The 288,358-nt window shown below is 35.7% G+C and overlaps 9 protein-coding genes, 3 long non-coding RNA genes, 3 other non-coding genes and 10 pseudogenes across 52 annotated transcripts; 16 read left to right on the top strand and 9 right to left on the bottom strand.

The window, feature by feature from the left end:
- Positions 1–19,366: 19,366 nt before the first annotated feature.
- Positions 19,367–23,052, top strand: BUG22 (cilia/flagella-associated protein). 2 transcript variants are annotated; one of them, XM_086237226.1, is made up of 6 exons: positions 19,367–19,506; positions 20,036–20,110; positions 20,201–20,232; positions 21,011–21,252; positions 22,433–22,669; positions 22,764–23,052. In XM_086237226.1, exons 2-6 carry the CDS (start codon positions 20,058–20,060, stop codon positions 22,770–22,772), a joined length of 573 nt encoding a protein of 190 aa, XP_086093352.1. In that variant the 5' UTR covers positions 19,367–19,506; positions 20,036–20,057; the 3' UTR covers positions 22,773–23,052. The 2 variants fall into 2 exon arrangements, with proteins under 2 accessions (XP_086093352.1, XP_086093353.1); XM_086237227.1 differs by lacking the exon at positions 22,764–23,052 and having other exon boundaries at positions 21,011–21,256; positions 22,433–22,633.
- Positions 23,053–29,266: 6,214 nt separating this feature from the next.
- THO1 (nuclear matrix protein-like protein) lies at positions 29,267–46,605 on the bottom strand. 2 transcript variants are annotated; one of them, XM_086237536.1, is made up of 22 exons: positions 46,381–46,605; positions 45,846–45,961; positions 45,668–45,751; positions 45,169–45,243; positions 43,682–43,775; positions 42,491–42,636; positions 42,288–42,359; positions 40,904–40,976; positions 40,750–40,815; positions 40,578–40,624; positions 38,765–38,836; positions 38,479–38,604; positions 38,309–38,374; positions 38,106–38,147; positions 37,232–37,348; positions 37,071–37,153; positions 35,407–35,473; positions 34,514–34,585; positions 34,321–34,371; positions 32,812–32,871; positions 32,569–32,715; positions 29,267–29,813 (listed from the first exon to the last, which is right to left on the bottom strand). In XM_086237536.1, the coding sequence occupies exons 2-22, from the start codon at positions 45,846–45,848 to the stop codon at positions 29,550–29,552; spliced, it is 1,827 nt and encodes a 608-aa protein (XP_086093662.1). In that variant the 5' UTR covers positions 45,849–45,961; positions 46,381–46,605; the 3' UTR covers positions 29,267–29,549. The 2 variants fall into 2 exon arrangements, with proteins under 2 accessions (XP_086093662.1, XP_086093661.1); XM_086237535.1 differs by having other exon boundaries at positions 40,578–40,642; positions 46,381–46,598.
- A 9,329-nt stretch (positions 46,606–55,934) lies between these two features.
- LOC147291706 (putative disease resistance RPP13-like protein 1) lies at positions 55,935–70,213 on the bottom strand. Of its 8 annotated transcripts, XM_086237270.1 has the most exons (9): positions 66,817–70,213; positions 65,038–65,331; positions 59,555–59,849; positions 59,178–59,266; positions 58,776–58,960; positions 57,544–58,094; positions 56,667–56,784; positions 56,475–56,546; positions 55,935–56,348 (listed from the first exon to the last, which is right to left on the bottom strand). In XM_086237270.1, exons 1-3 carry the CDS (start codon positions 70,205–70,207, stop codon positions 59,611–59,613), a joined length of 3,924 nt encoding a protein of 1,307 aa, XP_086093396.1. In that variant the 5' UTR covers positions 70,208–70,213; the 3' UTR covers positions 55,935–56,348; positions 56,475–56,546; positions 56,667–56,784; positions 57,544–58,094; positions 58,776–58,960; positions 59,178–59,266; positions 59,555–59,610. The 8 variants fall into 8 exon arrangements, 2 of the variants coding, with proteins under 2 accessions (XP_086093396.1, XP_086093395.1); XR_015121262.1 differs by lacking the exons at positions 65,038–65,331; positions 66,817–70,213 and having other exon boundaries at positions 57,544–57,618; positions 57,910–58,094; positions 59,555–59,609; XR_015121260.1 differs by lacking the exons at positions 65,038–65,331; positions 66,817–70,213 and having other exon boundaries at positions 57,599–57,672; positions 57,910–58,094; positions 59,555–59,609.
- On the bottom strand, positions 64,482–119,055 carry LOC147291707 (putative disease resistance RPP13-like protein 1 pseudogene; annotated as a pseudogene). 12 transcript variants are annotated; one of them, XR_015121247.1, is made up of 11 exons: positions 115,094–119,055; positions 114,891–115,012; positions 114,711–114,807; positions 114,085–114,166; positions 113,873–113,946; positions 113,172–113,751; positions 112,739–112,834; positions 112,547–112,611; positions 111,096–111,534; positions 110,971–110,998; positions 110,650–110,853 (listed from the first exon to the last, which is right to left on the bottom strand). The product of XR_015121247.1 is annotated as a putative disease resistance RPP13-like protein 1 pseudogene, transcript variant X3 (transcript). The 12 variants fall into 12 exon arrangements; XR_015121250.1 differs by lacking the exons at positions 110,650–110,853; positions 110,971–110,998 and adding an exon at positions 110,029–110,432; XR_015121248.1 differs by lacking the exon at positions 110,971–110,998.
- Positions 81,436–82,732, top strand: LOC147291708 (putative glutathione S-transferase parC; annotated as a pseudogene).
- On the top strand, positions 101,588–109,703 carry LOC147291709 (origin of replication complex subunit 1A-like; annotated as a pseudogene). Its single transcript, XR_015121263.1, has 16 exons — positions 101,588–102,476; positions 102,579–102,714; positions 103,391–103,535; positions 103,638–103,778; positions 103,863–104,014; positions 104,098–104,197; positions 104,329–104,451; positions 104,536–104,697; positions 104,854–104,911; positions 105,117–105,295; positions 105,415–105,529; positions 107,202–107,272; positions 107,882–107,977; positions 108,292–108,368; positions 108,905–108,988; positions 109,314–109,703. The product of XR_015121263.1 is annotated as an origin of replication complex subunit 1A-like (transcript).
- On the top strand, positions 103,448–103,520 carry LOC147291710 (small nucleolar RNA snoR28). The gene has a single exon (XR_015121587.1). It is a non-coding gene; the product is annotated as a small nucleolar RNA snoR28 (small nucleolar RNA).
- On the bottom strand, positions 112,516–160,521 carry LOC147291711 (putative disease resistance RPP13-like protein 1). The gene is made up of 5 exons (XM_086237272.1): positions 157,737–160,521; positions 156,790–157,666; positions 155,056–155,187; positions 154,621–154,716; positions 112,516–112,611 (listed from the first exon to the last, which is right to left on the bottom strand). The coding sequence occupies exons 1-3, from the start codon at positions 160,513–160,515 to the stop codon at positions 155,112–155,114; spliced, it is 3,732 nt and encodes a 1,243-aa protein (XP_086093398.1). The 5' UTR covers positions 160,516–160,521; the 3' UTR covers positions 112,516–112,611; positions 154,621–154,716; positions 155,056–155,111.
- LOC147291712 (putative glutathione S-transferase parC) lies at positions 122,649–123,902 on the top strand. Its single transcript, XM_086237668.1, has 2 exons — positions 122,649–122,966; positions 123,558–123,902. Exons 1-2 carry the CDS (start codon positions 122,649–122,651, stop codon positions 123,900–123,902), a joined length of 663 nt encoding a protein of 220 aa, XP_086093794.1.
- On the top strand, positions 144,634–152,271 carry LOC147291713 (origin of replication complex subunit 1B-like; annotated as a pseudogene). The gene is made up of 16 exons (XR_015121264.1): positions 144,634–145,513; positions 145,617–145,725; positions 146,398–146,547; positions 146,649–146,789; positions 146,874–147,024; positions 147,108–147,205; positions 147,339–147,461; positions 147,547–147,708; positions 147,868–147,925; positions 148,136–148,313; positions 148,433–148,547; positions 150,167–150,237; positions 150,751–150,846; positions 151,162–151,238; positions 151,774–151,857; positions 152,180–152,271. The product of XR_015121264.1 is annotated as an origin of replication complex subunit 1B-like (transcript).
- Positions 146,455–146,532, top strand: LOC147291714 (small nucleolar RNA snoR28). The gene has a single exon (XR_015121585.1). It is a non-coding gene; the product is annotated as a small nucleolar RNA snoR28 (small nucleolar RNA).
- A 3,200-nt stretch (positions 160,522–163,721) lies between the features above and the next one.
- LOC147291715 (uncharacterized) lies at positions 163,722–167,378 on the top strand. The gene is made up of 7 exons (XM_086236007.1): positions 163,722–163,805; positions 163,912–163,953; positions 165,047–165,120; positions 165,325–165,424; positions 165,533–165,701; positions 165,812–167,109; positions 167,328–167,378. The coding sequence occupies exons 1-7, from the start codon at positions 163,722–163,724 to the stop codon at positions 167,376–167,378; spliced, it is 1,818 nt and encodes a 605-aa protein (XP_086092133.1).
- An 8,920-nt stretch (positions 167,379–176,298) lies between these two features.
- On the top strand, positions 176,299–176,931 carry LOC147291716 (uncharacterized). The gene is made up of 2 exons (XM_086236008.1): positions 176,299–176,812; positions 176,924–176,931. Exons 1-2 carry the CDS (start codon positions 176,302–176,304, stop codon positions 176,929–176,931), a joined length of 519 nt encoding a protein of 172 aa, XP_086092134.1. The 5' UTR covers positions 176,299–176,301.
- Positions 176,932–176,935: 4 nt separating this feature from the next.
- On the top strand, positions 176,936–181,288 carry LOC147291717 (replication protein A 70 kDa DNA-binding subunit B-like; annotated as a pseudogene).
- Positions 181,289–189,420: 8,132 nt separating this feature from the next.
- Positions 189,421–190,727, top strand: LOC147291718 (putative glutathione S-transferase parC; annotated as a pseudogene).
- Positions 190,728–191,509: 782 nt separating this feature from the next.
- Positions 191,510–195,172, top strand: LOC147291719 (uncharacterized; annotated as a pseudogene).
- Positions 195,173–210,109: 14,937 nt separating this feature from the next.
- LOC147291720 (origin of replication complex subunit 1A-like) lies at positions 210,110–217,606 on the top strand (annotated as a pseudogene).
- Positions 211,799–211,876, top strand: LOC147291721 (small nucleolar RNA snoR28). Its single transcript, XR_015121586.1, has one exon. It is a non-coding gene; the product is annotated as a small nucleolar RNA snoR28 (small nucleolar RNA).
- A 777-nt stretch (positions 217,607–218,383) lies between the features above and the next one.
- LOC147291722 (putative disease resistance RPP13-like protein 1 pseudogene) lies at positions 218,384–226,128 on the bottom strand (annotated as a pseudogene). 12 transcript variants are annotated; one of them, XR_015121238.1, is made up of 8 exons: positions 222,025–226,128; positions 221,827–221,918; positions 221,387–221,468; positions 221,174–221,247; positions 220,406–221,052; positions 219,973–220,068; positions 219,794–219,858; positions 218,384–218,747 (listed from the first exon to the last, which is right to left on the bottom strand). The product of XR_015121238.1 is annotated as a putative disease resistance RPP13-like protein 1 pseudogene, transcript variant X6 (transcript). The 12 variants fall into 12 exon arrangements; XR_015121236.1 differs by lacking the exon at positions 219,794–219,858; XR_015121235.1 differs by having other exon boundaries at positions 218,384–219,858.
- Positions 226,129–233,483: 7,355 nt separating this feature from the next.
- Positions 233,484–244,237, bottom strand: LOC147291723 (uncharacterized). Its single transcript, XR_015121317.1, has 5 exons — positions 244,109–244,237; positions 241,383–244,017; positions 240,818–240,863; positions 235,474–235,629; positions 233,484–233,650 (listed from the first exon to the last, which is right to left on the bottom strand). It is a non-coding gene; the product is annotated as an uncharacterized LOC147291723 (long non-coding RNA).
- LOC147291724 (uncharacterized) lies at positions 237,594–240,647 on the bottom strand (annotated as a pseudogene).
- Positions 244,238–244,809: 572 nt separating the features above from the next.
- Positions 244,810–251,381, top strand: LOC147291725 (Tetratricopeptide repeat (TPR)-like superfamily protein). The gene is made up of 3 exons (XM_086238109.1): positions 244,810–244,948; positions 246,966–247,071; positions 248,770–251,381. The coding sequence occupies exon 3, from the start codon at positions 248,930–248,932 to the stop codon at positions 251,051–251,053; it is 2,124 nt and encodes a 707-aa protein (XP_086094235.1). The 5' UTR covers positions 244,810–244,948; positions 246,966–247,071; positions 248,770–248,929; the 3' UTR covers positions 251,054–251,381.
- A 2,244-nt stretch (positions 251,382–253,625) lies between these two features.
- Positions 253,626–263,573, top strand: LOC147291726 (RING/U-box superfamily protein). 2 transcript variants are annotated; one of them, XR_015121154.1, is made up of 9 exons: positions 253,626–253,734; positions 253,901–254,131; positions 254,779–255,081; positions 255,225–255,433; positions 255,530–255,578; positions 255,668–255,757; positions 255,851–255,913; positions 256,046–257,983; positions 262,217–263,573. XR_015121154.1 is itself a non-coding variant. In XM_086236556.1 (8 exons), the coding sequence occupies exons 2-8, from the start codon at positions 253,964–253,966 to the stop codon at positions 257,693–257,695; spliced, it is 2,532 nt and encodes an 843-aa protein (XP_086092682.1). In that variant the 5' UTR covers positions 253,626–253,734; positions 253,901–253,963; the 3' UTR covers positions 257,696–258,001. The 2 variants fall into 2 exon arrangements, 1 of the variants encoding a protein (XP_086092682.1); XM_086236556.1 differs by lacking the exon at positions 262,217–263,573 and having other exon boundaries at positions 256,046–258,001.
- On the bottom strand, positions 260,293–264,023 carry LOC147291727 (uncharacterized). Of its 2 annotated transcripts, XR_015121156.1 has the most exons (4): positions 263,610–264,023; positions 262,171–262,307; positions 261,366–261,774; positions 260,293–260,744 (listed from the first exon to the last, which is right to left on the bottom strand). It is a non-coding gene; the product is annotated as an uncharacterized LOC147291727 (long non-coding RNA). The 2 variants fall into 2 exon arrangements; XR_015121155.1 differs by lacking the exon at positions 262,171–262,307.
- An 11,567-nt stretch (positions 264,024–275,590) lies between these two features.
- Positions 275,591–277,576, bottom strand: LOC147291728 (uncharacterized). The gene is made up of 3 exons (XR_015121407.1): positions 277,474–277,576; positions 277,264–277,341; positions 275,591–277,078 (listed from the first exon to the last, which is right to left on the bottom strand). It is a non-coding gene; the product is annotated as an uncharacterized LOC147291728 (long non-coding RNA).
- Between the last annotated feature and the right edge of the window lie 10,782 nt (positions 277,577–288,358).

A 288,358-nucleotide genomic window follows, 5' to 3' on the forward strand; every position in this document is an offset into this window, starting at 1 on the left:
CGACCTGTCGGTCCTCGACCGGGGAAACCCCCTTTTCTTTGGCCTTTGCTTCTGAAGCCGTCATCCCAGTTGAGGTCGGGCTTGCCTCTTACCGCCTCGATACATTTCAGCCTGAGCACAATGCTGACCAGCTAGCCCTCAGTCTCGACCTCGCTGAAGAGCATCGGGCCCAAGCTGAGCTACACAAGTACGCCTACCAGCAACGGGCTACTCGATACTACAATTCTAAAGTTAAGCCTCGCCACTTCCGAGTGGGGGACTGGGTCCTGCGCAGCACTACCTTGGCCAAAACGGGTGCTTTAAAACCTAATTGGGAAGGACCGTATGAAGTCATTGAAGTCATCCGCCCAGGCACATACAGGCTCCGCGCCACAACTGGCAAGGAACTCGGCCACCCTTGGCACGCCGAGCACCTCCGCTACTTTTACAAGTAGACAAATGTTGTACCCCCCGGGGACTTTTTTCAATTTTATCTATGTTATCACTTTCAATAAATACAAGTCCTACCACGGACACTTTTTTCTTCATTTTTATTTAAAGTGTTAATTGGCTGTATGGCCCCCGGGCCATCAGACATCCGACCCTGCCCATATCCGCCCCATGCATTCAAGGGAAGCTAAGTACCATGCATTCAGGGCGCGGCTATGGCAAATGCATTCAAGGGAAACTAAGTACCATGCATTCACGAAAGTCCTACCACGGACACGTTTTTCTTCATTTTTATTCAAAGTGTTGATTGGCTGTATGGACCCCCGGGCCATCAGACAGCCGACCCTGCCCATATCCGCCCCATGCATTCAAGGGAAGCTAAGTACCATGCATTCAGGGCGCGGCTATGGCAAATGCATTCAAGGGAAACTAAGTACCATGCGTTCACAGGAAAATCAATTTCATGCATCCAAGGGAAACTAAGTACCATGCATTGGATAAAAATCTGCAATACCATGTATTCAAAAGAAGGGCATCCTACCCCATAACGGGTCGGACACCCTCCAAATCATCCAAATAACAAGTACAAAACTTAATAATCAAAAGAGTTTGCAAGTTGGCACGGGCCACATCCGACCCGACCATACAACTCAAATCAAAATAGGGTAATGGTCCGCCCACCCCTGCCCCCGGGCCATAAGTGCAACAGATGCCTATTTGGGATCCTCTCCCATATCACGCTCTCTAACTGGGGATGCTATGTCCTCATGCTCTACCTCCTGGGCACCTTCCTCCGGGATGTTGCCAGGCACTTCGTTGCCAGCCCCTAGCAGACCACGCACGCGGTCCCAGTCAAAGTCAGGGCACATCTCCTCGAGCTCCAATTTGCAATCGCCAAAGCCCATGGCATAGCCGCTGTTGTACTCATTGTCCAACTCCTGCCTAGCCTGGTCCGCCTCTTGCTTGGCTTGGCTCAGCTCCTGCCCGCTCTGCTCCAACTCCTGCCTAGCCTGGTCTGCCTCCTTCCCGGCCTGCAGCAGCTCGGCCTGCAACGCCTGGTTCTGGGCAACCAGGGTACCGACCCTCTCCTCAGCTGAGAGCGCTCTGTCCTTCCTCACCACGAAGCTCGACATCTCGTCCTTCATCTTCTCCACCGTGGCCAGGACCCTAACATGTGCCTGATAAGTGAAGAACAGTGCCTGCCAGGTCGGATGCCACGAACATGTTATCACAAGCTATAAAGTTTAAACTTTGGACATCTCGTCATACTATACCACTTCCCCTTACCTGGGACTGCTCAGTAAAGGCCCGCTGCAAGACCGATAGTGGCTCAACCTCATCGCCAATCACCCGGTCATCCCTCCCCTTCTTCAGGGATCCTCCAAAGTCTGTCACTGCCTGCTGTGCCAGACGATCCTCCTCTGGGACTGGATCAGACGCAGTGGCTGTGGCTGCCCTCTTGCCCTCTCTCCCGGGCTCGGCCGCATCTAATACCGTCTTCCTTTTCCTCCCGGGAGAAACCGCCTTCGGAACCTGGGTGTTGGTAGACCCACTATGCCTCATACCCCCGGGCACCGTTGCACCTCTACTTGCATTCCCCTGGGACGAGCCACCCCCAGCCAACAGTGCCCCCATCATCATCCTCCTCTGGGCAGGCGGGGCATGACCAACCGGTCTACTTGTTTTCTTCGTGTTGGCCATCTTCACTGAAAGACCAAAATAAAATTCAATGAGCACAAATTATTATCTCATCAACTAATATTCCAAGAGGGGAGGTACAGAAGCTCGCCTGGGACTCCGAAGCCGTACTTGGCCAATTTTTCAGGAGACAAGAGGTAGGCAGCGCTCAACTTTCGGGCAGGTCGGCTAAGCACCCTCCGCACCTCTTCCGCGCTATCCTCCGACAATGGAAGCTTCTCCCACTCACCCCCTGCAAAATCAAACAACAAAAGACTATCAGTATAAGCATAACATCAGCTAATAATCCAAGTGTACATAGACCAATGCATCGGCCCAGCCAGGCAACCTATTATGTGGAAATTTGTCGGCACCCTATTCATGGTCCTCCTCTCACTCCGGCCAAACTCCCAGGCTCCGCTCGCAAAGAACCATTTTTTCTTCCACTCCTTGTGAGCGTCTGGGTGGCCTACCTGTATTTGGCGAGTCGCCCCATCGGTGAACTGCCCGTTCGCCAACTGCGAGCAGTACACCCAACCCCACAATTTGGGACTCGACTTAATTTCAAACAAGTGTGAAAATTGAGCCATACTCGGGGCACCATACCCCTCATCCCGGAACATCACATACAACCCAATTAATGTCCTCCAACTATTGGGCGTCAGCTGAGCTGGTGCAATCCATAACTTCCTCAACATATACTGGAAATAGGGGTGGAGAGGAAGCCTAAACCCATGGTGGAAACTCTTGGCAAAACACAAAATATGCCCCTCTGGCGGGTCACTCAAGACATCATCCTCTCCCGGGAGGCTCAGGTGGATATAATCGGGAATGTGGAACTCTACCCTCAATTTTTCAAGGTCCTCCTCCGTCATCCTATTCTCACACAACCCATCCACGGACCAGTAAGGCACAATGCGCCCACCCACATCATCACAACTAGTGGGTGTCTCTCCATCATCGCTGTCCTCACTACCAGTGCTTTTTCCCTCACTTCCCATCACCATGGACAAGCTCTCCTGGACGGTCTTGAGCACTTTGCCCACCCCCATATTTCCACACCCCATCCGGGGTCGAGGCATGTTTGGCCTCATCGGTGTCCCATCACTTGCGGACGCCCGATCAGACTCCCCCTCTGTAGAACTGTTCTCATCTGAAGAAGCCATGAAATGTCCGACCTCAGCACACCTGCCCATCCAAGACAACACCATGGACATATCAGATCAATACGGGTTTCCTACCCCCCGTATGTGCTCGGATACACCCAATTTGACAACATTCACCCTTTCACATGCTCAGCCACCAATCATTTATCAATGCCCGTATTCACAATATCAATTCAAGCAGACAAGCAATAAAAAATCAAGCCTTTACCTATGTTCCGCGGCTACAACGGCTCAGACGGGTTCCGACCCACTTCTCTTGCCTCCTCGGAACCTGGACAACAACACCACCCAATAAATTGCATAGTCAAAAAATGAGGGCATGCTGCCTACCCAGTGCTCGGCAAGGCTCATACCCACTTGCACCTCCACCTGCCCCTACTCACACTATCCACAAAATTGACAAACAGAATTCCAAGGTCCGCCTCAGGCTGGACGACCACAACTTCTCAAAGTTCTCAATTTTTTCAAAGGCACAATCAATATATCAAGTGGGTAGGAAAATTTTTATTTCAAATTACCTACCTCAAAGTGTGAAAATCAAGCGGCCCGAGACCCGTGCTCTTCCGCCCGCCCACGCCCACCAACTGCTCCGAGCCGAGCAGCCCACTGCTCCGAGCCGAGCAGCCCACTGCTCCGAGCCGAGCAGCCCACCGATCCGGGCACACTACAGCCCCCCTGCACCGCGCCTCCACTACAGACCCGAGCCCAGCCCGCTCAAACAGCCCCTGCACCGCGCCTCCGCTGCAGACCCGAGCCCAGCCCGCGCACCCGAGCCGCGCCGCTTCTCCAGAAAAGACAGCCCCAAGTTCGACCCGAGCTCTTCCCACCGACCCGAGCAAGAACCCAGGCGCACACCACGGCGCCGACCCGAGCTCGATCCGGGCTCTTCTTTCTCCGACCCGAGCCCGACGAGCAGACCACCCCACCCGAGCCCAACACTAGCCCGAGCTCGCCTCTTCTCTTCCGACCCGAGCTCGCCTCTTCTCTTCCGACCCGCGAAGAAATCCGACCCGAGCTCGCCTCTTCTCTTCCGACCCGCGCAGAAATCCAACCCGAGCCCCCTCCTCCTTCACGACCCGAGCAGGCCCCAGCCACTCCAACTTTTCCGGCCCGAGCCCTCCCCTCACAAATCCCACCCGAGCAGCTCTTCCTTTTTTCCTATTTCGAAAACACAGCTGCTCTTTGGTTGGTCTTTTAATATCAACTTTCTCTCTCTCTCCCAAATAAATCTACAGTACCAAGTGTAAGATTTGGGGGTGGGTCTTTTATACCTGAGCTACACTGCTTAATCCCAGATTCTTATTTACAGAGGGCAACATCCCACCAATACATTGAACGGGGTTCACTGGGTTTCTTGCGAAGTGTCTACTGCTCGGAATGCAGGGTGATCAGATATTTAAAAAAAAAAAAAAAAAAAGAGAAATCAAGTGTCATCTGTAACCCCCAAGTTTTCCTGCAGTACAGCTTTTCTTGCTAAGGAACTTGGGGGACTTCTAGACAATAGCTTAAGCAGGAACAAGTGTGTGGTTACTTGTCGTTCTGCTCGGACTCTTTTGTGTACAAAGTTCCCAACCAAGAAGTATATTTTGCTCGGAAACTTGGGGGACTTCTGTTCGTACGACTAATCATCTCGGCATAACGACAAGTCACACAAGGCCTAACACCATGCTGTTTGGGCCTAGACCCAAAAGACTAAGCCCTTCCTGGGCTCCTAGCCCATGACCTCCTAGGCTCCGGCCTCATGGGCTCCGGCCCCCTGGGCCCCGGCCTTTTAGGCTCCGGCCTCCCAAGCTCAAGCCTCCCGGGCCCCCGGCCCGTGTCAATTCACTCGGATCCTCGAGACCGGTGCCACGTGGCGCTCCTACAGTGCAAGTCACCACAAAGGACACGTGTCGTCACCGGATTGGTTGACACTCTTCCAAAGGTACTATAAAAGAGGTACCTTCTTGTCACAAAAGGACAACTGAAATCATTATTATACTATTCACTCACTCTGCTCTCAGATCTCTCTGGACACTGACTTGAGCGTCGGAGGAGCTTTGGCCGGCACCACACCGGTGCCCTTTCCGCTCACTTTTGTGTACCTGTGCAGGGTGCTTGGATATCATTCTCTCTCATTACTCACCAGTCGGACCCAGCTACCCGTTCCTGCCCCACTTCGACGTGTCATCCACTCAGTGGTGGGTCAACGGGCCTACGTGGTTTGACACGACGTTGACTGCTTTACCATTTTTGAGCATCAACAATGAAGTCGATGTAATTGCTAGCATCACTCTTGGCAGATTACAATAGTCTGATCGGCTAATATGGCATTATACAAAAAAGGGATTAATGTCATTTTATTCCCCAGACTATTACACATGTATCAGTTTGCTCCCCAGACTTCTAATTTGGAAAATTAAGGACCCTGACTTTTTTAATTTTGCCAATTAAGGTTATTCCGTCAATTTATACATTTTTCATCTAAAATGTCGAGATGATCAAGCAAAATTTAGCAAGAAATAAAAGAGGAAAAATGATGCATGAGGAAAAAATTATAAGATCTAATTGGAAGGGACCATTTTGCCCTCAAAGATTTGGATAAAAAATGTGTAAATTGACAAAAGAACCTCAATTGGCAAAATTGAAAAAGTCAGAGTCCTTAATTTTCTAAATTAGAAGTCTGGGGAGCAAACTGATACAAGTGTAATAGTCGGGGGAGCAAAATGATATTAATCCCTACAAAAAATGGGGTGTACAATGTAAGAAGTGGCTATTGGCTTGCTACGTCATCTGAAGCACATATGACTAGCAGCTCTTCACAATGATCTACCCAACAATTTTGGCGCAAATTATGGAATATGAAATTTCTAGGAAGATTAAATTGTTCTTATGGCGTTGCTGCTGCGAAATCCTTTCTTGTGGAGTTAATTTTTTTCGAAGGAAGATTCTTCCAACCCCAGCTTGTCCATGTTGCAGGAAGAAGCCTAAGTCTGTTCTACAAGCAATAGGCTATATGGAGATGTTCTGTTCTTAGTGAGGTGGTGAGTTGGCCTATGGGGAGTCATTTTATTAACTTCTTCCAGCGTGTGCTGCATGTATTATCCTATACGGAGTGGGAAGAATTCGCTTTTATTTGCTAGGGTATTTGGAATTTGAAGAATGAATTTATGCATAACGGAGTGGAAGGAGATGGACCAACGTCTTATACTAGATTGATTACCTACGTCAACAACCGTCTCACACGGCAGCTAAGCCACAAGAAAAATGGAGGAAGCCTACGGCAGGAACTTTTAAATCAATGTGGACGGTGGTGTTTTGAATCGGTCTCAAGTATGTGGTCTTGGTGTGGTGATCCTTGATAGTATTGGCCAGGTGCTTCTTGCTTCTTCCAAACATGTCCCGAGCATTTACTCTCCACGTGAGACTGAACTAATGGCTGCCATTATGGGCTTGCAACTTGCTGCATATTTGGGTCTTCGGTGTATCACTCTTGAATTGGACGCCAAGATGCCATTCAGAGCATCAATTATCCTTCTTGTTGTTTCGCGGCTGACGGGGTTTTAGTTGAAGATGCCAAGTTTTATTTGTTGAGTTTTGAATCGGTGGTCTGTTGTTACTACAAACGAGAGAGCAATGAGGTAGTGCACCTTCTTACTTAATACGATGAGTCACATGTTAGTTTCAACATTTGTTTTGATGATTTGCCAAGTTGGCTTGCCGTAACTATCCATACTGATGCGTATTGAATAAAATTACAGTCTTTCTCTATAAAAAAAATACAATATCATGTACTTTAACATACTCCGTATTTACTTTGAATACCCAAAAAAAAAAAAAACCTAACTCTATCTAGCTTAACTTTAAAAAACTCACATCCGCATAACCCCCTACCGCACAATAGATGCATCCATGACAATGACAGAGCTAGAAAACTTTAAAAGGGGACACTTGAGACTTCAAGCATTTTTGTTTTGTTTTGACAATTAAAGTTAGTTTTTATCTTGTTGCAAAAGTTCCTAATTCTATATTCTATTATCTATTCCTTTAAATTTTTTACATGAGCAAATATTATTCAAATAAAAGAAGAATGTGTGACCAAATTAAATCTAGAGTAAGAGATGATATTTTTGAATTAATAAGATGAAAGTAAGAGACTAATAGAAAGAAAAAACAAAGAGGGAAAAGATTTGTTATAATATTCTTTTCAATTTTTTTTATTGTATGAAAGAAAGGAAAAAAGAAAATTAATTAAAAGGGTGAGGGGGAGCACATGACGTACCCCCTTTGCCTGTTGTGGCTCCGCTAGTGATCTTCGGCACATCACATCCTTCCACCAGATTTTACACCTCATTTTTGTTGTTAAGGGTTTAGTTATTATATGTTTTTTTTTTAGTAATGGATATGATGCTTTTTATGGATTAATGCAAAAATTATGGTTGTACAGTGAGATCTCGTGAGGTTTTAAATTATTTTCACATGACCCTTTATGTTAGAATTCCGTCTAAAAATATCTCTACATGATAAATTTAATCTTAGGATTAATTTACACACACCCCCTAACCTTTATCATGTTTTCACAAAACCCCTTAAATTTTAGAAATTATAGTAATACCCCCCCTCCCGAGGTTCTAGCGTGTTTTCACATAATCCTTTTTTTTTTTTTACATGAATTTTCCCATAGTCCCTTAAATAGAAATGAACTTGATTTATTATGGTTAAATACCAAAATAACCCTCACAAAGTTAAAATAGTTTTTGGCTATTGATTCCTTTCTTATATATTGATAAACACACCGTTCTTAAAATTTTCAAATATACAACTTTTTTTTTTTATAGAAAATATTTGCTAATCTAGTAAATGATTTTTTTTTCTAAAATATAACAATAAAAAAAATAAATATTTTTCATATAAGATATTTTGAAAATCAAATAAATGAAGTATTTATCAAAAGCTAACTTATAACAAAAATTTCATTTTCCAACAAAAAAAAAGTCTCACTCATTGGATTTAGCAATTGTTCGTATGATTAATCGTCTGGGCATAACGACAAGTCACACAAGGCTTAACATCATGCTGTTTGGGCCTAAGCCCTTCCTGGGCTCCTAGCCCCTGACCTGCTAGGCTCTGGCCTCCTAGGCTCCGGTCTCATAGGCTCCGGCCCCCTAGGCTCCGGCCCCATAGGCTCTGGCCTCCTAAGCTCCAGCCTCCTAGGCCCCGACCCGTGTCAACTCACTCGGATCCTCGAGACCGGTGACACATGGTGCTCCTACAGTGCAAGTCATCACAAGGGACACGTGTCATCACCGGATTGGTTGACACTCTTCCAAAGGTACTATAAAAGAGGTACCTTCTTGTCACAAAAAGACAACTGAAATCATTATTATACTATTCACTCACTCTGCTCTCAGATCTCTCTGAACACTGACTTGAGCGTCGGAGGAGCTTTGGCCGGCACCACACCGGTGTCCTTCCCGCTCACTTTTGTGTACTTGTGCAGGGTGCTTTGGATATGATTCTCTCTCATTACTCACCAGTCGGACCCAGCTACCCGTTCCTGCCCCACTTTGACGTGTCATCCACTCAGTGGTGGGTCAACGGGCCTACGTGGTTCGACTCGACATTGACTGCTTTACCATTTTTGAGCATCAACAGCAATACTTTTGTAAAAAAATATATATAGATTAAACAATTTTTAAAATTTCAAAAATCGTGTCCTTTTTAACATGTAAGAAAGGTATATTATATTATTACCCAATTAAACACTATTTTAATATTTTTCTATGACAAATTATTTAATATTTTACCATATTTTGTCACATCCGTTTCTAATTAAAGAGTTATGTAAATGCATTGAAACTTTAGGGGATCTTGCTCGAATTGAGTTAAAATTTCATGCTATCTTATTGTAATTTTGAAATCTCAATGGGTTATGTAAAAATAGTGTAAACTTCGAGCGGTGTTTATAATAAATATAAGGTTAATTTTGTCATTTAAATGTGTTTTCTGCTAAAGTCAACAATTTTTGAACTATCATAAAACTAAGAAATTAAGTTTCGGATTTTAAGGGTTCAAAAATATGAAAATTTCGAAAGAATTTTTGATTTTGTTGGAAATTTAAATTAAAAAAATTGAAATTTTTAATAAAATTTTGATAATTTCGTTTTGATAATATTTCGAAACCTCAAAAAAATGGAAATTTCAAAGAAATTTTCAAAATTTAATTTCATGCATAAAACTAAAGAAAATAATAATAGAAGCATTATTCATTCTGATTAGGCATCTACTTATAGGTTTTAAGATGACTAAGAATCGACCCTTGAGGTCTCTCATTTACATCAAATAAAACTCTTATCAATTAACTATATACAATATTTCTCTAGATAAATATAAGAGATAAATACTAAATATATGTGGGGATATTTACATAATTTACACTATTTATAACATAGACGAAATTCTATTGGAATGAGTTATGAAAAAACGATTTGAAACCTTGAGGGTCTCACTGTAATTTTTAAAATCTTAGAGTGTATATGAAAACACGATAAACCTCAGGGGTGTTCATATAATTAACTCGTTTTTGAAGCGTATGTGTACGTCCTTACTTCTTATTTGTTAGTATATTTAGTTATTTATTGATTTGACCTTATAAAAAAACAGGAACAATTTAGTCGTGAGAAATTTTTAAGTAAGGATGTCCTTATTTTAAGAAAAGTAAGAACATCCACTTTGGACCTACAATTCGATAATCGAAACCGTTTATATTTTAAAACATCATTCAAAGATCACCCTTGCAAAAATCAGCCAGATCGGAAACTGTTTAGCCAGTTTATTATAGCAAACATCATTTCAATTTTATATGACGAACTGTATTTGTTTGCACAGTTTAGATGACCAAACAATTATTGATTTGGCTAATTTTTTACATGGTGACCCTTGAGGAGGGACCTAAAATATGAACGGTTCCGATTTTAGAACTACATTGACTGGTGGTACCGAGACGATGTTTTTACTTTTCTTAAAGTAAGGACACCCTTACTTGAATGAGACTGATTTATGGCCAGTTTGGGATTGCTATGTGGTGAGAAAAAGTTATTTCTGCTGTGTGGTGAGAAAAAGTTGCCGTGAGATAAAACAGCTCAGTGTTTGGTAAACTGTGTTTTTAAAAGTGTTGTGAGTGTTAAAAGCAGCATTAAAGTGTATGATAAATTTTGATGTAGAAGTGTTGTGGTTATGTATAATGACCAAAATGGACATGATGTTGTGGCTATGTAAATTTTTTTAATTAAAATATTTATAAAAATAACAAAATAACACTAAAGGAAGAAAATTAATATAAAAAAAAACTAAAAGTCGAAAAAAAAGCACAAACTGGTGGAAAACAAAATACAAAAAACTAAAAGAAAAAAAAAGGAAAAAAAGCCACCAACGCCACAACCCACAAACAACCAGAGGTAAAGCTTTGCTCTCTCTCTCTCTCTCTCTCTCTCTCTCTCTCTCTTTCCTCTCTCTCTCTCTGTGAAATTTGTATATGGGTATTGATTGGAATCATAGGTTTGACCCACCTGCAATTTTTGTTCAATTGGTTTTCTTGTGTTGGCGTGGGTGCGACAGTGTTGGTGTTGGGTAGGAGGGGGTGCGACGGGGTCGTGGATGGGTAGGGGGCTGGGTTAGCTAGGTAGGGGTGTGGGTCGCGACGGTGGTTGGGGATAGGGGCTGTCATTTGATAAATTCATTAAGGGTAATATTGGTAGTAGAGGTGCTTTCCCACACAGCAGGTTTGGAAAGCACCTCTTTAGCTGCTTTCACTCAACTCCCCAAAATAGCTTTCCCCCACAGCAGTTTTCAAAATAAGCTGCGTTTCAAATTTTTACTAAACACCTCAATTGAAAAAGTGCACTACACTGATGGGTTATCTTGTATGTATGAGCATATTATGTGGGCTGTATTGGTCTAGCTTTATTGGGCTTTTCCTATTAAGTAGTATACTTACATATTAGTAGTAGAGATACGTGGCAGCCACTGTTTGGTTTGTCTATCTAGGTCACTAACTGGACTTAGGGCTCCCTAGCTATATAAGTTTTCTATTGAGATTGTACGCTGTCAGACATGAAATGAATTAAGAATTCCCTTTTCAACATTCTTTCCTTTTTCTTAGTATAAGGAATTCATTAAGTGGTATCAGAGCCCTCGATTCATAGGGCCGGAGTCGTTGCCGGCGCCGCTCACTCCAATTGAGCTCGATCTTCAAGCCCATCGCGAGCAGACATCAGCCGATATCCAGAAGTTACGGGATGTCGTCACCTCCCTTTCCTGCAAGCAGGATGAGTTTCGCAAAGATTTGTTGGACGAATTCCGGCAGTTGCAGTGTGGTCCTAAAACGCCAATGATTGAGGATGTGCCACCATCCATCCCAATCTTTAGATCCTTTTCTTCTCAGTCTTACCCAACGATTTCCTCGGCGTCGCCGTCGTTTCTTGCGCTTTCTTCTGCAAAGCCTCAGCTGGACTGCATGGTTACGCCACCCACCTCCCCCTTCGGTCCTTCTACACCACCGACCTACCCCTACCACCATTCCCACCACCCCCTTACACGCCCTTCCCTTTTCCAGTTTATACCGCTTCCCTCCTTTCCTCCACACTCAGTCCCACAAACCTTTTGGAACCCTCTATAACCATTATCATTATCCCCACAACACCTTCTATCCTCCACCTCCTCCATAACTAGATCCTCACTTTCATCATCCTCACTTCCACACCATGATTCGTTTCAACCATCTATGCTCCATATACTGTTAGAGCTTGATCGATTTTCTAGAGAAGACCCTATTGAGTGGCTTACTCGGGCGGAGCAGTACTTTGAGCATTATCAGGTTCCCGATGCTCGTAAGGTCGGGGTGGCTGTTATGCACCTTGTGGGTGACGCTGCCGCTTGGTGGTGCCTTTACCAATCTCGTTACCCGTGAGATTGAATCAGATTTTCAGATATGCTTTTGAAACGATTTGGGCTGTATGATTCTTTGGACTTCCAGGCTGCTCTCACAAAAATTCATTAGGTTGGGTCCATTGCATAGTATCAATCCTAATTCACTAAGTTGGCTTGTCAGGCGCTAAATTTTCTGAGGATTTGTTAGTGGCCTGCTTTGTGGGAGGGCTGCAGGACGAAATTCGAGTAGATGTCCGCGCCCAACGGCCTCGTTCTTTGATGGCAGCTTTTGATTTGGCCAGAGTCTACGAAGAACGTCATACAGGTCGGCATACTATGTTTTGGGGTTAACTCTTTTCCTTCCGTCCCTTACTTCCTGTGCCACCGCCTCGCCTCACTCCACTAGCTCCATCTCCAAGTCCACGCCCTCCACTTTCGACACGTCATCTCTTCCACGGCCCCAGGCTCCACCCGCTTCATCTGGGCGTCGTCTTTCTCGTGCTGAGTATCTGGAGAAGCACGAGAAGAACCTCTATTTTTTCTGCGATGCACCTTACACCACTGATCATAGTTGTAAAAAGGGATACAAGGGGCAGATTTTTCTATTAAAGGCTTTAGAGGATTATACTGTGGATTCTCCAGACTCCTCCGCCGATACGGACACAGCCATGGAGGAGGCTGTGGATTTGTCCGAGCCTTTAATTCATTTACACATCCTCACTGACATTGCCAGGCCGGCAACGATGCAGTTATTTGGATTTAAAGGCAAGCGACAGCTTCATGTTTTGATTGATTCAGTTGCCACTCACAATTTTCTCCATCATTTTCTTGTTAAGTGCATTGGATATTCCATGGATGACCATGAACCTTTGAATGTTTTGGTTGCTAGAGGATCATATATGAAAACACTTGGTCATACGACTGGTTTCGAGTTTAAATTACAGGGGTATTCTTTTCGTTCGGATTTTTATGTTATGCCAGTTTCCGGTTGTGAAACTTTGTCGGGAACATCTTGGTTGAAAACGTTGGGTGATATTTTATGTAATTTTGAATCACTGACTATGCGGTTTACCATAGCAGACCAAACATATTTGCTACAGGGCAAGCAATCTGCAGATCCTACTTGGGTTCACTGTCAGCTATGACTCGACTTTTGCATGAGGAACGCCAGGCTTTTCTGGCCCAATTGCAGCCTCTTCAGTCTGAACAGACATCTCATAGCACTCCTCTAATTCAGCAGCTCTTCCTTAAATACTCCGATTTATTTGAGCCTCCACATACTCTTCCACCTGTTCGCAGCCATAATCACCGAATTCCTCTCCTCCTAGGTACTACTCCTATTAATGTCAGACCTTACCGTTACCCATACTTTTAGAAAACCGAAGGAGAAAAAATTGTTAAGGAATTGTTGGCCAGTGGAGTTATATATTCAGCCCAGTCAAAGTCCTTACTCGTCTCCGGTCTTATTGGTAAAAAAGAAAGATGGTTCTTGGCGGATGTGTGTTGATTACAGAGCTATGAATGCTGCAACGATCAAAGATGAATATCTGATTCCAGTAATTGATGAGCTTTTGGATGAATTACATGGCGCCTCGGTTTTTTCCAAACTTGACTTGCGCTCTAGCTACCATCAAGTTCGGATACACCCTACTAATGTTGAGACAACTGCATTCCGCACCCATGATGGTCATTTTGAGTTTTTGGCGATGCCATTTGGCCTACCAATGCACCATCTACCTTCCAATCCATGATGAATGATATTTTCCGTGCCCAACTACATCACTTTCTTTTGGTGTTCTTTGATGATATTTTAATTTACAGTGCTTCTCTTTCTGATCATGTTCAACATCTCACAATTGTTTTTGATCTTTTGCGTAGCCATCAACTTAGCTTAAAGCATAGTAAATGTCTCTTTGGCTCATCTACAGTGGACTACTTGGGTCACCTTATTTCAGCTCAAGGGGTAGCCATGGATCCTACCAAGATTGATGCAGTTCGCAATTGGTCTCGCCCCAAAACTTTGAAAGGTTTGTGTGAATGGTTTCTTGGGACTTACAGGGTATTACCGAAAGTTTGTACGAAATTATAGCACAATTGCCTCCAGTATTGGCTTTGCCGGATTTTTCTAAGGAATTTACCATGGAATGTGATGCGTTCGGTGTAAGCATTGGCGTCGTACTTAGTCAGAATGGTCATCCGATTGCTTTCCTTAGCAAGGCATTGGCCCCCAAACACTCAGTGTTGCCGTTAAAAAATAGCGACCATATTTATTGGGTCACCATTTTAAAATCCTTACCGATTACTGAACTATTCAGCATTTTTTGGAGCAGCGAATCACGACACCTGCACAGCAGAAATGGTTGCTCAAGTTGTTGGGTTATGATTACATAGTTCATTATTGCGTAGGTCCTCATAATCAAGTTTCCGATGCTTTGTCTCCCCAACCAGAGTTGTTGACTCTTTTAGGGGCTTCCACACCTGTTTTTGATTACATCTAGCAGATCCAACAAACATGTCTAGCCGATCCTGATACTTTGGCCATTATCACAGCCCTGCAGAACGGGTTGCCTACAAAACATGGTTTTTCTCTTAATGCTCAGCTGTTCCTCTATAAAGGGCGTGTCTACGTCCCTATTGCTTCTTCTTGGCGTGACAAGTTATTACAAGAGTTTCATGGTGGTTCCGTGAGGGGGTCACTCAAGTTATTTACGGACTTATAAACGCCTTACTCGAAGTTTTATGTGGCCCGAAATTAAAAATGGGGTTAAAACTTTTGTGGCTAAATTTGATGTTTGCCAAAGACAGAATTACGAAGTCATCAATCCTCCTGGTCTGCTCCAGCCTCTTCCTATCCCAGATGGTGCTTGGCTCGACATCTCAATGGACTTTATTAAAGGCCTTCCACTTTTAGTTGGTAAAAATGTTTTATTGGTCGTTGTTGATCGGTTGACCAAGTATGGCCATTTCATTGCTTTGGCCCATCCATTCACGGCTAAAAAGGTTGATGATCGAACTCTTTATTGCTAAAGTATTCCGCCTTCATGGTCTTCCTCGTTCTATCACCAGTGATAGAGACTAAGTTTTCTTGAGTTCCTTCTAGAAATTCTTCTTTAAGATGCAGGGCACTAAGTTGTGCCATAGTTCAGCTTACCATCCTCAAATGGATGGGCAGACCGAGGTTCTCAATCGCACGCTAGAACACTTCCTCCATTGTTATATGGGTGATCGACCTTCAACTTGGGCTGCAAGAATTTAATGGGCTAAATGGTGGTATAATACCACTTACCATTCCACCATTCAGATGTCTCAATTTCAAGCTTTCTATGGCTATTCACCACCCACCATTTTTGCTTACTTACCTGGTTCCACCTCTATCCATGAAGTAGATGTCGCCGTGCATGATAAGGATGCCCTCTTGGCCCTCCTCAAATCTAATATTCAGCTTGCACAATCCCGGATGCGCACTTACGCTGATAAACATTGAACTGAGAGGACTTTTTTTGTGGATGATTGGGTCTACTTGAAGCTTCAGCCATATAGGCAGCACTCTGTTCAATCTCGCCATTGCCATAAGTTGGCACCCCATTATTATGGCCATTCCAGGTGATTGAAAAAATTGGCTTAGTCGCATATCGTCTTCATTTTCCCCCGTCCTCCAAAATTCATCCTGTTTTTCATGTGTCACTACTCACAGCTAAGTTGGGTCGCCATGTGGTTCCTTCTTCCATTCTTCCTCCAGTTGATGATTCTAGCTCCATCACTTGAATTCCTGATCGCATACTTAACCGTGGTATAATCAAAAGGAACAACAAGCCTGTTACTCGCTGGTTGATTCAATGGAGTGGTTTGCCCACTGAGGATGCTTCTTGGGAAGATGTTGATGCCCTGCTTGCTCAGTTTCCAGACTTTAATTATCTGGCTTGAGAACAGGCCATTTGTTGGGGGGGGGGGGGGGTGCACTTAATGGGTTACCTTGTATGTATGAGCATATTATGTGGGCTGTATTGCTCTAGCTTTATTGGGTTTTTCTTATTAAGTAGTATACTTACATATTAGTAGTAAAGATACGTGGCAGCCACTGTTTGGTTTGTCTATCCAGGTCACTAACTGGACTTAGGGCTCCCTAGCTATATAAGTTTTATATTGAGATCGTACGCAGTCAAACATGAAATGAATTAAGAATTCTCTTTTCAGCATTCTTTCCCTTTTCTTAGAGGGGTGTAGTGTATATAGATTTATATAGACTTTTGTAGACTTTTTTTAAGTGCTAGACTTTTGCAGAATTTACAGATTTTCACAGAGTTCTACGGAGTTCTACAGAGTCTATAGAATACCTTAGAAATCCACATGAGAAATGTCGGATTTATAATGACTTTGAAATACATAAAAGTCTTTCAAAGTCTATTAAAATCTATCATTAAATGAATTCCATAAAAGTCAATAACTTTTTCAATACACCTAGACTTTTATAGATTTTTTTAAAAGTCATTAAAAGTCTTAAATGAATATCACATGACTTTTATAGACTCCTTAAAATTCTTAATTAAATACATATAGACTTTTACGAACTTTTTAAAAGTCTTTAAAAGTCTTAATTGAATACCACATGACTTTTAAACTCCATCAAGGTCTTTTAAAATCCATATACAATATACCCCACTTAGTATAAGAAATCCATTATACACTGCAACCCCAAACCCAATTGGGAAATTCTAGCCATACCCAATTATTTTCTTTTTTTACCCAACATATATTTTGCACATGAATGGACTATTTTGTCCCACTATAAAATGACTATTAAGGACAAATGATACTTAAACAAAAAACCTCAATTTTCTCTCTATACCCAACATCTCATATCATCAACCTCCCTTCCTCCCAAACTTACCTTAAACTTACTTTCATAACTAAAATCCAAACCCTAAACTAATTTGTGTCCCCATATCATCCAATCAAGATTGTTTTGACGAATGGAGAGTCCAATCGCTGTCGTTTAGGAGCCTTCAAATGAGGGTTGTGTGCAAAAAAATTTCATGTTCTGAACACCATGAATGAATCTGGGTTCGTGTTTCATTCTGTGAACCAGGGCCGAATATTTGCATTATATTCGGTAGGCACCTGCCGAACATTTGCATTATATTCGGTAGGTACACACCAAATAATGATAGGATATTCGGCAGGTGCCCACCGAATAGTGCATAAATGTCTAAAATTATCACACAACCCTCGTTCGTTGGGCACCTGCCGAACATACTATCATTATTCGATGGGCACCTGCTGAATATATTGTAAATGTTTGACAGGCACTTGCTGAACATAATACATATATTCGGTCCTGATCTACCAAATAAAGTGCGAACCCAGATTTATTCTTGAAGACAAAAATTAATTTTTTTGTGTTTATGGAGGAAGATGGTGGACTGTTTCAGATGGGATGTTGCAGGTGAGATCTACTGGCGCCGATGAAGGTGGGTTATCTTGCGGGGGCGACTGGAGTGATGGGCGAAGTTTGGATGTTCGGCGGGAATGTGTTGGCTGGATAGGTTGGGTATGTGAATAAGTTGGGTAAGAAAAGAAAATATAAAAGAGTGAGTTGTGTATTATTAATAAGGGTATGATAGTAATTTGAGTTGGATAAAATGAAAAAATATTAATTTCAAAAAAGTAATGGTTAGGTAAATTGATAAGTTAGGTAAAATAAGAAAATTTTTGGGTATGTTTAGAATTTCCCAACCCAATTTAGTCGTCTTCATCTTTTTATTTTGAGGGCTGCTATTTGCACACCCCTTTTTTTCTTTTTGCACACCCTTTTTCTCTTTTTTTCTCCTACACACCCCACACACTTACCTCAAATTCAAAACCTCTCAACACACACCCAACCCATTACCAAAATACCCTCATTTCATTACACACCCTCCCCTCTTTCCCTCTCTTTTTTCTCTCGTTCACACCCCCTTCCCCTGTTTTTTTTTTTTTTCCTTCTTCTTCTCCAACCCTCCCCCAGCCAGTCCCTCCACCCAACCCACCCAGCCCCTCAACCCCTTCCCTCTCCGACCAACCTCCCTGCATGCAGCACCGGCCACCCTCCTCAATCCCTCTCTCTCCTCCCCGCATGCAGCAGCACCACCTCACTCCCTCCCCCCGTTTCACCCGACCCACCCAGCCCATCTCTCCCGCACCCTCCCTGCACCACCTTCCTCCCTCTCTCTTCCCCGGCAGCACCACCTCCCCGTCACATTCTCTCTCCTAGCTCCCTTTCTCTCTCTCGCGACTCCACCTCCCCGCAACACCACCTCTCCTGCAAGCTCCGCGAAGCCCAACTGCCGGCTCCAACTCCTTCCAGCCACCTTGTGCAGCACTGAGCTCAAACACCCGCCCGCCCAACTGCCTGGTCGCATCGTCGATGGAGCAGCTGGGCACTTCTCCGGGGTGGAAGCTCAACGGTGCGACGCGGGAGTGGCGCTGGCAGCAGCTTGGCTCTGTTAGAGACAAGACAGAGAAATGGAGAGAGGAGAGAAAATGAGGAGGTGACCGGTGGTGGTCTCACCTCTCGCCCAAGCAGAAAAAAAAAAAAAAAAAAAAAAGGTGGCAGTGGTTCGGCAGACCAGTGCCGAACCCGTCTGTTTCGTTCGACAGGTAACCGCCGAACGAACCTAGTTTGTTCGGCGGTTACCTGTCGAACGAAACCGACGGGTTCGGCACTGGTCTGCCGAACCACCTGCCACCCTTTTTTTTTTTTTCTATTTGCTTGGGCGAGAGAGAGAGAGAGAGAGAGAAGAATGTGGTAGTGGTGGTGGCTGTTTTGGTGGTGCAGGGGCTGGGGGGGTTGGTGCAGGGGCTGGAGGCCTAGGTGGGTTGGGTGGAGGGGGGAGGGGGAGGGGGAGGGGGAGGGGGAGGGAGGGAGGGGTGGGTCGGGTGAGGGGTTGAGGGGCTAGGTGGGTTGGGTGGAGGGGCTGGCTGGGGGAAGGTTGGAGAAGAAGAAGAAGAAGAAAAAAAAAACAGGGGAAGGGGGGTGTGAACAAGAGAAAAAAGAGAGGGAAAGAAGGGAGGGGGTTTATTGTCTTTTTTTTTTTTTTGAGTTTTTTTTTTTTCTAATAGGGGTGTGCAAAAAGAAAAAAAAGGGTGTGCAAATAGTAGCTCTTTTTATTTTTTTACTTAAAAAAAAAAAAGGTAAAATACAAATGCAATACCAAGGTTTACAATTAGGGCTTGCAGAGAGACGAAAGGGCGAGAGTGCTGAATCGGAATTGGACTGTCAGGGTTAGGACTTTGAGAGGCTTCAGGCTTTCGATCTCCGTCGTGTTTGAAAGGAAAACTCTCTTTCTGGGTAAGTATATTTTGGTCTCATTATCACCTAAAAGAAAAGAAATTCGAAATTCTTAGTTTGAACCAAATTTGATATTCAAAATCGATGGAAACAAACTGAGCCTCACTGTTTTTATTTTTTTATTACTTTTTCCCTTCAATGTTACAATTGCTGATCCAATCTAGGGTTTCACAGCTTCTAGTTTCTGTAAGTGAAATGCTTTGCAAGAGTAACTAGGGTTTTAATTCAATCATCCATAGGTTACTTCAAATTTCAAACACCCTTTTTCAGATAAAACATAGTTGTTTAATTTGTTTTTTGTTTAGTTATAAAGTAATCCATTTCTATAAGTATGCTTTAGGTTGCTTTTGAGTAATTTTAGTGCAAATTATATTCAATAGTCTTTTTTTTTTTTTTTTTTTTTTTTTTATCAAGCAAATTATTCATTTTGTTACTCCTAGGCTCAGTGGGCCTTCAATTTACTAAAGAACAGAATTAAAGTGATGTTTGTGTACAATCACAACTTAACATGGTCATGCTTTCATTGCAGCTCGACTTAGGAAGAAGTGAAAATGTTCAAGAACACATTCCAATCTGGATTTCTATCGATTCTATACAGCCTTGGGTATGTTGCCTTTCTCCCTTGTGTTTGGAATATTCCTTAACCATACATGTGTGATTTTGATACTTAAGCTGTGCATTCTTGAATTATCAGGAGCAAACCTTTGCAGATATGGGATAAAGAAGGTGAGTAGAATTTACTCTAGAAAACGTATCGATGAAAGTTTTAGATGCTTATTGAAGCAACTTGTTACAATTATTAATGTAAGATGTAATTTGGATTATTCAGTGTTGCTTATGCCTTCCATTTTACAGAGAGCCATCACGCATCATTGTTTTTCTTTCTTCTTTCTTCTAAAAATTTATTTATTTTCTTTTGTCTGAAATATGGTCTGAACTGAAATTCCATGTAGCTTCGTCAAATCTAAATAAGTTAGGAAGTGGTAGTACAAGGACAAAATGGGTTGTTTGCTTTTGTAAAATTTTCTTACCCGAGAGGTGTTTGATTATGGATCAATATCGACTTGTCCTTTGCATTCCATCCCTCTTGTCATCCTCTTTTCATGCTACATCCATGTTGATCCACCATGTCTTTCTGTTAATGTATGATTGATGAGCATCTAATCTGCTGATAGGTTCATCAACTAGAAAAATTGGTACTCCTAGATGGTTGGATCTTCTCCACATTCCAATATACCATTAAATATCAGGGTTCTGAATATGTTCTTGACATAGTAAATAATGAGACACATGCATATTGGAAAGTTTGCAGACTTGATGTTTAAATTGACCTACTGGGCATTGCTTCTGTACACTTCTATAACAGATTTTGATGTTAGAGCGTAAACAACTGTTCTTTACTTCAGATATTAGTATTATGCTGATGCTTTTGAAGATATTGACATGATGATTGAGTAATTTGTGCCTAGTTGATTTTGCTCTGTGTTTGTTTTGTGTTGACCAGTTGTCAATGGCCATATTAAAAGACCACAGGATGAAGACATACAATCCAATGTCCTTGAAATAGTAGGATCGAATATCCAGTCCACATACATTACATGTCCGGCAGACCCATCTGCAACTCTCAGTATAAAACTGCCGTTCCTGGTTATGATTGTAAAGAATCTGAAGAAATATTTCACATTTGAGATTCAAATTCTGGACGATAAAAATGTCAGGCGACGTTTTCGAGCTTCCAATTTTCAAGTGTGTAAGTTTGCCCATGTTTTTGGATGATTATCATTGCCCTAATGGTCTTTTTTGCTTGCTTTCTTTTCTTTTTCATTTGTTATTTCAGGGAATATTCTGGTACATAATGATGACTGTTGTCTTATATTCTTTCTGAAGATATATCTATTTCACTAACAATTCTCAGCTTTCTTTGGTTCTCTTTTAAGATCCATCTGGGGTAAAATTGGGGAGATATTACAATGTTAATGAATAACTTATTTGTACTTAGTTTCTCATTCTTATTAACAAGGCCTGATGTCTGCATTAGTTGGGCATGTATATAGTAGGGGATAACCATGTATCAAGGTTCCTGTATTTATTGTTTGGTACGAGGTAGACCATTTGTGGGATAGAGTTCGCTTCTGGACATCCTTGTGAACTTTGGTTTCTTCTGAGTTTAGGGCCTGGTCTTTTCATGCTATTTTTTCTGATTGGAATGCTGTAGCCATGTAGATTTGTTTTTGTTTTGTTTTGATTGCTATTCTTTGTTAGCTGTAGTCTAAAGAGTAGATGTTGAGGGGACATCTTCATTTTTAATGAAATTTGTCTCTTATAAACATAAAAAAAACCCCTTGTATCAAAGGTTCAGTCCAAGGTTGGAGAGGTATGGCTTTTAGATATGCCATTGACAGGTTGATGAATGGGGAGAAGAAAATTTCATTAATGTGCATGTCTAGTCTATATTCTGTGGGGGCATAGTTACCATGTGGCGTTGCCTTTATTATGTATCCATTGGAGATTGCCCACTACTTTGAGTTGAGCAGTGCAGGATACAAACCCATTGGCCACTGCAAAGATTGTTTCTTAGGTTGACATTTAGAATAGTGTATTGTAATTGTCTTCTGTGATTTAATGATTGGACATGATGCTTTTATATATTCTTTTGCGAATGGTACGTAGAAGTTTTTGGACTACTAGGTGTTTTGGTGAAATCAGCATTACCTTTGGTGAAATTTCATATATTGTATAATTACTATACAGCTGATCCTTATGACATAATGTTTGAAGTGTTATTACTTTGACTGCTGAAGAATACTGATCTTTGGATTTATAATATGGTAACTTACAATGCTCTGCATTAAAGTGATCGTGCTGTTCCGGAAAGATTAAAGAGATAAAAGATACAAGTGGTTATTTATTTATTTCTCTTTTATAGGCTGTCACTCGAGTGAAGCCATACATCTGCACCATGCCACTGAGGATGGATGAGGGCTGGAATCAAATCCAGTTTAATCTAGCTGATTTTACCAGGAGAGCATATGGAACAAACTATGCGGAGACATTGCGAGTTCAGGTTCATGCAAATTGCCGCCTGAGGAGGATATATTTCTCTGACCGCTTATACTCTGAAGAGGAACTTCCTCCTGAATTTAAATTGTACCTCCCAATGCAGGTAAGACTGATCCAGTCTTCCTAGTGACAATAATTATGCTTTTGTACCCTAATGTTTCTGATCCACTCTTGTGCTACTAATGTTTGTGCTGCAGAGGACATAACACGATGCAAGAAAGGAGGGATTCATAACCATTTGGACCTGGATTTTGAGACAGTTACGATAGCAAGATTTTCTATTGCCGGTCCTATAAAAAACACTACCAGTTCTAGTAGAGCATGTTTGTATGCCCATCTCACATAATAAAAGTATTTTAGAACCCTTCTGGATCGGAATGGGTTTAAGCATGACGCATGAATAAACATAATTTATGCTTGTTGCATTTATTCCAATTTTATCAAAATAACTACTGGTACTAAATCAAGTTATCAAAATTCTAGATTTATTCCAATTTATGCATGACTAAACATAACTACTGGCACTAAATCAAGTTATCAAAATTCTAGATTAGAAAATTTTATGAAATAACCCAGTTTAATTCAAATGGAACTTTTTTAACCCTCGCCTCTCAAAATTAACACAAAATTATCAAATATGATTTTTTTTTTTTCATGTGAAAATACAGTAAATATTCAAGTATCCTGGATAAAAATTCTCATCAAAGTTCAAATTTCCCACACTGGCTTCTCTCTCTCTCTCTCTCTCTCTCTCTCTCTCTCTCTCTCTCTCTCTCTCTCACACACACACACACACACACATTCTCCCGAACTGGTGTTGCAGATCTAAAAACACATATAGAGAGTTACTAGAGAGGGAGAGAGAGAAAACGGTGTTGCAAGATCTAAGAACACATATAGAGAGTACACATAGAGAGAGTTACTAGAGAGAGAGAGAACGGTGTTTTGTTTGGAAGAGAAAGAGGTGAGAGAGTTTGAATTTGTGGGTTTGACGAAATTATGGTCGAAATTACGATCGATATTTGGGTCAACATTTTGGTTGATTCGGGTTTACACTTGTGCTGCATCACGTTTTTGTCAACCTATTTTTCACATGTTCATCTTTGAACACACTTTAGATCTATATATATTTTTTTGTTTATCATGTTCTTCTTTTCCAACTTTTATAGAGCATCTTTGGTCTTTTTTCCTTATATTTTCTTTAAATATGAGGGTAAGTTTGTGGAAAAGTTGAATTTGGGAAGGACTTTCCGATGTTATAGTTAAAATGTCTCTAAATCATATAAAATTTGACTGTTGGAGATTTGTGGAGAATTTAGGAAGCCTAATTTGTTCAACTTGATTTGGGGAAATTTTTATAAAAATCTCAAATTTATGGAGATTTTAAGAAAGGGTTAGAGTTGTATTTTATGTTATTTTTACTAAACTTTAAATTAGTAAATTAGCTCCGAGTACCAAACCACTAATAAAATTGATATAAAGGACTATAACCTAATAAGTTGGTGTAAATGACACTTTCTGAACTTTTTACAGATGCACTTATTGTATTTTTATAGATGCATAATTTCGTGTATGCATTTGTTATATCTTTACAGATGAACTTGTTGTATTTTTACAGATGCATTAGTTTTTTTTCCAGATGCACTAATTTATTTTTTGTCCTGATGCACTTTTTGGCTTTCAGCTTAACTGAGTGTTCTTTAGACCAACTTTTGTAGTTGTCGGACCCTACAATTTAACGGACCAAATTTAAATTTGAAGAGAGATTTAGGAAAGAATTGGAGATACTCTTACATAAATTTGTTAAAATCGATCTTTTTGTCGATATTTGTCGACCACTTTTTCGACTTAAAAGGGTATTTTTGGTTCAAAAAGTAGCGAATGAGTCATTATTGTAAACTTTCGGAGTGGAGGGTTAAAAAAGCTGCATTTGGATTAAACCGGATTATTTCATGGAATTACCTTTCTATATATTTGATTTAGGCTTATTTACATCATTGCCTCCTGTAAGATACACTTTTTTTCACTTTGCCCCCTGAAACTTAAATTCTCTCAGTTTGCCACCTGAACTTCACAAAGTTATTGCAAAAGACCCTATGCCGTTAACTCTGTCAATTTTTCCGTTAAAATAGCTGACGTGACACCTATATGGCATGAGTGAGACCCTTTTTTAATTATGTAAAATCCATGTAGACAAAAAAAAAAATTTTAAAACTAAAAATAATAAGATCTATGTCAATTTTTTATAATTTTGCTTGTCTACATGGATCTTACATAACTAAAAAAGGGTCTCACTCATGCCATATAGGTGCCATGTCAGTTATTTTAACGGAAAAATTGACAGAGTTAACGGCATAGGGTCTTTTGCAACAATTTTGTGAAGTTCAGGTGGCAAACTGAGAGGATTTAAGTTTCAGGGAGCAAAGTGAAAAAAAGTGTATCTTACAGGGGGCAATGGTGTGAATAAGCCTTTGATTTATGTGAAAACTGATAAAAAAAAGATAACAACTTAACTTTGTAAATAGTGGAGAAATATAACAGCAAATATGGATCTGCACCCAGCACCCCTCTTTATTAATTTGCAAATGACCGTCGGTATCTGGAAGTCTTTCTTTCATTAAGAGCCACCTCGACATGGTCCAACGTGGTACTAATATATTGTTCCTTATTTTAAAATAGGTGCCTAACTGCTATAATGAATTTTTGAATTGACATGTCATAATGCAGATTGTTTATTTAAAAAAAACAAAAACAAAAACAAAAACAAACAATGTAGATTGTAACTCTGCCCCAAAGTTTAGTAGACAGGCATGTTGGTCACCTTGAATTTCAATTGGAGCTTCATGTTTCAGTTATTGTTAGGGTACTTCATACTTATACCTGTAGCTTCTACATTTGTCATATGTTCCTTGTAGTATTAAAATGATCTTGAATGTATTTAAAATGGTCTAGAATGCACATTTAAAATGACCCTTCGATACTCAGAATTTGGAAAAATGCTAATAAGCTTTTCTGTCAGAACTTATAATGTATAAACTGGTGCTTTGCCATGATCACGGCAATCTGACTTTGATTTGGGAAATAAACAAAAACGGGTGGCTGATTTGTTTTTCAACTGAAATGGGATAATAGATATCCATCTTTTACTTCATTCAAATTTTATGTTTCCTTGATAGTATAACCAGAACTCAGTCAATGCTTGTCTCCAGCTTGTGCATATGGGTAAACATAAAGATATTAGTTATCTTATGAAAAAACTCACATAAATTTAGAAGGATGATAAAGGAAAAGGCAATAATAAAGTAAAAGAAATAGAAAAGATGTTAATGAAGCCAATAACTCTCCACATTACTCTAGGTATAACTTCCTTGGTCATTTTTAAATCCTCATCAAGCAATGAACATAATATCTTATGTCAAAACTCATTCACTTTGTTATATAATGTTTACAACTGACATAAGTTATTTTAATGAAGGCTAGAAATACCAGTAAGTAAAACAAAGCATTTGGGTTTGTTTATATGGCCTGTTTGCTCTAGTTTCTGTTATTTATTATTTCTTTCAAAACGAACCATTATGTTTGTTGAATACCCCGAAAATTATGATTTATGGCTATATTGTCCCAATCAATATGCGTTGTGCTTTTTCAACTTGATTATTGACTTTGTAAAAACAGAGCAAATTTTGTACATAAATATGGTGTAATTAGTTTTATGACTCATTGTGTATTGATTTATGTTAAAGTTTGTGAAATCTAGTACTTCACTGAACACCGAGAGACTCCATATTTCTTTTGCAGCAGGGCACGCTCAAATAGCATGCAGTACAGTTTCAGCACTCTCTCCACATCATGAGCATTTTGGGTTGGGCAACAAAGTTCACTTAAAAAGATTAGACGCACAAGGCAGCACTTCATGACAACATCTCCATAGGAATAATTCAATCTTTTCTGGAATGTGCAGAGTCCATACACTTTTCCAGCAACTTGTATGAAGACTCCTTCCTGTACTTCTCTCTCTCCTTCCCCTCTATCTTTGATCATTTTGGTTAGTCGGTAGCCACTTTTGACACTGTAAGTGCCATTCTTTGGGCTCGTTTAGTTCAAGTTTTGGAGGCCTGAGAATGAGAAAGCAATTCCATTTCTATGTTTGGTAAATACATAGAAAGGAAATCATTTCCTAGCCCAAAGGAAATGATTTTCATTATTGGGGGAAAAATGAAATCCTTGTTGGAGTTTGGATTTTGTTTTCCCTCCTTTTGGGAAAACATTTATTGCTTATTTTGTGGACTAAACTAACCAGATATTTTATTAAATTAATTTTAAAAAATATTGCTTTTGTTTAATAAATAAGGATATAGTTGGAAAACTAGACCAATTTTATTTCCTATTCCTGCACAAACTAAACAAAGGAATGGAAATGAAAAAGGAATTATTGATTTACTTTTCCAACACTACCAAACGGGGAATAAGAATCTTATATTCTCTTTCCCCTGGAAAAGGCATAGAAATTGATTTCCCAAAAAATCAATTTTACGAACCAAACAGGCCCGTGTAATGCAATACAGGGGCAGAACTAGAGTTTGGCTAACCCAGCTATAACCCACCTAATTTTTTTAAAAGTAGGTCAAATTTTAGGTTGAATTAGTGCAAAATGGGAACAAATCTAATATCTTGACACACTCTAGCCCATGATATCCCATTAATCAGCCCAACCAAGAATTCTGGGCGGGCTCCGCCACTAATGCCATACCAAACAGTCCCTGGAGGGAGCCAAGGGGGATGCTTAAAATCGTTTCTACCTCCCAAGATAAAAAATGATCATACAATAGTGGTACATTCCAGTTTCCGGCCTCTATGATTAAATCAGCAACTCGAATGCCTTCTACCAAGGTTGGTGAGGACTGTACCTTGAAAGATGTCAGCATAGGAACCCAGTTATCATTCTAGACCTCCACCAAGGTCCCATTTCCTATCCTCGATCGGCTTTCCCTCATCCAATAACTCCATCGCCCACATTATTGATCGCCAGATTAGCGACGGGGCATATCCCATATTAGCATTCATAAATGAGCTGTTCGGAAAATATTTGCCTTTAAACACACGACTCACCAGTAAATTCGGAGCATTAAGTAAACGCCAGCCTTGCTTGGCAATTAGAGACTTGTTGAAACTTTCGAGCTCCATGAAACCAAGACCTCCTTCTTCCTTGGCTTTACATAACTTCTTCCATCGAACCCAGTGAATCCCTTGCTTTTCATTTGATTTTCCCCACCGAAATCTTGTCACCATCGAAGTTATCTCCTTCCGAATGCCCTTTGGCATTCGGAATACACTCGTGTAATAAGTTGGTATGGCCTGAATCACTACTTTTATTAGGACTTCTTTCCCCGTTTTCGACAGCAGTTTCTCCTTCCATCCTTTCAACTGTTGCCATATGCGCGCTGTCATATGATTGTCTTAAATAAGAAATTGGTATTTCTGCTAAAACAAATTGCAGATTTTCCATAATTGATCATTTGCCCCGAGACTTCTTCATAAACCTGAAGGATTTCATGGACCACTCTCCTCGCCTCTGGGGTCGCATGCAAGAAGAGGATGCTGTCATCCGCATAAAACAGATGAGAAATGGGTGGAGCTCTGGATGCCACCCTAACTCCATGGATCATACCTGACCTCCTGCATGGATTTCAAAAATAAATTGACTGGTTCACCACCAGACCAATTTATGAGCTGAGATTGCTTGGATTAAAAGACTAGATATATTTAAAGCATAAATTTAATTTAGACACATAATTATATATGTTATTTCAACAGGATTTACGAACTTTAAAATATTTCAAATATACACCCGATTTATTATCTAAATTGGAAAATGGACTTTCGTCTATCGATTTGTTGAGAGATCAATTAGCCAACTTGGCTTTTGCTGACGGGGATTAATTGACGACGTGACGCCAACTTAGCATACCTTTCTCGCCAAATGAGCGACACATGTCCACCTGACACGGGCCCACACACCTATTACTTCTTTCCCGCTTGTCGAACGCTCTCCTGACCATTTAGTCTCCCAAAAACATCACGTTTTCCCCCAAATTCGAATATAAATCTCACTTGTATTCGACGAGCGAGAAAAAAATGATGAGTTTGTGGGCCCGTGTCAGAGGTTAGGTGGACAGGTGTCACCGTGTCGCTCATTTGGCGAGAAAGGTTTGCTGAGATGGCGACATGTCACCAAATAATCCCGGTCAGCAAAAGCCAAGTTGGCATTTAACTGATCTCTCAACGAATCAATAGACGAAAATCCATTTTTCAATTTAGATAGTAGATCGAGTGTATATTTGAAATATTTTAAAATTCATGGACCTCCTTGAAATAACATATATAATTATGTGTCTAAATTAAATTTATACCTATATTTAAATTTGCATAAAACATAAGAACAACATTGAAACTTGCCTAATAAAAAATGTGTTCAGACACTATCCTGAGGCATTCTCTGTTTTGGAGTATCAAGTGCAGGTTGAAGGGTGAACTAAGACTGGATAATGAACACCCACAATATTTATGAAACAATAATGCTAGAGTTATCAACTTTGTTCACCAAATGATGTGTATGAGTACATTTCAGCTACTTGTTAAAAGTAAATAAAATTCAGAGTGAACTCAAATTTGAATAAACAATACACTACCAAATCATATGTGAACAAAAGTTGGAGATCTTCGCACCACTCATTCTTGAAATAATTTACGTTATAGATTTCTGAATGCATTAATAGTTAGCCTCACACTTTGGCAGAACATGAAATACATGCCACGATACTATTGGATAAGGTACATATATCCTAACTACAAAAATTTGTCAAATTTTGTTGCTATTCTGGGGTTATCAGACATGCCATCTCTTTTCAACCAAATACTCGTTCTTAGATATGCAAACAACCTTTTGAACGGACTGCAAGAACAAATAACATCCATTGCATCCCTCACACAACAGGATCTAAATCAACCTCTGCATCTGTCTCACCGTCAATCATCCCTGCCTCGACCTCGGCATCTGCTTCCAACTGGCGTGCCTCTTGACCAACATCTGTATCAGGGCTTTGCTTCTGATGTTCATCTGGCATTGGACTGCCACCTTGGGACGTATTGCCACTTACAACAGTGGCATCCATGTCCATCGGTGCCCCAGAGGCCTCAAGGTCAGCTCTGATTCCTTCACCATCGATCTCACTTGCAGGTGTTGCAACCTTCAGCAAGACAAAACGAAACAAAATATTATTGTGAAAATTCTTGGAGAAGAAAAATGTGGAATGCTTTTTATGTATGTACGCATGCATTTATTGAATCCTTAAGAATTGAAAACACCTCCACAAGGCAAACAAAAACATAAAACAAATAAACAACAATAGAGGGGAAAAAATAAAAACAATTTTTCATCAGTGAAATTTTTTAATTCTCAGATTGAAAATGTACTACGATTTGGTGTTAATCTTCTATGATGCATCCCTAAGAGTTATGCTCTTTTAAATACAAACATGACAAGTATAAATTGCTGAGTGAGCCTATCATCTTCACTCTTCCGAAGTTCCTAACCTTATTACTAAAAGACTTAATTTTTCACCAATTAAATATTTGTGAATGCCATGTTTCATGGCCTCCTTAGTGGGTTTCTGTAGCCTGCCTTGTAAAAGAACGAAAGAAAGAAAAGACTGAAAATTGCCATAATTTTTCCCAAAGCTTGTTGTATGGTATTGTGCCGAATGCTGATCATTATCATTTAGCAATTACATGTCATTTCACAGGATGTTAAGCTGGCGAACGTGCCTCCATTAACCTCACCACTTCTTTTTATGTCTTTTTTTTTTTTTTCGTTTTCTAAACTTCTGCACATGCTAAAAAAACTAAAAATACCAAGAATTGAGGCTTGGTTGGGAGAAAATTAAAGGAGGAAAAATATTTAAGGGCACTATGACAATTACAATAAAATCTAATGCAATGTACACAAGAGGTTAATATCTAGGGCACAAATTCCCATTGCAGGTCATACTGATGGAAAATAGTCAAAGCATTCAGAATAAAAAATTCAAGGTGGATAGGCTAGCCTAGGAATCTAAAACAAATGGCAATAAAGGCTACACAAAGAATTAGGATCCTTTTGGAGTTGATTTTGTGCTTCAGTATAAGACTACATCATTTTGGGGTTTAAGGTTTAAGCGTTTTGGGGTTTTAGGGTTTGATATTTAGGATTTAGATTATAGAGATAATTAAAGAGAAATTTGCACATTTACCACCCATACTATAGGAGGTGTGTGCAATTACCGCCCAAACAAAAGAAATTTAGTAATTGCCATCTAGACTTTACATCGTGTAGCAATGTGCACCTGTCACATTTTCTGTTAAATTAGACAATTTTTTCTTCAAACTCCCTATTTTGCCCTTATATGAAATTAAAAACCTTTAATTTTTTCCCCACTAATTTTTCTTTAATAAAAATATTATTTTATTGCTTAACCAAATAAAAAATTAAGAATGAAGAAACAACCCAGCCAGTAACCCCAACCCCCCACCCGATTGCACCTCACCACCACCTAGCCCTCCCCTCCGATCACCACTGTCACCTTCCTTCTCTTTTTTCTTCTATCTCATTCTCTCTCTTTCAATCTTTCTTTCCCTCTTCCTCTCTCTTTCTCTCTCTCAATGCAGATCTAAATCATAAACCAAACCAAGCCTCCCACCACTCTTTCTTTCCCTCTTCCTCCCTCCTTCCCTCTGTCTCTCTCCCTCACCATCTCCACCACAGCCACCTCCAAAGCTGCTACTGCAACTTTTCAAAGGTAACCCACAAAGACCAAGGTTGTTTACCTCAGCACATTGAAGATGGTGGAGCAAGTCTTGCAGTGGAGAGGCGCGTAGGGAAGCGTGGGGATGTTGGGGTGGGCCCGGATTGGGGCAATGCAGCGGCAAGTGGGATCACGCACTTGCAGGCTTCTTCACACCCCACCACCACATTCAACAACCCAGCCTCAAAAACCCCTCCAAAAACATAAATCCACAAACCAAAAACGGAGAGAGGAAGAAAGAAGAGAGGGGAAAGAGAAAAAGAGAGGATCAAGAGGGGAGGGGAGGGGTACAGTGCAGATTCGCCGGTGTTGGGGAGGGAACATCTGTGTTGGAGAGAGGGGATGGGCTAGGTGTGGAAGGTGAAGGTTTGGTTTTAATTTTTATATTAAATTTTTAAAATTAGTAGTTGTAAATAAATATATGAGATTTTTTTAAAAAAATTCTTGTATATGATATTACTAAAGAAGAATTGACGGAATGTGACGGAGGTGGCACATTGCTACACGACGCAAAGTCTAGACGGCAATTAGTAAAAAAAATTTGTTTGGGTTGTAATTGCACACACCCCCTATAGTGGTAAATGTGCAAATTTCTCATAATTAAATGGAAGTCTAATATAGTGTAGTTTTAGACATAAACACAAGATCAATGCCAAAAAAATAAATAAATAAGCAGAGATCCAGACTCCTAGACAAAAGGTAGACAGTATGACAATAACAACAAAGTATACAAAAGATATGCTAAAGTATCCCGTATTATCTGTCAAAACAAAAGTCACATCTAATGTAAGATTTTATTCTTCCTTAATCCAATTAACACAAGAATAGTGTTATAGCTGAGAAGGTAGAACAAATGACAGCCTTTCCTGCCCCCAAATCCTAATCACACACAAAGGAAAGAAAAGTTGATATTCAAATAACCTTTTCTTCACTTAAAAAAAAAAAAAAAAAAAAATCAGAAACAATCACTTTGACACAATACTTGACTTTGACTAAGTTGAGTGCCAAGCACCTGGATGCTATTGGGGGTTATGTGAAGGCAACAAAGGAAGTTTCTTTCAAAATCTCATCGGAAATTATTTTTGTTTCTTTTAAATTGTCACTTACATGTTCAACCTTCTACGGGAATCAAATACTGGAAATCCAACACAGTCAATTATACCTGATTTTCTTCAACTTGATGAGCACCCTTTGTATCTTCCTTTTTAGCACGCTTAGACCTGTCATTTGGTTTAGTTTGGTATTTAGACCGCCCATCAGGTGGCAAAAGTTCCATAGGCACTACTCCTTCAATACCATGGTCAGTAAACTGAAATTAAATCCACATGAATGGTGTGAAACTCCGTGAATAAAATTAATGATACATTATAAATATCACCACAGTAAGTTTTAATATTAATCATACTCTAGAAAATCCTTCCAAGTCTTGTCTAGCTGAAAATCGAAGACCTTTCCAGCAATAAACCTGCATAATTAAAATTTACTTTTGGATAGAATAAAATCAACTTTTAAGCGGAAGGCTAGTCTCGACAATTCCAATGACTTCAAAATATTAATAAGCATGAGTAATACACATCCAAACACATGGTGGAACATTTGAACAGTGCAAACTAGTCAATAAATAACCCTTATATGTTAGCAATGAAAAAGTGCCACTCAAATGTACAAATTAGCAACTAGCTGACAGCTTGGTGTATCATCTAGATCATGACACTTTGACTTGACTAACAAGCCAAATTGCCTAATTCAATATCTGTGGTGAAATTGCCTATTTCAATATCAGTGGTGCAATTATGCTATTTTGTTCACTTACTATGCAGAAATATCGCAAGGAGTTTTCTTTTCCTTTTTCTTTGTTTGTTTATTGGACCAGGAAAAACCATATACTTTCCAGTTTTGGTGCAATAGTAGTCTATATATCTCGCCTTCAATACTAGGAAAGAAAACATTTTAGTAAATATACTAGGCGAGATAGTAGTGGCCTACTTAGAAAGGTAGCCCTCCATGGAATTCCATTTAACTGCCAATAAACTAATAATTGCATCGAAAGTAGGTTTTAGTTAATATTCCACATAACCTTTATTTAATTTGTTTCAATGGACTACATCTTTGTCTTCTAGTTTAGGTGCCCAGTTAGCACTTCTATACACCCTTTTGTTTTTAAGACTTGCAAACTACAGTTATGAAATATAATGTTTAAAAATACTCAAATTTATTAATAAGGTTTAAAAATGCTATTTTTATTTCTTTTTTGATAAATATCAGAAGCTCACAATTAGTTAGAGTTCATATATAAACTCAGATGACACATAATCCAACAAATTTTTTATGACAAAATTTTGATATTCAATGCACTAATTTAAAAGACAATAGCAAAATTGAGTCTCATGTCACTACCGAAACAAACAGATGCCCCATTCAAGAAAGACCCAAACGTTTTATATTTAGTAATTTTTCCAGAAAGCTATGAAGAGATGAACGTTTCTTTTATTGATAGGTAGGGTTGTAGGACAAACATGATCATTTATTTTAATGGTAGTTCGAATGCCTATCAAGGCAGCAAATAAGATTAAGAAGCTTACGAGGGATTTTTTATTTTATTTATTTTTTGTGGGAGGGAGTAGCTCAGCAGGCAAAGGAGAGCAGGATCACCTAGTTAATTGAGTATCTCATCCTCGGTTGTTAGGTGGGTTAAAAACTTGGGCAAAAGGAATCTAGCTTTCTTAGAGAAGTGGTTGCAGAGATTCCCACCATGGACACTATACCCCAACGATTCAAAAAATTTATCTTGCCAAAGCATGTCATGAGAAATACTGGGTGAGTCATTGTTAGAAAGTTCATTGAATCAGTCTAGGTCCCTCTTAGTAGCAATACTCCCAAAATTGAATATGAAGTTCTATGAAGCAAAACTCACTCTGTTATTTTTGTGGTGATAATCAGGTTCTATTCCAGCTGTTGGATCCATCTGTCATTCCAAGAAATGAACTTTATGTTTAATATACAGGTATGGAGAAAGAAAATCTCATAACATCAGAAGGGATAAAAAAGACAAAAAAAGAAAAAGAAAAGATTTAGTTGGACATTGAAAAGCAAATCAGGATGCTTACATCTTCAGCCAAGGGTTTCCAGTACTCAGTGATGGCAGGTGTTCGCACACGTTGAGGATCAGTCAAAGCATTCTGGACATGTCAACAAAACTCTTGAGCGAAAAATAATAGCATAAATATATAAATTAGTGTTATGGTTGACATTACTGAAAGCAAATATGTTTCTTCCCCACTGACTTGAACTCTAAATCATTTTTCATCTTTATAATAAGAGTTGAACTGATGATGGCAAAAATTAATCTCTACTATGCTTTCCAAATTCAATATGGTTTTCCTCTGCAGGTCATGCATGTCTGTCCATTTTGTAGCTAAGAGAGCCAAAGAAAGGAAGTACAGAGACATAAACCATATTTAAAAACACATATTTGGTCCCTTGTTGAGTTCTTTCAATTTTATTTCTAGAATGAATCTAAACTTCATTTGCTTAGTTGCAATCAACAAGATATGTCTTGTAGCACTAACTTTCTGCATCTATGGTGTTCCATATCTCCAAATGTGCAGAGTTCCCTAATAAAACTGTCATATATTAACACAACAGTTCTCCGTTCTCCTATAAGAGTAACTGTACTAATTCAGATTAAAAATTTGGTTTGAAGAATCAGCAAACTGCTCTTAATTTTTTTTTTTTTTAAGTAACAAAAGAATAATAAATTTTGGTGACAGAACACCTTCCATTCTACTTATGAAAATATATCAAATCTCATGTCTTGAATATTTAACCATATAGAATCAGCTTGTTTTGAAGGCTTGTGAAATATTTTAGGTTTCCAAAACTAATAAATAATTCAAAACACTTAAGTTGAGAACGGTTTTCATGTTGAAGCTAGAACTTATACAGTAATCATATCATAATCAATAAGCTTGCAATACAGATTAACTGAAATCATGCATACCGGATTCTGATCTGCCCACTTCCACAACTGAGAGAGTTCTTTATTTCCCAGTCTCCACCTCGGCCTACTGGTGAATTTAGAAAAATAAAAAATTCAATATGTGTCAATTGTCAAACAAAACAAGATGGACATTCCCAAATTTTAATTTGTAAGCATGGGTATGTGAGCATGACACTATGGAGCAAAAATTAATTGCATACATATTACTGAATCAGGACAATATGAAAAGTCCCAATTGAATTGAATTTTCCGCTACATGCAGATTATAACTTTGTTTTAGTGGTTTCTGACTTTCTATAAACGGTTTTATAGTCAATGCATTTTCCACTAATTCTAAACCTCATCCAAGCATTTCAAAACAATAATGGCATTTATGGCTTAATCTTAATGGGAGAGATACATTAATTAGGAAAAGAAAATAGGAAAAAAAAAAAAAAAAAAAAGCAAAACAAGGGTTGCTTCATCGGTTCTGTATTTGTTCTCTTCCAAGAAGATTTTTCATTGATACCACACCAGTATAAAAGGAGTTTACAACACTGTAACCTACCATTATATATAACTGGACCCTTCAGCATATTGACAGAGCAAAATAATGAGGGGGTATTCATCATATAATAAAAGATAATAACCTTACTTGGGTCTTTAAATTGGTTACAAAGAACTGAATCTGGAAGCACAGAAAGACTCTCAAAAGCCTCCTATATCTAGTTCAAAGGATGAAAATATCCGCCTAATACCAATATTTTAGCATTACTGTGAGTTGCCAAGATATTTTGAAAAGCTTTTTGTGGTGGACATTACTCCAAGTTAGTTTGAAATTTTGAAAAGGTTTCAGAAAAGACATATCCTAATAAACCATTTTGTAGTAAATATACTAGGTATGGACACATAGGTAATTTAAAAATAAATTGTCATGTCTGCTGTGTAAAAAAATAAGAAAAATATTAATTCGCCCATAAGGATGCTTATACTCAATCATTCTTAGAATCTCAATGGAATTAATAAGTTTTCACGCACCAAAATATAAATTTCAAGAACATACATGTGCCAGTGGTAGTGGCATGCACTGTATTCATTATCCGTGTCATATATTTATCATGAATGCTACTTTATGAAATTTACATGTTAAAATTGATTAATTATTAATTGATTTAGTATTTCCTGAAGTTTCATGCAAATTTCTATGTTTCCAATTAATTCAGTTGTTTCTGCAAATTTTGTTGATATATCCATCCATATCGATATTTCTATTTTCTACAGGTACTGACATAAATATCCTCTCACTGTCACTGCCACATGGAAATACCAACCACAAATTATTGTGCCAAGATATCTTTTATACGAAAAAAATACTAAAAGAAGAACAAAATGCAAAAGGCATTTGCCTGATTTAGGTGGAACTTTCAACATGTATGAACTTCATTTTGCCCTAAAATTTTGTAAAAGAAAATAAACGCCTTTCAACATTGATGGTCTTTTAGAGTCTAGTTGTCGAAAGCATACATAGGAGGCAAATCCTACTACCCACAAACAGAAGTACTATGGCCACATGAAATAACTAAAGCAGAATCGTGTAACAGGCAAGAAAAGAAAGGATGAATTTCCTTTCTATCCTCTTCCCATATTCATTTTAGGACCTTACAGAAAAGTAAAATTTTACATACCGCTTTTTGGCGCCATCTTGGACCACTTTCTTCTCTATTGGCTGCTTCTCAAATGGTGGACAACCATCACGTTTCCACCATACCTAAGCACAATTAAACCCAGATTAGGCTCGACAACAATCACACCCAATTGCAGAGGGGAAGAGAGAAAACACTCTCACCCAATTCTTTTCACGCTCTAATATATGCTCAATTTTATGAAGAAAATCTTCCCCCTTGGGTGGGGTCATTTCAAGCAGCTTTTTCACACGCTCCTCGCAAGATTTTATTTCTTCTTTCTGAAATTTTCAAGGAAATGTTGTTTAGCAAACTTTATAATACAGTGCATATATATTAAAGCCAACTTTATAATATCAATACTCATAAACAACTGTATGCATCTAACAATGTCCAAATGAATATAAGAGCAAAAGGCATGCTAAACTAACTCATTCAACTTTCTTGCTTAACCAAAACCCAGGCGATGTTCACTCATTCGGTAAGCAATCAACTTTTGTGCATAGCAGCAAAGAGTACCAATTTACTTTCCCAGTGACTATCATATGCTTTTGATATCAAAAGAATACAATGAACTCATCAAATTTCATGAGGGAAATTAGAGAAATCACTCAACTCCACACAAAACTGATGCAGATGCCTGGATTTGGAGTACATTCATAATTACATTCATAATTCAACAAGTACAGCACACTGATACAAAGTTATAGAAAGTGCTCAGAAAAATTTGCACTACTTTAACCCATCCTTGTAAGATTTGGAGATTAAAAAAAAAAAAATACATAACACATGTAAGGAGTCTCAATCTTCCCAAATTTCATACACACACTTTCAAACATATATGTGGTTTTAACATTCAATTTCCCAATTTTATGCTGATGTTTTGTACTACAAACAAATCCATCCACCTAAATTTTCTTTCTGAACATAGCACCAGATATGGAAAGTTATCTTCTTCTTTTTTTTCATATTTAAGTTAAAAAAGGGAAAGAAAAAAAAAGTTTATCAAACTTAAAAAGACATCATTACAGCACTAACCATGCTTTCAGAAGGCAAATCTTTTTCACTTTTTCCTGGGGCCTGCAAGCAAATAAGAGTCGGTCAGAACATTTACCACTTTATAGTACTATCAAGATTTAGAGAAAACATTGATCAAATTGGAGGTCGAGGAAGGACATTAAAACTGGCCCCAAAGTTAAGGGAGGTATGATAATTACAATTAAGACCTTCTAAATTGCTACCTTCAGATAATCGAACAATATGAGGCACTGCATAAGAATGTGGCGTCGGAAACTCGGATCCTTCAACTGAACCCACCAGGAAAGAAAGAAACAAATAAAAACTTTTGAAATCATAATAATGGTCTACCAAAAAGAAAAATATAGGTACAACCCTTTCCAGCATTTCTAACCTCCAAACCCATCAGTTTACTGCTTGTAAGATACTTTATGCTGAAAGTTGTCGATTCCTCCTGCAAATTGTTGGCATCTCCCTCTTCATCACTTAATGGTTGAGCTTCAAAGGTATTCAGGACAACCTAAACAAGAAATTCAAGAAAAGCATATTTTATATGAATAATGAAAAAGAGAAAGAGAAACTGCTTTTTTTTCTTTTTTTCTGTTTTAAAAGAAGAAAGAGAAACTGTCATACCATCAAGATAAACACAAAGAAAACTTATCAGGAGACAACTGTAATACCATTAGACTGGACGTAAATTTCTGCCACTTGGTTGGAGCAAGAGTTAAGGAAGCAGGGTTACAAAAATTTTCCTGAAAATCCAACCACACAAGTTTCTCAGCAAATTTTATTTGAGAACCTCTTCAAAGATGCCATCTATCCAAGTTAACTGAAACAACTCCAGACTGAGGCTTTAAAGTTCTGCTTTACAAGCATTCCAAAGAGCAATTAACATTATAGCATATTTGAGATCTCTGACATAATGAGTGATAACTGCAGCTGACAGATATTTGATAAAATTTGAAGCTTAAACTATTTGAAAGATTAGCCCACCTGCTGACAACCAAAGATGAAAATGATGGTGTCGGTGGAAAATTGGTAGTCTAGAATTACGGAATGTTAATGGTAAAAATATCGGTAAAAAACAACAAAAATGACAGAAATTTTCTTAAAACAAGAAAAGTTTGAATGAATAGGAAATGCTAAAACAATAAATAATGCATCAATTAAACATGTAAACTTCATAAAATAGTATATCAACAATAATGTGTGCCACTGGACATATGACCTTGAAACCAATCAATATAAAAATGTCACCACCTTAACTCTCTCTCTCTCTCCCTACAATAAACCCATTTTTTACAATTAACAAAGCACATCCTTCATTGTATAACTTTTGCAGTAGACTAGAAGTCAATACTATTAATGAAAGAATAATAAGGCGTTTCTGGAAAGATCAACAAAGCACATCCAGCATTTGTAACACATATCTCTTCTTATTATCTGATTTTATTAGCGAAAAAAGAAAACCCATTGTTTGACTGGCATAAATGGTGGTCTAAAGTCCCAATTTACAGTTTCTTGAATGCTAAACCAAATAAAAACATTTACAGTAAAGTTATTTACATTGCCATGAGAAGGGCAACGACAGTGGCAATTGAAAGAGTCATTGACAATATTTCTTTCCCCACTTAACTAACACCACTGTTAGTAATAACAACGGTACTGTTAGTAATTGGGCAGTGCCAAAATAAAAGATATGCTCATCCTAATTAACAAATACAGATGATTCAATTAGCAACCACAAAATTCACAACCACATTTCTGATGTTTTATTTACATTTAATATAACCAAGTCCTATAGAGCAACAAGAGAGGGGATACTCCTTGTTTACAAGGTTATCTGCTCTTGCTATCTCGCCACTTCATTCACTCTCTTTTGCACTTCTCACACAAGATCGCATCACAAAGAGAAGCATAATGTATCTTACTCTAGCATATCAAAACAAAGGTAGAGCTTGTTTCAATGTGGTTGCTACCCACTCTTCATCATCATCAGCAGACTTCTTGTCTCAGCTACCATTATCATCAGCCTTGCTGTTACTGCATTTCTAACTACAAAATTTCCAGAAATTTTGGTCGATACCAAAATTTCAGTGGGCCTTTTTTAGGAGTATTGGAAAATGAAGCTTTTTGCCTCAGATTTCAAACAGTACCCAAGATTACCAACATCTATAATTATTGAGATGTCAACGATAGGGTGGAAGGGTATATCTTCTATCCCCTTATTGGTGTTGGTGGGTTTGAGAACGCAAATGGTAGAATGAAATTTCAATGTGACAGTAAACACTTTAACACTGGTAAAAAGGATGTTTTGAACAAGTTCTTATCTTACTATCATGAATGAGTAGCTCTACTACTATTTCAAAATTTATATTTAAAAATTTGCTTTTTGAACAGAATGACAAGAAAATGGTTGAAGAAAAGTAGAAATTATTTAATTTTCTAAATTTTCTTTGTCATTAAATCATGCTGTGAAGTGACATAATTTACCTGTAAACTCCAGAAGGTCTTGTAGAAGTTGAAATCGATGGAAATTTCTGAAAATTGTAAACAGACTAAAATATTCTTAAGAGACCTATAGTCACAAGCAAAGTTGAACAAACTAGATATATATAACGACATCAAAGTTAAGATATCATGCAACTGTTCAGAAAGGATGTACCATCAGGGGGATCTTTCTCATATTTTGTTTCGTTTGATGTGTTAAAAACTCCTTTGATATTCACAGCTGCAAGCATCAACCAGAAGAGCAACTTGAATACCAAACAAAAGCAAATAAGTACACGTAAAGTCCAGGGTTGACGACAAACAAGTACCTGAGCGCTCAGATAACGGAAAAAAGTGTGCCAGAAACATTAGAATTCGTCCACAAAAGACCACATCATTTGCCTATAAGTCAAGTTCCAAGATATCAGCACAAAAAAAAATTTATCACAATAATTTTTGCAAATTAAAATTAATTATCAATATGGTTACAGTTTTGTCAAATACTGAACTATCAGATGTATAGTTAAAGCCCTTATTTTTAAATAAATATTATTGTTTCATAATTCAAAAGAAAGAAAGGTATCAGCATGAGTTAACACCATATTTTTCAATTACCGCACACCAGCAAAGTTTATATTTCCAACCAAAAATCCACAAAGAAGCCAATACCGCACACCAGCAGAGCATAATCACCTTTTTATTGGTCCAATACCCAAGTAATTTTCTTTATCTTTTTTTGGTACAATGCCCAAGTAATTTTCTACCAGCAAGAAGTAGTCTTCTGAGGACAAACCCACACTACTCCAAAAAATTGAACAGCCTAACTCATATTTGCATTATGGGAGGACAATACCAAAAATATGATTAACACTATCTTCCTTCCCTTTTGTTACTACCATGGACACTTATTATCATTGAACCAAAACTACTTCAATGTTGATACACTTGTAGCTTTAGCCATAGGTTTTCAAAATAGAAATTTATCTCTAACCAACCAATTTCTATTACACCATTCATAGATCATGATCAATCAAACCAGATTGAAACAAAAATTTAAAATATATGTTTGTTTGCACTACTTGTGTATGCCAGTTATGCTGCCCCTTTTGGTGTTTTTCGAAAGAGTTCCCTCACTAAATTTTAAAGATTTTTTTGTGAACAAATACCTTTTGCATTTATCAAACCCTTTAATCTATTTAATTGGGGTTTTAATGAAGGCAAATTTCCCCTCTTCAATCAGCAGTATGCCACATACAGTAAATTCCAACAGTGGTAATTTCGATTTATGAACAGAAAATTGAAATCTGGAAGATAGAGCATAGCAACAAGAATATTGAAGGCAACTAATAAATTTAATAAGGTTTGAATATTAAATCAATGCCAACTTTACATTCTGCAGCAATGTGAGAAATACGATAGGATGAAAGAACCTTCTTTCTAAAACATTGTAACAGAATGCATTATCCTCAAATTATGCACAATATGCACCTACCGTCACAAAGTTTTGAATACATCACAGATTAAACAGAGCACCAGTTAATTAAGAATTTTATAAACATAATTAAATCAGCTTTAAATGTGACTTCGTAAATGGCATACATGTACAATTTCTAGTATTTGTAAGACAAAAATTAAAAATCACAATGTAGGGAAAATTAAGAAAAAATAATGGATTTTGAAACCGATAATGACTAGTATGAGTAATGACACCACCTTTGATAGACGACGTAGAAGTTGGTTGCATGTTCTCAACATCACAAGTTTTCCTCGAGCAAAAAGCTCTTGCTGCATGTTGTGAATCCATATAATTAAAAAAACAAAAACAAAAACAAAAACAAAAACAAGAATGAAAAGAGATAGGAAGTAAAAGAATTGAAAGAAGGAAAAAGAAACCTTATGACGATCAAAAGACAAACCTTTCCTAATATATCTTGTTTACTCTCTATATAACCAAAAACATCTTTGCAGTTTCTCATAGTAGACATTTCTGTTAAGTCTTCCAACAACTGAAATATCATGCCGCCTTCAACGTGCTCTTTCTCACAAAGATACAACACAATGTCTGGTAAAATAAAAAAAATAAAAAGAACTGTTACAGATATATATATGTACATATTTATATATATATAGATAGATAGAGAGAGAGAGAGAGAGAGAGAGAGAGAGAGAGAGATGGAGAGAGAGAGAGTGTGATAATATGGAGGCTACAAGACTCATTAATTTTCTTCGTTATCCCTATGAATCTTCTGCATATTTCACTCATACCCAGCCGCAATCAAAACATGTCTGGGACTCATGAAACCCCTGAGTTCCTGCTATTGAGAACCCCAATTCAACCTACCATTAAGTACCACCAAGATACATCAAACTAGCCATTTATTTTTTCTTTGAATGTCATACGCCTGTTCAAAGCCCCAGAACAGCCCCCAACTCAAACCTTTCCCACAAAAAATAAATCCCTAAACCATACCTCTAATAATACCCCTTCTACCCATTCACCAAAATAAATAAATAAATAATTATTAAAATAATAATAATGCCCCTTCTACCCTTTAAACTGTAAATTTGACAAACATTTAGCTATTGAATGGCTTTTGTAACCCAAAGAGCTGATCTACGCTTGCTGTTCTATATTACAGGATATACAGTTCTACAATTGAAAATCAAAAGTCACTGAATTTTCTCATGAATATGTTAGGTGCGATCTAAATGTCAAAACACTCAGCCAAAAGGCCGAGAAAGGCATGATCTAAATGTCAAAAGACAAAACCCAAACAGTAAAAGCACAAATACAAATTTATCATAAGAGATTTTTAGGATCTATGCAAGTATGCCACAAGAAGCCCGCCAAATTAATTCATACTGCACCTCCAACACACCACCCTAGGAAATTCTTTATATTACTGTTTCAAAAGCTACACAATATCTTCCTTATCTCCTTAAGTGTAAGAACATTAATTCTTGCAGAAAGGTACTGAAGATTACAGAAAATAAAAAATAAAAAAAGGTAAGAAAAGAAGATATGTTTCATGGAAAAAGGAAGTCAGGAGCATTCAATACACAACTAAGAGCTTGACAAAAGATTCTGAACAAGGACATGTACAGACCAAGGAGACGTGGAATATGTCCCCGGGTAGTTTCTCCATCATCAATTGATTGACCATACTGCATTATCTGCACGCCAGACTGTACTGAAGAAGCCTGTAAAAATATATGCAATGCAAATATCAAGCTACTAAACATAAAATTTCAAAGAAAAAGAAACACATTAGAGATGAACTGCTGTGTGTTGATATCTAAAATGTAAAATATTGAAGCTAATGGGGAAATTAAGTATTTATGTTAGTTTTCATTTATTCATTTGTTTTCTGGGTTAAAACAAAAGTAAACTTGCCACATCCAACTTCAAATTGCAAAATGCTCCACTTACAAAGCCAAGTTGAAATATCCCTGTCATTATTAATGTGACTTTTGATTTTCAAATTCAAATCATATGCATGTGATGCAGGGCATCTAGGAAAGTTTTTAAACCCAAGTGCCCACAAGTACTCTTGGATTAGTGAGTTATTAGAATTCTAGCCTTCAGATTTTTCTCATGTGTATTTTGCTGTCATATGTATGTTATTACTCTAACAAATAGCTAATTACAAGTCATCACAAAAGCCATGTGATCAACATGTGACCTTATAATGAACTTGGATGGCAAGATTTAATAAAAATGTAAGTAAAGGAAAGAGATAGTAGGCTTGCTAGAAACTTAGTATAAATTATAAAAGGCCCTTTAAATGTAAACAAATTTTTCCATCTAATGAATGAAAGTCATATTGACTCTTGAACCTAGATTAGCATATTAAATTTAATTATTTCACTGTCTTTTACTGTAATCTGCTACTCTTGGTTGAATATCTTCTCTAATGCATCAAAGTGATATTAGAGCCATGTTTGGTATTGAAAGAGGTAGAGGTGTATAGGAAATTAAGGACAGCAAACAGAGATGAGGCATATTATTGAAGATTTCTGCAGGTTGTGCAAACTCTTCAGATATGGAAATGAGAGGAGACCCATATGAGGATTCAGGATGGTGACCATTTAAATCATGAAGTATGAAGCAAATTGGAAGAATCAGTTCATGCATGCACTTGAAACCCAAGATTTTGATAGAAAATGTATTGATTGGTTTTCTTCACCGATCTATTATTCACAACAAATAAAAGCAAAAATATCATGAAGAAGCTACAGAAGATATTGTTGTATTATAATTCTGAGGTAGCCAATAATATAGACATGAGGAAGTAAAGATTGGAAAGATAAATCACCACTGGCTTATATTAATAATAATAAGACAAAACATAAAACACTTAAACACACAAAATTTTTTATTGGAAAAACACACTACATAAAAGTCACCATTTTAACTCAAATATGATACACTGTCTTTACTATGAAAATGTAAAAAGAAACATGATCCTTTTAAAAGGTGTAACAAAATCTTCCCTTCATATGCAATAAGAATAATTTAAAAATACAGTATACTTCACGATACAATCAAACAGTCAAAATATTCTCTGAACAAGTACCAGAAAGAAAAACATACCACCAGTTCCTGAAGCAATGTCCGGAGGATATTTTCTAACAATTGATTCTCATCTTGGACTAACTTTGTCTGTTTCTGTCATGAACAAAACAATTGCCCCATTAGAATTGACTAAATGACTCCATCAAAAAGAGAAAGATTCAAATATTTGACTCGTCTTTATATGTATCACGGTCATAATACATGTCATCATGTAAAATCAAGATATATGGGAAGAAAGTAATGCTATGATAAATCCCACCCGCCAAGGATCAACCATTGCAGCAAGTGAAAGGCTAATGGACAAAATCGGATTGGAGCCTTATAGACAAAGGTAACCAAAATACATATCCAAATGTAGGAGACAGGAAAGACACTTAAAATCATATTTGTGTTTAATAAGTAAAGCCATAAAATTTACACGAAAACTTAGCTTATCATCGTTTAGTTTTATTTTTTGGTACCACATAATAAAGTTAAGTAAGCTTAATCCTGAACCTGAGGGATCTATAGTGGCTACCTGAGGTTTTATAACTTCTTGAACTGTCTGCAGGGCAAAACTTTCAGGTGGGCCAGGTTGCAGTATGGCCCTCCTGAACACTTCCTGAGAATAAAAACACAAAGAGCAGCATAATCATATCTGACTGAGAGGACCCAATAACAATAACAACAATAATTGTGATGACAATGAGGCTCACCATGTTGAGGACCTCAACCAGACTGCCTACACTGAAGCCAACAATAAATGTCTGTCTGTCCACTCCTAGAAACAAAGCCTTCCCAAAAGCTCAACTAAAATGATTTGAGAAACTTTCTGCAGCACAAAAAAAACAATATTGAACGGACATTAATAACAAAAGGAATTATTCACTTAAAAGCAATTGACCCATTTTGAAATGTCAACCAAGCAATACTAATTTGGTTTCAGAAACCAAAACCCAGTTAATGCTAAAGTATTTTCATAGTAGATTACGGAAGTTTCAAAGAAGAAATATTAGTTTTACTGATATTAAAGAATTTCATAGGTTGGAGGATTTAAAGAAGAAAATAAAAGACTAAAATAAAACTTAAGGAATTGTATTCTGCTAAAATCAACCATGGATTCTAGGTACACTTGGCTCTCCCTTCAATTTCCAAGAGAGGCAAACGGTTTCTCAGAGGTTCCCTTCAATGAATTTTAGATGCAAAATTCTCGACGGAAAATAAAAGAGAAAATAGAAAGAAGAAACAAACCGTCGTAATAGTGGCGTGATGGCTGGAGGTTGCGGCGCCGGCGGGGGTGGAGGTTTAGGCGTGGAATGAAATGGTTCTTGTCTCTTCTCTGTTGCTTAGCCAACCTGCAGATTAGCTCTCAAAACAAATCCTCGTAGCCAAAATCAAAGTTACTTGGGAGTTCGGAACTTGTCTTTCAAATCTTAATGGTTCCAATTTAATATAGGGTGTTTTAGGTACGGGTGTGCATGGTTGGAAAAACCGAACTACAAAAAATAACCTTAACCAAATCAATATTTTTGAAACGGTCAATTTGAGAACTAAAACTAAAGCAAGTCTAGTCCAAAACCGACTGGTTTGGTTAATTGAGAATATCGATTGATTCGGTTATTCGAAAATCAGATAATAATTGATATATCCTAAATGATATACCATATACCTTATATCTTATCGCATATACTTATATACCATATAGTAGTATATTTTATACCAACTACTTATACTATTATATTCTATACCCTAAACCATATATCTTTTAACTATAATTGTTTTAGTATATATACACCCTAGTATAGTATATACAAACTATAAATTACGTACTAATCCTATAAAGTATAAACTATACTATAAACATATACAAACATATATAAACATAGAGGAGTGCTCTAAAGCTAACCAGTTAGCAAGTTAATACGAAGCTAACCATGTTTTTGAGCCCACCACATCACTAATCTCATAATCCGAACCATCAATTATTTAGGCCATATTTCAAAGATCATCATTGCAAAAAATTAACTAAATCGAAAATCATGTAGTAATCTAATTGAGATCAAATAAATAAACGATCAGTATTTTTGATAAAAGCATAGAAATAGTTGTTATTATAATCAAATGACTAAATGACTTCCGATTTTGAAGATTTTTTACAGGAATGATCTTTGAAGTAAGGCCTAAAAAATATACGGTTCGGATTTTGAAATTACATTGTGCAGTGGGCCCAACATGGTAGTTAGTTTTGTATTAAATTACTAACAAGTTAGTTTTAGAGCATTGTTGTATAAACATATACTATAAACCTATAAACTTTACTATAAACTATAATAAACATATACAAACATATATAAATTATAAACTCAATTACAAAATGTACCCACCAACTATAAGTGATATTTCAGATTGGTCCATGAACAAAAAATTATTTCAAATTGGTTCACTAACTAATACAAAACTACAAAATAGCACATCCATTATGAATTTCATCAAAAACGATAGTTAAATGCCACTTTGGACAACGATGACGTGGATTTTTTGAATTATGTGGACACCAAATTTGCTCCACATGTATTAATAATGTCATATTGATTAAAAAAAATAAAAATAAAAACTAACAAAACTTTTAAACCCTTTAAAAATATAATTAAATATGAGATCATTAATCCATGTGGTTTAAATTTAGTATCCACATCATTTAAAAAATCCATGTCAGTACTGTCTACACTGGCATTTAACGTTCTTATTAACGAAATTTGTAACGGATGTGGTAATTTGTAAATTTCTACTAGTTAATCTACTAATCTGAAATAATTTTTTGTTCATGAACCAATCTGAAATATGTCATATAGTTGGTGGGTGTATTTGTAATTAAGCCTAAATTATAATATGTATAAACTATATACTAGTATAAACTATATATTAAATAAATTATAAAGTATATAAACTATAATAAACATATACAAACATATATAAACTATAATAGGAAATTTGGTTTACTCTATAATAGATATTAAAATCATATATAAACAAATTAATATATAAAAAGAAAAATTTTAGCAAAATGACTATTACTATACCCCTATTTTCAGTTGAGAATCTCGTTTTCACTTTACTTCAATTAAGGACTATTATTTTTCAAGTGTTTCAATCAAGGATATTTCGTCACTTCTGTTAAAAATTATGTTAAAATTGTTCACGTAAGGGTCACGTGACTAATTTATAAGGACAAAAAAGTAATATCTCCTAAAAATATATTAAAAAATAAAACTAATGAATTTTAAAAAGTAAAAAATAAAAAAAAACATCTCCCTTCATCTCCCATCACCGCCACCCCCTGCAGCATGCCGACCCGGCCCTCCCCATTCCCCCACCCAGCCCCACCCTTCCCTCTTCCCCCTCCCAGCCCCGCCCCTCCCTTCCCCTCCCCCACCACCTAGCCCGACCCGTCCAAATCGGAGAGAGAGAGAGAGAGACAGAGACAGAGAGAGAAAACAAAAAAAGTGAGAGATAAAGGCGACATGGGGATGGGGATGGGGCGGGGTCGGGGCTGGGTGCGACGGGCCCGGGGCTGGGTGGGGGGGGCGTGACAGGGATAGGTTAGGGGAAGGGGAAGGGCAGGGAAAGAGAAAGGAGAGGGGCAGAGAGAGATGAGAGAGGGTCGGGCTAGGTGGTGGGGGGAGGGGCGAAGCTGGGTGGGGGAAGGGGGAGGGCCGGGTCGGCATGTTGCAGGGGGTGGCGGTGGTGGGAGATGGAGGGAGATGGAGGGAGATGTTTTTTACTCTCAGGTTGCATGGAGTCGGCAGGTTGTAGGTGGTGGGAGGTGGTGAGAGATGGAGGCAGAGAGAGTTGAGAGAGAAAGTTGAGTCTGAGAGGGAGAGGAAAGGGGCGGGGCTGGGCTGATAGGGAAGAGGGATGGCCAGTGGAAGGGGGAGTCGCCGGTGGAGGGGAAGTCACCGGTGGTGGAAGATGAGTCGACAGTGGTAGCTGAGAGTGAGGGTGGGTCGGTGGTGGCTGGGGGGTGAGGTTGGTGTGGCTGGGTTTCAATTCCCACCTTTTTTTTTTTTTTTCATATTTTATAATTATTTTAGTTTAGTTTTTTATAATATTTTTTAAATGCACAAAAAAAACATAAATGCCCCTGCAAATTGGTCACGTGTGAGTCACGTGACCAGTTTTTAATGAAAAATTTGACAAAGTTGACGGAATATCCTTGATTTAAACACTTGAAAAATAATAGTCTTCAATTGAAACAAAATGAAAATGGAATCCTCAACTAAAAATAAGGGTATAGTTATAGTTCTTTTGCTAGAATTTTTCCTATATAAAAATGAATATATATTATAAGTGGTAGTTTGGTTCGGTTAAAATCGAAAATTTCAAAATTGAAAACCAAAACCAAACCGCTCATCATTGGTTTGGTTTGGTTTGGTTTGTTATCCCAAAAAAAAAAAAAAAAAAAAAAAAAAAAAAAAAAAAAAAAAACCAGACCACAATTGGTTTGGTTTGGTTTGGTTCGAAACTCGGTTTTTCGGTATTTTTGCACACCCCTAGTTTTAGGGGGATGTCCCCAACTTAGATTTCATTGGATTTTAAATGTCCAATAAAATCTAGGTGTCCCTAACTCAGATTTTAATGGAATCCAAAGAAATCAAGGTGTCCCCAACTCAGATTTTAATGGATTCCAATGAAATCTAGGTGTCCTAAAAAAGTCATGGATTTCATTAAGTGAAGGATTTTAATGGATTTGAATGCATTTTTTACATATAACAAATTCCATGAGAATTCTAGCCAATTCTCTTGAATTTTGATAGATTCTATAGATTTTAAAATCAAAACCAATGAGAGAAAATTTAACTCAAACTTCAGCCGGCCCAAAAATTAAATAGAAGCTCAAACTGTCCATCGAGTGCTCGGTGGTACTTGCCAAACGCTTGGCTGCATCTGAAAGCTTCATCTACTAGTTGTTTTTGTAACCTAAAACATGCATCTGCAACCTAAAAAAAACATTTGCAACGTACCTAAAAAAAAAGCAATTGCAATATAAAAAATGCATCTGCAACCTAACTTGCATCTGCAACCTCCATCTACAAGTTGTATCTACAACCTAAAATATACATCTGCAACCTAAAAAATGCAACTGCAATAAAAAATAATGCATCTGCAACCTAAAAATGTGCAAATTGCTTGTGTTTTGATTTTGTTTTTACAGTTAATTGTCATTTGTTAGACTTCGATTTTGCACCCACCACTCGCACATTCACATTCACATTCACTCATCGTATTACCATCACACCAACCTCGGCCACACTACCCTAAGTCCTTGTAGCCAAGGTGTCAGAACCTTTGCAATTGAGAGATGTTTCTTCATCGGTCAATGGTTGCCTGACCGGAAGTCAATTTCGTGCAACCCTATCACTTGTATGCTTGGCCTCGCGGCCGCATACTGGCATGCCCAACGTAAAATTTGGAGAAATGGTTTCCTTGATCTGCGACTTAGACGACACGTGGCTGTTGAGATTTTGAGGCAAACACATCTCACCATGTGCTTTGGGCGAAATCTTTGACTCACATTAGATCAATCTCATAGGACAAACTTTTCTTCCTCATAAGGTTAGGTGATAGATCCCCGATTGACCACTCATATGTCTTTGCATTCCTTTTCACTAAACTCTACCTCGAAAAATGTGTATTGTATCACTAATGTGTAGTAATTAGAAATACAAGACTATCTTAGTGTCTCTGGTTAGAAGGTTTGTTGGAATCTTCTACAACCTCATGAGATCTTGATTGATGATTGTTTAACCCTATACCAGGATATTATTTAGTTTGATCAGTTCTGGGACCTATAACTCAATAGGCACCCATGCTCTTGCCTTGATGTCCCTCGCATGCACAATCTCGGACTGATTGTCTCCCCAATTGAGCAAGCTTAAGAGCTATGTGTTAGATGTATGCCCTAAATGTCAATTTAGGAATTCAATAAATAAATAAATAAAAGGGCAATGTTTATTTTATGCATACATCAATATATGTGAATACTGAACCAATATATAAAATATTCATGGATATTAAGGTAAGGAGAAAGCATTCAAACAAATATTAGAATTTTGAGACCTTTACTCCTTAACTCTTATTTTCTAAAAATGTTCTTGATCAACGAATCACATATTGGACACATATGATTATGTATAAGTACTTGTTATATCAGCACCTTCAAGGTGAATGATCAGTCTTAGATCATTTGTGTAGATTGACACTATAATAGACAAGTGGGTAATTAATCAGAATTAAGTTTTCTAAACACGACTGTTGAAGGAATTTTTTGTATGGAAGTTTACGACATGTCAAACAATAATCCTTAATTATAATGTCGTAAATAATCCTTTGACAAGATACACTATGGGTTACGTTGTGCATGCGTGACTAAACTTTGACTATACAATATACCCATAATCGAGACAGGGACTTGGAGTACGTATAGCTCGAGTCTAGTGATTCATGTACGAAAGATCATGGTTGTACTATAAGGGATCTGTCTCATTCCATAAAGAAGTCGATAACCTAAATGACATTCTATAATAGCTGTCCTGGAGACTCTAGCCGGCCATAACATTATATTATAATTTGAGAAATGTCTTTTCAAATTATAAGATTTGACAACATCAGTTAGAAGACGTCTAGACATGTGAGCATTTACAGGGGATTAATAAAGAGTTTACATGCCCTATTGTTTATGTTCAGGGTTATTGTATGACAAAATGATATATTACAATAGGATTATAATTGAATAGTTTCACCGATATTTTGATTATTCTAGGCAGTCATGATACGGTGCTAAGTGTCACTCATGACTTGTGAATTAAAGAATTAATTAATTCAATATAATTTATTAATTATTTGTATTTTAAAAACATTTCTAATAGAAAACGTTAAATTCCACTGCCATAAGAAATAATTAATTAATTAGGTAGAAATTAATTATTAAGAATAATTAACTACGGTTCAAATTAGATTTGGGCTTAGTTTTATACTTAATATTTAAGTCTCACTTAAGCAAACTCAAGCTAGTTGCATTCATGCAAAGCCCAAACTAGTTGTATTCATGCAAAGCCCAAGCAAATTGCATTCATGGAAAGTCCAAGTCAATTGCATTTTATGCAAAGCCCAAAATAATATATATTAGATATTTATATTTTGAAAATATTAATTATATATGTATATAAATAATTGGGATATTGACTTGGTAAATTAGTTTTAATTGGATAAAACTAATAACCAAAGTCTGATCAACCAAATTTAACTTGGCATTTTAATTAGGATAATTAATAAATAAAATGAAATATCCCAACAACCCATTCTCACCCTACATGGCTGGCCAACAATAAGATTGTTAGGAAATTTTGTTTTCCTACTTACACTATAAATAAGTGTTATTTATCCTGGGTAAGAGTAAGTGAGAGTCCACCTAAGATTCAAACTTTTAAAGTATGTTCTTTCACTTTCTTGAGAGTTTGTAAAAAAGCAGAAAAGAAAGCCAACCCTCTCACATACATAGCCGGCCATACATAAGAGAGAAGAATTTTGATTGTGAGCTATCACTTTCGATCTTCACTCTCATCTACCTTGGTCGGATTGCATTCTTGTAGATAATTCTTAGAGGCATGACACTTGTGGTGCTAAAGGTGAATTTAAAGGTTGAAGTAAGCCACCATGAACAAGTATAGCTCCATTGATGAACAAAAGCAGGTATTCTTTTATCTTAGTTCATGTATTGAATTCTATACTTGTATGTTATCACATCCTAGGTTATGAGTTTGATAAGAAAAAATTTAATTATTACTTTATGCTGCATATTATAATATTTGTATACCTAGTTCAATTTGGTTCACTTATTTTATACCTAGTTCAATTTTAGTGCACGATCATTTTTAAGTTCTGTTTTGGTCTACTAATTGTTTCACTTATTTAATAAAGGTCCAGTTTGAAATTTTAGTTTTAGGGTTTATGATTTTAAATTATTTGGTTTGTGTTTTCTTCAATTATAATTGAATTATAAGTTGTATTTCATCATTTCTTAGTTATAGGAGCTAATTTGGAGTATTATAATCGAAGAGAATTGAAGTTGGGTGAAGTTTGAAAAATCTGAAAAAATTTTGGGAAAAATTGGATGTTTCGGGTACCTTACTTTGGGGTTAATTATCTTGAGTTTTAGAACTCCGATTTGAATTATTTTTATATGGTTGTAAAGAGGAGATGCATAGCTTTAAAACAAGTATATGTTTGTTGAATTTGAGTGAGATTTGATAGGGTAAAAGGCGTGCCAAATTTAAGAAAACAAATCTGGACCTTTATTGAACAAGTGAAACAATTAGTGGATCAAAACAGAACTTAAAAAAGACCGTGGATCAAAATTGAACTAGCTAGAAAATAAATAGACTAAATCTGTAATTTCCTTATGATTAATCCAATGAGGGTTTTTTTCAACACTATTTTGATCTCTCTTGAATATATTATTACCCAGATAATGATCCTTCCGATCATGAAGAGTTTAAGAACTATCAACGAAGATATATATGCGTGGTGGATAACAACCTTAATCTATTTATACTCTCCTCTTATATAGCTATAAGGTGTCATTCGTCATTTCATGGGTGTGGTTGATGAACGACTACACGAAATGTTATCCTTAGTTCCATTCACGATTCACTTTAGAGCACACATTTTCTACAACATTGAGACATTGAGATGTCACTGAACTAAATTTAGAATATTTTTGATCTAGTTGAAGTAGTGTGTTTTGTCTATTCCGCTTGTGGCTAATGTGAGACATAACTTTTGAATTTGACACTATAATAGTATTATTTGGGTACTCCAATTGAAATGGTTATAGAATTACACCCTATACCTATGTTCAATCCCCGTCCTCCCCGAATAAAAACAAATTAATAATTTGGCGCTATAATAAGAATGGTCGGTATTCAGTCAAGAGTGACTATTGGGAGGCTTGGGATCTTATTCAGCAAGCTCTCTATTGAATGTGGATAGTCCAACTCCTTCTCAGCCCATTAAGGAAGAGGCCTCTTCTCGATGTAGGATCCGGTCCATATATGATGGCCCATCAATGTCAATTGAACTTTACTAGGTAAACCTTTCTCCACTTTTTATTTTCTTTTTCTTTTTTTGTAGAAAAACGAAAAGGCATATAAAATGTTAAAGGGCAAATTATACAAAAGTACCTCAACTAACCACCCTTGTTCACTTGAGTATCCCAATAAAAAAAAGTTGCTCAGAGGTACCTTAATTACTAATTTTGCACACCCAGGTACCTCCGTCAACTTTTCCGTTAGGCCTGACGTTAATTGCCTACGTGGCACACACACATACTTTTAAAAAAATGCCACGTGAACAAAAAATAATAAAAAATGAAATAATTATTTAAAAAAACTAAAAAAATTAAAAGCTCAAAAAAACAAAAAAACAAAAAAATAAAGAAAAAAAATGGAGTTGCAGGCTAGCTTACAACCTCCCTCCGCCGCCCACCCCTCCTTCCGAGACCCACCCCTCCGACCCCAGCCACCTTGCCGCCGACCCCAACCACCACGCTGCCGACCCACCCTCTCTCTCTTCATCTCTCCCTCCATTCCTCTTTTTCTCTCTCTTCCTCTGTCAATTTCTCTCTCTTCCTCTCTGCTTTCTGCCCACCCCTTCCCTACCCTACTGCTGCACCCCCTCATCAACGCCTTGTGCTTCTGCGAATTGCTCAACGGCGACCGGAGAAAGTCGGAACGAGCTGGTGAGAAATGCGAGTGAGAATTGAAGGTGTGTGAAAATCTCAAAGATTCAGATCTGGAGCAAAATGGGTCGTTGATTTGAGGCTTTCGGATCGGAATGGAAATGGGTTCTGCGTAAGGAATGGATTTTCCGTAGAAAAGAACGGTGTCAATGGGTGAATACCCATTTGGGGTCTGTGGAGAATTCGAAGAACTCTGATGGGTCAGAAGGAGAGGTTGGGTTTTGTTGTTGGTCAGTGTCATTGTGAAGTGGGAGATTGGGTGGCCGACGCGATCTACAGTGAAGGTGGTAGGGAAGGGAAGGGAAGGGAAGGGGAGGGGTGGAGCTGGTGGCCGTAGAGGGGGAGGGAGGTGGGTGGGTTGGGTGGCCGACGGGGGGAGGCGGAGGGAGGAAGGATTGGGGATGCGAGGTTGCTGGGTTCTTCTCAGCTCTTTTTTTTATTAATTTAATTATTGGGTTTTTATTTTTATTTTTAGTTTTCTTAATCATTATTTCAATTTTTTAAAGTTTATTTAATTTTTTATTATTTTTTTATCCACGTGGCATTTTTTAAAAACCATGTCAGCGCGCCACGTAGGCAGTCAACGGTTTTCAGACGGAAAAGTTGACGGAGGTACCTGTGTGTGCAAAATCAATAATTGAGGTACCTCTGAGCAACTTTTTTTTATTGGAGTACTCAAGTGAACAAGGGTGGTTAGTTGAGGTAATTTTGTATAATTTGCCCAATGTTAAACCCTCCTCTATAAATGACATGTGAATAAACCTTGCAAACGAAAAGCTCTCTAAAGAGAAGACATGTTGTCCGGTAAAAAGACTACTAATTCAGAATATTAGATTTTAGAAAGGTTATAAATTGTGATCAACATCCTCTTGGAAGTCAGTAATGGACCAGCCCCAATAAGAAATAAGGTGATACAAATGAGAAAAATTTAGTTAATCACATAATGAAAAATAAAAGATAAATATTTAAAAGTACAAAAAAAGGCAGAAGAGAATAGAAGACTACTGGCAACAGGGTTACATCAACGAAGGAAGACCGCAACAAAAGTCCACTTAAAATGGGAAAGAATCCACTAGACCAAAAGAAAAATAAAAGAATCCACAACTTGCACACCAGATGTCTAGAATCAGTTCTAACAGGTACAACTACAAATGCACTATGCATTTACATGGTTCCTGTTATATTATGACTAAAGTACAAGGCAGTTGAACATGATGTCCAGAAAACCACAGAAACTGTCATTAATAAACAATTGGAAGTATAAAGAAGTCTTCAAGCTCCAATTTAAGTTGGTTTCCAAGTGAACAAAGATATTCAATCAGCTGATCCAATCTAAATTATTGCTGTCATGGAACCTGCATTCCTCTGCAAAACCTCAAATGGACAATTGGCAAGAAACTTTGGAGTTTCCTTTATGTTTGACCTAATGCATGACAAAAAGTTCATCAAATAAGGTACTCCAAAGTATTACTCAGAGACAGAGTCCATCCAGAGTTTAAGACCATTGTATAATAGAACGATTTCAGAACTAGCACCTCAAAAAACGTACCATTCTTGCCTCAAAGTGTAATATTAGCAAGCAGTATCATGTTTAGAGGTCCCCAACATTGATATCTCATATCTGCCCATAAAACAAGAAGGAATTCAAAGAATTTGAATGACCAAATCTCATATAACAATAGTAAATGGCAACCGCAATTCTTGCTAAAGGCAAAATTTCAATGTCGTTAAGAAATTATACCTTCATGTGTTTGCTATCACATCAAATTGTGAAAAAAGCCTGTTACTTCTCAAAGTCATTCAATGTGGATGTAAACTGAAGTTCTTTCCTTTTATATCTCCAGCTCAACAAGATACTCCTAAATGCAAAGATGAAGAAATTACAATTGGTAGATTGATCTTAGAAAACAAGCAAACTGATTTGAATAGCTTTAATTATTGTAACCAAAGTGTTGCAGCTTCTTCAAATTAATTCCCATTAACAAGTCCTAGATTGTACAAGAAGAGAGAAATGGAACAATTAAAAGGGGCCTAATTGATATGAAAGTACATAAAGAAGATAAAAGTCAAGGTGATGACATCAAAGGATGCGTGTTCATTTATCAAGTGTCAAAGCTTATATAAAATGAAGCATCAATTTTTCTGCATAGGTGTTTGAGCACACATTTAGAATTCCTTGAGTTTAGACTCAAATCAGAATCATAAAATATATATGAGCTATTCATTTCATTATGCGTGATAACAAGAGCCTTCTCTTTATATTATCAATATAATCTCTCTCTCTCTCTCTCTCTCTCTCTCTCTCTCTCTCTCTCTCTCTCTCGACAGTATAGGAAATAGAGATCCCTTCTTTCAGTTAGTTTAGATATATTGATGATGAAAGAGACATAAAAAAAAGAAAAAAAAAATATATATATACATATATACATATTAAAGCTCATCTACAGTGTTCAACTAAAGATCTATTACCACTTTACACTCATCTAGGACTGTTGTGTTTGTACATAAACATATCTGCACTAACTTGAAGATGACAGAAAAACTGAAACAAAATGTGAAAGGACACCACCATATCCAAATTAACCACTTTAGCATGAGAAAAATCGTCCATGGGTTACCTCTACCCATACAGAAATCACATTCATGCCATTGCACCATTCACGGGCTACGTACTGATTGATGTAAGCTAACTTCTGCACCAAGGAAGGCCCCATTAAAGTCAGTCCCAGCACATTGTCTTGAGTCTCCTGATAAGGTTAGATAGTTAAAAGAGAAATTTCTGCAGATACATGATATATATGACAGATTTTGCAAAAGCCTTCTATTGTTTTTTTTCCCCTTTCTTTTTCACATTTTATCATGGAAATTAAACTCTCTGAAATTTAGTATTAATGCCATTTTAACCTGATGCAATCTTACCTTATTTATTTATTTATTTATTTCTTGGTATCAAGGAGGGCTGAATCCCCAACAAGCAATCTTACCTGATTTCACCGGAAACAATCAATGACATAGCAGCTTGGATGGTTCGGTTGCATATTTTGTGGAAATCAAAATAGTTAACTACATAGATTTATTTGAACATACAACTTGGGCAATCTTCAATGCCAATGCAGGGGATGTGAGCAGAGATTGTCATGCAAGAGAACCATTCAAAGATACCAATTTTCTGCATTAGTGAAGCCCATAGATAAGTCAGTCCCAGCACATTCTCCTCACATGTAGTGAAAAAAGCTTAGCAAAAAAAATTAAAATAAAGAGATATAAATGAAGGGATAGCATAGTTGAATAAAGTCAGTCCCAGCACATTGTCCCCTTGTATCTCCTTATCAATAAATTCTTTTTACAGTTGAGGTTCTAAAGGGTTGTGTTTGGCAGAAGATTAAAGGATGGAAGCAAAATTTATTGTCAAAGGCTGGTAGAGAAATATTAATTCAGAATCTGAGAGTTTAGAAAGGACTTAAGTTGTGACTACATGGTTCAACATACTGGAAAGAGGGTCATATCAACGGAGAAAGACTGCAACAAAAGTCCACTTGAAATGGCAAAGAATCCATTCAACCAAAAGAAAAATAAAATAATTCACAACTTGAACACCATAACTTTGTAATTTGATGCAAGGTGTAAATAGATATCTATTATCACTTCTAATAGCTAGAATTACAAATGCAAGGTGTCATGGATAACATGAAAGTGGTAACCAGCTTTCACAATTTAACTACTTATTCAAAACACAGATCACCAGCTTAAGTTAAGCATTTTGGTGATTGGAGGGGGCCGAGAACACAAGCATGCAGTTCAAAAAATGATGTTAATAGAGTGCCACAATCAAATATTAATAACATGTTACCTTTTTAGTATAAGAGCTAAATTGTAAGCTACTCCGGGCCAATGTTTCCACATGTATTCTTTTGTGCTGCTATAGGGAATTCCAAAACAGAGCTCGTCTGGTAGCAAATTTCACTCCACCAAGTAACTTTGGGATAATCACAATCGGTAATGTGGTTAAAGCCCCATTTTAAGATAATTGAAATCCTGTCATATTACACATTAAAATCTCATAATCGTCATTAATTGCATCTTGAAACTCAAATGAAAGAATAAATGAACAATGCCATGGACCTGCATATAGAACTAAATAGACAAACTTGCATACCTACAGAGAAACTCTTCTTTATCAAAATTCATTGAGCTAAAAAAGAAAAAAAATAATTGAAAAAAAAGATAAAAGAATTAACAGTAGAAGAGGTACCTGATTGAAAATTGAAAATAAGTTTCCACCAGTGCCAATGCAGGGGATGTGAGCAATACTGGGCCAATCCTTTCATTTCATCATTGCTTCTGCCGTAATATATAGATAAGAAATATTCAATGACATGGCAGCCTGAAACAATAAATAAATCATATTGTGCTTCTCCACTCAGTATGCATTAATTTTTATATATATAATTTTAATTTCTCTGAAATGTACAGTACTTATTAATTTAGGCAAGATATAATCTACGCATTAAATTCTCTCTTCAAACACTTTACAGCCTTACAGGGGATATAAAGTCCTGGAAAAGCAGCAAAATATATTTAAAAACATATTTAACAGAAAGTGAAATGAAAAAAAGCTCATATTGGTACCTGATTCAGATTTGGGAGTTGAGAGGGAAATGAAAACCGAAACTTTTTGTGAGAGCTCATATGATCACTTCCTCATCTATCTTTATACAAGGAATGCGAGCTATCTTGCCCCAATCTTCTCCTGTCTTATTTTCACAGAATCTTTTTTTCAGAGTTGAAGAACATCTGTGGATTCTGAGAAAAGAAAGAGATGCTGGCAAACCCTCTCCTGGCAGGGATTCGAGATTCGGACAGTCTTGGATTTCTAGCCTTTGAAGAGAAGTGAGGTGTTGAAGTCCCTTTCCGTCCAGTGAAGCTAAAATTAAACCCATATGATCACTTCCTCATCTCATGAGGTAGGAATTCTATTCTCCTACAATTTCTTATTATAGGAATTCTAATCATATACTGCAAATGAATGTAGGTTGGGAGGCAAACCCCCTTCTGCAATTGACACAACATTTGGAAGATGGGATATGCACAAATATTGAAGGGCGGTGAGGGTGTGAATTCGTTCGGGCAATGACTTCAAATTCTGGCATCCACTGACTAAAAATGTATTCAGGTTGGGAGTGGGCAATCCTCCGTGGGGAAAAGAGACCAGATTTGGACACTCCCAGATATCCAAGTAGCTGAGATTTTCATCAACTCCTTCAATGGAAAGGGATTCCAGATTCAAACAGCCCCTTATTAAAAGATGGCTAAGTTTGGGAAAAATGCCCAACGGGAAGGACCTCAGTGAATCACAGCTGTCGTGTATCGACAATATTAGAAGCGATGTCTATTTGGCCATCATCTCATGAGGTAGGAATTCTAATCTCCTACAATTTTTTATATCAAGTGATTTCAACGTAGTAGGTAGACCATCTCTAGGGAATTCAAAAACAGAGTCTGCTAGCAAATTTCACTCCACCAAGTAATGAACAGATAATCAAACCACTAATAATGTTAAAGCCCCATTTTATGAGAATTGGAATCCTGTCATATTAGACATTAAAATCTCATAACCATCACTAAGATTGTATCTGATACTCAAATGAAAGAATAAATAAACAATGTAGATCTGCATAAAGCACTTAAGACAAACCTGCATACCTACAAACTCTTCTTTGGCAAGACTGGACTTTAATTAAAGAATTGGAATGAGAGGAAAGAAAAAATTAACAAGGGCAAAGCTATAAAAGTGATTAAGTATCAGAATTAACAATAGAAGAGGTACCTGATTAAAACTTAGATGATCATAAGGACAAGGCTGGTGCATTTGTCTTAGATATAGTTAATGAAATTAAGTACCCATCAATGCCAATGCAGGGGATATGAGCAGTCTTGGGCCAGGCGTCTCCTTTCACCCTTTGGCACCTTTATTTCGACACCTTCTGGAATTGACTGTAAAATGAGGCACTCACAAATCACTACGTCTTTGAAGATTCATGGAGTCTCTTGTTACCCAATGTTTTGAGAAATGATGGTAAGAGAGGTAGGAGTGGTAGCCAATAGACCCTCCTCTTGAAAGTGTGGGAGTGGGCTGTGTTTGCAAGTTGTAGTCCATCCAAGAGGCAATGAGTTCTTTGCGAGATGGGTACCACAGAGACGACAGCAACAAAAATCCACTAATTGCAGCCCAAACAACAATGTTGGAGCTTCCTTCACGTTAGACCTATGCATGACATAAAATTCATTAAATAAGGGATCGAAATATTGCTGAAAGTCCATTCTGAATTTCAGACCACTCAATATTCGTATTAGCTGACAAATAACATACCCTTCAAGCATCAAATGTAATATTAGCTGACAAAGTTAGCACTGCTTAGAGGTCTCCAAAACAGACCTCTGCCTATTAAGAAGAAAGAATTCAAATACTTGTACCGTACAATTCACTGTCGTTATTTAAGATTGTGGTCGTACAAGTTGTAGGACCACAATCTTACATAACAATATCCTAAATGCAAAGATGATGAAAATTCTGATTGATTGAAGAAAACGTGCAAACTGATTAAAAGCTTTAACGAAACCTAGTTCTTTTAGCTAAAAATTAGTTCCCACTAACAAGTCTTACATTGTACAAGAAGACAGACATGGAACAATTAAACAGACATAAACAAGATACAGAGAAGGGATGACACCAAATGATGTATATTCAATTATCCAGTGTTAAGACTTAAAATGAACCATCAGAACTTCTACATAGGTGTTTTTGTACACATCTAGGTGCTTGAGTTTGGACTGAAATTGGAATCATCAAATACATGAGCTATTCACTTTATTAAGCATGCCAGTTTGACAATCTGGACCTTTTCTTTATATCATATAATCAATGTTTGTCTCTCTCTTTGAAAAACATAAAAAAAGAAGAGAGATCCCATCTTCAGTTCTTTTAGGAATAATGCTGATGAGAAAGAAAGAACAACTAAAGTAAAGCTCATCTGCCGCAGTGATCAACTAAAGAGAAGTGCTACATACTTTTAAATTCTTGGAAAAGCAGCGAAATATATTTTGACAATATATTGGAAAAGTAACTGGTAGCTCCACAAAACCTCATAAGGAAAATTGGCAAGAAAATTTGGAGCTTCCTTCATGCATGACACAAAGTTCATTGAATAATGTACTGGAAAGAATTACCGAATGTCCATTCAGAGTTTAAGACCACTCTATATCATGATTTCAGAACTTGCACCTCAAATAATGTACCCTAAAGCCTCAAAGTGTAATATTAGAAGACAGTAGCATGGTTTAGAGACCCCCAATATTGATATCTGCCCATAAAACAAGAAAGGATTCAAAAAATGGCCAAAATCTTATAGAGAAATAGTAAATGACAACTGTAATTTTTGCTAAAGCCAAAATTTCAGAGTCCTTCAGAAATTATACATAGAGCTTTACCTTCATGTGTTTTCTTACACTTCTATTCCACATCAATTTGTGAAAAGCCTGTTTCTTCTCAAAGCTATTTTATGTATCTCAGCTCAACCAGGTATCCTAACTGCAAAGAAGAAGAAAATAGAATTGATAGATTGATCTTAGAGAAAGAAAAAAAAAAAAGTGATTTGAATAGCTTTAATGAAAAGAAATTGTTGCAGCTTCTTAAACCTAATTCCCAGTATGAAGTCCAAGATTGTACAAGAACACAGAAATTGGACAATTAAAAGGGACCTAGCTAATTGATATGCAAACTACATAAAAAAGATAAAGTCAAGGTGATGGCACCAAAGGATATGTATTCAATTATCATTTATCAAGTGTGTTAAAGCCTTAAATGAAGCATCAAATTTTCTGCATAGGTGTTTGAGCACACATCTAGTTCCTTGAGGTTATGCTGAAATTGGAATATCAAATTTATGAGTAGTGGTTCAGTTGTAGTAAACAACATAGACTTATTTGAACATACAACTTGGGCAATCCATGATGTGTTTGTTTTGTTTTCATTGTTTGAAGTCTAAACTTCAACGAAGATTTGAAATCAATTTTTGAAGTTTAAATTTCAATTTTCAGCTAAACGAGTCTATGCATTTCGACTATGAAATCAACTGTCTAAAACAGATAGGAGACAGTTATAGGGTGGCTTAAATTTCCCATCTTTCTGTTTTAAGTGGAACACTTTCCATTGAATTTGAGGAGGGAACATATAACTAGTTTAATAATGCATCACATAAATTCTAGCTTTTGAAGAGAAGTGCTACATACTTGTAAATTCTTGGAAAAGCAGCGAAATATATTTTGAAAATATACAAGTATTTTTCCGGAAAAAGTAGCTGCATTGAATCCACCATATTGGACTACACAACCGATTTCCCATATAGCTCTCATTTAACAGATGAAACAAAGAAAAATAAAAAACAAGCTCATATGGGTACCTGATCCTGATTAGGGAGTTGAGAGTGAAATGACAACCGGAACTTTTTGTGAGAGCTCATATAATCACTTCCTTATCTATCTTTATGCAAGGAATGCCAGCTATCTTGTCCCAATCTTCTCCCGTTTTATTTTCAAGGTATATTTACTTCAAGGAAGAACATTTGTAGATTCTCAGAAAAGAAAGAGATGCTGGCAAACCCTCTCCTGGCAGGAATTCCAGATTCGGGCAGTATCTAGCCTTTGAGATGCTGGCAAACCCACTCCTGGCAGGAAATCGTGACTGTCACACCTTCTAATATTTAGCTTTTGAACAGAAGTGATACGTTGAAGTTCCTTTCCATTAAAGATTTCAGATTCAGTGTAGAGATTTCAAGAGAGTTGAGAGTGGTAGGAAGCAGCTGCTTCTGAGCAACTTTTCCATGCTGTACCAGCAAGTTTCTTTCAGCTCTTGTCCTCCATATTGGCTCTTGACCAGAGGGGGTTGTAACTGAACTTTGATATTTTGCTTAAAATCATTTGTTAAAAGAAATTCAAATCCCTCCATTATCTTCTTCCTTAGAGATCACAGAGAAAACTGTCTTCTGCAAAATTCAAATTCGAATCATTCTGGGTTGCTTTCCATGCTCCCGACGGCCTTCAATCCTCCTGGTCTCTGCATCACTCAAAGGAAAAAGCTATTAACCAAACATGAAAATGTGAATGCTTATAGCCAAAAAAAAAAAAAAAAAAGGATGCTGCAAATCAGACAAAGTCCAATCCAAGTACCTTCTTAATTAGTACCTTTCTTCTTCCTAACTTCACATATCTCTTAGTACCAGGACTGATTTATTTTATCTCGCACTCATTTGGTTTCCATGGAAGTTTCTGCAGATGCATGTGACGGGAATAATTACCAATATTATAATGCTAATATTGATAAGAAATAATGAATGATATGATCTAAGCGTTAAATTCTGTCTTCAAACAATATACAGGGGATAACATTGGTTTTAAAATATCCAGCGAAATATATTTTTAAAATATATGAGTATTTTGAAGGGAAAAAAGTAGCTACTTGCTCCACAATATTGGATTAAATTCACATACCTGACATTGATTGGAGACTTGAGGGTGAAATGAAAGCGCATGATCTTGGCCCAATCTTCTCTCGTCTTATTTTCACAGTAAACTATCTTGGTCCAATCTATGTAGAGTAAACTATCCCATTAAGGAAGAATTCAAAAGATCAAAGTAATTAAGTAGCAGAATTAAAAATAGAAGAGGTACCTGAATGAAAATCAGATAAATTGTAAGGACAGGGAATGTGAGCAATCTTGGGTCAATCCTCTCCTTTCAAAGACCAACAATTATCTTTACAGTTCCACAGTTAGTTCTCTAGCTCTCTGCAGAAGTGAAGCCCAAAAGCTCAGAAAACAATATTAAAATATGGATATAAAACAAGCGGTGGGGTGGTACATACCTGACTCTGGTTTTAGAGTTGAGAGTGAAATGAAAACCATAACTTTTTGTGAGAGCTCATATGATCACTTCCCCATCTATCTTTATGCAAGGAATGCGAGCTATCTTGCCCCAATCTTCTCCTGTCTTATTTTCACAGTATCTTTTTTTCAGAGTTTTGTGGATTCTCAGAAAAGAAAGAGACGCCGGCAAACCCTCTCCTGGCAGGCGTTCGAGATTCGGACAGTAATAGATTTGTAGGCTTTGAAGAGAAGTGAGGTGTTGAAGTCCCTTTCCGTTCAAAGATTTCAGGCTTAGGTCAGAGATCCAGAGAGTGCTGAGAGTTGTAGGGAGCAGCTGTTCCTTGAGCAACGTCTCCAACAGATGCTCAGTTCCTTGAATCTGGAGTCTTTGAAGGGAGACAAGTCCTTGCAAACCCCACTCCGCTGAAGGCCTCAGTCTGTCACAATATTGGACTGAAAATCTACGTAGGTTGGGAGGCAAACCCCCTTTTTCAATTGACACAACATTTGGAAGATTCCATATGTACAAATATTGAAGGGCGGTGAGGGTGTGAATTCGTTCGGGCAATGACTTCAAATTCTGGCATATACAGACAAAAAATGTATTCAGGTTGGGAGTGGGCAATCCTCCATGGGGAAAAGAGATCAGATTTGGACACTCCCTGATTTGCAAGTAGTTGAGATTTTCATCAACTCCTTCAATGGAAAGGGATTCCAGATTCACACAACCTATGATATAAAGACGGCAAAGTTTGGGAAAAATGCCCAACGGGAAGGACCTCAGTGAATCACAGCTAAATTGTAAGCTACTCGGGGCCAATGTTTCCACATGCTTTTGTGCTGCTATAGGGAATTCCAAAACAGAGCTTGTATGGTAGCAAATTTCACTCCACCAAGTAACTTTGGGATAATCACAATCAGTAATGTGGTTAAAGCCCCATTTTAAGAGAATTGAAATCCTGTCATATTACACATTAAAATCTCATAATCGTCATTAATTGCATCTTGAAACTCAAATGAAAGAATAAATGAACAATGCCATGGACCTGCATATAGAACTAAATAGACAAACTTGCATACCTACAGAGAAACTCTTCTTTATCAAAATTCATTGAGCTAAAAAAAAAAAAAAAATTGAAAAAAGAATTAACAGTAAAAGAGGTACCTGATTGAAAATTGAAAATAAGTTTCCACCAGTGCCAATGCAGGGGATGTGAGCAATACTGGGCCAATCCTTTCATTTCATCATTGCTTCTGCCGTAATATATAGATAAGAAATATTCAATGACATGGCAGCCTGAAACAATAAATAAATCATATTGTGCTTTTCCACTCAGTATGCATTAATTTTTATATATATAGTTTTAATTTCTCTGAAATGTACAGTACTTATTAATTTAGGCAAGATATAAATATATAATCTACGCATTAAATTCTCTCTTCAAACACTTTACAGCCTTACAGTGGATATAAATAAAGTCCTGGAAAAGCAGCAAAATATATTTCAAAACACATTTAACAGAAAGTGAAATGAAAAAAAGCTCATATTGGTACCTGATTCAGATTTGGGAGTTGAGAGGGAAATGAAAACGACACTTTTTGTGAGAGCTCATATGATCACTTCTCCCCCATCTATTTGTATGCAAGAAATGCGAGCTATCTTGGCCCAATCTTCTCCCGTCTTATTTTCAAAGTATCTTTTCTTCAGGGAAGAACAACTCTTGATGCTCAGAAAAGATAGAGATGCCGGCAAACCCTCTTCTGGCAGGAATTCGAGATTCGGACAGTTATAAATTTGTAGCCTTTGAAGAGAAGTGAGGTGTTGAAGTCCCTTTCCGTTCAAAGATTTCAGACTCTGTTTAAAGATCTGAAGAGTGTTGAGAGTGGTAGGGAGCAGCTGTTCCTTGAGCAACGTCTCCAACAGATGCTCAGTTCCGGAGATACGAAATGTTCGTAGGTTGGGAGGCAAACCCCCTTCTGCAATTGACACAACATTTGGAAGATTCCATATGTACAAATATTGAAGGGCGGTGAGGGTGTGAATTCGTTCGGGCAATGACTTCAAATTCTCGCATCCAGTGACTCTAAATCGAATCAGGTTTGGAGTGGGCAATCCTCCGTGGGGAAAAGAGACCAGATTTGGACACTCCGAGATATTCAAGTAGTTTAGATTTTCATCAACTCCTTCAATGGAAAGGGATTCCAGATTCACACAACCTTCGATAATAAGACTTCTAAGTTTGGGAAAAATGCCCAACGGGAAGGACCTCAGTGAATCACAGCTGTGGTATAAGTACAATTTCCAAAGCGATGTCAATTTGGCCATCATCTCATGAGGTAGGAATTCTAATCTCGTACAATTTCCTATTTTAAGATTTTCCAAGGTAGAAGGTAGACCATCTCTAGGGAACGACAACAGGGATGGACAATTATCGAGATACAAATATAGAAGACAATTGCTGCTATGCACCAGTTGCTTGGGCAAGCACTCTATATCAACAAAATTTCCAATCGCAAGTTTCCCAAGAGATGACATGTACTCTGTTCTCTGACCTAGTAATGATAACAGATGCGGGCATCCAACCAACCTCAATTCTTCAAAAGAATATTGTTGTAAGTAGTCCATGTTAAGGGTTGTAGTGGCCCTTTCGTATAGAGCCACACACTCCTCCACTGAAAGTTTTTTCAAGCAAGGAAGATGATTAGGCAAGTTTCCTCTTAGCTTCGGACACTTGTTTAAAATTAGCTCCTGGAGACGAGGAAAATCTGGATATTCACCTCCACTTGGCTGCCATTCCTCCCATTCAAGCATCTCCTCAAACTCTAGCTTCTCCAGAGACTGAAACGGCTGAAATATTAGAGAAGACCCATTGCCATAGAACTCAGCACCGATAGTCGTAAGAAATTTCATCCTTTTTATAGAAAGCTCTTTGAGAGCGGGTAGCTTCCCAAGTGGTGGCAAGGACAAACAATAACTACATTCACTGAGACACATGAATTGTATTTGAGAATAGGAAGAGTCTCCCAACCAATTTGGGAAGCAAGTTCCACCATAAAATCTGATGGTCAACTTCTCTAAATTTATGGGAGGCTGGAGCCTCTCAAGTACATCTCTCTCATTTTGGGGATCATTGGTGTCCTCACCCCATTCCAACACCAACTCCTTGAGATCTTTCTTTTCCTTCAAATTGGCCTGCAAGGCATCCATAACATCAACTACATTTTGCAGCTTTCGAATAGAAAGGTTTCCTCCAAGATGCGGTAACTCCCTCAATTCTGTAAGGCTTGACCCAGTTGAATTGCCAACAACAAATGCAGTCAATATTCTCAAACTTTTTAGTCTACCCATTTGTAATGGCATCTGGTCTATTTTTGTTTCATGAATATCAAGATGACGCAAGTTAATCAATTTCCTCATATCTACAGGCAATTCAATGAGAGAGGTACAATTTGACAATAGTAATGTCTCTAAATTGCATAGAGAACACACTATATTAGGTAACTTTTTTATTGCAGTAGAGGAAAGATCTAAATAGCGCAAATGAATGAGATTACCAATAGAATTAGGTAATTCACTGATATTTTTGTATTTTGATAAAGATAAGACTCGCAAACATCTTAGTGCTGGCAGCAAATCTTGTGGAACCTTTTTACTTATATAGCGAGATTCCCATTTACTGTTATAAGGTCTTAAAGACATAGGTACAAAGGTCCGCAAACAATTAAACCCATATATTTGCTCAAAGTTTGGAGTGGTGTCAAATTCTGTTTGCATATATGATAAATGACGAACTCTTTTAGGAACCTCTTGTGATTTGCTCCCTTCCAGTCTGATGCAAAATTCCCTAGCCATGAACACAGCCAAGTCATTAATAAGATCGTGCATTGTGAAACTCGATTTCCTTGATTTTTGAAATAGTGACCGTGATAATAATTCGTCAAAGTATTTATTAGCCACCTCTTCCACACTAATCCCATTCACAACTTGTGGAATTAAACCTTCCGCCATCCAAAGTAAAACTACATCTTCCTTTTTGAATTCATAGTCCTTTGGAAAAACTGAACAATAAACAAAGCATTGTTTTAATTGAGATGGGAGATAATGGTAACTCAATTTTAGGGCTGGAAGAATATTACTTTTATTGTGTGGTAGCTCCCAAATATTGCTATGCAATATGATACTCCACTCCTTAGAATCTCTCGTGCAACGTAAGAGACCACCGAGTGTTTTTGCAGCTAAAGGCAAACCATTGCACTTGCGTGCAATTCTTTTACCAATTCCTACCAAGTTTGCATGTTCACTTGGGCTTTCATTTCCCAATGCATGTTTTGAAAGAAGTGACCAACAATATTCATTTGACAATTGTTTCAAATAGTGAATAGGTTCAGTGCAGATCATAGATGCAACACTTTTGTTCCGTGTTGTTATGATAACCTTACTTCCCCTTGCCCCTAATGTAAAAGGAGCATGTAGAAGATTCCAATCATCATAGTTCTCATTCCAAAGGTCATCCAACACGAATAAAAATTTCTTTCCCCTCAATTCTTCTCTTAGCTGAATTTGAAGAAGATTTAAGTCTGTAATATTATCACAAGGTTTTGAAGTGACTGATTGAAGAAGGGTTTTAGTTACCCTAACAACATCAAAATCTTCTGAAACACAAGCCCAAGCTTTAAGAGTGAAAAACTTTTTTACTTTGTCATCGTTGTAAAGGAGCTGAGCAAGAGTTGTCTTGCCAAGCCCACCCATACCAACTATGGTGATGATAGATACATCATTGATGCTTGCATCATCAGAAAACAACAGCTTTGCTAACTTTTTTTTATCTCCATCCCTACCATACACACAAGATTCATCGACCAAGGAAGTTGTTGGAGGTCTTTGTAAAGCCTTATTCCCTCCAACAACTTCTGTCAGACCAAGGACACTTTTTTGTTTTGCAAGGTGTTCTAATCTTTCAAATAACTCTTTTATCTTAGCATTTATGCCTTGACAAGAAGGATTAATAAAAGGAGAGAGGAAGTTCCACACCTTGGTGAATTTGTGGGTCTCATCATATTCAGCTTCCACCTTGCATCTCAAAGCTTCAGTGTTGATCTCATCCAGCAAGTCATCTGCATCTAAGACAGCATGTTTGACCTCATCAAGCCACTTTCTCACAGCTGTGTTCACAATTTGCTTCTCCTCTGCATCATTGAGCACTGCAGAAAGGCCCAGCAGTGTGATCTCCAGTTTCTTCAGGAGTGAATCGTCAAGCTTCTTCCTCTGAAACAAGTCGATGAAGTCGCGTGAAGCAATCCTGTCACACAACACCTGGATGGAAGCAGTGAGCAGAGCCTCTCCAACCAAAGCTCCAGCCATTTTTCTCTTCTTAATTTGCAAATGATTTGAAAGAAGTATTCTCTAACTTTTGCAAATAGCAGAAGGGGGGAATTTGTGAAAGTGTTTTAGGATTATATAGCTCGATCAAGTACACTGACTTGGGCTGTTAGTTGCATGTGCTTGTTCTAGGAAGCTTATTGGCCTAATTTTTAATTACTTTCTGTCTTTTCTTATTTGATTAACGCTTAAACAAAGGCCTCTTGCAGCTGGCCATTATTGACCCAACAATTTAATAGCTCAACTTGGTTTCCAATGAAGTAGTATTCTAACTAAATTTTCAAATAGCTGATCAAACACATAAAGATTACAATTGATTATATAGCAATTGCCTTGGTAATGCAGTAGGTCCCACACGGTTAAGCATAAGCATGGTGTGGGTGCTGCTAGGAAGCTTCCTCTTGTTGGTGTTCATGTTTGGTTTTTTTCATCTATGCATATATTTAATTTGTCAGGCAACTTTTCTCTTCGATTATTAGCAAAGGATCGATAGGATTTCAATGAAGTAGTTGACCAACCTGGAAAAACAGAAGTGTTTTCTGTTTTTATATTATAGCTCGGTGTCTTCAGCGAATGCAGTGGGTCCATTATACTGTGCCCACATATTTATATGCAAAGTACACATCCACTAAATATGATATAAAGATGTTTTCATGCTAAGCACTGAATTATTCATTCAATTTTTCTCATCACTGAATTATTCATTTTCAAAGTACTCTCTCTTACAATATAAATCAATATTCTTAAAGATATTTAGACCATACATTTGATGCTTTTATAACTCATTAAAATGACAAATATATGTTTGCAAATTAAAAATAATAAAAAACTATAAATTGTAGTAACTTTTTTTTTTTTTGTACAGAATAAATTGTAGTAACTTTAATTAAATTGTCTATCTTAAATTACATTAAAGGAGTTGGGTATTGTGATTTTATAAAAGAAATTAAGTTTTTGTATATAACAATGAATAAGATACATGTAAATAAAGAAAAAAAATATGTTGACTTTAGGTACTAAATTGCAATGTTTTTTCATTTTTACTACTAAAATATTTATGTCATTTCACTTTAGATACTAAATTTCAGTTTGGGTACCAACTTTAAATAATATGGTTATACTGAGCTGTGACTGTCTAACAGTTATAACTTTTTTATTGATTTGTTGTTTTTTCAATATTTGCAAGACTTAAACTTTAATGTTTAGTCTCTGAGTTATAAGACTTCATCTCTCAAGCCGGCCTAAATAAAAAACATTATACCCTTATAAATTTTGAAATTTTATGAATTTGAAACAGTTACAATTGTATAGCAAAGTTGTGACCTAATAACAAATGTCTTGCTCTAGTTAGTAACTAAACTTTAAAAAAAAAAAAAATTGTGTCTTGCTGCTTTGCTAAAAAAAAAAAAGCACTTATTAGTTTTATTTTGTTGGGCTTCTTGCACCTTTTGATGGGCTTAAGCCTTCTTTTGTACCAAAAAAAATGAAAAAAAAAAAAAAAACACTTATTAGCTCAATTATATGCATCAGAACTATTGGGTGGGGAAAATGGGAAATACTTGGATCCACTCCCAGCGTGCACCTCCATTTCCACTCCAAATTTTATAGACAAATCATATCTTTACACCTGTATTTTTTTTAGGCTAAAGTTTAATTTAAACACTAAATTATAAGAGATATTTCAACTGCATTCATCATTTACAAAATCATAAAAAAATATACCCCATCTAAAATCTAAATTGAAAAAATGAATTTTTCTTCTTCTTTTCCTTTTTTACCCCTCTCCACCTCCCACTCTCTCTCTCTCTCTCTTCCCTCTCTCTAGCCAACCCTCCCAACCTAGCCCCTCCCGACCCCACCCACACCTCACCCCACCCCACCATAACCCACCGGACCCTCCCCTTCCACTTACCCGAGTCTCTCTCTCTCTCTCTCTCTCTCTCTCTCTCTCTCTCATTTTTCTTCTTCTTCTTCCCCGTGTCTCCCTTCTCTCTCGAGTGATTTCGCACAGTCTGACCGTGACTAGGCCAACTCTGGCCAAGCCTAGCAGGCGTAGCACCACCAGCCACCAGCCCGTAGCTCCTCTCTCTCCCCTCAACCATCCCTCTCTTCCCTTTCCTCTCTCACACGACTCCCTCCATGTGCGCACCTCAGCCCAGCCAAGGCCGACCATTTCCCAGCGGCCCAAGGCCACCGGCGGGTCCCCTGGTGCCGGCCATCCCCCCACGAGTTATAGTTGGGGTCGGGAAGGTTGTGGTGAGGGTGGGGTCAGGAAGAGCTGGGCTGGGAGGGTTAGCCGGAGAAAGGGAAGAGAGAGAGAATGGGAGGTGGAGAGGGGTAAAAAAGGAAAAGATGAAGAAAAATTCATTTTTTTCAATTTAGATTTTAGATAGGGTTTGTTTTTTTAATGATTTTGGAGATGATAAATGCAGTTGAAATATCCCCTATAATTGAGTGTCTAAATTGAACTTTAGCCTTTTTTTTTTTTATAAAAATTAAATCAGAAAATAGACACTTACCCTTCCCTCCCCCTTGGCTCCACACCTTCTCTCCTCCCTAGGGCTGCCCATCGGTCGGATCGAATCGGTAAATGGCCCTACCGATTCGATTACCAAAAATTTCGGTAATCTAGTTTTGATGCCGATTTCCGAATCGATTTTTTCGGATTTCGGCATTTTTTGGATCCTTCAGATTTCGGTATATTTCGGTATTTTCGAAATACCCACACACAGAGGACATCAAAACCCATACACAACAGAGACCAAAACCCAGATCAAAATCCACCGGCTTTTCATGCCCGGGTCCCGGATCTCAGCGGCGTACCTCCCCCACGATGGCGCTGGCTTTGGGTGGTGGCCTTGGAGGAGCCGGTGGAGTTGCTCTTGTTGAAGCCGCCGCGCGCGAGCGAGGCCTTGGGGTTCCACACGCAGTAGGTGCCGGGCGAGAGGTTCTCGAGGTCGTCGGCCTCGGAGGAGGACGAGCACGACGATGCCGTTTCGCGCTCCTCTTCGATTATCAGCATTCTCAGCGGCAGACGACGTTGTTTCTGATTCGGTGTAGGCGTCGTGTCGGAGGAGTTGAAGAGAGGGTAGACGGGCCTGATCTGGCCGTTGTAGAAAATCTCGTCGGCGGAGATGGGCGAGGTGTTTGGGTCTCTGGCTTTGGGTGGTGGCGCCCGGCGCAAAGGAGAGAAGATAGGGTGAGAGAACAGAGAAAAAGAGAGAGTGAGGGTGAGGGTGACGGCTGGGAGAGAAAAATGAGGGAAAAAGTCTGAAAATGAAGCTTTTATACTCATTAAACCCTAAGTCACAAAATTACAAAACTGCCCTTCACTTCAAACGCCCATAACTCTCAATCCGTAACTCCGATGAATGTACGGTTCGAGTCTACGGACTCGTGAGTTCGAGACCTATCCAACGAGTCTAAGTTCGAAACCAAAAGCCCAATATAACAAAAAGTCAATTTTGGGTCAAACCTAATTTAAAACAAAAATTAAAATTAATCCAAAATCTTTTTATTTTTCGAATAAATTCCCCAAAATAAAATATTGTAAAAATACGGGATCTCACATTTTACTGTTTTGTTTAATGGGGTTTTGATTGGGGTTTGGGCAAATTGGGATTTGGTTGGGGTTTGGGAAAATTAAAAAAAAAAACTAGTTTATATATAATTATACATACATAAATAATGATAGGTATTAAGATATTAACATAAATAATAGGGTTTAGATTGAGGTTTGGAAAAATAAAATAAAAACATTAGGATTAGGGTATTAACAATTTAAGCTTATAAGTTATAACTTTATATAACTACTAACTCTAGTTTCATGGAAAAAAAAAAAAAAACTACTAACTAGTTTATAACTACTAAGACTATAATACTTTGTTATATGTTATATATGTTACATATATAATTATAGTATTATAAACTATATACTATAAATTATATAAACTATATACTATCAAATATATAAACTATAGTCTTATAGTATTATAAACTATATATTATAAATTATATAAAATATATACTATCAAATATATAAATTATAGTCTTATAGTATTATAAACTATATACTATTAAACTATAGTAACTACTAAGTACTAACTAATTTATTACTTTATAACTTTATATATAATTATATATATTATCAGGGCCCTTTCAATAAGGGATCCCTCATTTAGTATTAAATGAGGGATCACCCTGTGGGGCCCACAAGGGTCATTTTGTGTTGATCCGAACCGTCTATTTTTTACAACTCCATTGATAGATCATGCTTGCAAAAAACCAGCTGAATCGGAAATCGTTTACTAGTTTTATTAAACGGTCAAAGTTTAAAACAAATGAACGAACAACAAGTTCCTCTATGAACACCTAAACTTTGACTGCTTAATCAAACGAGTAAACGATTTTTGATTTGGCTGATTTTTTGCATACATTATCTATTAATGGAGATGTAAAAAATGGACAGTTCGAATCAACACAAAATGACTCGTGTGGGCCCCACAGGGTGATCCCTCATTTAACACTAAATGAGGGATCCCTTATTAAAAGGGCCCTGATATATTATATACATAAACAATGTTAGGTATATATAACATTATAGAGCAATTAATAAATAATAATAGACTTAGTGTATAGAGTTTAGTGTTTAGAAATTAGAATTGTATGCTTAATTGGGTTTTAAGTTTTAACTTTTAATTATAGTGTATAAGATATTTAATAGAGTTTAGTGTATTTTTTTGGCAAAGTTAGTGTATTTAACTTTCAAGTTTTAAGTTTATGATATAAGGTAAAATGTATAGACTATAGAGAATAAAATATATAAGGTTAAGTGTCTAAAACTATAAGTTATAACTAAAAGTGTAACGACCCGACCCAAATTTTCACTAGAAATTTAAATTTTTATTTAACTATGTTTTTAAGAGATTTTTTTAAGGTGTGGAATTGCATTTTAAAGATTATGAGATTTATTTGGAAAATAAAAAGGGTTTTGATTTAAATATTTATTTTTGTTTTAATTTAAGCTTGACCCAAAGTTGACTTTTAAAATAAATGGGTTTTCGACTTTGACTTTGGGTCCGTTAGATAGGTTTCGATCCCCCGAGTTCATAGACACGTAGCACGCTTCGATCCGAGTTACAGTTTGAAAGATATGAGCGTTTGAAGCGAGGGGCAATTTCGTAAAATGACGAATTGGGGTTTAAAAGTCAGATTTTCTAGAACCTTCTCTCTCTCTCTAGAACTTTCTCTCTCTTCTTTATATCTCTCTCTCCCCGCACCCTCTCTCTCCCTGTCTTCACTCCACCCTCGCACCCTCTCCTCTGCGCGCACCAGCCTCAGCCACCCCCACTCACCTCGCCGTCGACCACCAGGCGCCGACCTGGCCTCTGGCTCCGGCGAGCTTTCCCCCCAGGCGCCGACCACCTCCTCGGCCTCCTCTCTCCCCGAGTTCTCTCTCTCTTCTCTCTCCTCTGCGCGCGGCCAACCCAGCCAAACCAGCCACTTTCGGCGGCTGTTCCATCGACCCCGACCACCGGCGACCTCCCCCGTCGGCCGATCAGCTCGGCCCGACCCTCCTCCAGCCAGCCCAGCTCCCACACGCGCGAGAACGAGGCCAGAGGAAGCCCAGCCCGCCGCCACTGCTCGCTGGATTTCCGGCCAAATCTCAGCCCATTTCATCCGTATTTTTGGTGAGATTTCTTCCTCTTCCTTCCGGTTTTCATTTTTCCTAATTGATGTTGATTAATTTCGAGTACATAGGAATTGGAAATTTCTGGGTTTTGAAGCCATTTCGGGTTGTTCTTTAATTTTCGGACTAGAGGGCTGTTTTTGTCGTTTTAAATAATAAATTTTATTCCTAGGAACCCCAATTGTGGTTTAAGATTGAAGGATTGAGCGGGTTTGAGGAATTAGGCATTTCTTGGTTGAATTTGGAGTTAGGGCAGCCACTTTGGACGGCTCCTGCAGTGAGTCCGAACCCCCGCTGTCATTCGTAAATAAAGGAATAATTGTGGGCAATTGTGGAGTGAATTATTGATCTTGGTTATGACGTTTTTGGTTAGGCTGAGCCGGAGAGCTTCCGGAGTGTTTATGTAGGAGTTTTGGGTCTACGAGTGGAGGTTGGGAATCGTCGAGCTAGAATGGGAGTCGGGTGGGACGCTTAGGTTTTATACATACATCTACGTTTAAGTGTCTTGAGGCGGAACTAATTGTATTTCGGTAATTGTCTATTTTATAGGCGAGACGACTGCAGCCCGAAACGATTCGGCGGAGGAACGGAGCTAGGATTCTCACTGTGAGTGGACCTTTGTTTTCCTTAAATGATTTATGAAATTGGTGTTTTTATTTTGGTTAATTAAGTTTGATTTAGAAGTAATATATGTGAGTGAACTTTCGTTTTCCGAATTGTTTTGCACATCTTATAAATTAGTTCTACTATGCATAATATCTTGATTTGATTTGGGATTTGATCAATGGCGATGAATTTCAGTTTTCAAATACTTTCACGAGTGAGTTTAAAACATGATTTTACAGGTTGATTTTTCAGAGCTGTTGAATCTTGGAAAGGAAATTTGGTTCTTTATTTTACACACATGGTTTGTTTAATATTTTTGGTTTTATCGAAAAGTTTGGATTTGACTCATGAAGTTTAAATTTAATTTGAATATTACATTTTTGGGCCTATGGATTTAAATTCGTAAAAGGGTTTTCAATGATATTTCTCTCAGTGGGAAAAAGATTTATGTTTGGCTATGAACGATGGTTTTCAAACCACTCTTGCAGTACCCTCCAGATTATCAGATACATAGGTCTTTGGGACCCATCACGGCACACATATAGGCTTTGGGCCGTGTGTCGGGATGCTTTGCCCTTTGGGGGCTGCTCTGCGTGCACGTATGACCAGGATTGCCTGCACGTGCTGATTTATTCACACGTGTGTATGGCCATGATATTGCCTGCACGTGCTGATTTATTCACACGTGTGTATGACCAGGATTGCCTGCACGTGCTGATTTATTCACACGTGTGTATGGCCAGGATATTGCCTGCACGTGCTGATTTATTCACACGTGTGTATGGCCAGGATATTGCCTGCACGTGTTGGATTTCACTCCACGCGTGTGTATGGCCAGGATATTGCCTGCACGTGTTGGATTTCACTCCACGCGTGTGTATGGCCAGGATATTGCCTGCACGTGTTGGATTCACTCCACGCGTGTGTATGGCCAGGATATTGCCTGCCTGTGCGATGCAGAAATTCCGCACAGGTGTATGGCCAGGATTATTCAGGGTATATAGCATGGTGGAACATGAAATTTGTATTTTCAAGAGTTTAAATGTGGATTTTAAGAGAGAACTACGTTTCGAGTTTTATAATGATTTCGATTTTATTATTACTATGACTTTGTTTATTTAGATGAGTGGCTTTTGAGAAATGAGTTTTGATTTATCTTTGCTTTGACTCTCATTAGTTTTATAACTCTCTTAAAGTTTGGAAATGATTTTAAAATTGGGGGATTTCAAAGAGTGACGTGAGGTCTTTGAACTACATGTGGTTTTGAAGGATTTTCTGAAAAAGAAATTTACTTTTGTTTTTATTTCCATAAATTTGTCCACTCACTGAGCCTATCTCACCGTTTTCTTGTTTTGTCTAAAATTGTCCCCCAGGTAGTAGCTTTGGTGGAGGTCGAGCCAATCACGTCGAGGCGGTTACATCTCTATTCCTTCTCGGACCAGTAGGCGCCTTTTAATTTTTGTAAAAATTCTTTGTAATAGATTAGAGGCTCTGATAACCACTTTAAATTTTAAGTTGGATTCTCTGTGAAATTTGTTGGGTCCGAGACCCTTTTTGGTTGTGGTAGAGGTGGTTGCGGTTTAGAAGTGTTTTTAACAGGTATTGAAGTTTCTGGGTTAGTCCATTTTCAGGGGAGGTTCTGCCGAATTTTCGGTAGGATTTTCCTTGAATTTGGATTCCCGCAGGACCTCTCCGGGTTTCGGGGTGGAATCCGGGGGCGGTCTTGTCAAAAAGTCTAAAACTATATACTAATTAGTAATTTTATTATATAGGGTATAAGTATAACTAAAATTATATATTAAAACATTATTATATAAGTAGTTTATACTTTATACTATATACTATATAAATATATAAAGTTAGTAAAGTTATAAACTATATATTTATATAAACTATATGGTATTATAAACTACATACTATATAAACTATAAACTATATATACTAACCATATTAAATTATTAATGTAATAATATTACATATAAATATATATAACCATATACTAACCATATTAAATTATTAATGTAATAATATTACATATAAATATATATATAACTAAATTTCGGTAATTGTTTCGGATTTTTCGGTATATATTTCGATTTTTTCGGTAATAATCGATTCAGTTGCTTTCGGTCATAATTTTCGGTAATCGGTCGGTTTACCAACTTTTTTCGGTTTTTACCAAAACCAAACCAACTTTTTCGGTAATTTTTTGGTTTCGGATTTTCGATTTTCGGCTTGTTAAAATCGATTTACCAAACTAAAAAATTTCGGTCGGTAGTCGATCGGTTCGGTAAATACCAAACCAATGGGCAGCCCTACTCCTCCCTCACTATCTCCAGCTCTCTTAAGTCTAACACCATTTTCTTCTTTTCTTCTTCCTTGCTTGGCTTGTTCTTTTTTTCATTTTTTTTCTTCTTCCTACCATGTGACTTAGTCTCTAATGAAGTTCATCCCTATCCACAAGCCGCAAGGACCGGATGGCCCAAGTCAATACAAACTATATTGACTGGCTTCATTAGGTTGCACTTTATGTTATAATTTTATTCTCAAATTTGCATCAGGAAAAAGGAAAAAAAAAAAAAAACAAAGCAAGGAAGAAGAAAAGGGCAATAGATATGAGAATATTGGGTTTTTTTTTTTTCCTATCTAATAGGTGGATATTGTGTGTTTAACTTGTTTATGGTATTTGGTTTTAATATGATGATGTTCATAATTGCTCAAATAATATTTTTTTGAATTGGAGCATGTATCATGAATTAAGAATAATAAATGTAGAAAATTAGGATTAAATACTAAATCTTAATAATTTTTTGGTATAGCATGAAGACCATATAATATTTCAATTGAACTACTAAATTTAAATATAGTTTTTTAGATTGGATCACAAACGTATTGGCCCTTTGATTTGAGCCTTTTCCATTTGACATTTTTGTCCTTTGCCCTACATATGAATATATGATGGATGTTAGTTAAAATTTATAAGGTTTTGACAAAATTGCCCTTGAGGCTTTTATATTATCTTGAAAATTTGTTAATGTAGTCTCAATTTCACATTTAGTTGTGACTGTACGACACTCACAACTTCAAATTTAGTTGTGACTGAACGACAGTCACATCTAAGTTGTGAGACAGTCACAATTAAGTTGTGACTTAATTGAATTTGTTTTAGAGAAATTATATTTTAATATAGTATAAATAGAGGTCAAAACAATATTTTTACTCAAAATAATACATAATATAGTGGTGTGAGTTGTCTCTTTCAATTTACCAAGACAGTCACAGTTAAGTTGTGACTGAATTGATTTTTTTTTAAATACAATATAGTATAAATTAATGTAATATTTGTGATGTAATATTATTTTTATTTTTTTTATTGTAGTGGCATGTGATGTAATATTTGTAAATTATAATATCTTTTATTTTATTTATTTGTTTGACTTTTCAATTAGTACCTAATCTAAAATGTTATTTAATTTTGATACATAAACTAACAAATTATTAAAATTTAGTAGTTAAAATCAATGGACCTTAATAAATGCCATAAATTATGAATTTTCAATTTATTTCTATTTTTTTTATCTTGAAAGGCAATTGTGAATTGCTGACTTGAAAATAAATGGGTTTTTTATCCAATATCAAAAGCAATGGGCCGCACCTACTTTGTATTACCATCCAACGGCCGTGGTTCTTAGACTTGAGATATGCGCCAGGTAGAGCTTAATTTGCTTGTTCAAACCATAACCGTTGGATATATTCCTTTTGACCAGATGATTTCCATGAGTGGGATAGCTAGCCATAGTAGTGCAGCGGTATGCATGTTGTGGCATTTCAATCCTTAAAGCCCTTTCAGACAAAAAAAAAGTGCTACAACATACAATCCAACCTTTAGCAATTGAGCCTCTGCCCAAACTGCAACTATTACTATAATTAAAGTCACACCATATATATAAATATATGCATAACTCTAAAATATACTTTGGCTAAACAAATATATATATATAGAGGAAATTACAGATTTAGTCTACTTATTTTATACTTAGTTCAATTTTGGTCCACAATCTTTTTTAAGTTCTGTTTTGGTCCACTAATTGTTCCACTTGTTCAATAAAGGTCCAGATTTGTTTTCTCAAATTTAGCCTGCCTTTTACCCTATCAAATCTCACCCAAATTCAGTAAACATATACTTGTTTAAAAGCTATGCATCTCTTCTTTACAACCATGTAAAGATCATTCAAATTAGAGTTCTAAAAATCAAGATAATTGACCCCAAAGTAGGGTACCCGAAACTGCCAATTTTTCAAATTTTACCCAATATCAATTATCTTAGATTCTAATACTCCAAATTGGTTTCTATGACTAAGAAATGATGAAATATAACTTATACTTCAATTATAATTGAAGAAAACACAACCCAAAGGATTTAAAGTCACAAATCTGGACCTTTATTAAACAAGTGAAACAATTAGTGGACCAAAACAGAACTTAAAAAAAATCGTGGACCAAAATTGAACTAAGTGTAAAATAAGTGGACCAAATCTGTAATTTCCTTATATATATATATATAGCATACACATTAATTTCTTGTTTCCATGTCTAAATTACTAAACCTCCCCTATGAGCCGGCTGGTATATATATACTCTGTACTCTAAGACAAAGCCTTAGTTGTCCAAAGTGTTCCAACTACACAACCCTAGTGAACATATATTAAATAATGAAAATCACAAGAGTGTAGCCTCTCTTCGAAGGGCAAAACTAAGACCCCATATGCATTACAAACATCGAAAATTACATCTCCTATGAATCACATTTTCTATAAATTTCCAAATCCATAACTCATTTTGATACAACAAGTTATAGAAGAGATCACAAAGAGAGAAGTGATACATAATCATATAGCTAAAAGATGTCAAAGGGAAAGGTTGTCTTTTGGACTGCTGGGTCAGCCCATTTTGCATGAGGGTCAAAATTGCGTTGGAGGAGAAGGGCATTGAACATGAAGACAGAGCAGAGGACTTGCTTGGGGGTAAGAGTGAATTGCTGCTGACATCAAACCCAATTTATGCAAAGGTGCCAGTGCTGCTGCACAATGAAAAACCACTCTGTGAGTCCACAATCATAGTTGGTTACATTGATGAAACCTGGTCTTCCCCACCACTCCTCCCACCTTGTCCTTATGCTCGAGCTCAAGCCAGGTTCTGGGCCGACTTCATTGACAAAAAGGTTGGTTATTTATTTTTTATAATTAATAATATATGCTATACATGTATGTAGGCACATATATGTAAGAAATTAATATGAATTCTTATACTTTTGTGGTCACGATCAATTTGATTTAGCTTTTAATTTTCTGAAATTTCTACAGTCTCGCATTTGTGTAATTCAATTATATATAATATAACTCGTTCTTATCAAATAGTCTAACATGTAATATAATTAAATAGACTATTGATGAGGTGAATTGTTTCTGGAAAACTTTTTGAAAAAAGTTAACAATTTCAACTCTTAATTTGGGCATTTTTGAACCAATTGTTTCACATATAAATTATATACATTCAACCAACTCAACTTCAATCTCGACATTCTCAACTCTAAATTGTTATATACATTCAACGATTTCGACCATCTCCTTGGCCAACTTGACTTGTTGGGTAGTTCTATTATTTTGCTGCCTGAAAGGGTTAAAATTTATTAACTTTTCAAAATATGATTCAAATGGTTAGAACCTCATTAAAGTGTGTCATTTTATGAAGTTTTATCATTTTCAGTTTCACAATATATCATGTAAGATATATGGTAATAAATGATTACCCTCATAACATTATGTGTCTGCATGCATGTCTGACTCTCATGGTGTGCATGAAGGTTTTCGATGCCGGAAGCAATATATGGAAGAGCAAAGGAGAAGAGATAGCTAGAGGTGGCCAAGAAGGACTTCATAGAGATTATAAAGCAGCTAGAGGGTGCTCTGGGAGACAAGGATTTCTTTGGGGGAGATGCCTTTGGTTTCGTTGACATCATAGCCATCCCTCTAACCTGTTGGTTTCCTGCCTATGAGAAATTTGGGAACTTTAAGGTTGCAGATCACTGCCCAAAATTCTCAGCTTGGATTAAGAGGTGCATGGAGAGAAAGACAGTAGCCAAAATCATTCCAGACTCAGAAAAGGTTTATGAATTTGTCATCATGTTCAGAAAAATGCTAGGCATTGAATAGTGATCGAAGAGTTGATTTATGGTATGAATTCATATGACTTACAAAAAATCTAATTAAGGGTTCTCAAATCAATACTTTAGTATAGAAAAAAGAACTCATCAAAATCTAAAAGTTAATTAAAAATGTATTTGTATGTCATACAAGTTTGTACCATAAAATTTTCAGTGATAAAAATGCTTATAGCATTAGGTAGTACATCAATCGTGTACTTGGTCTCTTCTCTTCCAGTACATTTTGGTCTTATGAAGGTCCTTAGGTCCTGCTTCTGTCACTCCCTGCATATGGGAAAAAGAATAAGGAACAATAAGAATTTGTCCTTGATCTTCATTTGCTCTTTTAATGTAGTTTTTTGTTTTTTGGTTTGAGCTCTTCTATTGTACTTGATAAAATAGAAATAAGATCGAAAATATGAGTCTTCTTAGGGGTACGTCCTTTTCATGACTTTGCGTTCTAGCTCATTAATAAATGTTATTAATTTGTGACAAATTAATGATATTGTAATTTTTGGTCACTCTATATGAATGTTTATACTAAGCAATCACTCTCATCAATGTTGGGTGACATATATCTCAAGTTAATTCAAATAATCCCTCTCCCAGTAAATGAAAATGAATAAATAAACATAACAACTATCATATTTACAATAATGCATGTTACCACTTTACCATTGCCTCCTTCAACTCAATTGGGACAAGGTAATAAAATTAATTCATTTAAAAGATACAAAATTACTATTGTGCCACAATTTCTCAACTCACTTTCGACTACTTCTTTGTTTTTTCTTTTGTTTTTTTTTTTGTTGGCCAGGGACTACTTCTTGTGTTCAGTAGATGATATATGGTTAAAATAGCGTGACTATAAAGGCTTTGTGGATATATAAAAATGTGCATGCTTTTGTTAGACATGAGTCTTGAGTACTTTGTGAGCGTATTAATGTTTTTGGTGTGATGAGACTAGCTGCTTCATCTCCTCCACCTTCTCCAGTTTCTCTCAACTTTACCTCCTCCCAATGATTTGTTGCATTAGCGGCTTGGTCATCCTTTTAGTGCTCGTCTAAAATTTTTATCTAAACAATTTCCTGCAATTTCTTTAATTTGATTCCAATAAATTTTGTAATACTTGTCCTTTTGCTCGACAAACCAGATTAACATTTAAGTTCTATTTCTAGTACTCATCCTCTTGAACTCTATTGTGACATATGGGTTCCCATAGGTTGCCACCCATTCGAGAGTTCGCTGTTTTTTAACGATTATTGATAACGTACTTCACACGTTGCACATGGGTGTTATGGCTAAAAATGCTTCCCACCACGTGTCAAGCCGGGATTCGTTAAGCTCATAGCATACGCAAATCTGGATGCAAGTGTACTGAAAATAAAGGGTGTGCCACCAAGTAGTGTTGCAACCAAAAGCGTTTTTACTAATTTGAAAGCGCTTTTGTCAATTCTAAAAGCAGTGCCAAACGGTTCCTAAATGAGATATAAAAATAAAAGAAAGATAATGAAAATTGACTTCTAACTAAACGATCGCGCTGGATTCTTTTCACTACCTGGGCATTCCAGGACTTTAAAGTGTTATTAATACTTGATGAGTGTTTGTTGACGCTTTGATGCTTGCTTAAGAAGTGTCCATAGTGTGTGCAATAAAGTGTATGATTAATCAAACTTGAATGAATAAGAAATTAAGAGAAAACTGAAGAAACTCTGGATCTAGCCGATCAAGGAATTGTGAACTTCTTCAAAAATGTAGCCAAGTTTGAGCGAGTAATCCACACATAAACTAAAAATGGAAACAAAAAGATGCAATAAATGTAAATGATTCAATTCAAATCTCCGCTTTAATTGATGTTCAAATATCAGGAGAGATATACATTCAATGAAGGAAATTAAAGCCAAACTAAGAAATAAATGCTAATAAAAGCAAACTCGGACCAATTAAATACACAAAATTGGATCAGAGAGACCACCATTCTTAATATATAACTAAAAATTAAATGAAGAATAAACTCTGAAAAGTTCGAGAAGCAGACAAAATGAAGTAATGAGTCAGGCCATTGTCAGGAATATGCGAATTGCAGAGAGTTTTTGTGTGTGTGTGTTGTGAGAGAGCCCTTTCTTTGGCCGTATCTTTTCTATTTATACTTGAATGGGCTCTGAAAACCCTAAACAAAGTGCACTTGGATCACCCCACGTGTAGGGTACTGAGCAAGCTTGGGCCTTTGTACTTATCCTTCCATGACAGCTGTCATCCAGTACTTGTCAGCTTTCGAAGACACGTGTCTTCATATGCTTAGTCCTTTATTAATCTTCTCGGCTTGATGTAGCTAAGAAGAAGTTTTGTTCGCCAGGATTATTCAAGCTTACTAAAGACTTGGGCCTTGGGGATTTGGGCCTTGAATCTGGGCTTCAGACTTTGGCCTACTAACTCTTTTGGGCTCAAATGACCTCTTCATTTGAAATTCATAGTACAAACAATGAGTTTATTTGATAGTTTTAAATCTGAAACTGCAGGCTTACTCAAATCTTTTTTTGCTTTTGTTGAAACCCAATTCGATCCAAATATTAAAAAGATTCGTGTTGATAACGGTGGGGAGTCTTTTAAGCATGGACTTTGATTATATAGCAATTGCCTTGGTAATGCGAACCTGGTAAACGAACAAATAGGTGGTCTTTCCAGAAATGGTAAACAAAAGTTGCAGTAAGTTCCACACTGTTAAGCATGAACTTTGATTATATAGCTTGATCATGTGCATTGACTTGGGCTATTAGCTAGTTTTAGATGACTAGAAGGTATTTTATATGGTGGTTGTGCTTGTGCTAGGAAGCTTATTGGTCTAATTTTCAATTACTTTATGTCTTTTCTTGTTTAATGAACACTTAAGGGTATTTTAGATATAACATTATTTTGTACCCCATTTTAGAGTATGCCCAGTATGTAAATAAATGTGTGTGGGGGTTTTTTTTTTCCACGTGAGATAATAGCTTAGACATGAATTTGTGGATATTTACAAAAGATGTCATTGCTCCAATTTGAGCATGCAATATTTAAATATCCATAATTTGAGGCATTTATTACTCCTAATTTTGAATATTTTAATTGATGAAATTTCATGATTCATGCATCCAATTCAAAACAAAACATTGTTATCAATTATGAACATCAACATATAAACACTCAAATACAAAAAAATTAAACACCCAATATACATATAATATAGATAAAAAAAAAAAAAGGAACGCAGTAAGCCTCCACTTTGGGTAAAAAAAATGAGAGAAATATCTAATAAAAATATAACAAATCCAACACAATACAAGCACTAAAATATATAAATACAAACACCAATACCTTGGACTCAGGTATATAAAACAAAAGAAGAAAAATAAGAAGATACCTATCGCTCAGGTCAAGAAAAATGTATAATTACCAACTTCCTTTTGAGGTATATACACCAATGGTTTCATCACCTCTTACTTAGGTAGAAAAATGTGGAAGAAAAACAAGAACCACAATCATGGAGGGCTTGGTGTTAAAAAAAAAAAAATCGAAGAAAAAGATGAGATGAAGAAGAAGAAGAAGATCGAAGATTGATGATGAAGAAGGATAAAAGATGAAGAAAAATCAAATAAGAAGAAAATAAAAAAAGAAAAAGAAGATCAAAGAAACCACAAATACAACCTAAGCAAAATAACACGTTACTTACTTGTAAGTAAGGATAAAAGGAAACTTGAAAAACACTGCAAAAAATGTCGTGTAATTTTGGTGGTTATCAAATTGGAATTAATTTTTGAGAATTAAATTCATTGGAGTGAATTTTCTTTAATTTTTCTGGAGATCAATTTGTTGTTTTGAGGTTACAGGAAATTAGGATTAATTACTACGAGTTCATAGGAATTTTTGGGGAATTATATAGAGTCCCGAGCTATTTTTAGTGATTTTATGAAGTTTGGAGAAAATAGAAAAATAGAAAAAGAAAATAACTAAATTGGTTTGCTGACTGGACTGACACGCAACGCGTTTGGTACCGCTCCCACTGATGCAGTGGGTGAGAGGTAGATGAGCTCACGTGAGCTTCTGTGAGCGCGTTTCACTAGATCGGATCACGCGTTTTAATCTGGAGCGTCGAAGCTCATTAAACCCGGACGATCTAGACTATCTGTTCCTTTAAATGTCGGACACTATTCATCCGGGTTAATTTGACCCGCGTGTTTTGTCAACCGGGTCAGCCCACCCGTTTCGTCTCTCATTGTGTGCGACCAGTGGGTTTTTCTCCAACCCAATTCGATTTTCAGCCTTCTTTTGAGCATTTCTAATGCAATTTGTGGCACATTGAAGATTTACAACTTCTTCCAACCCTCTAATGCCTATAAATAGAGACCTTTGTCCCTCATTTTCTCTTGCACCACCAAGTGAAGTTAGAGTTGCTCACTCTTTGTTTATTTAGGAGTCTCTCTAAGAAGAGGCATACCAAAGGAGAATAAACTTCTCATAATTTAAAGTTTTGGGAGTGCAAGGAGGAGACCCTAGGAGTGGAGTCTAGCTTTGGAGGTCTACAACCGGGTAAGTATTTTAATATTTCTGTTTTATTTATTTATTTTTAGGCTTTAATTTTAGAATGCATGCTTAGATTAATTAAGTAGGATTTATTTATTAATTAAGCATATCTAGCCTTATCTTTGGAGACTTATTTGTTTAATTAAAGGTGATTAGTATGCTAGGATAGCAAGTTTCTATTGCAGAAATTATGTTGGATTAATCTAAATTATTTTGAGGAATTACTTTGAGTAAAAGCAAATAATCAATTGGTTTGACTTTAAAAAAAAAACTTGAAACTTGTGAACCCTTAAGAAAATTCTAAAGAGTAGAATTTAGTCCACCTAGGACTAGAAACTAGCGACGTGTGACTAAAGGAAAAGTCATACCGTCTTCCCTTATTGTTAATCATCTTTAACTTAGAGTTTGTTTTCTCTTGTCGATTGTGTTTCTATCGTATTACCTAGTTGCCGAGTTATTAAAAGGTTAAGGGTTGCCGTACGTATTGTCTAATTACGAAGAATTTGCCAAGATAGGACCGTGCGAAAACGTGGAAGTCTTGTGGAAGAGAATATTTGAAGAGCATTTGATTCTAGGTAGGGGGATTTATCCTACATTCCTGACTATGGACTTTGTGTGTGTATGTGTAGTTTTTAAACTGTTATAACATGCTATTATTATTGTGTTTTGGTCTGAGAGTTTGGGTAGCGTAGTACGTGACCTTGGGTTCAAATCCCTAAACCTTCTAAAAGAATTGATATGTATATTATGGTGAGTCTAGCCAGGCTAACACATGGCTATGTGTGCTTGTGCGAAACGGGACCCATGATTGATCAGGTGGTAGTAAATACGGTTTCTCAATTGCGAGTTCTTATTTCTGTTTACTAGAACACACTAGCTATGGATGCTATTTTCTTTTATTATAGTTGGCTGTAGTTGTACCTAATGTATATATATTGACCATTTGAGTTATTATTATTTATGGGTTTTTATGCATATTTACCATATACTGCTGCAACTGAGTAATTAAATCGATTTTGTGGAAATGTTTTGGGATTTTGGAAATCAATCTTTCACAGGGAAATTTTTTAAAGGTTTTTCAAACCTAGCAGGGTCTCCTGAGGGACGCCTGAGGGAAGTTATAATCGTATGTGATGCTTACCTTTTACTTTCTTTGTTTTGTTTCCTTTTCCATTGCTTATGGAAATTTGCCTCTTGAAAGAGATCTTGACTGAAAGGGTGCGTAGCTTGGATTCTCTTGTCGAGTGTCTCAAGGTCTCTATTGTCATGTCTTTTGTTATCTCAGTGGTTCTTACTTTCCCACGTGTGTTTTATGTTGAGAATCCCTTTTGAACAATAATAATTTGGTTTAATCATTTTGTAAACTTTTGTGGGTTTTACTTATTTTGGTAATTCCCTTCTGGGGTATTGATTTAATTATTCCACTTTAGCGAGTTGGTTAATCTATATTTTGATTACTATTATTTTTTATCTTATTATTTCCTTAAAGATCATGTTGTATAAAGAGTACTCTGATCTAACCCGATCCATTTAAATTAAAAAGGCTCAACCCTTCCTGAGAGTCTTGGGGGACTAACGCCGGTTTGTTTGGCATTAATCTCTCGGGATACTCAGAGAGGGTGCCTCTGTCGCATGCCCAGGGTTTGAGGTATGACAATTGTCACTGCCGGACAGTAACAATAGGTGATTCTTACTATTGAATAGTAGCAATAAATGTTACTATTTGATAGTAACAATTAAATTTACTATTAAAACGCAAAAGATTATGAATGTCTCATCTTGATTTTTTGTTGGTTATTATTTAACATATTTATGGAATGAAAAATACCTAAATTATGATTTTTTTTTTTTGGGTAGTTTGTGTACCAATTGGCACTGAAATGAAGAAAAAAAAAATTGAAGAAGGAAAAAAAGTGGCATTTTTAAAAAACATTGTAGTTCGCTATAGTAACATCGTTACTGCAGCACCGATTTTTTAAAAGTGGGCCACTACAGTGAAATACTGTAGCGGGTGGGCTGTATGAATAGTAGATTTTTAAAAAGTGGACTGCTACAGTATTTCATAGTGGGTGGGTTGTATGAACAGTAGCTTTTTAAAAATAGACTTTAAAAAAAAACCCTAAAAAATTGTAAATGATTTTAAAGTTCATTTTACAGCCTTTAATGATAAATAAATCCACATAAAATATTGCAATGACAAATAGGTCCAATTTTTGACAAATAAGCCCACTTAATAACTTTTTCTGTGTTTTTTGTGCCGAGCACTTGGCATATGTTTTTTTTAGATTAGGCAAATTGCTGCTGTCAAACAGTGACAATTATTAACACGGGTGAATTAGTAACAGTTATTTTTACATTATAATACAAGTGGATGTGACTCCACAAGCTTGAATTGTGTGTTTTATACTGCTTTCATTAGTTTTTGACATGTTTATATAAGAAAAGATATAGGTATATCTATAAGTATTATTTTTATGCTACTCAAATAGCTACTGTTGCACAGTGGCAATTGCCGAGCACTCTATGAAAGGTGTCGAGCACTCGGTAGATTTTATGTCGTGCACATTTCATTGAAGTGGATTGGGCTGGGAGCGCACTATAGTGCGTGGGTGTAAATGTGTAATAACCTAGATTTTTGTAAAATAAAAATTGTTCAATTAATTATATCAATTACAATTATCGTTATGTTTATATTTATATTATGTATACATATTTAGTTAAAAAAAAAAAATGAATGAAGTGGCTGGACGTGATAGGTTTAGAATCTAGCTTTCCTTCATTAGGAGGAAAGCTTGTAATTGGTGTTGAAGGGTGGCTGGGCGGTGCAGAAAGTGAGTGTGTGTGATATTATAAGGCTGGGATTTTTAAACAAAAGTTAGAGCAGCTCAACTTAGACTAAACCGAAAACATAGAGAAAAAGAAGAGAGAGAGAGAGAGAGAAGGTAAATTAAGATGGATTTTCCATTAACCCTCTGTTTTCTTTAGAATTTAATTTGAGGTTGATTAATTTTCTGGTTTTGGTGAGGTTCACATGGAGGTTAGAGAAGTTTATAGGATCACAAACACATAGGAATTGAAGGAGAAATGAAGGAGGTTTCGTGTTGGGGTATAGTGATCAATTTTCAGATTTTGGGTTTATGAATTTTAATTTATTGGGTTGTGTTTTCTTTGATTTTAATTGACAAATAAGTTATATTTTATCATTTCTTAGTCATTGGAACTTATTGGGGTGTTAGAATCGAAGGAAATTGAAGTTGGTTTGAAATTGAAAAATCTGAAATCTTTCTGGAAAAATAGTTACAATAATAGTACGAAGTTTATTTCTATTTATCATATTTTTTCCTCCGTCACATTTTGATTATAGTAGTTAATTTTATAATTAGAGGGTGATTCACACCTTAATATGAGATTTACTCTTAATCCTAGATTGGGGTGTGACAATGGACTGAGTTATCAACCTTATTTTTCAACTGGACTTAAAAAAAAAAAAAAAACCCCTTTAAAAAATTAGTAGGTCATTTGTAAAACCAATTATTTTCGAAATAATGGAGACAATTTCTTTTTGTGAACACAATATAAAAAATTTAATAAATTGATAGTAGTGTCAATTCTACCAACATAATTTAAAATTTTACAATCGAAAGTTTTCATATCCGATAGTAAATTAATTGACTGTAATTATTTTGATGCATGGATCAAACCTTCATATGCCAATGGTTAATTATTTGAATTTTGTATGGTGTTTTTTTTTTTTTTTGAAAGGTCTTGTGATGAATATCTGGAAGGGAATTATCAATTACACAATCACTGCAGAGGGTTTTGATTAATTCTACACTAGCTACAAACTCAATCATAAGATTAACTTAAACTTCGACCCTTGGAGCCAGGCAGCAAGGGAGTTAAAATCCATTGTGAATCCCCTAGGGCTGGCATGGATTGCCTGCCTTTGATCGGCCCAATGGATTAGTTTGGTACGCGAAAGCTGACCCAGGATACCCTCGGTTACCAAAAAATACAAACTTAAAACAATGATGACTATTTGTCAACAATGCAATATGAATTATTTAACGGTTTTCAACTAAAAAGCCCATAATCTATACTTTACCCCTTCAAAAATCACCATACGGTGGATTTTCACGCTTAAAAACAAAAAAATGTGTCAAGCGCTCAATACTGCACTACAGTAGCACTTATTTGCAGTGCAGTTACACTTACACAATTTTTAAAAAAAAATCAAAATTCTAAATCTTAACTTTATAAATCTCCTAAAACATAGTAACATACTAAATCATGCCTAAATACACTCAAATAAGACCCAACAAAAAAATGATAAAAAAACATGTAAAAAATAGGGAAAAAAAAAATTTGCACTGCAGTACCGAGAGCTTAACACTGTTTTGTTAAAACACATACGCGCGTTTGTCAACGTAGTTTTAGAGCTTTTGAATTAAAAAAAAAATATATATGCTAACTTTTATATCTTCCTAAAAGTTTTTACAATGGTTTACTAATTATTAACATGCCACATTAATTAAATGAAAGAATCGCTTTAGCAACATAATGATCCAACAAACCGGCACCCACCAAGAAACAACAGGAAACAACCGAACCGTTGGATTTGCCATCGACGGAGGCGGTTCTCTACCGAACTGACCCATGTCGGTGGAGGTTTGGAAATCCCAAACCTTCGGCACACCAATACCGAGCGACATGCTTCATCTTCTTCTTCTTCAGCTGATGCTTCTTCTTCTTCTTCTCCTGTTGCTGGCTGCTACTGCTTATTCTTCTCCTGCTACTACTGCTTCTTGCTCTTGTATTCTTCTTCATATCTTCTTCTATACTTCTTCTTCCGCGAAGGTGGATGACTGGACAGTAAGCTCGGGCTTGGCAGCGGCGAAGCTCCGGGGAGTGGTTGCGACAGTGACTGGGTGAGTCGCATCATCTTCTTCTCGATCTGTCTATGTATGCATCTCTCTCTTCTCTCTCAAACCTCTATTCTGACTCTGACCGCCTCCAAAGTTTATTGACCGCCTTCGACACAGTCGAAAACAGACCACCGTTGGATCAAATGCGATTGGCAGGTTGGTATTCCGCCTGGCCTCGGTCGGTTGACGGTTGAGAGCTCTCGGTTCGGTAACCGATCGAATGCCACCCCTTATTAATCGTCATTTCGTTTAACATGATATTCTACTATATTTTATTACATTCGTTTAGCTAGCCACTTTCATGAAATACAGTTGCAGTATGACATTAGTGTTAGGCGACCAGGTCTACAATTGTTGTGAACATCAAGTTCATTCAATATAAGAAATAGATTTATGTTTGAGGGTTCAAGTAAGATTCTCAAATACAATCAGGACTTAAATTTAAAAAAAAAAAATCTAAAATAAGCTTTAAAATTGTATTTCACATAAAATTACCCCAAAGTTTGATATGAAGCTCCAACTTATTAGGCTGCATGCCAACAAAGATTCTAAATTCTTCAAATGAGTGAGTACAACTACTGTCAATCAAAAATAGAAAAACAAAGAGAAGAACTATTTAGAAAGTAACATAGAGAATAAATTTAGCAAAGATATAGAAAGTAGAAAATTAGCAAAGTACAAAGGGAAAAGTAAGGACAACAATGTGCAAAGGAAAACAAATGACAACGTGAAAACACAGATTGTAGAAACATACAGCAACTTGTAGTTGGTAGATAAAGGTGTTGGTCAAAGTTAATTTATTTGATTTTTGTTTTATTTTTTTAGGACAGGTTGCTGACAGTGGTACAATTGTACCACAAAGGCTTCAAGTTTGGCTTAAAATCTATATAAATAAAGTGAGAAGGGGGAGTAGAATGGTTAAATTTGTGAATTTCAAAAATACCCTTGATTTAATAAAAAATAAAAATAAAAAACAAAACGCGTTCTATTTGTTGCAAGCAAGGAGTGAAATTTCGAAAATTTCGGCGAAATTTTCGTTTTTTAGGGATCCCGAAATTTTATCACACTACCTTTAATTTTCGGTAATTTTTCGGCGAAATTTCAAAAATTTCGCCGAAATTTCGCTTAAATTTCGGCCAAAATTTCGAAGCTGCCACAAATGTATTTTTGTAAATTTTCGGCGAAATTTCACCTAAATTTCGGCGAAATTTGGCGAAATTTCACCCAAATTTCGGCGCAATTTGGCGAAATTTCGAATCCATGATAAAATCATAAAACACAGACAAAAAGAGAAGGTGACCGACCTTGGAGGTGCCCCGGAAGTGAGTCCAAGAGCCCCAAGCAGAGGGATAGGCTTCGCCGATGTTGTATGGAAGATTTTTGGGTCCAGTCCCAGATCCACCCACAACTCCTTTCAAGTATCTGAGCATCGCTATGTAGGGTCCAAGAGTATCCATCAGTTAGATCCTATGCTATACCATGCTATCACACTCTTTTCCTCTGATTCGCCGGTCCTCTTCCTGTGTCTTCCAGACTTCCAGTCCTCCTCCTCCTCTTGTCTTGTTTAAGACTTTAAGTTGCTTTTTTTATTTTTCATTTTTTTTCCAAATCCCGATCGGAATGGATTGGATTGTGTCTTGGACTTGGGCTTCCTTGATCCGGAACCAATATAGTTTAGTTATGGACTTATGGATTGTAGACTGACTTTTACTGTAGAATGCAACTTTAAAATTTTAAATCATGTTATAACTAACAGCACTTTGTAGCCATTATTATTAGATTAATTAATTAATTATTAGATTAGTTAGCCTAGTTTGCTGCTTTGCCAAATTTGATTTGGCATATAATATTAATTACTGCTACGGCATTTTTAACATTTCCCAACCCTCCCCAACATTACTGCTACGACAATTTCTTTTTTTTTTTTTTTTTTTTTTATAAAAACTATAATATGGGTTTAGTAATTTGATATAAGTTTATAAACTAAATAACACTATGGAGTATTTAAGTTTATAATTTTATATAAGTTTGTAAGTATATAAGTTTAATATAATTTAGGGTTTAGGGAGTGGTTTATTGTTGATGGTTTATGGTTTAGAAGGTAGGGTTAAGTAAATTTAATAATATACGGTATAGGGTATATAGAGAGAATAGCCTTATAGGGTATATAGAGGGTATAGCCTTACATGGTATAGGGTATATGGAGGGTTATAGCCTTACATGATATATGGTATATAGAGGGTATATAGTTTAGGGTTTAGGGTATGAGGTGTTATTTATATAATTATTAATCAGTGACTCATTTTTCTAATAGTATTTGCATCCAGCGCGTATTATATTTACCTTATATCACATGAAACTTACTATATAATTTGGTTTCTTCAATATTTTTTATCTATGTAGTAAATAATATGTTAAATAAACATATGGTCAAGTTTCATTCAAAATTTCCGTATTTTGATAGTAATTTCCGTCGTTTTTGTCTAATTTTATCGAAATCGAAATTTTAATCGAAATTTCCTCGAAAATTTCCGTCGAAATTTCCATCGAAAATTTCCGTCGAAATTTCCATCGAAAATTTCCTCGAAATCGAAATTACACTCCTTGGTTGCAAGTGTTTCTTCTTGCTGGTGACAATCGTTTACATGTTTTGATTACCTTTTTTTTTTTTTAATTTTATGTAGGAGATTTGATTTTGGGTAGAATCAAATTTTTGGGGTGTTTGCGTCACAGGTGAGAAATGTGTTATTTCTTTTGGCATTAAGGAACTGAAAAATCATTTGTATTGTTTATCTTTTTTAATTTTCTTTTGTCAATTTTATTGTCTTCATTTTTTACTGCCAGATTTCACATCTTAATTGTTCTCAACGGTATAAAAAGAACGTGGGTTCAGCCACAGTCCATAACTACTCTAAGGTTATTCTTTCATTTTGCAGTTTTTGTTTAACTATGTTTAAGTAACCCTCACATGTAAATGATGAACTTTTACCATAACAATAAATGGCAAGATAACCGTTCTTCTACCTGGAGGAACCTTAGCTTAAGTCTTGCAGATAAGGTGCTCTATATTTGGTGTAAGAAAGCCAAGCAACCAACCAACAACACATGACTCTGTTTTCTCTTACTCACATTTTCAGGTTTTCAAATTTTCTTCATTCTTTAGCATAAACGAATAAACTTTGTCATATGATAGCTCCAAGCCATATCAGGCATTCTTTCGGTAGATGCATTAATTCTTTTCCAAGGACCAATAAACTGAGGAACAAATCCTTTTTCAGACTACTGCATGTTTTACAGTTTTCTGAGGATAAAGGCATCAAACTTTGGGTGGACATAATGAGGGAGAAATAAATCATATTTGTTATAACAGTTTATTTGAATAAAAAACCAGAACTCTGTTACATGATTACTTTATGAAACCATTACTCTGTATTGATACTGTTTACTTTTTGTTGCTTTTGGATTCAATGCTAGAAAGTTGGTAAGTCCACTATTGAGCAGTGCAAATTGTAAAAGGCTTTTCTTTCAGAAACAAGGTCAAGTCTGTTGTTCATTGAGGCTGCAAATGATTTGGTTCCGTTCATGGAATCCTAGCTTAAGAAGAACCAAACCACAATGAAGAGAAAGAAGTTTTTTTTTTTTTTTTTTTTAAGCAATGGCTTCGAGAGCAATTGTCCCCAACAAGCCAGAGGTATTCTCTTATGATAATTGATGGTTATTCTGATACTTAATTTAGTAATCGTTGTATTTCATTTTCAGGCACCTTGGGTTCAAAGATTTTGTTTGGGGAAAAACGGTAAAACAAAGAACAAAGAAGACACAGTTATAGCCACTAGTTGTCTTCAATTTTCTTCGTCCCTCCCATTTCTACCCAACTTCAACTTCTTCCTCTCTCATCTCAGAAATTTGTTACCATTTAAGAGTAGTGTCAGATGATTACCAACCTTTGTGAAGCTATTTTATTGGGTTTTTGTGATTTGGATTATGGTTTTTCTAGGTAATGGTTTATGTTTAATCAACTTTTGATTAATTCACTTAGTTGTTTTGGGCAATTTTGGGGCTTTATTATTCTGCTTTGAATTTTTTTTAATTATGAATTTGTTTTATCTGGATTTTGGCTTTTATTTCAGGTTTTATTGTTTCTTGGAAAATTCGTTTATCTGGACCAACAACTTCACCGGCAATGGGAAAATGTGAATATTTGGGATAAATGGTTGCAATCTGTGTGCCTTCTTAGACAATATTATTGTTGAATTTTTAGTTCTCTTTTTCTACAGGGTCTCTCTACCAGGGGAAGGAGGGGGGAAACTGCGTGTTGAAAATTTGTAAAGGAGTTGTGAGACGACCTCGAGAGCAATTTCATATATTATGTCGTGCGAGGTGGCTGTAGGATGTATAGGATTCCATTTATTATGTTAACTCGATTTAAAGTATTACTTTTACGTTCAAATTTATTAGGTATGTTTTTCATTAAAAAAATTCTTTATTCACATTGACATTGTTAGTTTGTTTCTTTTCCTTGGTAGTGTATGTATTTTTATTCAAAATAAAAGTTTATATTACAAAAAAGATTGTGTTGCATGTATGTTCATATGAGCAATAGAAAAGAAAATGACCAATGAATATGTAGTTTATAACTGAAAACAATTTACTATAGGGATTAATGTCATTTTGCTCCTCAGGCTATTACACATGTATCAGTTTGCTCCCCAGACTTCTAATTTGGAAAATTAAGGACCCTGACTTTTTCAATTTTGTCAATTAAGGTTATTCCGTCAATTTATACATTTTTCATCTAAAATGTCGAGATGATCAACCAGAATTTAGCGAGAAATAAAAGATGAAAAATGATGCATGAGGAAAAAATGATAAAATATAAATGGAAGGGACCATTTTGCCCTCAAAGATTTGGATAAAAAATGTGTAAATTGACGGAAGAACCTCAATTGGCAAAATTGAAAAAGTCAGAGTCCTTAATTTTTCAAATTAGAAGTCTGGGGAGCAAACTGATACAAGTGTAATAGTCTGGGGAGCAAAATGGTATTAATCCCTTTATTATAAAACCACAATCAACATTTACGTAATGGAAAAAATAGAGTTCTATAAAATTGGATTACCGAATACGTATTTGTCAATTGTTAGAGATACTTATACAAATGAATTTAATATATGTCCAATAAAAAGAGCAATATGCCAACCGTATTGAGCACACTATTCATATTAAAATATGAACGCTTGCGCAATAAAAAGAGCCTATTCGCATTCGCGTTAACACAGACTTTTTATGAAACAGATAACATTAACAAGAAGCCATAAAGAAACAGTCGAACAATGTCTTCTATTAAGAAGCCATAAAGAAGAAGTTGAACAATATCTTCTATTAGTTTAGACTAACGTGGTGTCCAGAGACATCAAAATATGGCAAGAAAATTACGTATACATAAAGAAGCGTTACATTTATGGACGAAAAAAAGAGCCTATTCGCACTCGCGTTAGCAAGTACGGAGAGGCTAGTATAACTAAAGGTAAAAGAAACTGGTAGGAAAAAAAGCAAAAACTATCGATACAAATTCCCAAATTAACTATTGACAAATACCAATTAAGCCATTTGATGCAAAATATGTTAGACAATGGTAGTGCAACATAAAATCATTTAAACAAATGAATTGCATATAATTTCCTATTTTTTAACCAATTGGTGCCAAATTACCTATTTGGAAATATGTTTATTGGAACTTGTGAATCAATCAACCTCTTATACATATATTGGTGACATAAAATAAAACTATCAGAAAAACCACAACCAATATGCTTGAATCGGAAGCAAAACCCCAATTTCAAAATTCAAATGCAAATAAATAGTTTGCCACCCTTAATTGCGACAACTATAATTTACTGATTTCTTTTTATGTGCTTTTTCGCATTTTTAACACAAACCATAATTCACTAGTTTGTAGCCTTGTAGGTGATTTTTTTTTGTTTTTTGTAAGTAATTGTGCTGTAGCCTGTAGTTAACACAATAATTAAAAAGCACAAAAAAGAAAACCAGCCCATATATTACTTTTTACTCAATTCAGACTCTTTTCCAAAGGTAGCTTCATATGTAAGATCTCCCTTTTTTTTTTTTTTCTTCTGTATTTGATATTTTTCTATTTTTGCTTTTTCTGCCACATTATGGGGTGCCTTATAACCAAGGAATAAAATTTCGGGTTTCGAGGAAATTTTGATGGAAATTTCGACGAAAATTTCAAAGATTTTTAAATTTTGACAAAAATTAGACGGAAATGACGGAAATTGCTATCAAAATACGGAAATTTTGAATGAAACTTTACCATATGTTTATTTATCATATTATCTACTAAATTGATAAAAAATATTGAAGAAACCAAATTATATAGTAGGTTTCATGTGATATAAGATAAATATAATGCACGCTGAAGACAAATACTGTTAAATAAAATTAGTATAATGAATAAATGAAATTAGTATATTATCTATACTCTATAATATGTACACTAAACCCTATATATTTTTTAATCTATATTCTATATTGTTTAGGATATGGTATATGATATTAGGGTTTAGGCCCTTTAGGGTATCTTAAATTATTTTTTATATAGAAATATATTAGAGTTTACTAGTTTAGGATTTAAAAACAACTAAACGAAACCCCAAACCATTTTTTTCTTTACAATTACCCAAAGGCCCCAAACCCCAATCAACCCTAAACCTTTTAATTTTTTTCTCTTTTTTATTTTTTATTTTTCCTTTTTTTTCTTTTTATTTTTCTTTTTTTTCTTATTTTTCTTTCCTTCCTTTTCTTTTTTTTTTCTTTTTTTTCTTTCCTTCCTTTTCTTTTTTTCTTTTCTTTTCCTTTCCTTCCTTTCCCTTTCCTTTCTTTTCCCCCGAGGCTCCAGCAACTCCCCTGTTTTTTCTTCTTAAGTTCTTCTTCATCCTTTCTCTCTGCATCTCCTCCTGCCGTCGCCCCGTACCTCTCTCTCCCTCGATCTCCCCCTGCCGCCTTGCCGCCTTGCCGCCACCCCCTCTTTTTCCCTCGATCTCCCCCCTGCCGCCCCTGCCACTTCTCCATTTTTCTCCAAAAACCCAGCCTTCCAAAACCCAAAACCAGATCTCACGGTCGAAAATTTCGGCAAAATTTCGAGGATTTCGGCGAAATTTCGATAATTTCAACGAAATTATCCCGAAAATTTAACAAATTTGGGTTTGGATTTCGACACCCCAAAAATTGAAATTTTCGGTAAAATTTAACACCTTGCTTATAACTTCCATATTTTTTTTTCCTCGTTTTATTGAGGTATGTGGTCTTAATGATCAAATGGCAATAGAAAAACATGTATTTAGGATTTTCTGAATTTTTGGAAAGGCTTAATTATCGATTTACCACCCAAAACTGTAACTCATTCCCACTTGCCACCTGAAAGTTTTTTTGTCCCAAATTACCACCTGTAACTTACATTCGTGTCCCATTTTACCTTGTTTCGTCAACAATTCGGTTAAAAATGATGACCTGGAAGTTAATGCTGACGTGGCGCGCTGGATGTGCGCCACGTGTCACATCTTTGCTTTTATTTTTGGATTTTTTTTAATTTTTATAAACTTTAAAAACTAATTAAAAATAGCTCCGAACTCAGAAAAATACACGAAAAATTCGGACGGACTCGTCTTGACTAGCACTAATTTACTATCAGGTTAAATTACCAATTTGCCCTGTAAAACTTCCAAAAAAAAAAATTAGAAAGTCCAAATTTATTTCTAAAAAATTAAAATAAATTTCCCTCTATTAAATAAATTCTAGAATTTTCGTAAACTCTTGGACAAATTCTCAAAAATATTTTGGAAATTACCAAAAGCCTGTTTTAGAGAATTATTTCGAGACTTTACAGAAATTCTAGAATTTTTCTAGAATTTATTTTATAGGGAAATTTATTTTCCTCTAAGATCGAGAAGTCTTTTGGGTAGTAAGTGTTCACGAGAAATGTATTGTTAGTTTTTATAAGACTAACGGTGCAGACCTCATACTTTTTGGAGTTCGGGAGATTATCCTATGAATTTCCAAAGAGTCAAGAGTATTTTAATTTTCTAGAAATAAATTTGGACTTTCCAAATTTTCTGAAAATTTTTAGAGGGAAAATTGGTATTTTGACCCCATAATAAATTAGTACTAGTCAAGACAAGTCAATAGGAATTTTCTGTGTATTTTTCTAAGTTCAGAGTTATTTTTAATTAATTTTCAAAGTTTATAAAAATAGGAAAATAAAAAAAATCAGAAAATATAAGAAAATATGTGACACGTGGCGCACATCCAGCGCACCACGTCTGCATTAACGGCCAGGTCATCATTTTTAACGGAATTATTGACGGAACAAGGTAAAATGGGACAAAAAAACTTTCAGGTGGCAAAGTGAGAATGAGTTACAGTTTTGAATAGTAAATCGATAATTAAGCTTTTTTGAAAACCCACATATCCCACAAAAAGGAAAAAAACTAACAAGCAATACCAAGGTGAAAACAATTCATTGATTCATTGGAGGGAACTTCAGCATTGTAATTAAAATTAGTGTCAAAGAAATTGATAATACATCTGAGAATATAGAGAACACAGAACAGAACGCTGGCTACAGACTGTAGAGTTAATAATCAGCTTAAAATGTTACCTCTCAAAAAAAATTTAAAATGTTAATAAAAGTTTAGGCTTATTTACACTATTGCCCCCTGTAAGATACACTTTTTTTCATTTTGTCCCCTGAAACTTAAATCCTCTCAGTTTGCCACCTGAACTTCACAAAGTTATTGCAAAAGACCCCATGCCGTTAACTCTGTCAATTTTTCCGTTAAAATAGCTGATGTGACACCTATATGGTATGAGTGAGACCCTTTTTTAGTTATGTAAAATCCATGTGGACAAAAAAAAGAATTTTTAAACTAAAAATAATAAGATCTATGTCAATTTTTTATAATTTTACTTGTCTACATGGATCTTACATAACTAAAAAATGGTCTCACTCATGCCATATAGGTGCCATGTCAGCTATTTTAACGGAAAAATTGACAGAGTTAACGGCATAGGGTCTTTTGCAACAACTTTGCGAAGTTCAGGTGGCAAACTGAGAGGATTTAAGTTTCAGGGGGCAAAGTGAAAAAAAGTGTATCTTACAGGGGGCAATGGTATGAATAAGCCAAAAGTTTATGAAAGTGACGAGAGGGGTAAAACGGGAAAGAAGAAATTTTTGGCTTTTAAAGTTCTGTTGCCACGTGGAAGCGAGTATCATATACAATCGCCTTTAGGCGAGTGCTGTCTTGGTTTCTTACATTTTCCCGTCCTCACTGACTCACTCTTTGAATTGCGAGTAACAGTCAAACCCTAAGGCTTGGTTGCCATCGCTGTACCTCCGTCTGTACAATCATGGCGGAGACCCCTCAGAAGCTTTCGGAAGATTCGGTAAAGAAGAAGATGTTGAATGATGGTGCCACACCTCAAAGATCAATCAGTGAATTGCGAAATGATTGGGCCAAAACCCGCAGACCCACAATGCCTTTTCTCTCTCCTCCAACTCCACAAGGCCTCACCCCTCGCCGATCGGCACGCCGAGCCTCGCTACATTTTGAACATTCAGATTCGGCAAAGACGACGTTGAAAGAAAAAATGGTGGAAATTGCGAAAACCCCAAAATCTGCTGACAAGGGTGAGAAGTCGAAGAAGCATAAAGAGGAGGGAAATTTGACCCAGGTTGAACTTGCATTCTCTCCCGTGTCACCGGAGCAATCGGAGACAAAGAAGAGGAAGAGGGCCCGCTAGAAGACGGTGGTGGTTATACCGTCTACAGCTTCGAAAACTGTGAATTTCGAGAAGAAGAACAAGAGTTGGGCGGTATCGAAGAGAAAGGTGCTTTACAAAAAGGTGGTGTATGGTGGGGGAGAGTTTGAGGTTGGGGATGATGTATATGTGAACAGGAGAGATGATGCAAGCTCTGATGATGAAGTGGTTGTAGTGGAGGAATGCAGGGTGTGCTTTAAGTCTGGGAAAGCTGTGATGGTTGAGTGTGATGATTGTTTAGGTGGGTTTCATTTGAAATGCTTGAAACCTCCTTTGAAAGGGGTTCCTCAAGGAGATTGGATTTGCGGGTTTTGCCAGGCTCACAAATTGGGTAAAGAGGTCAAGCTTCCAACACCTCCACATGGGAAGAAACGGGTTAGAACGTTGAGGGAGAAGCTTCTCTCCAGCGATCTATGGGCTGCCCGCATCAAGAGGTGGATGTTTATTTTGATTTAATTTTGAAATGATGTGTGCTTTTGTTGTTTTGGTTATAATGCATTTGGATTTTGGTAATTTTTGTTTTTGGAGGTGTGCAGTATATGGAAAGAAGTGGATGGTAGCTATTGGTGTTGGGTACGTTGGTATATAATTCCCGAAGAGACTGCAGCAGGAAGACAACCACATAATTTGAGGAGAGAGATTTATCGCACAAATGATTTTGCTGACATTGAGGTGATAGATAATATATCCTAATTGTTCATTTACTTATCGAAGAAATGATTATAACTATGATTGTTTCATTTCAGAGAAAGGTTTGAATAAATTTTTCAATTATGGGACACAGTGATTGTCCTGCATGAAAGAATAATTTTGTCAGAATCACATGTAAGAAATGGTGACATCCTACTTGTTCTATTCAATTGTTTATTTTGTTTCTCTTAGTAATGATGTATATGTGAATGTGAATTTCTGTCGCTAATAAATTCTTAAAATTGTTAAAAAGAGCAACTAAAAAAAAGAAGAAAACGAAAAATTTATGGGATATGTTTGGCATAAGGGTAAAACAAAAAGAAGCAAAAAGAAATTGACAAAAATATGTATCATTGTTCATGTGATATAGCCAAACCTGAAGAAATAGGATTAATTCTTAGTTCTCAATGGAGTTGAGTCTGCATGAGTTTTATAAATTGGGCGATGATGCATGGATTTTCACATATGAAAGGTTATACATGCCATTTCTCTTTAAAACATCATTCTCTGTAGCATCTTTTCATTTATATAGTTAAATTATTTTGAACTATTGTTTTGATGATTAATATTCTCTCGATTATGAATAAGATATTATGTTGAAAAGAGGTAGAACTTTTCATCCTTAAGTTCATAACTGTGCTAATTCATATTTTCACAGATGGAATCTGTTCTTCGACATTGTTTTGTCATGAACCCTAAGGAATATGCCAAAGCAAATGAAGGAGATGATGTTTTTTTATGTGAATATGAATATCCATTGGCACAGTTTCAAGCGTCTTGCTGAAATTGATGATGGTGAAGAGGTAAGCCTTTCATGAAATCAGAATCAGTATTTGGAAATTCTGCAAAATTCCAGATGGAGTAAAAATTCAGTCTAAATTTATGGGTTTTTAACCATTTGGTAGGATGATGATGAAGCTGGAAGTGATGAAGACTGGAAACTTTGCAGAGAAGTAGACTTTGATGCAGAAGAAGACATGGACTATGAAGAGGAGAGCGTCAAAAATATACTAGATAAACCATCTCGAACTCATGAGTTGGCTGCAGTATGGACACTACTTTCGTTCTCATATTTGTGGTTTTAGTTTTTTTTCTGCCCAAAATTAAAGTAGTCAATTATGTATGTACAGAATTCACGGAAGGGGCGGTTTTTTGGACTTCAAAAGATAGGAATGAAGAAAATCCCAGAGCATGTAAGATGCCACAAACAGACTGCTCTTGAGAGAGCAAAGGCAACACTTCTGTTGTCATCATTGCCAAAGTCTTTACCTTGCAGGGATAAGTATGTGAGAATCAGTCCATTAAAAGTTTTCTTTGATGTGCATTATTTTAACATTTTAATCATGTAGACCTGCTTTTATGTAGAGAAATGTTGGAGATAATTGCATTTATCAAAGGTGCCATCTCTGATGATAAATGTCTGGGATGTTTTCTGTACATTCATGGCGTTCCTGGAACTGGCAAGGTAAAATCTGTTGATTTTGTTTATTGACAGATAGCTACGTTGATTCAGATAGTCTATAGATTTCATTTTTGTACTTTTCTTGCATGAACTGAAATTTACTTATTCCTTCCATTATCTTTGTATAACTGCAGAGAATGAGTGTATTGATAGTAATGAGGAATCTAAGGTCTGAAGTTGATGCAGGAGGTATAAGACCCTACTGTTTTGTGGAGATAAATGGTCTAAAGTTGGCATCACCAGAGAATATCTATCAGGTAAAATTACATTTAAATTTGATGCTCTATGCTTATCATGATGGCATGCCATTGTAGCCCTGTAATACCCTTGTGTTTGCACAGGTTATATACGAAGCATTAAGTGGGTACAGAGTTAGTTCGAAAAAGGCTCTTCACTTGCTAAATGAGCGATTTTCTGATGGAAAGAAAATTGGCAAAGGAGATGACAAGCCTTGTATTCTTCTTATTGATGAACTTGATCTTCTTGTGATTAGAAACCAATCGGTAACCCATTTTCTCAGTTGGTACCCTGTGCATTTTGGGATGTGAATTTGCTAACAACTATTCCAGTCATGTGTTATATAAAATATGCAAAGTTTTACTATGAATATTTGTTAAGTATACATAGTTCTCATACTTGTAGTCCCTTCTTGGTTTCAGGTTCTTTACAACATTCTTGACTGGCCTAATAAGCCACACTCAAATTTAGTTGTAATAGGTATACTTTTCTCTTCAATAGGTCTCCTTCCTTATTGAATGATGATTGCATTCTTTCAGCACACAATGATGTTTCTTTTCTGAGATTAAGGGATTCTTGAATACCAAAAAAGGAAAAAGGAAAATGGTTCTACTAGAAACAATGATGACGATGATGAGATCATTGATGACTGCAACATTAACCTCTTTGTGATATATATATTCAGGCATAGCCAATACCATGGATCTTTCAGAGAAGTTGCTTCCTTGTATTTCAAGTCGTATGGGAATCCAAAGGCTCCGCTTTGGTCCCTATAATTACCAGCAGCTTCAAGAAATCATTTCGAGTCACCTTAAAGGAATTAATGCATTTGAAAAACAAGCTAAAGAATTTGCTTCCAGAAAGGTAAGTTGTATCTTATCTGTTTCATCATGAATTTTAACTTTTGTTTCTCTCTTTATTAGTTGGCCATAGTGGATGCTCGCACTGTGTACGTCTTTGATATTATTTGAACACATATTCAGGTAGCAGCTATTTCAGGAGATGCCCGTCGTGCATTGGAGATATGTAGGCGTGCCGCAGAAATCACAGATTATCAATTAAAGAAATTAACCTCAGCTCCCAATAATGCTTCTCAAGGTATACAAACTTTGACAACTGATTTTCCAGACCGACTCCATCACAAAATGCTGTAAATTAGGAAACTAGATTTGAATGATCATTACTTGATTCAAACGACTGTTTAAATTGTATCACCATGTTTGGTAAGTTTTTAGTGCAATTGCCCCAAGCCTTCTCCTACCAGTCTTGCAATTGCCCAAAAATGGGATGTACATTTTGCTGTTTAGTTTAGTCCTGTTTGTCATGTTGCTTCTTTTGTTTCGTGTGAGCTAGTCTAGCTCCTTTGTGTGTTGTAATTTTTTTTAGGGTTGCATGCCTGCTTGTTTGGTTTAGTTTGGGTCATGTTGTTTGTTTTTGGCTTTGGCTTGTTGTTAGCTGGGTTTTTTCCACGTGGACTGGCTTTTGTGCTGGTTTTATGGCCTGTTTTGGCTTGTCCTTGTTTTTTGTCCTCTTGGTTAATGTATTCATTTGTTTACCAAAAAAAAACAAAAAAACAAAAAAAGAGAATGTTTTGCTTCTAATCATATTTCACACCTTCAAACTCTGTTAGCTATTGTTAGCCTATTTATTATGACCGGTTGCCTTCATTTTGTCCAAATCCAGTTCTAAATCGTAGTTTCCCATTTCACCTGACCACATCAACAAAACATGAGATGATTGTATTTAAACTTCCATGATCATCACTTGATAGTGGGGTAGTAAAGACTACTTATTGTGATTATTACCTTTCTACTTGAAAACCGCTTCTTCCAATGATTACTAGAACTGGGAAGATATAAACTATTCATGTGCAAGAGTTAGAAATCTGAATTACTTTGTACAGTCATGATTTTCGTCCATTTTAGATAAAAGGCTCATATTAGGTGTTCAGTGGGGCATTGAAGTTTGAATTATTTGCTTCTAGAAATATACCAGCTCTTGCTCAAGGAAATTCTGGCTATGCCTCTCCCCTCCACCATCCCCATATTGGGACTTTCTCAGAGTATTGACCCTTTGTGTGTCCAATCTCATATTTTTTTAACACCATGGTCTAAAATATTGAAGCATTGTAAATTTGTTCAAGTTTGGTCTCCTATTTAACTTTTCCTTTCTTCTCAAAAAAGGAAGAAAAAAAAAATTGAACTTTTCCTTTCATTGGAAAAAAAAAAAAAAAATCAACTGTCCTATGATTAGAGCTAGTTTCATGGAAGATCTACTTTAAATACCAAATGGAACATCCCTTTTTTTTTTTTTTTTTTTTGTGTGGTTTTGTACCATTTTATCTGAAAATCTCCACCAATTTTTGTTTTATCACCACATAGAACTAGTAAGTGCTTATTATTCCTCATCTACAAATATTCAAATTTTGATACCTAATCATTCTCTAGTCCATTTGACACATGCAATTTCTTTTCCATCAATACACAGCAATTTTTACTTGAATTCTTTTTTTTTGCCTGCCTGTTAAGTTAATTCAATAGCTTTCTCATTGCTTTACAAATGAAGCTCTTCTTTAAACCAAAGAATTAGAATTATTAACTTTTCTTCTTTCTTGTAACCTGAAGTTTCAAATATGTACTCTGTTGCTGCATTGGTATGAGAAAACACCAACATCTCATGTAGCTTCAAAAATATGTGCTTGCTTGTTAGAAGTGTTATTTTCTTGTTCCTGCAGCTTCATTTCGTGTCATTTTATGTATCCACTTTGCAGGAGAAACACTTGTTGGTATGGCAGAGGTTGAAGCAGCCATACAAGAAATGTTCCAGGCACCTCATATTCAAGTGAGTCAAATTATATCTTATGTTGATAATAAATATACTTATTTTATCTGTGGTTGAAAGTTGAAACTTCATTTATTTTAATGTTATGTTATTTCTCAGAAGAGGGAACCAATGCTCTTGAATAAACAGTGACTATTGCATAATATGCTATCCTAACATTAGATAAATGGAGATCGAGATGGCCGCACATTTTTAATGGTGCTGAAAAAAGAGATGAAAATGGTGGCAGTTAAGAATTGATCTTCCAGCATTGCAAAAGTGGTGGCAATTGGCGTTTTTTATATCTTATGTAGCTGCCACTCTTGTAAGGAACATAGCTTGTGAATAAATGGCTTACAGGAGCAAATTATCTGAAATCATTAAAAACTGAATCAATGGTGCTGGTTTCAAGTTTTTTTCTCCTTTTTTTTTTTTTTTTGGGTGAATTTGTGCACAGATAAGATTTAACTCAATACTACTTTATTAAGTTTCTAGCCCCAGTCATTTCTAGTTTTTTTGGGGTGAAATGAAGTTTTATTTATTATGTTGCATCTGGAACATGGAAATTAATTTTTATACTTTCTTGAGATATATATTAATGTTCATTCTTCCTTTTCTTTTCCTTTACAGGTGATGAAAACTTGTTCAAAACTGAGCAAAATCTTTTTGACTGCTATGGTGCATGAACTCTATAAAACAGGAATGGGTGAAACTACTTTCGAAAAGGTGAACTTCTCAAGCTTCCCTGATGATTTGTGTATTTACTTTTTTGTTCGGCGCATTCAGAATTCTTTGTATTAAATTTTAGTATTTAACACAGAAGGTGATAATTATTAGACAAGAAACTTTGACGATTGACATGATGACCAATAAAATACTATTCTCCTTCCCAACAGTGCATCTCAAGTAGAAGCCAGAGTATTTTGATTTTGGTTTACCACTTTCTCTGGTGCCCTTCACTGTTTACTTCTACTACTGGAGGTTTAAAATTAAGTTGTGATGCAATAGTGTTTTTATTGAAGTTATGTTTTGGATTGCAGTTAGCAATGGCAATCTCTTGTCTCTGTACAAGTAACGGAGAATCATTTCCTGGACATGACACACTATTAAAAATTGGGTAAGATGCGTTATAATATTAATTTCTATATATATATATATGGAGAAACGTAGTCTATTTATCTTTTCTGTTAATTCTTTTTGTCTTGTTAAATGGGAGTGTTTTGGCCTTGAAAAACTGCACTGTGTTTGGCTTTTGACTAAGAAAACATTTGGGATTTTACAAAGTTGTTATCTTAATCTAAGCCTATTTGTAGGTATGTCATTTGGAAACAATGGTGAAAGTAGAATTCTATTTTCCTTGGTGACATGTAAGATAAGTGTTTTAATTGCTTTTGCAATTTTGCATATAATATATTGGTTCAAGACTTTAAGTGATGGTCCCTTTTCATTTTATTTTCTCTCTGAGGTGGATGTAAGGTGCAAGTTAAATGGCTTTACTTTAATTCACGTCCTTGGTTTTCAATTGTGGCTGTAGTGAGTATTTGGAACAGGCTAATATTTTATTTAAAGAATAGATATAGTGAGAACGCTTAGAGGGTAATTTCTGGAAATGATACTAAATAATATGATTTCTTGGTTTTATTGTTTTGGCAGTTGTAAGCTTGGTGAATGCAGAATAATCTTATGTCAATCAGGAGAAAAGCATAGGTTGCAGAAGTTGCAGCTCAACTTTCCAAGGTTTGTTCCCCTTCAAGTGTCAAGTCCTTGCAGCAACTGATTATTAGACTTGGTTTTCCACCGGTTTTGCATATCTTACTAATTGTATCATACCAGTTGTCAATTTATACATCTAAGGGAGCATCTTGCATATACTGAACTTATTGTGTTATACCGCGACCACAATAGGTTCATCCCTCTCTCCCAAAACTGCAGCTACCGATTTTTATTAGAATTCCCCTCAACCCTAATCCAAAAGTGAAAGCTACTTTGAAATTTGAGGTTTTATCAGAAAACTTTGGACCATTTCTTGATCTGATATGAGTTTATATGGGCTCTGTTTCAGTGACGATGTGGCATTTGCACTGAAGGACAGCAAGGAGCTACCTTGGTTGGCCAAGTATCTATGATTCTAGACTCGATCATTTTCAATTTATTTGGAGCAACGGTTTTGACCCTGATTCTCATCATTTGTTGTACTTGTACTTTCTCGTCATAAATTTATGTCATGTCCAGGCTGGACATCACCGTCTTTGTCTTCTTCTAATTATAGTTTAAACTTATTTATCGTATTATGTATTTGAAGTTTTCAGAAGTTCTGACAGAAAATAAAGACAGGGTGCTACTATTTAGCCCGGGAGCAAATTTGCCAATTTCTCAAAGACAAATGTGTAAACAAAAATCATCTCATCTCACCGAATTTTGATATCTTGGCTGATTTCCTCGATTTGTACATCCATCCTCTGAATTTCTCTTTCAATAAATTAATTGTCTTGCCAATTTTTATAAGACGAATGTGTTATCTTGAACAATGAAGAAGAGCAAAGCAAACAAAGAAAGAAATGAGAAATGATAATGATAAAGGAACATCTCAAGTCACATGAGTGAACCACATTATATGTGGCAGGTGATATGCCAGATCTTTAGTCACGTGAGTGTCGAAATCTTTGTGTTTATTGGGTATGCTTTTATTTTTTTCCCCCAATTGTACTTATGGAGAGGACCAGAGGCACAATCAATCAGTGAGAGGAAATACAGAAGAGGAAGATCTAATTATATGAAATCACGGTTGATCATATAAATTATAAGAAATACTGGTCAACACAAACTGTAAAGAGAAAAGTAAACCAAAAAAAAAACTATGTTCTTTGTAAATTGCAACGTTTCTTATAAATATTCTATACAAATGGCAGCTGTACTGTTTTACCATTCTTCTTTCAGTCACATTGGCAGAGATGTTGTCCAGATTTGCTTCTTCATTTTATGGGGCTTGTAACTGATCTCTAATATTTTGCTTGAAACAACTCCATTAGCAAAATTCATTGAAAAGCCTATAATTTTTCAATCGAAAAGCCACCACTCCATTATCTTCTTCCATTGAGAATAGAGAAAACTGTCTTTTGCTTCAGCAAAATTCAGTATGAATTACATCTTCCATTCTAAGTCGCTTTCCATGCTCCCTTTTCTGCATTACCCAAACAAAAAATCAACAAACCATATAAGAAAATGTGAATGCCGCAATCGGACAGTGCCTTTCTTCTTCCTAACTTCATGCACCAGGACTGACCAATTAGCACCCACCCAAACAAAAGGAGAGAATAAAAGATCAATATCATATAAGCTAAAACTAAGGCAGTTGGGGAAAATAAATCCAATTTCTTTCAAATATATTAGCCAATAACTTCAAATTATAAGCATCACAAAAGGACTTATGTATAAGAATCTCTGGATGATTCTTTGGTGTCAAAGTTTCCAAATGTATTTTTTTTCTGCTGCTACAGGGAATTCAAAAACAGAGTCTGCTAGCAAATTTCACTCCACCAACTAATGAACGGATAATCAAACCACTAATAATGCTGAAGCCCCATTTTATGAGAATTGGAATCCTGTCATATTAGACATTAAAATCTCATAACCATCACTAAGATTGTATCTGATACTCAAATGGAAGAATAAAAAAACAATGTGGATCTGCATAAAGCACTTAAGACAGACCTGCATACCTACAAACTCTTCTTTGGCAACACTGGACTTTAAGAAAAGAATTGGAATGAGAGGAAAGAAAAAATTAACAAGGGCAAAGCTATTAAAGTGATTTAAGTATCAGAATTAACAATAGAAGAGGTACCTGATTAAAAATTAGATGATTGTAAGGACAAGGCTGGTGTATTTGTCTTAGATATAGTAAATGAAATCAAGTTCCCATCAATGCCAATGCAGGGGATATGAGCAGTCTTGGACCAGTCGTCTCCTTTCACCCTTTGGCACCTTTCTTTCGACACCTTCTGGAATTGACTGTAAACTGAGGCACTCACAAATCACTACATATTTGAAGATTCATGGAGGATCTCTTGTTATCCAATGTTTTGAGAAATGATGGTAAGAGAGGTAGGAGTGGTAGCCAAAAGACCCTCCTCTTGAAAGTGTGGGAGTGGGCAGTGTTTGCAAGTTATAGTCCATCCAAGAGGCAATGAGTTCTTTGCGAGATGGGTACCACAGAGACGACAGCAACAAAAATCCACTAATTGCAGCCCAAAAACAATGTTGGAGCTTCCTTCACGTTAGACCTATGCATGACATAAAATTCATTAAATAAGGGATCGAAATATTGCTGAAAGTCCATTCCGAATTTCAGACCACTCAATATTCGTATTAGCTGACAAATAACAAACCCTTCAAGCATCAAATGTAATATTAGCTGACAAAGTTAGCACTGCTTAGAGGTCTCCAAAACAGACCTCTGCCTATTAAGAAGAAAGAATTCAAATAATTGTACCGTACAATTCACTGTCGTTATGTAAAATTGTGGTCGTACAAGTTGTAGGACCACAATCTTACATAACAATATCCTAATGCAAAGATGATGAAAATTCTGATTGATCGAAGAAAACGTGCAAACTGATTAACAGCTTTAACGAAACCTAGTTCTTGTAGCTAAAAATTAGTTCCCACTAACAAGTATTACATTGTACAAGAAGACAGACATGGAACAATTAAACACAGACATAAACAAGATATAGAGAAGGGATGACACCAAATGATGTACATTCAATTATCAAGTGTTAAGGCTTAAAATGAACCATCAGAACTTCTACATAGGTGTTTTTGTACACATCTAGGTGCTTGAGTTTGGACTGAAATTGGAATCATCAAATTACATGAGCTATTCACTTTATTATGCATGCCAGTTTGACAATCTGGACCTTTTCTTTATATCATATAATCAATGTAAAAAAAAGAAAGAGAGATCCCATCTTCAGTTCTTTTAGGAGTAATGCTGATGAGAAAGAAAGAACAACTAAAGTAAAGTTCATCTGCCACAGTGATCAACTAAAGAGAAGTGCTACATACTTTTAAATTCTTGGAAAAGCAGCAAAATATATTTTGACAATATATTGGAAAAGTAGCTGGTAGCTCCACAAAACCTCATAAGGAAAATTGGCAAGAAAATTTGAAGCTTCCTTCATGCATGACACAAAGTTCATTGAATAATGTACTGGAAAGAATTACCGAATGTCCATTCAGAGTTTAAGACCACTCTATATCATGATTTCAGAACTAGCACCTCAAATAACGTACCCTAAAGCCTCAAAGTGTAATATTAGAAGACAGTTGCATGGTTTAGAGACCCCCAATATTGATATCTGCCCATAAAACAAGAAAGGATTTAAAGAATGGCCAAAATCTTATAGAAAAATAGTAAATGGCAACTGTAATTTTTGCTAAAGCCAAAATTTCAGAGTCCTTCAGAAATTATACATAGAGCTTTACCTTCATGTGTTTTCTTACACTTCTATTCCACATCAAATTGTGAAAAGCCTATGTCTTCTCAAAGCTATTTTATGTATCTCAGCTCAACCAAGTATCCTAAATGCAAAGAAGAAGAAATTAGAATTGATAGATTGATCTTAGAGAATAAAAAAAAAAAAAAAAAAAAAAAAGATTTCAATAGCTTTATTGAAAAGAAATTGTTGCAAACCTAATTCCCAGTATCAAGTCCAAGATTGTACAAGAACACACAAAATATACTTTGAAAGTAAATTCTTGGAAAAGCAGCGAAATATATTTTGAAAATATACAAGTATTTTGTTGGAAAAAGTAGCTGCATTGAATCCACCATATTGGACTACACTACCTATTTCCCATATAGCTCTCATTTAACAGATAAAAAAAATAAAAATAAAAAACAAGCTCATATGGGTACCTGATCCTGATTAGGTAGTTGAGAGTGAAATGACAATTGGAACTTTTTGTGAGAGCTCATATAATCACTTCCTTATCTATCTTTATGCAAGGAATGCCAGCTATCTTGTTCCAATCTTCTCCCGTTTTATTTTCAAGGTATATTTACTTCAAGGAAGAAAAGAAAGAGATGCTGGAAAACCCTCTCCTGGCAGGAATTCCAGAGTCGGGCACTCATCAATATCTAGCCTTTGAGATGCTGGAAAATCCACTCCTGGCAGGAAATCGTGACGGTCACACCTTCTAATATTTAGCTTTTGAACAGAAGTGAGATGTTGAAGTCCCTTTCCATTAAAGATTTCAGATTCAGTGGAGAGATTTCAAGAGAGTTGAGAGTGGTAGGAAGCAGCTGTTTCTGAGCAACGTTTCCATGCTGTATCAGCAAGTTTCTTTCAGCTCTTGTCCTCCATATTGGCTCTTGTCCTCCATTATCTTCTTCCATAGAGTCACAGAGAAAACTGTCTTTTGCTTCAGCAAAATTCAAATTCGAAACACTCTGGGTTGCTTTCCATGCTCCCCATGGCCTTCAATCCTCCTGGTCTCTGCATCACTCAAAGGAAAAAGCTATTAACCAAACATAAAAATGTGAATGCTTATAGCCCAAAAAAATAAAAAATTAGAAGAAAAGGATGCTGCAAATCAGACAAAGTCTAATCCAAGTACCTTCTTAATTAGTACCTTTCTTCTTCCTAACTTCACATCTCTCTTGGCACATATCTGTAAGCCATCCACCAGGACTGATTAAAGAAGAGTAAAAGAAAATAATTAATATCAGTGAAGCTAAAATTAAACTCAAATGAGAAAACAAACCCCAATTTCTTTCAAATATATTAGCCAATAACTTCAAATTATAATAAGACTGCAAAAGGACTTACAAGTAAGTTTCATTGGATGACTTTGGCCCTCTTCTTAAGCCTTAGGGTATGTTAACAACACTTCATGACCCCTTTTCTTAATCTGACAGCAAATATTAGCAACAGAAAAGTTGAGAGATAAATTAGCAAACTGCTAAATGAACATGAAAGCAGCAACCACAAATCAAAAATTAACTTGTTATATACAGGTTAGGAAAAATTCAAAATACAGATTGCCAGCTTAAATTAAGCACTTTGGTGATTTTGTGGGGCCAAGAACTCAAGAACACAAGCACACAGTTCAATTTTTCAACTTTGTTTTGTTTAAGTTTTGTGATTATATTATTGAAAAAAATATTAAAATTAGATTAAGATTTCTTTTATCTCAAACTCATTTGGTTTCCATGGAAGTTTCTGCAGATGCATGTGACAGGTTTTACAAAAGACTCGGAAATAATTACCAATATTATAATATTGATAAGAAATAATGAATGATATGATCTAAGTGTTAAATTCTGTCTTCAAACAATATACAGGGGATAACATTGGTTTTAAAATATCCAGCGAAATATATTTTTAAAATATATGAATATTTTGAAGGGAAAAAAGTAGCTACTTGCTCCACAATATTGGATTAAATCACATACCTGACATTGATTGGAGACTTGAGGGTGAAATGAAAGCGCATAATCTTGGCCCAATCTTCTCTTGTCTTATTTTCACAGTAAACTATCTTGGTCCAATCTATGTAGAGTAAACTATCCCATTAAGGAAGAATTTGAAAGATCAAAGTACTTAAGTAGCAGAATTAAAAATAGAAGAGGTACCTGAATGAAAATCAGATAAATTGTAAGGGCCAATGCAGGGGATGTGAGCAATCTTGGGTCAATCCTCTCCATTCAAAGACCAACAATTATCTTTGCAGTTCCACAGTTAGTTCTCTAGCTCTCTGCAGAAGTGAAGGCCTAAAGCTCAGAAAACAATATTAAAGTATGGATGAAAAACAAGCGGTGGGGTGGTAGGTACATACCCGACTCTAGTTTTAGAGTTGAGAGTGAAATGAAAACCAGAACTTTTTGTGAGAGCTCATATGATCACTTCCTCATCTACCTGTATGCAAGGAATGCGAGCTATCTTGCCCCAATCTTCTCCTGTCTTATTTTCACAGTATCTTTTTTTCAGAGTTGAAGAACATCTGTGGATTCCGAGAAGAGAAAGAGACACCGGCAAACCCTCTCCTGGCAGGGATTCGAGACTCGGACAGTCATAGATTACTAGGCTTTGAAGAGAAGTGAGGTGTTGAAGTCCCTTTCCGTTCAAAGATTTCAGACTCTGTTTAGAGATCAGAAGAGTGTTGAGAGTGGTAGGGAGCAGCTGTTCCTTGAGCAACGTCTCCAACAGATGCTCAGTTCCTTGAATCTTGAGTCTTTGAAGGGAGACAAGTCCTTGCAAACCCCACTCCGCTGAAGGCCTCAGTCTGTCACAATCAGAAACTTCCAATGAACGTAGGTTGGGAGGCAAACCCCCTTCTGCAATTGACACAACATTTGGAAGATTCCGTATGTACAAATCTTGAAGGGCGGTGAGGGTGTGAATTCGTTCGGGCAATGACTTCAAATTCTTGCATCCACCGACTATAAATGTATTCAGGTTGGGAGTGGGCAATCCTCCGTGGGGAAAAGAGACCAGATTTGGACACTCCCTGATTTGCAAGATGTTGAGATTTTCATCAACTCCTTCAATGGAAAGGGATTCCAGATTCACACAGCCCCTTATTAAAAGATGGCTAAGTTTGGGAAAAATGCCCAACGGGAAGGACCTCAGTGAATCACAGCTGTCATGTAAGTACAAATCCCGAAGCGATGTCAATTTGGCCATCATCTCATGAGGTAGGAATTCTAATCTCCTACAATTTGTTATATGAAGTGTTTTCAACGTAGTAGGTAGACCATCTCTAGGGAACGACAACAGGGATGGACAATTCTTGAGAGTCAAGCGTACAACACAATTGCTGCTATGCACCAGTTGCTTGGGCAAGCACTCTATATCAACAAAATTTCGAATCTCAAGGTTCCGAAGAGATGACATGTACTCTGTTCTCTGACCTAGTAATGATAACAGATGCGGGCATCCAACCAAGCTCAATTCTTCAAAAGAACATTGTTGTAAGCAGTCCATGTTAAGGGTTGTAGTGGCCCTTTCGTATAGAACCACACACTCCTCCACTGAAAGTGTTTCCAAGCAAGGAAGATGATTAGGCAAGTTTCCTCTCAGCTTCGGACACTTGTTTAAAATTAGCTCCTGGAGACGAGGAAAATCTGGATATTCACCTCCACTTGGCTGCCATTCCTCCCATTCAAGCATCTCCTCAAACTCTAGCTTCTCCAGAGATTGAAACGGCTGAAATATTAGAGAAGACCCATTGCCATAGAACTCAGCACCGATAGTCGTAAGAAATTTCATCCTTTTTATAGAAAGCTCTTTGAGAGCGGGTAGCTTCCCAAGTGGTGGCAAGGACAAACAATAACTACAATCACTGAGACACATGAATTGTATTTGAGAATAGGAAGAGTCTCCCAACCAATTTGGGAAGCAAGTTCCACCATAAAATCTGATGGTCAACTTCTCTAAATTTATGGGAGGTTGGAGCCTCTCAAGTACATCTCTCTCATTTTGGGGATCATTGGTGTCCTCACCCCATTCCAACACCAACTCCTTGAGATCTTTCTTTTCCTTCAAATTGGCCTGCAATGCATCCATAACATCAACTACATTTTGCAGCTTTCGAATAGAAAGGCTTCCCCAAAGATACCGTAACTCCCTCATCTCTGTAAGGCTTGACCCACTTGACTTTCCAACAACAAATGCAGTCAATGTTCTCAAACTTTTTAGTCTACCCATTTGCAATGGCATCTCTTTTATTCTAGTTCCACGAAGATCAAGATGACGTAAATTAATTAATTTACTCATATCTCTAGGCAATTCATTGAGAGAGGAACAATATGACAATAGTATTGTCTGTAAATTGCATAGAGAACACACTATATCAGGTAACCTTTTGATTGCAGTAGAAGAAAGATCCAAGTAGCATAAGTGAATGAGATTACCAAGAGAATTAGGTAATTCACTGATATTGATATATCTTGATAATGACAGCACCCGCAAACATCTTTGTGTTGGCAAGAATTCATGTGAAACTCTTTTGCTTACATAATATTGTCGCCAATATGTTCTCAAATTTATGGGTAGGAAGGTCCGCAAACACTTAAGCCTGTATAATGGCTCAAATTTTGAAGCGGTATCAAATGCTTCTTGAACATATGATAAATGACGACTTGTTTTGGGAACTTCATGTGATTCCCTCCCTTCTAACCTGCAACAAAATCCCTTGGCCATGAAGACAGCCATGTCATTAACAAGATCATGCATTGTGAAACTTGATTTGCTGGAATTTTGAAATAGTGATCGTGATAATAATTGATCAAAGTATCTCTTAGCCACCTCTTCCATTTTACTCGCATTCTCATCTTGTGGAACTAAACCTTCAGCCATCCAAAGTAAAACTACGTCTTCCTTCTTGAATTCATAGTCCTTCGGAAAAATTGAACAATAAACAAAACATTGTTTTAAATGGGCCGGGAGATAATGGTAGCTCAATCCTAAAGCAGGAAGAATATTACTTTTATTGTAGGGTAGCTCCCAAATATTGCTATTTAATATGCTATTCCATTCTTCTAAATCTTTCTTCTTGGAACGTAGCAAACCTCCAAGTGTTTCTGCAGCTAAAGGCAAACCATTGCACTTACCTGCAATTTGCTTGCCAATTTCTTCCAAGTTTGGATGTGCACTAGGGGTTTCATCTCCAAATGCATGTTTTGCAAGTAACAACCAACAATCTTCATGCGACAATGGTTTCAAGTACTGAATAGGAACATTGTTGATGGTAGATGCAACATTTTCGTTCCGTGTTGTTACAAGGACCTTGCTTCCTCTTGCCCCAAAAGCAAAAGGAGCCTGGAGGCAATTCAAATCAATATAATTCTCATTCCAAAGGTCATCCAATACAAATAAAAATTTCTTTCCTCTTACTTGTTCCCTTAGTTCACCTTGAAGAAAATTCAAGTCCATAATATCATAAGACTTTGAAGTGACTTCCTGAAGAAGGGTTTTAGTTACCCTAACCACATCAAAATCTTCTGAAACACAAGCCCAAGATTTAAGAGTAAAATACTCTTTCACGTTGCCATCATTGTAAAGGGACCGAGCAAGGGTTGTCTTACCAACCCCGCCCATTCCGACTATGGTGATGACAGACACATCATTGCTGCTTGCATCATCTGAAAACAACAGTTTTGCTAACTTTTCTTTATCTCCATCCCTACCATATACAAAAGGTTCATGAACCAAGGAAGTTGTTGGAATTCTCTGTGAAACCTTCCCCCCAACAACTTCTCTCAGACCAAGGACACCTTTCTGTTTTGCAAGGAGTTCTAATCTTTCAAACAACTCTCTTATCTTAACATTCATGCTTTGATAAACAGGATTAAGAGAAGTAGAGAGGAAGTTCAACACCTTGGTGAATTTGTGGGTCTGAGCATATTCAGCTTCCACCTTGCATCTCAAAGCCTCAGTGTTGATCTCATCCAGCAAGTCATCTGCATCTAAGACAGCATGTTTGACCTCATCAAGCCACTTTCTCACAGCAGGGTTCACAATTTGCTTCTCCTCTGCATCATTGAGCACTGCAGAAAGGCCAAGCAGTGTGATCTCCAGTTTCTTCAGGAGTGAATCGTCGAGCTTCTTCCTCTGAAACAAGTCGATGAAGTTGCGTGAAGCAATCCTGTCACACAACACCTGGATGGAAGCAGTGAGCAGAGCCTCTCCAACCAAAGCTCCAGCCATTTTTCTCTTCTTAATTTGCAAATGATTTCAAAGAAGTATTCTCTAACTTTTGCAAATAGCAGAAGGGGGGAGTTTGTGAAAGTGTTTTAGGATTATATAGCTCGATCAAGTACACTGACTTGGGCTGTTAGTTGTAGTCTTGTAGATGACTAGAAAATGTTTTATATGGTGGTTGTGCTTGTGCTAGGAAGCTTATTGGCCTAATTTTTAATTACTTTCTGTCTTTTCTTATTTGATTAACGCTTAAACTAAGGCCTCTTGCAGCTGGCCATTATTGACCCAGCAATTTAATAGCTCAACTTGGCAATGCATTGCCTTGGTAATAGCTCAATTTAATAGTATTCTAACCAATTTTTCAAATAGCCGATCAAACACATAAGATTACAATTGATTATATAGCAATTGCCTTGGTAATGCAGTAGGTCCCACACGGTTAAGCATATGCATGGTGTGGGTGCTGCTAGGAAGCTTCCTCTTGTTGGTGTTCATGTTTGGTTTTTTTCATCTATGCATGTATTTAATTTGTCAGGCAATTTTTCTCTTCGATTATTGGCAAAGGATCGATAGGATTTCAATGAAGTAGTTGAACAACTTGGAAAAGCATAAGTGTTTTCTGTTTTTATATTATAGCTCGGTGTCTTTAGCGAATGCAGTGGGTTTATTATTCTGTGCCCACATATGCATATGCATATGCAAAGCACACATCCACTAAATATGATATAAAGATGTTTTCATGCTAAGCACTGAATTATTCATTTTCAAAATACTCTCTCTTACAATATAAATCAAATATTCTTAAAGATATTTAGACCATACATTTTATACTTTTATTCATTTTCAAAATACTCTCTCTTACCTTTAATGTTTGCAAATTAAAAATAATAAAAAACTATAAATTGTAGTAACTTTTTTTTTTTGTACAGAATAAATTGTAGTAACCTTAATTAAATTGTCTATCTTAAATTACATTAAAGGAGTTGGGTATTGTGATTTTATAAAAGAAATTAAGTTTTTGTATATAACAATGAATAAGATACATGTAAATAAAGAAAAAAATCCGTTGACGTTAGGTACTAAATTGCATTTTTTTTTGCATTTTTACTACTAAAATATTTATGTCATTTCACTTTAGATACTAAATTTCAGTTTAGGTACCAATTTAAAAAAATATGGTTATACCGAGCTGTAACTGTCTAATAGTCATAAGTTTTTTATTGATTTGTTGTTTTTTCAATATTTGCAAGACTTGAACTTTAATGTTTAGTCTCTGGATTATAGGATTTCATCCCTCAAGCCGGCCTAAATCAAAAACATTATATCCTTATAAATTTTGAAATTTTATGAATTTGAAACAGTTACAACTGTATAACAAACCGATTTGTGACTTAATAAAAAATGTCTTGCTTTAGGTTAGTACCTAAATTGAAAAAAAAAAAAAAATTAGTGTCTTACTGCTTTGCTAAAAAACTATTGATATTTAATATTTAATCCTAATTTTCTATAAAGAAAAGCACTTATTATTGGCCAAAAAAAAAAAGCACTTATTAGTTTTATTTTGTTGGGCTTCGTGCACCTTTTGATAGCTTAAGCCCTCTTTTGTACTAAAAAAATGAAAAAAAAAAAAAAAAGACTTATTGGCTCAATTATGTGCATAAGAACTATTGGGTGGGGAAAATGGGAAATACCTGGATCCACTCACTGGGTGCACCTCCATGTCCACTCCAAATTTTATAGACAAATCATATCTTTACACTTGTTTTTTTTTTTTAGGCTAACGTTTAATTTAGACACTAAATTATAGGGGGTATTTCAACTGCATTTATCATTTACAAAATCATAAAAATATATACCTTATCTAAAATCTAAATTGAAAAAATGAATTTTTCTTCTTCTTTTAATTTTGACCCTTCTCCACCTCCCACTCTTTCTCTTTTCCCTCTCTCCAGCCAACCCTCCCAACCTAGCCCCTCTCGACCCCACCCCCACCGCCACCCCCATCCCCACCCACCGAACCCTCCCCTTCCACTTACCTGAGGCTCTCTCTCTCTCTCTCTCTCTCGCTCGCTCTCTCATTTTTCTTCTTCTTCCTCATGTCTTCCTTCTCTCTCGTGTGATTTCGCACAGTCTAGTCGTGACCAGGCCAACTCCAACCAAGCCCAGTCGGCGCAACACCACCAGCCACCAGCCCGTAGCTCCTCTCTCTCCCCTGACCATCCCTCTCTTCCCTCTGCTCTCCCACGCGACTCCATCCCTGTGCGCACCTCAACCCAGCCAAGGCCGGCCATTTCCCGACGGCCCAAGGCCATTGACGGGTCCCCTGGTGCCGGCCATCCCCCCACGAGTTATAGTTAATTGGGGTCGGGAAGGTTGTGGTGAGGGTGGGGTCAGGAGGGGTTGGGCTGGGAGGGCCAGTTAGCTGAAGAGAGGGAAGAGAGAGAGAATGGCAGGTGGAGAGGGGTAAAAAAGGAAAAGATGAAGAAAAATTCATTTATTTCAATTTAGATTTTAGATGGAGTATGTTTTTTAATGATTTTGTAGATGATAAATGCAGTTGAAATACCCCCTATAGTTGAGTGTCTAAATTAAAATTTAGCCTTTTTTTTTATATAAAAATTAAATCAGAAAATAGACACTTACCCTTCCCTCCCCCTTGGCTCCACACCGTTCTCTCCTCCCCCACTGTCTCCAGCTCTCTTAAGTCTAACACCATTTTCTTCTTTTCTTCTTCCTTGCTCGGCTTATTATTTTTTTCATCTTTTTTCTTCTTCCTACCATGTGACTCAGTCTCTAATGAAGTTCATCCCTATCCACAAGCCGCAAGGACCGGATGGCCCAAGTCAATACAAACCATATTGATTGGCTTCATGTTATAATTTTATGTTATAACTTATAATTATGTTATAATTTTATTCTCAAATTTTATGTTAAATGGGTTTTTTATCCAATATCAAAATCAAATGGGCCGCACCTACTTTGTATTACCATCCAACGGCCGTGGTTCTTAGACTTGAGATATGCGCCAGGTAGAGCTTTGCTTTGTTCAAACCGTTGGATATATTCCTTTTGACCAGATGATTTCCATGAGTGGGATAGCTAGCCATAGAAGTGCAGCGGCATGCATGTTGTGGCATTTCAATCCTCAAAGCCCTTTCAGACAAAAAAAGAGTGCTACAACATACAATCCAACCTTTGAGCAATTGAGCCTCTGCCCAAACTGCAACTATTACTATAATTAAAGTCACACCATATATATAAATATATGCATAACTCTAAAATATACTTTGGCTAAACAAATATATATATATATATGCTAAACACATTAATTTCTTGTTTGCATGTCTAAATTACTAAACCTCCCCTATGAGCCGGCTGGTATATGCTCTGTACTCTAAGACAAAGCCTTAGTTGTCTCCAAAGTGTTCCAACTACACAACCCTAGTGAACATATATATATTTTTTTTGGCCATGCTAGTGAACATATATTAAATAATGAAAATCACAAGAGTGTAGCCCCTCTTCGAAGGGCAAAACAAGAAGACCCCATAGGCATCACAAACATCGAAAATTACATCTCCTATGAACCACACTTTCTATAAATTTCTAAATCCATAACTCATTTTGATACAACAAGTTATAGAAGAGATCACAAAGAGAGAAGTGATACATATTCATATAGCTAAAAAATGTCAAAGGGAAAGGTTGTCATTTTGGATTGCTGGGTCAGCCCATTTTGCATGAGGGTCAAAATTGCGTTGGAGGAGAAGGGCATTGAACATGAAGACAGAGCAGAGGACTTGTTTGGGGGTAAGAGTGAATTGCTGCTGACATCAAACCCAGTATATGCAAAGGTGCCAGTGCTCCTGCACAATGAAAAACCACTCTGTGAGTCCACAATCATAGTTGGTTACATTGATGAAACCTGGTCTTCCCCACCACTCCTCCCACCTTGTCCTTATGCTCGAGCTCAAGCCAGGTCCTGGGCCGACTTCATTGACAAAAAGGTTGGTTATTTATTTTTTATAATTAATAATATATGCTATACATGTATGTATGCACATATATGTAAGAAATTAATATGAATTCTTATACTTTTGTGGTCATGATCAATTTGATTTAGCTTTTAATTTTCTGAAATTTCTACAGTCTAGCATTTCGATCTGTAATTCAATTATATATAATATAACTCATTCTTATCAAATAGTCTAACCTGTTATATAATTAAATAGACTATTGATGAGGTGAATTCTTAGTACTTGAAAACTTTTTGAAAAAAAAGTTAACAATTTCGACTCTTAATTTGGGCATATTATTCTCATCTCTCAATTGTTATATACACTCAACCATTTCGACCATCTCCTTGGCCAACTCGACTTGTTGGGTAGTTCTATTATTTTGCTGCCTGAAAGAGTTAAAATTTTTAACTTTTCAAAACATGATTCAAAATGGTTAGAACCTCATTAAAATGTGTCATTTTATGAAGTTTTATCATTTTCAGTTTCACAATATATCATGTAAGATATATGGTAATAAATGATTACCCTCATAACATTATGTGTTTGCATGCATGTCTGACTTTCATGGCGTGCATGAAGGTTTTCGATGCCGGAAGCAATATATGGAAGAGCAAAGGAGAAGAGATAGAGGTGGCCAAGAAGGACTTCATAGAGATTATAAAGCAGCTAGAGGGTGCTCTGGGAGACAAGGATTTCTTTGGGGGAGATGCCTTTGGTTTCGTTGACATCATAGCCATCCCTCTAACCTGTTGGTTTCCTGCCTATGAGAAATTTGGGAACTTTAAGGTTGCAGATCACTGCCCAAAATTCTCAGCTTGGATTAAGAGGTGCATGGAGAGAGAGACAGTAGCCAAAATCATTCCAGACTCAGAAAAGGTTTATGAATTTGTCATCATGTTCAGAAAAATGCTAGGCATTGAATAGTGATCGAAGAGTTGATTTATGGTACGAATTCATATGACTTACAATCTAATTAAGGGTTCTCAAATCAATACTCTAGTATAGAAAAAAGAACTCGTAAAAATCTAAAAGTTAAAAATGTATTTGTATGTCATACAAGTTTGTACCATAAAATTTTCAGTGATAAAAATGCTTATAGCATTAGGTAGTACATCAATCGTGTACTTGGTCTCTTCTCTTCCAGTACATTTTGGCTTATGTAGGTCCTTAGGTCCTGCTTCGTCACTCCCTGCATATGGGAAAAAGAATAAGGAACAATAATAATTTGTCCTTGATCTTCATTTGCTCTTTTAATGTAGTTTTTTGTTTTTTGGTTTGAGCTCTTCTATTGTCCTTGATAAAATAGAAATAAGATCGAAAATATGAGTCTTCTTAGGGGTACGTCCTTTTCATGACTTTGCGTTCTAGCTCATTAATAAATGTTATTAATTTGTGACAAATTAATGATATTGTAATATGTGGTCACTCTATATGAATGTTTAATACTAAGCAATCACTCTCATCAATGTTGGGTGACATATATATCAAGTTAATTCAAATAATCCCTCTCCCAGTAAATGAAAATGAATAAATAAACATAATAACTATCATGTTTACAATAATGTTACCACTTTACCATTGCCTCCTTCAACTCAATTGGAACAAGGTAATAAAATTAATTCCTTTAAAAGATACAAAATTACTATTGTGCCACAACTTCTCAACTCACTTTCGACTACTTCTTTGTTTTTTCTTTTGTTTTTTTTGTTGGCCAGGGACTACTTCTTGTGTTCAGTAGATGATATCTGGTTAAAATAGCGTGACTATAAAGGCTTTGTGGATATATAAAAATGTGCATGTTTTTGTTAGACTTGAGTCTTGATTGAGTACTTTGTGAGCGTATTAATGTTTTTGGTGTGATGAGACCAGCTGCTTCATCTCCTTCACCTTCTCCAATTTCTCTCAACTTTACCTCCTCCCAATGATTTGTGGCATTAGCGGCTTGATCATCTTTTTAGTGCTCGTCTAAAATTTTTATATAAACAATTTCCTGCAATTTCTTTAATTTGATTCCAATAAATTTTGTAATTCTTGTCCTTTTGCTCAACAAACCAGATTACCATTTAAGTTCTATTTCTAGTACTCATCCTTTTGAACTCTACTGTGACATATGGGTTCCCATAGGTTCCCACCCATTCGGGAGTTCGCTATTTTTTAACGATTATTGATGACTTCACACGTCGCACATGGGTGTTATGGCTAAAAATGCTTCCTGCCACTTGTCAAGCCGGGATTCGTTTAGCTCATAGCATGTGCAAATCTGGATGCAGGTATACTGAAAATAAAGGGTGTGCCACCAAGTAGTGTTGCACTTGGAACAAATACAATATAGATCTCAAAGTGGTGTAAGATCAAACGATGTAACTAAATGAGATATAAAAATAAAAGAAAGATAATGAAAATTGACTTCTAACTAAACGATCGCGCTGGATTGTTTTTACTGCCTAGGCATTTTAGGACTTTAAAGTGCTTTTAATACTTGATGAGTGTTCATTGATGCTTTGATGTTTGCTCAGGAAGTGTCCATAGTGTGTGCAATAAAGTGTATGATCAATCACACTTGAATGAATAAGAAACTAAGAAAATAAATCTGAAGAAAACTAAAGAAACTCTAGATCTAGCCGATCAAGTAATTGTGAACTTCTTCACAAATCTAGCCAAGTCTGAGCAAGTAATCCACACATAAACTAAAAATGGAAACAAAAAGATGCAAGAAATGTAAATGATTCAATTCCAATCTCCGCTTTAATTGATGTTCAAATATTAGGAGATATATACATTAAATGAGGGAAATTAAAGCCAAAATAAGAAATAAATGCTAATAAAAGCAAACCCGGACCAATTAAATACACAAAATTGGATCAGAGACCACCATTCTTAATATATAACTAAAAATTAAATGAAGAATAAACTCTGAAAAGTTCGAGGAGCAGACAAAATGAAGTAATGAGTCAGGCCCCATTGTCAGGAATATGCGAATTGCATAGAGTTTTTGTGTGTGTGTTGTGAGAGAGCCCTTTTTTTGGCTGTAGCTTTTCTATTTATACTTGAATGGGCTCTGAAAACCTTAAACAAAGTGCACTCGGATCACCCTACGTGCAGGGTACTGAGCAAGCCTGGACCCTTGTACTTATCCTTCCATGACAGCTGTCATCCAGTACTTGTCAGCTTTCTAATACACATGTCTTCATATGCTTAGTCCTTTTATTAATCTTCTCGGCTTGATGTAGCTGAGGAAGAAGTTTTGTTTGCCAGGATTATTCAAGCTTACTAAAGACTTGGGCCTTGCGGATTTGGGCCTTGAATTTGGGCTTCAGACTTTGGCCTACTAACTCTTTTGGGCTCAAATGACCTCTTCATTTGAAATTCATAGTACAAACGATGGGTTTATTTGATAGTTTTAAATCTGAAACTGCAGGCTTACATTGATAAAAAAAATTTGAAGAAACCAAATTATATAATAGGTTTCATGTGATATAAGATGAATATAATGCGCGCTGGAGGAAAATACTGTGAAATAAAATTAGAATATATAATGAATAAATAAAATTAGTATATTTATTATACTCTATAATCTATACACTAACCCTAATACTAAACCCTATATACTCTATATACCCTAATACTCTATATACCCTAATGCTCTTTATACTTTATAATCTATGCACTAAACTCTATATACTCTATATACTCTATATTCTTTAGGATATAGTATAAGATATTAGGATTTATACCTTTTAGGGTATTTTCAATTTTTTTTATATAGAAATGTATTAGGGTTTAGGGTTTGAAAATAACTAAATAAAACCCCAAAAGAGCCAAACCAAATCCCAAACGAAACCCCAAACCTTTTTTTTTTCTTTCCAATTGTCCAATTGTCTAAAGGCCCCAAACCCCAATTAACCCTAAAGCCTTTTTTTTTTCTTTCCTTTTTTTTCATTTTTTTTTCTTTCCTTCATTTTCCTCCTTGCCCGTGACTCTCTCTTCCTCTTCCCTCTCATTTCTCTCTCCCAGCCCTGCGCACACAGTCTTCTCTCTTGTCCCTCTCCCTCCCTGATCTCTTCCTTCCTCCTTCCTTCTTCTCTTCCTCCTCTCCCTCCCCGATCTTTTCTCTCTCCCAGATCTTTTCTCTCTCTTCTCTCTCCTCCCTCCCCCCTCCCCAATCACCCTCCAATCTACCGTCTCCGACGACTGCTGGCGACTGGAGATCTGAGATGAAAATGGGGCTGGAGTGTGAGTGTGTAAATGACAGCGAAATTTAACAAGAACGTGCTTGGAGCGCGTTCAAATTTCGCCGAAATAATTAGGAAAGATAGTCGGATACGTGATAAAATTTCAAGACCCAAAAAAAAAAAAATTTCGCCAAAATTTTCGAAATTTCATTCCTTGATAATACCTTGAAATAAGGCATTAATTGACAAAAATAAAATTTACCTTTTTTCAATTCAAATGGGAAAAGAGAAAATCACAAAATGAATTTTCTGCAGAAAATGGATAATCCTACATGGCAAATTCAAAAATGGGTGTATATCTAATTTCTCAAAAAAAAAAAAAAAAAAGGGCTAATATCAAATTGGGTCTCCCGAAATGGATGTATTTCTAATTAGCTCAACACTTAAACAAAGGCAGCATGCAACTGCCCATTATTGACGCAGCAAATTTAATAGCTCAACTTGGTTTCAATATAGTAGTATTCTAATTATTTGGAAAAACAAGAAGTCTTTTAAGATTAATTAATTCTATAGCTCAATTTCTTATTGACTTTGAGTCTTTGAATGAGGGACGACTAGCTAGAAGCCTAGAAATTGTTTTGGTAATGCAGTGGATCCCACACGGTTAAGCATCCATATGGTCTTCTATAGATTTGGATTCTCTACTAATCTCTTGTGTGCTGATTTCATACTAATCAATTAAAACTACGTCCTTAATAATCAGAACCGTTCATTCTAAATCACTCTTTAAAAATCATCTTTTCAAAAAATCAAGCCCTCTTTCTAGAACTGCATGCATTTATCATCGTCTTCTCTTACCTAGGTACCTTCCTTGCTGAGTAAGTTTATCTTTAAAAATTAAAAATTATTTAAATTTAAAAAATTTGATTATTGTAGCCTTCAACTCATAGAACTTGGCAAGTGAAATTCAAGATTCCTTTGTGGTTTTGTTTTAAAAAAAATTCAAATTGATCATATATGGCTTCTGCAGTGCTCAATGGTGTTACAAATCTCACACTCATTAGAGGCATAACCCCAAATGGGTTAGTTTTCCTTGGGTCGAATGTCTTCAATCTTTAATTGACGAAGGTTAATGTCGTGTGGGGTTTTATAGGGAACATTGGACTCTATTGGTCGCCTTTGGACTGAATCGCTTTAGTAATATATCCATATATATAAAGAGAGACAGGGGAGTAAGATTATATTTTGAAAATCTTAAAACTAACTCACTTAAAAAAATAAACTAGTGATGACATTATGCATTAACTGAGGACGTAAAGGTAAAAAAAAAACAATAATAAATTACTCCCAAGGACAAAAAAACATAATGTTTTTTAGTGAAAATCTATCTACGTACAAACAAAATTAAGTCAAAGAACATTCTATTCTGCGTGCGCATGGTCGGCAGTGTAAAAAAAGCTTCTAAGGGTTCGGCATATGCAGATGCATCATGCATTTGCATCTGCATCTACATCTACAGCTTTTTTGAGCATTTAATGTTGGAGTTGCATGCATATGCACTTTTTTGGGTATTTTGAGCATGCATATGCAGTTTTTAGGATGTAGATGCACGTGTTTAGATTGTAGATGCACGTGATTGGATTGCAGATGCACGTGTTTTGAGTGCTCGGTAAGAAATTTGTCCTGGAAGTTAAATATTGGGCCGAGTAGACTGTGGACTAAATTTCTTTATCATTTTGGCATTTTAGGTAAAGTACCCAAAAAACAACAGCCCAAAAGATTTGGAAAAATATAATTGAAGATCAGTTGGGAGATGTTAAACCCAACAAACGTTCCCACTCCCCACAACCCACATCGTTGTTTAGTTCCAAATTTCCACCCATTTTTTTTCCTCTTTCTTCTAACATTGTTTGGTTCCTGTCATCGTGCCAAGTAGGCCTAATGTTCTTTAGAACTCAATGAGAGTCGTCATTCTCAATGACGATTTTGTTCATGATCCACTAGTCGTTTGTGCAAGTTTTGTATGCACAACTTCTTGTTCCTATAATTTTTTTATAAAGTGTTAAATTATAATAAACATTCAACTTTGTATATGCATTTTATATCATACATTAGCATAAAATACCAGGAGGTAAAAATAATTATTGACTTAACTAAATTGGTTAACAGTTAATTTTTAGATCAGCCAATTAATTAATGTGGTATATTCCTCACTTATGGGTAGTGTATCACACTTAGTTTATATAGGTTCATTGTCCTATATATATATATAACTTTAGATGTTGATGTCAAAGCATTGCGGAGGAAATTAAAAAAATAGATAATTATTAATAACCCCAGTTTGGGCCACCTAATTCCTCTAAAGTCCATCTTAATTGGGCTTCCCAGCTGGTTTACTTTATTTTCTTTCGATCCACATTTTAATTTTTTTGGTCCACGTTTTAATTTATTTTCCTTCTCCATCTTTCCCTCCATCTCTCTACCACTCACTCTCTCATTTCTCTCTTCTCACTCACGCGTCCTTTCTCTTCATCGTCACTCTTTCTCTCTCCTCGATGCATCGCCGTCCAGCCATGGATGGCGGCCAGACCCACCACCCCATGCTCGCCTCTTCCTTTTCTTCCTTCCCATGGTCTCCGATCGTCCATCCAGTCACCAATGGTGACAGAACGATGTGAAAATCGAGATTCAACTCTTGTTGCGATCTTCTTCTTTCGGCCACAACGAGGCATGAGACCTATCTGTTTTTGTTCCTCTCATCATTCTAAACACGAAGGTACCCTCTGATTGCCCATCCACCTAGCCACGGGGGTGAATCGAAGCCAAAAAGCCAGCTAGTGGCTTTCCAGCCAGTTTTCTAGCGAACTCGGCGACGAATCAACTCGATTCTGATCATGGGCTTTCTTTTCCTCATTGTCTTGCTTGTCAATTTTCAAGAATTTTGTGTGACCCCGTAAATTTTCCAAATTTTATTTGAAAGTTTATTTTAGGATTTTGAGAGTTTATTTGAAAAATTAAATGATTTGGGTTAATTTCTATTTGATGATGACATTTAATCTCTGCCATGTTTATGTGTTGACTAAGAAGTAGAATTATTTGTTGATGTATTAAATTTTGTAGGTTATTGTTGTCTATAATCCTCTAGGATGGAAAAGAGAGGATGTGATAAAGATTCATGTGATTAATTATTTCTCATTCCTCGTTGTAATCCTTACCTGTTTCTTTAGATTGAAAGCAATTTATTCAGTTATTTTTTTAGATTGATGTACTACCGAAACCAACAATAAGCAATCTATTTGTTTTTTTTTTTTTTTGGTACACAATCTATTTGTCCTTTTGGATTAAAGATGAGCAATATATTTGTTGTATCATGTATATAATTTTTGCATGCACTGTGAACACATGCTTTGAATTTTTTAGGATAATTGATACAGTTAGTGGCACATAGAAGCAGCATGTGGCCAATGATTATGCAAAACGACTTTCAATAGGTTATAAACAAGGAATTAAATTTCGGATTTCAAGAAAATTTCGACGGAAGTTTTGATGGAAATTTTGAAATTTTTTAAATTTTGACAAAAATTAGACGAAAACGACGGAAATTGCAATTAAAATATGGAAATTTTTAATGAAACTTTAACATATGTTTATTAAACATATTATCTACTAAATTGATAAAAAAAACATTGAAGAAACCAAATTATATAGTAGGTTTCATGTGATATAAGGTGAATATAATGCACGCTGAAGCAAATACTGTTAAATAAAATTAGTATAATGAATAAATAAAATTAGTATATTCTTTATATTCTATAATTTAATTATACACTAAAATCTAAACCCTAATACTCTATATACTCTATATACCCTAATACTCTTTATACTCTACAATCTATACATTAAACCTGTGAGGCTCTGGAAAATTTTGGTGTTTGATTTCCAAAGATTTGGAGATCAAAAGTTTTTTGTGAACCAATAGGAAGTTTGTATTCATTTTTACAAGTACGTAGTATTTTTCGGGTTATTTTTATGAGTCCCGAAGTGTTTTTGGTTAATTTTTGAAGTTAAGGAATTTCGGCCGTTGCTCCATTTTGATCAAACGGCTAGGATGCTGACATGTGGCAGAAGCTAGTGGCAAGAGAAAACGGTGGAACCCTGTGGAATGCATCACCGAGGGCTCGGCAGCCACCACCGATCGCTCGGCGTGGTGGCGAGCGCTCTACAGTCCGGCGAGAGCTCGGCAATTTTGCTATAAATAGCCCCCCAATTTTTCTTTTCTGTTTCATTTCTCTTCCGCAGCTCTCTCTTTCAGTTTTCTCTATGTTCTCTCTCTTAGTGAGTTGGTTTTTGGTTTTCCTTCGCCCGCAGAGGTGGTGATGTGGTGAAGTACTCGTGGTGGTTTAGGATGCACAGAATCGAGGTGGGTGAACAGTGTATTTATTTAGTGGGTAGAACTGTGTATTTATTTTGTGTTATTTAACTGTGTTATTTTCAGTTAATTGCTTATATGCTAGAATTTGGTATAATTCTAGGATTGGAATCTTGTTTGTCATTCCGGGAATATTTTGAACCCATATGATTAATTGGTTTTTATGTTATGAACTATTGAGGTTAATAGTTGTGATTAGGCATTTAAATTGCAAGATGAATTTATTGATGTTATTGTATTATCCTGTGATTCGAGGATAGATTGTTGGGCCAGATAGGCTAATTGTGATTTGAGAATTTCTTGGGATGACCGTGTTGACCGGATTTGAGATAATGTACCGGTTGATCAAGATATTGTGGTTTGACACGACCTGAGAGTAACAAGTGAATTGGGTAGGTTGAGATACCAGTGTGATTGTATGATGTGGCAGGTAGCTCAGACATTATTGTGGGCCATTGTATGTGGTTGTTGTCATCGTACAAATGTGCATGAGGTATGTGTAGCAATTGGCTAGGTTTACAATCAGAGATGGTCACTCTCTCTTCCACTTCATTTTTACGTTGGATCGGTCGTGAGATTGTTGATATTGGTAGTTGGCCAATTTGGATTGGCCATATAAGTGAGATGATTAATTTTGGAGATTAATGGTTAGTATTGGTACCACGTTGGGTACAGGAACACTTGGAGATGTGCCACTGTTAGTTTGTGGTTGTGGGTGTGAGTCGTTTCACTCATACGAGCTTACAAAAGCTTACCGGGTTTGTTCTTTAACCCGATGCATTATTCAACGGTGCAACGGTTGGTTTTGCAGGTTAAGTAATACTGAGGAAGCAGCGTGGAGAAGATATGACAATTGGTAATTCAGAAGTGGTTTTGCTCTTTTATTTGTAAAGAGTTTTGTATTTACTTCAGCTCATTAATATTCGAAACCGTTGCACAAGGTTACTATTTATTTATGTAATCTTTGGGGGTTTGTTTTTAATCAAAGTATTTGATTTATTTATTTCGCTGTGTAATTTGCATTCTGATCCAACCCGGTATTTTGTTTTTAAACTCAGCTTTACATTGATTGTTCGGTTCTAGATGCGAGTTGCTGAGCTTGGTAATTTCATCTTGGGCTGAATGGTTAGTGTGGCACTGTGGCGCACCCGAATCTTCTAGCTCGGGGGTTTGGAGCGTCACAAAACCCTATATCTATTCTTTAGGATATTAGGTTTTAGACCTTTAAGGATATTTTTAATTATTTTCTTATATAGAAATGTATTAGAGTTTAGGGTTTAAAATAACTGAACGAAACCCCAAACTTTTTTTTTTTTCCAATTACCCAAAGGCCCCAAAACCCCCTCCTCCCTTTTTCTCTTTTTTTTTTTTTTTCCCCATGCCTCTCTCTTCAATTTTTTTTTTTTTTCTTTCCTTCCTTTTTTTCCCATGCCTCTCACCGAGCCAAGTTTTGTCTTCACTGAGTGTAACAACCCAAATTTTGGCATATGGTAATTTTGTTACTTAAAATTTTTCAAACTTGTTTTAAGGTTTGTTTAAAGGAATTAGAAATTTCCTTAAGTTTATTTTAACTAACTTAGACCTTTGGTTGTGGTTCTAGAGCTTAGTTGTGTGGAAATGAATTTTAGAAAAGGAAAATTCAAAAATTTGGCGATTATTATTTTTTTAAAAATTAAATTATGAGAGTAGGATTTTTCATAATTTTTCTGAAAGAAATTTGACATTTTTGAGGTCATAGGAAATTAGTACTCATCAATACGAGTCCGTAGGATTTTTCAGTGAATTATTTGGAGTCTTGAGTTATTTTTGGTGAATTTTCGAAGTTGGAGAAAATAGAAAATAGAAAATAATTAATTGCTGACACGAAAAATTTCGATAAATTTCGGTAAATTTCGACGAAAACTTCACGAAAAATTATTGAATATGTGTTTCGATTTCGGAACCCTAAAAAAACGAAATTTAATACCTTGGTTAAAAAGAAGTAAAACTTGATCTCTCTTGATATTCTTAGTAGTTTCTTTACTTTCTCTTAATTAAATATTTTCCATTCAATTGTCTCTTGCAGTCTGAGAAAGTTGTTGCAGAATCATTTGCTTGCATGACAGAGTCAAGATCCATAGCTGGTTGCAAGAGTCTAATAATCAAAGTTTCAACATGCAAAATAAATTACCCTTTAGCCTACACTTTTGGGCTGTTTCACTTCACCGCCATATTCAATGAATTTGAAAACCATGAACTAATTTTGATATTGATGGTAAATCAATTGATGGTAAATCAATTGTTTAGTATAACAAGTTTCAAGTTATATCTGAAAGTTTCAAGTTATTTTTCTTTTTCAACGGAATTGTGATTATGTTTTAGTTTGTTGTAATTGTGTCGTAGGTTTATAATTTATTTAGTTGTTTATGCTTTCACAAGGATTGTATTAAGTTAAAATTATATTTTCTAATTTATTAACTATCCAACAAAAACAATACTTGATTGTTGTAACACCTTGAATTTTTCCAATCCTATCGTGTGTTGACACATGTTTTCGAGTTTCTTTTGTACTTAGAAAACAAAAGTTTTCTTAAAGGAAATGGGGTTTCCTTTAAGAAAACTTTCGTGTGTTTACACATGTTTTCGAATTTCTTTTGTACTTAGAAAACGAAAGTTTTCTTAAAGGAAATGGGGGTTCCTTTGTCTTTTGGATGACTAACTTGTATCATTAGAGGTTTAGAGTTGAGCTCTAGTATACTTGAGTGTAATTTTGGTGATTATCAAGTTGAAATTAATTTTTGAGAATTAAATTCATTAGAGTTGAATTTTCTTTAATTTTTCTGGAGATCAATTTGTTGTTTTGAGGTTACGAGAAATTATGATTATTTACTACGAGTTCGTAGGAATTTCCGGGGAATTATTTAGAGTCTCGAGCTATTTTTGGTGATTTTACAAAGTTTAGAGAAAATAGAAAAATAGAAAAAAGAAAATAACTAAATTGGTTTGCTAACTCGACTGACACGCAACGCGTTTGGTACCGCTCCTGTTGACGCGGCACTGATTGGGCGAGAGGCAGATGAGCTCACGTGAGCTTCTGTGAGCGCGTTTCACCAGATCGGATCCCGCGTTTTAATCTGGAGTGTCGAAGCTCATTAAACCCGGACGATCTAGACTGTCCGTTCCTTTAAATGTCGGACACTGTTCATCCGGGTCAATTTGACCCGCGTGTTCTGCCAACCGGGTCAGCCCGCCCGTTTCGTCTTTCATTGTGTGCGACCCGTGGGTTTTTCTCCAACCCAGTTCGATTTTCAGCCTTCTTTTGAGCATTTCTAGTGCAATTTGTGGCACATTGAAGATTTACGACTTCTTCCAACCCTTTACGACTTCTTCCAACCCTTTGTTTATTTGGGAGTCTCTCTAAGAAGAGACATATCAAAGGAGAATAAACTTCTCATAATTTAAAGTTTTGGGAGTGCAAGAAGGAGACCCTAGGAGTGGAGTTTAGCTTTGTAGGTCTACAACTGGATAAGTATTTTAATATTTCTATTTTATTTATTTATTTTTAGGCTTTAATTTTAAGATGCATGCTTAGATTAATTAAGCATGCCTAGCCTTATCTTTGGAGACTTATTTGTTTAATTAAAGGTGATTAGCATGATAGGATTAGCAAGTTTCTATTGCAGAAATTAAGTTGGATTAATCTAAATTATTTTGAGGAATTACTTTGAGTAAAAGCAAATAGTCAATTGGTTTGACTTTAAAATAAAACTTGAAACTTGTGAACCCTTAAGAAAATTCTAAAGAGTAGAATTTAGTCCACCTAGGACTAGAAACTAGCGACGTGTGACTAAAGGAAAAATCATATCGTCTTCCCTTATTGTTAATCATCCCTAACTTAGAGTTTGTTTTCTCTTGTCGATTGTGTTTCTATCGTATTACCCAGTTGCCGAGTTATTAGAAGGTTAAGGTTGCCGTATTGTCTAGTTACGAAGAATTTGCCAAGATAGGACCGTGCGCGAACGTGGAAGTCTTGTGGAAGAGAATACTTGAAGAGCATTAGATTTTAGGTAGAGCGATTTATCCTACATTCCTGACTATGGACTTTGTGTGTGTATGTGTAGTTTTTAAATTGTTATAACATGCTATTATTATTGTGTTTTGGTCTAAGAGTTTGGGTAGCGTAGTGCGTGACATTGGGTTCAAATCCCTAAACCTTCTAGAAGAATTGATATGTATATTATGGTGAGTCTAGCCAGGCTAACACGTGGCTACGTGTGCTTGTGCGAAACGGGAACCCATGATTGATCAGGTGGCAGTAAATATTGTTTCTCAATTGTGAGTTCCTATTTCTGTTTACTAGGGCATTCTCGCTATGGATGCTATTTTCTTTTATTTAGCTGGTTGTAGTCGTACCTAATGTATATCGACCATTTGAGTTATTATTATTTATGGGTTTTTTTGCATATTTATCATATACTGCTGCAACTGAGGTGTTAAATCGATTTTGTGGAAATGTTTTTGGGAATCAATCTTTCATAGGGAAATGTTTGTAAAGGTTTTTCAAACCTAGCAGGGTCCCCTGAGGGAAGCCTGAGGGAAGCTATAATCGTATGTGCTGTTTACCCCTTACTTTCTTTGTTTTGTTTCTTTTTCTATTGCTTATGCAAATTTGCTTCTTGAAGGAGATCTTGACTGAAGGGGTGCGCAACTTGGATTCTCTTGTCGGGTGTCTCAAGGTCTCTATTGTCATGTCTTTTGCTATCTCAGTGGTTCTTACTTTCCCACGTGTGTTTTATATTGGGAATCCCTTTTGAACAATAATAATTTGGTTTAATCATTTTGTAAACTTTTGTGGGTTTTACTTATTTTGCCCGGGATTTGAGGTATGATAATTGCCACTGCCGGACAGTAGCAATAAGTGATTCTTACTTTCGAATAGTAACAATTATATTTACTATTAAAACGCAAAAGATTATGAATGTCTCATCTTGATTTTTTGTGTTTTATGTTGGTTATTATTTAACATGTTTATGGAATGAAAAAAATATCTAAATTATGATTTTTTTGTAGTTTGTGTACCAATTGGCACTGAAATGAAGAAAAAAAAATTGAAGAAGGAAAAAAAGTGGCATTTTTAAAAAAACATTGTAGTGCGCTATAGTAACGTCGTTAAGTATTATTTTTATGCAGCTCAAATAGCTACGGTTGCACAGTGGCAATTGCCGAGCACTCTATGAAAGGTGTCAAGCGCTTGGTAGATTATGTGTCGTGCGCATTTCTTTAAAGTGGATTGGACTGGGAGCGCACTATAGTGCGTGGGTGTAAATGTGTAATATCCTAGATTTTTGTAAAATAAAAATTGTTTAATTAATTATATCAATTACAATTATAGTTATGTTTATATTTATATTATGTATATATTTTTACTTAAAAAAAATGAATGAAGTGGCCGGACGTGATAGGTTTAGAATCTAGCTTTCCTTCATTAGGAGGAAAGCTAGTAATTGGTGTTGAAGGGTGGCTGGGCGGTGCAGAAAGTGAGTGTGTGTGTGTTCGGTGGTGTGTGTGATATTATAAGGCTGATTTTTAAACAAAAGTTAGAGCAGCTCAACTTAGACTAAACCGAAAACAGAGAGAAAAAGAAGAGAGGAAGATGAAGGAAAGAAAGAGAAACTGAGAGAGAGAGAGAGAGAGGAGCACAGAGAAGGAGAAATAAAGAGAAGGAAAGGAAGAAGAAGGTAAATTAAGATGGATTTCCATGAACCCTCTGTTTTCTTTAGAATTGTGATTAATTTTCTGGTTTTGGTGAGGTTCACATGGAGGTTAGAGAAGTTTATAGGATCACAAACACATAGGAATTGAAGGAGAAGTGAAGGAGGTTTCGTGTTGGGGTATAGTGATCAATTTTCAGATTTTGGGTTTATGAATTTTAATTTATTGGGTTGCGTTTTCTTCGATTTTAATTGACAAACAAGTTATATTTCATCATTTCTTAGTCATTAGAATTTATTTGGGGTGTTAGAATCGAAGGAAATTGAAGTTAGTTTGAAATTGGAAAATTTGAAATTTTTCTGGAAAAATAGTTACAATAATAGTGCGAAGTTTATTTCTATTTATCATATTTTTTCCTCCGTCACATTTTGATTATAGGAGTTCATTTTATAATTAGAGGGTGATTCACACCTTAATATGAGATTTACTCTTAATCCTAGATTGGGGTGTGACAATGGACTGAGTTTATCAGCCTTATTTTTCAACTCGACTTTAAAAAAAAAAAAAAAAACCCTTTGAAAAATTAGTAGGTCATTTGTAAAACCAATTATTTTCAAAATAATGGAGACAATTTCTTTTTGTGAACACAATATAAAAAATTTAATAAATTGATAGCAGTGTCAATTCTACCAACATAATTTAAAATTTTACAATCGAAAGTTTTCATATCCGATAGTAAATTAATTGACTGTAATTATTTTGATGCATGGATCAAACTTCATATGCCAATGGTTAATTATTTGAATTTTGTATTGTGTTTTTTTTTTTTTTTTTAAAGGTCTTGTGATGAATATCTGAAAGGGAATTATCAATTACACAATCACTACAGAGGGTTTTGATTAATTCCACACTAGCTACAAACTCAATCATAAGATTAACTTAAACTTCGACCCTTGGAGCCAGACAGTAAGGGAGGTAAAATCTATTGTGAATCCCCTAGGACTGGCGTGGATTGCCTGCCTTTGATCAGCCCAATGGATTAGTTTGGTGCGTGAAAGTTGACCCATGACACCCTCGATTACCAAAAAAAACAAACTTAAACAATGATGATGACTATTTGTCAACAGTGCAATATGAATTATTTAAGGGTTTCAACTAAAAAGCTCATTATCTATACTTTACCCGTTCAAAAACCACCATACGAAGGATTTTTATGCTTAAAAACAAAAAAATGTGTCAAGCGCTCAATACTGCACTACAGTAGCACTTATTTGCAGTGCAGTTACACTTACACAATTTTTTAAAAAATCAAAATTCTAAATCTTAACCTCACAAATCATGCCTAAATACACTCAAATAAGACCCAACAACAAAAAAATGATAAAAAAATGTAGAAAATAGGAAAAAAAAAATTTTGCAATGCAGTACTGAGAGCTTGACATTGTTTTGTTAAAACACAGACACGCGTTTGTCAACATAGTTTTAGAGCTTTTGAATTGAAAAATATATATATGCTAACTTTTAAGTCTTCCTAAAAGTTTTTACAATAGTTTACTAATTATTAACATGCCACATTAATTAAATGAAAGAATCGCTTTAGCAACATAATCGTCAGGGGTGGGAAAATGATCCGACAAACTGACACCGACTGAGAAACAATCGGAAACAACCGAACCGTCGAATTTCCCATCGACGGAGGCGGTTCTCTACCGAACTGACCCATGTCGGTGGAGGTTTGGAAATCCCAAACCTTCGGCACACCGATACCGAGCGACATGCTTCATTTTCTTCTTCTTCAACTGATGCTTCTTCTTCTTCTTCTCCTGTTGCTAGCTGCTACTGCTTATTCTTCTCCTGCTGCTACTGCTTATTCTTCTCCTGCTACTACTGCTTCTTCCTCTTCTATTCTTCTTCATATCTTCTTCTATACTTCTTCTTCCCTGAAGGTGGACGACTGGACAGTAAGCTCGGGCTTGGCAGCGGCGAAGCTCCGGGGAGTGGGTGCGACAGTGATTGGGTGAGTCGCATCAGGGCCGCCCTTGACTTTTGGAAGGCCCAGGGGTGAAATCTAAATTGGGCCCCTAATAAAATCTTTTGCAAAACAAGTCACAATTGACAATAAATCAGTTACGAAATTTTCGATCACATCAAGAAATCAATTAGGAAATTTTAATTGAAAAAATAATAATTTATAGGAATATAAGAGAAAAATTAAAAGGGAAAAACACATACTCAAACATTAATTACCTTCTTGTCTCAATGAGACCTCTCTAATTTCTTTCAGATTGAAAGAACCTGTGGAGAACACACAAAAAAAAAAAAAAAAAAAAAAAAAAAAAAAAAAAAACCAGTTTTCCACAAGACTATATGGAGAGGCAGAGATTCGTCTTTACCAATTCAAAGCAAACATGCTCTTTAAATCCAACTTTCCAGAAAGAAGGCATGTACTTTTGATTAAAAAAAAAAAGGTGTAAACCTAAGGGCAAAAAGGACCCGCTGCCCTGCAGATGAGGATGTTGGCTTGGTTCTCTTGTGATTCACGTGAGAAGCCAAAGAAAAAATGAAGCAAGTTGGCCAAACACAAATTAAGGAAATAAAAAGAAATAAAAAGGTGGCTTTCAACAAATAATCAAAGAAAAATAGGTTGCAAAACCCAAACTTTATATCTTAGAAGGGCCTAGTTTTTTTTGTTTTCTTGTACAAAGGGAGGCCTAAGCCCAAAAAAAGAAACTAGATAATTACAGATCTAACACAATAAGTAGAAATGCCTAGTTACAACGAAGACATTATAAATAGACCAAATAACTATTTTTTTTAATATATATATTAATATATACATAAATAAAAATTTGTGGGCCCCCCTTGAAGATGGACCCTAGGCGGTCGCACTTGGTGCCCCCTTTCAGGGCTGGCACTGAGTGGCATCTTCTTCTTCTCGATCTGTCTATGTATGCATCTCTCTCTCGTCCCTGCATCTCTCTCTTCTCTCTCAAACCTCTATTCTGACTCCGACTGCCTCCAAAGTTTATTGACCGCCTTTGACATAGTCGAAAACAGACCACCGTCGGATCGAATGTGGTTGGCAGGTTGGTATTCCGCCTAGCCTCGGTCAGTTGACGGTTGAGAGCTCTCGGTTCGGTAACCGATCGAATGCCACCCCTAATAATCGTCATTTCATTTAACATGATATTCTACTATATTTTTATTACATTCGTTTAGCTAGCCACTTTCATGAAATATAGTTGCAGTATGACTATAAATTTCTTCTAAAATTGTATAGGACATTAGTGTGAGGCGACCAGGTCTCCAATTGTTGTGAACATCAAATTCATTCAATATAAGAAATAGATTTATGTTTGAGGGTTCAAGTAAGATTCTCAAATGCAATCAGGACTTAACTTTTAAAAAAAAAAAAAAAAATCTAAAATAAGCTTTAAAATTGTATTTCACATAAAATTACCCCAAAGCTTGATATGAAGCTCCAACTTATTAGGCTACATGCCAACAAAGATTCCAAATTCTTCAAATGAGTGAGTATAGAATTTCCGCAACTACTGTCAATCAAAAATAGAAAAACAAAGAGAAAAACTATTTAGAAAGTAACATAGAGAATAAATTTAGCAGAGATATAGAAAGTAGAAAATTAGCAAAGTACAAAGGGGAAAGTAAGGACAACAATGTGCAAAGGAAAACAAATGACAACGTGAAAACATTGATTGTAGAAACATACAACAACTTGTAGTTGGTAGATGAAGGTGTTGGTCAAAGTTAATTTATTTGATTTTTGTTTTATTTTTTTAGGATAGGTTGCTGACAGTGGTACAATTGTACCACAAAGGCTTCAAGTTTGGCTTAAAAAGTTAAAATCTATATAAATAAAGTGAGAAGGGGCTGGCCAAAAAAAAAAAAGTGAGAAGGGGGAGTAGAATGGTTAAATTTGTGAATTGCAAAAATACCCTTGATTTTAAAAAATATAATTTAACAATTAAGGATAAAATGGTAATCAAACAAAAATCAAAGTTGGCCTGGATGATGGAAGAACGTGCTAGAGTATGAGAGATAGAGAAAAACTGAGATATAAGTTATATAACCCACAAGTCCAAGTACCCCCGCTTAACAAAAATTATTAAAACAGAGTAGGTTTTTTTTAGAGGGAGAAAACGGTAATATTAAAATGAGGACAATAAAAAATAAAAATAAAAAACAGAACACGTTCTATCAAGCACGATCAGAAGTTCAAAACCCACATTGTGCATCAGTGCATCTTTCTTTCTACCATTATGCAAAGTAAAAAACGCAAAGATGCTTTCTTTGTCATCTACATTGCTTCTTTCTTTTTGCTTTTCTATTTGTTGTAAGTGTTTCTTCTTGCTGGTGACAATCGTTTACATGTTTTGATTTTTTTTTTTTTTAATGTAGGAGATTTGATTTTGGGTAGAATCAAATTTTTGGGGTGTCTGCGTCACAGGTGAGAAATGTGTTATTTCTTTTGGCATTAAGGAACTGAAAAATCATTTGTATTGTTATCTTTTTTAATTTTCTTTTGTCAATTTTATTGTCTTCATTTTTTACTGCCAAATTTCACTTCTTAATTGCTCTCAACGGTATAAAAAGAATGTGGGTTCAGCCACAGTCCATAACTACTATAAGGTTATTCTTTCATTTTGCAGTTTTTGTTTAACTATGTTTAAGTAACCCTCACATGTAAATGATGAACTTTTACCATAACAATAAATGGCAAGATAACCGTACTTCTTCTACCTTGAGGAACCTTAGCTTATATATTGCAGATAAGGTGCTCTATATTTGGTGTAAGAAAGCCAAGCAACCAACCAACAACACATGACTCTGTTTTCTATTACTCACATTTTCAGGTTTTCAAATTTTCTTCATTCTTTAGCATAAACGAATAAACTTTGTCATATGATAGCTCCAAGCCACATCAGGCATTCTTTTAGTAGATGCATTAATTCTTTTCCAAGGACCAATAAACTGAGGAACAAATCCTTTTTCAGACTACTGCATGTTTTACAGTTTTCTGAGGATAAAGGCATCAAACTTTGGGTGGACATAATGAGGGAGAAATAAATCATATTTGTTATAACAGTTTATTTGAATAAAAAACCAGAACTCTGTTACATGATTACTTTATGAAACCATTACTCTGTATTGATACTGTTTACTTTTTGTTGCTTTTGGATTCAATGCTAGAAAGTTGGTAAGTCCACTATTGAGCAGTGCAAATTTTATAAGGCTTTTCTTTCATAAACAAGGTCAAGTCTGTTGTTCATTGAGGCTGCAAAGGATTTGATTCCATTCATGGAATCCTAGCTTAAGAAGAACCAAACCACAATGAAGAGAAAGAAGTTTTTGTTTTTTTTTTTTTTGTTTTTTTTTTTTAAGGAATGGCTTCGAGAGCAATTTGAAAATTTGTAAAGGAGTTGTGAGAGGACCTCGAGAACAATTTCATATATTATGTTGTGCGAGGTGGCTGTAGGATGTATAGGATTCCATTTATTATGTTAACTCGATTTAAAGTATTACTTTTACGTTCAAATTTATTAGGTATTTTTTTTTTTCAATTCTTTATTCACATTGACATTGTTAGTTTGTTTCTTTTCCTTGGTAGTGTATGTATTTTTATTCAAAATAAAAGTTTATATTACAAAAAATATTGTGTTGCATGTATGTTCATATGAGCAATAGAAAAGAAAATGACCAAAAAATAGGTAGTTTGTAACTGAAAATAGCGTTAAATTTACTATAAAAACAAAATCAACATTTATGTAATAGAAAAAGTGGAGTTCTATAAATTTGGATTACCGAATACGTATTTGCCAATTGTTAGAGATACTTATACAAATGAATTTAACATATGTCCAATAAAAAGAGCAATATGCCAACCGTATTGAGCACACTATTGATATTAAAATATCAACGCTGCGCAATAAGAAGAGTCTATTCGCATTCGAGCGCGTTAACACAAACTTTTTATGAAACAGATAACATTAACAAGAAGCCATAAAGAAACAGTTGAACAATGTCTTCTATTAAGAAGTCATAAAGAAACAGTTGAACAATGTCTTCTATCAGTTTAGACTAGCGTGGTGTCCAGAGACATCAAAATATGGCAAGAAAATTACGTATACAAAAAGAAGCGTTACACCTATGGACGAAAAAAAGAGCATATTCGCACTCATGTTAGCAAGTATAGAGAGGCTAGTATAACTAAAGGTAAAAGAAACTGGTAGGAAAAAAAGCAAAAACAATCGATACAAATTCCCAAATTAACTATTGACAAATACAAATTAAGCCATTTGATGCAAAATATGTTAGACAATGGTAGTGCAACATAAAATCATTTAAACAAATGAATTGCATATAATTTCCTATTGTTTTACCAATTGGTGCCAAATTACCTATTTGGAAATATGTTTATTGGAACTTGTGAATCAATCAACCTCTCATACATATATTGGTGACATAAAATAGAACTATCAGAAAAACCACAACCAATATGCTTGAATCGGAAGCAAAACTCCAATTTCAAAATTCAAATGCAAATAAATAGTTTGCCACCCTAAATTGCGACAACTATAATTTACTGATTTCTTTTTATGTGCTTTTTTGCATTTTTAACACAAACCATAATTCATTGGGTTGTAGCCTTGTAGGTGATTTTTTTTTGTAAGTAATTGTGCTGTAGTTAACACAAGAATTAAAAAGCATAAAAAAGAAAACCAGCCCGTATATTACTTTTTACTCAATTCAGACTCTTTTCCAAAGGTAGCTTTATATGTAAGATCTCCTTTTTTTTTTTTTTTTCTGTATTTGATATTTTTCTATTTTTGCTTTTTCTGCCACATTATGGGGTGCCTTATAACTTCAATATTTTTTTTTTCCTCGTTTTATTGAGGTATGTGGTCTTAATGATCAAATGGCAATAGAAAAACATATATTTAGGATGTTTTGAATTTTTGGAACCCACATATCCCACAAAAAGGAAAAAAAAAACTAACAGAGCAATACCAAGGTGAAAACAATTCATTGGAGGGAACTTCAGCATTGTAATTAAAATTTGTGTCAAAGAAATTGATAATACATCTGAGAATATAGAGAACACAGAACGCTGGGTAGAGATTGTAGAGCTGATAATCAGCTTAAAATGTTACCTCTAAAAAAAAATTAAAAATGTTAATAAAAGTTTAGGAAAGTGACGAGAGGGGTAAAACGGGAAAGAAGAAATTTTTGGCTTTTAATGTTCTGTTGCCACGTGGAAGCGAGTATCATATACAATCGCCTATAGGCGAGTGTTGTCTTGATTTCTTAAATTTTCCCGCCCTCACTGACTCACTCTTTGAATTGCGAGTAACAGTCAAACCCTAAGGCTTGCCATCGCTGTACCTCCGTCTGCACAATCATGGAGGAGACCCCTCAGAAGCTTCCGGAAGATTCGGTAAAGAAGAAGACGTTGAATGATGGTGCCACACCTCAAAGATCAATCAGTGAATTGCGAAATGATTCGGCCAAAACCCGCAGACCCACAATGTCTTCTGTCTCTCCTCCAACTCCGCAAGGCCTCACCCCTCGCCGATCGGCACGCTGAGCCTCGCTACATTTTGAACATTCAGATTCGGCAAAGACGACGTTGAAAGAAAAAATGGGGGAAATTGCGAAAACCCCAAAATCTGCTGACAAGGGTGAGAAGTCGAAGAAGCATAAAGAGGAGGGAAATTTGACCCGGAGCAATCGGAGCAATCGGAGACAAAGAAGAGGAAGAGGGGCCGCGAGAAGACGGTGGTGGTTACACGGTCTACAGCTTTGAAAAATGTGAATTTGGAGAAGAAGAACAAGAGTTGGGCGGTATCGAAGAGAAAGGTGTTTTACAAGAAGGTGGTGTATGATGGGGGTGAGTTTGAGGTTGGGGATGGTGTATATGTGAAGAGGAGAGAGGATGTAAGCTCTGATGATGAAGTGGTTGAAGTGGAGGAATGCAGGGTGTGCTTTAAGTCTGGAAAAGCTGTGATGGTTGAGTGTGATGATTGTTTAGGTGGGTTCCATTTGAAATGCTTGAAACCTCCTTTGAAAGAGGTTCCTCAAGGAGATTGGATTTGTGGGTTTTGCGAGGCCCACAAATTGGGTAAAGAGGTCCAGCTTCCAACACCACCACATGGGAAGAAACGGGTTAGAACCTTGAGGGAGAAACTTCTCTCCAGTGATTTATTGGCTGCCCGCATCGAAAGGTGGATGTTTATTTTGATTTAATTTTGAAATGATGTGTGCTTTTGTTGTTTTGTTTATTATGCATTTGGATTTTGTTAATTTTTGTTTTTTGGTGGTGTGCAGTATTTGGAAAGAAGTGGATGGTAGTAATTCCTGAAGAGACTGCGGCCGGAAGACAACCACATAATTTGAGGAGAGAGATTTATGCACAAATGATTTTTCTGACATTGAGGTGATAGATGATATATCTTAATTGTTCATTTACTTATCAAAGAAATGATTATAACTATGATTGTTTCATTTCAAAGAAAGGTTCTTTTTCTGTTTGAATAAATTTGTCAATTATGGGACACAGTGATTGTCCTGCATGCAAGAATAATTTTCTCAGAATCACATGCAAGAAATGGGACATCATACCTTTTGTATTCAATTCTTTATTTTGTTTCTGTTAGTAATGATGTATATGTGAATGTGAATTTCTGTTCCTAATCAATTCTTAGAATTATTAAAAAGAGCAACTAAGAAAATAAGAATTCATGTGATATGTTTAGCATAAGGGTAAAAAAAAAGAAGCAAAAAGAAATTGACAAAAATATGTATCATTGTTCATGAGATATAGCCAAATCTGAAGAAATAGGATTAATTCTTAGTTCAATGGAGTTGAATGAGTTTTATAAATTGAGCAATGCTGCATGGATTTTCACATATGAAAGGTTATACATGCCTTTTTTGAAAACATCATGCTCTGCCTCAGTACTCTGTAGCATCTTTGCATTTATATAGTTAAATTATTTTGAACTCTTGTTTTGTTGCTTATCTCAATTATGAATCAGATATTATGTTGAAAAGAGGTAGAACATTTCATCCTTAAGTCCATAACTGTTAATAGTTCATATTTTTACAGATGGAATCTGTTCTTCGACATTGTTTTGTCATGAACCCTAAGGAATATTCCAAAGCGAATGAAGGGGATGATGTTTTTTTATGTGAATATGAATATGATATCCATTGGCACAGTTTCAAGCGTCTTGCTGAAATTGATGATGGTGAAGAGGTAAGCATTTCATGAAATCAGAATCAGTATTTGAAATGCTGCAAAATTCCAAATGGAGTGAAAATTCAGTTGAAGTCTATGGGTTTTTAACCATTTGGTAGGATGATGATGAAGCTGGAAGTGATGAAGACTGGAAACTTTTCAGAGACGCAGACTTTGATGCAGAAGAAGACATGGACTATGAAGAGGAGAGTCTTAAAAATATACTAGCTAAACCATCTCGAACTCATGAGTTGGCTGCAGTATGGCCACTAGTTTCTATCTCATATTTGTGGCTTTAGTTTGTTTTCTGCCCAAAATTAAAGTAGTCAATTATGTATGTACAGAATTCACAGAAGGGGCGGTTTTTTGGACTTCAAAAGATAGGAATGAAGAAAATCCCAGAGCATGTAAAGATGCCAAACAGACTGCTCTTGAGAGAGAAAAGGCAACACTTCTGTTGTCATCACTGCCAAAGTCTTTACCTTGCAGGGGTAAGTATGTTAGAATCAGTCCATTAAAAGTTTTCTTTGATGTGCATTATTTTAACATTTTAATCATGTAGACCTGCTTTTATGTAGAGAAATGTTGGAGATAACTGCATTTATCAAAGGTGCCATCTCTGATGATAAATGTCTGGGACATTGTCTGTACATTTGGCGTACCTGGAACTGGCAAGGTACAATCTTTTTTTTTTTCTTTTATTAACAGATAGCTGTGTTAATTCAGATAGCCTATAGATTTCATTTATGTACTTTTCATGCATGAACTGAAATTTACTTATTCCTTCCATTATCTTTGTATAGCTGCAGACAATGAGTGTATTGACAGTAATGAGGAATCTAAGGTCTGAAGTTGATGCAGGAAGTATAAGACCCTACTGTTTTGTGGAGATAAATGGTCTAAAGTTGGCATCACCAGAGAATATCTATCAGGTAAAATTACATTTAAATTTGATGCTCTATGTTTATCTTGATGGCATGCCTTTGTAGCCCTGTAATACACCTTGTGTTTGCACAGGTTATATACGAAGCATTAAGTGGGTACAGAGTTGGTTGGAAAAAGGCTCTTCACTTGCTAAATGAGCAATTTTCTGATGGAAAGAAAATTGGCAAAGAAGATGACAAGCCTTGTATTCTTCTTATTGATGAACTTGATCTTCTTGTGACTAGAAATCAGTCGGTAACCCATTTGTCTCAGTTGGTACCCTGTGCATTTTGTGATGTGAATATTTGCTAACAACTATTCCAGTCATTTGTTTTATAAAATATGCAAAGTTTTACTATGAATATTTGTTAAGTATACATAGTTCTCATACTTGTAGTCCCTTCTTGGTTTCAGGTTCTATACAACATTCTTGACTGGCCTACTAAGCCACACTCAAAATTAGTTGTAACAGGTATACTTTTCTCTTCAATGTGTCTCTTTCCTTATTGAATGATGATTGCATTCTTTTAGCACATAATGATGTTTCTTTTCTGAGATTTAAGGGATTCTCGAATACCAAAAAAGGGAAAAGGAAAATGGTTCTACTAGAAACAATGATGACGATGATGAGATCGTTGATGACTGCAACATTAACCTCTTTGTGATAAATATATATATTCAGGCATATCCAATACCATGGATCTTCCAGAGAAGTTGCTTCCTTGTATTTCAAGTAGTATGGGAATCCAAAGGCTCCGCTTTGGCCCTATAATTACCAGCAGCTTCAAGAAATCATTTCGAGTTGCCTTAAAGGAATTAATGCATTTGAAAAACAAGCTATAGAATTTGCTTCCAGAAAGGTAAGTTGTATCTTATTTGTTTCATCATGAATTTTAACTTTTGTTTCTCTGTTTATTAGTTGGCCATAGTGGATGCTCGCACTGTGCACGTCTTTGATATTATTTGAACACATATTCAGGTAGCAGCTATTTCAGGAGATGCCCGTCGTGCATTGGAGATATGTAGGCGTGCTGCAGAAATCACGGATTATCAATTGAAGAAATTATCCTCAGCTCCCAATAATGCTTCTCAAGGTATACAAACTTCTACAATTGATTTTCCAGACGGACTCTGTCACAAAATGCTGTAAAGAAATAATGAGGGGACAACCCCTTTAAATTAGGAAACTAGATTTGAATGATCATTACTTGATTCAAATGACTGTTTAAATTGTATCACCATGTTTGGTAAGTTTTTAGAGCAATTGTCCCAAGCCTTCTCCTACCAGTCTTGCAATTGCCCAAAAATGGAATGTTCACTTTGCTGTTTAGCTTAGTCCTCTTTGTCATGTTGCTTGTTTTGTTTCGTGTGAGGTAGTCTAGCTCCTTTGTGTGTTGTAATTTTTTTTTAGGCTTGCATGCCTGCTTGTTTGGTTTAGTTTGGGTCTTGTTGTTTGTTTTTGGCTTTGGCTTGTTGTTAGCTGGGTTTTTTCACGTGGACTGGCTTTTGTGCTGGTTTTATGGCCTGTTTTGGCTTGTGTTTTTTTTTTCTTCTTCGTTGTCCTCTTGGTTCATGTATTCATTTATTTACCCAAAAAAAAAAGAGAGAATGTTTTGCTTCTAATCATACTTCACACTTTCGAACTCTCTTAGCTATTTGTTATGACTGGCTGCCTTCATTTTGTCCAAATCAAGTTCTAAATCGTGGTTTCCCATTTCACCTGACCACATCAAAAAAACATGAGATAATGTATTTAAACTTCCATGATCATCACTTGATATTGGGGTAGTAAAAACTACTTATTGTATTATCTTTCTACTTGAAAACTGCTACTTTCATTGATTACTAGAAACTGGGAACTGGGAAGATATGTAAACTATTCATGTGCAAGAGTTAGAAATCTGAATTACTTTGTACGGTCTTGATTTGCGTCCATTTTAGATAAAAGGCCCATATTAGATGTTCAGTGGGGCATTGAAGTTTGAATTATTTGGTTCTAGAAATATACCAGCTCTTGCTCAAGGAAATTCTGGCTATGCCTCTCCCCTCCACCATCCCCATATTGGGACTTGATCAGAGTATTGACCCTTCTTTGTGATGTCCAATTTTATTGTTTTTAACATCATGGTCTAAAATATTGAAGCATTGTAAATTTGTTCAAGTTTGGTCTGATATTTAACTTTTCCTTTCATTGGAAAAAAAAAGCAACTGTCCCATAATTAGAGCTAGGTTTCATGGAAGATCTACTTTAAATACTAAATGGAACATCTCTTGTTTTTTTTTTTCCTGTGGTTTTGCTTTGTTTTTCATTTTTCTTTTTAATGAAGCACCCTTTATCTGAGAGTCTCCACCAATTTTTGTTTTATCACCAGATAGAACTAGTAAGTGCTTGTTATTCCTCATCTACAAATATTCAAATTTTGATACCTAATCCTTCTCTGGTCCATTTGACATGTGCAACCTGTTAAGTTAATTCAATAGCTTTCTTATTGCTTTCCAAAATGAAGCTCTTCTTTAAACCAAAGAATTAGAATTATTAACTTTTCTTCTTTCTTGTAACCTGAAATTTCAAATATGTACTCTGTTGCTGCATTGGTATGAGAAAACACCAACATCTCATGTAGCTTAAAAAATATGTGCTTGCTTTGTTAGAAGTGTTATTTTTTTGTTCCTGAAGCTTCATTTCTTGTCATTTTATGTATCCACTTTGCAGGAGAAACAGTTGTTGGTATGGCAGAGGTTGAAGCAGCCATACAAGAAATGTTCCAGGCACCTCATATTCAAGTGAGTCAAATTATATCTTATGTTGATAATAAATACTTATTTATCTGTTGTTGAAAGTTGAAACTTCATTTATTTTAATGAAGTTATTTCTTAGAAGAGGGAACCAAAGCTCTTGAATAAAACAGTGACTACGCATAATTTGCTATCCTAACATGAGATAAATGAGATCAAGATGGCCGCACATTTTGAATGGTGCCTACAAAAGAGATGAAAATGGTGGCCGTTGGCGTTTTCTAAATCTTATATAGCTGCCACTCTTGTAAAGAGCATAGCTTGTGAATAAATGGCTTACAGGAGGAAATTAACATAAAGCATTAACAACTGAATCACTGGTGCTGGTTTTAAGTTTTTTTTCTCCTGTTTTTTTTTTTTTTTTTGGTGAATTTATGCACAGATAAGATTTAACTCAATACTATTATTTATTTTGTTGCATCTGTATGATGGAAAATAATTTTTTTTTACCTTCTTGAGAGATATATTAATGTTGATTCTTCCTTTTCTTTTCCTTTCCAGGTGATGAAAACTTGTCCAAAACTGAGCAAAATCTTTTTGACTGCTATGGTGCATGAACTCTATAAAACAGGAATGGGTGAAACTACTTTTGAAAAGGTGAACTTCTCAAGCTTCCCTGAATGATTTGTGTATTTACATTTTTGTTCGGTGCATTCAGATTTTTTTGTATTTAAATTTTAGTATTTAACACAGAAGGTGATAATGATTAGGCAAGAAACATTGACGATTGACATAATGACTAATAAACTACTATTCTCCCTCACAATATGTATCTCAAGTAGAAACCAAAGTATTTTGATTTTGGTTTACCACTCTCTCTGATGCCCTTCACTGTTTACTTCTACTACTGGAGGTTTAAAATTAAGTTGTGATGCAATAGTGTTTTTATTGAAGTTATATTTTGGATTGCAGTTAGCAATGGCAATCTCCTATCTCTGTACAAGCAACGGAGAATCATTTCCTGGACATGACACACTATTAAAAATTGGGTAAGATGCGTTATAATGTTAATTTCTACATACATATGGAGAAACATATATAGTCTATATATCTTTTCTGTTCATTATTATCTTGTTAAACATGGGAGTGTTTGGCTTTTGACTAAGAAAAGATTCAGGATTTGACAAAGTTTTTATCTTAATCTAAGCCTATTTGTAGGTATGTCATTTGGAAACAATGGTGAAAATACAATTCTATTTTCCTTGGTGACATTTAGAATAAGTGTTTTAGTTGCTGTTGCATTTTTGCATATAATATATTGGTTTAAGTGATGGCCTCTTTTCTTTTTATGTTCTCTCTGAGGCGGGTGTAAGGTGCAAGTCAAATGGCTTTACTTTAATTCACGTCCTTGGTTTTCAATTGCGGCTGTAGTGACTATTTGGAACAGGCTAATATTTGTGTCTGCAATTGCCTTATTTAAAGAATAGATAGTGAGAATGTTTAGAGGGTAATTTCTGGAAATGATACTAAATAATTTGATCTTAACATGGAATACATGATTTCTTGGTTTTATTGTTTTGGCAGTTGTAAGCTTGGTGAATGTAGAATAATCTTATGTCAATCAGGAGAAAAGCACAGGTTGCAGAAGTTGCAGCTCAACTTTCCAAGGTTCGTTCCCCTTCAAGTGTGAAGTCCTTGCAGCAACTGATTAGACTTGGTTTTCCGCCGGTTTTGCATATCTTACTAATTGTATCATACCAGTTGTCAATTTATAAGTCTAAGGGAGCATCTTGCATATAATAAACTTATTGTGGTAGACCGCGACCACAATAGGTTCATCCTTCTCTCCCAAAACTCTAGCTACTGATTTTTATTAGAATTCCCCTCAGCCCTAACCCAAAAGTGAAAGCTACTTTGAACTTTGAGGTTTTATCAGAAAACTTTTGACCATTTCTTGATCTGATATAAGTTTATATGGGCTCTGTTTCAGTGACGATGTGGCATTTGCACTGAAGGACAACAAGGAGCTACCTTGGTTGGCCAAGTATCTATGATTCTAGACTCGATCATTTTCAATTTATTTGGAGCAACGATTTTGACCCCGATTCTCATCATTTGTTGTAATTGTACATTCTCGTCATAAATTTATGTCATTTTCAGCCTGGACATCACCGTCTGCCTTCTTCCTAATTACATTTTGAACTTATTTTTCATATTCTGTATTTGAAGTTTTCAGAAATTACAGAAAATAAAGACATGGTGCTACTATTTAGCCCGAGAGCAAATTTGCCAATTTCTCAAAGACAAATGTGTAAACAAAAATCATCTCATCTCACCAAATTTTGATATCTTGGCTGATTTCCTCGATTTGTACATCCATGCTCTGAACTTCTCTTTCAATAAATTAATTGTCTTGCGAATTTTTATAAGATGAATGTGTTATCTTGAACAATGAAGAAGAGCAAAGCCAAGAAAGAAAGAAATGAGAAATAATAATGATAAAGGAACATCTTAAGTCATATGAGTGAGCCACAATATGTGGATCAAATATATCTCATCCAACGGTCAAGACTGTGAAGGCATTGTATGCCTGCAGTTATTATAGAATTTGATATGCCGGATCTTTAGTCACTTGAGTGACAAAATCTTTATGTGTTTGTTGGTTATGCTTTTTTTTTTTTTTTTTTTTTTTTTCCAATTGCACTTAGGGAGAGGACCAGAGGCACAAGCAATCAGTGAGAGGAAATACAGAAGAGGAAGATCTAATTATAAGAAATTCACATTTGATCATATAAATTATAAGAAATACTGGTCAACACAAACTGTAAAGAAAAAAGTAAACAAAAAAAAACTTTGTTCTTTGTAAATTGGAACGTTTCTTATAAATATTCTATACAAATGGCAGCCATCTGTTTTACCATTCTTCATTCATTCTGGAGCTTTCCAAGCTGCACCAACAAGTTTCTTTCATTCTGGACTCTCTTGTTATCCAATGTTTTGAGAAATGATGGTAAGAGAGGGCAGTGTTTGCAGCCAAATAGACCCTCCTCCTGAAAGTGTGGGAGTGGGCAGTGTTTGCAAGTTGTAGTCCATCCAAGAGGCAATGAGTTCTTTGCAAGATGGGTACCACAGAGATGACAGCAACAAAAATCCACTAAATGCAGCCGAAACAACAATGTTGGAGCTTCCTTCACGTTAGACCAAAGGCATGACATAAAATTCATTAAATTAGGGATCAAAATATTGCTGAAAGTCCATTCCGAGTTTCAGACCACTTAATATTCGTATTAGCTGACAAATAACATACCCTTCAAGCATCAAATATAATATTAGCTAACAAAGTTAGCACTGCTTAGAGGTCTCCAAAACAGACCTCTGCCTATTAAGAAGAAAGAATTCAAATAATTGTACCGTACAATTCACTGTCGTTATGTAAGATTGTGGTCGTACAAGTTGTAGGACCACAATCTTACATAACAATATCCTAGATGTAAAGACAATGAAAATTCTGATTGATCGAAGAAAACGTGCAAGCTGATTAACAGCTTTAACGAAACCTAGTTCTTGTAGCTAAAAATTAGTTCCCACTAACAAGTCTTACATTGTACAAGAAGACAGACATGGAACAATTAAACACAGACATAAACAAGATATAGAGAAGGGATGACACCAAATGATGTACATTCAATTATCAAGTGTTAAGACTTAAAATGAACAATCAGTACTTCTACATAGGTGTTTTTGTACACATCTAGGTGCATGAGTTTGGACTGAAATTGGAATCATCAAATACATGAGCTATTCACTTTATTATGCATGCCAGTTTGACAAGCTGGACCTTTTCTTTATATCATATAATCAATGTTTGTCTCCGTTTGAAAAAAAAAAAAAAAAAAAAAAAGAGATCCCATCTTCTGTTCTTTTAGGAATAATGGTGATGAGAAAGAAAGAACAACTAAAGTAAAGCTCATCTGCTGCAGTGTTCAACTAAAGAGAAGTGCTACATACTTTTAAATTCTTGGAAAAGCAGCGAAATATATTTTGACAATATATTGGAAAAGTAGCTGGTAGCTCCACAAAACCTCATAAGGAAAATTGGCAAGAAAATTTGGAGCTTCCTTCATGCATGACACAAAGTTCATTGAATAATGTACTGGAAAGAATTACCGAATGTCCATTCAGAGTTTAAGACCACTCTATATCATGATTTCAGAACTAGCACCTCAAATAACGTACCCTAAAGCCTCAAAGTGAAATATTAGAAGACAGTAGCACGGTTTAGAGATCCCCAATAATATTGATATCTGCCCATAAAACAAGAAAGGATTCAAAAAATTGCCAAAATCTTATAGAAAAATAGTAAATGACAACTGTAATTTTTGCTAAAGCCAAAATTTCAGAGTCCTTCAGAAATTATACATAGAGCTTTACCTTCATGTGTTTTCTTACACTTCTATTCCACATCAAATTGTGAAAAGCCTATTTCTTCTCAAAGCTATTTTATGCATCTCAGCTCAACCAAGTATCCTAAATGCAAAGAAGAAGAAATTAGAATTGATAGATTGATCTTAGAGAATTTAAAAAAAAAAAAAGAAGATTTCAATAGCTTTAATGAAAAGAAATTGTTGTAGCATCTTAAACCTAATTCCCAGTATCAAGTCCAAGATTGTACAAGAACACACAAAATATACTTTGAAAGTAAATTCTTGGAAAAGCAGCGAAATAAATTTTGAAAATATACAAGTATTTTGTCGGAAAAAGTAGCTGCATTGAATCCACCATATTGGACTACACTACCTATTTCCCATATAGCTCTCATTTAACAGATAAAAAAAATAAAAATAAAAAACAAGCTCATATGGGTACCTGATCCTGATTAGGTAGTCGAGAGTGAAATGACAATTGGAACTTTTTGTGAGAGCTCATATAATCACTTCCTTATCTATCTTTATGCAAGGAATGCCAGCTATCTTGTTCCAATCTTCTCCCGTTTTATTTTCAAGGTATATTTACTTCAAGGAAGAAAAGAAAGAGATGCTGGCAAACCCTCTCCTGGCAGGAATTCCAGAGTCGGGCACTCATCAATATCTAGCCTTTGAGATGCTGGAAAATCCAATCCTGGCAGGAAATCGTGACGGTCACACCTTCTAATATTTAGCTTTTGAACAGAAGTGAGATGTTGAAGTCCCTTTCCATTAAAGATTTCAGATTCAGTGTAGAGATTTCAACAGAGTTGAGAGTGGTAGGAAGCAGCTGTTTCTGAGCAACGTTTCCATGCTGTACCAGCAAGTTTCTTTCAGCTCTTGTCCTCCATATTGGCTCTTGACCAGAGGGGGTTGTAACTGAACTTTAATATTTTGCTTAAAATCATTTGTTAAAAGAAATTCAAATCCCTCCATTATCTTCTTCCATAGAGATCACAGAGAAAACTGTCTTTTGCTTCAGCAAAATTTAAATTCTAATCACTCTGGGTTGCTTTCCATGCTCCCCATGCCCTTCAATCCTCCCGGTCTCTGCATCACTCAAAGGAAAAAGCTATTAACCAAACATAAAAATGTGAATGCTTATAGCCCAAAAAAATAAAAAATTAGAAGAAAAGGATGCTGCAAATCAGACAAAGTCTAATCCAAGTACCTTCTTAATTAGTACCTTTCTTCTTCCTAACTTCACATCTCTCTTGGCACATATCTGTAAGCCATCCACCAGGACTGATTAAAGAAGAGTAAAAGAAAATAATTAATATCAGTGAAGCTAAAATTAAACCCAAATGAGGAAAACAAACCCCAATTTCTTTCAAATATATTAGCCAATAACTTCACATTATAATAAGACTGCAAAAGGACTTACAATTAAGTTTCATTGGATAACTTTGGCCCTCTTCTTAAGCCTTAGGGTATGTTAACAACACTTCATGACCCCTTTTCTTAATCTGACAGCAAATATTAGCAACAGAAAAAGTTGAGAGATAAATTAGCAAACTGCTAAATGAACATGAAAGCAGCAACCACAAATCAAAAATTAACTTGTTATATACAGGTTAGGAAAAATTCAAAATACAGATTGCCAGCTTAAATTAAGCACTTTGGTGATTTTGGGGGGCCAAGAACTCAAGAACACAAGCACACAGTTCAATTTTTCAATTTTGTTTTGTTTAAGTTTTGTGATTATATTATTGAAAAAAATATTAAAATTAGATTAAGATTTCTTTTATCTCAAACTCATTTGGTTTCCATGGAAGTTTCTGCAGATACATGTGACAGGTTTTACAAAAGACTCGGAAATAATTACCAGTGCAGGGGATGTGAGCAATCTTGGGTCAATCCTCTCCATTCAAAGACCAACAATTATCTTTACAGTTCCACAGTTAGTTCTCTAGCTCTCTGCAGAAGTGAAGCCCAAAAGCTAAGAAAACAATATTAAAATATGAATAAGCCTATGCTCTCATTTAACAAATATAAAACAAGCGTTGTGGTGGTAGGTACATACCTGACTCTGGTTTTAGAGTTGAGAGTGAAATGAAAACCAGAACTTTTTGTGAGAGCTCATATGATCACTTCCTCTTCTATCTCTATGAAAGGAATGTGAGCTATCTTATTTTCACGGTATCTTTTTTTCAGATTTGAAGAACATCTGTAGATTCCGAGAAAAGAAAGAGACGCCGGCAAACCCTCTCCTGGCAGGGATTCGAGACTCGGACAGCCTTGGATTTCTAGCCTTTGAAGAGAAGTGAGGTGTTGAAGTGCTTCTCCTGGCAGGGATTCGAGACTCGGACAATCATAGATTTCTAGCCTTTGAAGAGAAGTGAGGTGTTGAAGTCCCTTTCCGTTCAAAGATTTCAGTCTTAGGTCAGAGATCCAGAGAGTGTTGAGAGTTGTAGGGAGCAGCTGTTCCTTGAGCAACGTCTCCAACAGGTTGTTACAACCCCAGATATCAAAACGACGTAGGTTGGGAGGCAAACCCCCTTCTGCAATTGACACAACATTTGGAAGATTCCATATGGACAAATCTTGAAGGGCGGTGAGGGTGTGAATTCGTTCGGGCAATGACTTCAAATTCTGGCATGTAAAGACAAAAAATGTATTCAGGTTGGGAGTGGGCAATCCTCCGTGGGGAAAAGAGACCAGATTTGGACACTCAGTGATTTTCAAGTAGCTGAGATTTTCATCAACTCCTTCAATGGAAAGGGATTCCAGATTCACACAACCTGTGATCGAAAGATGGCTAAGTTTGGGAAAAATGCCCAACGGGAAGGACCTCAGTGAATCACAGCTATTGTATATACCCAAATACCAAAGCGATGTCAATTTGGCCATCATCTCATGAGGTAGGAATTCTAATCTCCTACAATTTCCTATTGTAAGATTTTCCAAGGTAGAAGGTAGACCATCTCTAGGGAACGACAACAAGGATGGACAATTATTGAGAGTCAAGCGTACAACACAATTGCTGCTATGCACCAGTTGCTTGGGCAAGCACTCTATATCAACAAAATTTCCAATCTCAAAGGTCCAAAATTTCCAAGGATGACATATACTCTGTTCTCTGACCTAGTAATGATAACAGATGCGGGCATCCAACCAACCTCAATTTTTCAAAAGAATATTGTTGTAAGTAGTCCATGTTAAGGGTTGTAGTGGCCCTTTCGTATAGAACCATACACTTCTCCACTGAAAGTGTTTTCAAGCAAGGAAGATGATTAGGCAAGTTTCCTCTCAGCTTCGGACACTTGTATAAAATTAGCTCCTGGAGACGAGGAAAATCTGGATATTCACCTCCACTTGGCTGCCATTCCTCCCATTCAAGCATCTCCTCAAACTCTAGCTTCTCCAGAGACTGAAACGGCCCATTGCCATAGAACTCAGCACCGATAGTCGTAAGAAATTTCATCCCTTTTATAGAAACCTCTTTCAGTGCGGGTAGCTGCCCAAGTGGGGGCAAGGACAAACAATACGTACATTCACTGAGACACATAAATTGTATTTGAGAATAAGAAGAGTCTCCCAACCAATTTGGGAAGCAAGTTCCGCCATAAAATCTGATGGTCAACTTCTCTAAATTTATGGGAGGCTGGAGCCTCTCAAGTACATCTTTCTCATTTTGGGGATCATTGGTGTCCTCACCCCATTCCAGCACTATCTCCTTGAGATCATTCTTTTCCTTCAAATTGGCATGCGAGGCATCCATAGCATCAACTACATTTTGCAGCTTTTGAATAGAAAGGCTTCCCCGAAGATACTGTAACTCCCTCAATTCTGTAAGGCTTGACCCACTTGACTTTGCAACAACAAATGCAGTCAATGTTCTCAAACTTTTTAGTCTACCCATTTGCACTGGCATCTCTATTATGTTAGTTCCACGAAGATCAAGATGACGTAAATCAATTAATTTCCTCATATCTCTAGGCAGTTCAGAGAGAGAGGAACAATTTGACAATAGTATTGTCTGTAAATTGCATAGAGAACACACTATATCAGGTAAAAATTTGATTGCAGTAGAGGAAAGATCTAAGTAGCGCAAGTGAATGAGATTACCAATAGAATTAGGTAACTCAGTGATATTGGTATATTCTGCTAATGACAGCACTCGTAGACATCTTTGTGTTGGCAAAAAATCATGTGAAACTCTTTTGCTTATGAAATATGGCCAATCTGTTCTCAAATTTAAGGGTAGGAAGGTCCGCAAACACTCAAGCTTGTATAATGGCTCAAATTTTGAAGCGGTATCAAATTCTTCTTGAACATATGATAAATGACGACTTGTTTTGGGAACTTCATGTGATTCCCTCCCTTCTAACCTGCAACAAAATCCCTTAGCCATGAAGACAGCCATGTCATTAACAAGATCATGCATTGTGAAACTTGATTTGCTGGAATTTTGAAATAGTGATCGTGATAATAATTGATCAAAGTATCTCTTAGCCACCTCTTCCATCTTACTCGCATTCTCATCTTGTGGAACTAAACCTTCAGCCATCCAAAGTAAAACTACGTCTTCCTTCTTGAATTCATAGTCCTTCGGAAAAATTGAACAATAAACAAAACACTGTTTTAAATGGGCCGGGAGATCATGGTAGCTCAATCCTAGAGCGGGCAGAATATTACTTTTATTGTACGGTAGCTCCCAAATATTGCTATTTAATATGCTATTCCATTCCTCTAAATCTTTCTTCTTGGAACGTAGCAAACCTCCAAGTGTTTCTGCAGCTAAAGGCAAACCATTGCACTTACCTGCAATTTGCTTGCCAATTTCTTCCAAGTTTGGATGTGCACTAGGGGCTTCATCTCCAAATGCATGTTTTGCAAGTAACAACCAACAATCTTCATCCGACAACGGTTTCAAGTACTGAATTGGAACATTGTTGATGGTAGATGCAACGTTTTCGTTCCGTGTTGTTACAAGGACCTTGCTTCCTCTTGCCCCAAAAGCAAAAGGAGCCTGGAGGCGATTCAAATCAATATAATTCTCATTCCAAAGGTCATCCAACACAAATAAAAATTTCTTTGCCCTAACTTCTTCTCGTAGTTGAACTTGAAGAAGATTCAAGTCCATAATATTATCAAAATTTTTTGAAGTGACTGATTGAAGAAGGGTTTTAGTTACCCTAACCACATCAAAGTCTTCTGAAACACAAGCCCAAGATTTAAGAGTAAAATACTCTTTCACGTTGCCATCATTGTAAAGGGACCGAGCAAGGGTTGTCTTACCAACTCCGCCCATTCCAACTATGGTGATGACGGATACATCATTGCTGCTTGCATCATCTGAAAACAACAGCTTTGCTAACTTTTCTTTATCTCCATCCCTACCATATACAAAAGGTTCATGAACCAAGGAAGTTGTTGGAGTTCTCTGTGAAGCCTTCCCCCCAACAACTTCTCTCAGACCAAGGACACCTTTCTGTTTTGCAAGGAGTTCTAATCTTTCAAACAACTCTCTTATCTTAACATTCATGCTTTGATAAACAGGATTAAGAGAAGTAGAGAGGAAGTTCAACACCTTGGTGAATTTGTGGGTCTGATCATATTCAGCTTCCACCTTGCATCTCAAAGCTTCAGTGTTGATCTCATCCAGTAAGTCATCTGCATCTAAGACAGCATGTTTGAGCTCATCAAGCCACTCTCTCACAGCAGGCTTCACAATTTGCTTCTCCTCTGCATCATTGAGCACTACAGAAAGGGACAGCAGTGTGATCTTCAGTTTCTTCAGGAGTGAATCATCGAGCTTCTTCCTCTGAAATAAGTCAATGAAGTCGCGTGAAGCAATCCTGTCACACAACACCTGGATGGAAGCAGTGAGCAGAGCCTCTCCAACCAAAGCTCCAGCCATTTTTCTCTTCTTAATTTGCAAATGATTTTAAAGAAGTATTCTCTAACTTTGCAAATAGCAGAAGGAGGGAGTTTGTGAAAGTGTTTTAGGATTATATAGCTCGATTGGGCTGTTAGTTGCATGTGCTTGTTCTAGGAAGCTTATTGGCCTAATTTGTAATTACTTTCTGTCTTTTCTTATTTGATTAACGCTTAAACAAAGGCCTCTTGCAGCCGGCCATTATCGACCCAACAATTTAATAGCTCAACTTGGTATTCTAACTAAATTTTCTTTTGTTTTTTTACCAATATTCTAACTAAATTTTCAAATAGCTGATTAAACACATAATATTACAATTGATTATATAGCAATTGCCTTGGTAATGCAGTAGGTCCCACACGGTTAAGCATATGCATGGTGTGGGTGCTGCTAGGAAGCTTCCTCTTGTTGGTGTTCATGTTTGGTTTTTTTCATCTATGCATGTATTTAATTTGTCAGGCAATTTTTCTCTTCGATTATTGGCAAAGGATCGATAGGATTTCAATGAAGTAGTTGAACAACTTGGAAAAACAGAAGTGTTTTCTGTTTTTATATTATAGGCTTATAGCTCGGTGTCTTTAGCGAATGCAGTAGGTACATTATACTGTGCCCACATATTTATATGCAAAGTACACATCCACTAAATATGAATAAAGATGTTTTCATGCTAAGCACTGAATTATTCATTCAATTTTTCTCATCACTGAATTATTCATTTTCAAAGGACTCTCTCTTACAATATAAATCAATATTCTTAAAGATATTTTGACCATACATTTGATACTTTTATAACTAATTAAAATGACAAATATATGTTTGCAAATTAAAAATAATAAAAAATTATAAATTGTAGTAACCTTTTTTTTTTCTGTACAGAATAAATTGTAGTAACCTTAATTAAATTGTCTATCTTAAATTACATTAAAGGGGTTGGGTATTGTGATTTTATAAAAGAAATTAATGTTATAATTTATTCTCAAATTTGCATCAGGAAAAAGGAAAAAAAAAAAAAACAAAGCAAGAAAGAAGAGAAGGGCAATAGATATGAGAATATTGGGTTTTTTTTTTCCCCTATATAATAGGTGGATATTGTGTGTTTAACTTGTTTTTGGTATTTGGTTTTTATACGATGATGTTCATAATTGCTCTAATAATATTTTTTTTGAATTGGAGCATGTATCATGAATTAAGAATAATAAATGCCATAAATTATGAATTTTGTTGTAAATATCATTAATTATGTGGATGTCTATTATCATGTTTAATATTTATCTCCTGTATTATCTAGAGCAATTGTATAGATAATTAAGATGAGTCCAATTCATTGTAAAATAGGAGACCTTAAGGATCTATCACAGATCATCCAAGAGCTTATAAATAGAGGCCTTATGTGAATGAGGAAGACACTCTGATTCCTCCCAATTCTCTCTTATGTTCTCTACATTTCTCTTTATTTTATAACACGTTATCAGCACGATAGTCTCCATATATTTTCTTCTTCTTTCTTCCTCTATAACCCTTTTGGATTTAAGAGTCATATAGAGCAATCTAGCTAGTTGTTAATGTCCAATACTCTTGATCTTAGAGTTTTATGTTATTTATATGTTTACATTTAGATTATACTGCTTTGTTTATTTATATATGATTAATTATGCCAATCCATGATGATGTCGCAATTGCACAAAAGTGCGAAGGGAATCTATCTTAAGTTTTAATTGTTGCATGTTTTAATCGTTATTGATTATCATGACTTCAATACTTGATTTGTTATGTGGCTGTTACGCATGAAGGTCTACACAATTCATACGCATCTTCAGTCCTAATGTTTTTTGGCTGAAACAAATTTTATTTCCACTTGGTCAAAATATGTTTTTGATGTTTCAATTCGTATGATATATATGCTTCAAGACAATTCTTTTATTTATCTCTTGAAACATATAACGTACTGCAACTTTATATGTATGCACCTTTTTTTATACTTACCACATTCTTATACCACATTTTTATACTATCTCACGTGTCATTACTTTATTGCACTTTATTAATTATTTTCAACTTCTCATGGTTAATTTATTAGATTAAAAGGTTTGGATTTTGTCCTTCATGCTTATATATGCCGCATATGTCCTTATTCTCAACATTGATTGAGATTTTGCTTTCACGAGTCTGCAGTGATGATATAACAATTTATATATGATCAATATATCTATGATCTTATTGCATTTAATCTCCGGTTTGTATGCTTACAGTATGGACAGTTTGGACGTGCTTCATATATACATCTCATATATATATATATGATTTTATTGATATACTTTAATCATTCCATCATTCTATTATCATTCATTTTTCATACGTAAATGATTCTTTTGATTTGGCTATGTATACAATATTCAATGCTTCCAGTGCGTGTTATTGCTTTTATGCTATAGTAAAACGTTATTCCTATTAAACTATTATGTGGATCAGACCTTGAATTTCCTTCCTTTAGTGATCCTCTACTACATATGTGATGCTCTCTAACTTGTTTTCGCTACTGGAAGGTGATATCATGACTGCTATTTATACAATTCTTATAATTGTAGATTTAATTATTTATTGTATAATCATAATTTTCTACTATATGTGATTATTATCATTGAAAGATCAGGATCTTTTGATCCAAAAAAGAGATTAAGGTTGTTTGATCTCACAACTAATATCTTTTTTTTTTTGGTCGAAAATGAGATTCCATTAGATCAAGGTAAAAGTAGCAAGTACAATAAAAAAGGCTTAATAATCAAGGATGTGAAACTCTACAAAAACAGTAGAGTCCAATTCCACATTTCTCTCTTACTATGGCTAATTTTAGACAAAATACATGACCCAATAGAAGTCCCAATAGAGCACATGGCCCAAAATTCTCTATATACTAAAACACAATCTGGTCGCTACTGTTCACACTGTTCATAACCTGTTCATCGTGAAAATTCGGTTTTGCCCTTCTAGCAACCTTAATTTTCACATCCTTCGCCTTTTGAGTTTTGGCCTTTCATTGGGCCCTTTTTTGTCATTGCGTCTCTGTCTGGTTCTAGCCCATATTGTTTCGAAATTTTTACATTCCCTGCCATTGCTTTGTTTCTCTACGGTTTGCTCTCACAAGCCTTTTTTTGTTTTTTTATATGTTTGCCATTCTGAGAATAGGACAGATGGGTCTGTCCTTTGTGGTCATTCGTTTTCTCTTGCTTTATCTGGGTTCATGGTTAATGTTTCAACCAGATGAACCATCTGCTGTGGGGGCTTTGATCCCAGCTTGATGTATTCGTCTGGTTGTGATTCGAAGTGGATCAACAATCTGGTTTGGATTATTTTGTCTTTTGATGTGTTGGTCTGGTTCAGTATTTCAAGCAGATGATGGGATTAATTCATCGCATCGAAGAGGTGAGCCACAAGTTTTTTAGGGTTTTTTTTTTTCTTTTTTCTTTTGTCAAATCTCACTGACAACTTCACTGTTTCAGCTTGATCTGGCTCTTCGATTGCCGTTCGTTTGTGTTTCGGGTGGTGTGATTCAGATCGGTCCCTTCGTTTCTACCTGCTCCTTATCAGATAAGTTTCATCTCTCTCTCATCTCATTTTTTCATATCATTCTGCTCCTGTTTGCTTAGCCTGTGTTTGCTGGGTCTCTGTATGCATTTTCGATATCATTACTCTGGGTGTGTTCTTGCATTTATTGTTAAATCTTGAAATATAGACTTTTGTTTATTCCTATCAGTTTTTTCCTATCAATGTTTGATCTTTGCTTGCTGTTTTTTCTTTCTGTTACGTCACAGTCCTAGGTTCTGTTTTGAATTGTTTATCTTCAAAAAAATTTATACAGTCCATCAAAAAAAAGGGTTTATGCAGTTATTTAATTGTTCTCTTAATTTAGTTCTTGCATAATCAGCTCTGTTCTGCGACAAAATTAATTAACTACCAATTTTATTAGCTATATAGCTGGGTACATAGATATCAACTTTCATGAGTATGCATATCTTCATTGCATCTACCTATTCCATACAATGAACACTAACTACAGTTGGCATTAGATTATGTTACTACCTTTCTGTTTTTCGGCCTGCCCTTTTTCTCCTGCCTTTGTGTGTTTGAATTTAACTGGTTTCATTGCTTTGGTTTATGTTGGCACACATGAGAATGTTTAAATGTTATCAAATATTCCTTTCTACATACGTTGCTGATTTTCTCTCATATCATAGATATTCCGATCAACCATTCTTATTTATCTTGCTTAACATTTTTTCTTATTCTAAATCAGTATGTTTTTTGCATTTTAGGCAAAAAAGATATGAACATTTATACCGGCACTTTAATTCTTTTTATTTTTTTGAATGTTTGCCTTTCAAATAAATCAATTTGAATTGCCTCCCTTATACTTTTATGTCTATACTTTTTAGATCTTTTATTTGTCTTATATCTAAGTTTTGCTTTATTTTTATCTGATTGCTTGATTTTTAACATTCATATGTATGTTTTCTAGGTACTGTTGTGTTGGTTGTTTGAGCTTGACCTTCAGGCTGCGCTGTTGTGGCATTTGATCTTCCTGCGCAAAAGGTTAGCTTCTGCCACCTGTTTTTTAAATATGTTCGCTGTGCATCTGTTATTCGTCATGTTAAATATCTTCTGCTCATGGATGAATATCAATTTGCTTTCATTGGTTGTTGTATATATATCTTCTTTTAAATTTGCAATTTATTTATATGTGTGTATTTTTTTCGTCCAGCTATTTATTGATTGCTTCAGGCTTTTTTCTTTCAGTGTGATGGATAAAAAGTCTAGGGTTCGTACTAGATTTCTCATGTTAGACAAAGCTGACTGTCCTCATATTTCAACTGGTGTGCAAGTTGCCGCTGAAAATGTTTGTGATGTTCTTTCTATCACTGCCTGTGAATTAAATTCTCCAACTCATAGGAAAAAACACAAGTCTATTAGAAATACAACTTTAACGCATATTAATGCAATTCAGCCAACTACACATCAGGTCCCTTTGGAACGATTGGACTTTGATTCTGATACTGTATTCTGTAATCTAAATGTTTTTCATTCTGAACTTCCACCCCTGAGCTCCACATTGAATGAAAACACTGCAAATCACAGCTATAGGAGCCAAGCATTTTATCAGAAGAAAAGACAAAGTATGTTAAATTTTTTATTAAAATTTATTTTAACATTTCTACATTATTGTCCTATCAATGATGATATGCATTGATACTCTTTCTTTCTTTCATACTTATTCTTTCCATAGGAATGATTCACAAATATGTGGATTTTGGAGATAAAGATTATAAGTGCATTTACTGTGATGCACTTTTTTGGCTGGATGAATCCATTGCTAAAAAATCTACAAACAAACAGCCTTTGTTTAGTCTTTGTTGTTTGCAAGGAAAAGTTAAACTTCCAATTACCAAACCAACTCCTAATTTTTTAGACAATTTACTTGATCCAAGCAAAGGCCAAAGAAGCTCAATATTTAGGGACAATATTAGGGCATACAATTCTATGTTTGCATTCACTTCAATGGGAGCCAAAATTGATCATTCAATTAACAATAAGCCAGGTCCTTACATTTTTAAAATTAGTGGGCAGGTTCATCATTTAATGGGGTCATTGTTACCGCCGGAAGGCGAGTCTCCAAAATTTGCCCAGCTCTATATCTATGATACCTATAATGAAGTTATAAATCGCCTTAATGTAGTTAATCGTAAACAAAATAATACAAATCTTGATCCAAAAGTTGTTGAAGGCCTTATCAAAATGTTTGACCAATCAAATGACTTGGTGAAATTCTTTAGAACAGTCAGGGATAAATTAGAAAGCAATTCTATTACTGATGTCAAAGTGAGAATATTGGGAACGCAGTTAGATCATGATAAACAATATGAAAGCCCAACATCTGATGAAATTGCTGGTCTGATAGTAGGAGATATTGGTCTCTTTGATTCAAACAGAGATATTGTCATAGAAAATCAAAATGGAGAGTTGAAACGAATAACAAAATTAAATCCAAAATTCATGTCTTTACAATATCCTATTTTATTTCCTCATGGTGAAGATGGTTATAGCCCTAATATTAAATGGAATCATGATTTTAAAGGTCATCAGCCAAAAACAGGAAGGGTGCCTATGAGAGCCTTTATAGCCTATCAAATTCAGGAGAGACAATTTGAATTTAGTACACTCTTAAAAGGTGGTAGATTATTTCAACAATTTTTAGTGGATGCCTATGCAACTCTTGAAGAGGATAAATTAGATTTCATTAGAAAAAATCAAAAAAATCTCAGAACTGAAGTTTATAAAGGCATTTATGATGCAATTTCAATGGGTCATGCAAATGCCAATGATCTAGGACAGCGGGTTATATTGCCAACCTCACACACTGGAAGTGTTAGGTATATGATTAATAATTACCAAGATGCTATGGCAATTTGTAGGCATTATGGCAATCCAGATCTTTTTATTACTTTTACTTCCAATGTCAAGTGGCCTGCAATTGTTAGAGAACTGACAGGACCGCCCCCGGATTTCACCCTGAGACCCGGAGAGGTCCTGCGGGAATCCAAAATCAAGGAAAATCCTACCGAAAATTCGGCAGAACCTCCCCTGAAAATGGACTAACCCAAAATTTCAAGACCTGCTAAAAACACTTCTAAACCGCAACCACCTCTACCACAACCAAAAAGGGTCTCAGACCCAACAAATTTCACAGAAGATCCAACTTAAAATTTGTAGAGTGGTTATCAGAGCTGCTAATCTATTACAAGGAATTTTTACAAAATTTAAATGGCGCCTACAAGGTCCAACTGAGGAGATGATTGCAACTGCCTCGACGTGTTTGGCTCGACCTCCACCAAATCTACTACCTGGGGGGACAATTTAAGACAAAACAAATAATCCGTGAGACAAACTCAGTGAGTGGACAGTTTAATGCAAACGAAAATGAAAATAAACTTCTTGTTTCAGAAAATCCTTCAAAACCACATTTAACACTAAGACCTCACGTCACTCTCTGAAATCCCCCAGTTTAAAACCATAAAGTTTATTTAAATTTAAAGAATCTCATAAAACGATATATATTTTCTCAAGAAAACAATTTCTTAAAACAACCGAACCGTAAAAACATCGTAACAACAACCTTGATGGAATTCAAAAGAAATCCCTCACTTAAAAACATATTTGATAATTTCCGAAAATAACCAAATTTATTCTCCACCATGCTATATACCCTGAATAATCATGGCCATACACACGCGTGGAGTGTAATCCAACACGTGCAGGCAATATCCTGGCCATACACACGCGTGGAATGAATCCAACACGTGCAGGCAATATCCTGGCCATACACACGTGTGAATAAAATCAGCACGTGCAGGCAAATCCTGGTCATACGTGCACGCAGAGCAGCCCCCAAAGGGCGAAGCATCCCGACACACGGCCCAAAGCCTATATGTGCATCGTGATGGGTCCCAAAGACCTATGTATCTGATAACCTGAAGGGTACTGCAAAGGGTGGTTCGAAAACCAGTTTTCCATAAACCAAATAAATCCTTTTTCCACCAAGAATAGAATAATTGTACTTTTCCAAGGAAAACTTTTAAATCCATAGACGTACATAGCTCAATTTAAATTCAATAGGCATAAATCTAATCAATTCTTTTCGATCAAAACCCAAAGTAATAAATGAGCCATATTGATTAAGTAGGAAACTAGAGTTCTTTCCAAAAAGGTCCATAAATTTAAACAAACCATCAAATGAAATTATGTTTTAAAACTTATATACGAGAGTATTTGAAAACCCAAAATTCAACTCCGTCCACCAAACCCCACATCAAAATCAAGATTTATCAACACAATTAATTCAAAGGAACTTCATAAATACATTTAAAAAAACCAAGAATTCACCCGCATTCATTTTGTCTCAATCAAAACTCAAATAATCAATAAATAAATTCATAAAATTTAAAATGCTTTTAAAAACAAAAGTCCACTCACAGTGATAGCCCTAGCTTCGATCCTCCGCCGGATCGTCACGAACCACGGTCGTCTCGCCTAGAGCGGAAAAATCCACCAAGAATCTCGAAGATTTGAGGTGAAATTTGACTGAAAATGGAGGGAAAAGTCGACGGCCCTGTGTGACTTTTCGAGCAGAACCGACGCGCAGGGAGGGCTGGGCTGGCTGAAGAAGGCGTCGGGGAAGATGGGCGGCGTCGGGAAGGCTCGCCGGTGGCCTGGGCTGGTCGGGAAATGGCCGAAATTGACCGGGCTGGGCTGGGCTAAGCTGAGCTGGTCGCGCACAGAGAAAAAGGGGAGAGAGAAAACTCGGGGAGAGAGAAGGCCGGAGGGGTGGTCGGCGCCTGGGGGAACTCGCCGGAGCCAGAGGCTGGCCAGAGGTGGCCGGTGATGATGAGTGGGGTGGCTGGGGCTGGTGGGCGCAGGGGAGAGGGTGCGGGGGAGAGGAAAACCGAGAGTGAGAGAGAGAGTGCGGGGGGGGGGGTGATAAATAGAAAGGGAGAGAAGGTTCTAGAGAGAGAGAGTTGTGGAAAAATCTAGAGAGAGGAAATCTGATTTTTAAAACCCACTTTTATAAATTTACAACATTGCCCCTCACTTTAAACGCCTAAATCTTTCAAACCGTAACGCGGATTGGCGCGTGCCGCGTGTCTATGAAATCGTGAGTTCGAAACCTATCTAACGGACCCGAAGTCAAAATCGAATTCTCATTCTTTTTAAAAGTCAACTTTTGGTCAAGCTCAACTTAAAACAAAAATAAATAAATCAAAACTTTAAATCAAAACCCTTTTTATTTTCCAAATAAATATCAAAATCTTTAAAATCCAATTCCACATCCTTTTAAAAAATTTTCTTAAAACATAGTTAAATAAAAATTTAAATTTCTAGTGAAAATTTGGGTCGGGTCGTTACAACCTTCCCCCCTTAAAAAATTTCGTCCTCGAAATTTAGTAGAAAACTTAAATTTAAGTGAACTGTAATTGCAAACTTCTTATCGCCCATCAAATCAAACCTCCTTTCAACAACCCTCCACAACAAACTTAAATGAATTAAGTACGCCTCAAAAATAAAAACTTGAAAATGTGGTACTCTAAATAAAGTTTTCAAGAATAAAATCATTACGAAGTAAATTAATTTAAAACCTTTAAATCATTTGAAAACCACTCTAACTCACGAATCGAGAAAGTTCATCTTTTATCGACAATCAAAACGAGAATACGTGATACGCAAAGTGTGTGTGTGCCCCATAGTCTATATAAAAAATATTGTATTATGCCCAGAGATGGATAACGTACCCATGATGACATCCGGTGGAGCCAAAGCATCCTGCTGCGTCATGGCGAAGACTCTGCCCTGGGCTCTGGGGCGTCCTGGCTGACCCCTATGCTGTCCTCCACCTCTACTAGCATGACTAGACTGTGCTCCACTACTAGACGTAGCACCCGCAGTCTGCACTGCTCTCTGCCCCTGACTCTGGGCCCCTGAAGTTTGTCCCTGATGGGGGGCCGATCCCGAAGATCCTCCATCACCCGGTTGTAGCATCGGGCACTCCCTCATAAAATGGCCTGTCTGTCCACAATGATAACACCCAGGGCTGCCCATATGACACATCCCATCATGATACCTGCCGCAAGAACTACACAGAGGATGGCCTGTCCCACGAATCCGACTACCCTGAGATCCACTCAATCGTGCTGTGCTACGAGCTGAGCTACCCGCTGACTGATAACCGGAACTATGACTGTGTCCAGAACCTCGGCTTCCTCCTGAGTCATGTCTAACACCTCTAAAACCACCACTTCCTGAAGAACCTGAACTGAAACTGCCTCTCTTGGATGGTCCCTGACTAGGGCCACTCATCGAGGTACTCTGAAAATGACGACGCCTCGCCTCGCCTTTACTCCGATCAGATAAAGACCTTTCGACCCTCATTGCAGCATCCCTCAAAGAACTAAAAGTAGAGTGGTTAGCTGCGGTAACCACTGTGCGAATAGAGTCTCTCAGACCCTCCTCAAATCTCGAACATCTATCTGCCTCGTCTGCCACAAGTGCTGGGCAAAACCTGGAAAGCTCAGTGAATTTCCTCTCATACTCTACTACTGACATAGATCCCTGTCTAAGCCTCAGGAATTCGGCCCTCTTCTCATCACAATAAACCCGCGGATAGTACTTCTCGTAAAAGACTCTCCTAAATCTATCCCAAGTGATCTCTGCCGCGGTGAGTCCTAAACGCTCGGAATCCCACCAGTGATAAGCGTCACCCACTAGCAGGAAAGTAGCCAAGACTAACTTCCGGTCATCGGGGCATCCCATAACCTCGAAGATCCTCTCGAGTTGTATCATCCACTCGTTAGCTACACTGGGATCCGAAGTACCTGAGAAATTCGAGGCCCCCAACTTACGAGCACGCTCAATGCTATACTCTCCCTCAGGAAAAGCCCTAGTGCGAACAGCAGTAGTCACTGCCTCAGCTAGCCTATCAATAGACTGCTCGAAAACTTGTGTCGTCTCATCGACACCTTCTGCTACCCTATGGTGGGTCCCCGGTGGTCGGCCACGTCGTCGAGGAGGCATAATACCTATATGAAAACCAAACTCTTATCAATAATGGGGATGCACATTAAGTGCAGAATTGAGGAATCTAAAACCTATTGCTCTGATACCAAGTTGACAGGACCGCCCCCGGATTTCACCCTGAGACCCGGAGAGGTCCTGCGGGAATCCAAAATCAAGGAAAATCCTACCGAAAATTCGGCAGAACCTCCCCTGAAAATGGACTAACCCAAAATTTCAAGACCTGCTAAAAACACTTCTAAACCGCAACCACCTCTACCACAACCAAAAAGGGTCTCAGACCCAACAAATTTCACAGAAGATCCAACTTAAAATTTGTAGAGTGGTTATCAGAGCTGCTAATCTATTACAAGGAATTTTTACAAAATTTAAATGGCGCCTACAAGGTCCAACTGAGGAGATGATTGCAACTGCCTCGACGTGTTTGGCTCGACCTCCACCAAATCTACTACCTGGGGGGACAATTTAAGACAAAACAAATAATCCGTGAGACAAACTCAGTGAGTGGACAGTTTAATGCAAACGAAAATGAAAATAAACTTCTTGTTTCAGAAAATCCTTCAAAACCACATTTAACACTAAGACCTCACGTCACTCTCTGAAATCCCCCAGTTTAAAACCATAAAGTTTATTTAAATTTAAAGAATCTCATAAAACGATATATATTTTCTCAAGAAAACAATTTCTTAAAACAACCGAACCGTAAAAACATCGTAACAACAACCTTGATGGAATTCAAAAGAAATCCCTCACTTAAAAACATATTTGATAATTTCCGAAAATAACCAAATTTATTCTCCACCATGCTATATACCCTGAATAATCCTGGCCATACACACGCGTGGAGTGTAATCCAACACGTGCAGGCAATATCCTGGCCATACACACGCGTGGAATGAATCCAACACGTGCAGGCAATATCCTGGCCATACACACGCGTGGAATGAATCCAACACGTGCAGGCAATATCCTGGCCATACACACGTGTGAATAAAATCAGCACGTGCAGGCAAATCCTGGTCATACGTGCACGCAGAGCAGCCCCCAAAGGGCGAAGCATCCCGACACACGGCCCAAAGCCTATATGTGCATCGTGATGGGTCCCAAAGACCTATGTATCTGATAACCTGAAGGGTACTGCAAAGGGTGGTTCGAAAACCAGTTTTCCATAAACCAAATAAATCCTTTTTCCACCAAGAATAGAATAATTGTACTTTTCCAAGGAAAACTTTTAAGTCCATAGACGTACATAGCTCAATTTAAATTCAATAGGCATAAATCTAATCAATTCTTTTCGATCAAAACCCAAAGTAATAAATGAGCCATATTGATTAAGTAGGAAACTAGAGTTCTTTCCAAAAAGGTCCATAAATTTAAACAAACCATCAAATGAAATTATGTTTTAAAACTTATATACGAGAGTATTTGAAAACCCAAAATTCAACTCCGTCCACCAAACCCCACATCAAAATCAAGATTTATCAACACAATTAATTCAAAGGAACTTCATAAATACATTTAAAAAAACCAAGAATTCACCCGCATTCATTTTGTCTCAATCAAAACTCAAATAATCAATAAATAAATTCATAAAATTTAAAATGCTTTTAAAAACAAAAGTCCACTCACAGTGATAGCCCTAGCTTCGATCCTCCGCCGGATCGTCACGAACCACGGTCGTCTCGCCTAGAGCGGAAAAATCCACCAAGAATCTCGAAGATTTGAGGTGAAATTTGACTGAAAATGGAGGGAAAAGTCGACGGCCCTGTGTGACTTTTCGAGCAGAACCGACGCGCAGGGAGGGCTGGGCTGGCTGAAGAAGGCGTCGGGGAAGATGGGCGGCGTCGGGAAGGCTCGCCGGTGGCCTGGGCTGGTCGGGAAATGGCCGAAATTGACCGGGCTGGGCTGGGCTAAGCTGAGCTGGTCGCGCACAGAGAAAAAGGGGAGAGAGAAAACTCGGGGAGAGAGAAGGCCGGAGGGGTGGTCGGCGCCTGGGGGAACTCGCCGGAGCCAGAGGCTGGCCAGAGGTGGCCGGTGATGATGAGTGGGGTGGCTGGGGCTGGTGGGCGCAGGGGAGAGGGTGCGGGGGAGAGGAAAACCGAGAGTGAGAGAGAGAGTGCGGGGGGGGGGGTGATAAATAGAAAGGGAGAGAAGGTTCTAGAGAGAGAGAGTTGTGGAAAAATCTAGAGAGAGGAAATCTGATTTTTAAAACCCACTTTTATAAATTTACAACATTGCCCCTCACTTTAAACGCCTAAATCTTTCAAACCGTAACGCGGATTGGCGCGTGCCGCGTGTCTATGAAATCGTGAGTTCGAAACCTATCTAACGGACCCGAAGTCAAAATCGAATTCTCATTCTTTTTAAAAGTCAACTTTTGGTCAAGCTCAACTTAAAACAAAAATAAATAAATCAAAACTTTAAATCAAAACCCTTTTTATTTTCCAAATAAATATCAAAATCTTTAAAATCCAATTCCACATCCTTTTAAAAAAATTTTCTTAAAACATAGTTAAATAAAAATTTAAATTTCTAGTGAAAATTTGGGTCGGGTCGTTACAAGAACTTCTTAGAAAACCTGGCTGCAAACCAGAGGATAGGCCTGACATCATTGCTAGAATGTTCAAAATCAAACTGAATGATATGGCTAGTACATCAAATCAGGACAACCTTTTGGACCACTTGCAGCAGGTGAATTTCATCAAAGATAATTGGTTCTTTACTGACTTTCTTCATTTTTAAATACAAAATTAATTAATCCTGTCGTTTTTTTCCTGTCTGTCATATCAAACAGAAGTTCATACTATTGAATTTCAAAAAAGAGGATTGCCTCATTGTCATCTCCTCATTTGGTTAGAACACAATTTCAAGTCATTGTCTGCAGCAGATATTGACTCAATAATCTCAGCTGAATTGCCAGACAAAACTGTGGATCCAACACTTTATCATATTGTAGATCAGTTCATGATCCATGGTCCATGTGGTGATTTAAATCCTAATCCTCCTTGAATGCGAGGAGGAAAGTGCTCTAAATTTTTCCCAAAGCAATACAAAAGTGAAACTGTTTTTGAAACCAATGGTTTTTCTACATATTGGCGTCGTGATAATCTTGATAGATTTGTGCTGAAAAATGGAACTAAGGTTGATAACAGTTTTATAGTGCCTTACAATTCAGAGTTGTTATTAAGGTATAATGCTCATATAAATGTTGAATTGTGCTGTCAATCAATGCTTATAAAATATTTATTTAAATACATCAACAAAGGTTCAGATAGAGCTAGAGTCATAATTGAAAACAAGCCACAGGATGAAATATTATCCTATCTTAATTGTAGATATATATCACCATATGAAGCTGCATGGAGATTATTTCAATTTCCTATTCACTGTAGACAACCTGCCATTGAACGATTGTCTATACATCTGCCTTTAGAGCAAAATGTATCTTCGGTGAAGATCAATCACTTGATTTGATTCTTAATCGTGAAGCAATTCAGGATACAATGTTAACCAGTTGGTTTCAAGCAAACAAAAATTATCCTCAAGCACGAAACTTATCTTATTCAGAATTTCCTTCTAAATTTGTATGGAATTCTCGCAGTAAGAATTGGACACCTAGGAAAAAAGGCAAATGTATAGGTAGAATAGCCTATGTACACCCTGCAGCTGGAGAATTATATTACTTGAGAATGCTTTTAAATTCCCATAAATGTGCCTTTGATTTTGATGATATAAAAACTCTTAATGGCATTAAACACCCATCATATCAGTCTGCATGTAGGTCTTTAGGTCTGTTAGGGGATGATAAAGAATGGATTGAGGCCTTAGAAAATGTTGTCAGCACAGCATCATGCTCTGAATTAAGGCAATTATTTGTTAGAATAATTTTGTTTTGTGATGTAGCAAATCCTGCACTCATTTTCGATGCTCACTGGCAGAATATGTGTGATGACATGTTATATAATCTTAGAAAAACATTTTGTATGCCTAATCTCATTGTGCAACAATCTGAATTAAAAAATTCACTTCTCTATGAGCTAGAGCTACTGTTTAATGCATCATCTAGCAGCTTGAAAGATCATAATCTTCCAATTCTTGATGAACAAAGCATGTTACAAATTAGGAATAAATTGTTAAGAGAAGAATTAAATTATGATCTTCATCAGTTAGCCAATGAACATTCTGTTTTAATCACTTAACTCAACAAAGAACAAAGACAGGTGTATGATTCTGTTATCACTGCCATAAATGAAAAAAAATCCGGTTTGTTTTTTGTTTATGGGCATGGGGGAACTGGAAAGACTTTTTTGTGGCACACAATTATTAATAAAATTAGATCTGAAGGTCAAATTGTTCTAGCTGTTGCTTCATCAGATATTGCATCATTGCTGTTACCTGGAGGCATAACAGCTCATTCTAGGTTTCAAATTCCTCTCAATCTCACTGATTCTTTCATATGTCAAATAAAAAAACAGACTCATCTTGCTAAATTGATTGAAAAAGCTGCTTTAGTTGTTTGGGATGAAGCACCTATGAATCATAGGGATTGTTTTGAAGCACTAGACAAATCACTATGCGATATTTTATCGCATTTAGATAATTCAGGTCAGGCTGTCCCATTTGGTGGGAAACCTTTTTTACTGGGGGATGATTTTAGGCAAATACTACCAGTTATTCCAGGTGGAACAAGGGAAGAAATAGTACATGCCACTCTTAACAGTTCATACTTAGGGCCCTCTTTCAAAATTTTTTGTTTGAAAGAAAATATGAGGCTATCAAGGGAGGGGTTAAACAGTCAGGAAAAAACAAAACTTGCAGACTTTGCTACTTGGATACTCAAAATTGGTGATGGTCAAATATGTGATATAAATGATCCAACAGATGAAGAGGTATCTTGGGTAGAATTTCTGGAGATTTATTGATTGAGTCATACACAGATCTAATTCACTCAATTTTTTTAGCAACATATCCAGACTTTCTTAGCCACTTTGACAATTATGCTTACTTAAGAGAAAGGGCCATTGTTACACCTAAGAATTCTACTGTCACTGAGATAAATAACTATGCCATAGATTTATTACCTGGAGAAGCCAGAACTTATTTAAGTTCTATTCTCTATGCTCCTCATCTAGAAATTTAGAAAATCTTAGCATAATGTATCCCACAGAATTCCTTAATCAGCTTGAATTCAATGGCTTGCCTCCACATGGTCTAACTTTAAAAATAGGCATGCCCATCATGTTATTAAGGAACTTAAACCAATCTTCAGGGCTATGTAATGGAACTAGATTGGTCATAACCCAAATGACTGATAGAGTTATTGAAGCAAAAATACTACCTGGTAGCAACATTGGTCATAAATTCTTTATACCTAGAATCAGCCTTACAGCAACAGAAAAAAAATGGCCTTTCACTTTTAAAAGGCGTCAATTCCCAATTAGACCAAGCTATGCAATGACCATAAATAAGAGCCAAGGACAATCTCTTAAAATAGTTGGTTTATATCTTCCCCAGCCTGTCTTCACCCATGGCCAACTGTATGTCGCATTATCTAGAGTTACATCAAGGGAAGGGCTTAAAATTATTATAGACAACAATGGAGAAATGCCAAATAAATACACTAAAAACATTGTCTATAAAGACGTTCTCCAAAATTTAGTTTCAGGTTTAAACTTCTCTCTATGCATACCTAAACATCTCTATATATTTTATATCTATACTTATTTAGAAAAATTTATTTCTTCTTTTACTGACACAAAATATATTATGTTTTCAGCCCTCTGATACAATGAATATAAGTCCAGTCAGGAGCTTGCAACCTCATCAGAACAAACTCAAAATTAGGGTTCGGATTTGCAGGACCCGGAGGCCAAAAGTTTTTGGATCTGATCATCAATTCGCTGGTTTAGAATGCATATTGGTTGATGCAATGGTAAATAAACTCTCCCCATTACTTATTTTACTAATATTGTTGTTCCTTTAAATAAATCTAATTTTGGAAAACAAAATATTTTGACTTACATGTGGATCAAACATACTTTCCCAACACCATTTTTCAATGCAAAAACACCTTGCAAAACTGTTTTCCTCCAAAAAAATATAAATTAACTGACTAACAATCTTTTTTTTCAAACCATCACATATGAAAAAACCAATACTCAAAAACAATATTGCCGACAACCACCTTATACTCCTGACAGTATATAAATATCTAAACAAAATTAAACTGTTGCTACCAGCCCCCATTTTTTAAAATCAAAATTACAACACATAATTAAAGCACCATTTCAACCTTTTAAATAGCAAAAATCATATATATATATAATTTTTTTTTAAACATCTACCATCTCCCCAATTTGCAGCCATTCATTGATTTCTTTAAACAATTGTTTCAAGTCCTCGCAGCCACAATTATCTGGTAAAAAAACCTTACACAATCCCTGTGCAAATTGTCTGCAGATATCAAATATTCATCTAACCAACTTTTTTTTTAATACTAAATACTAGCTTTGTTCAATTGCCAAAATTCATATGCTCCACATGTATCATAATTAGTCTAACAAACTTCATATAATACGAGTATAACTTAGTATACTGTGTAGATAACCCATACAAACCAATCAATTCTATGCTCCATTTTCTCATATTTGAATGTCATGATTCATTTAGTGTCTGCATTTTTAAAATTTATCTGTTCTCTTGATTGTTGCAATTCTACCATGATTAACTAAGCTTATTTTTCTTCTAAATCAAGGGAGATGCAATTCAAGCAACAGTCAAAGAAATTGACTATGATTGTGTTGCTCCAAAGATACAATCTGGAGCTGCCTATGACATCAGCTACTTTCACACAATAAAGAGCAGATCAGTCTACAAAGTCGTTCCTCATGCTGCTGCTATCATTTTTAACGAGAGAACCATATTCAAGAAATTGACAATTGTTCAACCAAAAATTCCGGCACACTGTTTTCATCTCATGGATTACAATCAACTATCCACACGGATAAATACAACCACAATTCTAACAGGTGCTGATCACAAATCATATTTATTCCCATTATTTTCATTAATTTTTTTTATTCTCTTACACCACTCAAATTATAATTACACACTTCTCTTATGCACTTTAAACATCTGCCTATGATTTTTTCATGTATTGGAAGATGTGATGGGACACATAACTGTAATACAACATTTGGAACAAAAGATGATTGAGAAGACAAGGTTGGAGAGCAAATGTGAAGTATATATAGAAAACATCAGGTACAACCATTAATCAAATCTTTACAAATTTAACACTTTTACAATCACCATTAAAACATTTTGTCCTGTATTTATTCTTTCAGCCATCAGACAATTAGAGTCACGCTATGGAGCGATGCAGCAAAGAACTTTGATCATGCTGCTATCGAACAGTTGCCACCACCAATTTTTATCGTTTTCACAAGCGTCAAGGTGAAAGAATATCAAGGTAACTCATACCTTTTCCCAACTTCCTATTATTTGCATCTCCAATATTCATTACAAAAATTCTCTCATTTTTCTTTTACCCATGCACAGGAAAACCTGTTCTTAGCAGCACCAACTCAACCCTGTATTTCATCAATATATCCACCAATACCAGAACTTGAATCCTACAAGATTGCGTAACATTTTTAAAACTTTTTCAATATACCAATTCTACTTTTGTAATATAACTCTCTAATTCAATATTTTTGACAACAACAATTCAGTTTCAAAGACGATGCAGTAGCCATCAAAGTGCTCCCACCTTCAGCAATGGTACAACTTCCTTATCAACAATTAAAAGAGAGTAAAAAGGTAGATATAGCAGAATTGAATATACTTGATCCAGATCTGCACAAGGTAATCCACATTCACAAAAAACTACTATTACCCATCTACATTTTTTTTATTCTTTTCCTTATCAGCCACATAATCTGAATAGTTTCACATTTTTCACATTATTATTATAATATACTCTTTCATAATACAATAACCTACAAACTTTTACTGGTTTGGCATCTTTAGCAGTGTTCACATGTCTCCTTCCCTTTCTGAAATATGAAGTCTCTGAATGTCTGCTCATAACCTAACTACATTGCTTTATACTGGTTGTCAACAATACATATCCGCTCTAAGATACTAATTAGCAACAATCTTCAAACTAACAAACACTTACACCATACAAACTTTATCAAACTAACCATCCTATACTTGCACCAAATCCACTTTACCAAACAATGTTTACACAAACTTATGTGTACCAATTAACTATAAATATTCATATCAATTAACTACCACCTAACAACTAAAATACTTATAAAATAACTATAACTTAGACATCAGCAACTTAAACATAAAATGCTTACAATCATCCATCGTATTTGCACAAAATTAAACCTTAAATATACATGCTTATAATTATGCAGCATCAACTATAAGATCACATAATCACAATTATCCAGCGTACTTAGCACATAATCACCTTTTCTATTTTTGTAAAGCCTCTATTCCACAATTAACTATAAAATGATTATAAATATTCAGAAAATGTTTAGACTAATTCAATTTGTTTTTACTGTTTTCACTGATACCAAAAACTTTCTAGGCATTGTCCAAAAACTCAAACATTTGTACACAACTAAAACCATTTACTTTGGTACTTCATATAATATGCTAAACAAAAGTTTTATTCAGCTTATTTTGTATTTAAACGTTTTATAACCCTAGATATCTCTCGGTTAACATAAACGACCAAAACTCAAAATCTACTCTCAGTTCAACCATTGTCAGATTGTTTATTTTTTGTTATAGAGTTCATATAATTTACTTGAGCAGCCTATTTTCCTGATTGCATCATCATTATCATTTCTCCTCATCTTTATGAAAATAAATATCTCAAGTCATCCATTTTAAATCTTTCATTTCATCTAAACTTCTTCAATACCCTAACTACTTATTTCCAACAACTTATAGGACAAACTGATTATCTGCCGTGCAACCATTACACGGTTTAACACAAATGCTGGATGGTGGTACAGAGCATGTCCAACTTGCCACAAGCAGGTCAAGCCTTCACCTCAAAGTGATGAACTCATTTGTCCAAGACACAGAACCCTCAGCACACTTCCTATCCCTTTGTAACCAATTTCTTTTTCTTTGTTTTTACCTTTGCCAAACAATTATAAACTATATACTTCATAGACTATAACCACTGTGTATGATTGTTAGCTGTACATGACATACATTCTTAAAAAATAGCATGCATGCTACACATTTAAAAAATTTATATTTACCGTGCATAATGCACATCCATAATCCCTATTTTCATTAATAACAAATTCCTTAAGACACACCTTAAATAATGAAAGTATATAATCACTTTTGCGCATGCACTTCATCTCTCTTAAGAAATAAATGTAATATTACCAAAATACAATGCTCACAAGTTTGAAACCTAATAACATTTTTGCAACTACAATCAATCAAATAAAAAATAAACACATCTATATACCACATAATAAAATATCTTTAACCTTCTTATACTTTCGCAATTTACATTCTTCAATTGAGCAATAGCAACTCACATTAAAATTGCAGGTTCAAAGTCAGTTTTGCAATTGCAGATGCAAGTAACACAACCAGTGTTATCACAATTGGAGAGCCCGCTGAGCAGCTCTTTGGAATCTCATGCTTCGGATTGGTTGTTGAACAAGGTTTTAATGACCAGAATCAATTCCCAGATCATATACTTCGACTCAGAGGCCAAACTAAAAATTTCCAAATCAGGTTTGGCAGCATGAAAACTGATTTCAAAAGAAATGACCTTCTGATCCATGCTGTTTTTGATGATGAAACCCAAGTCCTTGAACAACCCTCTCTTCCCACCGATCAACAAATGGTTATGCATACAATGGAAGAAATCAACCAAAAAAATCTTCTTTCCACTCCATCACCTACTTCAAAAAAATTTCCACCAAAAACACTTTCTGGTTCATCAAGGACTTTCAGAAAATACCCCATTCTCCCATCACCCAAAAAAGCTGCAGTAAAAAGGGCTCTTTTCACTTCTCTGACCAACGTGAGAAAAAAATTCAAGAGGTACCCAATTTGTAAAACCTCTAACCCCTCATCCTAATACTATTCAAGTTATAAGACATTTCTATGAATTCTAACATGCATTCCTTTTTTTCCTGTTCTTCCAAAAACCATCTCCAACAGAGAAGCAACAATTGAAGAAATCATCAGCAGAGATACAGCTGGAAATGCAACAGCCACGAAGGATATTTTGAGCTCAGATGACATCCCTCTCATGGCCTTCAAAAAAAAAAACACCGAAAATCACGGCCAGGTATAATCCATACTCATACTCTCAAATTCACAAATCATATGATATCCCACTGCTATTTTTACTGCATCCACCATTCACTCATACTTTCAATTACATTTATTAAAACATCATGAATTTGAATTTGTTACTTTCAAGAACTATCTACAGTTTTTATCTCACATACAATTATCTTTTTATAAACCAATATCACTTTTGTCATTCCCAATAAACAAAGCTTACAATACATTCCTTTTAGTTTGTATAGCTCTTCTCCACATTTTTTTCCTTCCTTTCTATATCTCAATTTAACATATTTCCTTATTTTGTTCTTTATTGTCAGATATGAGAATGTTTGAAAATTACCAAACATATATTTTTAGATGCATTGTTAATTTTGCTTCATGTTATACATATTGCAGTCAACCTTCAATTCTAACATTCATTCTTTCATCCTCATCGTTTAATAATGGTATATAGTTTCTTTTACCTAAAAACAAATCACAAAACAAACAAAAAACACAATTAATATATGATGTTCATTCCTTTTTTTTCTTTCATTTTAACCTGACATCTTCCAATTTCTAACCCTTTCTATTCTCATCAAAAAATGCAGCACAGCAGAAAAAATCCTCTCAACAAAAGACAACAGAGGAGACAAAAGCCCCACAGCAAAAGAAGGAAAAGAACATGTTGATCATCTCCCCCTGCAACAAACCACCCCTCATGAGAAAGAAACGAGGGCGACTCACCAGGAACAATTTGACCCGTTCCTGAATGACCATAAATGCCTCTTTTGAACAATCAACAATTACATATCCCTTTATCTTTTGTTTAGAATGACAGAGATTTCTCGCATGCATTGTAATATTTTTTGAAACCTGTTTGCACTTTTAAGATATGATCAATATCTTAAAACAACAAACAGCCATGCCTTTACCCACATTTGAACACAGCCTATGAAAGGCACTTATATTTTGAATGATCTGACAGCCAACAACTCATACTATATTTTCAATGTTCATAACTCTTTTAACATGTCATTACCATCTTAACAAACCAAACACGTCTCTCTTTAAAAAGTTTTATCATTTGTTGTTACCCGCAGCAACGCGCGGGCATAAATTCTAGTTAACAACTGAAATAAAACCTAATCCTAAACCTAGGAGCAGTAGCCACTGTCGTGAAACCCACGCCGCCACAGATGAGTACGAAACCAGCAGCCCAACTCCGGTAGAAGGATTCAAAATGACAACCTCCAAACAACTCCAAAACCAGTAAACAAATCGGATCACCCTAGAGATGCAGAACCAAACTAAGAGAGAAACACCCACAAAAGAAAGGTTAACAACCAACACAGCAACATCCTTGAGAAACTGCAGCCACCTCTGGAAGAACACATGTGAGCAAAACAAACCCATAGCAAGAGAAACCAAGAAAAAGTTACAATCGATTGTGGAAGGAGGTGGTGCGCGCACCTGAGTCGAAACGACTCTACACACCTTCCAATTGATCTGCAGCAACGCGCGTTGAGTAGAAGCCACTGCAGAGGCCCAAACAAGATGCCGAATCAGAAAAGGGGGAGGAGAAACAAAGCAGGGAGAGGTAGAGAAGGAGGGAATATAGGGCATGAGGGGAGGAAGGAGGCAGAGGAGAAGGGGAACAAGGGGAAATTGATGGAGGAACATAGCAATTATAAGGTTGGGGATTTGTTCAGGTTTTGGAGTGGGATTGAAAGATAGGTGGAGGAGGAAGGAGGAAAAAGCAAAAGGAAGAGGCAAAAGCCTCAGATCTGAGACAAAGCTCAGGGGAGCACCCATTTCGGGTGAGATTGCGCCACCGACTCTCAAAACGAAGGAGAGAGAACGGAGCAATCTCACGACTAATATGAGGACTAAAAGTTCCTTCATTCAAAGAAAATCAATTAAGGGCTAAAGGATCTTCAATCCTTGTATGATTGATTAAGGGCCAGAAATTCCTTAATTCTCGTAAATTCAATTAAGGGCAAGAAGATCCTTAATTATCACAAAAGTGATCAAGACCAGATGTTCTTTGATCATCAAATTAAATTGAGGGCCTAGTAAGGGCCAAAGTGCTTCAGTTTTTGTACAATCAAATGAGCGCTATATGTTCCTAAATTCCTAATAATAAAAGGAGGGCCTGAAGTTCCTCAATTGTACGTTATACAATTAAAGTTCCTTATTACTTAACATACAAGGACCTGAAGTTCCTTGACCCATACAAGGACCTGAAGTTTCTTGATCCATACAAAGGTTTTAAGTTTCCAATACCTATTTTGAAAACCATAGTTCTAATGGGTACCAAAATTTCGAACCCGAAGTTTTGAATATATCAAAATTGATGAACTACAGTTTATGGATCATAATATTATGAACCTGAAGTTTCATAATTAATATGATTATATTATATGACTTTTCTTATGCAATTTTAATTTCAGTATTATTTTAATTATGTTTATATTTCACTATCCGTTCTATATTATTTATTCATACGTAAATGAGATAAGGGCCTGAAGTTCCTTATTCTCAACATTATAAAGACTTAAGTTCTTTTGATCTTAATTATTATAAGGGTCTGAAGTTCCTTATCATATAATCCAATTGAAACCTGAAGTTTCATGATGATTGGTCAATATTGGAACCATATGCAATGAAGTACATGTTCGATGATAGTGCAAATACTACATATTCGATCATTGATGTCTTGATATTGCTATACACTCGGTTTTGCTTTATATATGAGTACACGTTCGATGATAGTGCAAATACTACATATTCGATCATTGATGTCTTGATATTGCTATACACTTGGTTTTGCTTTATATATGATATACACAATGATTATCATATATTATATTAGGACTTGAAGCTCCTTGATTTTGATTAATCATATAATTATACGAAGATATGAAGTTCTTCCATTTTTATAAGGACCCTAAGTTCTTTGGTTCTTATCATGTGATCAAATCATAATCTTGAAGTGTCTTGTTTTTTAAAGACTCGAAGTTCTTCAATCTTTATTCAATCGTGTAACTAAATGAGAACCTGAAGTTTCTCAATCTCTATATATAAATCATGACCCGAAGTTTGTTGATTCATTTTATTGGAACCAGAAGTTTCCATAGTCTATTTTAATGCAATGTTTTACAATTTCTACTTTAATTTAATCGCTCTATTTATTTCCTTATTTTAATTCTTAAATATGCATTATTCTTTTTATGGACCTGTTGTCCTAAACATCGAACCTGAAGCTTCGAGTATAGATATAATTTTGAACTTGAAATTCTAATTACTATAGCCTCAACCTTGAAGTTTTGAGCAAATTATTTTGGCATGAAGTTCAAAATATATGAATCTTGTTAAGAAGCAGAAGTTCTAACATGGTACATATAGGAAATAAGGACTTAAAGTCTAAATATATATGAACGTGAAGTTCAAAGCTCAAAAATTTTAGACTAAGAAATTTTAAATTAAATTGAAGTCCATGTTTTGAATCTGGAACCTGAAGTTTTAGAAATATGTTAATGTGGACATGATGTTCATGTTTTGACTTTTGAGAAGCAAATATTTAGAACCCGAAGTTCTAACCTACTCCAAATTTGAGATTTTGGGAATACATAAGAACATATTATTTGTATTTAATTTACCAATATTGATTGAACCAGAAGTTCAGATCTATACATTTAGATGTTGTACATTGGTAATTAATCCTTTTCATTATGTACACTAGTTGGCTATATCATTTTCTTTACATAGAACCTGATGTTCTAAATCTTTGATCTATATTGTATTTATGCCTCGTATCACGGAATGGTGAGATCAAACTTATAAAGAAATTGATATTCTAACGTATACAAAGTGAAGTTCCTTATTCCTTGGTTTTACTCAAAACCTGAGAAATTTGAAGTTCATGAAAAATAGGATCAGAACATGTAGTTCTACATTAAACAGTCAAATAAGAACCTGAAGTTCTTTAACTTTTTGTTTCTTTATCAGAAGTGGATGAAAATTGGAGATGTGATAGAACCTAATGTTCTTATAATTGATTAAAATTTGTAGTTCAATGTGCATTACTTAATCAAGTCAGAACCTGAAGTTCCTTGATTTTCATGCTTTATGTTATAGAATCAAATTGAACCAGAAGTTCTTTGATATATCATTCCATGATTTAGAACTCAAATTTTTCACAACTCCATAATTTTTTCTTATGAACCTGAAGTTCTTCATTAAGTTTAGATTAAGCCGGAAGCCTTTATTCATATGAGCTTGTAGTTCTATACTTTAACAAAATTTAAGAACCTGAAGTTCTACTTATATTTTGTATAGAAACTTGAAATTTTATGTTTTTTTTTTAATGAACTTGAAAGTTTCATAGCTTCAATTTAGAACATATTGGCATATATGTTCATAGTTGTTCATAATTAATTTATTACTTCTTATTATAACCTGAAGTTAGATGCTGAAGAATTATTTGAAACCAGAAGTTTCATATACCTAGATGTGCATTGCAAACCTAATTATGTTTCGTCTTTATATAACCTGAAGTTATAGAAGCATTTGAGTTTGTATAACCACTCACTCTATTGATTTTTATATATGTACTTAAGAAAATTTTCCCGCCGTTAGGGGGAGAAATGACCGTTCCTGAAGAACGGCGTGAAATAGCATAATATGCATAGTAGTCTTTTTCATACCATTCAATATGAGAATGAGATATGAATGATAATTTAAATCTAGTGAATGCATTTATTTGAAAGCTAGATGCATATATATACAACGAAACTGCAAAGTCACATTAGAAGTTTTAATATGTCAACATGGATTGATGTCCTAACATGATAGTCCATCAATTTGGCGGAAAATAGTTTATTGCACGCCTGAAGCGTGACAAATCTATAGGTTCCAAAGTTTAGCTCCCAAGAAGTGGAGAGTATATGAAATGGTCCACACAAGCCCAATTAATTAAATTTAAAGATCCACATTTTGTACACAAATCATCCTAGAATAGATGACAGTCTCTGAAAAGACTATAAAAGCCCCTGAAGAGGCATGTGTACCAATTACAAAGATATATATACTTATATCTAATGCATGCAAATGCGAATTGTGAGATCGTTAATATAATGATGATATATTTTGTTTATAGTAGCTACTAGAAATCATCACGGGCTATAATAATGTGGAACCACGTTTACTATAAATGTCGACAAAATTAACTGATTGGACAAACTGGAAAGAGGCAATTCCAGTATAATTGAACATCATTATTAACGTGGAATAATGAGAACATATAGTTCAAACACCAAAGATGTTAACCCAGAAGGTTATAGAGTGTTTGCAATAAAGTGAATAAAATCACTATTTATAATAGCACAAAGTTTCTCTAAAGAAACATGAGATTGTGGTTATATATTCTTCTGTTATAGATGCAACCGTATTTTAACAAATTTAGTAAATTTAATGTGTTCATTGCATATGGAGAAAACCTTTAAAAATTAAGAAATGCCTGAAAGATATCGCCATAAACGATTTCCTACAAGAGATTGGACAAATTACTAAGTCAAATCCCAAATTAAAAGTGCCATGAAATATTATGTGCATGAAGCAAATCCTTGAAGGATTGAAACAACCTGAAGCTCAAAGTATGTACTCAACTATAACACTATGAATATGGTCAAAATTGCCTTATTAAGTACTTTGATTAGAACCCGAATTCAGAAATTGTTGCAACATATTCAAACTTTTGAAAGAAGTTATGAATTTATTAAGGCTCCTGAAGAGATCATAAGATTATTGAATGCTTGAACATTGGATTTGATATAAATGACCTTGGGAAATGAAAATAGTGTCTCGAGCTGCAGATCGAGTACTGTACTAGTGAAATTCTTATGCCCAATGGTTATTCAATTTATTAGCACTAAGAATGATTACTTGCTTCCTAAGGAAGATGTAAGAAAGATCTTTGGTCCAGAAGAACCATATCTTAATATGCCTTATTCAACTTAGCACAATTAATGCATTAGACCAAATATAGCATTAGTGATTGTGTCATGTAAATTTTCCAATTCTCAAAGTATTTTCATAATAATTCATCTATTTTTAGAGAGAATTATTTCTAACCACTTTATTTAGTGGAATTATATTTTGTTAGTATTGCTCAAACCTCAACAGAATTTCAACATATGATCACAAGCATATATCCCCTGATAGTATGGAAGCCATGTTCATACAAGCATTGCCAAACTCCACTCTTTAGAAGATGGCATATGAGATATCATTATTTGCTGGATTATTGAGCCAGTCAAATTAAAGCTTGTTGTTATGAAGGGAAGTATCCAACTATTTTGCGTGTTGTACTCTTTTTCCTTTGACTAGGTTTTTGTCTCACCGGGTTTTTCCTAGCAAGGTTTTAATGAGGCAAAGCGCATCCAACATTGTATCAGTGATATTGCAAAAGTTGCACTCTTTTTCCTTCGCTTTGGTTTTGTCCCATTGGGTTTTTTCAAAGTAAGGTTTTAACGAGACAACCTTCATTGATTGGAGAAATATATCAACATCAGGGGGAGCGTGCCATCAAACATTGTACTCTTTTTCCTTCATCCAAGGTTTTTGTCCCATTGGGTTTTCCTGGCAAGGTTTGAATGAGGCAGTGTCACACGCCTATCTTAGCTATCAGAAACACATGAAGATTGTACTATTTTCCTTAGCTAGTCTTTTTCCCATAGGGTTTTGGCTAGTAAGGTTTTTAATGAGACAATTGTCATATTCAATGGACATCCAAAGGGGAGTGTTGTAAATATCATTAATTATGTGGCTGTCCATTATCATGTTTAATAGTTTTTCATGTATTATCTAGAGCAATTGTATAGATAATTAAGAGGAGTACAGTTCATTGTAAAATAGGAGACCTTAAGGGTCTATCCCAGGTCATCCAAAAGCCTATAAATAGAGGTCTTATATGAATGAGAAAGACACTCTGATTCCTTCTCAATTCTCTCTTATGTTCTTTACATTTCTCTTTATTTTATAACAATTTTCAATTTATTTCCATTTTTTTATCTTGAAAGGCAAAATAGACATTGTGAATTGCTGACGTGAAAATAAATGGGTTTTTATCCAATATCAAAATCAAATGGGCCGCACCTACTTAAAGTAGTGCAGCGGCTCGAAATCAAGTATCAAGTAGGCTACTTTGTATTACCATCCACGGCCGTGGTTCTTAGACTTGAGATATGCGCTAGGTAGAGCTTTGCTTTGTTCAAACCGTTGGATATATTCCTTTTGACCAGATGATTTCCATGAGTGGGATAGCTAGCCATAGTAGTGCAGCGGCATGCATGTTGTGGCATTTCAATCCTCAAAGCCCTTTCAGACCAAAAAAAAGTGCTACAACATACAATCCAACCTTTGAGCAATTGAGCCTCTGCCCAAACTGCAACTATTACTATAATTAAAGTCACACCATATATATAAATATATGCACAACTCTCAAATATACTTTGGCTAAACAAATATATATATATATATGCTAAACACATTACTTTCTTTTTTTCCATGTCTAAATTACTAAACCTCCCCTATGAGCCGGCTGGTATATGCTCTGTACTCTAAGACAAAGCCTTAATATATTGTCTCCAAAGTGTTCCAAAGAGAGAGAAGTCATGTATATTCATATAGCAAAAAGATGTCAAAGGGAAAGGTTGTCATATATATTCATATATTAAATAATGAAAATCACAAGAGTGTAGCCTCTCTTCGAAGGGCAAAACAAGAAGACCCCATAGGCACTATAAACATCGAAAATTACATCTCCTATGAACCACATTTTCTATAAATTTCCAAATCCATAACTCATTTTGATACAAAAAGTTATAGAAGAGATCACAAAGATAGAGAAGTCATATATATTCATATAGCAAAAAGATGTCAAAGGGAGAGGTTGTCATTTTGGACTGCTGGGTCAGCCCATTTTGCATGAGGGTCAATATTGCATTGGAGGAGAAGGGCATTGAACATGAAGACAGAGCAGAGGACTTGTTTGGGGGTAAGAGTGAATTGCTGCTGACATCAAACCCAATTTATGCAAAGGTGCCAGTGCTACTGCACAATGAAAAACCGGCCACTCTGTGAGTCCACAATCATAGTTGGTTACATTGATGAAACCTGGTCTTCCCCACCACTCCTCCCACCTTGTCCTTATGCTCGAGCTCAAGCCAGGTTCTGGGCCGACTTCATTGACAAAAAGGTTGGTTATTTATTTTTTATAATTAATAATATATGCTATACATGTATGTATGCACATATATGTAAGAAATTAATATGAATTCTTATACTTTTGTGGTCACGATCAATTTGATTTCGCTTTTAATTTTCTGAAATTTCTACAGTCTCGCATTTGTGTAATTCAATTATATATAATATAACTCGTTCTTATCAAATAGTCTAACATGTAATATAATTAAATAGACTATTGATGAGGTGAATTCTTTCTGGAAAACTTTTTGAAAAAAAGTTAACAATTTCGACTCTTAATTTGGGCATTTTTGAACCAATTGTTTCACATATAAATTATATACATTCAACCAACTCAACTTCAATCTCGACATTCTCAACTCTAAATTGTTATATACATTCAACGATTTCGACCATCTCCTTGGCCAACTTGACTTGTTGGGTAGTTCTATTATTTTGCTGCTTGAAAGTGTTAAAATTTATTAACTTTTCAAAATATGATTCAAATGGTTAGAACCTCCTTAAAGTGTGTCATTTTATGAAGTTTTATCATTTTCAGTTTCACAATAAATCATGTAAGATATATGGTAATAAATGATTACCCTCATAACATTATGTGTTTGCATGCATGTCTGACTTTCATGGTGTGCATGAAGGTTTTCGATGCCGGAAGCAATATATGGAAGAGCAAAGGAGAAGAGATAGAGGTGGCCAAGAAGGACTTCATAGAGATTATAAAGCAGCTAGAGGATGCTCTGGGAGACAAGGATTTCTTTGGGGGAGATGCCTTTGGTTTCGTTGACATCATAGCCATCCCTCTAACCTGTTGGTTTCCTGCCTATGAGAAATTTGGGAACTTTAAGGTTGCAGATCAGTGCCCAAAATTCTCAGCTTGGACTAAGAGGTGCATGGAGAGAGAGACGGTAGCCAAAATCATTCCACACTCAGAAAAGGTTTATGAATTTGTCATCATGTTCAGAAAAATGCTAGGCATTTAATAGTGATCGAAGAGTTGATTTATGATATGAATTCATATGACTTACAAACGATCTAATTAAGGGTTCTCAAATCAATACTTTAGTATAGAAAAAAGAACTCGTCAAAATCGAAAAGTTAAAAATGTATTTATATGTCATACAAGTTTGTACCATAAAATTTTCAGTGATAAAAATGCTTATAGCATTAGGTAGTACATCAATCGTGTACTTGGTCTCTTCTCTTTCAGTACATTTTAGTCTTATGAAGGTCCTATAAGGGAAAAAGAAGGAACTATAATGATTTTGTCCTTGATCTTCATTTGCTCTTTTAATGTAGTTTTTTGTTTTTTGGTTTGAGCTCTTCTAATGTGCTTGATAAAATAGAAATAAGATCGAAAATATGAGTCTTCTTAGGGGTACGTCCTTTTCATGACTTTGCGTTCTAGGTCATTAATAAATGTTATTAATTTGTGACAAATTAATGATATTGTAATTTTTGGTCACTCTATATGAATGTTTAATACTAAGCAATCACTCTCATCCAGTGTTTTTAAAGGCGAGCTTCAGGCGCGCCTCAAGGCGCGAGTCGTGGCGAGGCGGCGGCCGATTGCGCACGACGTCGCCGGATTGTGTAAAACGACTGAAAGGCGACGGAAAGGCGTTGAAGGCGTACGCCTCGCGACGGCAAGGCGTTGAAGGCGTACGCCGTCGCGCAAAACCCATGCCGCCAAAATTCAACCCATCGCAGGTGGTGGACGTCTACGTCTGAGTCACCAGAGGCGACGTCGGCGCTGCCAGTTCGCTCACCCCCCCAATCGGTCCGCGTAGTCTCTCCCCCAAGAAGATCGGAGAAGACATCCCAAAGAGATCGTGAAGGATTGGAAGTGCCTCCTGGTTCCACGCGTGAAGAGGAGGGGGTTGGGTTGGGCTTGGGTGAGGGTGAGGGTGAAGGGGTGATAGGGTGGGGCGGGGTGGGGTGGGGGTCGGGGCGAGGAGGGGATACTGCTGGACTCAGGGGCGGATCTACAGTGGGGTCAATGGGGTCAATTGACCCCATGAACCCAGAAATGCTGAGCTTAAGAGAAATTTTTGACCCCATGAAGATTGGGTGTTACTGGCAGGCAGAGGGGCAACTGGCAAGAGAAGCTAGCGTTTGTGAAAATGGCTGAGAGAGAACCAGAGAAATGAAGAACAGATTTGAGGAAGATGAAGGTGTCTGTCACGTGAGATGCATAGGTTGTTTTAATTCTAAACTTGCCAAAACGACGTCGTTTTGGCAAGTAAATTAAACTAAGTCTTGAGGTAGTCTACCAGCCACACAGAACGACAAAAATTTGGAAAGTCTGAATTCTGAAAGACTGAAGCCAAATAACTGAAGAAGTGTCGCCCACTCGCCCCTACCCCCTGTCGCAGTGTCGCCCCTGCCCCCTGCCCCCTGCCCCTGGCCCCTTGCTCCTTTACACTCGCGGCTCGCCGTCGGCGCCGACGCCTGCTTGGTTGCTTGGCCACTTCTCCCTTGTGACTCGACGCGCCGACGCCCCTTGCTGGCTTGCTGGCCTGCTTGCTGGCTTGCTGCCGAACGACGAAGCGAGGCCCCTGGACTACCGCTGTCGCCCCTGGCTTGCTATCGCCCCTGGACTACCGCTGCGCTTGCGCGGCTGCGCCTGCTCCCTCGCCGAGTCGCGACGCGCCGACGCCCCTGGGTTCAGTAGATTCGCCCCTGCCTGGGTTATAGTGGTTAGTTATTAGTTTTATGTTTGTTAATTAATTGGGTATTTCAGTATTTGGGTTAGTTTTGTTATTGGGTATTTGGGTTAATTTGTTTAATTGTTAATTGTTAATTCTTAATTGTTAATTGGGTATTTGGATTAATTGGGTATTTGGGTTAATTGGGTTAATTGGTTAATTGCTAATTGTTAATTGTTAATTGGGTATTTGGGTATTTGGGTTAATTGGGTTAATTGTTAATTGTTAATTATTAATTGAGTATTTGGATTAATTGGTTTGGGTTAATTGGTTAATTGGGTTAATTGTTAATTGTTAATTGGGTATTTGGGTTAATTGGTTAATTGTTAATTTAAATTTCAAACAGAAACAGTCATGGAGAAGTATTTAAAAGAAAATTTGGTGAGAGTTCGTCATCTTCTCTGACACCAAATGATAGTATTGAAGTTGAAAGTTCAAAACAAAGTGAGCTAGATGCAATTTTGGCGAACCTTCTTGCAGACCCTGGACTTCGACCTCCAATGTCGAATTATGATCCTAATATTCGAGATCAAGTTCGAAGAGCTTATCTACAAAAGGGTCCGTGTCAACCTAGAAATCATACGTTTCCACAATCAATGTTTAGAGGGTACGCACGACGTTTTAGCCCTCTTTGGTTTAATGAGTTTCCTACTTGGTTGGAGTATAGTATAACTAAAGATGCTGCATTTTGTCTTTGTTGCTATCTCTTTAAATCGAATTTTGAACAAGTGGGTGCGGATGCCTTTACTGGTGAAGGTTTCTCTAATTGGAAGAAAAAAGATAGACTGCAAGTTCATGTTGGAGGCCCAGGTAGCGATCATAATATTGCTTTTCTGGATTGTCAAGCTCTAATGAATCAGAGGCAACATATTGAATCAGTTATCATCAAGCACTCATCTAAATCTCGTACTGACTATCGCAAGCAAATGACTGCAACACTTGATTGCATTCGTTTTTTATTGCGACAAGGTCTTTCTTTCCGTGGCCATGATGAAACAAGAACTTCAAAAAATAGGGGAAATTTTCTTGAGCTCTTGCAATTTCTTGCTGATCATAATGAGAGTATTAAGGCGGTTGTGTTGGAGAATGCTCCTAGGAATCTACAATTAACCGCACATGATATTCAGAAAGAGATTGTAAATGCAGCTGCAACTGAAGTCATTAATGCTATTATTAGTGATATTGGAGATGCATTATTTTCTCTTATGGTTGATGAATCGCGTGATGTGTCAATAAAGGAGCAAATGGCAGTTGTGTTTCGATATGTGGACAAAAAAGGCCAAGTAATTGAAAGGTTTATGGGCATTCAACATGTTACTAGTACAACTGCACTTTCATTAAAAGAGGCTGTTGATCTATTATTCTCTAGACATGGATTGAGTATATCCAAGCTGCGAGGACAAGGATATGACGGAGCTAGTAATATGCAAGGTGAGTTTAATGGCCTTAAAACTCTTATCTTGAATGAAAATCCATGTGCCTTTTATGTTCATTGTTTTGCACATCAACTTCAACTAGCTCTTGTAGCCGTGGCAAAGAATCATATTCAAATTGCCACTTTCTTTGTCTTGGTGAGTAGAGTGGCTAATGTTGTTGGGGCTTCATGCAAGCGTCGTGATTCACTTAGAGAGAAACAACAACTTGAAGTTATGGAAGGTATTCAAAATGATGAGATTCTAACGGGGCAAGGTCTAAATCAAGAAACTAGTGTCAAACGTCCTGGTGATACACGTTGGGGTTCACATTATGGTACCTTGCTAAGTATGATTTCTATGTTCTCTTCTATAACTGGTGTGCTTGAAGATATTGTTGGGGATGGATTAAGTGTTGATCAAAAAGGTGAGGCAAATCTTTTGATGGAGTCTATGCACTCTTTCAATTTTGTTTTTTGTCTATTTGTGATGAAAACTATATTGGGAATTACAAATGATTTGTCACAAGCATTACAAAAGAAAGATCAAGATATTGTGCATGCTATGATCTTAGTCAATGGATGCAAGCAACAATTGCAAGTCATGAGGGATCATGAATGAGATACTTTGCTTGATAAAGTCTCTTCTTTTTGTGTGAAGAATGATATTTATGTTCCCAATATGGATGATGCATTTGTTCCTCAAGGAAGATCACGACGTGGAATGCAAGAAATTACCAACCTTCACCATTATCGTTTCGAGCTCCTTTACACTGTCATTGATATGCAACTTCAAGAATTAAATAATCGATTCAATGAGGTAAACACAGAGTTGCTTATTTGTTTGGCATGTTTGAGTCCGGATAATTATTTCTCTGCTTTTGACAAGCAAAAGCTACTTCGTCTTGCTCAATTGTATCCGAATGATTTTTCTGACAAAGAGCTCTTGGCACTTGAAGATCAACTTGGGACTTATATTACTGACATGCGAATGAGTGGTGACTTTTCTCAAGTGAAAGGAATTGGTAATCTAGCAAAAAAAATGGTGGAAACAGGGAGAGACAAATCATACTCATTAGTGTACTTGCTTTTGACATTGGCTTTGATTTTACCAGTTGCGACTGCTTCAGTGGAGAGAGCATTCTCAGCTATGAAGATTGTAAAGAATCCACTTCGTAACAGAATGGGAGATGATTGGATGAATGATAGTTTGATTGTGTACATTGAAAAAGATGTATTTGATAGTATTGATAATGAGGCTATAATGTTGCGTTTTCAAAGTATGAAAACCCGTCGTGGACAATTATGATTTGTAATATTGTGCTATTTTCTATGAATGAAGTTTTTGTTCATTAATATTGAAGAGTTTTTTCCTATCCAAGATAAATATTTTTGAGCTTCTTAATCTTGCCCCCATAACAGAAGGTTTCTGGATCCGCCACTGGCTGGACTGCTGGGTTGGGGACCTTGGGGTGGGGGATGCGCGGGGTGGGGGGGAAGGGAGGTAGAAGAATTTTTATTTATTTTTTAATTCAAAAACATTTTAAAATATTAATTTTTTTATGTTCTATATATATACTTATATATATATATACTTACCTATTTACCTATATATAACTATTTATATATATGTTTACTCATATATACGCGAGGGTTCAGCCTTGTAATTGGTAACAGAAGTAAACACTTCCTTCTGTCAACCAAGGGACTGAGGGAGAATAGTGAAATCTCACTTAATTAAGATTATATTTAGGGAGCATGATCCATTATCTGCATTCATCAATTACAAGAACAATGTTATGTCTATGGAAGCATTATATATATACTTATATTCTATATATATACTTATAGCATGGGTTTGGTCTTATGTTCTATATATATACTTATATATATTTACCTATTTATATATGTTTATATATATTTATAATTTTTTTATTATAAAAAATATATCCTAAAAAGCTTACGCCTTAACGCGTTGAGGCTTACGCCTCGCCTTCTACGACTAAAACGCCTCGCGTCATGTTTTTGCGTCTGAAAACACTGCTCGATCTCATCAATGTTGGGTGACATATATCTCAAGTTAATTCAAATAATCCCTCTCCCAGTAAATGAAAATGAATAAATAAACATAACAACTATCATATTTACAATAATGCATGTTACCACTTTACCATTGCCTCCTTCAACTCAATTGGGACAGGGTAATAAAATTAATTCATTTAAAAGATACAAAATTACTAATGTGCCACAACTTCTCAACTCACTTTCGACTACTTCTTTGTTTTTTCTTTTGTTTTTTTTTGTTGGCCAGGGACTACTTCTTGTGTTCAGTAGATGATATATGGTTAAAATAGCGTGACTATAAAGGCTTTGTGGATATATAAAAATGTGCATGCTTTTGTTAGACATGAGTCTTGAGTGCTTTGTGAGCGTATTAATGTTTTTGGTGTGATGAGACCAGCTGCTTCATCTCCTTCACCTTCTCCAGTTTCTCTCAACTTTACCTCCTCCCAATGATTTGTTGCATTAGCGGCTTGGTCATCCTTTTAGTGCTCGTCTAAAATTTTTATCTAAACAATTTCCTGCAATTTCTTTAATTTGATTCCAATAAATTTTGTAATTCTTGTCCTTTTGCTCGACAAACCAGATTACCATTTAAGTTCTATTTCTAGTACTCATCCTTTTGAACTCTATTGTGACATATGGGTTCCCATAGGTTCCCACCCATTCGGGAGTTCGCTATTTTTTAACGATTATTGATAACTTCACACGTTGCACATGGGTGTTATGGCTAAAAATGCTTCCCACCACGTGTCAAGCTGGGATTCGTTAAGCTCATAGCATACGCAAATGTGGATGCAGGTGTACTGAAAATAAAGGGTGTGCCACCAAGTAGTGTTGCAACCAAAAGCGTTTTTACTAATTTGAAAGCGCTTTTGTCAATTCTAAAAGCAGTGCCAAACGGTTCCTAAATGAGATATAAAAATAAAAGAAAGATAATGAAAATTGACATCTAACTAAACGATCGCGCTGGATTCTTTTCACTACCTGGGCATTCCAGGACTTTAAAGTGTTATTAATACTTGATGAGTGTTTGTTGACGCTTTGATGCTTGCTCAAGAAGTGTCCATAGTGTGTGCAATAAAGTGTATGATCAATCAAACTTGAATGAATAAGAAACTAAGAGAAAACTGAAGAAACTCTAGATCTAGCGGATCAAGGAATTGTGAACTTCTTCAAAAATCTAGCCAAGTCTGAGCGAGTAATCCACACATAAACTAAAAATGGAAACAAAAAGATGCAATAAATGTAAATGATTCAATTCCAATCTCCGCTTTAATTGATGTTCAAATATCAGGAGAGATATACATTCAATGAAGGAAATTAAAGACAAACTAAGAAATAAATGCTAATAAAAGCAAACTCGGACCAATTAAATACACAAAATTGGATCAGAGACCACCATTCTTAATATATAACTAAAAATTAAATGAAGAATAAACTCTGAAAAGTTCGAGAAGCAGACAAAATGAAGTAATGAGTCAGGCCATTGTCAGGAATATGCGAATTGCAGAGAGTTTTTGTGTGTGTGTTGTGAGAGAGCCCTTTCTTTGGCCGTAGCTTTTCTATTTATACTTGAATGGGCTCTGAAAACCCTAAACAAAGTGCACTCGGATCACCCCACGTGTAGGGTACTGAGCAAGCTTGGGCCTTTGTACTTATCCTTCCATGACAGCTGTCATCCAGTACTTGTCAGCTTTCTAAGACACGTGTCTTCATATGCTTAGTCCTTTATTAATCTTCTCGGCTTGATGTAGCTGAGAAGAAGTTTTGTTCGCCAGGATTATTCAAGCTTACTAAAGACTTGGGCCTTGGGGATTTGGGCCTTGAATCTGGGCTTCAGACTTTGGCCTACTAACTCTTTTGGGCTCAAATGACCTCTTCATTTGAAATTCATAGTACAAACAATGGGTTTATTTGATAGTTTTAAATCTGAAACTGCTGGCTTACTCAAATCTTTTTTTGCTTTTGTTGAAACCCAATTTGATCCAAATATTAAAAAGATTCGTGTTGATAACGGTGGGGAGTCTTTTAAGCATGGACTTTGATTATATAGCAATTGCCTTGGTAATGCGAACCTGGTAAACGAACAAATAGGTGGTCTTTCCGGAAATGGTAAACAAAAGTTGCAGTAGGTTCCACACTGTTAAGCATGAACTTTGATTATATAGCTCGATCATGTGCATTGACTTGGGCTATTAGCTAGTTTTAGATGACTAGAAGGTATTTTATATGGTGGTTGTGCTTGTGCTAGGAAGCTTATTGGTTTAATTTTCAATTACTTTATGTCTTTTCTTGTTTAATGAACACTTAAGGGTATTTTAGATATAACATTATTTTGAATACCCCATTTTAGAGTATGCCCAGTATGTAAATAAATGTGTGTGGAGGTTTTTTTTTTTTCCACGTGAGATAATAGCTTAGACATGAATTTGTGGATATTTACAAAAGATGTCGTTGCTCCAATTTGAGCAATATTTAAATATTCATAATTTGAGGCATTTATTACTCCTAATTTTGAATATTTTAATTGATGAAATTTCATGATTCATGCATCCAATTTAAAACAAAACATTGTTATCAATTATGAACATCAACATATAAACACTCAAATACAAAAAAATTAAACACCCAATATACATATAATATAGATAAAAAAAAAAAAAGGAACACAGTAAGCCTCCACTTTGGGTAAAAAAAAAATGAGAGAAATATCTAATAAAAATATAACAAATTCAACACAATACAAGCACTAAAATATATAAATACAAACACCAATACCTTGGACTCAGGTATATAAAACAAAAGAAGAAAAATAAGAAGATACCTATCGCTCAGGTCAAGAAAAATGTATAATTACCAACTTTCTTTTGAGGTATATACACCAATGGTTTCATCACCTCTTACTCAGGTAGAAAAATGTGGAAGAAAAACAAGAACCACAATCATGGAGGGCTTGGTGTTAAAAAAAAAAAAAAAAAAGATCGAAGAAAAAGATGAGATGAAGAAGAAGAAGAAGAAGAAGAAGAAGAAGAAGAAGAAGAAGAAGAAGAAGAAGAAGATCGAAGATTGATAATGAAGAAGGATAAAAGATGAAGAAAAATCAAATAAGAAGAAAATAAAAAAAGAAAAAGAAGATCAAAGAAACCACAAATACAACCTAAGCAAAATAACATGTTACTTACTTGTAAGTAAGGATAAAAGGAAACTTGAAAAATACTACAAAAAATGTCGTGTAATTTTGGTGATTATCAAGTTAGAATTAATTTTTGAGAATTAAATTCATTGAAGTGAATTTTCTTTAATTTTTCTGGAGATCAATTTGTTGTTTTGAGGTTACAGGAAATTAGGATTAATTACTACGAGTTCATAGGAATTTTCGGGGAATTATTTAGAGTCCGAGCTATTTTTAGTGATTTTACGAAGTTTGGAGAAAATAGAAAAATAGAAAAAGAAAATAACTAAATTGGTTTGCTGACTGGACTGACACGCAACGCGTTTGTTACCGCTCCTGCTGACGCAGCGCTAACTGGGCGAGAGGTAAATGAGCTCACGTGAGCTTCTGTGAGCGCGTTTCACTAGATCGGATCACGCGTTTTAATCTGGAGCGTCGAAGCTCATTAAACCCGGATGATCTAGACTATATGTTCCTTTAAATGCCGGACACTGTTCATCCGGGTTAATTTGACCCGCGTGTTTTGCCAACCGGGTCAGCTCGCCCGTTTCGTCTCTCATTGTGTGCGACCAGTGGGTTTTTCTCCAACCCAGTTCGATTTTCAGCATTCTTTTGAGCATTTCTAGTGCAATTTGTGACACATTAAAGATTTACAACTTCTTCCAACCCTTTAATGCCTATAAATAGAGACTTTTGTCCCTCATTTTCTTTTGAACCACCAAGTAAAGTTAGAGTTGCTCACTCTTTGTTTATTTAGGAGTCTCTCTAAGAAGAGACATACCAAAGGAGAATAAACTTCTCATAATTTAAAGTTTTGGGAGTGCAAGGAGGAGACCCTAGGAGTGGAGTCTAGCTTTGGAGGTCTACAACCGGGTAAGTATTTTAATATTTCTGTTTTATTTATTTATTTTTAGGCTTTAATTTTAGAATGCATGCTTAAATTAATTAAGTAGGATTTATTTATTAATTAAGCATGTCTAGCCTTATCTTTGGAGACTTATTTGTTTAATTAAAGGTGATTAGTATGCTAGGATTAGCAAGTTTCTATTGCAGAAATTAAGTTGGATTAATCTAAATTATTTTGAGGAATTACTTTGAGTAAAAGCAAATAATCAATTGGTTTGACTTTAAAATAAAATTTGAAACTTGTGAACCCTTAAGAAAATTCTAAAGAGTATAATTTAGTCCACCTAGGACTAGAAACTAGCAACGTGTGACTAAAGGAAAAGTCATACCGTCCTCCCTTATTGTTAATCATCTTTAACTTAGAGTTTGTTTTCTCTTGTCGATTGTGTTTCTATCGTATTACCTAGTTGCCGAGTTATTAAAAGGTTAAGGGTTGCCGTATTGTCTAATTACGAAGAATTTGCCAAGATAGGACCGTGCGCGAACGTGGAAGTCTTGTGGAAGAGAATATTTGAAGAGCATTGGATTCTAGGTAGGGGGATTTATCCTACATTCCTGACTATGGACTTTGTGTGTGTATGTGTAGTTTTTAAACTGTTATAACATGCTATTATTATTGTGTTTTGGTCTGAGAGTTTGGGTAGCGTAGTACGTGACCTTGGGTTCAAATCCCTAAACCTTCTAGAAGAATTGATATGTATATTATGGTGAGTCTAGCCAGGCTAACACATGGCTACGTGTGCTTGTGCGAAACGGGACCCATGATTGATCAGGTGGTAGTAAATACGGTTTCTCAATTGTGAGTTCTTATTTCTGTTTACTAGAACACACTAGCTATGGATGCTATTTTCTTTTATTATAGTTGGCTGTAGTTGTACCTAATGTATATATATCGACCATTTGAGTTATTATTATTTATGGGTTTTTATGCATATTTACCATATACTGCTGCAACTGAGTAATTAAATCGATTTTGTGGAAATGTTTTGAGATTTTGGAAATCAATCTTTCACAGGGAAATTTTTTAAAGGTTTTTCAAACCTAACAAGGTCTCCTGAGGGATGCCTGAGGGAAGTTATAATCGTATGTGATGCTTACCTCTTACTTTCTTTGTTTTGTTTCCTTTTCTATTGCTTATCGAAATTTGCCTCTTGAAGGAGATCTTGACTGAAGGGCAGCTTGAATTCTCTTGTTGAGTGTCTCAAGGTCTCTATTGTCATGTCTTTTGTTATCTCAGTGGTTCTTACTTTCCCACGTGTGTTTTATGTTGGGAATCCCTTTTGAACAATAATAATTTGGTTTAATCATTTTGTAAACTTTTGTGGGTTTTACTTATTTTGGTAATTCCCTTCTGGGGTATTGATTTAATTATTCCACTTTAGCGAGTTGGTTAATCTATATTTTGATTACTATTATTTTTTATCTTATTATTTCCTTAAAGATCATGTTGTATAAAGAGTACTCTGATCTAACCCGATCCATTTAAATTAAAAAGGCTCAACCCTTCCTGAGAGTCTTGGGGGACTAACGCCGGTTTGTTTGGCATTAATCTCTCGGGATACTCAGAGAAGGTGCCTCTGTCGCATGCCCAGGCCAGGTTTGAGGTATGACAATTGTCACTGCCGGACAGTAGCAATAGGTGATTCTTACTATTGAATAGTAGCAATAAATGTTACTATTTGATAGTAACAATTAAATTTACTATTAAAACGCAAAAGATTATGAATGTCTCATCTTGATTTTTTGTTGGTTATTATTTAACATGTTTATGGAATGAAAAATACCTAAATTATGAATTTTTTTTTTTGGTAGTTTGTGTACCAATTGGCACTGAAATGAAGAAAAAAAATTGAAGAAGGAAAAAAAGTGGCATTTTAAAAAAACATTGTAGACCGAGTGGGCTGTATGAATAGTAGATTTTTAAAAAGTAGACTGCTACAGTATTTCATAACAGGTGGGCTGTATGAACAGTAGCTTTTTAAAAATGGACTTAAAAAAAAAACCCTAAAACATTGTAAATGATTTTAAAGTTCATTTTACAGCCTTTAATGATAAATAAATCCACATAAAATGTTGCAATGACAAATAGGTCCAATTTTTGACAAATAAGCCCACTTAATAACTTTTTCTGTGTTTTTTGTGCCGAGCACTTGGCGTATGTTTTTTTTAGACTAGGCAAATTGCTGCTGTCAAACAGTGACAATTATTAACACGGGTGAATTAGTAACAGTCATTTTTATATTATAATACAAGTGGATGTGACTCTACAAGCTTGAATTGTGTGTTTTATGCTGCTTTCATTAGTTTTTGACATGTTTATGTAAGAAAAGATATAGGTATATCTATAAGTATTATTTTTATGCTACTCAAATAGCTACTGCTGCACAGTGGCAATTGCCGAGCACTCTATGAAAGGTGTCGAGTGCTCGGTAGATTTTGTGTCGTGCACATTTCATTGAAGTGGATTGGGCTGGGAGCGCACTATAGTGCGTCGGTGTAAATGTGTAATAACCTAGATTTTTGTAAAATAAAAATTGTTCAATTAATTATATCAATTACAATTATCGTTATGTTTATATTTATATTATATATACATATTTAGTTAAAAAAAAAAATGAATGAAGTGGTTGGACGTGACAGGTTTAGAATCTAGCTTTCCTTCATTAGGAGGAAAGCTTGTAATTGGTGTTGAAGGGTGGCTGGGCGGTGCAGAAAGTGAGTGTGTGTGTGTGTTCAGTGGTGTGTGTGATATTATAAGGCTGGGATTTTTAAACAAAAGTTAGAGCAGCTCAACTTAGACTAAACCGAAAACATAGAGAAAAAGAAGAGAGGAAGATGAAGGAAAGAAAGAGAAACCGAGAGAGAGAGAGAGAGAGAGAGAGAGAGAGAGAGAGAGAGAGAGAGAGAGAGAGAGAGAGAGAGAGAGAGAAGGAAAGGAAGAAGAAGGTAAATTAAGATGGATTTTCCATTAACCCTCTGTTTTCTTTAGAATTTAATTTGAGGCTGATTAATTTTCTGGTTTTGGTGAGGTTCACATGGAGGTTAGAGAAGTTTATAGGATCACAAACATATAGGAATTGAAGGAGAAATGGAGGTTTCGTGTTGGGGTATAGTGATCAATTTTCAGATTTTGGGTTTATGAATTTTAATTTATTGGGTTGTGTTTTCTTTGATTTTAATTGACAAACAAGTTATATTTTATCATTTCTTAGTCATTGGAACTTATTGGGGTGTTAGAATCGAAGGAAATTGAAGTTTGTTTAAAATTGAAAAATCTGAAATTTTTCTAGAAAAATAGTTACAATAATAGTACGAAGTTTATTTCTATTTATCATATTTTTTCCTCCGTCACATTTTGATTATAGGAGTTAATTTTATAATTAGAGAGTGATTCACACCTTAATATGAGATTTACTCTTAATCCTAGATTGGGGTGTGACAATGGACTGAGTTATCAGCCTTATTTTTCAACTGGACTTAAAAAAAAAAAAAAAAAAAAAAAACCCCTTTGAAAAATTAGTAGGTCATTTGTAAAACCAATTATTTTCAAAATAATGGAGACAATTTCTTTTTGTGAACACAATATCAAAAATTTAATAAATTGATAGTAGTGTCAATTCTACCAACATAATTTAAAATTTTACAATGGAAAGTTTTCATATCCGATAGTAAATTAATTGACTGTAATTATTTTGATACATGGATCAAACCTTCATATGCCAATGGTTAATTATTTGAATTTTGTATGGTGTTTTTTTTTTTTTTTTGAAAGGTCTTGTGATGAATATATGGAAGGGAATTATCAATTACACAATCACTGCAGAGGGTTTTGATTAATTCCACACTAGCTACAAACTCAATCATAAGATTAACTTAAACTTCGACCCTTTGAGCCAGGCAGCAAGGGAGGTAAAATCCATTATGAATCTCCTAGGGCTGGCATGGATTGCCTGCCTTTGATCGGCCCAATGGATTAGTTTGGTGCGCGAAAACTGACCCAGGACACCCTCGGTTACCAAAAAATACAAACTTAAACAATGATGACTATTTGTCAACAGTGCAATATGAATTATTTAAGGGTTTTCAACTAAAAAGCTCATAATCTATACTTTACCCCTTCAAAAACCACCATACGGTGGATTTTCACGCTTAAAAACAAAAAAAATGTGTCAAGCGCTCAATACTGCACTACAGTAGCACTTATTTGCAGTGCAGTTACACTTACACAATTTAAAAAAAAAAAAATCAAAATTCTAAATCTTAACTTTATAAATCCCCTAAAACATAGTAACATACTAAATCATGCCTAAATACACTCAAATAAGACCCAACAAAAAAATGATAAAAAAACATGTAGAAAATAGGGAAAAAAAAACTTTGCACTGCAGTACCGAGAGCTTGACACTGTTTTGTTAAAACACATACACGCGTTCGTCAACATAGTTTTAGAGCTTTTGAATTAAAAAAAATATATATATGCTAACTTTTAAATCTTCCTAAAAGTTTTTACAATAGTTTACTAATTATTAACATGCCACATTAATTAAATGAAAGAATCGCTTTAGCAACATAATGATCCAACAAACCGGCACCCACCAAGAAACAACAGGAAACAACCGAACCGTTGGATTTGCCATCGACGGAGGCGGTTCTCTACCGAACTGACCCATGTCGGTGGAGGTTTGGAAATCCCAAACCTTCGGCACACCAATACCGAGCGACATGCTTCATCTTCTTCTTCTTCAGCTGATGCTTCTTCTTCTTCTTCTCCTGTTGCTGGCTGCTACTGCTTATTCTTCTCCTGCTACTACTGCTACTACTGCTTCTTGCTCTTGTATTCTTCTTCATATCTTCTTCTATACTTCTTCTTCCGCGAAGGTGGATGACTGGACAGTAAGCTCGGGCTTGGCAGCGGCGAAGCTCCGGGGAGTGGTTGCGACAGTGACTGGGTGAGTCGCATCATCTTCTTCTTCTCGATCTGTCTATGTATGCATCTCTCTCTTCTCTCTCAAACCTCTATTCTGACTCCGACCGCCTCCAAAGTTTATTGACCGCCTTCGACACAGTCGAAAACAGACCACCGTTGGATCAAATGCGATTGGCAGGTTGGTATTCCGCCTGGCCTCGGTCGGTTGACGGTTGAGAACTCTCGGTTCGGTAACCGATCGAATGCCACCCCTACTGATTAATCGTCATTTCATTTAACATGATATTCTACTATATTTTATTCCATTCGTTTAGCTAGCCACTTTCATGAAATACAGTTGCAGTATGACTATAAATTTCTTCTAAAATTGTATAGGACATTATTGTGAGGCGACCAGGTCTCCAATTGTTGTGAACATCAAGTGCATTCAATATAAGAAATAGATTTATGTTTGAGGGTTCAAGTAAGATTCTCAAATACAATCAGGACTTAAATTAAAAAAAAAATAAAAAATCTAAAATAAGCTTTAAAATTGTATTTCACATAAAATTACCCCAAAGTTTGATATGAAGCTCCAACTTATTAGGCTGCATGCCAGCAAAGATTCCAAATTCTTCAAATGAGTAAGTACAACTACTGTTAATCAAAAATAGAAAAACAAAGAGAAAAATTATTTAGAAAGTAACACAGAGAATAAATTTAGCAAAGATATAGAAAGTAGAAAATTAGCAAAGTACACAGGGAAAAGTAAGGACAACAATGTGCAAAGGAAAACAAATGACAACGTGAAAACATAGATTGTAGAAACATACAACTTGTAGTTCGTAGATGAAGGTGTTGGTCCAAGTTAATTTATTTGATTTTTGTTTTATTTTTTTAGGACAGGTTGCTGACAGTGGTACAATTGTACCACAAAGGCTTCAAGTTTGGCTTAACATCTATATAAATAAAGTGAGAAGGGGGAGTAGAATGGTTAAATTTGTGAATTTCAAAGATACCCTTGATTTAATATACCTTGAGGAACCTTAGCTTAAGTCTTGCAGATAAGGTGCTCTATATTTGGTGTAAGAAAGCCAAGCAACCAACCAACAACACATGACTCTGTTTTCTCTTACTCACATTTTCTGGTTTTCAAATTTTCTTCATTCTTTAGCATAAACGAATAAACTTTGTCATATGATAGCTCCAAGCCACATCAGGCATTCTTTCAGTAGATGCATTAATTCTTTTCCAAGGACCAATAAACTGAGGAACAAATCCTTTTTCAGACCACTGCATGTTTTACAGTTTTTCTGAGGATAAAGGCATCAAACTTTGGGTGGACATAATGAGGGAGAAATAAATCATATTTTTTATAACAGTTTATTTGAATAAAAAACCAGAACTCTGTTACATGATTACTTTATGAAACCATTACTCTGTATTGATACTGTTTACTTTTTGTTGCTTTTGGATTCAATGCTAGAAAGTTGGTAAGTCCACTATTGAGCAGTGCAAATTGTAAAAGGCTTTTCTTTCAGAAACAAGGTCAAGTCTGTTGTTCATTGAGGCTGCAAAGGATTTGATTCCATTCATGGAATCCTAGCTTAAGAAGAACCAAACCACAATGAAGAGAAAGAAGTGTTTTTTTTTTTTTTTTTTTTTATTTTAGGAATGGCTTCGAGAGCAATTGTCCACAACAAGCCAGAGGTATTCTCTTATGATAATTGATGGTTATTCTGATATTTAATTTAGTAATCGTTGTATTTCATTTGAAGGGTTCAAAGATTTTTGTTTGGGAAAAAACGGTAAAACAAGAGTATGTTAAAAAGACATAAAACAATTAGAACAAAGAAAAAATGGCCACGTTCATTCCAACAAAAAGACACAGTTTAATCAAGAAGGGAAGAAAAGAAACCACTCTCACTTATCCCACTAACCACGTCATAGCCAGTAGTTGTCTTCAATTTTCTTCGTCCCTCCCATTTCTACCCAACTTCAACTTCTTCCTCTCTCAATCTCTCATCTCAGAAATTTGTTACCATTTAAGAGTAGTGTCAGATGATTACCAACGTACCTTTGTGAAGCTATTTTTTTGGGTTTTTGTGATTTGGATTATGGTTTTTCCAGGTAATGGTTGTTGGAACATTAATCAGAAATATGGATTTGATAACAGGAAATTTCAAAATAGATAATAATAATAATACAATAAAATGTATACACACTTTAAATAAGTAAAAGGAAAAAAATAGACACAAAGAAATACTAACTGATTGTGATTGAGGCTTGCAAATTGCAATGTCCTAAAGACAGAATTTCACCCCTGCACTTGTGCTTGCAGTTCTTTTGGCATCCATCCTCCCAGGATACAACAATCAATAATTCTAAATTGAAGCACTACAATTTTGAACTCTAGCGAACCAATTATATATTTGTACTCTCTTTAGTAAATGATAGGAGGAGAAGAATAGAGTGACTAGAAACTAAAAAAATTACTTGATAAATAATACAGAGCATCATGGGTTTATATAGAACTCAAGAGGTGCTTGTGAAAGAACACAACTAAACATTAAACAATACACACGGTGGCTGTTCACAAAGAAAGATGCAACTCTTGCATCAGACATATCCTTGTGAAGAGGCACAACCAACTACTGCAATATGTGGCACTGCTTGGCAAAAGGAAAGTGACTGTTGGATTGTTAACAACACTTTTCAGTTTTCATTCAATATTAGAAATTAAATATTATAATATAAAATGAATATTATAACATATAATTTCCAACAATGGTTTCTATTTAATCAACTTTTGATTCACTTAGTTGTTTTGGGCAATTTTGGGGCTTTATTATTCTGCTTTGAATTTTTTTTAATTATGAATTTGTTTTCTTCAGTTTATCTGGATTTTGGCTTTTATTTCAGGTTTTATTGTTTCCTGGAAAATTCTTTTATCTGGACCAACAACTTCACCGGCAATGGGAAAATGTGAATATTTGGGATAAATGGTTGCAATCTGTGTGCCTTCTTAGACAATATTATTGTTGATTTTTAGTTCTCTTTTTTTTACAGGATCTCTACCAGGGGAAGGAGGGGGGACCATGTTGAAAATTTGTAAAGGAGTTGTGAGAGGACCTTGAGAGCAATTTCATATATTATGTTGTGCGAGGTGGCTGTAGGATGTATAGGATTCCATTTATTATGTTAACTCGATTTAAAGTATTACTTTTACGTTCAAATTTATTAGGTATGTTTTTTTTTTTTTTTTTAATTCTTTATTCACATTGACATTGTTAGTTCGTTTCTTTTCCTTGGTAGTGTATGTATTTTTATTCAAAATAAAAGTTTATATTACAAAAAAGATTGTGTTGCATGTATGTTCATATGAGCAATAGAAAAGAAAGTGACCAAAAAATAGGTAGTTTGTAACTGAAAATAGTGTTAAATTTTACTATAAAAACACAATCAACATTTACGTAATAGAAAAATTGGAGTTCTATAAATTTGGATTACCGAATACGTATTTGCCAATTGTTAGAGATACTTATACAAATGAATTTAACATATGTCCAATAAAAAGAGCAATATGCCAACCGTATTGAGCACACTATTCATGTTAAAATATCAACACTTGCACAATAAGAAGAGCCTATTCGCACTCGCGTTAACACAAACTTTTTATGAAATAGATAACATTAACAAGAAGCCATAAAGAAACAGTTGAACAATGTCTTCTATTAAGAAGCCATAAAGAAGAAGTTGAATAATATCTTCTATCAGTTTAAACTAATGTGGTGTATAGAGACATCAAAATATGGCAAGAAAATTACGTATACAAAAATAAGCGTTACACCTATGGACAAAAAAAAGAGCCTATTCGCACTCGTGTTAGCGAGTACAGAGAGGCTAGTATAACTAAAGGTAAAAGAAACTGGTAGGAAAAAAAGCAAAAACAATCAATACAAATTCCCAAATTAACTATTGACAAATACAAATTAAGCCATTTGATGCAAAATATGTTAGACAATGGTAGTGCAACATAAAATCATTTAAACAAATGAACTGCATATAATTTCCTATTTTTTAACCAATTGGTGCTTTGGAAATATGTTTATTGGAACTTGTGAATCAATCAACCTCTCATACATATATTGGTGACATAAAATAAAATTATCAGAAAAACCACAACCAATATGCTTGAATCGGAAGCAAAACCCCAATTTCAAAATTCAAATGCAAATAAATAGTTTGCCACCCTAAATTGCGACAACTATAATTTACTGATTTCTTTTTATGTGCTTTTTGGCATTTTTAAGACAAACCATAATTCACTGGTTTGTAGCCTTGTAGGTGATTTTTTTTTTTTGTAAGTAATTGTGCTGTAGTTAACACAAGAATTAAAAAGCATAAAAGAGAAAACCAGCCCATATATTATTTTTTACTCAATTCAGATTCTTTTCCAAAGACAGCTTCAATTAAGATCTCCTTTTTTTTTTTTTTTTTTTCTTCTGTATTTGATATTTTTCTAATTTTGCTTCTTCTGCCACATTATGGGGTGCCTTATAACTTTCATATTTTTTTTCCTCGTTTTATTGAGGTATGTGGTCTTAATGATCAAAGGGCAATAGAAAAACATATATTTAGGATTTTCTGAATTTTTGGAAATCCACGTATCCCACAAAAAGGAAAAAAACTAACAGAGCAATACCAAGGTGAAAACGATTCATTGGAGGGAACTTCAGCATTGTAATTAAAATCAGTGTCAAAGAAATTGATAATACATCTGAGAATATACAGAATACAGAACGTTGGGTAGAGTTGATAATCAGCTTAAAATGTTGACTCTCAAAAAAAAAAAATTTTAAATGTTAATAAAAGTTTAGGAAAGTGACGAGAGGGGTAAAACGGGGAAGAAGAAATTTTTGTCTTTTAACTTTCTGTTGCCACGTGGAAGCGAGTATCACATACAATCGCCTTTAGGCGAGTGTTGTCTTGATTTCTTATATTTTCCCGCCCTCACTGACTCACATACATTCAAACCCTAAGGCTTGCCATCGCTGTACCTCCGTCTGCACAATCATGGAGGAGACCCCTCAGAAGCTTTCGGAAGATTCGGTAAAGAAGAAGACGTTGAATGATGGTGCCACACCTCAAAGATCAGTGAATTGCGAAATGATTCGGCCAAAACCCGCAGACCCACAATGTCTTCTCTCTCTCCTCCAACTCCGCAAGGCCTCAACCCTCGCCGATCGGCACGCTGAGCCTTGCTACATTTTGAGCATTCAGATTCGGCGAAGACGACGTTGAAAGAAAAAATGGGGGAAATTGCGAAAACCCAAAATCTGCTGACAAGAGTGAGAAGTCGAAGAAGCATAAAGAGGAGGAAAATTTGACCCAGGTTGAACTTGCATTCTCTCCCGTCTCACCGGAGCAATCGGAGACAAAGAAGAGGAAGAGGGGCCGCGAGAAGACGGTGGTGGTTACACGGTCTACAGCTTTGAAAAATGTGAATTTGGAGAAGAACAACAAGAGTTGGGCGGTATCGAAGAGAAAGGTGTTTTACAAGAAGGTGGTGTATGATGGGGGTGAGTTTGAGGTTGGGGATGGTGTATATGTGAAGAGGAGAGAGGATGTAAGCTCTGATGATGAAGTGGTTGAAGTGGAGGAATGCAGGGTGTGCTTTAAGTCTGGAAAAGCTGTGATGGTTGAGTGTGATGATTGTTTAGGTGGGTTCCATTTGAAATGCTTGAAACCTCCTTTGAAAGAGGTTCCTCAAGGAGATTGGATTTGTGGGTTTTGCGAGGCTCACAAATTGGGTAAAGAGGTCCAGCTTCCAACACCTCCAAATGGGAAGAAACGGGTTAGAACCTTGACGGAGAAACTTCTCTCCAGTGATTTATTGGCTGCCCGCATCGAAAGGTGGATGTTTATTTTGATTTAATTTTGAAATGATGTGTGCTTTTGTTGTTTTGTTTATAATGCATTTGGATTTTGTTAATTTTTGTTTTTTGGAGGTGTGCAGTATATGGAAAGAAGTGGATGGTAGCCATTGGTGTCGGGTACGTTGGTATATAATTCCCGAAGAGACTGCGGCCGGAAGACAACCACATAATTTGAGGAGAGAGATTTATCGCACAAATGTTTTTTCTGACATTGAGGTGATAGATGATATATCTTAATTGTTCATTTACTTATCAAAGAAATGATCATAACTATGATTGTTTCATTTCAAAGAAAGGTTCTTTTTCTGTTTGAATAAATTTGTCAATTATGGGACACAGTGATTGTCCTGCATGCTAGAATAATTTTCTCAGAATCACATGCAAAAAATGGTGACATCATACCTTTTGTATTCAATTCTTTATTTTGTTTCTGTTAGTAATGATGTATATGTGAATGTGAATTTCTGTTCCTAATCAATTCTTAGAATTATTAAAAAGAGCAACTAAGAAAATAAGAATTCATGTTATATGTTTAGCATAAGGGTAAAGAAAAGAAGCAAAAAGAAATTGACAAAAATATGTATCATTTCATGTGATATAGCCAAATCTGAAGAAATAGGATTAATTCTTAGTTTAATTGAGTTGAATGAGTTTTATAAATTGAGCAATGCTGCATGGATTTTCACATATGAAAGGTTATACATGCCTTTTTTTAAAACATCATTCTCTGCCTCAGTACTCTGTAGCATCTTTGCATTTATATAGTTAAATTATTTTGAACTCTTGTTTTGTTGCTTCATATTATCTCAATTATGAATCAGGTATTATGTTGAAAGAGGTAGAGCATTTCATCCTTAAGTCCATAACTGTTAATAGTTCATATTTTTACAGATGGAATCTGTTCTTCAACATTGTTTTGTCATGAACCCTAAGGAATATACCAAAGCGAATGAAGGGGATGATGTTTTTTTATGTGAATATGAATATGATATCCATTGGCACAATTTCAAGTGTCTCGCTGAAATTGATGATGGTGAAGAGGTAAGCATTTCATGAAATCAGAATCAGTATTTGAAATTCTGCAAAATTCCAAGTGGAGTGAAAATTCAGTTGAAATCAATGGGTTTTTAACCATTTGGTAGGACGATGATGAAGCTGGAAGTGATGAAGACTGTAAACTTTTCAGAGACGCAGACTTTGATGCAGAAGAAGACATGGACTATGAAGAGGAGAGTCTCAAAAATATACTAGCTAAACCATCTCGAAGTCATGAGTTGGCTGCAGTATGGCCACTACTTTCTATCTCATATTTGTGGCTTTAGTTTGTTTTCTGCCCAAAATTAAAGTTGCCAATTATGTATGTAGAGAATTCACAGAAGGGGCGGTTTTTGGGACTTCAAAAGATAGGAATGAAGAAAATCCCAGAGCATGTAAGATGCACAAACAGACTGCTCTTGAGAGAGCAAAGGCAACACTTCTGTTGTCATCACTGCCGAAGTCTTTACCTTGCAGGGATAAGTATGTTAGAATCAGTCCATTCAAAGTTTTCTTTGATGTGCATTATTTTAACGTTTTAATCATGTAGACCTGCTTTTATGTAGAGAAATGTTGGAGATAACTGCATTTATCAAAGGTGCCATCTCTGATGATAAATGTCTGGGACATTGTCTGTACATTCATGGCGTTCCTGGAACTGGCAAGGTACAATCTGTTTATTTATTTTTATTAACAGATAGCTGTGTTAATTCAGATTGCCTATAGATTTCATTTTATGTACTTTTCATGCATGAACTGAAATTTACTTATTCCTTCCATTATCTTTGTATAACTGCAGACAATGAGTGTATTTGACAGTAATGAGGAATCTAAGGTCTGAAGTTGATGCAGGAAGTATAAGACCCTACTGTTTTGTGGAGATAAATGGTCTAAAGTTGGCATCACCAGAGAATATCTATCAGGTAAAATTACATTTAAATTTGATGCTCTATGTTTATCATGATGGCATGCCTTTGTAGCCCTGTAATACACCTTGTGTTTGCACAGGTTATATACGAAGCATTAAGTGGGTACAGAGTTGGTTGGAAAAAGGCTCTTCACTTGCTAAATGAGCGATTTTCTGATGGAAAGAAAATTGGCAAAGAAGATGACAAGCCTTGTATTCTTCTTATTGATGAACTTGATCTTCTTGTGACTAGAAACCAGTCGGTAACCCATTTGTCTCAGTTGGTACCCTGTGCATTTTGTGATGTGAATATTTGCTAACAACTATTCCAGTCATTTGTTTTATAAAATATGCAAAGTTTTACTATGAATATTTGTTAAGTATACATAGTTCTCATACTTGTAGTCCCTTCTTGGTTTCAGGTTCTATACAACATTCTTGACTTGCCTACTAAGCCACACTCAAAATTAGTTGTAATAGGTATACTTTTCTCTTCAATGTGTCTCCTTCCTTATTGAATGATGATTGCATTCTTTTAGCACACAATGATGTTTCTTTTCTGAGATTTAAGGGATTCTCGAATACCAAAAAAGGGAAAAGGAAAAAGGAAAATGGTTCTACTAGAAACAATGATGACGATGATGAGATCGTTGATGACTGCAACATTAACCTCTTTGTGATAAATATATATATTCAGGCATAGCCAATACCATGGATCTTCCAGAGAAGTTGCTTCCTTGTATTTCAAGTCGTATGGGAATCCAAAGGCTCCACTTTGGCCCCTATAATTACCAGCAGCTGCAAGAAATCATTTCGAGTCGCCTTAAAGAAATTAATGCATTTGAAAAACAAGCTATAGAATTTGCTTCCAGAAAGGTAAGTTGTATCTTATTTTGTTTCATCATGAATTTTAACTTTTGTTTCTCTGTCTATTAGTTGGCCATAGTGGATGCTCGCACTGTGCACGTCTTTGATATTATTTGAACACATATTCAGGTAGCAGCAATTTCAGGAGACGCCCGTCGTGCATTGGAGATATGTAGGCGTGCCGCAGAAATCACGGATTATCAATTGAAGAAATTAACCTCAGCTCCCAATAATGCTTCTCAAGGTATACAAACTTCTACAATTGATTTTCCAGACGGACTCCGTCACAAAATGCTGTAAAGAAATAATGAGGGGACAACCCCTTTAAATTAGGAAACTAGATTTGAATGATCTAATTGATTCAAACAACTGTTTAAATTGTATCACCATGTTTGGTAAGTTTTTAGAGCAATTGTCCCAAGCCTTCTCCTACCAGTCTTGCAATTGCCCAAAAATGGAATGTTTACTTTGCTGTTTAGCTTAGTCCTCTTTGTCATGTTGCTTGTTTTGTTTCGTGTGAGGTAGTCTAGCTCCTTTGTGTGTTGTAATTTTTTTTTAGGCTTGCATGCCTGCTTGTTTGGTTTAGTTTGGGTCTTGTTGTTTGTTTTTGGCTTTGGCTTGTTGTTAGCTGGGTTTTTTCATGTGGACTGGCTTTTGTGCTGGTTTTATGGCCTGTTTTGGCTTGTGTTTTTTTTTTCTTCTTCGTTGCCCTCTTGGTTAATGTATTCATTTATTTAGCACAAAAAAAAAAAGGGAATGTTTTGCTTCTAATCATATTCACACCTTCGAACTCTCTTAGCTATTTGTTATGACTGGCTGCCTTCATTTTGTCCAAATCAAGTTCTAAATCGTGGTTTCCCATTTCACCTGACCACATCAACAAAACATGAGATAATGTATTTAAACTTCCATGTTCATCACTTGATATTGGGGTAGTAAAAACTACTTATTGTGATTATTATCTTTCTACTTGAAAACGGCTTCTTTCATTGATTACTAGAAACTGGGAACTGGGAAGATATGTAAACTATTCATTTGCAAGAGTTTGAAATCTGAATTACTTTGTACGGTCTTGATGTGCGTCCATTTTAGATAAAAGGCCCATATTAGATGTTCAGTGGGGCGTTGAAGTTTGAATTATTTGGTTCTAGAAATTACCAGCTCTTGCTCAAGGAAATTCTGGCTATGCCTCTCCCCTCCACCATCCCCATATTGGGACTTGATCAGAGTATTGACCCTTCTTTGTGATGTCCAATTTCATTGTTTTTTAACATCATGGTCTAAAATATTGAAGCATTGTAAATTTGTTCAAGTTTGGTCTCATATTTAACTTTTCCTTTCATTGGAAAAAAATCAACTATCCCATAATTAGAGCTAGGTTTCATGGAAGATCTACTTTAAATGCTAAATGGAACATCTCTTGTTTTTTTTTTTCCTGTGGTTTTTCTTTGTTTTTCATTTTTCTTTTTAATGAAGCACCCATTATCTGAGAGCCTCCACCAATTTTTGTTTTATCACCAGATAGAACTAGTAAGTGCTTGTTATTCCTCATCTACAAATATTTAAATTTTGATACCTAATCCTTCTCTGGTCCATTTGACACGTGCAACCTGTTAAGTTAATTCAATAGCTTTCTCATTGCTTTCCAAAATGAAGCTCTTCTTTAAACCAAAGAATTAGAATTATTAACTTTTCTTCTTTCTTGTAACCTGAAATTTCAAATATGTACTCTGTTGCTGCATTGGTATGAGAAAACACCAACATCTCATGCAGCTTAAAAAATATGTGCTTGCTTTGTTTGAAGTGTTATTTTTTTGTTTCTGAAGCTTCATTTCTTGTCATTTTATGTATCCACTTTGCAGGAGAAACAGTTGTTGGTATGGCAGAGATTGAAGCAGCCATACAAGAAATGTTCCAGGCACCTCATATTCAAGTGAGTCAAATTATATCTTATGTTGATAATAAATACTTATGTATCTGTTGTTGAAAGTTGAAACTTCATTTATTTTAATGAAGTTATTTCTTAGAAGAGGGAACCGAAGCTCTTGAATAAAACAGTGACTACTGCATAATTTGCTATCCTAACATGAGATAAATGAGATCAAGGTGGCCGCACATTTTTAATGGTGCCTACAAAAGAGATGAAAATGGTGGCCGTTGGCGTTTTCTAAATCTTATATAGCTGCCACTCTTGTAAAGAACATAGCTTGTGAATAAATGGCTTACAGGAGCAAAATTAACATAAAGCAACAACTGAATCACTGGTGCTGGTTTTAAGTTTTTTTTCTCCTTTTTTTTTTTTTTTTTTGGTGAATTTATGCACAGATAAGATTTAACTCAATACTACTTTTATTTATTATGTTGCATCTGTAAGATGAAAAATAATTTTTTTTTACCTTCTTGAGAGATATTTTAATGTTGATTCTTCCTTTTCTTTTCCTTTCCAGGTGATGAAAACTTGTCCAAAACTGAGCAAAATCTTTTTGACTGCTATGGTGCATGAACTCTATAAAACAGTAATGGGTGAAACTACTTTTGAAAAGGTGAACTTTTCAAGCTTCCCTGAATGATTTGTGTATTTACATTTTTGTTCGGTGCATTCAGATTTTTTTGTATTTAAATTTTAGTATTTAAAACAGAAGGGGATAATGATTAGGCAAGAAACATTGACGTCAATTGACGTAATGACTAATAAAATACTATTCTCCCTCACAATAGTGTATCTCAAGTAGAAACCAGAGTATTTTGATTTTGTTTTACCACTCTCTCTGATGCCCTTCACTGTTTACTTCTACTACTGGAGTTTAAAATTAAGTTGCGATGCAATAGTGTTTTTATTGAAGTTATATTTTGGATTGCAGTTAGCAATGGCAATCTCCTGTCTCTGTACAAGCAACGGAGAATCATTTCCTGGACATGACACACTATTAAAAATTCGGTAAGATGCGTTTTAATATTAATTTCTACATACATATGGAGAAACATAGTCTATATATCTTTTCTGTTCATTATTTTTTTCTTGTTAAACATGGGAGTGTTTGGCTTTTGACTAAGAAAAGATTCAGGTTTTGACAAAGTTTTTATCTTAATCTAAGCCTATTTGTAGGTATGTCATTTGGAAACAATGGTGAAAATACAATTCTATTTTCCTTGGTGACATTTAAAATAAGTGTTTTAATTGCTGTTGCATTTTTGCATATAATATATTGGTTTAAGTGATGGCCTCTTTTCTTTTTATGTTCTCTCTGAGGCGGGTGTAAGGTGCAAGTCAAATGGCTTTACTTTAATTCACGTCCTTGGTTTTCAATTGCGGCTGTAGTGACTATTTGGAACAGGCTAATATTTGTGTCTGCAATTGCCTTATTTAAAGAATAGATAGTGAAAACGTTTAGAGGGTAATTTCTGGAAATGATACTAAATAATTTGATCTTAACAGGAGGAATATATGATTTCTTGGTTTTATTGTTTTGGCAGTTGTAAGCTTGGTGAATGCAGAATAATCTTATGTCAATCAGGAGAAAAGCATAGGTTGCAGAAGTTGCAGCTCAACTTTCCAAGGTTTGTTCCCCTTCAAGTGTCAAGTCCTTGCAGCAACTGATTATTAGACTTGGTTTTCCGCCAGTTTTGCATATCTTACTAACTGTATCATACCAGTTGTCAATTTATACGTCTAAGGGAGCATTTTGCATATAATAAACTTATTGTGGTAGACCGCGACCACAATAGGTTCATCCCTCTCTCCCAAAACTGCAGCTACTGATTTTTATTACAATTCCCCTGAACCCTAACCCAAAAGTGAAAGCTACTTTGAACTTCGAGGTTTTATCAGAAAACTTTGGACCATTTCTTGATCTGATATGAGTTTATATGGGCTCTGTTTCAGTGACGATGTGGCATTTGCACTGAAGGACAGCAAGGAGCTACCTTGGTTGGCCAAGTATCTATGATTCTAGACCCGATCACTTTCAATTTATTTGGAGCAATGGTTTTGACCCCGATTCTCATAATTTTTTGTAATTGTACATTCTCATCCTAAATTTATGTCATTTCCAGCCTGGACATCACCGTCTGTCTTCTTCCTAATTACATTTTGAACTTATTTTTCATATTCTGTACTTGAAGTTTTCAGAAGTAACAGAAAATAAAGACAGGGTGCTATTATTTAGCCCGAGAGCAAATTTGCCAATTTCTCAAAGACAAATGTCTAAACAAAAGTCATCTCATCTCATCAAATTTTGATATCTTGGCTGATTTCCTCGATTTGTACATCCATCCTCTGAACTTCTCTTTGAATAAATTAATTGTCTTGCCAATTTTTATAAGATGAATGTGTTATCTTGAACAATGAAGAAGAGCAAAGCAAGCAAAGAAAAAAATGAGAAATAATAATGATAAAGGAACATCTTAAGTCATATGAGTGAGCCACAATATGTGGATCAAATATATCTCATCCAATGGTCAAGACTGTGAAGGCATTGTATGCCTACAGTCATTATAGAATTTCATATGCCGGATCTTTAGTCAGGTGAGTGTCGAAATATTTATGTGTTTGTTGGTTATGCTTTTTTTTTTTTTCTCCCAATTGCACTTAGGGAGAGGACCAGAGGCACAATCAATCAGTGAGAGGAAATACAGAAGAGGAAGATCTAATTATAAGAAATTCAGTTGATCATATAAATTATAAGAAATACTGGTCAACACAAACTGTAAAGAGAAAGTAGACAAAAAAAAACTTTGTTCTTTGTAAATTGGAACGTTTCTTATAAATATTCTATACAAATGGCAGCCATATGTACTGTTTTACCATTCTTCATTCATTCTGGAGCTTTCCAAGCTGCACCAACAAGTTTCTTTCAGTCTTTGAAGATTCATGGAGTCTCTTGTTATCCAATGTTTTGAGAAATGATGGTAAGAGAGGTAGCCAATAGACCCTCCTCCTGAAAGTGTGGGAATGGGCAGTGTTTGCAAGTTGTAGTCCATCCAAGAGGCAATGAGTTCTTTGCGAGATGGGTACCACAGAGATGACAGCAACAAAAATCCACTAAATGCAGCCGAAACAACTATGTTGGAGCTTCCTTCACGTTAGACCTAATGCATGACATAAATTTCATTAAATTAGGGATCAAAATATTGCTGAAAGTCCATTCCGAGTTTCAGACCACTCAATATTCGTATTAGCTGACAAATAACATACCCTTCAAGCATCAAATGTAATATTAGCTGACAAAGTTAGCACTGTTTAGAGGTCTCCAACAGACCTCTGCTTATTAAGAAGAAAGAATTCAAATAATTGTACCGTACAATTCACTGTCGTTATGTAAGATTGTCGTCGTACAAGTTGTAGGACCACAATCTTACATAACAATATCCCAGATGTAAAGATGATGAAAGTTCTGATTGATCGAAGAAAACGTGCAAGCTGATTAACAGCTTTAACGAAACCTAGTTCTTGTAGCTAAAAATTAGTTCCCACTAACAAGTCTTACATTGTACAAGAAGACAGACATGGAACAATTAAACACAGACATAAACAAGATATAGAGAAGGGATGACACCAAATGATGTACATTCAATTATCAAGTGTGAAGACTTAAAATGAACTATCAGAACTTCTACATAGGTGTTTTTGTACGCATCTAGGTGCTTGAGTTTGGACTGAAATTGGAATCATCAAATACATGAGCTATTCACTTTATTATGCATGCCAGTTTGACAAGCTGGACCTTTTCTTTATATCATAAAATCAATGTTTGTCTCTCTTTGAAAAACATAAAAAAAAAATAAAAAAATAAAAAAACATAGATCCCATCTTCAGTTCTTTTAGGAATAATGCTGATGAGAAAGAACGAACAACTAAGGTAAAGCTCATCTGCCGCAGTGTTCAACTAAAGAGAAGTGCTACATACTTTTAAATTCTTGGAAAAGCAGCGAAATATATTTTGACAATATATTGGAAAAGTAGCTGGTAGCTCCACAAAACCTCATAAGGAAAATTGGCAAGAAAATTTGGAGCTTCCATCATGCATGACACAAAGTTCATTGAATAATGTACTGGAAAGAATTACCGAATGTCCATTCAGAGTTTAAGACCACTCTATATCATGATTTCAGAACTAGCACCTCAAATAACGTACCCTAAAGCCTTAAACTGAAATATTAGAAGACAGTAGCATGGTTTAGAGATCCCCAATATTGATATCTGCCCATAAAACAAAGGATTCAAAAAATTGCCAAAATCTTATAGAAAAATAGTAAATGGCAACTGTAATTTTTGCTAAAACCAAAATTTCAGAAATTATACATAGAGCTTTACCTTCATGTGTTTTCTTACACTTCTATTCCACATCAAATTGTGAAAAGCCTATTTCTTCTCAAAGCTATTTTATGTATCTCAGCTCAACCAAGTATCCTAAATGCAAAGAAGAAGAAATTAGAATTGATAGATTGATCTTAGAGAATAAAAATAAAAATAAAAAGATTTCAATAGCTTTAATGAAAAGAAATTGTTGTAGCATCTTAAACCTAATTCTCAGTATCAAGTCCAAGATTGTACAAGAACACACAAAATATACTTTGAAAGTAAATTCTTGGAAAAGCAGCGAAATATATTTTGAAAATATACAAGTATTTTGTCGGAAAAGTAGCTGCATTGAATCCACCATATTGGACTACACTACCTATTTCCCATATAGCTCTCATTTAACAGATAAAAAAAATAAAAATAAAAAACAAGCTCATATGGGTACCTGATCCTGATTAGGTAGTTGAGAGTGAAATAACAATTGGAACTTTTTGTGAGAGCTCATATAATCACTTCCTTATCTATCTTTATGCAAGGAATGCCAGCTATCTTGTTCCAATCTTCTGCCGTTTTATTTTCAAGGTATATTTACTTCAAGGAAGAACAGAAAGAGATGCTGGCAAACCCTCTCCTGGCAGGAATTCCAGAGTCGGGCACTCATCAATATCTAGCCTTTGAGATGTTGGAAAATCCACTCCTGGCAGGAAATCGTGACGGTCACACCTTCTAATATTTAGCTTTTGAACAGAAGTGAGATGTTGAAGTCCGTTTCCATTAAAGATTTCAGATTCAGTGTAGAGATTTCAAGAGAGTTGAGAGTGGTAGGAAGCAGCTGTTTCTGAGCAACGTTTCCATGCTGTACCAGCAAGTTTCTTTCAGCTCTTGTCCTCCATATTGGCTCTTGACCAGAGGGGGTTGTAACTGAACTTTATTATTTTGCTTAAAATCATTTGTTAAAAGAAATTCAAATCCTTCCATTATCTTCTTCCATAGAGATCACAGAGAAAACTGTCTTTTGCTTCAGCAAAATTCAAATTCGAATCATTCTGGGTTGCTTTCCATGCTCCCCATGGCCTTCAATCCTCCTGGTCTCTGCATCACTCAAAGGAAAAAGCTATTAACCAAACATTAAAATGTGAATGCTTATAGCCCAAAAAGATAAAAAATTAGAAGAAAAGGATGCTGCAAATCAGACAAAGTCTAATCCAAGTACCTTCTTAATTAGTACCTTTCTTCTTCCTAACTTCACATCTCTCTTAGCACATATCTGTAAGCCATCCACCAGGACTGATTAAAGAAGAGTAAAAGAAAATAATTAATATCAGTGAAGCTAAAATTAAACCCAAATGAGGAAAACAAACCCCAATTTCTTTCAAATATATTAGCCAATAACTTCAAATTATAATAAGACTGCAAAAGGACTTACAAGTAAGTTTCATTGGATGACTTTGGCCCTCTTCTTAAGCCTTAGGGTATGGTAACAACACTTCATGACCCCTTTTCTTAATCTGACAACAAATATTAGCAACAGAAAAGTTGAGAGATAAATTAGCAAACTGCTAAATGAACATGAAAGCAGCAACCACAAATAAAAAATTAACCTGTTATATACAGGTTAGGAAAAATTCAAAATACAGATTGCCAGCTTACATTAAGCACTTTGGTGATTTTGGGGGGCCAAGAAATGAAGAACACAAGCACGCAGTTCAATGTTTCAACTTTGTTTTGTTTAAGTTTTGTGATTATATTATTGAAAAAAATATTAAAATTAGATTAAGATTTCTTTTATCTAGCACTCATTTGGTTTCCATGGAAATTTATGCAGATGCATGTGACAGGTTTTACAAAAGACTCGGAAATAATTACCAGTGCAGGGGATGTGAGCAATCTTGGGTCAATCCTCTCCATTCAAAAACCAAAAATTATCTTTACAGTTCCACAGTTAGTTCTCTAGCTCTCTGCAGAAGAGAAGCCCAAAAGCTAAGAAAACAATATTAAAATATGAATAAGCATATGCTCTCATTTAACAGATATAAAACAAGCGTTGGGGTGGTAGGTACATACCTGACTCTGGTTTTAGAGTTGAGAGTGAAATGAAAACCAGAACTTTTTGTGAGAGCTCATATGATCACTTCCTCATCTATCTGTATGCAAGGAATGCGAGCTATCTTGCCCCAATCTTCTCCTGTCTTATTTTCACAGTATCTTTTTTTCAGAGTTGAAGAACATCTGGAGATTTCAAGAAAAGAAAGAGACGCTGGCAAACCCTCTCCTGGCAGGGATTCGAGACTCGGACAGCCACGAATTTGTAGGCTTTGAAGAGAAGTGAGGTGTTGAAGTGCTTCTCCTGGCAGGCGTTCGAGATTCGGACAGTCTTCAATTCGTAGGCTTTGAAGAGAAGTGAGGTGTTGAAGTCCCTTTCCGTTCAAAGATTTCAGACTCTGTTTAGAGATCAGAAGAGTGTTGAGAGTGGTAGGGAGCAGCTGTTCCTTGAGCAACGTCTCCAACAGATGCTCAGTTCCATGAATCTCGAGTCTTTGAAGGGCGACAAGTCCTTGCAAACCCCACTCCGCTGAAGGCCTCAGTCTATCACAATCTCTGACTTCCAATGAACGTAGGTTGGGAGGCAAACCCCCTTCTGCAATTGACACAACATTTGGAAGATTCCATATGGACAAATCTTGAAGGGCGGTGAGGGTGTGAATTCGTTCGGGCAATGACTTCAAATTCTGGCATCCACTGACTGAAAATGAGAACAGGTTGGGAGTGGGCAATCCTCCGTGGGGAAAAGAGACCAGATTTGGACACTCCCAGATACGCAGGGTGTTGAGATTTTCATGAACTCCTTCAATGGAAAGGGATTCCAGATTCACACAGCCAATTATATTAAGTTCGCTAAGTTTGGGAAAAATGCCCAACGGGAAGGACCTCAGTGAATCACAGCTATTGTATATACCCAAATACCAAAGCGATGTCAATTTGGCCATCATCTCATGAGGTAGGAATTCTAATCTCCTACAATTTCCTATTGTAAGATTTTCCAAGGTAGAAGGTAGACCATCTCTAGGGAACGACAACAAGGATGGACAATTATTGAGAGTCAAGCGTACAACACAATTGCTGCTATGCACCAGTTGCTTGGGCAAGCACTCTATATCAACAAAATTTCCAATCTCAAGGATCCCAAGAGATGACATGTACTCTGTTAATGATAACAGATGAAAAGAATATTGTTGAAAAGAACCAAACAACCTCAATTTTTGAAAAGAATATTGTTGTAAGTAGTCCATGTTAAGGGTTGTAGTGGCCCTTTCGTATAGAACCACACACTCCTCCACTGAAAGTTTTTTCAAGCAAGGAAGATGATTAGGCAAGTTTCCTCTCAGCTTCGGACACTTCTTTAAAATCAGCTCTTGCAGACGAGGAAAATCTGAGCATTGACCTCCACTTGGAAGCCATTCTTCCCACTCTGGCATCTCCTTAAACTCTAGCTTCTCCAGAGATTGAAATGAAGATCCATTGCCATAGAACTCAAGACCTATCTTCCTAACAAATTCCATTGCAGCGATTGTGAGCTCTTTGAGAGCAGGTAGCTGCCCAAGTGGTGGCAAGGAATAACAATAACTACATTCACTTAGACACATGAATTGTATTTGAGAAAATGAAGAGTCTCCCAACCAATTTGGGAAGCTGGTTCCACCATAAAAATTGATGGTCAGTTCCTCCAAATTTATGGGAGGATGGAGCTTTTCAAGTACTTCTCTCTCCTTTTCAGAATCATCAGTATCCTTACCCCATTCCAACACTATCTCCTTGAGATCTTTCTTTTCCTTCAAATTGGCCTGCAAGGCATCCGTAGCATCAACTACATTTTGCAGCTTTCGAATAGAAAGGCTTCCCCGAAGATACCGTAACTCCCTCAATTCTGTAAGGCTTGACCCACTTGACTTTCCAACAACAAATGCAGTCAATGTTCTCAAACTTTTTAGTCTACCCATTTGTAATGGCATCTCTTCTATGTTAGTTCCACGGATATCAAGATGATGCAAATTCAGCAATTTTCTCATATCTCTAGGCAATTCGATGAGAGAGAAACAATCTGACAATAACAATGTCTGTAAATTGCATAGAGAACACACTATATCAGGTAACCTTTTGATTGCAGTAAAGGAAAGATCCAAGTAGCGCAAGTGAATGAGATTACCAATAGAATTAGGTAACTCAGTGATATTGGTATATCCTGATAATGATAGCACTCGTAGATATCTTTGTGTTGGCAAGAAATCATGTGAAACTCTTTTGCTTACGAACTTTGGCCAATATAAATTCAAATCTAAGGGTAGGAAGGTTCGCAAACACTTAAGCCTAAATAATGGTTCAAATTTTGAAGCGGTATCAAATTCTTCTTGAACATATGATAAATGACGACTTGTTTTGGGAACTTCGTGAGATTCCCTCCCTTCTAACCTGTAACAAAATCCCTTAGCCATGAACACAGCCATGTCATTAATAAGATCATGCATTGTGAAACTTGATTTGCTGGAATTTTGAAATAGTGATCGTGATAGTAATTCATCAAAGTATCCCTTAGCCACCTCTTCCATCTTACTCCCATTCTCATCTTGTGGAACTAAACCTTCAGCCATCCAAAGTAAAACTACATCTTCCTTCTTGAATTCATAGTCCTTCGGAAAAATTGAACAATAAACAAAACATTGTTTTAAATGGGCCGGGAGATAATGGTAGCTCAATCCCAGAGCCGGCAGAATATTACTTTTATTGTACGGTAGCTCCCAAATATTGCTATTTAATATGCTATTCCATTCCTCTATATCTTTCTTCTTGGAACGTAGCAAACCTCCAAGTGTTTCTGCAGCTAAAGGCAAACCATTGCACTTACCTGCAATTTGCTTGCCAATTTCTTCCAAGTTTGGATGTGCACTAGGGGTTTCATCTCCAAATGCATGTTTTGCAAGTAATAACCAACAATCTGCATGCGACAACGGTTTCAAGTACTGAATAGGAACATTGTTGATAGTAGATGCAACATTTTCGTTCCGTGTTGTTACAAGGACCTTGCTTCCTCTAGCCCCAAAAGCAAAAGGAGCCTGGAGGCAATTCAAATCAATATAATTCTCATTCCAAAGGTCATCCAATACAAATAAAAATTTCTTTCCTCTTACTTGTTCCCTTAGTTCACCTTGAAGAAAATTCAAGTCCATAATATCATAAGACTTTGAAGTGACTGATTGAAGAAGGGTTTTAGTTACCCTAACCACATCAAAGTCTTCTGAAACACAAGCCCAAGATTTAAGAGTAAAATACTCTTTCACGTTGCCATCATTGTAAAGGGAGCGAGCAAGGGTTGTCTTACCAACCCCGCCCATTCCGACTATGGTGATGACAGATACATCATTGCTGCTTGCATCATCTGAAAACAACAGTTTTGCTAACTTTTCTTTATCTCCATCCCTACCATATACAAAAGGTTCATGAACCAAGGAACTTGTTGGAGTTCTCTGTGAAACCTTCCCCCCAACAACTTCTCTCAGACCAAGGACACCTTTCTGTTTTGCAAGGAGTTCTAATCTTTCAAACAACTCTCTTATCTTAACATTCATGCTTTGATAAACAGGATTAAGAGAAGTAGAGAGGAAGTTCAACACCTTGGTGAATTTGTGGGTCTGATCATATTCAGCTTCCACCTTGCATCTCAAAGCTTCAGTGTTGATCTCATCCAGTAAGTCATCTGCATCTAAGACAGCATGTTTGAGCTCATCAAGCCAGTCTCTCACAGCAGGTTTCACAATTTGCTTCTCCTCTGCATCATTGAGCACTGCAGAAAGGCCCAGCAGTGTGATCTCCAGTTTCTTCAGGAGTGAATCGTCAAGCTTCTTCCTCTGAAACAAGTCGATGAAGTCGCGTGAAGCAATCCTGTCACACAACACCTGGATGGAAGCAGTGAGCAGAGCCTCTCCAACCAAAGCTCCAGCCATTTTTCTCTTCTTTGCAAAGGATCGATAGGATTTCAATGAAGTAGTTTAAGATGTAAATAGCTCAAGTTGGAAAACCAGGTAAGGAAGTATGAAAGGCTTTTAGGATTATAAATTATAATTGAATGGCTCAATTTCGTTGACTGTAAGTCTTTGAGAAATGCAGTGGATCCCACACGGTTAATTATCTGCAGCTGGAAATGTGGTTTTTGAAGCCACCAAAGGCCAAACACCAAAATATCTTACCACATCTGAAAGAGGCTAGCCACAGCATTATCGCTCTCTCTCTCTCTCTCTTCTATTATGAAGGAATCCAACTCATGAAAAGAAGAATGGAGGTCCTTTTCAAATAAAGAAGAACAATGAAATCCACTAATGCATAAAAACTTCCAGTGTTATTGGATTTAATTAGTACATATATAGCCTTCAAGACTTGCCTTTTGTTTTTTTTTGGACAATATGCCTTTTCTTTTGTGACAAGGAGCTGAGAGTACGTCTTTAATGAGCAACGCAAGATACATCAGTCCTATTGGGTCCATCCTCCATCAGAGTCCAAACTTAAGTATTATGAATGCGCAAAATGGTTACAGCATGAAAACTAATAGCAGTGTGGGATTTTTACAGCATAAGCCTTGGGACTTCTAATAATTAACATTTCTTTTTATTGAAATTCTAATAACATTTCTGAACTTTACATTATGTATTATTGTATTATGTATTATTCTTGGCAAAAATATTTCACAAAAATTTAAACTAGGTTATTATTAACTTTTTTCCTTTTAATTAGCATTTTTTTATATGTGTGTATAGTAAACAGTTAATTTGATTGATATACCATGCAATAAGTTTAAAAGCACTTATTTGATTAGATCAAATAAGTGTACCACACAAATTACAATAACATAAGCAATTGTCGGTGGGCTAGCTATTGGAGGATAAAAGCAAAAAAGCAGTTGGTACTCCTTAAAAGCATGTGGGCCATGCTATGTTATGTAGCAGCCGACCTTTGTCGGGTTGGTAAAGGTTTTTACTTTTTGAGAAATGAAACTTTATTTTGAGTTAATGAGTTAATATGTGATCTGCTACTAAATCTCAAACGTATACAAACGAATTTCAATTTGTTAGCTGGTTTGGAGTTGCAGATTTTTTGAGTATGAAAGTATTGTGCTCTTCAATTAAAACTTCTATACTTTTTAGGTCATTTTTGTCATTATATATAACCACATCACTTCAATCTTAAAATTTAACACTCAAACACTACTTTTTATACCCACATCACTTTAAAAATACGACTTATCAAACGCTAATTAATGTATGCTAATGTTATTATGTGACAAATGATATTGTAATTTTTTATCACTCTGTATTAATGTTTAATACTAAAGACCAGTTTGGGGTTTAGGTGTGGTGGAAAAAAGCAACTTATTTCCACCACAATACAACTTGAGGTATTTGATAAAAAAACCAAAAGCAACTTTTTTAAAAAACAAGGGTTGGGGAAAGCAGTTTTGGGGGTTGGGAGGAAGCAGCTAGGGAGGTGCTTTCCAAAGCTGTTGTGTGGGAAAACACCCCTGACTTCCAAAATTGTCCTCACCCAATTTATGAAATGACAGCCCCTACCCCTCATTAATTTTCAATCCCTAATATTTAATATTCAAATAATGCTAGTTGTCCCACATTTTTTTTCCCACATTTGTATCCCACCTGATGTGTCATTATTTTACTGGATATGTATTTCTTTTTTCTTTTTTAGGTTTTATTTTTTAATTTGTAGTGTCCAATGTATGAATGCCATGTAAGATGGTATGAAATTGTGGTATAAAAATGTGGTAAGTGTAGCATTACTGTTTAATATTTTTAATGGGTAATATCTAATATCTAATATTCAATCCCTAATATCTAATATTTTTAATTATGTCTAATATTTTTATCAATGTTAGTTTTTTCCTCTTTCCCAACCAAAAAAAAATACCATTTCTAAATTCTAATATGTCATAAAATCATGTCTAATATTTATACTTATGAAACGATATAAAATCATGTCTATTTTGGTCATTATATATAGCCACAACACTTTTACATCAAAATTTACCAAACACTCTACTGTTGTTTTTACCACTCACAACACTTTTAAAAACACAGTTTACCAAACACTCATCCACTTTACCTCACAACAGTTTTTCCCACCACACAGTAGCTTTACCTCACAGCAGCTTTTTCCCACCACACCTTAACTCCAAACTGGCCCTAGGCAATCACAATCCTGACCTCAGCAAGGTTCGGAAGAATGCAGTCAGGAGGCCCAACAAACTCATGATAGGCCCACGCCCAAAAACTGACTCAAATGAGGAATATCATTTGCAGAACTGTGACAATTTATAATAGGGAAATTTCATTAAATAACCTTTTTTAAAACTCTATCTTTTTTAACCTTTCTCTCCTATCTTTATCTTTTATGGCTCTTTGGCCCATTTTCGGACAAAAATGCCCTTGATATACATGTCGACACTCTGTCAACCCCTAAGTCGCCACGTGGTCGACACTTTGTCAACCAAAAAATTGATTTTAACAAAAATATGAAAAAATGTAGAAAATGATGAATATGATGAACTAGCTACAGCATGATCTAAAGTGATTGTAGCAGTATGTGTCGACCATTTTTTGACCATGTGTTGACCATCAAATTTCAGATATAAAACAACAAACCAAGGTTGAAATTTCAAATCTAGAACATCAAACCCAAATCAAAATTTCATATTTGGAACAACATATCCAAATCGGAATTTGTTAAACTAAGATCTAAAAATGAAAATTTTGACAGAAAAATATGAATTTATTAAAGTTCCTAAGTCTCAATCCAAACTATTTTTTTCTTTTTATTGCTCAATAATGAATACAATGTTTTTGATAAAAATTTTCCCCAATTACATCCAAAACCCACAAAATTTCAAAGGAAAAAAAAAAAAAAGAGAACAAAGTAAAAAAAAAAAAAAAAAAGCCCAAAGATATCATGCATCACGCATCCCACAAAAACTGTTGCTAATTTCAACTCCATTGCTCTCAAACCACCCACCAACCCAATGTTGGATCTCAACCTCTCCGTTCATTCTTAAAATATATTAATAAATAAACAAAACCATACATTTTTTATTGAGAGCTGCTATTTGCACACCCCTAATCACTTAATTAGTGATTTTACACATTTGCACCATTGTAAAATACCCTAAAGCCCTCCCCCAATACACCTCATCTATCTCCTCCCTCCCCTCCCAACTGTGCCTTGTCGAGCTCCTATCTCTCCGGCTTCTCTTTCCCATCTCCGGCTCATCTCTTCTCCCAGCGCAGCACCACCTTCCCAGCTCGCCGACCTCCTCGCAGCACCACCCTCCCAGTGCAACACCACCTTCCCCGCAACACCAACCTCCCCTCAACACCACCCTCCTAGCTCGCCGAGCTCCTCGCAGCACCATCCTCCCTGCAACAACACCCTCCCAGCTCGCCAACCTCCTCGCAGGCCGCAACACCACCCTTCCAACGCAACACCAACCCTCCTCTCTCTCTCTCTGCAGCACCACCCTCTTATCTCTTTCTCTCTCTTCTCCATGCAGCACCAACGTTTTAGAAAAAAAAAAAGTTACAGGTTCGGCGGACCATTGCCGAACGTGGCTGTTTCGTTCGGCAGACATCCACCAAATAGAAGAGGATTTTTTAGCGGGTACCTATGAACGAAACAACTAGGTTCGGCACTGGTCCGCCGAACTTGCAATTTTTTTTTTTTTTAAGTCGGTGCTGCGGGGAGAAGAGAGAGAGAGGAGGTGGTGCTGCTAGGAGGAGAGAGAAAGAGGAGGGTCGGTGCTGCGAAGGAGAGAGAGAGAGAGAGATAGGTGGTCGGGTGAGGGAAGGAGAGTGGGAGAGTGGGAGAGAGGTGGTCGGGTGAGGGGGGAAGGGAGAGAGGTTGTCGGGTGAGGGAGGGGGAGGGGTTGGGATAGCAGAGGGTTGCGGGGTGGCTGGTTTCAACATTTTTTTTTTCTTTTGTTCTTTGTTTTTTTTTTTTAATTTAAAAATTCACATTTGGGGTGAGGTGTGTGTAGTTTGGATGTGTTGGTGGGGTGTGTAGTGTTTGTTGGGTGGGTGTGTAGTGAGAAATTTGGTGAGATTAATGAGGTTGGGGTATTTTGGTAATGGGAGGAGTATGTAAAAAAGAAATTTTAAATTTTAGAAGATGGTAGAAGATGTGTAGGAGAAAAAGGTGTACAAAAAGAAAAAAAAAAAAAAAAGGTGTGCAAATAGCAGTTCTTTTTTTATTAAGACAGGACTGGCTCACCAGTAGACTCAATCTCATACGCATGTCTAAGTTAATGAAACCAAAGAGACCATTCAAATCAAATTTGGTCTACAGGCATGATTTTGCAACCTTGTCATTTGTTGCTGAGATTTTTGTCTTCCTATATGTTGGTATGGATGCCTTGGACATCTCAACCTCTCCGTCCTCTGCTCCAATTCCACCAACATGGAAAGCTTTGGAAGCTTCAACTCCGCCATGAACAACGCCAATGACCCTGATCACTACGATGGCCGCCGGACTATCCAACTCTTCCCGCTCGCCAACCAATGCGTACGCTCTTCCTCTTCGCCTTCCACGAGGCAGTGGCTAGGGCTCTCCTCCAGTTACGGTGGTCTTCTTAGTTCACATTTATGGGTGGGTGGATTTAGATCTTAGATCTATGGAGAAGAATATCTGAAAGAAGAGGATGTGGGTGGGAGAGAGAATTCTAAAAATTTAGGGGGAGAGAAGAAACATGTATATCAGGGGCATTTTTGTCCGAAAATATTCCAAAGAGCCATAAAAGATAAAACTGGAAGGGAAAGGGTTAAAAAAGAGAGAGTTGTATTAAAAATAGTTATTTAGTGAAATTTCCCTAGAAGAAAGCCCAACAGAGTAGATAATTCAAAGACTGATAGCTTCTCCACATTTTCTCATTCTTCAACCAGATATATCCTCTATGGTAAAAAAATAAAAAAAAAACCCAGATATCCTCCAGATTTGTTTTTCTTTCTTTTTATTTTTAATAGAAGATTGATCTTTCAAAAAATTGAGAAGCCCAATGGAGAAGCATGAAGAAGAAAGAATGGGAAAGATGGGGGTTAATTAATCAAAGGAACCAGTTCCAGTTTGCAATGCTACTCCATTACCATTGATGTTTTTTTTTTTTTTGGGGGAGGGAGATCAAACTTGGATGTATTGTGGGTAATTCTACGGGCCTTCCAACTGGGCTACTCAATAATGGCAGTCATTAATGTTAATACGAGACAAATGCTCGTGTCTTTCCAATACCATCATGTTGAGACAAGACAAATACTGCAGTGCTATTTTTTGTTACTCTATTTATTTTTATTTTTATTTTTTGGTCAGGAGAGAAAAGTCTGTGGAAAGTTTTTTGGGATAAATGGTGAAGAAACAATAGAGATTTTTACTTCACACCCAAAAGTCTACAAAACTCCACAATTAATGAAATTCATAAAAGTCAATGACTTTTTTATACCACAAAACTTTTATAAACTTTCTATAAGACATGATTGAATACCACAAGACTTTTGTAGACTTTTAAGGTTAGTTTAGTTTAGCTGTGAATGATAATAATTAGTTGTGAATGAGAATATTATGGCCCATTTGGATTTCAAATTCATGTATTTCAAATCCTTAGATTTCAAATTCTATTGTTTGTATAACAAAAATGAAATATGAGGATTTCAATTTAAGAATTTTTAATTTATATATATTGCAATATATGATAAATATATATTGGCCGGAGGGGTCGTCTGAAAAGTTGGCAGGAGGGGTTGCCGGAAAATTTAGCCAGAGATCGTCGGAAAAGTTGGTTGGAGGGTCGCCAAAAAAGTTGGTCGGAGGGTCGCCGGAAAAATTTCGAAGGGTCGTAGGAAAGTTGGCCAGCGGTGGTTGCCGGAAAGTTTTTCACGGTGGTCGCTGGCAATGGTGGCCGGAGATGTTGAGAGAGAGAGAGAGAGAGGGGTGGTGGGATTTCAAATACCTAGTTTGAGAAGGTATTTGAAATCTATGGATTTGGGCTAAATCCAAATTCATTCCTTAAATTGAATCCAAACATGAGGATTTGAATTTGAGGATTCCAAATCTAAATCCACCCCATGAAATTCAGGTTTCCAAACAGGCCCTTAGTGTGAACCAAAGCAATTAGCGTTTGGTAAACCGTATTTTTAAAATTGTTGTGGATATAAAAAGTAATGTATGACTGTTTGGTAAATTTTAAGATTGAAGTGCTGTGGTTATGAATAATGATAAAAATGACATAAAAAGTCTATAGAAGTTGTAATTGAAGAGCACAATACTTTCATAGTTTCATACTTAAGAAATCTCCAACTCCAAACTGACCAAACCAGCTGACAAATTGAATTTCGTTTGTATACGTTTAGGTTTTAGTAGCAGATCACATATTATTATTAACTCATCAACTCAAAATAAAGTTCCATTTCTCAAACAGTAAAAACCTCCCCGACAACGGTAGCTAGGCTGCTACATAACATAGCATGGGCCACAAGTTTTTAAGTTGTACACTTTATCTTTGCTTTCATCCTCCAACAACTTAGCCCACCGACAATTGCTTCTATTATTGTGTAATGTGTGGTACACATAATTGAACTAATCAAATAATTGCTTTGAAACTTATTGCATGGTATCAATCAAATTAACTGTTTACTACTATACACACAAATAAAGAATGGTAATTAATTAAAAGAAAAATAAAATGAAAATATGGATAATAACCTAGTTTAATTTTTTGTGAAATATTTTTGCCAAGAATAATACATAATGTAAAGTTCAGAAATGTTATTAGAATTTCAATAAAAAAAAAAGTCTTTTAATTATAAGGTACTAACAAACTTTTAATTTAACTAAAACCACTCAAACCCAATAACTTACTTACAACTCAACACTAATTAATTACAAGGTACTGACATAACTTATTTACACACCACCTTCCAGAAGGCCTAAGACAAGATGTGCAACCTATGTCCCTGCGCCACCTTCCATAAAGGCAAAAAATAACTCCAAATGCGGAAAATACCACTTATGTCCCTGCGCATCTTAAAGAAATCACCTCTACAAAGAATGTCAGTTTACTAAAATCAACAAAAATTTGAAATTAATTTTCAAAAAATTTAAACAAACTTATCTTTAGCATGAACAAAAACAATAACTCTTAAATTAAGACTATTTATATTTTTTATACAACAAAAAACAAGGGTAAACTTGAAAAAATTGAAACTAAACTTACTAGAAAATTGAAATTGCGAACTGAAAATGCATCGGAAAATTGAAATTGTGAAATGAAACTGTATCAGAAAACTAAAACTGCGAACTAAAATTGCATCATAAAACTGAAACTGCATCAAAATAATAGATCAAATCTTAATCAATTTAAAATCAAAACAAGCACAATCAAAACAAGAAAATGGCCGGAGGAGCAGCAGCCTGTTCAGTGGTGGCTCGCACCTATTGCATGACCAAAATTCAATTTTCCAAGGGTTTTGAGCTAGCATTCGCTTCACATGTCCAACAGGCTAAGAATGAACCAAAATGGGGGAAAACCAATCACTAGCGTCGCCACCCGCAGCAAAGCCCGCGGTGGCCGAGAACTTCGAATTGGGGTTTTTCAATCCTGCAACAATTGAAAACTCACACGATTTATGGAGAGCGAAGAGATAAAGAGAGGAGATAGAGAGAGATATGAAGGTCGTCTTTCATGAACTCACACGATTTAGAGAGAGAGAGAGAGAGAGAGAGGGGGAGAGAAAGATCTGGAGCTTGTGAGATTTGGAAATGACAGAGACTCTAAAAACAGAGCCAAACAACAAACTAAACTAGAAAAGAAAAGACAAATATTAAAACTTTATAAAAGAATAAAAGAAGGGCAAAATGGTTATTTGACATGGGTTAGTAAAGGACAGCTGGCCCCCAAAACACGGAAAGTACCTTACTGTTAAGTTTAAACAATATGTATAGTTGAGGGTAAATGTAAAAGTTGTCAGGTAGTAGGAGATAATTAATTCCAAAAAATAGAAATGTTATTAAAAGTCCCAAAGGCTTATCTATAAAAGAAGAAAAAAGAAAAGGCATGTCTTGAAGGCTGAAGTCTATATATGTACTAAAAGTTGTAAAGCGTTTATTATCTATAAATACACAATATAAATTAATTTGTAAATTGCATATTTGATGCTGCCAACCAGGGTGTTGTATGCTAATCAAGCTAGAAAATTGCTCCGTCATTAATTTATAAATTGTACATATATGGTGAGTGAAGTATCCATCATTGATCAAATTTTTGAGTTAATTTGTATATATATATATATAGAGAGAGAGAGAGGGCCCTTCCAATAAGGGATCCCTCATTTAGTGTTAAATGAGGGATCACCTTGTGGGGCCCACACGGGTCGTTTTGTGTTAATCCGAACGTCCATTTTTTACATCTCCATTGATAGATCATCCCTGCAAAAAATCAGCCAAATCGGAAATCGTTTACCCGTTCGATTAAGCGGTCAAAGTTTAGGTGTTTATAGAGGAATTTGTTGTTCGTCCATTTGTTTTAAACTTTGACCGCTTAAACGAACGGGTAAACGATTTCCGATTTGGCTGATTTTTTGCATGGATGATCTATCAATGGAGATGTAAAAATGGATGGTTCTGATTAACACAAAACGACCCGTATGGGCCACACAGGGTGATCCCTCATTTAACACTAAATGAGGGATCCCTTATTGGAAGGGCCCTGTATATATATATTATATATATATATGAGCCAAATTAAAACCAAGGATATGATTAATAAGTAATACAACTTGTTAGATTAATATATGTCATGGGTCAGCCTATATGAACTGTAGTTATCTGATTGGATTAATGATACTCATTAACAATTTAAATTTTGTATTCATTGACCACTGTGAGGAATATTTGTTTGCTTCATTTTACGGAGAAATTGAACTATATTGTCAATTATTGTTTGATGGATAGACTGTAAATAGTATTTTTGGTACGTTGGTTAAATTTTTGCGAGGCCATTTTACTATAGTTGGTGTATTTGAATTATATATTATTACAGCTAGATAGATCATTTATCTATGTTTTGTAAAGTTAGCTGAATTGATAAATAAAGATGAATTTAACAAAACACCATTCTAAGTGAAATGCTAACCTAGGTTTAGTATGGTAATTTAGAGAAAGAAAAATTCAGTTGAATGTCATTAATGAAAATGAAATAGAAAGAAATGAATAGCATAGTTTTACAGAGTTGCAGAGAAAAAGACAATTGATACTATGCATGCAAAACAAACAGTTATAATTTACAGGAATTAAAAATAAGTATTGATGAAAGGATAGTCAATGCAACATATATATTAGACATTAAGTATTGTAAATTGGTGCATGCGAAAGTTAAGAATAATATGAGTAAATTAGTGTAAAAAAAAAAAATGGTTTTCTTACAATTGAATCTACTAAGACACAGTGCAAGCCAACAAATTGGTCATTAGATCCATATGCTTTTGACCTCCAAAGTCTGCAAATGCAGACTCTAATTTTTCTATTGTCTTGAAATGGTGTTAGACTGCGGATTGGAACCAGGCTCATTGTGCTGTGGATCTGCAAACATAAGATAATTGTCATTAAAAAACAGAATGAAATGTTTGTAAGTGCATATATGCATCAATAAAATGACATTATTTTATAATATACGTATAGTATTTTTAACCTGTTAAGAAATGCCGAAGAACATCTTTTTACACTATGTTTTTAGCAAATTTATTTGGTGCTTCTCCATTATTTTCTATCATGATTTTCAGCCCCTGCCTAGATGTAACTCTAGACAATGCAACATATTGTCCATGAGTGAACACATATTGTGGAAGATAAAAACCAACTGTTTTCAGAGATTGTGCTTGACTTTTATTTATTGTCATTGCATAACATGACCTAATTGGAAACTGACTTCTTTTAAAAATGAAAGGCCATATATTTTTTTTCAATGGCAGAAAGAATAATTCTAGGTATGAATACCTTGTGGCCAATGTTATTACCAGTGACAATTTTTGCTTCAATGGTTTTGTCAAGCATTTGAGTAATGACTAATCTTGTTCCATTACAAAGCCCTGAGGATTGATTTAAATTTCTTAGTAACATGATAGACATGCCTATTTTTAAAGTCAAAATGTGTGCAAGCAGACCACTAAATTCAAGTTGGTTAAGAAATTCTACAGGATACATTAGACTAAGATTTTCAAAATTGCTAGATGATGAGCACAAAGAATCTGAACTCATATAAGTCCGATGAATTCCAGGTACTAAATTTATGACAAAATTATTTATCTCTGTAACTGTTGAATTTCTAGGTGTGATGATGGCTCGCTCTCTTAGATAAGCAATGTTCTCAAAATTGTTGTCAAAATTTGGGTAAGCAGCTAAGAAAATTGAATGAATGAGATTTTTGGATGGTTGAATGAGCAAATCTTCAGGAATTTCTATCCAAGATGCTTCTTGATCATTTAAATCATCTATATCATTGATTTGACCATCTCCAATTTTAATAATCCAGTTGGCAAAATCTGCTATTCTTTGCTTTTCATTAATGTCCAAACCTTTTTTTGACAATCTCATATTTTGCTTCAAAAAAAATATTTTAAAGTAAGGCCATAAATAACAGTTATTAAATGAGGCATCTACTATTTTCTCTCTTGTTTCCCTTGGAATTACTGGCAAGATTTGTCTAAAATCACCTCCTAGCAAAACAGGTTTTCCACCAAATGGGTTGGCATCAGATGAATCATCTATCTCTGATAACATATCACACAATGATTGTCCGATGCCTCAAAACAATATTTATGATTCATAGGTGCTTCATCCCAAATAATTAAATTAGCTTTTTGAATGAATTTGGCAAGATGGCTTCCCTTTTTTATCTGGCATATAGAAGAATCTGTAACATTTAATGGAATCTTAAATCTAGAATAGGTTGTTTTACCTTCAGGTAGTAACAAAGATGCTATTCCTGATGATGCAACAGCCAAAACAATTTTGCCCTTAGATCTAATTTTGCTTAATTATGATTGTGTGTCACAAAAAAGTTTTGCCAGTTCCTCCTTGTCCATAAACAAAAAATAGGCCTTCTTTTTTTTCATTGACAGCAACTATGACATAATCATAGATATTTCTTTGCTCTGTGTTTAGCTGTGAGATTAAGCTCAGACATTCATTTTGTAATTCATGTATATTGTAATTTAGCTCTTCTCTCAAAAGTTTATTTTTTATTTATAACATTTTATTTTCATCAGGTAGTGGAAGATTAAGATTTTTTAAAGAGCTAAATGATGCATTAAAAAGCTGTTCTAATTCATACAAAAGAGAATTTCTGAGTTCACACTCTGGCACAATTAGATTTGGCATGTCAAAACTTTTTATAAGTTTGTACAGAATATCTTCAGACATATTTTGCCAATGAGCATCCAAAAGCAGTTCAGGATTGGCCGCATCACAAAACAAAATAATTGTAACAAATAACTGTCTTAATTCAGAGCATGTTGTTGTACTAATAACACTCCTAAGGCTTCAACTCATTCTTTGTCATCACCTAATAAACCTAGAGATTGGCATGCAGATTGATATGACAAATGTTCAGTGCCATTAACAGTTTTGATATCATTGAAGTTTAAGGCACCTTTCTGCAAATTTAAAAGCATCTTTAGATAATACAATTCACCAGATGCAGGATGAACATAAGTAATTCTACCTAAAGATGTTCCTCTTTGTCTAGGTTTCCAAATTTTATTGCGACAATCCCACACAAATTTTGAAGGGAATTCTGCATAAGATACATCTCTTGCCTGAGGATAATTTTTATTCGCTTCAAACCAACTTATAAGCATTGTAGTTTGAACACCTTCTCGATTAACTACTGACTCAAGCGATTGATCAGCGCTAAAAACAACATTTTGCTCTAAAGGCAAATGTATTGGCAATCACTCTACAGCAAGTTCCCTAAGATTAATAGGGTATTGAAACAACCTCCAAACAGCTTCATATGAAGATATGTATCTACAATTTAGATTTTAGGATTTTATCTTCTGGTTTCTTTTCAAGAACAACTCTAGCTTTATCTGAACCCTTGCTTATATACTTAAGATACTTTATGAGCATTGATTGACAACATGATTCAACATTGATATGAGCATTATACCTTAATAATAACTCTGAGTTATAAGGTACTACAAATCTATTGTCAATTTTAATTCCATTTTTTAACACAAATTTGTCTGGATTTTTACGACGTCTATACACAAGAAGCCATATGTCTCTAAAACTGTTTCACTTTTGTACTGTTTTGGGAAAAACTTGGAACATTTGCCTCCTCGCATGCAAGGAGATTGAAAATTCAATTCTCCACAGGGACCATGAATCATAAATTGATTCACAATATTGTAAAGAGTTGGATGCACAGTCCTATCTGGTATTCAGCAGAAATTATGTTATCTAAATCTACTGGCGAAGTGCACTTGTATTGTTGTTCCAACCAGACTAACAAATGACAGTGAGGCAATCCTCTTTTTTGAAACTCAATTGCACAGATTTCTGTTTGCAATAAGTTAAAAAAATATAAATGTAATTAGTTTGATTATCATCAAAAAAGAAATAAAGTAATTAAAAGAAGCTTATTAGGTTTGTAAAATGTACCTGCTACAGTTTCTCCAAAAGGTTTATCTGATTTGATATAATTAATCATATCACTTAACTTCATTTTGAACACTCTTGAAATAATATCAGGTCTATCTTCTAGTTTGTATCCAGGTTTTCTATCCAACTCTTTGAGAATTTTAGGCCATTGTACATTGCAAGTGAATGTAATGAATAGGTCAGGATTTCCATATTTTCTACAAATTGTCATAGCATCCTGGTAGTTATTTATCATGTTTTTAGCACTTCCAATATATGAGCTTGGCAATATTACTTTTTGACCTATATCATTTGCATTTTTATCACCTTTTGAAACAGCATCATAAATGCCTTTAAATATCTCATTTCTCAAAACTTTTTGGTTTTTTCGAATATAATATAATCTGTCTTCCTCAAGTGTTGCATAAGCATCTACTAAAAATTGTTGAAAGAATCTTCCATCCTTTAACAATGTACTAAACTCAAGCTCTCTTTCTTGAATTTTATAAGCGATAAAAGCTCTCATAGGCACACTGCCTCTTTTCATTTGATGATTTTTAAAAGTATTATTCCACTTGATATCAGACCTATAACCATCCTCTTTGAGAATAGGATACTGCAAAGACATGAATTTTGGCTGTAATTTTGTTATCCTTTTCAATTCCCCATCTTGCAATTCTATTACAATATCTCTATTTGAATAAAAAATACCTATATCTCCCACAATCAGACCACCAATTTCATCATATGTTGGCTGTTCATATTGTTTGGTGTCATTTGGATGCCTAGCTAACAATCTGATTATAACATTAGAAAGAGAATTTTCTTCAAATTTGTCTCCAATCGTGCGGAAAAATTTAACCAATTCATTTGATTCATCAAACATGCTTATGAGACCTTTAACAATATTTTCATCCAACTTTTGATTAGTTTGAAGACGGTTAACTGCACTAAGGCGATTAATGACTTCATTATTTGTATCATAAACATAAAGTTGGGCAAATTTTGGACATTCTCCTTCATGTGGTACTAATGAACCCATTAAATGATGAACTTGACCACTAATTTTAAAGATGTAAGGGCCTGGTCTATTGTTAACGGAAGTATCAACGTTGGCTTTCATTGAAGTGAATGCAAACATAGAGTTATATGCTCTAATGTTCTCCCTAAATGCCAAACTTGATTGACCTTTAGCAGGATTAAGTAAAATGTCTAAAAACGGAGGTGTTGGCTTGACAATTGGAAGTTTGATCTTTCCTTCTTGACAACAAAGAGTGAATAAAGGCTCATTTTTTTCAGATTTTCTTAGAATAGATTCTTTTAACCAAAACAGTGCATTACAGTAAATACACTTGTAATTCTTATCTCCAAAATCAACATATTAGTGAACACTTCTTATAAAAAAAAAAATACACACAGAAAACAGGGAAAAATCATAAATATAAAGTATGACTAATACAGCAAGAATGTTGAAATTGGAAAGAAAGTTAGAACAAAAAAGAAGACATATTTTGTCTCTTCTTATGATAATGTGCTTGACCCCTATTCATCTGATTTGAAGTATCTTCAATAAGTGAAGAAGTCGAAGGTGCAATAGCCAAATCAAAATGACTTTGATCAGAGGCCAAAGCGTGAGAATGAGAAATGATTGAGGAACTGAAAACTCCAGTTACAAAATCAAAATGACTTTCATCATAGACGAAAGCATCACAATCAGACTTCACTTGATCTAAAAGGATTTGATCTGTGCTTGTTTCAAGTGCATTTACATAGCTAAACAATCCACTATCAGCAGTTTTTTGTCTTTTATTCTGAGTTATTGGGTTTTTTTTATAGGCACTGCTAGAAATAGTATCACATACTTGTTTGCTAGCTATTTCAATGCTACTTGACATATTTGAAGTATGGCTTTGTTCAATTATTAAAGTTCTATCATAGAGCCTACGCTTTTTAGGCATTGCATTCAAAGCAAAATATTGGAAGTAGTAGATTGATGGCTGGGAAAAAAAATTATGTATAAATAAATAACAGTATCTTTAAATTATAGATTACTTGCAAAAATAACACATGCACATTGTAATGATACTGCAAATAAAATGTTTTCAAAACAGATTAAACAGATACTTACCTCTTGCCTAATGTGCACAATCGTCAGAAAAGCAGGAAACGAACTCCTACAAAGCACAAATTTGACAACTTTAAGAGTGAATTTTTTTTTAAAAAATGACGATTTCTAATTTTAAAATTATTTGATATTGAGTTTCATTATTCATATTATTTTTTATGCCATAAATTAAATTGGCATTTGCAAAGAACATGTTGTATAAATGTTTACATCAGCAAGTAAAAAAACTTTTTACTGCAGTGGACAGAGACAATGAAGAGTTTGGACTCTGGAAACACTGGATCAGATAAAGCTTTGGGATGAAGCAAACGTCTCACGGTGACATTGAAATTAATGAAACGGAAGACTTTCACATGCATATATGGTAAAAGTGCAATGGAGTGCTGAAACTTGATGCAAGACATTTGCCTATTGAGTTTTAAATTTTAGTAAGTGAGACGATGCTAATTTCTGTTTCTTCATATCAGCAATGATGATGGAAATCAGCGAGTTCATTTTTTTTTTTTTTAAGCTCACTAAATACTGGAAATGAAAAAGAAGAATTGAAAGATATTTAATAAAAACTCACCTATTGCTTGATAGAATTAGAAACATTGAGAAAACAATCTCAGCACAGCCTTTGCAACGCGAAGATAACAACACCTACACAACAAATTTTCCTTTTTAGTAAAAGTTGTAAAATTCATATTTTAAAAACAGTTTTATAGTATTAGTACACAAAATTAAGAAGCATCACACTGATCTTTTACATTTTGATCGAATTAAAAATTCACTAAACAATTAAAAGATATTTGACAGAAATTGACCTCTTGCCTAACAAAATTAAATAGATGGATAAAACAATTTGAAGATAGGAGCACTTACAAAGTAAGTTTTTTTTTTTTAGTAAAAGTCTTAATATTGATATCTTACAAAGAGTTTTACAATAATCACAGGATTATTTATAGCTACACAAAATAAAGGAGCATCACATAAATGTTTTACACATTGATAAAATATCAAATTTATTTATAGAGTGTGATGAATTCTGGAATTAAATAAAAGCTAACAAACATGAAAGGAAACAATAAATTGATAATTTTTAAAAAGTTAACAACGTGTTTATAAAATTAAGAAGTAGCACAATCAAATTATAACAGATCATTTTGTGGTCCATGATACTGTAAAATCAGGAATAAATTATTGCATCATGCACCAGAAAATATGAAGTATGAAATTGATTATGAAAGAAACAAATGATCTGGGTTTTGTGTTATATGCAATTCATTTCACCTTCTCTTTTATTTTTCTCCATAAATAAAGCCATTTAATTTTCTATGCATAAGAAGGTCTGACCTGTCGAGTATGATGCACAATTTGGTATGCATAGACCTTAATTAGATACAATGAGATGTATGAAGCTAAAAAAATTATTCAACCCAAATTGCAATCATCACCAGACTTTTTCCTTGTGGCATAATGTATGGCATTGACTTTTTTTCTTTAGAAATGTAATATATATTATAAAAGAAGAAACCAACTTGTGTAGATTACAATATTTATGAGTTCAACTTCTTTTATTGAAAGCATGTTTGTTGTATGTTGTTTGAAGTAATGCCATAAAGTTTCTGTTATCACTGCATCTTTTAACTACTAAAACTCAATGATTTTAATGACAGTCTCATCTATAAGAAAATCTTCTATGTCAATTCCTATCTCAACAATATATATATAAATTGGACAAATGATATCTGAAACATGTTTAAATCCAGAGTATTTTTCACCTTTTTCAAGTAATGTCATAAAGTTTTTGTTATGACTACATCTTTTGATTCCTAAAAATCAATCATTTTAATGACAGCCTCATGTATAAGAACATGTTCCATCTTTGTGTATATATATATATATATAAATTGGAGAAATAATATCTGAAAGATCTTTAAATCTACAGTATTTTTCACCAGTGTGAAGATTTGAACTTAGGACGACTGAGTTTACAGTTTGGCATCCAATCATTATTTTACTATTAGGAAGAAGTCACAATGAAATTATAATTTGCATTTTGATAGTTGATAAAAAAACAGCAAAGCAAATAATTAACTGATAATTTTTAAAAAGTTAACAACATCTTCATAAAACAGGCAGCACAATCAAATTATAGCACATAATTTTGTGCTCCATGCCACTGCAAAGTGGGGAAAGCTGAATAATTTATTGCATAATGGAGTAGATAATACAACTAACAATCAGAAAATTCAACTTAAGTAAATTTCTAACCAAAACTATCACATTTAGAGATAGCAAATGAAAAGAAAATAAAAAGAGATAGTAAATGAAAAGAACATGAAAATAGCTTGACAGAGTTCAGTTTTCAAAAGAACAGCAGAAGAAAATCATGAACAATGAAGAATCAGATTTTATAAAAACCTTTCCAATTATTAAAGGATATGTCTCCAAAAAGACAACAAGAAGAATCACAAATTAATGATAAACAATGAACATGAAAGAAAACAAATAATTGATAAAGGATAATCAAAGAAATCAGATGGACTAAATGCATATATGAAGAGAACCCTCTATGTTCTGGATGAAATTAACTATATGCATTTAGTTTAGTCCATCTCTTCAACCCTTTAGCCTATATGCATTTAGTGTATATTCATATACATAAATAAGATGATGGCCTATTATATGGGCTATTAAATGTACATATGAACAAAAACTATCTATTTCCAGGTTTAGATAAAAATAAAGTGACAGAAGAACAAAAGCAAAATAAATCACACAATGGGCTATAGCACTCAACTCGATTCATATAACTGCATAGCGATGAGGAAATTTATTGTTAAAAGAGAAAGTTTAAAATAAAAAAATTGATCTAAACCCAGAAGTCTATAAAAATAGATAACATCAGTTTGCAAAATAAATAAAAACTGATAACAAACAATCATCCAAGAGAAACAAAGTAGGTTAAAAAGACAGTTACCCAAGAGAATCGAAAACTCACAAAGCTTTGAGATGATCACATTAACCCAAAACAAATACAGAAAGCAAGGAAATAAAATGATGTAAATAAAACAAAGCCAGTTTAATGAAAAATTAGACTTATCTCCTGAAGAACCAGCGAACGGACAAATTCGCTCATCGCAATCGCAAACACAAATCAACTATGATCAGAACGCCAGATCACGATCAAACAGTGATTATCTCCTCGGATCCAGAGCCTACAATAGCTTTTATCAATCACTGATAAAAAATAAAAAATAAAAAAAATAAAAAAAGCTGGAAAATTTGTTAAAAAAACTTGTGGCAGACTTTTCCTCCAACGTCAATCAACGACACGATGGCCTGCCCTCTTCACCAACTCCATTCTCGCGACGACGAAATGGAAATCTGGTTAGCAAACCCCTCTCTCAAATGCAATCGTTCATCCACTTACAAAAGAATTCCATAGTTCGAAACCGATCAGACCCAAAAACCAAAAAGCAAATGGAGTACACTTACGAAAAGAGGCAGACCCAATTCCAGAATTGCACAGTGGCAATTAGATAAAAAAAAAAAAAAAACTATGTGAGGCAACAATCAACAAATGGCATAAATTGTAAAAAAACGGAAAAACAAAGGGCAGAAACTAAGAAACGGCGAAAAGACAAAAATAAGCCAAACTTACCCCGAAAATTACAATCCCCACCACAGCAAAAAAAACCCAAGGGCCAAATAGACCTTTCCAGCTAAAGCTTAGCTACAGTACACGCCTTCTGCCCGTTTAGTATATATAGAATTTTTTCTTTCATTTTATTTTGGGGGGCAAAATGGAGCTTGAAAAATTGAAAAATAGGAGATGGGTATATTGAGTAATTAGGTGGGTACAGACCCTCCCAAAGACATTTCCAAACGACAATTCCGAGTACGAGTCGTACGACACACCTCCCCTCCCGCCTCTTTCTCTTCCAAACATATTCTCACTCTCTCTCTCTCTCTCTCTCTCTCTCTCTCTCTCTCTCTCTCTCTCTCTCGTTTAGTCCCTCATTCTCACTACTACCACTCCAGAGGCCTCTTCTATTCAGTAGTCCCGTCGCTACGCCACCGCACTTCTTTACAACCACCGCCACCGCCGCCGCACTAGCTGGCCCCAAGGGGCAAAGACCCAATTAGGTACTAATTCTGTTCTATGATTTCCCCAACTCTTTTTTATGTTTAAGTTTAATGATTAAATCTGACATGGATTGTGTTGTTTCTCAGTGAAGCTTTGATTTTCATAGAAAGTTAGGGCTTTTAGTAAATTATTCGGCCTTTGATTAATTGGGTAGTTTGGTTAATGATTAAATGAAACATTACTGTGCTTGCGTCTGTGTGTATGGTTGAATCATCGTCTGTGTGCAATGGATTAAATGCTTTGTCATTCTCTCATCCGGTTTTTCACCAATCAATTTCTATGTGTGCTCAATTCATGTTAGAGTTAGTGTTTTTTTTTTTTTTTAATTTATTTTAATTGTTGGATTTAGTGTTAGGATATATTGATGTCAGGATTTTCTTTATTCTTTATTCTTTTTAATTTTGTGTTTGTGCTGTATGCTATTTCTGTATGGTACACTCATTTTGCAACTTCATGCTTGATATTGATAAAAGAACTACCTGTTATATATATATTTTGTTTTTCTTTTATACACTCATGCTTGATGTTTGAAACTGACTTAGTGAGAGCAGAATCATTGACAATTGAACTACCTTTTATATCTACTATCATTGTCTGAATGAAATGGGTTGTACAATAATTGAACATAATTTTCAGCTGATTATTAGAAAAAAAAAAAATGAAGTATTTATTGGAGGGTCTTTTGTAGTTATACCATATATCAGGAAGGGCTTTTTATCACCAATAGTCCTTCTACTTTCACTAAAACATTAAATTGGTCCTTAAAGTGCATTTTCAATCAATCTCATCCCTCAACTTGGCCATCGAACATCAATTTGGTCCCTAGACACACTTTGAAAATTCACCAAAAATAGCTCGAGATACAAATAAATTCCCCAAAAATTCCTACGGACTCATCTTGACTATTACTATTTTTATATGGGGTCAAATTATCAAATTGATTTTCTAGAAATTCGGAATTCCCAAACTAATTCTCCAAATTTTTTGGAAAATACTAAACGTCAATTTAATAATTTGACCCTATAAACAAATACTATAGTAGTAGTCAAGACAAGTCAGTAGGAATTTTCGGGGAATTTTTTTGTATCCCGAGGTATTTTTGGCGAATTTTCAAAGTTTGTCTAGGAACCAAATTGATGTTCGATGGCAAAGATGAGGGATGATATTGAGTGAAAATGCACTTTAGGGACCAAATTGATGTTTTGGTGAAAGTTAAGGGACTATTTGTGATAAAAACCCATCAGGAATGAACGAAGCTCCATACTCTATGTTATTTATTGTTTACATTTTAACTAAGTCGATTAATAGGAAATTGTGCAATATTCTATTGTTATGCTTGGGGAATATTTAAAGTTATAACTTCAAGGGGATAAGGGCAATATTTTATACTTTTCTAATCCTTCGGAGAGATGGATGAGCCAATTATGAATTCAAGCTTGTGTCACTTTAGTACAAATTTGAATGATTTGTGTATAGCTTGTGTGCATAAGAAAAACATTTAAAATATTTTTGTCAAGCACGGAAGGTCTCTCAGATAATGAAATAAAGAAAGTTCATTACACATTGTTCTGCATGTTTTCCCCCTCCAATTCGTAACTTCAAATGAAATTGTGTGAATAGTATATGTTTAAAAGTACGGAGTGTTGTCTGCATAGTATATATGTTTAAAAATATTGTGGGTTTTATTTCTTATTTACTCTTGGTCAGATTGGAGATTGATAAGCTCAATCTGATATTTGGTATTGATGGCTTTTTACATGTACAGATAAGATTCCCAAATATTTAGTCTCAAATGAATGATATGTATATGTCACTGTTTGTTGCATGGTTTCTCTTTTTTATTAGCAATTTGATCTAAAGACTTGGGGTTGGTATATATTTTTAGTTCTGGTTGGAGTTATTTATATATCTTTTTCTCTCTTTTATTGGCTGTTGTTTACTCATGGTTTGTGTTGCTTGTTACTTCTTGGTACTTAATAGACCATGAAATATGTTTTCTTTCTTTGTATTACGTAGGGATCAGAACAGTCCCGGTGTTGTGTTGATCATTCTTGCTGCGAGGTTCGAGGGAGATGATTGTGATTTACAAGCAAATTTTCATCTTGCTCGCTTTTGGTCATTGGTATTTCTTTTTCCTTAATTGAGTTTGTGTGCTTAACGTATGTTACTGTTGCAAGAAAATAATAGGAAGCAAAGGTTCTCTCATTTAGTTCAGTTCTTGTTATTGTTGCACGAATCAAATTTAAGTTGTGTGAAAAGTTTTCATTTGTATTACCATAAATATTGTAAGCACATCCTTGTAGTCCTCTTATTGTTCTTTGCTTTGATGGTTTGATGACTGCATTCCTCTCTGCTGTTATTTTTAAGGGGAGTTGGTCGTTTGTGCTCTCTTTTGGTTTTGTAGTTGGCTCTCTGGCCTTGTTCCTGGGTATTTGTTCAGTTTCTTGTTTAGTTTGGTTCGAATAAATTTATTTTTCCTTTTGGAGTTGGACTGGGAATGCAGTAATGTTTTCTAGTGTGTAATTGTTTTATTTACATATTACGGTACTATTTTATGGACTAAATGAATCATGGGGTTTGATTATAAGCCTAAATTAGCCTTAATGGGAATTCCCAGCCTCACATGACAAATTGACCACTAAAACTAGCAGAGGTATTAACTTGTAATGGCTTTTTGATTATTGGATCCATTGTTTAAGCCTTCTAACAGGAAGATTTGAATAATACTCTTGGAGTCTGTAAGAATAGAAGCTATTTCAATAGAAAAAACCATAAACATTTCTGTTTGTTTGCAGTTTGTTGGTTTCTCCTTTTTATCGGTAGGAGTTATTAAATGCATTTATTACTAGTTTGATCTAAAGCCTTGGTTTATTATATATTTTAGTTCTTTTTTTAGTTATGGTTGGGGTCAATTATATATCTTTTTCTATTTTTTATTGGTTGTTTATATGTACTAGGTTGCTCTTACTGGTGCTTCCTAAACCATTATCATATAGGGATAAGAGTAATGCTAGAACTGCATTGATCATACTTTCTGGGAGGTTCAAGGGGAAGAGGATTATAATTTAGAAGTATCTTCCATCTTGCATGTCACTGGTTATTTGTTTTTTCCTTATTTGAGCCTTCATATATAAAATATATGTATATGTTGCAACTTGATGAAGTGGGTGATTGTATATGATATACACTTGAAGTAATTCAGTTTTGATATAAAGTTTGATTTCATTCTTGTTTTGAAAAAAAGATTTCTTGGTAGGAAAAGAGTATTGTAAACTATACGTGATTGGTAAGAAGAATGCTGATTTCATTATGATAAATTTGTTTGATAGTTTATTAGTTCATGATGTTTGTGTTAATTGAATTTCTGGTTGGTTTCATTTTAAGATGTTTACTTGTTTAATCTGTGTTAGTGAAAAATGTAATACAAATTAAAATTGGTCTATATTTGCTGCACCATTCTCAAGAGCATGTTAAACCTGTTAAAATTTGTCTGTTATTCTTATTTTGTAGTATATGATATACACTTGAAGTAATTCATTCTTGATTAAAAAGTTTTATTGTGCAATTGAAGTAATTCATTCTTGTTTTATTGTGCCGCCTTATAACTTGTTCCAGTCTGGAAATTAAATGTAAAATACAACCAGATGAGATTGATTTTCAGGCAATGAATTATAGAGGCTGCTAAACAAACTATCTTTTCTCATCCAAATTATTCACTTGATCCGTTTACAATCAGTATTGCAAATTTGCAATGGTAGTGCTCTTAAATGATATGCTTTTTCTTTGGTCTGTTTACTCCTTTCCTTTTTCTTCCTGTTAGGCTAATTTCATATGCTTCATCTTGCCCCCTTGAGGAAAAATGCCTGCCACTGACTGCAATGAAGCCTTCACCAGTCTTTTGGGGTGTGTGACAGCTATCTAGAGCAAAAATGAACTGCAGAGACTCTTAATGTCTAACAAATTCAAGTCTTGGTTTGTTGATGAGTCTTTCTTTGCTTCCCCCTCGGTACCATTCTTTGTTCACCACACTCCTACAATATAGTCGCCAAAAGGACCTCCAAAAGGGCAAAGCTCTCCACGCTCAGATAATCAAAAGCGGCTCCTCTTCTTGCGTATACATTGCCAACAGCCTCGTCAACTTATATGTCAAATGCGGAGACTTACCCAAGGCCAAACTCATATTCGAGATCATACCCGACAAAGACGTGGTCTCATGGAACACTGTCATCAATGGATACTCAAAACAAGGCCTAACAGGCTCCTCCTCACATGTCATGGAACTTTTTCAACGCATGCGGGCAGAGAACACCTTCCCAAATGCACACACTTTTTCTGGTGTCTTCACCGCTGCTTCATATGTATTGGACATCTTTGGCGGTCAGCAAGCTCATGCCCTTGCAATCAAAGCCGCAAGCTTTTTTGATGTTTTTGTTGGGAGTTCTCTCCTTAATTTGTACTGTAAAGCAGGTCTTGTATTGGATGCTCGCAAGGTGTTTGATAGAATGCTCGAGAAGAATGCGGTTTCTTGGGCTACCATGATCTCAGGGTATGCAATGCAACGGCTGCCTGGAGATGCATTAGAGCTTTTTGGATTGATGCGCAGAAATGAGGAGAAGGAAGAAGAAAGCGAATTTGTTTTAACTAGTGTTCTTAGTGCCTTGGTGCTTCCTGAATTTGTTGATACGGGTAAGCAAATTCATTGTCTTGCGGTGAAAGATGGGTTGATATCTTTTGTTTCTGTTGGGAATGCCCTTGTTACCATGTATGCAAAATGTGGGAATTTAGATGATGCCCTTAGAACTTTTAAATTGTCTGGTGATAAGAATACTATCACATGGTCAGCAATGATATCTGGTTTTGCACAAAGTGGGGATTCTAAAAAAGCTTTGACCTTGTTTTCACATATGCATTTTTCTGGGATTATGCCTAGTGAGTTTACGTTTGTTGGGGTCATCAATGCGTGTAGTGACATCAGTGCTCTTGAAGAAGGAAAGCAACTGCATGGCTTTTTGCTGAAGTTGGGATTTGAAATGCAAATATATATAATGGCAGCTCTGGTTGACATGTATGCCAAATGTGGGAGCGTTAGTGACGCTCGTAAGGGGTTTGATTATTTAAAAGAACCTGATATTGTGCTTTGGACTTCTATGATTGGAGGGTATGTACAAAATGGGGAGAATGAAGCTGCTTTGAGTTTGTATGGCAGAATGCATGGGGAGCACATTATGCCGAATGAACTAACAATGGCCAGTGTCCTAAAAGCATGTTCTAGCCTAAGTGCTTTTGAACAAGGAAAACAAATCCATGCCCGTATCATCAAGTATGGATTCAGTCTTGAAGTTCCAATTGGAAGTGCTCTTTCCACCATGTATGCAAAGTGTGGGAATTTGGAGGATGGGAATCTGGTGTTTAGGAGGATGCCAATGAGAGACGTAGTATCTTGGAATGCAATGATATCTGGGCTTTCACAAAATGGGCAGGGTGCCAAAGCTCTAGAGCTCTTTGAGGAGATGCGATTAGAAGGCACAAAGCCTGACTCCGTTACATTTGTGAACGTTCTCTCCGCTTGCAGCCATATGGGATTTGTTGAGAAAGGATGGATTTATTACAAGATGATGTCAAATGAATTTGGTATAACTCCAAGAGTCGATCACTACGCTTGCATGGTTGATGTCCTAAGCCGTGCTGGGAAGTTAGATGAAGCCAAAGAGTTTATAGAATCAGCAACTATTGATCATGGTATCTGCTTATGGCGTATTTTATTAAGTGCTTGTCGAAACTATCGTAATTATGAATTGGGAGCCTATGCTGGAGAGAAGCTAATGGAGTTAGGCTCACAAGAATCATCAGCTTATGTTATGTTGTCGAGCATCTATACTGCCTTGGGCAGGAGGGAAGATGTTGAGCGGGTAAGGAGGATGATGAAACTTCGAGGAGTGAGTAAGGAGCCTGGGTGTAGCTGGATTGAGTTGAAGAGTCGGGTTCATGTGTTTGTTGTTGCTGATGAGATGCATCCACAGATTGAAAATATACGTGCTGAGCTCCGAACATTAATCAAGCATATGAAGGATGAAGGTTACCAACCTTTCTCTACCAAGTTTTGAAATTCATGACAATCCAATCACCAAGTTCCTGCTCAAGATTCAACTATTCCTCCAGGATTTTTGTTTTACTTGTTTTTCTAGGAAATCAATTTGAGGGGAAAAAAAAGTAGCTGCCTTTCTTCCTGTTTGGCTTAAAAATCATGAAGAACAAAATTAGACCAAAATAAAAGAAATTTCATTACAAGCTACCAAATACAGCTGATTCTTCTTATATCGTGTATAGGCACTGCAAGTCTTTTTGCCTACCCACATATAACTCCACGTTATGAATGATAGTACAGAATGATGAATCATGTGCTCTTTTCTAAGAAGATCTAAACCTGGGAGCTATTTTAATATTGGTCTTAGAATCCCAGCCCTCTTTTAATCAGTAGATTTTCGTTTCTTATAAGAAACAAAAATTTGATTTGAAGAGGAAGAGTCCAAAGCAATGAAAGAAGAATCGGTAGTCCATGATGTGCTAACAAACCAATATAAAAAGGCTTATAATAAAGCGAAATACATTGGTTTTGTACAAAGTTTCAAATTTTCTTTAAAGAATTAATGTCTTTCAGTCCAGATGGCCTATTGCACTTTTTATTACACATAACAATCTACTCCACAACCCATAAGCCAACTCACATTCCAAAAACAATTGATGCATAGACTTTCTTTTCTATTCACAACATATAAGCCAAAGTCCAAGCTAAAAATTTAACTTTATGGGAAACTGAAGAATTCCAATGGAAAACTTTATGAAGAAATAATAAATTGAGTGACAATATATTAACTTTTCGTAGAAATGTTTACTATTAAAAGAGAGGACAGATACATGACACTCTATTTTTGACACAAATTTTGACACAAGTTTTCAATGGAGCCCACTTTATATAGGATTCAACGATTCAAACCGTCTATCTTTTAGGTCTCCATTAAAGGATCATCCTTACAAAAAATTAAGTAAATCAAAAATCGTTTACCTACAAAGATTAAGTGGTCAACAAAATAAACACTTGAAATGTTGACTATTTAATCTTTGTATATAAATAGTTTCTGATTTACCTAATTTTTTTGTAAAGATAATTTTTTAAAAGAGACCTACAAAATAGACGGTTCGGATAGTTAAACTTCTATATGAAGTGAACCCGTTAAAAGTTTGTGTTAAAAATAAAATGCCATAGAAACTTCTCCATTAAGAAAATATCCGGACTGTTAAAAGGATACATGATAGGAAAATAAGATGGAGGGTATAGAAAAAGTTGCTTTAGAAAAAGTTGCTTTTGGGATTCCACCCTAAACGGTGGAGGGTGGGAAAAGTTGCTTTTAGGGTCGAAGGGTTCGATTCCTTTTTCAAGACCTCTGCTTCCTTCCTTTCCCATCAAAAGATTTCAAATCCTATTTGTTTCTGGGTAAAGCTCTTACTTTAGGCCGCAGCATACGTTTCTTAATAAACTCAAAGCCTTCATAGGGAACAACTAGACCAGCTCCTTTGTATGGGACAAGTGCATTTTGCTCTTGCTCTTGTAATTTGCTGCAGCTTTCATTGAGGTTCAGATCATTATATCAATTTATGATGTCATCTATTGGTAGAGAGTATATTGTTCTTATGAATTGGAAGCCCTACATCCAAATGAAGAGGCTGTAATCATTTAAGTGAATTGAAAATAATGAGTTATTGAGTGATTTGCTTGAGTTAAAAATAATGAGTTATTGAGTGGATGCAAATCCGTTTGGATTGACATCATTTGTCCATTTTCTTTCAACATTTCCCAGACACTCCTCAACTGGTGTAACTTTAGTAGGCATATATACCATATATAGATGCTCATGTAGTATAGTATCCTTGATTTTCAAATTTCTGTTTCTAATGCCTTTGTGAAAATTCTGTGCTGAGAGTACCTATTTCTGATTTCTCTGATGGTCATCCAAATGAACTATCTCTAGGCACAACAATGAACTTGGGGGATTATTGGTATAAGGATGAATGTGCTCAGTAGTATGACAATGACAAATTCCCTATTGGATCCCCTCCTTCAGTAATTGAAAGGGAGAGAATTTGGGTTTATGGCTTAGAATTGGAGTTTAGGGTTTTGAATTGGCCTTTTGAAGCTTATACATGGCTTGAGGATTTAAGTCTCGGGTTTTGGGTCCGGTATTTAAATCTTAAATCATTTTGTTACGTAACAGTGAAACACAAGCCTGATACAAATCTACATATGCGTGGTAGTATATGTTTATTAATTTATTATGATTTATTTTTTTCATTATAGTAAATAGTGAATAAAATAAAATTACAAAAATGTTGATTGAATAATTTGTAAATATTAAAATATTTGATGATTTATTGGTAACCAGCGCAATTTAAATATTAGATATCGAAGGTTCTATTTGCTTCTCAGCTTCAATAATCTCTTGTAAAATCATTTTTTCATTAATTCTAAAAGACAAATTTTCCTTTTTATTATTTTTTATCAGTATTTTAAATTAAAATTATAACAGAAAAAAAAAAAATCATCTTTGTCGCGCAATATTTAGTACAGAAAGAAAAAAAAAAAAAAAAAAAAACCTCTCAAATTCCCTACCCAACAAAGAAGTCCTGTTTTATTACGGAATTGCCCCTTCGTTGTTTTCAGGAGGCTCCACTCGCAAGGTTCTTGAGAGCAGCATACTCCGCCTTCAACGAAAACCTTTTGCAATTCCAGGTTTCTCCTTCTCCTCGAACGCTGAAAAGCACACACATATATATATATATATATATATATTTACGAAATAATTGGCAAGTCAATATTTTCGTCCCTTTTAATTTCATAGATATTATAAAATTGAATTTTATTCCTATTTTTATTTTTCTCTGTACCGAAACCCTAGATTCCCCTCCGTCTTCAACCTCCGAATCCAATCGCAGAGACACACAGAGAGAGAAGGATAGCCATGGACGATAGCTGTGCGGTGTGCGCCGACACCCTGGAATGGGTTGCCTACGGCTCTTGTGGCCATCGCGAGGTCTGCTCCACCTGCGTCGCTCGCCTCCGCTTCATCTGCCAGGACCGCCGATGCTGCATCTGCAAGACCGAGTCCGACGTCGTTTTCATCACCAAGGTACGAATTTCGCTTTGCTTTTTTTAAATTTTTTTGTTAATTTTAATTATCTATTACCGGTTTCAATTTTGCATAATCATGATTTTGTGCCCAAGCTCTAAAGTTTTATACTTGTGGGTTTATGATACGTGAATTTTGGTTTAAGATAAATTCGGTATATGTAGAAGCACAAAAGTAATTATAACTTTTTTTTTTGTAAGCATTGAATGTGTTTTCCTTCTGGTGTTTTTGAGCTCAATTTGCGTGTTTTTGATGTCCTTGTCTGGGTTTGAATTCTATGGGTTTCTACATATGAGTTTCTTCGAGCTTCAATATTTATGTCTTACGTCACTGTGTATTAGGTGGATGTTTAAACACGTTTTTATCTGAATTTTCATCCAGTTGTGGTTGCATCTGTTGATTGTAAGAGGATTTTAGATTTATATAAATTGGCATATTCACTGTTCAGCTGCTATAAGTGGAATTGATGTTGTTCTTTCAAATGTAGCTTTTTCCTTGTTTACATTAAGGCCCTGAATGCAAAATTGAGGTTGGTGTGGCGGTAGTGCTTGGTCTGCTAATTTCTATTTGTATTAATGTTTTTACTATGTCTTTTATGCCTCTGGTTTCCTTGTGTAAAAATCCGTGTGCTTTTTCCATTTTTGCAGGCTTTAGGAGACTATACAAGAATGATTAATGACTTCTCGGTCTTGCCATCTCAAGTAAGGGAGGGCCGTGTGGGATCATATTGGTACCATGAAGACACACAAGCTTTTTTTGATGATTCGGACCACTACAAGATGATCAAGGCAATGTGCAAGCTTTCATGTAGTGAGTGTGACAAGATGGAGGAGCAACCAACTGATGGCTCGAAGCGTCGGGCTAGGTTTCGGAACATTGAACAGCTGAAGGGTCATTTATTCCACCGACATAGGTTGTCAATGTGTAGTCTATGTTTGGAAGGGAGGAAGGTGAAATTTTTATAAATGATTGCCATGAGACATGGGATTTATCGAATATTTACATTTTGAGCAAATCTTTTGCTCCATTCTCTCCTTTTTGTCTTCTTTGGTTTTATCTGGTTGATCTTAGTAGCTTCTTGTGTACAACACAGGTATTTATTTGTGAACAAAAGCTATATACTAGAGCACAATTGAATCAGCATATAAACACAGGTGACTCCGAAGTTGATGGAAGTGAGAGTGAAAGAGGTGGCTTCATGGGACATCCTATGTGTGAGTTTTGCAGAACTCCATTCTATGGGGATAATGAACTGTACTCCCACATGTCTACTGAACACTATACTTGTCATATATGCCAAAGGTAACCACGCCATCTTTTACTGTGTAGAATGCTGTGTTCTGATTGAAATTTAAGATAAGTTTAAGCTCATATGAGATTTTATGCTGATCAATGCAGGCAGCATCCTGGACAATATGAATATTATAAGAATTATGATGACCTGGAGGCAAGTTATCAGCGTTTTTCTTATTTATTTATTTCGTTTTGTCTGCTACCTTATATTTGTTTTAATTGTTTTCTTATTTTATGTCATAGATGCACTTCCGCCAAGGCCATTTCCTTTGTGAAGATGAATCCTGCCTCGCCAAAAAGTTTGTTGTCTTCCAATCTGAGGCAGAAATGAAGGTGACTTCTTAGACCATGAAAAATTTGGCAGAAATGAAGGTGACTTCTTAGAATGTAGCATTTAATTGATATATTTTCTTGTTTATTTTTCAGAGGCATAATACTATTGAACATGGAGGGCGTATGTCTCGTTCTAAGCGTAATGCTGCTCTCCAGGCAAGTATACTATTTTCAGTTGTCTGTAGTTTTCATTTTTCAGCTAGGTTGGGTACTTCTTCTCTCAACTTAATTTTCTTGTAAATTTCCTTTTGTGTAATATTATTATTTTTCCTCTTATATTTTTAACAGATACCAACTAGCTTCCGATATCGACGAAGTAGTGAACAAGATCATCGACGTGGAAGAGGTCGGACATTTCGTCGTGATTCTTCTGAAAATCAACTTTCTATGGCTATTCAAGCAAGTTTGGAGACAGCTCATGCTGATAGCACATTCCATGATCTTTCATCCTCTAGTGGGCAAGTTGATCCAGATATTGGAGATACAAGCGATATTGATCCAATAATTAATCCATTTGAATCACTAACTACAACAGATACTGAAACATCTTCAAGGTACCTTCAAGCCTTGGGGCAAAATCCTAGGAGTGCGCCTTTGGAGGACTCTTCCTTTCCCCCCCTCTCCATGGCACCTGGAAGCAGTCAATCAAAACCTCAACATGACTCAGATGGTTTGCCTACTAACACCATGGCAGCACATCTTCGCCGCAAAAACAACCGCAAGGTGGCTGTTATTAGTTCTGGTCAGGCTTGGCCAGCTGCAAGGCGTGGGCCTGTAGTACCACCTACTGATCCAGCTCAGGGTTGGCCTACACCAAATGGGTCACCTTTTATATCACGTGGTTCTGGTCAGAACAAGGTGGCCTTTGGTAATGGACCTGGATCTTCTAGTTATGCAAGTTCCGCTCAGGCTCAAGTTGAGACTCGACAGACAACAGTTCATGGATTATTATCATCTGGTTCTTTGAGGGATACATCCAACACTAACTCTGGTAGGATCAGCCACTCTGCATCGGCCCCTAATTTGGTTGAGAATGGATCCGTTCAACCTTCCATTTCGGATTTCCCACCAGTTTCTGCAGCACAAGTGCGTAAGGTTCCCTCAACTAGCCAGGCTTTATTGAAAGTGGGGGGGGATGTTCAAACTGCTAATAAGTCTTTGGTGGAAAAGATTCGTATTGCTCTTGAATTTGATGAGGAGAGATACACTACTTTTAAAGACATATCTGGACAGTATCGTCAGGGTTTAGTTGAAACAGAAATATATTTAGATTTCGTGCGGCAATTTGGCTTGTTGCATCTTGTTCTTGACTTGGCTAGGCTCTGCCCTGATCCACAGAAGCAGAAAGAGCTGATTGATGCCTACAATGCCAGTATTCGAAGCAATGTTGTACAAGGGAATGAATGGTCTCAGGGCAGTGTTCACTTGAAAGATGGTAATACTTCTAAAAAAGGTAAAGGGAAGAATTCAGAGGCTGAAAACAGTAATTCCAAGAACACACTAGCAGATAGCATTATTAGTTCTGTACGGGAACTTCAATCAAGCTACAGGCCTTCGGAAGAAGCAGTGGAGGTGTTGCCAAAGGATGGATACCGAGCTGCCAAAGGCAAATCAAAGCTCGCTCAGCACCAGGAGGAATTAAATTCTCGCAGTCAGCCCCTAGTGCAGCTGAAGGGCCAAAAGGATCCTCCGCCAACTGTTAGCGAATCCAATCCAAATTTAGGGGACGGCGGAGGAGGGAGCAAGCAACGGAAGAAAACATCAAAATTCCATCGAGTCCGCTTGGGTGATGGCTCTGCTGCAGCGCTTTTGGATCTCAGAAATTCTGATCCTCAGCCAGATATTGGTAATGACCGATTAGATGGCAGCACTAACGCAACTGGAGGATTGCCTGTTCATGGTGTTTGGCGAAATAAAGCGGCTCATAAACTTTTTTAGTTAGGAAAAAAGAAGTTCTGTGGTTACAAATTGAACTGGTAGTAGATGGAAAAGAAGAGTTGGGGTGCATCGTAATTTTTGTGCTCATTGAGTTCTCAGCTCTGTGGTGGAGTTAAGTCTTCTAGTTTGGCCACTGTGCAGTGGGTTTTGTGTGGCGTGGTAATTTTGATGATATGGAAGGATTTTATGTTGCCTGGTTGGGCTTATATGTGCTCGCATCTCCATATTTGTCATCATCAACACAAGTGTTCATATATATACCCTTTGAAATGAGAATATAGTGCAAAGGTATGAGATTTACATTTTTGGTTGACATTTCTGTCTTTGAATATCTATGGTCACGACACTATATTACATCTGTTGTGGGATTGCCTTATTATATACAAAGTTCCCAAAACTAAAATAAACTGAATGGAATCGAGGACATAGAATGATTTTCTTTTCTTCCTTTATTGTTTATGTTTGGTTATATGCACCTGTTTTAAAGCGTGTGATATGACTATTCACTAATTATGATGTAGATGAAACAAAATTCTGAATGCATATCCGTTGATGCATATCTTCTAATTCATCCAAAGCATGCAACTGCCTTATTGTTTGTGGGGTAAGCCTCAGGTTTTCTTCCATAAAGCTACAAACTATGCTGTGCATAGGTTTTATGACTTGAAAAGACTATTATACCCTTGATATAAATATTTCTATCAAAGGCAAAAAATCTATTATTAATCTCAATAGACGGATCTATACATTATACAAGATCAAAAATAGCTCCCATCGCACCTCTCTATCTCTCTCGACAGATCTATACATTATACAAGATCAAAAACAGCTCTCATTGCACCTCTCTATCTCTCTCGATCTAACCGAAACCCAAAATCAGTTCTCTCCTTCTTTTTCCAATGCCGGCAGCCTCATTGGCACTAGATCAGTTTAGCCATAAGTTTAACTAAGGAGGTTGATATATTGGGCATAGTCATTGGCGTTAGGGGCAGGTGTGTAGGCAATAAAGGGTCCGTCACTCATGGTATTGGGAGAGATGTTCTACAACACAACTAATGTTTAAATATATCTGGGAATCATTGGCTAGAGTACATGATCAAATAATAAGCTCCTTTAATCCATGGAATCTTTATAGAAGGGGTACAGCCTCAAAGAATATTCATAATAAGGGTTGATGAAGTCATACCTGACTATTATGACTCGAAACATAGTATGACAGAGAGACTTTATTATATTGTAGTCATGGCTGAAAGGTTCTCTATACTTCTCGTTGATCAAGATTGTCATGATATATTGTTATACGTTACTCTTAGCTTGTGAAGACCAATAGAAAAAATGGTATTTTTTTTTTAGACCGAGTATATTTAGAAAGATGTTCTAAACTCAATACCGGATTTAATTCGAACCTAAGAGGTTACATGCCAATAGGTGTTAGATATATTGTTAGAAATTAAGTATGGACAAAATTAATTAAAGAGTTAATCAATTGGGGCTATTGCCTAAATTTAATTAATTAATATTTATAATTAAACAATTATTTAAATAAATAATTAAATAAAATATGGGTGAAGCCCAAAGCCCATTTGGGTTCACGATGGCCGGCCACTCATATAAAGAGCCTTATACTGAAGTTTAGAAAGTTTTCATTCAACGTCGTTATTTTCTCTCTATCCAAAACCCTAGAGAGCTAAGCCAACAACTCCTTCTTGTGAGTTCATATCTTCATCTCCTTAAAGCATTCACTTATTAGAGAAGGAACCATCAACTGTCGAATCGAATTGGATTTACACCTTAATCGGCTTAGAAGTGTGGCAACCAGATATGAACCTTATTATGTTTTGTTTATATTTTGCATCATATATCAATCCGAATAACGATCATTTAAAGTTTTAATCTCTTTATATGATTAATTTCTAACACCTCCAACGCTCAAGTCATTATTATAGGTAAGTCTGAACAGAGTAATGACAATCAATCAAAGTGTCATATATTTCTTACCTCTTAAAATTAGTATTACAATGTTAATTAGGTCCCTATAGTAGGAATAAATTAATAACGTCACAACCTTGTCCAAATGAGTTGGAACCCATATATGCTGCCGAATGTCCCATATGAAACAATCCACTCCCTTGGAAAATTATGATTTGACTCACCCGTACCAATTTACACAATCCCTAAACAACATATAAGGGAATAAATTTAGTTGTGACAGTTGCTCTCTTTTTTTAATCATGTAGGGATGGAGAAAATATCCAATATATTATACCCATAGCTATCCAAGTACTTCGGTAAATTTAGGATTTTTTGATTATAATCCTTTTTTTCATGAAAGATTTTTTAATAAACACCCACACATAACATTGGCGGTCTACACTATAAAATGAAGAACAAAATCTAAATACTGAATAGAGAAATGAATAATTTAAAAAAATATTTGAGAAAATAGATTATTTGACTCATTTAATTATTAAAAAAGAAAAAGAAAAAGGAACACTCGGATTTTTAATTTCCTCTCTATCTCTTTTAGTCACTATTAATTGTAGAAGGATTTGGGAATGATCGACTACATCATATCATATAAATATATGGTATAAGAATGTGGTAAATATAGCATTATTCCATATAAATATATAATTCAAAACAATTGCAAGACAATTCACAAAATTCATTCAATAGAGTTGTGTCAGTTAAAGAAGAGGAAGGTTGCGTTAGAAGCTCTTCCTTCCAATTTAGTACATTCTCCTTTAGCTCCTCCAGAGGAAGGTTGCACTAAAAGCTCCTGTCTAGTTAATACATTCTTCTTCAATTTTTCCAAAGCTCCCTTGAACTTGGAGAGCTCCTCCAAGTTGAGCTTGTCAATTGGTTTGCACAACCAACTAGGCCTTGAGTTCTCAATGCTGGTATGCTTTTGTTCCTCCCCTCTTTTTTCTCTATTTCCAGTTGTGCAAGCAATATAGAGTATTCTTTGTTGAGCTGTTGGAGAGTAGAGTACTCTTGCTCAGTCATCTTCATTTCATTCTTTTGGCGGGCCATGTTTGCCATTCTTGATCTAGTAGAACAGTGAAAAAAATTAATAACCAAATTCTTACCAAAGCAAAAAAGAAAAAAGCAATCAAAACCTAGTTCTATTCATATATATGGGAATGAGGAATTGTTAGGAGAAACTTGGTAATTTATAGGGCCATGGTCTGTTAACTAATGCTGAACTTTATTAACTATTAGTCGAATCTCAGATTTCTTTCCATTTACGTACTACCATTTTATAAGATTATTTGCTTATATTCCTTAGTTATAAAAAATTATATGTAAGAAAATATAGTAACGCTCTAAAACATTACGTAACTTAATAAAAAAATACCGCCCTTTTGGGTCCACCACATGGTGTATCACGTCATCTAAATCGTTCATTTTTTAAGGTCATATCAAACATCATTTTTACGAAAAATCATTAAAATCGAAAGTCGTTTATTTATCAAACACTGAACAAAAAAAAATAGAAATCCGGGTGTGTGAAGTTTAAAACTTTTTAAATATGATTAGCAAGGGGAAGCATAAGTTTCAAAAACCTTTATCAAAACTTTGAGATTTTCTTTACAAATGCAAAATCTAGTTGGTAATATGGAAGAATAAAGTATAAGTTCTAAAGTTTGTGTGGAGTTTACGATCATACCTTTGAAGACCCTCCTCTCTTTGACTTGGTATCCAAGTCACCTTCTCCTCCATCAAAGGGTTCCGACACCATAGGGATTGGTTCTCCAAGAACCACAAAATGGGTCCCTCCACGATATGTTTGGTGAGAAGGCTTAGAATCAATATTTGCTAAAAGAGTTTTGATCCTAAGACTAGATAGGTTAGGTTTGCTCTCTAGGATCTACCTCAGCAGATAACCTAGAGAGCGAACTCTACAAATTAAAGGGAACTTTAGAAGAGCTTAAGGAGAAGGTCTCAAGAAAAAGGAGGAGGTGCTTCTAGCCCAGTCTTCTTCACCCTCAATGGATCGAAAACTCAACTGAAATATTGTTTGATACCCCTCGAACTGAGCCAGCAGGTGGGGTACTTCTTTTATTGGTCCTAATGGCCTGTACAAATTTTGTAAGAAAGCTAGTGAGCAGATGGAACAAATTCAACATCACCAACAATAGTATAGTAACAATGACTTTATAGTTAATTTTTTTTTTTTTTTTTTTCACTTTTTGTCTTCTCTTTTGGTGTATAAAAATTGGTTATAAATAGCTAATATTAATATACAAAACTGAATTGAACCCAATATTTTCTCACTTGTTCATACAACTCGATCTGCTTTATTGTTGCAATATAAATTAAAGGTATTTCCATGATCCTTTAGTTTTTTTCAACATATAAAAATGAGGTACAATTGATGCATGTAACATATATATACTACAACATCAAATAAATTGACAAGAATATAAATGAAGAAATATATAGAAAAGCAGAAGAGATATATTGATATATACCAGATTGAACTCAGAACTGAATGGTTTGGTCACTTGCTCTGTGAAGAATTGCCATGGTGTTCCCGTTGGCACAAATGAAGAGAAACGATGGGTGGCGAGTTTGGTGATCGACTGGTGATTGAGTATGTGATTTACAACTGATTATAGAGGGAGAAATTAACACAAAAAAGGAAACTAGGGTTTTGAGATTTCAGGTACATTCTATATATCCTTCTTGAAATTTTGAACGGCCAAGCAAATATGCAAAGGGTATTATGAGTGAGGCAACTGAAGGCTGGATACAATGAATGTGTTGAATATTTTCCACTCTATATATACTATAGCAGATATTTTAGTAAGTAGGCCAAATATTATTGAATTTCTTCCATGTAATGTCCTTAAAATTAGGATTTGACAGATAATTAATTGGTCAATCCAATTCATATGTTATTTTTCATTTCCATTAATGATTTGGCAGATAATTAATTGGTCATACCTTCCTCCTACATAATCACATCCATCTTAAATCGTACGTCAATGTGAAATTGGCATGGAAATATGAGTTTAATTGAGTCAAATATTGTAAAACTCATATGTTATTTTTCTTTCTATAAGCGACTTGATTGATGATTGCTTTGCTTCTAATTAAAATCATGATCTTAATAACTTAATATATACGTTATTATGAAATTGGAAAGACAAGTGGAGTTAAATTTAGTATTATAACGCTCAATGTATTTTGAATAAGTTGTGCTCAAACTTTTTTTGAATACTTTTTTTTTTTCAAGCTTGAACTTGATTTATCTTGACTATGAAGAGTCGAACTTTAAATAAGTCAAGTATGAGCTTAAAAGAACATGAGATATTGAGATAGTTGGGCTGAAATTAAACTATAATCACAGGGGTGCGATTGTTGGCTGGCATTTATATTTCCTCTGCATATATATAGTTATTAGTGAGGTGCTTAATTTGTTCAAGAATAATGTTGATCGCCTGCTTGTATATATAATTTTTTTTTTTTTTTTCAAGCTTTCTGCTTTACCTTAGTATAATCTACTTTCTCTTTTTTATTTTTTTTACAGGGGATGACATCCACACTCGTAAAGCAGCTAACACTACAAGAAAAATATATTTGGGCAACAAAACTTTGGGAACGAACTCAAATTCGTCACCCAAAGAGGCTTTGGGCGACGAACTCTAACATTTGTCGCCTAAGCCCATCAATGTATCTTGACAGAGAAATTCAATCCAAAACAAGTCCAAATTCAGTCCAACAACTCACAAGCAACAAATAAATGGAAATAGGACAGAAATTGAGTGGAAACAGCTCTACCGGCCACCACACGCCGAGGAGCCCGCGGTGGCCGTGAGCTTCAAAACTGGGTTTTTCAAATGAATAAGTTTCAGCTCAAACCAAGCATACAGAATCAAAGAGGAGGTCGAGGGGAATCAAAACATACCTCACTCGACGGAAAACACCGCCGGAAAAGCCAAAATCTGGCCGGAGAAGACAACTGGCCCTGTGGCTTCGATTTGCGTGCTGTAATGGTTCGATGAACGACCGACAACCACCCATGGACTCACCGCGACTAGGGGGAGAAGACCCAAGTGGTCCTGCGTCTCGATTTGGCCGGAGAACAACCGATCGCTGCCGAGCTAGCCGGACTGGATTTGCGTCGATTCCTCGTCGTGGGTGGTCGGCCGGAGAAATAGAGAGACCAGTGAGAGAGAGAGAGAGAGAGGAGAAGGAGGCGAGCTCGGGGAGCCTTCGTCCTCCTCTATCTGCCGCCGGACGCACACCCATGCGCCGGTGGCAGGCGCAGCTGCACACTTGCAGCGAGTGAGAGAGAGAGAGAGAGAGACGAGGAAGAGCGAGAAAGAGAGACACGAGGAAGAGAGGAGAGAGAATGAGAAAAAATAGACTTTTTGAATATTTAAAACTCATTCACGCAAAATTACAAAAATACCCCTCACTTTGAACATCCGTAAAACCCAACCGTAACTCCGATTTACACGTACTTCGTGTCTACGAACTCGTTGACTCGAAATCTTCCCAACAAGCCCAAAGTCAAAATCAAAAGTCTACTACTTTCAAAAGTCAACTTTGAGTCGAGTTCAATTTAAAAAAAATTAAATCACAACTTTTTTATTTCTTAAATCAAATCTCAAAATCTTTAAAATAAATTCTCAAAATATTTAGAATAAATCTTTAAAAATACGGGGTTTGTAATGTCCTAAAATAATAATAATAATAATAAATATAATAATAAATAGATAAATAAACATTGGGCTACATTTCTAATGTTTGAGCTTTAGCTTAATTTTCTACAACATACAAAGCCCAACTTGAAAAAAAAAAAAAAAAAAAAAGAGGAAGAAGGGATAACACCAACGCCATCAGCCTTCTCAAATTAGAACACCTAAGCCTTGATCAAGGGTGATGATTTCTTTAGAGGGATGAATCCTTATTTAAATAATGATTAGGTTCATCTCTTCTTAATTGAAAATATAAGCCAATTAGACTATAAAGTATGCTTAAGAATACTCTTGAACAACAAAACTGAACATAGAAAAAGAAGAGAGCGAGAGAGAGAGGAAGAGAAAGAGAAAGACAGAGAGAGAGAAAGAGAAAGAGAGAGAGTGAGTGAACTGGAAAGGGACAGAAATGGGAGGGAAGAAACTTGCGAAGGTTAGAGTTCAAAGTTAAACTTCATCCTTCTTGGTTGTTTAGACTTTGCTTAAATAATTGAACTAACATCTTTTAGTCTCTGTGTTTTTCTTTTTACTGTAGGAATCACAAGTTTTAGCCTCTTTTTAACTCCAAAGGATAGGAAGGAAGGTAAGCTCAAGGAACCATGTGCGTTCTTAGCAATTTTTCTTTTGAATATTTTTTTTTTAAATTTTGTTTATACCTCTTTGTTTAATGTTGTTAAACTAAAAATAGTTCATTTATAACCTTATTATAGCCATAGGAATATGTTTTGAGGGTTGAAAACGAAAGAAAATGAAAAACAAAGAAAAATGAAAAATCTGGAAATTTTTCCAGAAAATTCGCATGTTCGTATGGCCTCCTTTCGAGCCTTATAACTTGAGTTTTAACCGTTCTTTTTTCATGTTTTTTATATGGTTGTAAAGAGGTGATGCAGAGCTTTAAAACAAGTATAAGTTTGCTCAATTTGATGAAGGTTTGATAGGTCAAAAGTCGAGTAAAAAATGAGATAAAAAAACTGGAAAATCTGGAAAACAGAGACTATTTTAAAGAGACGATGAACAGTGACCGGCCAGCCACCTCACTCGCACCGCCAGCGCGTGCGGCTGTTTCCGGCGACCGTTTTCGCCCAATTTTCACCCTCATAACTCTATTTTTCGATACGAATCCATTGGTACAACCGTACAAGTTTCGCGTCAATTCGACACCTCTAAGTTAGAGTGTGAGTTACACTCTCCTTAAAAAGAGAGTGAAATAAATTTAAATTTAATTAAGTTATATCTAACTATATTTTTTAAACTTTTTAGACCCGAACACATAGGAACGAACCAAGAAGGAACTCGTGCTCAAGAAATTAAGTTAGGGTCTCTATTTCTCCAATGATTGGACTATATTACAATTAATCCTTGTGTCATGTTGTGTGATTTATTTTCTTGTAATAATTTATCTTTATTACTTGTGATGCTATTTCTTCATTAAATGTATCAAGTGCATTATATTTGTGAATAAGCTTTTATTATTAATCTTGTGTATGCACTGTGAAATTTCCTAAGTCTGTGATACACTCAAATTGCGTAAGGTTGAATTATTATGCATGTACAATTTAATTTCTCTATACATGCATTAATGTTTATTTTTACATGCATAATCATAAGTGCATAAAGAAAGTGTGATTGTGAACAAGGTTAAGAAAATGATTAATTGAGACACCAAGAAGAGAGGGAGATGAACTTGGTGGTCTCGTGATTTATTAGAGACACCATGGAGAAAGGGAGATGTACCTGGTGATCTCATGATTTGTGGAAGAATTATTGAAAAACAAAGTGGAATTAATAATATTCAAAATATTTGGGCTTAAGGGACGGACGAGTGTTGGCTCATACTTAGGACATTCGGGTCCACAGTGGAAAAATGCACGGTATGGGACGTGTAGGCCTGTTTGTCTTGGGTATGTGTCAACGGGAATGGTTAAGGAGTGAGTACACACATTCTCATTGCATATAATTGAAATCATTATCTGTATTTCTTTTCTTTACTGAGACATTGATTAAATGTGATAACTGGCCATGAGGGATCACTATACCCTACTGAGCCTTAAAAGCTCACTCCCTAATAGATCGTGAAGGTGACGGAAATATGACCGATGATGTGGAATACCCAAGGGAAATTTAGAGAATTTGCTGGAGTACTATGTTTGTTTGTTTATCAAGACATTGTAATATATAAGAAGATGAAGATCTAGTATGGTACTCTTGGAACAGTAGTTTGCTAAATAAAGTCTATTTTTGTTTATTTTCACTTTACTTAGTTTCTTCAATTATTTTATATTCTTTTCTTTTCTTTTCTTTTCACGTCTTAATTGTAGAAATAATTTTATTAATTTGCGATTAGGACGTAAGTCACGCTTCACTTCTAGATATTATATTTTATTCAGGATTGGGGTGTGACAGGGTCTCACAATTTGGGTTTTACTATACTTTGGTAATTCATTTTTTGGGTGTTGAATTAACTATTTTACCCTAGCGGGTTAGTTAATTGTTATTTACTTATTTATTTTGATTTTATTATTTTTTTAAAAGATCATGTTGTGTAATGAATACTCTGATCCAACCTGGTTCATATAATTTATAAAAGGCTTAACCTACCTTGAGTTTCTTGGGGATTAATGTTGGATTTTTTGTGTTAATTTCTTGAAAAATTCAAGAAAGGTGCCTCTGCCGAACGCCTGGGGTTCAGGGTGCGATAGTTGAAGTGGTATCAGAGCGATTTCAAAGCACATAGGAAGTTTTCTTAAAACTCTTTAAACAAAATTTACAAATTTTCAAACAAATTTTGAAATGTCTTTTCATAAGCACATGTTTATGAAACGTTTTTAATTCGGAAATTTTTCTTAAAAAAAAATTTGAAAAAACAAAGAATGATGATTCCACTTTTCGTGGAACTTGCAGTAGGTTTTGCCTCTCAACTCCTCGGGCGAAGGCAATTTCTTGCCTGATTCAAGCTTAATCTTTCCTACTGCATACAAGCAATCGAAAATCCTATCCGTTGCCGATCTATCAAAGGCGCGCATAATACTTCGGCACAAACACTTCTCTTTTATGCTTACCCAGCCATGTCATCACTACCGTTTGTTTTTTACCTCTCTTTGGTTTTGCCAACGCCTCGTAGGTGGACGGCATGTGGAAAAAAATCTGTGCAACTACTGCTTCAGCTTCTTCAATTTCATTAGTTTCCATGGGGTAAACCTCCGCTATATGAGCAGCTGCACTTCAGTAATAAGTCCCCTTTCCATAATTCTCGGGTCTTGAGCATGCATGATGAATATGTGAGGGCATAGGTGGTTCCCTTTCCACCTTTGTGTGTGTAACAAGAGTCATGGCAAGCCCTGGCTATGGGTGAGTTAAAACTGAATATTGATGGGGCTTTTGATCAATTGACTGTGTTTGGAAGTGTAGGTCTATTGTCCGTAATGGGACGAGAGAGGTAGCGGTGGCTTTGGCCATCTTGGGCGTATCTCTTCTCCCCAACAAGCAGAAATATTAGCTATGCATCATGGATTGGAGCTCACCTTGGGTGCGAAATATAGTGCTATTTGTCTTGAGTCTGATGCGCAAGTTGTAGTCTCTCGGCTTCAGAATCTTGGTAATGATTTTGCACCTGATGGCCATCTCATGGATGAAACTAAGGGAGTATGGAGGTTGTTTTCTAATTCGACTTGTTCTTTTATTCCTTGTCATTGTAATCAAGCGGCGCATATGCTCGCTTCTTTTGCTTTGCTTAGTGATTGTTGGGTTGATTGGGATCATAAAGGTCTTGTATGGCTTTGTGATCAGTTGGGCCAAGATTTTGTACCTCCCTTATAAATTTCTAATGAAATCTCTCATTAATTCAATTAAAAAAAAAAAGATTCATCCACGCTCACATAAGGTTGGATAACATATTTTTCTTCAAGATAAAACAAGACTTGCATAGTTTTTTGTACGATTAATTAAGAACTCCAGTAAGTTCAAAATAGTTAAGATAGGATCTCTCATATACTAAAATAAATATAAGAATAATTACAAAAGGAATAACTAGGATGCCGACCACTACACTCATACTCAATTGCAATTTAGATGTATAAAAGCCTTTAAATATTAATTAGATGTAAATATATTGTAACGCAGATAGAAATCATCAAAACATATATGTAAATTAAATTTAATACTACTTTATTTTAAATCTATAAAGATTCCAACATTAATCTGTTGCCATATGAGGCTTGATATAATTTTACTAGGAAGTAATTAATTGACTTTCCCTTTACTAGATATCTTTAGTGTTAAAACAAGTCATGTCAAACCTCTATAAATAAATCCCAAAGAGCCTCACTCTGTACTGCAAAGCAAACCTTGAAATTAACATCAATCGATCCCAAGTGTCACATAATCAAACAAAAATGGAGAAGACTGTTATCAACTGTGTCCTCTTCTTGGTCATTGCATCTTGTGAGTTTTTCTCATTGGTTTTCAAAAAAAATTATAGTAGAAAGAGTAGTGTTAGGGATTCCAAATATGCACTCATATGAACACTTCAACACTTGAATTGACTACTGGATTCACTTTTAAGGTTTTAATTTTAAAATGACATATGAACTCGATCATGTCTCACTAATAAAACTTTATATATGCAGGTGTACCATTATTTTCAATGTTGACAGGAGCTGAAGCCAGGAGTCGAGATAAATTTTGTGTCACTCAAAATCACTGCAAAGACTATCCTTGTGGCAGTTCAGGCATCATAGCTAAATGTGTTGTCCACCACTGCTTATGCACAGGTGCACCCCTCCCTGGGCCCATAGGCCCAGTAGTACCTGAAATCGCTCCTACTCCGGAAACGCACCATTGCTTTACTTCCGCGGACTGCAAAGATGTTATATGTGTTATCGGTGAAGTTGTTTGTGGCGATGGAAAATGCATATGCATAGACCAAGAACAGTCTGACAAGAAGCCAAAACAATGTTCCAAATGGACTGACTGCACAGGAATTTCATGTCCATTGCCATTGGAAAAGCTCGAATGTGTTAATGGTGAATGCAAATGCGTGAACTGGCCTTGAACTTCAAGCTACATGCTCTTTGTTTTGTTCTCCTAGCCTAGCTAGCTAGTTAGGTGCAGCTACAAAAATATTGTGTAGCAAAACATGTAGCGATGTCTGTTTTAGTCTTTCTTCAAACAATGAAATAATTCACAAAATGAATTCTTCAATAATATATATGGTTTTGTTTGAGCCGAAACTTTATTGGTAGGGTTAAGGGTAGAGATCCTCGACCCAATCTTCCTTGATTGCAAAAAATAAAAAATAAAAAATAAATTAAATTCTTCAAATTATTAGCAAATGATGGCCTAATATGTGCAAATTGAACCCTATTGACATAGAAGTTTTGGCGAAATTCTACAATGACTGTAAGCATACGATGCCGTCAAGAATGTGGTAACTTAGGATCAAGTTTATGATAACTTACCACATTCTTGATCACTAGTTACCACTTACCTGAGCGTTTCTTCAAGAACAGGTCTCGATTAGGATCAAGTTTGTGGTATTTTACCATATTCTTGATCACTAGTTACCATATTCTTGAGCGTTTATTCAAGAATTGATAACTCCAGATTAAGTTTCTGGTAACTTACCACATTCTTAACTGCTATTTACCACATTCTTGAGCGTTTATTCAAGAACTGGTAACTTCAAATCAAGTTTGTGGTAACTTACCACATTCTTAACTGCTAGTTATCACATTCTTGAGTGTTTATTCAATAACAGGTAACGCTGGATCAAGTTTGTAGTAACTCTTCAAAAAAGGTCTATCTAAATGAGTTACCACTTCTTGATATCTCGCTCAAGTTATTGTTAACTCCGAATCAAGTTTTGGGTAACTTACCACATTCTTAATCGCTAGTTACCACATTCTTGAGTGTTCATTCAAGAACTGGTAATTCGAGATCAAGTTTGTGGTAACTTACCACATTTTTTATTGCTAGTTACCACATTATTGAGCGTTTATTTAAGAACTGGTAACTCCGGATCAAGTTTGTGGTAACTCTTCAAAAAAGACCTATCTAGATGAGTTACCATTTATTAATATGTCACTCAAGTTATTGGTAACTCGAGATCAAGTTTTGAGTAACTTACCACATTTAATCGCTAGTTACCACATTCTTAAGCTTTCATTGAAGAACTGGTAACTCCAGATCAAGTTTGTGATAACTCTTCAAAAAATGTCTATCTAGATGAGTTACCACTTTAGATATCTTGTTCAAGTTATTGGTAACTCAAGATCAAGTTTGTGGTAATTTAACACATTCTTGATAACTAGTTGCCGCATTCTTGATTGTTCATTCAAGAACTGGTAACTCGAGATCAAGTTTGTGGTAAGTTACCACATTCTTGATTGCTAGTTACCACTTACTTAAGCTAGGAAGTTACCACTATCTTGATTGTCAGTTACCACATTCTTGATCGCTAGTTACCATATTTTTGACGGCATTGTATGCCTGTAGTCATTGTAGAAGCTCTCAAAGTTCTGATAGCCAGAGAAACTCTCTAAAAGATATGGAGAAATTTTCACTAGCTTGCGATTGTTCTCTTCATCGATTATTTAGTAATCGCATATGTATCATGTTAACCGTGTTTCATCATTAATATATAAATCTCTAATTAATGTATCCCAAAGTTGCTCAAATATTTAATGGACAAATTTTGAACAACTCTAAGGAACTTCAAACAAGGACCATATCACTTTATAAACAAATCAATCACAAGTTAACACGTATGTTGATATTTTTTTTCTCTTTTTTCTTGTCAATTATTAACTAAATCTTTCTTGTATATCAAGATATATGAGTGGACATGTAGTTTCCATTGCCATTGTTCCCGTTATTCCTTGGCGGCTGGCGAACCAGCTGCCGAGGAGCTAACACCATACCTTGGCGGATGTCCGCCATGGTTTTGATATTGTTGTTGGTGCCGTTGTTCGTGAACACCTGCCCTTGCTTCATCTCCGTTTACCCCATTCACTCCATTTAAGCCCAGTAGTACCTGAAATCGCTCTTACTTCGGAAGCGTACCATTGCTCTACTTTTGCAAACTGCAAAGATGTTATATGTGTTATTGGTGAAGTTGTTTGTTGCGATGGCGAATGCATATACATAGACCAGAAACAATCTGACAAGAAGTGTTGATGCAAATTCTCGTAAGGTAGATGCAACAACTTAGAATAGCTGATCTGGCTGATCAGATGCTTTGCTGGGTGATGAAGTGGATGTTGGTTGAGATCTTCCTGCAAAAGAAACAAGATCACAGGAGATGGACCGGTGTGGTACCAGCCAAACACGCTCCGATGATGAAATCAGTGATGGTGTTTGATGGTGGATGAGGAAGAACAGAGGATGAACTTGGGAGAATAGGAAGAACAAGGCAAATGTTCTGGATTATTCTCAGCAAGTTGGGTAAGCTCTTTGGTGAGTGGGAATTTTTGTGTAAGTGTTTGTGGGTAGATTTTTAGATAGATCATTTTGTGCATATATGGTGCCTTATATAGGCAAAGGAAGACTTAATGAATAAGTTACCTGCATGTGAATGAATGGTTGCCGGAGACCCACGCACCTGGTCAGACCTAGTTGCATGCTCAGCTGCTTACTTCCTCAGCATTCAATGCTGCATTGAATGCCCTATTAAATGCAAGGTTGGAAGGTTCAGGCAAACTGCCCCAGTAGTCATGAATGCAGACTGGATATTCTATCTGTCAGAAGATTTTTGTCAGGTGCATTTAAGTGTGGCGGTTCGTCCCAGCATGATCTTCCCGGGAATGGCGGCGGAGAGCCGAGCCGAGCCGATACGAACACATGTTTCTTATGCGTAGACATGAAGTCCATGTGTGGTCGGATCAGAAATGGGATTCCAGACCGAGCCGGTCCAGTAAACGGGGGTCTCCCCGAGCCCTAACTGGTCGACGCCAGAACTCGGATGGAGATCATCCCCTGTGTCGAGCCGAGCCGAGCCGAGCCGGGATGACCGTGGAAAGATGGATACTCGATCCCTTGGAAGATCATCGGTTCGGCTCGGACCGAACATGGTGGGCCCGGCGTAGAAACTCGGTCTGAGCTGGCAGAGGAAATGCTGATCAGTGATGATGTGGAGGTCAAAGTTTGAACATAGAGAGTCAACTCCGAGGTGGGTGTTGACCAGCCACGTGTCGAGCCGTGATTGGCTGTTCGGATAGATGTGGATTTTCCCACAAACAAGAAGCCAAAAAAATGTTTCAAATAGCCTGGTTGCATATGAATTTCATGTCCATTGCCATTGGAAAAGCTCGAATGCGTTAATGGTGAATGCAAATGCATGAACTGGCCTTGAACTTCATGCTACATGCTCTTAGTTTTGTTCTCTTAGCCTAGCTAGCTAGTTAGGTGCAGCAACAAAAATATTGTGTAGTAAAACATGTAGCTATGTTTGGTTTTAGTCTTTCTTCAAACAATATATTAAATAATTCACACAATGAATTCTTCAATAATATATATATGGTTTTGTTTGAGACTAAACTTTATAGGTAAGGTCAAGGGTAGAGATCCTCAACCCAATCTTCCTTGACTGCAAAAAAAAAAAAAAAAAAAAAAAAAATTTACCAAATTACTAGCATGAAAATGATGGCCTAATATGTGCAAATTGAACCTTATTAACATAGAAGTTCTGATAGCCAGAGACACTCTAAAAGATATGGAGAAATTTTCACTTGAGATTGTTTTCTTCATCGATTATTTAGTAATTGCATATGTATCATGTTAACCGTGTTGCGTCATCAACATTTAAATCTCTAATTAATGTATCCCAAAGTTGCTCAAATATTTGAGGGACAAATTGTGAACAACTATAAGGAACTCCAAACAAGGAACCATTTCTCCTTATAAATAAATCATCACAAGTTAAGACATGTGTTGATTTTTTTTTTTTCTCTTTGTTTCTGGTCAATTATTAACTAAATTTTTCTTGTATGTCAAGATATATTAGTGGACATGTAGTTAACATTGAAGTATTGAACAAAGTAATTTGGCTAAATTAATTCATGTTTATAAACGAAGAGGATATAATCGGCTCACATATCACCACCATTCCATATCACTCAGCGGATCGAGGTTGAAAATAACCTCAATCAAACTGCCTCATGAATACCAATTCCGACCATACAAGCCATTTCAAGGCAACCCATCCACCTTGTATGGTGTTACCATATCCATGATCTTGGCGTTCTCAGGTGTGTAGTGCATTACTGTTGATTCCCCACAATTACAAGCCTAAACCTAACACTGCAAGGATTAGTGGATGCTATTCCATAGACCATGGTTTCGGGCCATGACTTCTGCTTATATGAGATATCTACTAGTCAGACACAAAAATTACTATTAAATCTTAATGAGTTAACTCAGAAAATTCATAAACTAGTTTGGATAATCTATCTTCTCTCGGATACAATTGTGTGGACTCAAATTATTTCACAAATAATTTCAGAATTGCAATAAAAGTATATATAAAATAAATTTGTTCAAATAAATCAATAGATATTAAATATGTATTCACAGTACACTACAAGAAAAACGTCAATAGATATCTAATGGGGTTTCCGTCTGATATTTCGAGTGGTGATATCTAATGTATTTTAGATATTAGTTGTCCGATGTCCTAAAGATATAATGAATATCAATTTTTTTAGTATTTCTAATATCTACAATATAACCATTGTTTATATATCAGGTCTGAAAGAAAATATGATATATAATCAAAGTATAAATATCAAGTCTAAAAAAAAATTTGAAAGCAAAAGCATCATAAAATTACAGTTTTTAGACCAAAACGAATATTGTTTATTATTTCAAGTTTAAAAAAGTGAATTAGAATGTATGGTAGATATCAATTTTTTTTTTTTTTTTTTTTATCTAAAAGGAATATCAATGAATTGAACATACAATTATGCCTGTAATTTGAAATGCCCTGAAATTTGTGTAAGTATAAAATCTTCTATTCTCATATATTTCATATTCCAAGCACCAATAAAATTCAAAGTACCCATTACAGTACAATATCCAACAAAACTTGTAAGTTATTTATTATTAGAAGATATAAATTGTATTCAAACGAAGATATAAAATGTATCTCAATTACAAAAAAAAAAAAAAAAGGTAAAAAAAACCATCAAATTTGGTATGACTTAGCCAAACAAGTTAATCCTCTGTTCTGATCCTTTCTTTCCTCATAATTCTGTGCTTCACCAGCCATTATGCCAAATGATGTCTTTCACTATCTTCTAATCTACATTTAGAAACATAAAAGTTAATGACTAAAACTGAACTGAAATAGAAAAAAAGGGAATAATCATTCTCTTTATAAATATAAAAGAGAAAAAAAAATCAGAGTAAAATAAAAAATAAATGATACAAATAATTCATGTATACACTTATTATTGGAGATCCCAAAAAATACAAGTCTATTATATGAAATGAACAAAGGGAAGAAACAAAAGATCAGTGGCCAATTAACATAAACTACGCATAAAGTTTATTGAGACACTGATCATGTGCGTTTTCAGAAGAAATCCAAGGATAGATGTGCAATAAACTAAGCATAAAGTTTATAGAGACACTGATCATGTCTACTAATCATCCTGACCATTTCAAGCCATGATGCATAACACAAAAGGTTAAGGGGGCAAAGGTTTTGTTTCAAGGGTCAGATTTCAAAATGCCGGCCACTACAACAAAAACATCTGTATAGGTCCATCCAGAAACCAACCCATTTCTAATTTTGTGAAATTTTTTGAAAAATTACTCGTTTGGGACTTGTATTGGTACATTAACTAAGATGAGCACTCTACCAATACTATCAATCAAAGACTCAACACTTTAATGGCTAGGTACCTAGAAAATATTAAAATCTAATAAATAACATAACATAGATGTCAAAGAAGATACCTCAGAGTCAACACAAGTAGACTTCTCCCATTTATGAGGATGTCATATCTAACAAGTAACACATGAAACAATGTTAGCATCTTAAAAAAGGCAGCAGCTAAAATGTACAATAAATACTAGCATTCAAAGAATTAAAACACTATAAAAATGCATTATATATATAGTTATACATGTATCTTACAAAAGGTTCCTTGTTTCTTTTTTTCTTTTCTGCAATTGTCCTATATATAAATGACAAAGAGCTATATGTTTCTCACATGAAAACGCTAATTGATCATAACATACTAGATAACAAACTGAAACTTAAAGCATAATCTGCTATACCTGCAGCTAATCAAATGGTACATATCTGTTTTGATAGACATTAATTGAAGAAAATGATATGCACCAATAAATGTCCTAAAAGTTAAGCATCTGCATGAACCACCTATATACTTTAAATTCATGTTCAAATAGCAGCCCAAGATATAAAATAAAGAGAAAGAGAAACCAACATTCATAAATTAGAAAGTATCTATATGGAAAGAAAAAAAAAAAAATCATGGTAGTTTCTTTGTTAAAGTTGCAATTAAGGTTTAGCCGTACCATGTACTACTACTTGTGGCTGCTAAATTCTTTCTAGAACCAGCTGAAAACTATTAAACCCATCCTGTGTGTACACATAAATAAACAAGACAGAGAATATACTATATATAATATATTTCCACAGCCATTTTACCTCATCTGATATGCAGAAATTTTTGGACTAAAAGCACCCAATGCATGGTTTAATAAATCACTGAATCCTTCAAATGAGAAAACAAATTACTACAAATCACTATGAATCCTTCCGGATGCAACATCTATGTTTATTACTTCACAATTCAACAGTAATCGGCTAATAAGAGGCCAACATTACAGTTATATTCATGAAAATTGGGTACTTTCAAAGAAAGAAAAAAAGAAACTGAAATCAACATATACCTGGAACTGAAATCAACAGCCAAGTGCAGCAGTTGAAATCAATAATAAATCTTCACCCGAAAAAAAATTAAAGACAAAAATTAAGATCCCATATCAGTAGTTGTGCCTCAACTTGTATGAAAGCAATGGACGATACTGAAAAAGCAATATGATCTCAGTGCAAATTTTAACCAAGCAGTACATGAAGACAGATATATAGGCAAAGCAGAAAGGATAATTAAGAAGAAAAAATGAAACAGATTAAAGAAGTAGCTAAATGTGTTTTAGATGAATTACATATTAGACACTAGGCTTGCACAACGTGGATCACCACAAAGAACAAAGGCACAGCTAACAACAAGAATACTATAAGGTAGCCTAAGGAATGTTGCACTAGTAATAGAGCTAGCTACCTATACAGCTAAGCTAGCTAGGGTCTAAAACACAATGGCTGAGAGCCAAGTTAAAACTGGTTTCATGTAAAGGCCGGAATGAAGCCTGGCACATGCAAAATTTGGCTGCAAGCTCAAATGCTTTAGCTCCCCCAAGCACACCATGCAGTTGCAAGACACAAAAGCTTTAAAAGCAGAGTAATGAGCAGACATCCCATATATGCAACACTTGGTGAACAATCAACCATTTCAGCCATGAGAAAAATACAATATAAATAGAAGACAACATAGCTGGAGGAAAAATATCATGTTAGAAACCACAAAGGGATATTTGCAATTAAGCACATCATTAGTCATGACACATGTAATTGGGAGTTCCAAAGCACCTGCACAAAAAATAGAGAAAACAATAGCTTTATACAAAACACACCAATTTAGGATAAAGGTTAAATAATAGAAGCATACGGAACTCATAACCACCACATATAACAAATACTAGTGGAAGAATAACAGAAAACAAAAATCAAACCACCAAAAACCAGGAAAAGAAAACAATCTTTTATTCCTTTACCTAAGTTGGTGGATCAATCGTGAGTCAAGGTGGAGGATGGGCTCGGTGGTGGGCAAGAGCTGGTGGCTCAGTGATAGGCTGCAAAAAACACATAAATTAATTAAAAGTATACATTTGTACCCTGTATAAATTAATTAAATAAGCTATACAAACACACACACACACACACACCCGTAATGGAGTCTTAGGCAGCTCAATGTTGGGGTTTACCAAGGTGAAGTCGCCGTCACACGCCGCCTATCTCGCCGTAAAATAACTGGAGAAGTTGCAGCTTTGTTACATAGTAGTGCTAGCTAGAAAAGTTTAGTTAAAGATGATGATGTATATGAAAAACAAAAATTAGCTAGACAGTAAGACATATCATATTTAACTGTGTTGCTATGTCACTCAATAATGACATGTGACCAAAACAACCTCGATCACTTCAAATCGCGAGAGTTTTATTTTATGTCTCTTTCGCAGTAGTCACTATTCTCATCCAAAGGTTAAGCGAAAACGTACATAAATTGAACACCAATTACTTTCCTACGTACCATACCATTTGAAGGCCTCCCATTCCCCTTCAATTTATGCTTTCATCGTATATATCCATCATCTTAGCCTATCTAAGGTGCGTTTACTGCGCTAATGTTGTTGATCCCCGACAAGCCTAACACTGCATGGATTAGTACGTTCCATGGTTTCCAAGGTTATATAGTGTTATATAGTGCCTCCAACCATTTGTTCGCTGCAAGGTTAAACATTGTAATTAATTCATCCCAAGCAAACTGAAATTCCAATTCTGTCTCACACCCATAAAGACACTTGTTGAACATAGTTTTAAACTCAGGGTTTCCAAAGTGACTTTTCAAATTTTTTACTGCATTTAGTAATATGTGCCACATGCATAAACGGTGACATACCCCATGAAAAACCATCCCAATGGCATTTGACATTGCCTAAGCTTGGTCTGTAAAAATAGTCTTAGGCTTCTGACTTCCCATTGATTCTAAGAATGTTTTGAACAACCAAATAAATGTATTGGTCGTCTCATCTAATGAAAAAGCAGAACCAAACAACACATTATTCCAATGGTTGTTAACTCCCACAAAAGGAGCACAAATTATATTGTATCTATTGGTTCGATACGTAGAGTCAAATGCTACTACATCTCCAAAAGCTTCATAATCAATTCTTGACCTTCCATCCCTCCAAAAAAAATTTGTCATTCGATTTTCTTGATCCACTTGCACTGTGCAAAAGAACATAGGATCTTCAACTTGCTTGTGCTTGAAAAGATCAATCAAGCTTTGAGCATCAACTGCTTCAATCATAATATTTTTCTCCTTATTAACAAGATTGTAACAATCTCTCTTCGTAAACCCAACAATCTAAGATCCCCCAACTTCTTTTGCTAAATATGAATATGTATTTGTTGTCCTTATACTTGCACCAACCATAGTTTTAATCACATCGACATGAGCTTCTGAGATCTTTCTATTTGATCTTAAAAACTGTCTCCATTAGCTGGCTTAGCAAACTCGTGGTTGTGTTCATGATGAAAGTAAGAAACTTTCCACGTACCATCATCTTGTAATGTAAATCTAATTCTAGCTTTGCAACCTGTTCTTGTCTCTAGTTTATTTGCCATCTTCACTTCCAAAGGATCACTATCTGGTCAAAAACCTTCTTTTGAACACATATAATTAATTTGTTGCAAAATATTCTTACTGTATCTCTTTTGTCCATTCCACAAACTAAAACCAGTTCTAATAGCATAATCATTATATATAGAGATTAAAAGCTTCGTCTTCACTAGATACAATCTTTCCGAGCAAATCTTCGTAAGAACTTTCCGGATGATTTAGAATCATTAATGAATCTTCTTCCTCACTATTTTTTGTAACATTTTCTTCATCACCTTCCACATCAATAACTATTTGTACAAAAATGATTTAAATATACAACATCACTTTATATGAAACCAAGAATAAATATATAAAAAATAAATAATATGTACAAAAACTAAAATAAATCAAGAGGCCGGAGTAATAAATATGACTTAATTATGCAAATACAATAATTTATATAGAACAGTAGGCTTATTTAAGGGTCTTAGTGCTATGGAAAGCATAGATAAAGTCTTGTTGTACACTAATTAATTGACGTCTGTTTTTTTTTTTTTTTTAACTGTTTAGAAAAAAAGCTTCATAGAAGTCCATAGGCAAAGACAAAACTATTGTGGGGGGATGACACCAGCAAAGAAAATACACAAAAGCAAAACGTACCATTAAAGTTTTTGTTACCCCAACTGAAAAACAACCTTAGCTGTTGGGTCAAACATAATGGCATTTTGTTTATATTGTTACAGAAACTGGTATGATGACCGTATGAGTGTAGTTCTTCCCTTTATAAATTTCGGTTTTCAAGGCGGACACATAACTTTTAATATACATATGAATATGAGTGGGTTAATAAACATATGAATATGAGTGGTTTCAAGAGCTTGCGAACTTCACAACTACAAGGTTTAATATAATCAAGTCTTTTTTTAAGTATTCAAGTAGATTTAACTATGAAAAAGTCTTAGTGGCCATAAAAACCTATTAAAAAGTCTCTACTGTTGTCAAATACAGGCATATAAGCATAGAACAGAACAACAATACAATAAAAATTAAGCAGAAAAAAAAAGGGGAAAGTAACAGTACAGTAGTCCTAATTGATTTGATTACATAAAGTTCAACAAAATTCTTGTTCAAATAATCAGGGAAAAGCAACAGTAGTCTTGCTCTTGTTCCATATCCTGAATTTCAGCAAATAGTGGACGTGTTATGCTATTTAAATTGATCAACATCGTTTATGAGTATTCAAAGAGACAATTGTGTAAAATAAATTTCAATTAAATAACATCAATAACTATAGAAGCTATTTAATTAAAACAAAATATGAATAAAAATTGAATATTCTTTTTACCTTGATCGATGGTCATGGCAAGAATATACTGCTACTTGCATGCAGGCAACCTGCAGCTGACCTCAAGAATAAAAGTTCATGTACTACAACATTATCCCTTTATCTTCACTATTATTTTCTGTTAGCTATTGATGCAGCAGTCACTATCAATGGTAGTGATTTAGCAATTGTCACCCTGCAGTCACCATTAAGCTGATGGTTGTTCAGAATGGGGTGGCAAAGTGGCTAAGCAAACCCTTTTTTTGGAATGGTGGAGTTTGGAGACAAGAACTGTCTTTCACTGCTGACAACTTGTGGCTCCACCAATGTTGCAAATATGCTAATATGGGATCACCATTGATGGAAATGTACATTGCTGTGTTGGTGTTAATCAAAATGCCTTTTTCAACCAATTTTTTACAAGAGTGGGTTTGAATTATATAATGGTTAAATTGGCAAATGATTTTGATGCTAATTCCAGTGCTATTTGCACTGGACGTTCACACCTTCCACAACTTAATATGGATCATCTGGCAATTGCAGTTAAAAAGGAGATCATGTAGCAAATGTTTACAGTTCAATTATACAAGGACCTGCCCCAATATGGACCTCCATGACAGAAAATGTAGATTCTAACTCATCCATTATTAATCAGATAGAAGCAACTAGAAATGTGAATTTCATTGAATCAAAATCAGCTTGCTACTTACACTTATATTAGAAGATACATAACTCGTACATATAGCAATATCAAAAGATACATAAATCATATGGATCCTTGCCCTTCTTCACAATCTTCTGTCTTGGCTCTCTTTGCCGTTGGTCTGCAGAAAACATACATACAGCAATATCAGAAGAAACATAAATCGTACAAAGCCACTCAAATGGCTCTCTTTGCCGATCACAGACAAAGAGATGAGAGAGAGAAGAGAGGGCACAGCTGGTTTGGGGTTTGGAGAAAATGAAAATGAATTTTTGGAGTTAGGTTTTTATCCTCCATCAACCCTAAGTAGCAAAATTACACATTTACCCCTTAAACTAAAATCACAATATTTTGTTATCCTCCATCAACACAGGTGTAAACAGTGACTGAAGGGGCTGCAACCCAAATTCATGTGATTCCGTGTGCCAGCCACTGTAAGAAGTGAAAGAAATTTCCCACTCTTCCAATTTTGTTTGAATTTGTGGTGGGAAGAGAGGATCTCAGACAATGGGGTTTTACCACCCGCAGCCCAACGAACAGAGCCTTCTACGACAATAGTTTAATAATATTTTGAAAAATTAAATAGCATGACCACCCTAATTTATTAAATTGATCAGCCATATCCAAAGAATCTGATAAAAATTATTGAAGAATCATCAGAATTGCTCTCAAAATTGCCCTCAACCAAAACCCTAATTTTAGGGTTCATTTCTTATTATTTCCCGATAATCGAAAAAACCAACAAGTGAAATAAGATGAAAGTCATGGAACCCAAATAAAATCAGAGAGAAATTCAAATAAATATATGAAAACTAACAATGGAGATCTGAAGGATAGAAAAATTTCACACCTTTGAAAAGGGCACAAAGATCTCTGAAGGAAAATCCAATGTTGTGAGTCCCTTAGATCACAAAAGATTTTGCCTTGGAGGAGTTTGCATTGCTTTTTCCCTCAGATTTGCAGATGATTTCTCAAACCCAGACAATCATTCAAGGCTCAATGAAAGTTCTTAGGTTCGCAAAGTACAACTCAACTATGAATGAAAATTGATTATTCTTTTTACCTTGATCAATATAATGGTCATGGCAAGAATATACCGCTACTTGCATGCAGGCAACCTGCAGCTGACCTCAAGAATAAAAGTTAATCAAGTATAGCTCCGTAGATACTTTAGATATATTTTTTTTAGGGTTTGTAAACTTAGATGAAGAGTTCTATGTGTGTCGTGTTTTATTTTTTTTAGAGTTAAGAGTTTAATTCTAACATCGTTTACCTTTAGTTATTTTTTCCTATTATTTTGAATGATTTTCCAGCTGGGCTTCCACGTCATTTAATGTGGTTAATGACATTGAAACGTTATAACATTCAGCAATGTCCAGTGTCGTAACCGCTACACACAATAATTTCTCCTAAATTGGGTCATTAATTTCCTTTTCGTTTACGCAAATAACTAATAAGTAACGAAATAGTCACAATAGGAAAAAACGTAAATGAGAAATTAATTTGATACTTATTAATTTTAAAATTTATGTTTGTTGCCATATGTTTCAACCCCTATAAATATAACCAAGATGGGCTCTCACTGTACTGCAAAGCAGACAAAGAAATACACATTGATCCCAGGTCGACTCACACAATCAGAAAATATGGAGAAGATTGCTATGAGCTGTGTCCTCTTCTTGGTCATTGCATCTTGTGAGTTTTTCTCACCATTTCTCTTTCTTCATCTTGTTGACTGTTGTGAGAGAAATTTATGTTTGTAGTAGATAATAATAGTGAGTGGTCAATAACAAAACATTGTGTGCATATATGCAGGTGTACCATTCTTCTCAATACTGCCAGGAGCAGAAGCCAGGAAGGAAAAGTCTTGTTCTTTCATCGGTGACTGCAGAGACTTTCCATGTCCATCACTAGAACCTATATGTGGTCCTAAAGGCAAATGCATTTGCATACTTCCTAAACCAGCCCCACCGGCAATGCCAAACACTGGACATGTTAGATGTGCTTCACGCCGCCCACCTTTTTGTACCGGCGGAGAATGCAGATGCATATGACCAGCTACATACGTACTCTTGCTTTTGTTCTCCTAGCCTACCCTAGCTACGGACTATCTGGCTGTAGTCTTGATCTTAATGAATAATTTACAAAATTAATCTTCAATAATATATATGGGGTTTTTTCGGTATTATCAGTTTTTATCCCTACTTGTGTAATCTCACAACCCTCCTCCAAATCTGTTAAGTGTTATATAAAATAATGAAAACTTATGTATGGCTCAATGATAGAGATCTTTGTCCAATTATATATACTTATAAGCAAAATAACAATATTAATAATAAATAGGGTGATTTCAATATTAGTCCATTAAATTTTGTTTTTTAGAGTCTGACACCATTATCTTTTTTTTAATAGTTAAAACCCATATTTAAAATCCTGCTCCACGTAGGATAAAAATATTCTATTAGATCTCTACTATTTACAAATTGTGCCACTATGTAAGTATTTTCAAATTGTGTCACTCTTTAATTGCTATTAATTCTCTTATTAGAAAATGAATCTCCTTAAATGTACTAAAACACTTAATTTAAGGCACATTTTATGCTGTGATATATATATATATATATTTTCTTCAGACCATGATTGAGTCAAATATAAAGAACCTACGAGAAATATATGTAGGTTCATCATTATAATGTAGGTGTTTTAATTCATATATAGGTTCTTTAATTTTTGTAGGTTATTTGTCACTAAAAAAGAATTGTATGTAGGTTCATTAGTTGTTGTAGGTAATTCTTTTGTTAATGATTTAGAATTCATTAGAATTGTATGGATGTTCATTATATTTATATATAATTTTTTTTAGGTTCGTTATATATTTATGAGAATTATTTGTAGGTTATTTATTTGTTTATAATTATTAATATAATTAAAAAAAATCATATATGGGCATTCATGATTGACATTTGAAAAAAATGTCTAACAGTGAATCATTAGCATTTAAAGTACAAAAATTATAAAGAGTAAATACAAATGTTACCAAAAATAAAAAGTCAACTAAGAAAAAAACATCTTAAATCGGATTAAGGGCATATGAGAAATTTACAAAGTTTAAATTTAAAAAATACTAATTAAAAAATCTAAAAATATAAAGAATGATGAGTTGGCAAGTGGTAAAGGGGGTTAACACACGAAGAAATGTCATGGGTTTAGTGTAGAAAAAATGAATTTGAAGGGGATTTTTTTAATTGACTATAATAAATAAATCATGGGAAAACCTTTTTTCTTTGAAGAACGGATGAATTACCGGCATGAAAATGGTTGCTGATTCCGTGCAAATTTAACCCTATTGCCGCCACAAGAGGTTCGAGCAACTAGAGGCTCCAAAAAATATTTTTCATTTGAGATTGCTATCTTCATCAACTATTTATTGGTTGCACCATCTAAATCTCTGATGTAATTATGTAATTATATATATATAACAGATAATTAAATACAAATATATATCACGTTCATGTATCAATTCAGTTATCACATGGATTATTATTTCCAAAGGCCTGTTTTTATTGGTACAATTCATACTAATTAATATTACAAAAATGAGATAATTCCTGTACTGCCAACCAAATGACTCATAAACTGTTTCATGCATCTATGCTACCGTCTTATAAATATTTGTCTTAAATCTCCAATTACAGAGAGAGGGTTCTCCAGATGATCAAACAGAATGTCCACAATCTGAAATCTCAACCATCTAAAAAATGTCATTATGTGGGCCATCTCCACCACACCACCACCAATTTCATGGCACATATATTTCCTGAGCTATTGTCTTGAATTTTTTTATCTTTAATTCTCTTTAACAATGAGCAAATGCTTTAAGTCTTCCCACAATGGCCTAACATGCAAAATAGAATTATCTACTCCATGGTTTATTCGATCTCGCTAGGTCCATATATCAAAATAGTTAAAAAAATAGGATCTCTCATTACTAAAATAATATTTAAAAAATTATAAAAGGAATATTAACCAGGATGGTTTATATATACCAGTACTACGTAGTCATACAGAGTACACTCCTAGCTAGTCGATTGCAATCCAGATGTATATGCCTTGGATACAGTTATATTAAAGCGCAAATAAGTAAAGAAATCACCAAAATAAGAAAAAACATACAAGTAATATCTGATAATATTTAATTTTATATCTATAAATTAAGATTGCAACATTAATCTGTTGAGAAAAATATGACATTTGATCTTTCTTTCTTTCTTTTTTTTTGTTCTCTTTTAGATTTCTTTGGCACAAATTAAAACCTGCAGACATATTCCTTTAAATACAGCCCGCCCAAAGAGGCTCTCATAATTGTACTGCATAGCAAACCTTGAAATTCACATTGATCCCAATTCACAGATCTCACACAATCAGAAAAACATGGAGAAGCCTGCTATTAGCTGTTTCCTCTTCTTGTTCATTGCATCTTGTGAGTTTTTCTTTACAGTATATATTTCTCTTATATATAGAAAATGTTAATTGTGAGTACGTTTGTCACTAACCAATTAAATGTTAATTGTGTGTAGGTGTATTTTTCTTCTCAACGTTGTCAGGAGCTCAAGATAGGCCACCAATATCTTGTTCTACTGACGCTGACTGCAAAGACTATCCTTGTGTTACACACAATGTAGTATGTCTTGACCACCATTGCATATGCTCAAACACAAATATTGTCTCTGGCACAAATACAATAGACCCAGTTGTACCTGATCACTCTCTTCTCGATCCTCTGGTGGAAAGGGTCCAATGCTCTACTAACGCCGACTGCAAAGATGTTGATTGTTCTGACGGCAAATGCATATGCTTAGACCAGAAACAATCTGTACATCAGAAACCCTCGAATGTGTTGGTGGCCAATGCAAATGCATAGACCATCTCAACTACTATATATATACTCTTCTTACTTTTGTTCTAGCAAGATGCAACTTCAAATATTGTGTTACATCGACAAGTGCGCAGTGGCTATGTGCCGGTAGTCTTTCTTCAAAAAATTAAATAATCAAACAATCAATTCTTCAATAATATTTATGATTTTGTCGGTACTAAAGAGAGGAATTAAAGAGGTGTGACCTTTTTTTCTAAGGCTTTTTATCATAAATAGTCTCTTAACTTTATTTTACCAAAATATTAATTTGGTTCCTAAAGTGTATGTCATCTTTCATCTTTGCCACCGAACATCAATAATTTAGTCCCTAGACACACTTTGAAAATTTGCAAAAAATAGCTCAGGATATGAAAAATATTCCCCAAAAATTCTCCAAAAATTCCTACTGATTCGTCTTGACTACTACTATTTTTATATGGAGTTAAATTATCAAATTGATGTTTAGTATTTTCAAGAAAATTTGGGAATTAGTTTGAGAATTCCTAATTTTCTGGAAAAATCAATTTGATAATTTGACCCCATATAAAAATAGTAGTAGTCAAGATGAGTCCGTAGGAATTTTTGAGAAAGTTTTTCGTATCCCGAGCTATTTTTAGCGAATTTTCAAAGTGTATCTAGAGACCAAATTAGTGTTCGATGACAAAGATGAGGAATAAAATTGATTAAAAATGCACTTTAAGAATCAATTTGATGTTTAAGTGAAAGTAGAGAGACTATTGGCAATAGAAAGACTTTTTCTAATTAGAAAATTTTGAGTGCATTCATTTTTGTTACATAGAGTAGTGCTAGAACAGTTTAGTTAAAGATGATGATGTATATGAAAAACAAAAATTAGCTAGACAGTAAGACATATCATATTTAACTGTGTTGCTATGTCACTCAATAATGACATGTGACCAAAACAACCTCGATCATTTCAAATCACGAGAGTTTTATTTTATGTCTCTTTCGCAGTGGTCACTATTCTCATCCAAAGTTTAAGAATAAAGAAGCAATGTGTTCAAGCCTTGAACAGACTACAAATACAAAATTTTCTTCTTGAGGACGTTGCTTTTATTCTGAGCTAAGTCAAAGAAAATCCATATAATTAATCAGAGTCACCAAATGGTTTTCCTTTGAAGATATTTTTATTTTATTGGCAGGAAATTCGGAATTTTGTGAAGACTCAACAATTAATTCTTGGTGGGAAAATTTTGGAATCTCCATAATTCACAAAAACTAGCGATATAATTTTAAGTTTAAACTAAATTAAAAATAAAATGAGAAGATAGAAAACACCATCTTTAATTATTGTTCAAAATTAGGGCTGCCCATTGGTTTGGTTTTTACCAAACTGACCGACTACTGACTGAATTTTTTTGGTTTGGTATACCGATTTTCACAATTTGAAAATCGAAAATTTGAAACCGAAAAAAATTGGTTTGGTTTTGGTAAAAACTGAAAAAAGTTGGTAAACCGACCGATTACCGAAAATTATTACTGAAAAAAAATCGAATCGATTATTACCGAAAAAATCAAAATATATACTGAAAAAAACTGAAACAATTACCGAAATTTAGTTATATATGCTTATATAATACTATTATGTTATGATACAATAAATATTAAACTACTAATATCTTAAACAACTATAAGAAAATATAATTGTATAATGTTATCATATTAATATTATCAAAAGTGTGAGTTAAAATATAGAATTATCCTCTAATAAAGTAAATGTTATTATTTTTTGGAAAATAAGAATTTCATGTTTAAGTAAGTAATGCTTTGTATTAATTTACTAACTAGTTAGTTTTAGAGCATTCTTGTATATATATCTACTCATATTTATCGGTATATATACATATTAAATTAATAGGATATGTACTAATACATATTATTAAACTAATTATACTAGTATATATTATTACTAATATTAATATTATTGCAATTAATACTTATACTCTACTAAACTACCAATACTACTCGTGCAAATATATCTTCATCAAACATTATATTTTATGCATCATATTTGATTAAATTTTAATTTATATTGGTATATAATAATTAGTATTATTATAAACCCTAAATCGAAAATGAATAGAAGATATACTGAACTAAACTGAAAATAAACCGAAGATATACCGAAGTAAATCGAAAATGAACCGAAAGTATCCGATACCAAAATTACCGAACCGAAAAATACCGAAATCAAAAAATACCAAATTTTTTGGTTTTGATTTGGTAAGCCCCAATACCGATCGATGGGCAGCCCTAGTCAAAATCTTAAAAGAAGAGGTGTACGTACTCGATCTCTCACACAAGGTTGGATACAATTATTTTTTTATTCAATACATATACTAACACAAATCAAATGAGTTTGTAATTCCGAAGTTAATTGAGTTCTTGCTGTATAGGTTGTACAGCAAGAGTAATTACAAGACAATAAAAGAAAATAACTAGACAATAACTATACATGGAAAGCTCAAGAGTCAACTGATTTCTTGTCATATACAACAATTCTTAAAGTTTTTCTGGTAAATTTT

Source organism: Dryas octopetala, chromosome 3 (genome assembly GCF_963921425.1).
Source record: "Dryas octopetala chromosome 3, drDryOcto1.1, whole genome shotgun sequence".
In the NCBI taxonomy this organism is placed as follows: domain Eukaryota; kingdom Viridiplantae; phylum Streptophyta; class Magnoliopsida; order Rosales; family Rosaceae; genus Dryas; species Dryas octopetala.

Bases quoted from the DNA above. Each gene is read 5' to 3' on its own strand.
- LOC147291715 (XM_086236007.1), top strand. From the start codon at position 163,722: ATGGGTCTGTCCTTTGTGGTCATTCGTTTTCTCTTGCTTTATCTGGGT. The intron at 163,806-163,911 runs GTGGGGGCTTTG...GGTCTGGTTCAG, and splicing joins AACCAGATGAACCATCTGCT to TATTTCAAGCAGATGATGGG. The intron at 167,110-167,327 runs GTCCTGCGGGAA...ATCTATTACAAG, and splicing joins TCACCCTGAGACCCGGAGAG to GAATTTTTACAAAATTTAAA.
- LOC147291706 (XM_086237270.1), bottom strand. From the start codon at position 70,207: ATGGCTGGAGCTTTGGTTGGAGAGGCTCTGCTCACTGCTTCCATCCAG. The intron at 65,332-66,816 runs GTTTGCCTCCCA...CAATTGAAAAAG, and splicing joins TGTGTCAATTGCAGAAGGGG to GGGGTTTGCCTCCCAACCTA. The intron at 59,850-65,037 runs GTTTGCCGGCGT...GTTTAATTTTAG, and splicing joins CGAACGCCTGCCAGGAGAGG to CTTCACTGGACGGAAAGGGA.
- LOC147291716 (XM_086236008.1), top strand. From the start codon at position 176,302: ATGTATCCCACAGAATTCCTTAATCAGCTTGAATTCAATGGCTTGCCT.
- LOC147291711 (XM_086237272.1), bottom strand. From the start codon at position 160,515: ATGGCTGGAGCTTTGGTTGGAGAGGCTCTGCTCACTGCTTCCATCCAG. The intron at 157,667-157,736 runs GTCAGAGAACAG...TTGTTGATATAG, and splicing joins GCATCTGTTATCATTACTAG to AGTGCTTGCCCAAGCAACTG. The intron at 155,188-156,789 runs TGAAAATAAGAT...AATATACCTTGA, and splicing joins AATCTGAAAAAAAGATACCG to AAATAAAACGGGAGAAGATT.
- LOC147291726 (XM_086236556.1), top strand. From the start codon at position 253,964: ATGGACGATAGCTGTGCGGTGTGCGCCGACACCCTGGAATGGGTTGCC. The intron at 255,579-255,667 runs GCAAGTTATCAG...TTTATGTCATAG, and splicing joins AGAATTATGATGACCTGGAG to ATGCACTTCCGCCAAGGCCA. The intron at 255,758-255,850 runs GTGACTTCTTAG...TTTATTTTTCAG, and splicing joins AATCTGAGGCAGAAATGAAG to AGGCATAATACTATTGAACA.
- LOC147291725 (XM_086238109.1), top strand. From the start codon at position 248,930: ATGAGTCTTTCTTTGCTTCCCCCTCGGTACCATTCTTTGTTCACCACA.
- BUG22 (XM_086237226.1), top strand. From the start codon at position 20,058: ATGTTCAAGAACACATTCCAATCTGGATTTCTATCGATTCTATACAGC. The intron at 20,233-21,010 runs GTGAGTAGAATT...TGTGTTGACCAG, and splicing joins GCAGATATGGGATAAAGAAG to TTGTCAATGGCCATATTAAA. The intron at 21,253-22,432 runs GTGTGTAAGTTT...TCTCTTTTATAG, and splicing joins TTCGAGCTTCCAATTTTCAA to GCTGTCACTCGAGTGAAGCC.
- LOC147291712 (XM_086237668.1), top strand. From the start codon at position 122,649: ATGTCAAAGGGAAAGGTTGTCATTTTGGATTGCTGGGTCAGCCCATTT. The intron at 122,967-123,557 runs GTTGGTTATTTA...GCGTGCATGAAG, and splicing joins CCGACTTCATTGACAAAAAG to GTTTTCGATGCCGGAAGCAA.
- THO1 (XM_086237535.1), bottom strand. The intron at 40,977-42,287 runs GTGGTGTCATTA...CTTGACTTATAG, and splicing joins TTCTACGTCGTCTATCAAAG to GCAAATGATGTGGTCTTTTG. The intron at 38,837-40,577 runs GTAAATTATGTC...TTGGATTTTCAG, and splicing joins AGACCTTCTGGAGTTTACAG to GAAAATTTTTGTAACCCTGC.